The following is a 288,358-nucleotide window of genomic DNA, read 5'->3' on the forward strand; positions in this document are numbered from 1 at the left end:
AGATCACAAACACTTCGTGATTCGATCTTCTCGCGTTTACAGAAGTTAACCACCGATCAGACCACAAACCCATACTTCAAACTATCGGACAGGAGGGTTGAATGCATGTGAGAAGAACCGCTATGTCATTCATTCCCGCGCCGAAAATGGGACAAGCAATATAATTCTGTTCTTGGAATTTGACCCGCATGGGGATATCTTATCTGAACCATAAAAATAATAAACGCAGAAAGTTCTAGCCACCCGCAGCTAAATCTTCCTGTTTGTGTCGTTCTTTGGGCGCCCATGGTGCCAGTGCCCGGGCCAAATGAAGAGAAAGTGCGGGTTTTGGGGGATCCTGGATCTGGTGTGCAGCAGGGAGGAAAAGTGCATTTTCAGTAGGTCTGACTTCTCTGACCGGGGCGGACCACAAAACCATTAACTGCATCCTCTGCTATCTGCTAATACATCTCTCTGTGTTCAACAAGAAAGAAAGAGGGAAATAAGGAAGGAATGCCTTGCTTGGGTTCGTGCTACTGAAAATTGAAGAAGTGTTTCAAACTGCATGCAAAATTTACTGAAGAATTATTTTGCAATATTTGTCATCAAAATAAAATTTCCAGCAAATACAGACCAGTTTCCCGGGGCCACGTGGATGCTTGCCGGGGCCAGTGCCCCCGCGTGCTAAACTACACGAGAGCCTCTACGTGCTTTGACCTACTTTAGAGTAGGACCATAAAGACAGTTCTGCAACCGAAAGTGAGGCTCGAAGTGAGGCTCGGTGAGGCTCGACTTAATGGTTTGCTCTTGTAAGACATAAGCCTCATTTTCTCGCAGTGTTGCCAACACCTTACTCGAAATAAAATCACCAAGGTTTTTTTTTCTTGGTCTAACCTATGTTATTGAACTGCGTCGTCACGTCCAAACCCGCATGAATTCCGGACACTATTGGTTCTATTCATATTTTTTCTTACGTATAGGTGTACATGATGAATCCCCAAACAGATTTTTCCTAAGTATTACAGTTTCCAAGATAACGCCACTTCCGGTCGCCATTTTGGATTTCCGAGCATAGGTTCTATTCATATTTTTTCTCACGTATAGGTGTACATGATGAATCCCCAAACAGATTTTTCCTAAGTCTTACCGTTTCCAAGATAATCCCACTTCCGGTCGCCATTTTGGATTTCCGAGCATAGGTTCTATTGATATTTTACTTACATATAGGCGTACGTGATTATTCCGCAAACAGATTTTTCCTAAGTCTTACCGTTTCCAAGATAATCCCACTTCCGGTCGCCATTTTGGATTTCCGAGCATAGGTTCTATTCATATTTTACTTACATATAGGCGTACGTGATGAATCCGCAAACAGATTTTTCCTAAGTCTTACCGTTTCCAAGATACCCTCACTTCCGGTCGCCATTTTCGATTTCCGAACATAGGTTCTATTCATACTTTTTCTCACGTATAGGTGTACGTGATGAATCCACAAACAGATTTTTCCTAAGTCTTACCGTTTCCAAGATAACCCCACTTCCGGTCGCCATTTTCGATTTCCGAACATAGGTTAGTAGATCACAAATATGCCTTTGACGCCAACCTTGATTTCTTGACCCCACGACCACCAAAACCTCAAAAACTCACTTTCTCTCCACGTTCCGCGCCTCATTTATTGCGCTGACGATGTTTCACAGCGTAGAAAAGCAGTGATGAGTGAAATGCACTCTCTCATCCTCTCATCCTTGAAGGATGAATGCACCTTATCGTAATTTTCCAAGTCCGGGGCCAATGTTTATATATCGTGACTTTTGTAAACCTCTCGGGAACGATGTGCCACACACGCGCGCGTGCCTCTCATTATTTCCGTATTGTGACGCAAGCAAACAAACAAATAATAATTGTTTTTTTAGGATTCCTGGCCCCTATAACCCCGCCAGGAGTGCGTGGTGCCCAACCCAAAAAAAAAGGTTCTAACGGCTGCGGTTAGATAACCACACCTCTGTAGAGTTTCACGTGTTTTATTTTCTCAAAGGTCCTATGGGACACCTCTGTTTGTCAAAAATTCGAGATATTTGCAATTTAACGCAGGACTTGGAAAAAAATTTTCGATTGATGAAAAAAAAATGGTTCCATGACGACCTATGTTTATTTTGGTATGGGTGGACAGAGGACACCGAGACTCGACCGACGCACTAAACCCGACCTCTCTACGACTATTCGTTCAAAAGTTACGAGTGATCAAAGTTTTTGGGAGGGGGTGGGCTAACTTCTTACCCCTTGACCCCAGGACCACCAAAACTTGGTATACGTATTCTACACCTCCAAAATCGACAGGGGGCATCTAACGATGCCGTATGGGGGTGTTTTTCGATATATTTTTTCGATAACTCTTACCAATATTTTTTTTTTGTTCCATGACGACCTATGTTTATTTTGGTATGTTAGGACAGAGGACACCTAGACGATGCTAACGCAAGAAATCCCAGCTCTCTATGATTATCCTTTCGAAAGTTACGAGCGATGAAAAAAATATTTTGGCAATTGGCCCACCCTTGACCCAGGACCTCTAAAAACTTTGTACACGTACTCTGCATCACCAATATCGTCAAAAGGGTCAACGGAGAGGATTTTTGCACTATCTCTCTCTCTTACTGTTTTTTTCGAGACATTTGCAATTTAACGCTGTGGACTTCGAAAATTTTTCGACAGAGGGGTCAAATTTGGTTCCATGACAACCTATGTTTTTTTGTTAGAAGATAAAAAAGGACACCGAGACTCGACCGACGCACTAAACCCGACCTTTCTACGACTATTTGTTCAAAAGTTACGAGTGATCAAAATTTTGGAGGGTGGGCTAACTTCTTACCTCTTGACCTCAGGACCACCTAAACTTGGTACACGTATTCTACACCTCCAAAATCGACAGGGGGGGGTATCTAACGATACCAGGATGGGGGTGTTTTTCAATATATTTTTTCGATAACTCTTACCATTTTCGAGATATTTGCAATTTAACGCTGGACTTGGAAAATTTTCGATTGATGAAAAATTGGTTCCATGACGACCTATGTTTATTTTGGTATGGGTGGACAGAGGACACCGAGACTCGACCGACACACTAAACCCGACAGGTGGGATGCTTCGTTTTTGGCGCAGCCCTTTGACCTACTTTTGAAATGACTTACGACATTTTCCTATAAGGCTGTCTCCCCTTACGATGTTTTCCTCTAAGGCAGAGATCGTCTGTCAATGGGCCCTCAGTGTAATCTACTACGACCTAATACTAACTTTCTTTTTATGTTTCGCGGCTGTTTTATTGCAGTGACGAACTAAAAGAGCGGAAAAAAAGGCTCTGAAAGGTGAGTGTCAAAAAACGTACTTTCAAGTATGCATGCTCCAGTAATGTAATTTTCTAAAAACATGTGCCGTCCATGTTTCCATATCGTGAGGCGTTTCTGCGATGATGGCTTTTATATGCGGCTGTGAATGAAGTTCTACTTTTAGAAGCAATAATGCTGTAACACGGAAGGAAAAGGATATAGGATTCTTGCAGTGATATGGCTGCATCAAAACAACTGCTTTTTTTATTCACCAGTTCCATCTGTTTCTGCGGTGATGTGATTGTTAAGTCATCCAACAACAGCTCTTAATAATGGTCGCGGATTGCTGTATCCAGATTGTTGTTGCATCTGCGGAAATATATAGATACTCAATCTCTCGTAAACATTCTGTACAACTAAAATTATGTTCAATTCGTCCTCTTTATTTCTCAAAATTTAAATTTCTGTATGCATCTCGTAAGGAAATGTGAGTCCATATAAAATGTTCAATTTGATGCATCCATCTAATTGGTAAATAACCTCTGGATATATATTCTTCTTCTATTTCTTGGAGAATGGATTCCCAGGACCAGTTTCAAAACGACGTGCTACATGCTCAAAGTATTGTAAAATCTGATGACAGCAAACTGTCTAGAACCTTTCTTGAATACACAATTCATTTCAAATCGTTCGTCAGTTTTTTCAAACGTCTAATAGATTCGTAGCATTCGCAACCAGCACCACTTTTCGAAGGCACCGAATTTTGGTCTGATGCTTTTATTGTCCATGATTCAACACCGTGCATGAGAGGGCATCCCCGATTGCCTTGTAATCAAGGGGTCCTGGGTTCGATACATGGTGGAGGCACTTAGTTGTTTGGATCCTACTTTAAATTGTAGTCCCGATTAGCTTTTCTGTACCAGTCGACCTCGTGACGTAGTGGTTAGCACCAATTAATTGATTTTTTTTCTTTTATTTTTTTTCCGCCACTTTTGGCTAAACGCGAAGATGAGTATGTGATGATGATGAAATTAATGAAGGGACACCACAAATAACACCCATGCCCAGGCCAGGATTTGAATCTGGGACCCCTGCCTCAACGCTGTTGATTTCCGGTTCAGTGGTTAGCACATGATAACTTATTTGAACTAGTTTAAAAATTCAGATACTTAGGAGTAATATTAACAAATGAAAATTATATTAAAGAGGATATAAAATAAAAAAGTAGGCTTAAAATTTAGGAAATGTATGTTACTTCTCTCTAAGAAACTTATAGTTAAAATATACAAAAGAGTAATTTTGCCTGTTGTATTACATAGATGTGAAACTTGGTCTGTCATATTGAAAGAGGAACATAAATTGAGAGTATTTGAAAATAAGATCGTTAGGAAAATATTTGGATCGAAAAGGGGTGAGAAGATAGGTGAGTGGAGAAGGTTACATAATTTAGAACTACATAAATTTATATTCATGTCCAGATATTATTAGATTAATTAAATCAAGAAGACTTAGGTGGACAGGCCATGTGGCACGAATGGGAGAGGAAAAAAAAGGAGTTTACAGGATTCTTGTTGGGAGACCTGATGGTAAGAGACCTGTAGGAAAACTAAGACGAAGATGGAAGGACAATTATTTGGGATGGACCTAACGGAAAATTTTGGTAGGGATGGAAAAAAGAGTATATAGATCTTTCTCAAGATAGGGACAGATGGAAGGTCTGTGTTGATGCAGCCATGAACCTTTTGGGTTTGAGAAGGCTAGAGAGTTAGTTAGTTAGTTATGAAAGCACATGCCACTATAAAAAGAATACAATCCCTGACAAAAAATGAATTTAAAAAAAATGAAATTTATTTCCATATAATGAACTTCAACCTATACAATTGAACATTTTTTTTTAATTTTGCAGGATTTAAATGAAACAGACGTAAATAGGAATAGGGAACACGTACGTAATGCAATAGAATCAGCAGTTAAATAAAGTATAAATCAAGAAAAAGTAAGCCATGGTTCGCATAACCTAATAGAAATAGATTGATTGATGCACAGTAAGGCTAATCGGGCCTGGACCTGTAGTTTAAAGTGGGATCCCAACCACTACATGCCTCCACCAGGGATCGAACCCGGGGATACCTTGATTACAAGGCGACGACGCTACCACTGCGCCATCGGGGAGGCACTAATAGAAATAGACTTAGGCGGTTGAAGAACAGCAAGTTTTAGAAGATTACTTGAAAAGTAAAATTAACGAAATTGAAATAAAAGTATCAGAGGTGCAAATGAATTGAGAAAGGGGTGGCAACCTAAAGTAAACTTGATAAAAAAAAATGGCTGACTATTTTAAATAGATGGAAGAACTACTTTAATGATGTTTTAAATGTTCATGTAGGAGCTAAATCAGAAATAAATTAAGTACGCACAGCAGAACTTAACTTGATTGAGATAAGAGATAAATTAGTCGAGAAGAAACTTGTTAATATGTCTGACAAATGTACAATTCATGATGGATTAAAAAAAAAGATGCTCTTTTTAATTTTGCCTTACAATATGCTTTTAGGAAGCTAAAAGAAACTAACGAAGTAGTGTTAGCATATGCAGATGATGTAGACTTACTGGGGAATGATGTAAATACAAATTAAGAATAATGCTAAAATATTTTTCAAAAGCAGCTAAAGAGATAGGTTTTAGAAGTTAGCAATGTGAAATCTAAAGATATGTGCTTACAGGCCGAAACCAAGTGATAACAACTTGTTTGAACCAGTTTTCCAAATCCAAATACTTAGGAGTAATACTAACAAATGAAAATGATATTAAAGAGGAAATGAAAAGAAGGCTTAATTCATGTTACTTTTCTCTTCATAAAACTTTTGTCTCCTCGTTTCATATCTAAGGAACTAAAAAATTAAATATATATATAGATCTTGCTCATGATAAGGACAAATCGAACTTTCGGGTTCAAGAAGGGTAGAGAATTAATTAATTAGTTATATTCAATGTAATATGGTTTCACGTATTAAACAAAAACAAAGTTAGTAATAAGGTATTCATATTGACAAGGGAATTCTTACAAATTCATTCTCTTCGTAAGTTTGCCAATAGCATTTTCATCATCCTGTGTTATTTCAAATCTTCAGTTATGCAATGCAAAAAAGGAGAAGAATTTCCATGACATGATAACATGAATTTGTACGTTGAAAGAAAAATGAAAACGAAGAGCTGTGATAAAAAAAAAACCACGCTTGACTCTGACGAGCGGGAAACATAATAGAAATCAAGGACGGAAAATATGAACAGAGGAAAGGGGATATTCAAAGGAAGGTGGCTCTTCCATGATAATTTTTTACTTTCTCAATCCGAACAAATTCATAAACATTATCATCATTGAATGTTGTTGTTGTTGATGAGTTGGTGTTTTAAGTCCACTTTATGCACAGTATGGCTAATCGAGACTGGACCTACACTTTAAAGTGGGATCCGAACCACGATGTGCCTCCACCAGGTATCGAACCCTGGACCCTTTGATTACAAGGCGACGACGCTACCACTGCGTCATGGGGGAGGCCGCATCATTGAATGGTTGGTTACGTTGTCCCTCCGAACGAAAGACGGAATGCATACAAGCCTGTGCCTCCTAAGTTCATCGTGGCTTGCGAAATGAAAACTTCCGATGATTTTTTTTTTATTTTTTAGAACATGCTTCGCTAGGGAGGTCAAATGACAAGTTCCGTAATTCGAATAACTTGTTGATTTCATTACGAACGAAGAAGGAATGCATGGCACTTAAAATGCTGTAGTATTATTACATCAGATCATCTTTTGTCTTGCTCGCGTCGATTAGTCTCCTTACGTTTCTTCTTCTCCTTGTCGTTTTCGTCCAGAATCGTTTCCATCTCTCCTGTTATTACATTCGCGACTTCTAGATTATAACTTTTTCTCCCTGTAATTTTATAAATATAGTTTTTTTTTCATGATCATATAGAGAACACCGGATAAATTTCAGCAATATCGATCACTCAAATGGATATCATCATCTTCGTCCAATACAATTCTTGAAAATTTTATATAGCACTTCCAGGAGTAGGTCGGTTAAAAAAAAACGCGAGCCCGAAGATTCCACTTTTATCTTGTTCTGTCTTGTTTAACCGATTTTGAATTTGAGATTTTTTATTTTTATTTGCCATTCACAACACGTTCGACTATTCGTGACAATACGTTTCAACCTTTCTGTATAAACGTTTCAACGTTCCGGTAAATTTAACGTACAACGTACAAATTCATGTTATCATGTCATGGAAATTCTTCTCCTTTTTTGCATTGCATAACTGAAGATTTGAAATAACACAGGATGATGAAAATGCTATTGGCAAACTTACGAAGAGAATGAATTTGTAAGAATTCCCTTGTCAATATGAATACCTTATTACTAACTTTGTTTTTGTTTAATACGTGAAACCATATTACATTGAATATTAACTAATTAATTAATTCTCTACCCTTCTTGAACCCGAAAGTTCGATTTGTCCTTATCCTGAGCAAGATCTATATATATATTTAATTTTTTAGTTCCTTAGATATGAAACGAGGAGACAAAAGTTTTATGAAGAGAAAAGTAACATGAATTAAGCCTTCTTTTCATTTCCTCTTTAATATCATTTTCATTTGTTAGTATTACTCCTAAGTATTTGGATTTGGAAAACTGGTTCAAACAAGTTGTTATCACTTGGTTTCGGCCTGTAAGCACATATCTTTAGATTTCACATTGCTAACTTCTAAAACCTATCTCTTTAGCTGCTTTTGAAAAATATTTTAGCATTATTCTTAATTTGTATTTACATCATTCCCCAGTAAGTCTACATCATCTGCATATGCTAACACTACTTCGTTAGTTTCTTTTAGCTTCCTAAAAGCATATTGTAAGGCAAAATTAAAAAGAGCATCTTTTTTTTTTAATCCATCATGAATTGTACATTTGTCAGACATATTAACAAGTTTCTTCTCGACTAATTTATCTCTTATCTCAATCAAGTTAAGTTCTGCTGTGCGTACTTAATTTATTTCTGATTTAGCTCCTACATGAACATTTAAAACATCATTAAAGTAGTTCTTCCATCTATTTAAAATAGTCAGCCATTTTTTTTTATCAAGTTTACTTTAGGTTGCCACCCCTTTCTCAATTCATTTGCACCTCTGATACTTTTATTTCAATTTCGTTAATTTTACTTTTCAAGTAATCTTCTAAAACTTGCTGTTCTTCAACCGCCTAAGTCTATTTCTATTAGTGCCTCCCCGATGGCGCAGTGGTAGCGTCGTCGCCTTGTAATCAAGGTATCCCCGGGTTCGATCCCTGGTGGAGGCATGTAGTGGTTGGGATCCCACTTTAAACTACAGGTCCAGGCCCGATTAGCCTTACTGTGCATCAATCAATCTATTTCTATTAGGTTATGCGAACCATGGCTTACTTTTTCTTGATTTATACTTTATTTAACTGCTGATTCTATTGCATTACGTACGTGTTCCCTATTCCTATTTACGTCTGTTTCATTTAAATCCTGCAAAATTAAAAAAAAAATGTTCAATTGTATAGGTTGAAGTTCATTATATGGAAATAAATTTCATTTTTTTTAAATTCATTTTTTTGTCAGGGATTGTATTCTTTTTATAGTGGCATGTGCTTTCATAACTAACTAACTAACTCTCTAGCCTTCTCAAACCCAAAAGGTTCATGGCTGCTTCAACACAGACCTTCCATCTGTCCCTATCTTGAGAAAGATCTATATACTCTTTTTTCCATCCCTACCAAAATTTTCCGTTAGGTCCATCCCAAATAATTGTCCTTCCATCTTCGTCTTAGTTTTCCTACAGGTCTTTTACCATCAGGTCTCCCAACAAGAATCCTGTAAACTCCTTTTTTTTCCTCTCCCATTCGTGCCACATAACCTGTCCACCTAAGTCTTCTTGATTTAATTAATCTAATAATATCTGGACATGAATATAAATTTATGTAGTTCTAAATTATGTAACCTTCTCCACTCACCTATCTTCTCACCCCTTTTCGATCCAAATATTTTCCTAACGATCTTATTTTCAAATACTCTCAATTTATGTTCCTCTTTCAATATGACAGACCAAGTTTCACATCTATGTAATACAACAGGCAAAATTACTGTTTTGTATATTTTAACTATAAGTTTCTTAGAGAGAAGTAACATACATTTCCTAAATTTTAAGCCTACTTTTTTATTTTATATCCTCTTTAATATAATTTTCATTTGTTAATATTACTCCTAAGTATCTGAATTTTTAAACTAGTTCAAATAAGTTATCATGTGCTAACCACTGAACCGGAAATCAACAGCGTTGAGGCAGGGGTCCCAGATTCAAATCCTGGCCTGGGCATGGGTGTTATTTGTGGTGTCCCTTCATTAATTTCATCATCATCACATACTCATCTTCGCGTTTAGCCAAAAGTGGCGGAAAAAAAATAAAAGAAAAAAATCAATTAATTGGTGCTAACCACTACGTCACGAGGTCGACTGGTACAGAAAAGCTAATCGGGACTACAATTTAAAGTAGGATCCAAACAACTAAGTGCCTCCACCATGTATCGAACCCAGGACCCCTTGATTACAAGGCAATCGGGGATGCCCTCTCATGCACGGTGTTGAATCATGGACAATAAAAGCATCAGACCAAAATTCGGTGCCTTCGAAAAGTGGTGCTGGTTGCGAATGCTACGAATCTATTAGACGTTTGAAAAAACTGACGAACGATTTGAAATGAATTGTGTATTCAAGAAAGGTTCTAGACAGTTTGCTGTCATCAGATTTTACAATACTTTGAGCATGTAGCACGTCGTTTTGAAACTGGTCCTGGGAATCCATTCTCCAAGAAATAGAAGAAGAATATATATCCAGAGGTTATTTACCAATTAGATGGATGCATCAAATTGAACATTTTATATGGACTCACATTTCCTTACGAGATGCATACAGAAATTTAAATTTTGAGAAATAAAGAGGACGAATTGAACATAATTTTAGTTGTACAGAATGTTTACGAGAGATTGAGTATCTATATATTTCCGCAGATGCAACAACAATCTGGATACAGCAATCCGCGACCATTATTAAGAGCTGTTGTTGGATGACTTAACAATCACATCACCGCAGAAACAGATGGAACTGGTGAATAAAAAAAGCAGTTGTTTTGATGCAGCCATATCACTGCAAGAATCCTATATCCTTTTCCTTCCGTGTTACAGCATTATTGCTTCTAAAAGTAGAACTTCATTCACAGCCGCATATAAAAGCCATCATCGCAGAAACGCCTCACGATATGGAAACATGGACGGCACATGTTTTTAGAAAATTACATTACTGGAGCATGCATACTTGAAAGTACGTTTTTTGACACTCACCTTTCAGAGCCTTTTTTTCCGCTCTTTTAGTTCGTCACTGCAATAAAACAGCCGCGAAACATAAAAAGAAAGTTAGTATTAGGTCGTAGTAGATTACACTGAGGGCCCATTGACAGACGATCTCTGCCTTAGAGGAAAACATCGTAAGGGGAGACAGCCTTATAGGAAAATGTCGTAAGTCATTTCAAAAGTAGGTCAAAGGGCTGCGCCAAAAACGAAGCATCCCACCTGTCGGGTTTAGTGTGTCGGTCGAGTCTCGGTGTCCTCTGTCCACCCATACCAAAATAAACATAGGTCGTCATGGAACCAATTTTTCATCAATCGAAAATTTTCCAAGTCCAGCGTTAAATTGCAAATATCTCGAAAATGGTAAGAGTTATCGAAAAAATATATTGAAAAACACCCCCATCCTGGTATCGTTAGATACCCCCCCCTGTCGATTTTGGAGGTGTAGAATACGTGTACCAAGTTTAGGTGGTCCTGAGGTCAAGAGGTAAGAAGTTAGCCCACCCTCCAAAATTTTGATCACTCGTAACTTTTGAACAAATAGTCGTAGAAAGGTCGGGTTTAGTGCGTCGGTCGAGTCTCGGTGTCCTTTTTTATCTTCTAACAAAAAAAACATAGGTTGTCATGGAACCAAATTTGACCCCTCTGTCGAAAAATTTTCGAAGTCCACAGCGTTAAATTGCAAATGTCTCGAAAAAAACAGTAAGAGAGAGAGATAGTGCAAAAATCCTCTCCGTTGACCCTTTTGTCGATATTGGTGATGCAGAGTACGTGTACAAAGTTTTTAGAGGTCCTGGGTCAAGGGTGGGCCAATTGCCAAAATATTTTTTTCATCGCTCGTAACTTTCGAAAGGATAATCATAGAGAGCTGGGATTTCTTGCGTTAGCATCGTCTAGGTGTCCTCTGTCCTAACATACCAAAATAAACATAGGTCGTCATGGAACAAAAAAAAAATATTCCGAAAATTTTCTAAGTCCAGCGTTAAAAAAATCTTAAATTGCAAATATCTCGAAAATGGTAAGAGTTATCGAAAAAATATATCGAAAAACACCCCCGTACGGCATCGTTAGATGCCCCTGTCGATTTTGGAGGTGTAGAATACGTATACCAAGTTTTGGTGGTCCTGGGGTCAAGGGGTAAGAAGTTAGCCCACCCCCTCCCAAAAACTTTGATCACTCGTAACTTTTGAACGAATAGTCGTAGAGAGGTCGGGTTTAGTGCGTCGGTCGAGTCTCGGTGTCCTCTGTCCACCCATACCAAAATAAACATAGGTCGTCATGGAACCATTTTTTTTCATCAATCGAAAATTTTTTCCAAGTCCTGCGTTAAATTGCAAATATCTCGAATTTTTGACAAACAGAGGTGTCCCATAGGACCTTTGAGAAAATAAAACACGTGAAACTCTACAGAGGTGTGGTTATCTAACCGCAGCCGTTAGAACCTTTTTTTTTTGGGTTGGGCACCACGCACTCCTGGCGGGGTTATAGGGGCCAGGAATCCTAAAAAAACAATTATTATTTGTTTGTTTGCTTGCGTCACAATACGGAAATAATGAGAGGCACGCGCGCGTGTGTGGCACATCGTTCCCGAGAGGTTTACAAAAGTCACGATATATAAACATTGGCCCCGGACTTGGAAAATTACGATAAGGTGCATTCATCCTTCAAGGATGAGAGGATGAGAGAGTGCATTTCACTCATCACTGCTTTTCTACGCTGTGAAACATCGTCAGCGCAATAAATGAGGCGCGGAACGTGGAGAGAAAGTGAGTTTTTGAGGTTTTGGTGGTCGTGGGGTCAAGAAATCAGGGTTGGCGTCAAAGGCATATTTGTGATCTACTAACCTATGTTCGGAAATCGAAAATGGCGACCGGAAGTGGGGTTATCTTGGAAACGGTAAGACTTAGGAAAAATCTGTTTGTGGATTCATCACGTACACCTATACGTGAGAAAAAGTATGAATAGAACCTATGTTCGGAAATCGAAAATGGCGACCGGAAGTGAGGGTATCTTGGAAACGGTAAGACTTAGGAAAAATCTGTTTGCGGATTCATCACGTACGCCTATATGTAAGTAAAATATGAATAGAACCTATGCTCGGAAATCCAAAATGGCGACCGGAAGTGGGATTATCTTGGAAACGGTAAGACTTAGGAAAAATCTGTTTGCGGAATAATCACGTACGCCTATATGTAAGTAAAATATCAATAGAACCTATGCTCGGAAATCCAAAATGGCGACCGGAAGTGGGATTATCTTGGAAACGGTAAGACTTAGGAAAAATCTGTTTGGGGATTCATCATGTACACCTATACGTGAGAAAAAATATGAATAGAACCTATGCTCGGAAATCCAAAATGGCGACCGGAAGTGGCGTTATCTTGGAAACTGTAAGACTTAGAAAAAATCTGTTTGCAGATTCATCATGTACATCTATACGTGAGAAAAAGTATGAATAGAACCTATGCTTGGAAATCCAAAATGGCGACCGGAAGTGGGATTATCTTGGAAACTGTAATACTTAGGAAAAATCTGTTTGGGGATTCATCATGTACACCTATACGTAAGAAAAAATATGAATAGAACCAATAGTGTCCGGAATTCATGCGGGTTTGGACGTGACGACGCAGTTCAATAACATAGGTTAGACCAAGAAAAAAAAACCTTGGTGATTTTATTTCGAGTAAGGTGTTGGCAACACTGCGAGAAAATGAGGCTTATGTCTTATAAGAGCAAACCATTAAGTCGAGCCTCACCGAGCCTCACTTCGAGCCTCACTTTCGGTTGCAGAACTGTCTTTATGGTCCTACTCTAAAGTAGGTCAAAGCACGTAGAGGCTCTCGTGTAGTTTAGCACGAAAAAACAAATGAATAGGTTAAGTTATATCACGTAAGATCGTGGCATTCGTACCAAGTACGAGTGGGAAAAAAGGGAAATTTTACTAAAGCATCGCGAAACGCTAAAACATCGACAAAAAATTGTCAAAATATGTCAAAAATTGATTTTCAATTGATAAAAAAGAGGCTAAAAGAGGGCTCGTACCAAGTACTATTTTGAACCGGCCCAATTACACTACTATACACACAAATCATAAAAAAATGAATAAAAAATTAAATTAAACCAAAAACAAAAAATTTTGTATATAAAAAAATATACCACATCAGATATAAATGATCAAGCCTCAGATATTCCAAATTTTCTAGTTAAACTGAAACAAAAAATTATAGATGCAATTCAAAATAAACTTAAAATATGTTCTCTCAAAATATATTTTAATCTATTCTCAATGTATATAAATTCTCATAGTGAATAAGAACAATACATTCATCGTACCCGTGTTTTAATTTTACACTATAATGATATTCTTTGCTTGTATGATATTTATGATAAAATTTGTGAAGAACTTAAGTTAAAACAACAAGAGTTCCAAGGGAGAGGTTCGGGTTGGTCACTTTGTGACACAAACCATAAACTTGAATTAAAAATAACAAAATATGTTCCTTTTGGGGATGGATCTAGTTATATTGAATTACCCAACCAGATCAAAAACAAGAATGCTGTAATAAATATTCAAAATAATGACAATAAATGTTTTTTATGGTGTCTCATAGCCTATTTTCATCCAGTATCTAACAATAAACATCTCTAATTACAATTATTCTGAATATATGAAAAGTTTAAAAAACCTATGTCAGGAATAAACTTTCCAATAGATATCTCAGCTATCAATCAATTTGAAAAACAATATGAAGAACACTACAATCAACCAATAGCTGTGCATGTTTATGGTGTTAATAAAAAAGATGAAATTTATATACTGCGTCACCATCCACCAGCAGATGGTGCACATAATATAACATTATTATATTTTACAGAGAGAAACAAGAAACATTATTGTCTCATACAGAATCTACCACGATTGGTGAGAAAACAAAAAAAAACATTACACACAGCTAGAATAGCAATATGTGATCAATGCTTGTCAAAATTTGATGGAAAAGGTGGGAAAACATGTGAAGAAAAATTAGAGGAACATATTAAAAATTGTTCTCTCTACCCTCCTGTGACTTATGATGTTTCATCCAAAAGTATAAAATTTAGTAATTATAATTCATTGGTACAACATCGATTTGTAATTTATGCAGATTTTGAAACAATACAAGAAACAATATCAACATAGATCCCAGATTCGAATGTATCAAGTACAACACATACAGCTAAGCATGAAGCCTGTAGCTTTAGACTAAAATTAGTAAACATTTATGAAAAAAATAATCCACCTCCATATATTTATCGAGGCAAAGATGCAGCCCAAAAATTTATTCAAACACTTCGAGAGTGGGTTAAAACTCTTGCTCCAATTTTACATGATAAAAAACTAATAAACGATCTTACACCACAACAAAAATGGGAACATGATAATAGTTCAAGTTGTAAATACTGTATTATATATTTCATTTCTGATAGTGAAAAAAATAAACACTACTACCATTTTAATGGAGAATATATCCATACAATTTGTAATTCATGTAACTTGAAAATACAAAAACCTAACTTCATTCCAGTATTCATTCACAATTTGCAAAATTTTGATGCACATTTATTTATCAAAGAATTGGGATATGATGCAGAGAATATTAATATTATACCACACAGTAAAGATAAATATATTGCTATAGAGAAAACTATCAAATTAGAAAATGAAAAAAAGTTGTTCTTAGATTCCTGGATTCATATCAGTTTCTTTCCAGCAGTTTAGCTACTCTGGCGAGTCAATTAACCAACGACGAATTTGTTCACACAAAAGAATATTTTGGTGAGGATAAGATAGAATTGCTGAAAAGAAAATTGGTCTTCCCATATGATTTCATAGATAATTTTGAAAAATTTAATGAGAGACAGTTACCATCGAGAGATAAATTTTATAACAAACTTCAGGATGAAGAATGTAGTGAGGAAGATTATCAACATGCACAGAGAATCTTGAAAACACTAAATTGCAAACCAATAGGAGATTATCATGACAAGTACTTGATTCTAGATGTTCTCTTGTTGGCTGATGTGTTTGAAAATTTTCGAGATTGTTGTTTTAAGAAATATAATTTAGATCCTGTATTTATGTACACAACACCCGGTTTATCCTGGCAGGCTATGCGTAAATATACAGAAGTTGAAATTGGTCTCATCAACGATGTTGACCAGTACATGTTTGTTGAATCTGCTAAACGTGGTGGTATAGTCCAGTGTCCTTTAAGATATGCAAAAGCAAACAATAAATATTTATCGAGCTATAATCCTTGTCAAGCATCTAAATGCATATATTACATCGATATGAACAATTTATATGGTTATGTGATGACTCAATCACTCCCAATTGTTAATTACGAATTGATGAACAAGAAAGAACTTGAAGACAGGGATTTCCTAAATTGGTCTGAAGATCATCCAGAGGGTTGTTTTTTGGAAGTTGATTTGGAATATCCATCTGATCTCCATGGCGATCACCATGGATTAGCTATGGTACCAGTTTCTCAGAAGGTCCCAGGTACAGAGGAAACAAAATTGGTGTTATCTTTTGAAAATAAAAATAATTATCATGTTCACTTTCGATTGTTGCAATATTACTTGAAGCAAGGTTTGAAACTTACCAAAGTCCATCAAGGGTTAAAATTTAAACAAAAAAATGGTTAAAATCTTATATTGAAAAAATTACAGATAATCGAATACAAACAAATTCAAAAGTTGAACAAAATCTTTATAAATTAATGGATAATTCAATATATGGAAAATTTTTACAAGACAATACGAAGCGAGTAATATGCAATTTGGCATCTGATCCAAAAAGAATTCTAAAACTTGTTGCTGATCCTAGATTCAAGAGTTTTACAGAAATCCTTGGTAGCAATCTAACTCTTATTGACAGAAGAAACTAATGTAAAGTGTAATATGCCAATAGCTGTGGGTGTTGCAGTTCTTGAATTGGCTAAATTAGTGATGTATAAATCTCATTACGATGATATGAAACCAAGATACAAAGATAAAATTAAAATAGCATACGTGGATACTGATAGTTTTATATATGAAATAGAAACACCTGATTTATACAGTGATTTGTTTTCTATGAAAGAATATTTTGATTTTAGTAATTATCCAGAAAAATATCGATTACACAATCTCGAAAACCACATGATCCATGAGAAAATGAAAGATGAGGCAGCAGGGTGTATAATAACAGAATTTGCTGGTCTAAGACCAAAAATGTATTGTCTAAATTTGATGGCGAAGAAAAAATTTAAAAAGTTAAGGGTGTAAGTCGAGCATTTACAAGAAAACTTACAATAAAAAATTTAATTTTTTTTTATTTAAAAATAAAATAAAAAAGATGTTTGCATATCAACTGAATAGCAAATAGCTGGTGTCTATACTACAAAAAAAATAGCTGTTGATGGCAATGCTAATAAATTGCAAATATTAGATTGTAATATCCATACTAGAGAATATGGGCACTATAATACAAGTAAACAGCGTGGGAATACCTCATTTTGACCATTCTTGAGATATACATTTTTAATTTTACAATTATCAAACTGGCTGCTATCTTTTTCCCGATGGTCACATCTCCCTGTCTGAAACAATACAGCTACAAACTCTGGCATATCGTATTGTAGAGATTGAAACTGATTAGTAATATCGAATTCAAAGAATTTACCCTCCACTGGCCTCTGTATGCATTGATATGTATAAAATTGTAATGGAAATTGAGGATTTTTCAAAATATTAGCTTTGTATTTGAGAGCATAATTCGATTCATATTCAACTACAGGCTTGCGTAACTCCATAGACTGAATCACACATTTTGCAGCTTCGGGTAAACTAGCATCATTGGCTGTTCCATCTGGATTAAAAGTTTTGTATCTCATTATTGAATTATGAACATTGGGTGATCTGCGAAATATGATACTTAAACCACCTTTCCACATAATTTATTTATAATCAGAGAAAAAACCAAATAGGAATCTCATGGTGAACAGTACTGTGTGACTTTTTGCTTGAATTTTTGTTCCAGCTTCAAACCCACCAACTTTATAATATACACTCTCTGATTTGGATAATTCTAATGTCCCCACTGTAGTGGATGTAATTCCAGGATAATCAATTCTATCAATGACTCTACCTTGCTTTCTGATTTCAATTTGTGAGAATAGAAATGGAACAAAATGATCTATAAGTTTTACATTAGCAGTAGCTGGATATTCTTCACCATTATTTTTTTTACAATATCAAATTTTATATACAGATCCGATCTATGTGGATGAATAAAACCATCGCCTACTGTAATATCAAATTGAATTTCCTTATTCGGTTCATTAAGATTAGCAAATGTTCTTCTGTTTGGGGGGAATGACTGCAATTCATAACTCTCGATATTTTCCAATGGTATTTATTTATATATTTTAAATATTAATTTCTATTATTGCAGTGATATTAGCACCGGCAAAATCGATGATCTCATTTTTCTCATTTGTAATTGTTATCTCTATGTAATAAACTTTATCAAGAGAAACAGGGAAATAGACTGGTGGGATTGGGGAATAGATGATAGGTTCCATAAATTCTGAATTTGGCTTAAATGTAGCAATGATACCTGTCTCCTTGTGGCTACCAACTGAATTTTCTTCAGCTTTGATAATCATTACTTTAGCAATGTTGCAGTGAATATTCAATGTTTCTATAGCTAAGAATTTTGGTATAAATATACCTATGTGCCTAATACCTGCTTCTAATTTGCTATTGTTGGGGAAACCTAGAAGTTCGCCCATGGTAGATAGGTCTACTGTTTCTTTGGTAGATACGATCTCCACTCTGTGTGTTACAGAGTTTTGAGATAGCAATACAGTGTTAGGAAGTTCAGATTGTAAAGTAGATAAATTATATTGTCCAGGAGGAATAATATTTTTTTATTCCCTACAAATATAGAATTGTTGTAGGTAGTTACATTTGGAATCAGATACATGCTGTAGAAGGCTCTCAGAGCTATGGATTTTGGATAGATAATATCATCGTGGAGATGTAGTTTCAAGACCGATGTCTCGCTGGAGGGATGAAAAATTCCCATTATTTAATATTCCACACTGCTTTTTGAAAATCTTGTAATTTGATGTTATGTATTTTATTTAATATTCTAAGCATCGTAATGCAAACATGACCACATATAATTTTATCGAAATCTTGAATACGTTCGTTGTTGTGATAAATCTTAACATGTTTTAAATAATTAATTAATTCTGTAGGCGGTACGCTTCCAAAAGAATCGAAAATAAAAGCATTGTTATTTTGTTTATAATAGCATATCCAGTGGGTACCGATATTTTTCGACATGTCCAAATTCACCACACCACATTCTCGTGAGAAAGGGGGACTATCCTTAAGGAGAGAATCAGACATGAAAACCCCCCTGAAATGTCGAGTTTTAAATATTTTAACTAAAGATTCAATGTCTTGGTTTCTGAGCGCTTCTTCTTCTTTTTTTAAATTTTCGGAGTGCTCTGGACTTCACACCACTGCCTAATTTTCTTTCCATAGCAAGATTATGACGCTTATGCTCTTCTAGTTCTGCCTTATTCTTTTTGGAATCAATTACAGTATTGGCAATAGCCGCGCTATCCCCCGCTAAGCTCCCTACTGCCCCTAAAGCCGCCAGGATGGCTGGAATGCTGAATATAAATCCTCCACTATGTGATTTTTTCTTGTATTTTGCAAACGTTTTAATTGTGGTGTACTAAGTAATAATTTCATTCCATTTCCTTTGGCTATACATTGTCTCTTCTTTTCCTGTTGTTTTTTAGTTAAAATTGGATTAATTTTTAAATTTTTAAGATCATGATATGGAATTTTGTACACAATTCCTTTAGGTTTCATGTTTTTTATGATTATTATTATTTTTTCAGGGTATTTATATTTATATATATATTACAGACCCCATCCTAATTTTTGTTTTGTATTCATATCAATGGTGTACAATTTACCAAACCTCGGTCCTCTGATATATTCCAGAATTTAGGGGGTAGAGTATTGATAATTTTAATTAAGTATCCTATACCTTTGGGATCATTTACAATAAAATGAGCTAGTTTATTGCTAATCATGTCTACAATACCCATTTTCTCGTTGTAAAAGTTGTTGTTTCCAACATTTTCCTCCCCTGCTATAACCAGCAATCTATCTATGAGTTTTCTCACATCATCTACCCACACAAATTCTTTAGGTAAAGTATTGTATTGTTTGACGCCACTACCAGTTTTGAGTTGGTTCCAGATAGGTTTAATAAGATTCTTGTATTTGTCCCCACTGCTCGATTTAACTCTATTCTGACTGGCATCGTTATTTTGATATAAGGCATCAGATAGTATCAAAATATCTGAGTAACTCCGATAATCTTCTTCTGTAAAATGTTGTGTTTGTTTCTTGGTGATGAGCTCCCATAATCCAGGAGTGCCAGGATATCTGGACCAGCTATTTTTCACACCTAAATTGATTTTTATATTGTCCCCTTCGAATGTTACTCTAGATTTCCCAATTTTCCAAACCACACCCTCGTTTGATTCCATAGTCGGATACAATACAAACACTTCATCTTTTTCAAATTTGCCTGTACTCAGGTAATCTCTTGCCAAGGGACCCAAATCGATTTTTTCAGGTTCACTTATAGTTTTAGTAGGTGGTTCCTTGAGTGTTAAAGGTGTGTGAATGCTGGATAAAGGTGTGGGTGGAAAATCTGCATAATTTTTAGCAGTAAGAGGTACCAATTCATTTATGAGATTTTTATTTTGTTTTGTGACTCCCTTAATCACTTTACCGAGACCACTGATTGCATCAATAATTGGTTGGTCTTGACGTTTTTGTTGTTCATAGAATCCTCGATTGTCTGATTTGCAGCCTTTGAAGCGTTTGGTTAGGTAACCACGTAATTTCAAATTATCTTCAATTTTATGTTTTGACATATTTATTTTTGATTCGAGGTTATTTTATATTGTTTCAACGTTCAAAAATCGTTGATTTTTTTTCTAAATTTTCCATTGTTAGGTTTTCTAGTCATGTCGATGGTAACAAATCCAAAATCATCACTATTCCAACAAGATGAACAGAATTTTGAAAATTGGTTATAATTTAAGTCACCTCCTACATAATCATCATATACATGTTTCAAATTAGTATGATCTTGACGAAACGAACAAATTAGGTTTGTATTATCTCGTAGTAATTGTTTAGGAATTATGGAATAAGTTTGTGCTAAATAAAAGCAGTCTATTTCTTTGTGACGACCCTGTGTAAAGAAATTTCGGATTTCGTTTTGCTTTTCTAGAATGACGTCAAAAACTACAACAGAATTTTTCAAACAATCGTTGCGAGGTTTTATTTTTAATGCAAATGTAGCTATGTTAAGTCCCTCGTACAGCTTCATGAGTTGTTGATATATCGGTTGTTCTAAACTTTTAGAGAATAGATACAGGTGTCTATTTTCCCAATCTAGCCAATTAGGGGCGAGCACGAAATTATCTACCAACAGAGTGGTTTTTCCACAACCAGAGGGACCTCCAATGAGGCACCTTATATTATCAGGTAACAACTCCCCATATTTTTTACTAGTTTCTACTAAATCTGGTAAACACTGTACCACATTCCATGTTGGTGTCAAAGAATCACCTGGTTTGCTTCTATCCAACTTCTATCTGGCAGTCCTAGCCATTTAACATACAATTTATTATTTTTCTTACGTAATATTTTCTCAATTAAATATGTATCTCGATATTTTGTTTTACTGAGTTCCTCTTCATAGGATCGCCCCTTCAATATTTTATTATAATAATGTTTTATGATATATGTATTTCTATTCCCTGGTACAACTTGAACTACAGTGAATAACTCTGTATTCCAATGTTTAGTAAATCCCTTTTCAAAGAAATGTTTAAATTTACTAATTCTCACCTGGTCTCTTATTTTGTATTTTGGTTTCTTGGTAGTGTACTTATATTTTTGACAATAAACAGTAGAAATCAACCTAGACTCGTCAGACTTGGTTACCTCAGCAGGTTTCATGTGAATAGTTCTGTGTACTGAATTATTATAATTATGAACTAGCTCGGGTAAAATTTGTACCCATTTATAGTTACCCTGTAGAGTAAATCCACATGCGATTTTTTAATGTTCTGCTGAATCGTTCCACTATACTGGCTTTAAGATCACTGTATGTAGAATAATGTTTAATATTATATTTTTGCATTAACTTGGCAATATTAAAATTATAGAATTCTTTTCCTCTCTCTGTCTGTAAATATTTTGGTATCCTACCCTCACTAAATATCGACTTTAAGCCTCAGTAACACAAGTACCTGTCTTAGATTTTAGAGGAATAGCTTACGCATATTTACTAAATGTATCAATAACTGTGAGCATATATTTGTAACCATGATTTATCTTATGTACATTTTTTAAAGTTCCTGTGCTCATTTCTATCAGATCAGATTGAAACAAATCATCTACACCTTTTGTTACCACACTCAATCGTTTGTAGTTGCGACGAGCTGCTTTATGTAATTCATTAACTATATCTTGTCTTGACATCGGGTTCTATAAGAAAATATGACATAAAATGGATTATTTTCAGGATATAATTGTTTCACTTCAAATAATAATTGGTCACCAGCTTCCACATGAAAACCAGATAATTGTTCATCCTCATGTATTTTATATTTCTTTGCAGATTCATCCTAATATGCAATAGGTATCTGAAGTGCTCTGTACACACCATCTTTTTTCTGTATGGTGAAATTTGGCACTTCCACATGTTTTCCCTTCTTTACATAGCCAAATTTTAAAAACCTAATATTACCATCAAGAAAAAAATCATGAGACTTACTGTAGGGATACAATTTGTAAACATTACCTGCATTAACATAAGTCCAGTGCCCTCGTACATTTGCTACACTCTCAAGTCTAACTATCTCAACAGTGAAAAATTGACGTAATTCAAGATCATCTAATCTGCTTAATACTGATTCTTGATATTCATTTATGGTACGTACCACTTCATCGTAGCTGGGTTTGATTTTCACATCGACGTTGAATTGTTTAAAATGTTCTTTGAGATCATGATGTTGCGATGTAAAACTTGATAAAGCAGATTCTTGACTTGTTTCGAGGGTACTAATTTGTAGCATAATGTTAGAAATAATCTCTTGTAAACTTTCTACAAGTTTCAATTTAGTACTCTGGCTTGCAAGATCGTGTACCTGACTTCTGATTTCTTCAAACAATGCATGAAGTTCGTTAACTATCTGGTTGGTAGGCAAAGTAGTGATGGTGTCTTGAATTAGAGCAATTTCCGCTTCAATGTTCTTGATGTCCTCTGACTTGAGTATTCGATTTACTGCTCTTTTTACAGATCTTAACTCCTGGGAAGTGGGTAAATTAGCTACAGTATTTTGAAGTATGGTCAAAGCTTGTTTGACAGCATCCAACTCCGTAGCATCTGTAACATTGCTCAAAGCCTTTTTAAGTTGTTGTATGTCATCTTGTGTAGGCGTAGATTGCTGTAATATTTGTAATTTGTTCTGAATATCATCTATGAGATGATGAAAATGGGATAGTTCAGATTCAGTATTCAGATTTTCTAATTTGATAATCTGTTGTTGAACTATGTTTAAAGATTCAGTTATGTTTGGCAACTTGAATTCCAGAGTTTCCTGTACATTTGTCAATTCATTTCTCATGGTTGTCAAAGTGTCTTCATAAGTCTCCAACTGTAATTTGATACTGGCAACACTGCGTGCGATGGCATTTAATTCGGAAGATGAAGGTAAATTATTGATAAAATCTTCCAACGTTTGTAGTTTGGCTTGAACTTCTGTTATGACCCTGTGTAACTCATCTGATTGCAATTCAATTTTAATATTTTCTGGTGGAGGAATTTCGAAAGATAGAAATTGCTCGCGTAATTCGAGAATACTAGCATTGACCTGTTCGTATTGCTATTGCGTTTTGATATTTTGAATAATAGAAAGCCGGTTCGGTACGAATAGTATTTGCTTGATTGTTTGATTCTTGTTTTAATTGCTTTGAAGCAGTGGCATCTCGTGGCCTCAAATTTGGCCGGGGCTTATTTTTTAAAGAATTTAAAATATAATGACAATTCACATGAATGACAAAAAATACGTTGTTTTTTCTCCTAGACTACAAAACTGGACTTACTTTTTTGAAAGAATTTAAAATGTAATGACAAATTACATGAATTACAAAAAAACGGGTATTTATCTTCTAAACTACAAAACTGGACTTATTTTTTAAAGAATTTAAACTATAATGAAAATTCACATGATTACAAAAGAAACAGGTATTGTTGTGAAACATACCTTTCTACGAACGTTGACTCCTGTTCTTCTGCTCAGCAAATTTTGTTATTACCTTTTCGTTGAAGCCCTCTATGTTTAAAATGTATTCTATCCCTATTGTAAGCAAGTGCCAAGGTATTTGGTCTATCTTGTCCCATTGCATTTCTTAAGCAGGTTTTAATACGCTTCAATGTGCTGAAACATAGTTCAGATTCAGCTGTTGCCACTGGAGTTATTAAAACTATGTTTGTCATTTTTACTGTTTTTGAAAAGGTACCCTCTAAATAATTTTAAATAAAAAATGAATGCAATCTACTGATAGAGTTCATGTTTTTCAACACTTCACTACAATAAAGAACACGAAGTTACCTCTTCTATGAAGTGGCCGCGGTGGCTCAGTCGGTAACGCGTCTGACTACCATGCTCAAGGTCCCGGGTTCGATCCCTGGCGGGTTCAAATCCGGGAACTTTTCTAACGGTGAAAGCGGCCCCGGCGCCCACCCAGCGTCGAATAACATGGGTACCTGGGGGAAACCCTGGGGGGTAAAGGCGGTCAGAGGCGTGATGCTGATCACATCACCCCCACTCACGACCGGATCAAGGAAGTGTGGGGCGTTACCCCCACACCCCCTATACGCCTTCATGGCGTGGTGCTAAGCACAGGGGAACACTTTACCTTTTTATGAAGGGATAATAAATCTGGGAAGATGCCTCTGTTTAAAGATTGTTCTCTATCATTATGTCCTCGTAGAGCAAGTTCATGTCGACCACAGAATTTTAAGCAATCGATAATTCTATTTAATATATGCCTATTTTTCCGGACAAATTCATTGTGTCTTGTAATTGACAGCCTATGTCCTTCATCAATTTGTGTTCGAACATCAACCCTGCCAAACTCACTCAAATATAGCTAATGAAAGCCACCAAAACACTACAGAACAACACGCGAGATCGAACGCGACGCAACGGAAGTAGCCCCGAATCAGCACTCAAATCCATTGCACTCTCCCTTACTCTCTCTGCTAGCATGTGACCTTCATTGTAGCGTAGGTGGGTGTAGGCCACGCCTTCCTTTGCGACGTGCCCCGGAAAACGATAATTGACATCAATGCCGCTAGGAGCGCTGTCGTATCCATTGCAACAGACGATGAATTTACGTGGGTAAAAATCGCCTTTTAAAAGACTGTGTGATAGTTATGCGTTTTGGTGATTGATAAAATACGTGAATACGTCCGTTTTTCTTTAGGGGCTAAGCCCCGGAAGCCCCAAGGGACGAGACGCCACTGCTTTGAAGTGCTTGTTTGAATTTGTCGGAATTTCTCAAGATCATTTTTTAACTTGGGTATGCTCTCCTCCAAGTTTTGAACATTGTCAATTGAAGCTAAATTGGTATATTTTTGGAGTAGGGATTTAAGTGCGGCATCAATTTTTCTATGGGATTAATTAATTCAGTTTGGAGATTTGTAATCTCAGCGTGTATATTTAAATTTAGTGAATTTTGTAAAATTAATAAATCAGCTTTTAGTTTCTTAAGACGCTCGTCTAATCTGGCAATGTCGCTGGAATTATCTGGTATCTATTGTCGCCTTCTATTTCCAAGTTTTATTTTTGTTATGTATTTTATATGTTCATGAGAGAATAGATTATTTTTATTTCGATAAAGAGGGGAATTAATTTATCATACTTCCCAATTATTTCAACATATAGAAAGTCCCCTTTTTCTACCTCGTACGTTGTGTTGGGAATCATATTATTGTGTTTAATGCTGCACAAATTTCGTCCTATGTGTACAATTGTCCCCTCCCCCCCGTCAGGCGAGACAGAGGAAGAAACAGATATTTGAATTTTCCCTGTGACGAGAATTTTATAAGACGATAAATTATTGTTGAATACAAGCAATTGTTTACCTGTATCTTCATCCACTTGATACCAGATACTATTAAGTTGAATAATAATTACACCTTTTAATTTTGGCGATGAATTTCCCTAATCACATCCATGTTCATTGGAGTTCTTATTTCTACAGGTTGAATATTTTTTTTTTAAATCCAAAAATATTCATAGGCATTTTTTCATTGAGTTATTTATTATACAATGTTGCAATCCATACACAAATACTCCTCCTCCATAGCCGTGCAGTCTTAGGCACCTTGCTTTGAACGAGGACTGCAGGATGGCATGGGTTCGATCCCCGAGAGTTTAGTCTCGGGAAATTACAACCTGTATATAGAGTCGGTAGCAACCGTAATCTGGTCGCAAAAACTTACTATAATGGCTGGGGGGATATATTGGCTGACCCCCCCAATTATTTCCAGCACTAGTTGAAAATCTCCACACTTAAAAGTGACGAAGAAAAGCTTAGGAGGGAAACTGCGACTGTATATGTGAGCCAAAAGCCCTTCATGAGCTGTCACACACGGAGTTAATCTATACATGGTAGAATATTAAATGAGTTCAGAGAGTTGCGTGTCACGCAAAAGCAATGTACTATTCTCTCACTCCCTATTAGTGAGGAAAACGAAGGAATGTTTACTATAACAATTATTGATTAGAATGCTAGTAGTGTAATTGATGCTACAATAAACTCAACTTATAAGTGTAGAAAAGAAGAGGTTATTTGATTGAACAATCCGATTTGCCTACACTTAAAACAATGCCAAGAGGGGCTTATACCCCAATTCTTCAAGTGTGATATGCTCTTAATTTTAAGAATTTTGAATCCTAGTGTAGAAAAGAAGAAGCCTCAACAGACAGATTTGCCTACACTTAAAACTATGCCAAGTTCCCATATGATCTTATTGTTTACAGTGTGTTTTTCTGTCAAAATCCCAGGAATCTTGAATTCTAGTGTAGAAATGATGAGCCCCCCTCAGATTGATTCTGCCATGTGTACAAAGGCTGAATCTCTCAGTTTGTTGTCTATAAGCTTGTCAAAAATATGCCCCCCTTGATATTGTTTTGGCTACACTTGAAATTAAGCGAAAAATACTTATATTCTCATGCAAGCAAAACTTCCCGATCAATACAATAGGTCAAGGGCAGGCTGTTTCATGTTCTTCTAATCTTTTAATTAGTCCCATGTCCCGGCCAGCAATAAATCATGCACGCCTGGGAGATTATATCTGCTGGCATGCAAGAGATATAATCTACACTGTGCTCTTTCATTTTTCAGAGAAAATTGCCATGCCAGCAGATATAATGTCCAATTTACTGGACGAGCACAGAACTTCACTCTTGCATGCCCGAGCCAATTCAGGCTTTGCCTTCTTCTGATAATATATACCCGAGAGAGACTTACAAGAATATTCATTGCATATTTCAAAGTCCCACTTTGAATTGTATTTGAGCTTTCCTGCAATAGGCAGAAGTGCTGTATTTGAGCTTTCCTGCAAAAAGCAGAAGTGCTGTATTTGAGCTTTCCTGCAATAGGCAGAAGTGCTGTATTTGAGCTTTCCTGCAATGCAGAAGTGCTGTATTTGAGCTTTCCTGCAATAAGCAGAAGTGCTGTATTTGAGCTTTCCTGCAATGCAGAAGTGCTGTATTTGAGCTTTCCTGCAATAGGCAGAAGTGCTGTTTTTTTAGCTTTCCTGCATTAAGCAGAAGTGCTGTGTTTTTTGAGCTTTCCTGCATTAAGCAGAAGTGCTGTGTTTTTGAGCTTTCCTGCAATAGGCAGAAGTGCTGTGTTTTTTGAGCTTTCCTGCAATAAGCAGAAGTGCTGTGTACATAGTTCCATGGCTTATATGTATTCAAAAGGCCCCCCCCCCCAGGTTTCAAACCTGGTAGAGTGTATGGGCTTCCCTGACGGCAAAGTGTTGGTATTATTGCTTTGTAATCAAGAGGCTTATGGGTTTGAGTCGGCCCTCTAGAATTGCTCTGTGACTCTCTCATTTCTTACATCATAAACATATGATTTTTCACCTATGAGAATAACACTACATATGGTGTCATCGGGGAGTGTATCGTGGAATTCACAGATAATTTTAATGTTTGTCCTGTCATTAACCACAACTTGTTTTCTTTTTGAAGTGTTGATTACAAACATGGGTCTCTGTGCTTTGAATTCATCTGGTGTGTAATACATGTCAGTATTGCCAGTAGTGACCCTTTTGTATGCTGTAAATGCTTCATATAATTTAAGGAAATCATCCTTGGACATGTCTAAATTATAATTTTCTCTAGGGAATACCTCATTTCTGCCATTTTTAAGATATATGTTCTTGATGTTGCAGTTATCAAATCTACTTGAATTTTTTTCCTGATTATTGTGTCTTCCAGTCTGAAACAGTACCACCACAAAATCCGGCATGTCATATTGTATACTGGAGAATGAATTTGTAGCATCAAACTCATAATAAGTACCAGCGGCAGGCTTCTGTACACATTGATATGTATAAAATTGTAAAGGTACTTCTGGATTTTTTATTATATCTGCTTTGTATTTAAGAGCATAACTGGCTTCATATTCAACAACTGGGATTCTTAGCTCCATAGTCTGAATAATGCATTTGCCTTCATCAGGTAGGGTATTGGGCAAAGCTTCCCCTGTAGAATTTAATGTGCTGTACCTCATCAAAGCATTATTATCATTGGCAGCTCTTCTAAATGTGATTCTTAAACCACCCTTCCACATAATATCTTTGTAATCTGAGAAGAATCCTGGCAACAGGCGCATGGGGAACAGCACTGTGTGGCTCTTGGTTAATATTTTATCACCAGCCTCAAATCCACCTATTTTGTAGTAAGAAGCCTCGGTTTTGGATAATTTTAGTGTGGCCAAAGCTGTGGAGGTAATGCCGGGATAATCCACTCTGTTTATAACAACACCATGTTTTCTGATCTCAATTTCAGAGAACAGATGCGGCACAAAATTGTCCACCAATCTTATATTTGAATTTGCCGGATAATCTGTTCCATCGAGCTTTACAACATCAAATTTGATGTATAGATCTGCTCTGTGAGGGTGTATAAAGCCTACATCAAGATCAACCTCAATCTCTGTGTTGGGTTGATTTAAATTTGCAAATGTCCTCCTGTTTGGGGGGAATGATTGTAGCTCATAACTCTCAATATTTTCCATTTTTTTTGTATGTATTTTTATTTAAATATTAATCTCTATGATAGCAGTTGTTGTGGCTCCAGCAAAATCAACTAATTCTTCTTTTTTATTAGTGACCATCAACTCAATGTTATCTATTCTATTATGGCACACAGGAAAATATAATGTTGGGGATGGAGTGTAGATGATTGGCTCCATAAATTCAGAATTAGGTTTAAATGTTGCAATGATGCCAGTTTGTTTGTGAGTGCCTATGCCATTTGATTTGGTGATCATACCCTCCGCCACATTACACTGAATATTCAGAGTCTCTATGGCTAAGAATTTAGGTATATTAATAGCAGTGTGTTTGATGGCCGGTTCAAGTTTTGTGTTGTTCTCAAAGCCTAACAGCTCTCCTATAGTACCCAGATCCACTGTTTCTGTAGCAGATACAATCTCTACTCTGTGAGTGACAGAATTTTGAGTTAATACTATACCTCTGGGTAATTGAGCATTTAGAGTGGACAGATTATATTGCCCTGGAGTGATGACAATTTTTTGATCACCAACTGCAATTGTGTTGTTGTGGTGTGTAATAATAGGGATCAAGTACATGCCATAAAATGCTCTGAGAGCTATTATTTTGGGATACACTATATAATCATGTAATCTAAGTTTCAATATTGAATTTTGGCTGGTGAGATGGAATACCCCCATGATGTTTTAAATACCACAGGGCTTTTTGAAAATTTTCAATTGATGGTTTATTTATTTGAGACATATATCTAAGAACAGATAAACACAAATGTCCACAATTAACATCTTTGAAGTTTTGAACACGGGCATTATTGTAATAAAGATTAGTTGATTTTAGATATTTTACTAAATTTTCAGGTGGAACACTTCCAAATGAATCAAACACAAATGCCTCATTGTTTAAATATTTAAGATAACAAATCCAGTGAGTGCCCTGATTTTTGTACTTATCCAAATTAACAATGCCACACTCTTTGTTGAGTGGTTGTTCTGGTAAAGAATCAGACATGTACACACCTCTAAAATTTTTGATGCCCAGTGGCTTGATTAAAGCTTCAATATCTTGGTTTGTAAGCGGCTCTTGTTTTTTTTAAACTTATTCATGGCTCTCTTAACACCTTTGCCTTGTTTCTCCATGGCCAGGTTATGGCGCTTCAATTCATCTAATTCTGCCCTATTCTTCTTGGCATCTATTACTGTTTTTGCTATGGCAGCTGATCCCCCAGCCAAGCTCCCAACAGCCCCAAGTGCTGCTAAGATGGCCGGGATAGTAAATATAAATCCACCCACATGTGATTTTTTCCTGGATTGCTGTAATTTTTTTTAATTGGGGGGTACTAAGCAACAATTTCATACCATGGCCCTTTGCAAGACAAGAATTTTTTTTCGTCCGCTGCTTTTTGGTTAAAAGGCTATCAATAGTTTTAAGAGATTTAAGACCTGCATAAGGTATTTGATACATAACACCCTTGGCCTTCATTGTAGGTTTATTATATACATATTCACAACCCCCACCCCAGTTTTTGTTTGGTGTTCATAGCTATGGTGGTCCCCAATGCTGCTATTCTCTCACTCAAAGAAGCATCTTTGCTTACAAATCTACCAAATGCAGCCTCTTCTAATTTCTTGTCTGCAACATGTCTCTTGTCAAGATCAGAATGTGTGTTGTATGCTATGTCATGGTCTCTACAAGCAGCATCTAGGGGATTAACACCAGGATCACCTCTGTTTAATCTATGGTCCAATTTTGTGCCTGGACCACAATACTGATAGCCTGGAATGTGTAGTTCAAATGGCAGCTTGTTTATAATGTCATTAACCAACCCCCGGCCCTCAGATATATTCCAAAATTTAGGTGGTAGAGTATTAATAATTTTTATAAGATATCCAATCCCCTTAGTGTCATTTACTATAAAATTAGACAATTTGGTGCTTATCATGTCCATAATTCCAACCTTTTCATTGTAAAAATTGTGGTTGCCAGCATTTTCCTCCCCAGCTATCACCAATAACCTATCTACAAGTTTCCTGACATCATCAACCCAGACAAATTCTTTAGGCAGGGTGTTGTATTGTTTGATTCCACTGCCTGTCTTAATTTGTGACCATATGGGCTTGATTAAATTGTTGTATTTTGCTCCACTGCTAGACTTGACTCTTTTTTGTGTGGGATCATTGTTCTGGTATAGAGCATCTGATTTTATTAATATTTCTTTGTAGTGCTCATAATCTTGATCTGTATAACTGCCAGGTCTCTTCCTAGTCATCAGTTCCAACAACCCAGGTGTGCCGGGATATTTAACAAAACCACCTTTTTCTCCAAGATGAGATTCTGAATATACAATTAGATCATCTCCCATAAATGTTACTCTGAAATTGCCAATTCTATGTATGATGCTACCATGACGCTCTGTGTCAGCATGTAAGCCAAAGACCTCATCTTTGTTGTCTTTAGGTGTGCTTAAATATTTTTGAGCAAGAAGACCCAATTCAATAGGATCCAGAGTAGCTTCAATTATTCGAGGAGCAATAGGACTAGGTGTATGAATACTGGAAAGTGGGGTGATTGGATAATCTAATATGTTTCTTGCAGCTACAGGTACAAGCTCTGTGATCAAATTTTGATTTTGCTCTGTAACAGTTTTGATATTTTTACCTAATTCACTAATAGCATCAATAATAGGCTGTTCTGTTTGTTTGTGTTGTTCATAAATTCCTCGGTTCTGTGATTTCCATCCCTTAAATCTTTTTACAAGATAATCTCTTAATTTAAGATCATCAATAATTGGCCTTTTCATGGTCATTTATATATGTTTCAATGTCTAGAAAATTGTTGATTTTATTTCTGTAATTGCCACTATTGGGTTTTCTTGTCATATCAATTGTGAGAAACCCATAACTGTCCTGGTTCCAGCACCTACTGCAAAACTTGGAAAAATCATTGTAGCTCAAGTCCCCACCTACATATTCATCATGTATGTGTTTGAGGTTGGTATGATCTTGATGAAACACACATATAAAATTGCTGTTGTCTCGGATCAGCTGCTTCGGTATTTTAGAAAAAGTCTGTGCCAGGTAGAAGCAATCAATGTTTTTGTGTCGGCCCTGTGTCAAGAAATTTCTAACCTTGTTTTGATTATCCAGTATAATGTCATCAAACACAACAACAGAATTATCGAGACATTCATGGAGTGGCTTAACATCTGGTTCAAAAGTGGCTATATCCAATCCATCAATAGCTTCATCAGCTGCTGATATTTTAATTGTTCCAAGCTCTTAGAGAAAACATACAAGTGCCTGTTTTTCCAGTCTAACCAGTTGGGTGCCAATAAAAAATTATCAATCATTAGTGTAGTTTTACCACAAGCCGATGGCCCAACAATAAGACATCTAATATTATCAGGCAGCAACTTGCCATTTCTCTTAATCTGCTGTTCATGTTCTGGCAGCCTGTTTATAACATCCCAGGTGCTCATATTATCACTTTGTCTGCATCGATCCAGCTGTGTTCTGGAAGTCCTAGCCATTTGACAAATAACTTGTTGCCTTTTCTGCGGATGATTTTTTCTATGAGATATGTGTCAGGCTGTTTAGTTTTGCTGAGTTCTTCTTCATAGAATCTGCCTTTGAGAATTTCTCCTCGGTGATCTTTTATTATATATGTGTTAAGGGTCCCAGGTTTAACTTGAACCACTGTAAATAATTCAGTGCTCCAGTTTCTTGTAAAGCCTCTTTTGAATAAGTGCTTATATTTGCTGATTCTTACTTGATCACCCACCTTGTATTTGGCCTTTCTTGTTGTTGGCTGGTATCTAGGATAATATACAGTCCTGATCAATTTTTGCTCATCAGATGAAGTTACTTCAGAGGGTTTCATGTTGATTGTGGAATGGACCGAGTTGTTATATTTATGTAGAAGTTCTGGAAGAATATTAAGCCATTTATAATTACCTTGAAGTGTAAATTGTTTATACATAAGATTTTTTAGGGTTTTGTTGAATCTCTCTACAATTGAGGCTTTGAGATCACTGTAACTCGAATAATGTTGTATTGACTGGCTTTTAATAAATTGTTGGAACACAGAATTATAAAATTCTTTGCCATTATCTGTTTGCAAATAGCGCGGTGATCTTCCACTCTGATGGATGATTGTCCTGAAGGCTTCTGTAACACATTTTCCAGTCTTGGATTTGAGTGGCACAGCCCAGGCAAATTTTGAAAATGTGTCTATGACAGTGAGTAGATACTTGTAGCCCTTGTTGATTTTGTCTAAGTTTTTCAGCTGTCCACTTGCCATCTCAATCAAGTCGCTCTGCCATAAATCATCTATGCCTTTTGTGACTACTGGCAGTCTCTTATAATTATGTCTGGCTTGTCTGTGTAATTCATCAACAATAATTTGTCTAGACATAATATGTAAACAAGAATATTGCAACTATGGGGTGTTCAGCAGCTGATACTACAGGATTTTCTAAATATAATTTGTCTCCTATTTGTATATGAAATTCCAGAGAGCCATCATCTTCAGCATAAGATGTTTCTAATGTATTGGGATCTGTAAAATCCTCTAACTCTACACTGGTGATTTTTGGTTTGTTGTCAGCATTTGTTATTGATAAGGTGGGGTAGTGGTGTGCCTGTGGTTGAAGCCAATATTTGATCTTGATTGGTCTCAGTGTGCCCCCAACAAAAAACTGGTAATAAAATTGAGCAGGGGACAGCATATATATATTGCCACCTGGTGTAAATGGTGAATCATATTCTTTGTTGGGGATGCTGTACAATTCAAGAATTACTGTATGTTTAGGATTCTCGATTATGCCTGTTATTTCTTTTTCTGCTGTAAGCAATCTGCTTGTTACAGATTCAAGGTGCTCATTGATGGTCCTAACAACATCATCATGGCCTGGCTTGATTTTTATGTCCACAATAAGTTTCTTGTATTGTTGCACAATCTCTTGAAGCTGATTGGCAAAAACAGACAGAGCATTTGCTTGATTGGATTCCATGGTCCCTAGCTGTTGCTTGATATTGCTACAATTTGTTGCAAATTTTCAATAACTGCCAATTTTGATTTTTGAGCAGTAAGATCATGGACCTGTCTTCTGATATCCTCAAACAGGGCATGCAGTTCATTAATATGTTGATTAGTTGGTAGAGTGGCCACTGTCTGAGTAAGTTGTTTGATCTCTGTCTGGATATTCTTGATATCTTCTGATTTCAATATGCGATTCACAGCTCTCTTAATATTTTTAAGTTCCTGTGATGTAGGCAGATTTGTTACAGTATTTTGCAAAGATTCAAGTGCCAATTTCACATTATTTAATTCAGAAGCATCAGCCACATTTTGCATAGCATTTTGGAGCAGGGCTATATCTGCCTGAGTGGGTGTTGATTGTTGTAAAATTTCAAGTTTTGTTTGGATATCATCGATCAAGTGATGAAAATAAGATAGTTCAGATTCAGTGTTGAGGTTTTCAAGCTTTGTGATGTGTTGCTGGACACTGACAAGTGTGTCTACAATACCAGGCAGGCGGGATTCTAGAGATTCTTGTACATTTGTCAAATCACTTTGCACTGCTGCTATTGTACCCTCAAGATGGGTTATGGTACTTTGAATTTTTCCAAAATCTTCATATGTTTCAAGTTGCAGCTTTATATTGGCAACACTCCGAGTTATTGCACTCAAAGCATCAGAAGATGGCAAGTTGTTCATAAAATTTTCAAGTGTCTCAATTTTTTCTTTAACCTCGGCTATGGCATTGTTCAAGGGGTCCAGATTAGTTATCTGTAATGATTGAATCTGTTCTTTTAGAGTGGAAATCACTAGATCAAAATCTTCTTGTGATTTTATGCTTTTGACAATTGTTTGGAGCTGTGTCTGGACATTATTTATCTGCTCTTCCAATTGTTGTTTCAATTGCTCAGAGTTGGTGGCCTGGGTCTTAAATTTGGCTTGAAGAGCTGCTACAGCTTCTTCTAAACTTTGAAAATTATCCAATGTGGCCAAGTCAGTATATTTCTGAAGCAGCAATTTGAGTTCTGAGTCAATTTTAAGAAGAGGGTCCATGCATTATGATTGTAAATTTGTAATTTCTAGTTGAAGACTGGCATTGAGTGTGGTTTGTAAAGCTTGTAAATCACTTCTTAATTTCTTGACTCTGACATCAAGCATCAGAATCTCATCACTGTGATCTTCATACCTTGTATGGCCAAATATATCATTAGGCATTTTGTTTTAGTGGTTATTTATTATTGGATATCTAATTCTTAATTCTATAAAAAAGGGTATAAGCTTGTCATATGATCCCGGGACTTCAATATATAAGCAGTCACCAGCAGAAACAGTATATACAGTGCCAGAAATCATGTTTGAGTGCTTAATTCTATAAATATTTCTCCCTATTGAAATCTTGACATCACCCTCAGGGGTTGTAATAAATTGCAATTGACCACCTACAGGTAATTGGTAATGATTTAAATTATTGTTAAATATGTACAATGTTTTACCTGTTTCATCATCAACATCTGTAAGTATACTGTTCAGATGAATAATTAACAAAGCACTTAATTTAGATATTATATCAGAAGAGGCTTGTGGTGTTGGCAGGTCCATAATAGCCTGTTTTTTGAACCCAAATAAGTTCATAGGCATGTTTATTTATTTCAAATCATGCTCTGTAATTGGGCATTGATTACCACTTCTCAAATAACAATGACCCCATGGTAGAGTATGTATGCCACATGATAAAATGCATCTCTTATCATCATGTGGGTCCAGAGCCACTTTTCTTACAATATTTGTAGTCAACAAATGATCCACACTCTGAATTCTGGATTCTGATGTTCTGATTGTGCTACATGATTTGAGGCAATTTTTGTAATCTTCAAATTCAAGCTCTTTGTCTACAGTCACTCTGCCAATGCCCTTGGCCTTTTTGGCAACAGCGCCACTACATGTTTCAAAACTGTACATCTTGGCCCTTAACCCAGCAAATGCCACAATAACATCACCAAGTGTCTCATCTTTTAACTTGACAGGCACCTTTTTGTTGTAGTGTTGAATTTTTGAATGTTCACTGGTATCAAAATATTTAAACAATTCAGGCTGTGACATATCTTGATAAACATCTTCTGTTTGAATATCAAGAACAAAACTATCTGTGTCCATGTACATCAGTTTTACACGATCCTTATAAAAAGGCTTCAACACATTATAAAACAATTTTAACATGTGTAATTTGGCCAATTCCAATATCACAGCCCCTACATAAATAGGCTTATCAAACTTAATCTTTGTTTTTTTCATGTTGAAAAGTGCCATATTCTTATCATAAATTCTTCTGTAATTGAAGTTGGGCTTTGCAATCAATTTTTTGCTCCGGTTGGGGTCAGTAATTATTTTAACATCAATATGTTTTCTGACATTTTCAATTGTTTTGCCATACACTGAATTGACCATCAATTTAAACAAGGTCTTATCAAATTGGCTCATTGCAGATGTTCGAAGCTCTGTGTTTGTATCAATATATGGTTTCAACCATCTTGAGTGCCTGAACCTCAAAACTTTTCCAACTTTGGTCACTTGAACACCATGATTCATCAGGAACTGGAGGTTTTTGTAATATATGACATAATCCTGTTTTGGCTCCAGAGTCATCATCAATTTCTTCTGTTTAGAGCCAGGTGAACACTTAACCTCGGGAATTGGGGGCAGATCAGAAAATGTGTTGTGTAAATCATCAGGAATTGTCAGATCAACCTCTAAGAACAGGCCATAGTTACTGTCATCAAAATCCTTAAGATCCTCAATGTTAAAATCTTCAACCCACTCAAGCCCTGCATATGGCAGTTTTTTCATCATGGCATAACCATAGAGGCTGTTGGCATCTACATACAATATATAATTTGATGGCAGTGCTGGATCATAATCAGGAATATATTTGTTATTTGCTCTGGCATATCTCTGAGAACATTGCACCATGCCTCCTCTTATACATTGTTCCATAAACAGATACATATCTTGATCCTGGATCAGATCCAATTGCATTTTAGTGTTTAAAAACATTGCAGACCATGCTAGGCACGGAGCACTGTAAAAATACATTGGATCCAGCTTATAATTTTGCATGGAAGATTTTCTAAATGCCTGCAGTATATCAGCTAAGAGGGTCACATCAAGTTTTAAATAAGCCTTGTGATAATCACCAAATGTCTGGCATTTTAAATTGTTCCACATCAATTGGGCATGGTGATAATCTTCATCAGTGATTCCAGATTCTCTGATTTTGCTGTAAAACTCTTGTTGTGGTGGCAGAGAACACTCATCAAATTTAGAAAAATCTGTAACATAATCATATGGATATACACCCTTCCGCCTAATTAATTTCAGGTCCTGATTTGGAAACGAAGCACATGTGATTTTGAATTGATCATCAGATAATTGAGTGGCCAGTGTAGCCAGGCTAGCCGATAAAATTCTGTAGGAATCAAGAAATCTTAAGTGAATAGGAACACCATTAACTTTAATTATTTTGCTAATGGCAATATATTTTTCATTATTTTCAGCTAAAATATTTAAATTCTGCTTGTCAAACCCCTCGTACCTGATCAAATGATGAAAATCATAATTGGATGCACCATGGCAAAATATAGGGACAAATTTTGGTCTCTGGATCTTAATATTACAGCTATTACACAGGGCCATTTTGAATTTACCATCTGTATGAGAATGGTGTTTCACCTTGATATTTGTATCTGAAAATTCAGAATAACATACCGGGCATTTTTCTGCATTGTTGAAATCTTCAATCTGATCCTCTGTTAAAGGCAACATGGGTTTTGATTTTAATAAAACATTAGATGCTATGTTATGGCACTTATTTTCTATTCTATCTGCAAATTTTTTGATGGCATCTGCTCCCATGTATAAATCTTCTTTACTAACAACCCCATCCTGTAAAAGTAAAGTAAAGTAAAGTGTACCCCTGTGCATAGCACCACGCCATGAAGGCGTATAGGGGGTGTGGGTGTAACGCCCCACACTTTCTTGATCCGGTCATGAGTGGGGGTGATGTGATCAGCATCACGCCCCTGACCGCCTTTACCCCCAGGGTTTCCCCCAGGTACCCATGTTATTCGACGCTGGGTGGGCGGCGGGGCCGCTTTCACCGTTAGAAAAGTTCCCGGATTTGAACCGGCCGGGGATCGAACCCGGGACCTTTAGCATGGTAGTCAGACGCGTTACCGACTGAGCCACCGCGGCCACTACAACAACATAATAAAAACTAGAAGGTTCATGTAGCTGGTATGATGTAATTGAAGATTCATCAGGATCTGGGCTACAGAATGCAAGAGGTTTGAGGTTTGATTCAAAATCACAGACTATATATGCTGGGTGTTCCAACAAGGCTTCAAATTTTTTGAATTTGGCATTTTCATTTGGATTAGGCATCACCATATGAACAGGTTTATGGTTGCCACAGTATTTCAGATGCTCAATTAACTTGTTTTTAGCAATTTCTGCATTCTCTTCACAAACACCATTCACCATTTTTCTACCATCAAATACAATTAAACATCTTCTGCACAACTTGAATATTGTATTGGATTTGTTTAGTTGTGTTCTCACTAAAGCTTCAAGATTATGTATCAGAGTATAATAGCGTGTATCATCCCCTTCAATTAAGAGCAGATCAATCGGAACAGCAGAATCATCATCAAATGTACTGATTCTGAGAGGTGCTATCAAGCAATTGCCACGGCCAGTAGAACAAATAAATACATTAATAGATAATTGTTTACCATTGATATTCCTGGCCTTTTTTTCAAATTTATCAATATTCTGAACAGACATTGGATATTCTAAACCCTCCATTGCTTCATCAAAATCATTTTCAAGCTGTTTATAATAACTTATTCTCTCAGGATCCCTTGAAACTGGATACAAAGCAGCTAAAATACACCACAAAAAGCATTTCTCATCATTATTTTCTATGTTAACCACGGCTTTTTTGTTTTTAATATTGGCAGGTAATGGCACATAAGTGGAACCTTGTAATGGGCTGAATTCAGAAATATTAACATATAACTTGTGTGGAGATCCGCATAGGCTCCATCCAGACTCTTTTGAAGCAAATTCAGAGTGTTTAATATTCAATTGATCTATCAAACTGCTTATTATTTTGTCTGAATTTGCATTTGAATATACAGGTACAGTTTCTGTTATGTGGGGCTGTGTAAATTTTGTGCCATTTGGCTTCTTATATTGTGTAAACAATTTGAGGGACAGCTTATAAGAGCCATTTTGTGCATTTAGAATTGCCTGCACATCTGGATTTATTCTGTTCAAAAAATTCTTAATGTCACATTTTGGCTCTGATACAAACCGGTGATCCCTAAGTTGGCCATTAAAACTGCTATGGATAGGTGGTGCATAGCGTGGCTGCTTTGCTGGTCCAGCATTAACAGGTGTTTCATGCTTCCTTTTCAGACCAGATGTAGATGGTTGAGGGGGCAATGTTGATGACTGTACATAAGAATTACACTTATGCCATTTGTAATAAGCCTTGCTTAATATTTTATGGCATCTTGGACACATTTTTGTGGCCTTTCTGCATTTCTTAGGGTCACAAATATGCCGGTGTCTAGACCAATTAGAACTATATATATTTTTATTACACTGATTGCAATATTTTTGTTTTGGCATTTTTGTTGTTTGTTTATATAAAATTTATTGGTCCAAAAAAAAACAGAACTATGCCAAAACAATTATAACAGCAGTTAGTGGCTGAGCTGGTGCTTTTATACCCAGACAACAGCAGTAACTAGGCTCTGGTGATCCCCAATATAAAATAATTTTGCTCTATTATGCTGTTGTACAACACACTTTACCAGGTTTCAGATCTGGGAGCTATCAGTTGTATATCAACTAGCAGTAATTATTCTCAAAGTCTCACATGTGGAGATATTATTTTGCCACATGTATTTCAATCTTACACATTTTATCAGAACTCAAACCCGAGCCTCTTGTTTACAAGGCAACAATATTAACACTTTGCAATCAGGGGAGGCTTCACATTTTATCAGGACTCAAACCCAGAAGCCTCTTGATTACAAGGCAATAAAAACCATGGAGCTATGCACCACACTCTACTGGGTCTTAGAACCCAGGAGCTATGCGCTTTATATCAATATATACATGGCAGAATCAATCTGAGGGGGGGCTCATCATTTCTACACTAGAATTCAAGATTCCTGGGATTTTGACAGAAAAACACACTGTAAACTATAACCAACCAAAGGTTGGGTATACATCCCCAATACATACAGGCAGCACCCCACTCCAACCAAAGTACAAGGCCAATTCAATTCAGGTAGAATTAATAGGAATAGACATTCCCAGATATGTTAAGATTAACAGAAATTAGGCCTAATTAGTAAAAGTATGATATAACATTGAAATATTAAGTAATTAATAAGCCCCAGACCAAAATTCATTGGTTATCAAAAAAACAACCTTTTGTTTTTAGGTAGAATTCAGAGAGCACATGTTACTTTTCATGCCATTTTTTTTATTAACACACATATTTTCAGGATAACATTTGTGCAAGCACAAATTAACTGGCTTTCCCTGAAAATAACTCCAAGTCACAATTATATGTGCAAACAAACCACAAAAACATCAAAAAATCGATGTTTTTGGACAAAAGACAATCGGTCTCACAGCACCAGAGACATCTGGTGAGAGTCAGTGGAACTAGCCCTGACTAGACTGCCATCTACTGGGCTTCTCGAGGTACTAGATGAAGGCAAGTAACACAAAGTGCTGTGGACCAATCAGATGGCCTCATGGGCGTGGCTACCAGACAATGAGTCTGAGATAGCTTTTAACATGAGAGGAAGCCATCTTGATGTCACTCTGTGTGGATAGTTGGTACAGTTAACATCGCTCCAAGTTTTGAGCCAGAGTAGGCCAGTGGAGAGAGGACAATGGAGTAGCCATTTGTGTTCCAACATGTGAAGTATCTATTAAGGGGTTGGAAATAGTCCTGTAGTGTATAATATGGACGAATTACAGCACTTGAAGTGCCATAAAGTGCATGGAACCAATATCCATGAAAATTCGGAAATTTTCAAAACCACATGGTGAGGACAATGAGCCTCCAGGAAACCATGATGCTTTGTATCCAAAGACATCCACGATTATTCGGCCCATCCTTTGTGATATAGCTCCCTGATACAGTTCATTTGCAAGCCAATACCCATATGTCTTAAGATACCGCTATATTTTTAGTGCAGACCCACAAAAATCCCCCATTTATAGTTGGAGTGACAAGTGTTGTTACAAGGCCCATGTGTGATGAGGTGGAAGCAGAAGATGTAAGTACAATGCTTTTGTTACCCATTTTGTTGGTTTCATATGTAAGAACAAACCTATAAGTTTGTGCAGTGCTTGTATATAGTTAAATGTGATATTTCCCAGAATATTAAATGTGTCTTTCCAACATCTTGATTTATTAATTCATATTTGGGCGGGTAAGTCCGGGAAGCGTACCTCTCGCTCCGGAATAACTAGGCTGAAAGTCCCTATGATAAACCAGCAATCATTCCTCGGAATGGATGCTGGTCTACTGGGGACATCCTCCATGTTAATGGTCACTGGAGGACAGCGTAGAGCTGCACGGGGATGGGTGCATCCAGGTTGCACAGCAGAGTAGTTTCATAGGTTCAATCAAGCCCAAAGTGGGTGAGTAGGTTAGGTTAACCTATCCTATTGTTCGGCAACGTAACCTGGAGGCACGTATCCCTGGACCAGCCGCGTAGACGAAGCCATTCGACTCCCGAATCTATCGTCTGTCTTTTGTCTCGCTCGCAAACGCGGATCGCAAGATTATGAGACTCAATACCGGCACTCCCCAAATATGAATACCAGATCAAGGTCGCTGGAACGGCCAGCAGGTCGTGGGTTCCCACCCAACAGTAGTGCAAGTACCAGTAGTAACCCCCAACTTGACCTCATTGTGGCAATGCTCCAGGAGCAAGCGAAAGTCTCTGAAAAGGTTAGTCAGAAACTTGATGCGCAGGGTCAGAAACTTGAAGCGCAGGGTCAGAAAATTGATGCTCAGGGTAGGGAATTTGCCAAGGCATCGGCGGAAGTAAATAGGAAACTTGAAGCCGTAAGGACGGAATTCCAGGCCAGACTGGACTCCATCCACAATGCCACCACGAAGACCTCAGAATTGTTAACAAAGCAAGTAGCGACCAACACCAATAGAATTAACCAAATAGAGATCCAATGTAATGACTTAGAGTCAAGGTTAGAAAGGGATTTTACACAAGTGTCAGGCCAGATTTCGCAACTGAGGGAACTCGTTGGCGAAGTGCAAGGCGGTGACAATCAGACCACCACAGCTCAGATTCTAGGGAGGTTAGATGCCCTAGAAAACATATGCAGAGAGCTCACTTGCAGTGACCACATGGTCACGATCGAGAACAGGGTTCTCGAGCAAGTGAGGAAGGAAATGCCGAACTGTCAGGCGGAAGGCCGCAGATCGCATGAATGCATTTCCGAGGGCCAAGTCACTGAGCAGCGCACCTCCTCACAACAAAGGGTTGGTGAGGAGCAGCTGCCAGCAGAACAAGGGTCTGACAATGCAAGCCTGATGAGGATTCTTGCTTGCCTGGAAGGGATGGAGAGACGAATTACTCAGTCCGCCCTTCCGCTGATGTCAGCTACCAAGCCCGTCTCACCTGCGCGGAATGTGTCTGTCCACCAGGCCTTGTACCAAGCCAAACGACGACCTAAGGCTTACGAAAGCTCTGACCAGAGTAGCGGCTATGTGTCTCCCCCTAACAAGTACCACCCACTTGGTAACTCCCCGGAATCCAATTCCGAAAGCTCGGACGCCGAAGTCCGCAGCCAGAGGAAGAGGAAGAACCGGAGGAGGAACAAGAGCAAACCTAGGGTTAGGTTTGCTGATCTCAAACAGCTCCCAACCTTTAACGGGCAGGGGAACAGGCTGGCCTCCGATTTTGTGCAGGAGCTTGAGAGAGATCTCACTCTCCTGGAGGTAGATTTGGCGGATGCCCTCCAAATAATCTCGTTCTGTCTACGGGACGAGGCAGGGCAGTGGTACAAGAGGAACGAACGAAAGTTCAAGTCCTACTCGGATTTCAAAAGGCAGTTCCTCTCATATTTCCAAGGGGATGGGTGGAGAGCTTCTTCCCTTGCGAAGGCTCTCAACGAAAGGTACAACCCATCCCAGCATAGATCAGTGCACAAATATTTCTGGCGCCAAGTCAAAATGATTAGGCTTGCGTTGCCAGAAATCGCCGACAACCAGGTTTTCACCCACGTTGTGCAACAGCTGCCGCGCAGCTTGAAGGACCAGTTAATCCTGGCTCCCTTCATCTCTCTTCAGGAGGTGGCCAACTCCATACTTCGGTATGAGAGTGTGCAAGTGCCACAATATCCTGAGAGGGAAGTTGCAAGGCCAGCACGACCCAATTATGGGAAAACCACGACTCGCATTAACCGGACCTATGTGAGTCGTGGTCAGGGTGAAGCGAGCGGTTCGTCCAAAAAGGAGGACGCTCACATGTGCAAATCTGCGAGGGGCTCCCGGCCTAAGGAGTACCCAAACAGAACCAAGGTAGACCGGAGAAAGGGTGGAACATCCCAGCGTAAGAGTTCCGCCAGCTCACACGGGTCTTCCGAGCATCTCGCTGAGGTGCATCCAAATGTGCACAACCAGGGAAACTAGGTGGGCAACGTCCTGACGTGGAGAAGGGCGATGCCAAACCTAAACCTGTCCCACAATGTTCAGATTCAGGCAAGCACACTCCACTGATAAATCAATATCAGGCAGTGGGTGACTCAATGTTGTCACGTCTTGCGCAAAGAAAATTCGGGTATCCTGTCCAAAGAGACAGAGATGGTAATTACCACATCGGACTTTGCATATCTGGACAAACCTCAGCGCAGTTGCTCAGTGCTTTGAGAAGGGAAAAGTGTGTTCATGAAAATGTGTTGTTAATGGTATCCACAAATGATATGCTCCGAGGGAAGGACACCAACCAGGTGTTCCGGAACCTCCAGGATATCATTTACACCCTAAAGAGGAAAGGTGCTCAGAAGGTCATTGTTCTGACTCCTCCACCAGTTCCCAGGTTAGCCAATGAGAACCGACACAGGTTCTGGGCCATGTATGACTCACTAATTGCAAAAATATTATCCCTTGATGATAATAGCAATGTAAGGGTTCTGGACTCCTCATCGAAATTTGTGCACAAGGGCCAAGAAATGAACATGTCGCTGTTCGAAGAAACCATGGGTTACGGTCAAAACATGAGACCCGACCTGGTTCACTTCAGCCCACGAGGTATGGATACCATACTCAATGCACTCGATGAGGTAAAATGGTTCATCAAACCAGGTCACACACCCAAGGGTAAACAAATGGGATCTCAACAGAGTGAGATGAATGCCATTCTGCCCTACGACCAACCCTCGGGAAACTAGCCAGTGCTGCTCTCGCAGGGGGTGATGGTGGCCAAGGTGTAACAAATCCTCCTAGGTTAGTAAATATAGCATTTTTGAATTTGGATGAATACGACTCAATAGAGAATGAGTTCTGTAGCTCCAGTAACAATTGTGTAGTCCCTATAAATAAGCATAACAATAGGTATGGTACGGTAATACAGGTGACTCTGGTGGATGTACCTACCAAAGCGCTTGTCGATTCTGGAGCTGAGGTATCTGTGCTGAGTTCCAAGATGTGGAAACAGATCACGCACAATGCATCCCGGCCCAGACTCATTAAGTGTGACAATATCAAGTTAGTAGATTATTCAGGTGCTAAAAAGCAAAAAATCCTAGGAACTGCTTCAGTAGGTGTCATTGTCGAAGGTACGGAGATTTGCGTAGAGTTCGTGGTCGTAAACGAACTCAGCATAGACTGTATTTTAGGTTTAGACTGGTTATATGGGATTAATGCACAAATAGATTTTTCATCCCACCAATTAATGTTCAGAAAAGGGTCACACTCCACGATCACTAAGTTCTTGCCGATAGGTCCCGATGCAAGTCAAGACGAGGAAGCACAGATCCACAAGCTGGATATATTCCCCCTGGATACCTTCCAGAAGTCTGACATGGCATCCATACCCGAGATACGAGATGTCGCAAACAATGCAACCAATATCTCCCAAGCTCAAAAGGAACAGTTGTTTGAAACACTGTGTCAAATGAGAACTGTTTTCAGTGACCGCCCAGGCAAGTGCAACATTCACGAGCACAAAATTACCCTCCACAAGTCTGAGTATGTAGCTAGAAAAAACTATCCCATCCCTGTAAAATACAAAGATGGTGTAGCGGAGGAAATCAAACAGCTCATTGAATGGGACATAATTGAGCCCTCAAATTCTGAATATGTATCCCCAGTTTTGGTAGTACAAAAGCCGAATGGATCTCTACGTCTCACGTTAGACCAACGAGAGATCAACAAACTTATCCTGCCTTTAAAATTGAAACCCCTCAACATGGAGGAAATTTTCACACAATTCCAAGGTAAAAAGTACTTTTCAACCTTAGATATATCTTCTGGTTTTTGGCAGATAGGCCTAGAAGAGGAGTCTAGGAGGTACACTGCTTTTACTTTCAATGGCAAGATGTACCAATTTAAGCGACTAATCTTTGGTCACATCAATAGCATGCAGGTGTTCATTGAAGTAATGAATAAACTGCTGAGTGGTACCGAGGAGTTTGCCTTAGCATATGTCGATGACATCACAATCTTCTCTGCCACCTTTGAAGAACATTTAGTCCACATCAGTAAGGTACTTGCCATCTTTCAAAAGGCTAACATGACCCTCAAATTGTCCAAATGTTCATTTGCCAGAGAACAAATTAAGTTCTTAGGGCACATAGTCAATTCTAAACACATATCCATGTGCCCGGAATATGTGGAATCCATATCCAACCTGCAACCCCCTGCTAATATCAAACAATTGCAGAAAATATTAGGTTCTTTCGGGTGGATTCGTAAGTTCATTCCCAGCTATAATGAATACACCCAACCTCTTTACGACCTGCTACGAAAATGATCCAAATGGCAGTGGGACGAGAATGCCCAAAAGGCGTTCGAAGCGTTGAAGTCAGTAGTCCAGGAAGACTGCAAATTATTTCACCCCAACTTCTCAGAGAAGTTTTACCTCCAGACCGACGCCTCGGGATCAGGGGTGGGGGGATTCTGCTTCCAATACTGTGAAGGAGAGAAGAGGCCATTGGGATACGTTAGCAGATCTCTGAAGAATTACGAGTTAGGATATACCTCCACAGAACTTGAACTCCTAAGCATCGTATGGTGCATAGAGAAGTTCTCATTTTTATTGCTAGGTCTGACCTTCACCATCCTATGCGACCACAAGAGTCTTTCATGGCTCAACTCAGCCTATTCATGGAACGTACGCCTCACTCGGTGGTTCCTCAAACTCCAGAACTACAAGTTTGATGTAGAGTATGTGGCTGGCCGTACGAACTGTCTAGCGGATATGCTATCCCGCATCCCGGAAAGACAGCAAGAGATGGTTAGACGTGTCAACCCAATTCAAGTGTTACCCCAACCCATAGCTAATCTGTCCGGAGACGATCTCCAGAGAGAGCAAGAAAGGGATCCCAGGTCCAAAGCAATCATAGATTACCTGCAAGGGGGGAAACAGGATAACAATCCTAGGTGCAGAAATTGGAGCAAGCAATACCAAATGGTCAATGACCTGCTAGTGGTCAAAGACTTTCACTTTGTCGATAAGTTCAGAATATACATTCCCGAATCTTTAGTTTCACGGGTGCTCACAGCATATCACAATGATGATGGGCACCCAGGAGTAGACAAAACACACAATAAGGTGTTCCGTAGTTTTTTCTGGCCAGGTATGAGGCGAGGAGTCAAGGCTTGGGTAACTGACTGTGTTCAATGCCAGCAGGTGAAACCGAACCTTCATCCCCCTCGGCAAGTCTTGCAGGCCCACCATGTCAAACAGTTAGGAGCAACTCTGTTCTGCGACCTCGTAGGCCCACTCCCAACCAGTAAGCGCCAAGAGAAGTACATTTTCACCATTCTGGAGGGATGTTCAAGATACATAGTGGCATACCCGCTCAGAAATTCCACCACTCCCTTAATATTGAGGAAACTCATAGATATATATTTTGTACATTTTTCACTTCCTCAAAGAATTGTAGTGGACAATGGTCCCCAGTTTAGGGCCAAGCAATTCACTCAAACCCTTGAAAATATGGGAATTCAGGTTCTGTTTATACCATCGTATCTCCCATCCGCCAATCTAGTTGAGAGGACGCACCTCGAGATGGGAAAGCTCTTAAAGCTCATGTGCAATGAAAACCAGACATGGTCAGATAAATTACCAGCAGTGGTTAGCATTATCAATCACTCGATCAATGACACCACGGGGTACGCACCAGCAGAACTTAGGCTACATGTTTCACTCAGGAACCCCGTTATGGAACACTTCCATATTCCTACAGGTGAACAAACCGAATGGGATCAGCAATTGTTCATGGCTGTATCCCGGACGGCCGAAAGGCGAAACAAAGCCAACAATAAGGTAAATGAGTCACAGCAAAACAGAACTGTGATCAAAGTGTATGATTTAGTTTTTCTTAAATCCCATCTCCAAAGCAAAGCTCTAGAGGGACAGACCCACAAATTGTTCCACACCTTCTTCGGTCCATTAGTTTGTAGTGATCAGGTGACGGATAACATATTTAATCTTGTTCATTGTGTTAGCGGTAAGAGCCTACCCAACCAACATGTCAATAACATGAAGTTGTGGAGGTGTAGCTATAAGGTGTATAGTCATTACATTGAGAAGCTCAGACTACTACATCCGGTGTTAGCATCGAGAGCACCTCAAAGAAGTTAATTCAAGCCAAGGGGCCTCTGAATTCAACGAGGACTCAACCTCAATCCCGACGGGGTGCAGCCGTTTCCCTACGACTTGCTTTGTCTGTTGGTAAGACGAGTAACTGCGCACAAATGGCTCCACCCTCGTACCCTTGTGATACTTCCCCATGGAAACTGTAGATGTCTGCTCGTCAGCTCTACGTTTCTTCCTAAACCCGATATCAGTAGGACCTAGGAGAGAAGTACGCGACGGTATGGCTCCTGCGCTATAGTATTAGTCGCATAAGAGGTATTGGTATCCCTCTAGCGCATCCAGGGTAAGACGCACGGATAGGAGTGTACAACAGGTACAAGATGAGGAGAAAAAGCTACACATTTTTTGAACACTAGTATTAATATATGTTAAAGGTCAGAGGTTTTGTGGATGAGGTTCTGTCTGGTCTGTGACATTCACCCATTTGTACATAGGGTAGAAAAATTTATGTCAAGATCGTGTAAGGGATTATTTTATCATTGTATGCAAAAGTCAATTTCATTGTTGTATACAAAAGCCTATTTCATTGTTGTGTACAAAAGTATTATTTCATTGTTGTATACAAAAGTATTACTTCAGTATTATATGCCAAGGCAATTTCATTGTGGTATAGAGGGTAATTTCATTATTGTCTACCAAGACCATTTCTTTGTTGGACACAAAAGTGAGTCCAACCGTCATATAGAGATTTATTTCCCTATGAGTACAAATCTATGCTAGATCACTCACTACCAATCAAGCAAAATATTGTTTAGCAATCATTGGGTATGTGCACTACCGATGGGTTAGGTTCGACCAAACCAGGGTTAGCGGTAATAGAAATATGCAAGCACCCCCAAACATATAGGGTTGTTTATGAGGAACAACCCAAAACCAACAAGGGTAAGGTCAAAGCCTGCGTGTGAAGTGGGGCCAGTGAGTACATCACTCCAACTCCCCCTCAGTGTCACCACAAAACCCCGGAGCAAACACACAAAAGTGCATGGTGTCATAGGCAGCAGCAGACCCCCAAGCATATTATACCAGGAACTAGAGACAATCTTTTCAGCGTTCCAGCAATATGGGGAAGCAGGGAGTGTGTCAGGGGTTCGTAATCGAACATTGACATCCAGAAACGAACCACCATGACAATCCTACAAACTTCACAAAATGAGTGCATTCCACAGATTGTACACAATCCCAATGGACAGCCAGGTCGAAGCATTGCTCGGCCAAGCGAGCAACAAAAACTTTTGATGGCAACGCAAAGTGCACAAAGCCAGGCGACAGGGATCTCCACCTAAGGAGATATTGAAGAACAATTGTGAAGTGATCAAATGTGGACAACATACCAAGGTGTATGGTGAACATTTTTTGAAGGTACTGCACCCTCAAGTGAATGAGGGGCAGAGACAAGTAGATACACATACATCTAAAAATTACTATGCAGCTCAGGTCGAGTACAAAAACTGTATTCAGTGCGACAAAAAGCAGACATTATAACATGAACATTTATTGAAAACGTTTAAGTGTGTGTTATTAACCATGTATATACCGTCTAGGAAATCGTTCGATATATCGAACAGAACAATATCTCAAACATATATCCAAGTGACGGGCAAGAATAATTGCAAATTTATTTTCTTTCATGTATATGTTCTTTTCGGACCAGCGTGGTCATAACAATTCAGTGTGTATATAAATATTTTGTGTATGTATTTGGGTATAGTGTATTAAAGGGTAAAGAAAAATGATCCGCTTCACGTATCCTTTTTCTTTTCCCGAGGGCCCGGGATATGTATAACCAACCAAAGGTTGGGTATACATCCCCAATACATACAGGCAGCACCCCACTCCAACCAAAGTACAAGGCCAATTCAATTCAGGTAGAATTAATAGGAATAGACATTCCCAGATATGTTAAGATTAACAGAAATTAGGCCTAATTAGTAAAAGTATGATATAACATTGAAATATTAAGTAATTAATAAGCCCCAGACCAAAATTCATTGGTTATCAAAAAAACAACCTTTTGTTTTTAGGTAGAATTCAGAGAGCACATGTTACTTTTCATGCCATTTTTTTTATTAACACACATATTTTCAGGATAACATTTGTGCAAGCACAAATTAACTGGCTTTCCCTGAAAATAACTCCAAGTCACAATTATATGTGCAAACAAACCACAAAAACATCAAAAAATCGATGTTTTTGGACAAAAGACAATCGGTCTCACAGCACCAGAGACATCTGGTGAGAGTCAGTGGAACTAGCCCTGACTAGACTGCCATCTACTGGGCTTCTCGAGGTACTAGATGAAGGCAAGTAACACAAAGTGCTGTGGACCAATCAGATGGCCTCATGGGCGTGGCTACCAGACAATGAGTCTGAGATAGCTTTTAACATGAGAGGAAGCCATCTTGATGTCACTCTGTGTGGATAGTTGGTACAGTTAACATCGCTCCAAGTTTTGAGCCAGAGTAGGCCAGTGGAGAGAGGACAATGGAGTAGCCATTTGTGTTCCAACATGTGAAGTATCTATTAAGGGGTTGGAAATAGTCCTGTAGTGTATAATATGGACGAATTACAGCACTTGAAGTGCCATAAAGTGCATGGAACCAATATCCATGAAAATTCGGAAATTTTCAAAACCACATGGTGAGGACAATGAGCCTCCAGGAAACCATGATGCTTTGTATCCAAAGACATCCACGATTATTCGGCCCATCCTTTGTGATATAGCTCCCTGATACAGTTCATTTGCAAGCCAATACCCATATGTCTTAAGATACCGCTATATTTTTAGTGCAGACCCACAAAAATCCCCCATTTATAGTTGGAGTGACAAGTGTTGTTACAAGGCCCATGTGTGATGAGGTGGAAGCAGAAGATGTAAGTACAATGCTTTTGTTACCCATTTTGTTGGTTTCATATGTAAGAACAAACCTATAAGTTTGTGCAGTGCTTGTATATAGTTAAATGTGATATTTCCCAGAATATTAAATGTGTCTTTCCAACATCTTGATTTATTAATTCATATTTGGGCGGGTAAGTCCGGGAAGCGTACCTCTCGCTCCGGAATAACTAGGCTGAAAGTCCCTATGATAAACCAGCAATCATTCCTCGGAATGGATGCTGGTCTACTGGGGACATCCTCCATGTTAATGGTCACTGGAGGACAGCGTAGAGCTGCACGGGGATGGGTGCATCCAGGTTGCACAGCAGAGTAGTTTCATAGGTTCAATCAAGCCCAAAGTGGGTGAGTAGGTTAGGTTAACCTATCCTATTGTTCGGCAACGTAACCTGGAGGCACGTATCCCTGGACCAGCCGCGTAGACGAAGCCATTCGACTCCCGAATCTATCGTCTGTCCTTTGTCTCGCTCGCAAACGCGGATCGCAAAACAATAAGATCATATGGGAACTTGGCATAGTTTTAAGTGTAGGCAAATCTGTCTGTTGAGGCTTCTTCTTTTCTACACTAGGATTCAAAATTCTTAAAATTAAGAGCATATCACACTTGAAGAATTGGGGTATAAGCCCCTCTTGGCATTGTTTTAAGTGTAGGCAAATCGGATTGTTCAATCAAATAACCTCTTCTTTTCTACACTTATAAGTTGAGTTTATTGTAGCATCAATTACACTACTAATGCTGTATTCGCTGCACTTATTTTCCAGACTTACTGGCACGCCACAAAGTTGGTTGACCCCACAAGAGCAACTTCTCAGTAAAAAAGTGTTCACCTGTTAACTATTGATTGCAATGCAAACTCTTTACTCCATTCATATTATTGACAAACCCGGCGTCAGAAAGTTGGTTGACACCATGGGGGAAAGACACATATTTCTCAGTAATGTTTTTGACCTTCTTTGATGACATCATAAGCACCAATCGGAGAGCTTTTTTTAAACAAGGGAAAAACCCGTTGCTTTATTGTAAGTACAAAGGTATTTGCATGTACCTATCTCTGTTATTTCATTTTGGTATGCACTCTTGAGTAGATATGCCTGCTAAAACTAAAAATGCATGTTACAAAAATTATATATATTAGAGACAGTTCGGAGCTTCAACAACTTGCTCCATCAGAGCAATTGAGTCTCGATCAGAGCAAAGAACAAGCTCTATCCGAGCCTTTTGTCAGCATAGGATGAAGCTGAAAGTTAAGCTTTTTTGACTTGTGAAATTTCTCTTTGGTATTGGTTTGTTTGTGTGTTTGAAATATTAGATTACCAGCTTTAACTTGTAATAATTTTCAAGATTCTTCCAGATTTTCAACAAGATTTTCTTAATCTTTCAATTTTAAAAAACCTCTTGAAGGTAGCTTGATATATACTGGGACTTAAAATTTGATATTTTAAAGAGAAACAATTTTGATGCACTTTTTGACTTGTGAATTTCTCTTTTTGATGCTGGTTTGTGTGTGTGATTAAAATTTACCAGCTTTAACTTGTAATAATTTCAAGATTCAAGATTTTTCAAGATTTTCCACAAGATTTTCTTAATCTTTCAATTTTTTTAAAAAAACTCTTGAAGGTAGCTTCGATATATACTTGCACTTAAATTTGATATTTTAAAAAAAAAACAATTTTTAACTTCATCACATTTTGAATGCTTTACATCCGAAGTACGTACAGTGGGATCCATGTGTATTACCGTGCAAATTGTCCATCACAATGTTCGTGCACTTTATTTGACCCAATAAGAGCTTCAAGAATTAAAAGAAAACTCAAAACAAGCTGTTGACAACTTCTGCACCAGAATGCATAAAAATCCATCGCTTAAAGACACAAAGGATGTATGAGAAACATTAAAGAAAATAGTCATGGACAATTTGCACGGTAATACTCATGGATCCCACTGTACATATATATTTTTATATAGCTTTCTTCTAAAATATTATGTACATTTCAGACGTAAATTAATCAGAATATATATTTTGGAAATATTTATATATACTGCAAAGAGTATCTACATGTGTATTTGAGACGTAAATTATCAGAATACATTTGAGAAATAATTATATATACTGCACCGCAAATAACTCAAATCACTATCAATACATCTGTTTTCTCGTTAAAAATATGATAATTGTAAATGTATGCTTAAACATATACTGATTTATGCTCATGAGGTGAATTTTGGCCTATAGAATTGAGTAATTGAACTTTGATAAAAAAAGATAATTATTTTTTATGCTATAAAAATAGTAAAATTTGGATTTTTTTTTGGATATTTTCCCCTTGGAAAATTATCTGAAATCGGGGCAAAATGAAAAATAAAAAATAAATGTTTTCAAACATTTCTCTACTTATGTCAATGGTTTAGGGTCCCCCTAAAGGCTTACTTGTCTCAGGGCCCCCCGCACTGTGGGGGTTTGCGGGTTGTAGATCCGGCACTGACTGCTCCCCTAATCGCCGCCACTGCTGTTGATACGATAAACAAAATGAAAGTTCACGAAGAACAAATGTAAGAGGAAAAATCTCTTTTTGTAAAAAGTGTGACTGACGATTATTTAGCCTACTCTAGGCGTATTGCGAAAATTGTTTCATTAAAAATAGCTCAGCATTGTTTGTAATAATATAGCTATATTATATTACAATTATAGGACAGCAGTAGTCCAATCAAGCCGGTTCAACGCCTTCTTTTGGGGCTCGGTGGGGCTCGCAGTGTTGCCAACCGCTTATTCGAAAAAATCACCAAGGTTTTTGGTCTAACCTAACCTAAAACAGCAAGGAGTTGGCAACTTTGCTTGAGAGTTCACAAACCGGAAGTGGGGCTCGGTGGGGCTCGCAGTGTTGCCAACTTCTTACTCGAAAAAATCACCAAGGTTTTTTTTGGTCTAACCTAACCTAAAGCAAGGAGCTGGCAATCTTGCTTGAGAGTTCTGCAACCGGAAGTGGGGCTCGCAGTGTTGCCAACACCTACTCGAAAAAAAAATCACCAAGGTTTTTCTTGGTCTAACCTAGCCTAAAGCAAGGAGCTGGCAATCTTGCTTGAGACTTGCGTTACAGTGCATAAAGCAAGGTTGCCAACCCACTGGTATTTTTGCCATAGCTTTTTACAAGAAAAAAAAGAGAAAGGGAAGAGTTAAACAACCGACAGCTTACCCACGGCCTTTTTTGCTCTAACCTAACCTAAAGCAAGGAGCTGGCAATCTTGCTTGAGGCTTGCCTTACAGTGCATAAAGCAAGGTTGCCAACCCACTGGCACTTTTGCCATAGCCTTTTACAAGAAAAAAAAGAGAGGGAAGAGTTAAACAACCGACAGCTTACCTACAGCCTTTTTTGCTCTAACCTAACCTAAAGCAAGGAGCTGGCAACTTTGCTTGTGCAATCAACCCGGTTGACCGCTCTCAAGTAAAAATCAGCGTTGCCAACTCCTCACTCGAAAAAAAAAAATCACCAAGATTTTTTTTGGTCTAACCTAACCTAAAGCAAGGAGCTGGCAATTTTGATTGTGCAATCAACCCGGTTGACCCCCCTCAAGTAAAAATCAGCGTTGCCAACTCCTCACTCGAAAAAAAAATCACCAAGGTTTTTTTGGTCTAACCTAGCCTAAAGCAAGGAACTGACAATTTTGCTTGAGGCTTGCCTTACAGTGCATAAAGCAATGTTGCCAACCTGCACACACTGGGCAAGGAGAGCCGACAACAAATATGTACTGCCGTAAAAGAGAGAGAGATGGGTGGATGGTAATATAGTATGTGTGTGCGTGTGCGCGTATAATATGTAGCATTATTAACTAGAGTGTGTTGGCAATTTACTTACAACTAAAAAAAATAGAGATGCCAACTTTGCTGTAAGATGAAGAGAGAGAGAGAGAGATTTATGGCTGGCAAGAGTAATGAGCGAATGCGCCATATCGTAATTTTCCAACTCCGTATATCGTGATTTTTGTAAACCTCTCTCGGGGGAATATTGTAACACAAACAAACAAACAAAATAATAATGGTTGTTTTTAGGATGCCTGGCCCCTATAACCTCGCCAGGGTGCGTGGTGCCCAACCAAAAATGTAAAAGTTTTCTAATGGCTGCGGTTATAGATTACCGCACCTCTGTAGAGTTTCACGTGTTTTTTTTTTTTCCCCCAAACTTCCATGAAACCCTACAGAGGACCTCCGTAATGCATGCAACGTGTACTAACGACTCTAGTGTTATTTGATGTTGTGATATTTTTGGATATAGAGTTTTATTGTGAGATATAGATAAAAATAATTATGTTTATTATAATATTTTCTTGATGAAGATGGAGAATGTATGTGTGTGTTACAAATAAAGTTGCATGCTTTTTTCTAGTGTGTGTGTATGTGTTTTTGATGTTTCGACAGCATCTGAAACGATAAAAAAAAATTTATTGTTAATTTTTACGTGTAAAAAAAACAACAACAAATTTTTTTGTGCAAATTTTCTGATTGTCTCGTGCTATAGTGCAAAAAAGATATTGTAGCTGATAGCTAATGAAATTGACATTTGTAACTGATCTGAACTAGTGAAATTCGTATTGTGCTATTGTAACTGATTGTGCTAGTGCAGAAAATTTCTTATTGTGCAAGAAAAGATGTTAAAAAACTTGTTAAAACTGCTCTGTGACCCTCTCGTTCTTCACGTCGTAGGCAAAGGACTTCTCTGCAATCAGGATGACACTGCATAGGGTATCCTCGGGCAAGGCATCGTGGAACTCGCAGACGACCTTGATGTTGGTGCGATCGTTGACCACAACCTTCTTCCTCTTAGATGTATTGATGACGAACATCGGCCTGCGGATTTTGAACTCGCTGGGCGTGTAGTACATGTCCACGCTTCCCTCGGTCACGCGTTTGTAAGCCGTGTAAGCTTCGTAAAGTTTGAGGTAATCGTTTTTGGTCACGTCGAGGTTGTAATTCTCGCGCGGGAACACTTCGTTGCGTCCATTCTTGAGATAAACATTCTTGATCTTGCAGTCGTCGAATTTGCTGGAATCTTTTTCCTGATTGTTATCGCGCCCGGTCTGAAAGAGCACTACGACGAAATCTGGCATGTCGAACTGTATGTTGTTGAACTGCGTCGTCACGTCGAATTCCATGTGACTTCCCGACGCAACCTTCTGCACGCACTGGTAACCGTGAAAGTGAATCGGTACCTGCGGACTTTTCAAGATCTCCGCTTTGTACTTGAGGGCGTAGTTCGTTTCGTATTCCACCACCGGCATTCTCAATTCCATGCTCCGGATGACGCATTTTGCTGCTTCGGGTAAAGTGCTGGCTATCGGCGTGGTGCCGTCCGGACCCAAAGTAGCGTATCGCATCAGTGCGTCGTTGTCGTTGGCCGCTCTTCGAAACGTGACCCTCAGTCCTCCCTTTCACATGATCTCCTTGTAGTCCGAGAAGAAACCAGGCAGCAGACGCATGGGAAAGAGCACCGTGTGACTTCTCGTCGATATTTTGGTCCCGGCTTCGAATCCCCCGGCCTGGTAGTACGCTGCGTCCGTTTTGGATAATTTCAACGTTCCCACTGCCGTCGACGTGATGCCTGGATAATCTATTCTGTCGATGACGGTGTTGTGTTTCCTCACCTCCACCTGCGAGAACAGGTGAGGCACGAAGTTGTCCACGAGTATCAAGTTTGCTGCTGCGGGAAACGCGTCTCCGCTTTCTTTCTTCACCACGTCGAATTGAAGGTAGAGGTCCGCTCTGTGAGGATGAACGAACCCATCGCCTACGTCCACGTCGTATTCGATCTCCCTGTTCGCCTCGTTGAGATTGGCGAACGTGCGACGGTTGGGAGGGAAAGATTGCAATTCGTAACTTTCGATTTGCTCCATTTTACATGTATGGTTATTTATTATACGTTGATCTCCACGATGGCCGTCGTAGTGGCACCTGCGAAATCCACCACGTCTCCTTTCTCGTTCGTCACCACCAACTCTATGTCGTCTATGCGGTTGCGACATACCGGAAAATAGATCGGCGAAGAGGGTGTGTAGATGATCGGTTCCATGAACTCGGAACTTGGTTTGAAAGTGGCTATGATTCCCGTCTGCTTGTGACTTCCTAACAATCCGTCCGAAGATTTCGTGATCATACCTTCGGCCACGTTACAGTGTACGTTCAGAGTCTCTATGGCCAAGAATTTAGGAATATTGACTGCCGTGTGCTTGATGCCGGCTTCGAGTTTGGTGTCGTTCTCGAAACCTAAAAGTTCTCCCATGGTGCCCAGGTCCACGGTCTCCGTCGCGGATAGGATTTCCACTCTGTGCGTGACCGAATTTTGAGAAAGGTATGTGCCTTTGGGTAACTGAGCTTGCAAAGTGGAAAGATTGTATTGTCCTGGCGTGACGACGATGTGTTCGCTTCCGACGCTAATTTTGTTGTTGTGCTGCGTAACATTAGGTATAAGGTACATGCTGTAGAATGCACGCAGAGCCACGGATTTAGGATAGACGATGTCGTCGTGCAGCGTGAGTTTCAAGATTGAAGATTCGCTCGTGAGATGGAACACGCCCATCCTAGTGATGCTGTTTGAGGTTCCACAATGCTTTCTGGAAATCCTCGATCGTAGGGTTATTTATTTTAGAGAGAAACGCGAGCACGGAGAGGCAGAGATGACCGCAGTTCACGTCTCCGAAATCTTGAATGCGTTCGTCGTTGTAGTATATGGAGGTTTTGCTTGTTTTCAGATAATGAACTAAATTTGTAGGTGGAACACCTCCGAAAGAATCGAAAACGAATGCTTTATCATTGTCGTTTTTGTGGTAACATATCCAATGCGTGCCTGGATTTTCTTGACCGTCCAAGTTGACTACTCCGCATTCTCTTCTTTTAACGCTTGAAGGTAACGAGTCGGACATGAAAACTCCTCTGAAGTGTTTGATTTGTAACGGTTCGATCAGAGATTCAATGTCTCGGTTGGTGAGTGCTTTTGTTTCTTTTTTTTATATTTCTTCAAAGCATCGAGGTTGCTTTTTTGTTTTTTGGTTATACCTTTCCCCCTCTTCTCCATAGCCAGGTTGTGACGTTTCTGTTCTTCCAACTCGGCCTTGTTCTTCTTCGAGTCGATGACGGTTTTCGCGATGGCGGCACTTCCGCCGGCCAAACTTCCAACGGCCCCCAATGCTGCCAGGATGGCCGGGATGCTGAATATGAAACCTCCGATCTTTTGCTGTTTCCGCGAACGCTGCAATCTTTTCAATTGAGGTGTGCTGAGCAGCAATTTCATTCCGTGTCCTTTCGACAAGCAAGAACGTTTCTTCTCGCGTTGTTTCTTGGTGAGTAACCCATCGAGGGCACCTAGATTTTTAAGATTGGAGTATGGTATCTGGTACACGACACCCTTGGGCTTCATGTTGATGCTCTATGTGTTATTTTCACGGTATGTTATTTATATATATATTCTGATATTTTTTCTTGTGTAGTTTTTTACGGTATGTTATTTATATATTTTCAAGGCCTCGCAGTCGTTACACAAATTCTATTACGTGCTTTGTTTTCTTGCCAAGAAGTTCCTTTGTCCCCTTGTACACGATTCGAGTTTTGTTCTCGATTAAAATAGATAGCTTCTCGTCGGATAACATGTTAGCGTATCGATCTGGTAAAAATAGGCTGTATTGTGCGTTGAGCAACAGGCGTACCTTGGGACCATACTGGGTAGAAACGATTGAACCGGAAGTTATCGTGTAAGGTTTGTCGACTTCCAATTCCTGAATTTTTACATACTCGACTGACAAATTTAGCATTTGTTTTAATGCTTGGAGATCACTCATTTTTTCAGTTGTCAAAGTGTTAGAGAGAAATTTAATTGTTTTTTACGATGTGTGTTATTTATATATACCGAAGATTATTTTTTTTCACGATGTGTGTTATTTATATATCAAGTTTTTTTTGACACGTATATATTATTATTTTTTTTAACGGAGGAAGAAAGTCCGTGCTTCGGAAAACGCGAGGATGTGCGTAGTGATATCATCCTTCTCCTGCATAGACTTGTACCAATCATCAGTATACTGTCTTCTTCCCTGCATCGCCTCGTACAGTTTCTCCGACCTCTCCTCCAATTTTTCCCCTGCAGCCGAAAGCAGAATGTTGAGATCACCGCACCTCAGGCCGCTGATCTCCCGAAGAAGGTCCTTGAGAACCATTTCACAAGGGATGCGAAATTCCGGCATTGTTCTTGCTATGTTTACAAGTTTATTAACATCTCCGTTAACTACCTTTTTGAATATTTTAGATAGTAGCTCGGGTGGCAAATTAGTTATGTAATCCATGTTGTTTTTTTTTACTGTATGTTATTTATATACCCCACCCCAATTTTTGTTTCGTGTTCATGGCGATGGTGGTGCCTAGTGCGGCGACCCGTTCACCCAACGATGCGTCTCTACTCACGAATCTTTCGAAAGCTGCATGCTCTAACTTTCTGTCTGCTTCGTGACGTGCGTCCAGATCCGTCTGCGTGGTGTTGTAGGCGATGTCGTGATCTTTGCATGCGGCGTCCAACAGATTCACACCCTTGTCTCCTCTCTCCAATCTTTTCTCGAGTTTGGTACCCGGCCCGCAGTACTGGTAGCCAGGTAGATGCATCTCGAAAGGTAACTTGTTGATGATGTCGTTCACGAGTCCCTTTCCTTCGGCCACGTTCCAAAATTTCGGAGGCAGCGTGTTGATGATTTTGATCAGGTAACCTATGCCCTTGTCGTCGTTCACGATGAAGTTGGAAAGTTTCGTGCTGATCATGTCCACGATGCCAACCTTCTCGTTGTAGAAATTACGGTTGCCTGCATTCTCTTCGCCGGCTATCACCAACAATCGGTCCACGAGTTTCCTAACGTCGTCCACCCAAACGAATTCTTTGGGTAACGTGTTGTAGCGTTTGACGCCGCTGCCTGTTTTGACCTGGTTCCAAATCGGTTTGATGAGATTCCTGTACTTCTCGCCGCTGCTCGATTTCACCCTATTCTGCGAGGCGTCGTTGTTCTGGTACAAGGCATCCGTCATGATCAGAATTTCCTTGTAACTCTGGTAATCTTCGTCGGTGTAATCTTTCGGCTGCTTTTTGGCAACGAGTTCCCACAGTCCCACCGTACCCGGATACCTGGTCCAACTATCCTTCTCGCCTAAATTGACTTTAATGTCGTTGCCTTCGAAGGTCACCTTCGATTTCCCAATCTTCCACACCACACCGCCGCCTTCGCTGGTTTCCATGCTAGGATACAATCCGAATACTTCATCCTTGTCGAATTTCCCCGTGCTCAGGTAGTCTCGTGCCAAAGGCCCCAACTCGATTTTATCCGAAGACGAGGACGTGCTGCCTATGGCTCGACGTCGTGCCGGTGCATCCTTCAGTTCGAACGGCGTCGAAGGAATGCTCGAAATGGGCGTGGGTACGGCGTAACTTTTAGCTGCGAGCGGTACGAGTTCATTGATCAAATTTTTATTTTGTTCCGTGACACTTTTAATTTCTTTACCTAGACTGCTGATGGCATCGATCACGGGTTGATCCTGACGTTTCTTCTCTTCGTAGAATCCTCGATTCTCGGATTTCCAACCTTTGAAGCGTTTCGCGAGGTATTTTCGCAACTTGAGATTTTCGTCTTCGATTTTTCGTTTCGTCATGACGTTATTTATATACGTCGTTTCTCACAACGTTGCAACGTTTAGAAAGTCGTTGATTTTGTTTCTGTATTTTCCATCGTTGGGTTTTCTCGTCATGTCGATCGTCGCGAATCCGAAATCGTCACCGTTCCAGCAAGTAGAGCAGCAGCGTTCCGAAAATTGATTGTAGTTCATGTCTCCGCCTACGTAGTCATCGTACGCATGCTTGAGGTTGGTGTGATCTTGACGAAACAAACATATGAAATTGGCGTTGTCGCGCACTAACTGTTTTGGAATTTTGGAAAACGTTTGAGCTAGGTAAAAACAATCCATTCCTTTGTGACGACCTTGCGTGAAAAAGTTGCGAATTTCATTTTGATTTTCCAGGATGGCGTCGTCGAACACAACAACTGAATTTTCACGACAATCGTCGAGTGGTTTTATTTCCGAGGCGAACGTTGCAATGTCCAGACCATCGTACAGTTTCATCAGTTGCTGGTATTTGGATTGCTCCAAACTTTTCGAGAACACGTACAGGTGCCTGTTCTTCCAATCTAACCAATTCGGTGCGAGGAGAAAATTGTCCACGAGCAGTGTCGTTTTCCCACACCCCGAAGGACCTACGATCAGACAGCGGATGCTGTCGGGAAGCAACTCGCCGTTTTTTTTTCTTCGTTTGACTTTCCGGATCCGGTAGACGCTTCACCACGTTCCACGTACTCACAAGATCACTTCGTCCGCATCGATCCAACTCTTTTCCGGAAGTCCCAGCCATTTGACCAAAAGTTTGTCACCTTTCCTACGCAATACTTTCTCGATGAGGTACGTGTCGGGGTGTTTTGTTTTAGAGAGTTCCTCTTCGTAAAATCTTCCTTTCAAAATCTCGCCGCTACTATCTTTTATTATATACGTGTGTCGGTTTCCAGGTAGAACTCGAACCACCGTAAAGAGTTCCGTGCTCCAATTTTTTGTGAATCCCTTCTCGAAGGTGCGTTTGAATTTGCTGATCCTCACCTGGTCTCCAATTTTGTATTTAGCTTTTTTTGTCGTGGGTGTGTACTTTAGACAGTAAACTGTAGAAATTAAACGCTGCTCGTCGGACTTGGTAACGTCGGCTGGCTTCATGCCTATCGTTCTGTGTGCCGTGTGATTATAGGTGTCGACGAGTTCCGGCAGGATGTCGACCCATTTGTAATTTCCCCGAAGCGTGAATCGTTTCCACATGTGTGTTTTCAAGGTTCGATTGAATCTTTCCACGATGCTGGCTTTGATGTGACTGAAGCTCGAATAATGTCGAATGCCATGTTTTTGAATAAACTTTTGGAATACGGCGTTGTAAAATTCTTTACCGTTGTCCGTTTGCAGAAACCGTGGTCGTCTGCCGCCGCTTTCGCGAAAAATTAATTTGAATGCTTCCGTGACGCACGTTCCCGTTTTCGCCTTCAAAGGTAGAGCCCATGCGAATTTCGAAAACGTGTCTATGACGGTGAGGAGGTACTTGTTGCCCTTATTCAATTTATGCACGTTTTTCAAATTGCCGCTGCTCATCTCCACGAGGTCACTTTGCCAGAGGTCGTCGATACCCTTGGTTACCACAGCCAAACGTTCGTAGTTGCGGCGTGCAGGTTTATGCAATTCTTCGACGATGGCTTGCCTAGACATTTTTTATTATTTTTAGAGATTACGTTTCAAGAGAAGCACAAGCGTGATGGGATTCAAAGAGGGTGGCACTTCGCTCGTGTTTTGAATGATCAGCTTATCGCCGGCACTCACGTCGAAAACGGTGAGATCTTCGTCTTCGTGTATTTCATATATGTTGCGCGTTTCGTTCCAACGTGCCAGAGGAATGTTTCCTGCTTTCTGGACACCACGATTCGATATCAAGGTCATGGTGGGAACGCTAGCTTTTCTACCGTGAGACCAGTACGAAAATTCGTTTATCTGAATCGTGCCATCGAGGAGAAACTTGTAGTACGGATGATAAGGATGCAACATGTACAGTTTGTTACCTTCGACGAACGTGGAGATTCTCTGTTGATTGGGTACGCTGTTGATTTCGATGGCTTGCAGAGAATGCAGTTTAGCGAATTTAGTGTCGACGCCGAGCAGATTACTGTGAACTTGTCCGAGTTTATTTTCGATGGGCAGCAAATGCTCGACTATGGTATCCGTTACTGTAGAAAATGACGGTTTGATTTTCACTTCCACGTTCAACTGCTTGAAGTTTTCGTTGAGTTCTTGCAACTTGGCACCGAAAGAGGCCAGCGTCGATTCCTGCGTGGATTCCAGCACTCCAACTTGATCTCTGATGTTGACGACGATACTCTGAAGGTTCTCGACTTGATTCAATTTCGAACTTTTCTCGGTAAGATCGTTCACGATGCTTCGCATCTCGGTAAACTGCGTGTGAAGGTCGGCGACGCTCTGCGAAGTGGGCAGCGTCGACACCAGCGAGGCAAGTTCGTCTCGAATCTGTTCCACGTTCGCCGTTTCCGTTTCTAGTCGTTTTAGCATTCGAGATATGTTCCTTTTCAAAGCGTGTAATTCTTTGGAGGTGGGGAGATTGGCCACTTTACTCTCGAGATCGCTCAATGAATTTTTGATGTCGTTCGAATCGGATAGTGCCGTCACCGCCGTTTTCAATTTTTCCAAATCTTCGCTCGAAGGCACGCTCGTCCGTAACGATTCCAAGTCACCCTGTATGTTGTCCAGTACGTGATGAAAATGAGCGAGATTCGTTTCGACGTTCAAATTTTCTAAATATTCGATCTTCTGCTGAACCGTGCTCAACGTGTCTTGAATGCTCGTCAACGCTCTCGCTTCAGCGTGAATATTTTTAATTTCTTCGTTGATCAATTCCAAGGACGCCTGAAGCGTAGCGATGGTGGTTTGAATGTGTTCGAAATCTTGATAGGCCTCCAATTGAATTTTTATGTTCGCGACGCTTTTACCGATGACCTGCAGTTCGTCCGACGATGGTAGGTTCGTCATTGTATCTTCCAAAGTCTGCAACTTGGATTTAATTTCTTCCAACGTGCTGGTGAATTCTTCTTGTAATTTGGAAACGACGACGTGCAAGCGTTCTGCGTCTATATCGTTCACCACAGTTTGAAGTTCAGAGAAATTCTTTTCTATTGCGGAAGTTCGTTCTTCGATTTCGAGTTTCAATTTTTCCAAATCTTCATTTTTCGATTGAAATTGCTGTAATTTGGCCAAATCATTTTGAAGCGAATCCACGCTCAACTGTATATTTTGAACGTTGTCGTAAGAAGGTACGTCGACATAATTTTTTATGAGCGTTTTCAGTTCGGAATCGATTTTCAGAATAGGGTCGAGACATTGCGTTTGGAGCGTAGCGATTTCCGACTCTAAACTTTTGTTTAAGGTTTCCTGCAAAGCGATCAAATCGGTCCTCAACTTCTTAACTCGAATGTCCAACATGAGAATCTCTTCTGCGTGGTCCACACGCTTGGTGTTGCCGAAAATGTCGTTAGGCATTTTGTTAACGGTTATTTATAATAGGATAGACGATTCGTAATTCTACGAAGAGAGGAATAAGTTTGTCGTAATCTCCGAGGAGTTCCATGTAAAGATAATCTCCTGCGGACACATCGTACGTAATGTTAGAAAGCATCTTGTCGTGCTTGATTCGAAAAATGTTCTTGCCGGTAGAAATTTTGATTTCGCCTGCGTTTTCCGGATTCACGGTGATCCGAAGTTTCCCGTCGATCGGAATTTCGTAGAAATGTAAATTGTTATTAAAAACATAAAACATCTTGCCCACATCGTCATTCAGTTTCGTCCAAATGCTGTTGAGGTGAATGATCAACAGACCGTTGAGTTTAGGTAACACGGAAGGTAAGACTTCATGATCTGGTATGGTTTCCATAATGATCTGTTTTTTGAAACCGAACAAATTCATAGGCATGCTGGTTATTTAAGAATACGGTCATAGTTTTTTTTTGTAATGACAGTCAAAGTGTTTTTTTTTTTTTTTTTGTTTTGTTTTGTTTTTATGAATCGTCTGTTGAAGATGGACATATGTTGCAGGTTTTGCTTTCTGCTAAGCGATAGTGCCCCCACGGCAATGTGTGAATACCACACTCGAGAACGCACCTCTTGTCGTCGTTGGGATCCAGCGCAATTTTTCTAACTTTGTTTGTGGTCAACTCATGGTCGACGCTCTGGATGCGCTGTTCTTCTCTTAGAACCGACGACCTGGTCTTGAGGCAATCAACAAAGTCCTCGAATGCGAGATGCTCCCGAACCACCTGTCTGCCGACACCCTTGGCCTTCTTGGTAACGCTGCCCTCGGCTTTGATGGCATAGGCCTTGGCGCGAAGACCTGCAAACTCGAGAATTACATCACCGTCCTTCTCGTCTTTGAGTTTGCCAGGCACTTTTTTGTTTCGGGGCAGGATGCCGTACTTGTTCGACTGGGGATAGCCCGAGGTGTCGAAGAGGTTAAGCAAAGCTGGTGCCGTGACTATATCCCCGTATGCATCGGCTGAGTGGACGTGGTACACCAAGCTGTCCGTGTCCGTGTAGAGAAGCGAGATGTTGTGGCTATAATGTGGACGTAATATGTCGTAGTACGTCTCGAACATGTGCAGCTTGCTCAGGTCTAATACTGAGGCACCAACATAAATTGGCTTGTCGAGTTTTACCTCACCCTTCCTCATATGCACCAGAGCAAGCTGCTCGTTATAAATGGTCCTCGATTTGAATAACGGGTTCGCTACGAGCCTGCGACATTGTGCTTTCCTCGTTACCAATTTTATGTCCATGCGATTCCGTACATTCTCCATAGTTTTGCCAAACACCGCATTGTTCATAAGCTTGAAGAAATCCTTATCAAGCTCGGACGTGGCTGCGGTGCGGTGTTTGGTGTTGACTTCAATATATGGCTTCAACCATGGAGAATGCTCGAACTTGAGGATGCGGTGAACTGCGCAGACCGTGACCCCTCGCTGCATCAACCACCGGAGATTCTGGTAGTGCAGGACATAACGCTCTTTGGGCTCGAAATCCATGACGAGCTTCTTCTGGTTGGAATCGGGTGGACACTTGAACTCGGGTGTAGGGGGAAGATCGCAGAACAAATCCTGCAGCTTCTCGGAGAACTCAAGATCCACCTCGGCGAAGAACCCATGTTCCGAATCGTCGAAGCTTTCGACGTCGAAGTTGGAAGGGTCAGCCCACTCGAAGCCTCTAAAAGGGAGTGGCTGCATCATGGAGTGTCCGTAGAGGTTATTGACGTCCGTGTACATGATGTAGCTGGACGGTTGTGAGGGGTCGTAGCCAGTGGCCATGTGGTGATTGTTGGCGCGCGAGTGTCGCTGCGACACCTGGACCATTCCACCCCGCACGGCGCGTTCCACAAACAGCATCATGTCCACGTTCGAAAGAAGCTCCAGCTTGATCTTCGTCACCAGAAACATGGCTGACCACGCCAGTCCGGGGAGACTGTAGAAGTAGGCGGGGTCCAGCTTGTAGATCTTCATTGCGGTCGCACGGAACGTCTGGAACACGTCGGCGAGGAGCGTCACGTCAAGTCTGAGGTAGACGTCGTGGTAGTCCCCGAGAGTTCGACAGCCCAGCTCGCGCCACATGGACTGGGCGTGTTGATATTCCTCGTCGGTGATGTTCGACCCTCGCAGCTGACTGTAGAACTTCGCCTGGGGAGGTAGCGTCGTCTCCGCGAACTTGGAAGGGTCTGTGACGTATTCGTAGGGATAGACTCCCTTACGCTTGAAGAGGCCGGCGTCCAAGTTCGGAAAGTTTCCGGAGGTAATAAGCATTTGCTCGTCGCTAAGCTTCCCTGCGAGAGCATCGAGGCTGGCCGGGAGGAACCTCAGGGAGTCGAGGAAGCGAAGCTCGACGGTAGAGTGTGATTCTGGGATTCGCACCCACTTACTCAAGCTAATGTAACGCTCCTCGTTCTGCGCCAGGACGTTGATTCGCATGTCGTCGTACCCAAGATGCTTGACGAGGTGGTGGAAGTCGTATCCCGAGCCATTGTGAAAAAACACAGGGATAAATCGCGGGTCCCGAGCCATGAGGTTGCATTTGTTGCACCAAGGACCAACATACCTACCGTTAAAGTGATCATGGTGTTGGACTTTACGGTTGTTGGCGGTGTACTCCTTGACGCAGACAGGGCAAGCGATGGCCTCGTCGTGTCTACGTTGATCGTCGGGAGACAGTGGGAGCATAGACTTGGGGGCCAACAGTACCTTCCCTATCTCGTTGGCCTCGACAACGATCCTCTCGAGGAAGTGTTTGGCTGCGTCGGGACCACGGTACACGTAGGGCTCGGGGGCGATGTGCTGGTCTCGTCGCACCACAACGTAGGCATAACTCGAAGCCTCGTGGAGTTGGTAAGGGGTGGTGGAGGAAACTTCGGGATCGGGATCGCAAGTGGACAGGGGTTTGAGGAAGGCTTCGAAATCCGCGATGATGATAGCGGGATGTTCTACCATGGCACCGTGCATGTGGAAACGCTCCACAGTACCAGGTTTGGGCAAGACTGCCACACCAGGCTCGTTGTTACTACAGTAGATCTTGTGGCTGGCAAGCTTCTCTGCAGCGATGTTGGAGCCTCGAACATGTTGGTAGTCCTGCTGTTTTTGATTGTCAAAAGTTGACAAGCACCTGCGACAAACTTCTATGTGGTGTTCGTGTTTGCTTGTTTGGCTCGACACCAACCGGGAGAGGGAACGGATAAGCGTGTAGTGGTGATAGGTCTCGTTCTTGATAAGTAGGAGATGGATTTCCTGCGCACCATCAACGTCTACGTCGCTCACGCGAATAGGGTACACTGCATTTTCGTCAGTGAGACCGTAAACGTTGATGGCCAACCGAGGGTTGTGTGTACGAGCCTCGAACTTTCGAATGTCCGGGACCTCTACCGGGTAGTCGATCCCAGCCATGGCAACTTCCAGCTCTGCCTCGTAGGGTAGGTAGTGGTTAACTCGGTGTGGATGGTTTTTCCAGTCGACGGGGTGCAACGCTGCTAGCACCGACCAGACGAAGCACTTGTTATCCCTGTTCTGAATATTCAGAACAGCCTTCTTTGCTGCAACATCTGGTGGTAGAGGGACGTAACTAGACCCGGACATTGGTGCAAACTGACTAAAAGTAACACACAATTTATGGGGTTCTCCACACAGCGAACCGCCCGAGCCTGTGGCCTCGTGCTCCTCCTGTTTAACAAGCAGCTCTTCGGTAAACTTGTCGTAAATTTCCCCAATGCTGTCACCATCCGCCAGATGCAGCGTTTTTGCTTTCGTTGCATGAAAGAAAGTGTATCTTTCATCGGTCGGCTTCTTGTATGTGCAACATAGCGTACCGTAGAATTTAGTGGAGGAGTGCGTAGCCAGTGCATTACTAAGAATAGAAACTATCTCTGCTCGCTTCTCCTCTAAAAAGCTACGAACATCGCAAGAGCCGTCCGACAATAGGACATAATCTTCTAATATTCCTCCGAAAGCAGACCGGTCCGCTTTCATCGCAGGCTTGACGCGTTTGGCGGATGGTGGCGAGTCGGCCTCCGCTTTCCTCTTGGTCGAGCTGGTCGACGGTTGTGGAACAGGTGCTTCGACGACAATTTTGCATGATGTTATATGCCTCTTCAAATTATCAATAGTAATATGTATACCGCACCTGGGACATGGTTCGGTGGCAGCCAAATGCTTGCCTGGCACGCAGGTGCGACAATGTCTTGCAAAACGTTTGCTTGATATGGTTCTCTTGCACACAGGGCAACTTTTCTCAGATTGCATTTTTTTGGGGGGTATGTTTATTTATATGTGATCTGTTGGTGGTAGAGTGTTTACAAAAAAATATCTTACGAGAAAAATTTTGCAGGCTAATTCTAATTAGTGTTAGTTTGAGGGGTTTATTTATATATGGGTGGCGTTGTTTTCCTCAAATATGTATTTTAATAAACCCTGTAAAAAATTTAAAAAAATATATAAGAAGTTTGAGAAAAAAACACGTGAAACTCTACAGAGGTGCGGTAATCTATAACCGCAGCCATTAGAAAACTTTTACATTTTTGGTTGGGCACCACGCACCCTGGCGAGGTTATAGGGGCCAGGCATCCTAAAAACAACCATTATTATTTTGTTTGTTTGTTTGTATTACAATATTCCCCCGAGAGAGGTTTACAAAGGTCACGATATACGGAGTTGGAAAATTACGATATGGTGCATTCGCTCATTACTCTTGCCAGCCATAAATCTCTCTCTCTCTCTCTTCATCTTACAGCAAAGTTGGCATCTCTATTTTTTTTAGTTGTAAGTAAATTGCCAACACACTCTAGTTAATAATGCTACATATTATACGCGCACACGCACACACATACTATATTACTATCTACTTATCTCTCTCTCTTTTACGGCAATACATATTTGTTGTCGGCTTTCCTTGTTTAGTGTGTGTAGGTTGGCAACATTGCTTTATGCGCTGTAAGGCAAGCCTCAAGCAAAATTGCCAGCTCCTTGCTTTAGGCTAGGTTAGACCAAAAAAAACCTTGGTGATTTTTTTTCGAGTGAGGAGTTGGCAACGCTGATTTTTACTTGAGGGGGGTCAACCGGGTTGATTGCACAAGCAAAGTTGCCAGCTCCTTGCTTTAGGTTAGGTTAGACCAAAAAAAAACTTGGTGATTTTTTTTCGAGTGAAGAGTTGGCAACGCTGATCTCCACTTGAGGGTGGTCAACCGGGTTCATTGCACAAGCAAAATTGCCAGCTCCTTGCTTTAGGTTAGGTTAGAGCAAAAAAGGCTGTAGGTAAGCTGTCGGTTGTTTAACTCTTCCCTCTCTTTTTTTTCTTGTAAAAAGCTATGGCAAAAGTGCCAGTGGGTTGGCAACCTTGCTTTATGCACTGTAAGGCAAGCCTCAAGCAAGATTGCCAGCTCCTTGCTTTAGGTTAGGTTAGAGCAAAAAAAAGCTGCGGGTAAGCTGTCGGTTGTTTAACTCTTCCCTCTCTCTTTTTTTTGTAAAAGGCTATGGCAAAAATACCAGTGGGTTGGCAACCTTGCTTTATGCACTGTAACGCAAGTCTCAAGCAAGATTGCCAGCTCCTTGCTTTAGGCTAGGTTAGACCAAGAAAAACCTTGGTGATTTTTTTTTCGAGTAGGTGTTGGCAACACTGCGAGCCCCACTTCCGGTTGCAGAACTCTCAAGCAAGATTGCCAGCTCCTTGCTTTAGGTTAGGTTAGACCAAAAAAAACCTTGGTGATTTTTTCGAGTAAGAAGTTGGCAACACTGCGAGCCCCACCGAGCCCCACTTCCGGTTTGTGAACTCTCAAGCAAAGTTGCCAACTCCTTGCTGTTTTAGGTTAGGTTAGACCAAAAACCTTGGTGATTTTTTCGAATAAGCGGTTGGCAACACTGCGAGCCCCACCGAGCCCCAAAAGAAGGCGTTGAACCGGCTTGATTGGACTACTGACAGCCTATTGCATTTGCTTTTGTGATGTAAAAGTAAAAATAATAAACAATGGGTAAGAAAAATGAGTAAATTCTTCGAAATGTAATCTTTTTTTCTTTAGTTTGAAACATTTATTTTACATATTATGCTGTTCATTAGATAACATTTTTGTAATCTGTAATTTTAAAGGCAGTGTATCGTTTGTAATAAAGTATTCCAAACCATATCAAGGGTAGAACTACAAGTATTGACAACTGACCCCGAACATATGGTCAACTCACTCCACATACGAGGTGAATTGACATTACTGACACTCTTCGAAAATAAAAACAAACAATAACCTTACAAGTTTTAGGAGTATGGTGAATATTTAATTCATAATGATCGAGGAAACTAGAGGTATTGTTCATAGCATTTCGTCAATAGTAGATATTAATTTTTAAGAACTGCAAAAACAGAAGGGTGCCTTAGAAAAATTGTTAAATGTTTCAAATTTCACCACGACCGATAAATGCAAATAATGGCGATACACTTGAAATCATGGAGATTATTGTTAGGAATATAGTCGAAGTCTTACTTTCAGTAAATTTCAAGAATTATATGGCATGTTTGTTATTCTGATTTAATGATACACGTGTTGCAGAAAACACATGCTGCACTCGATATTTTAAAAATGATAATGAAAATTTCCATAAGAGAAGTTGAATTATTAAAAAAAAAGTTTTTGAGAACTGAATTTGAAAATTCAGGCGCCAGTTGAAAATCCCTATATTTTACATTACCAATTTCGCCTTTAAGCACTCAGAGAAGCTGTTATCAATTACACAGGAAAGGCAAGGGCAACCTTACTTTCACGAAAAGATTGGGAAGAGATTTGTGGGGGCTGGCACGCATCGCACCCCCCTCTCCTAAGCTAACAGCGGTGCTGGAAGGGAGCCCCTGCCATTAGTAACCGGCTTCGTGGGGTACAAGAGATCTGACCAATAAGGACGTTTGGAACTCACGTCACTGCCACCGAAAGAGCTCTCCACCCATTTTGTGCTGGAAACAGCAAAAGTAGACCGCCGCGCCATCTGTTGACCACCTACGGTGCAGCGAGGTTTAAATATAGCATAGAATGAATATAGCTCCCCTTCTATAACCTTACTAAAATACCCTGCATTTTTCGGGACTTGACTAAACCTAACATGCCTAACCTAACAACGAAAGCATTTTGTTAGCCCAAAAATGAAAGCATTCGGCGTTTACGTCAAAAGGCAAAGGACGGTGCTTGACCAGAAAGTTGTTTCAGACGTGTGCGATAAGTGAGATCTTTTGTGGGAGACGGGGGTGCGTTCCGAAAATCTCTTAACCAATCTATGTCTTAACGAAACGAACGAATTGCGAACCTGGTGAAACCAGTTATTTTTCAGACATCCCATTCTCTTTGCTTTAGACGAGAGCGCAGGCGTCCAGCGTAAAGCATGTCCTTCTGGCAAAAATAAACTCTGCTGCGAACACCGTTACCAGTAGCGTACACAGGATTACATCAAGGGGGGGTTATTTCTAAAACTTTCTCCAAATTCACATTACCATTGTTTTATTACACTTTAATTAAATAATAATACTCATAATTGATTAAAAATACTTATAATTAATTAATTAGTTGAATTACTACTAATAATACTACTAGTACCACTACCACTATTAAGTAGTAGAGATCTATATAAATATAGTATTTATGAAAGCAATAGACCGAAATTAGTTTCTAGTCATTCGATTTTTGACAAATTCTAGTTTTTTTTTGTTTCTTTGTTACGAAATAATTGTCTAGTTAACGAGGTGAGACATTTTAAGTGTGAAGGAAATCCATAAAAACAAGAACATATATTTAAATAAATTGAAATAATCAAAGTATGGAACTCATCCAAGGAGCAGCGGTAGTCTGGTCGGTAGGGTGTCTGACAACCACTCAGGAGATCCGTGATCGATTCCTGGAATTGGTTGTAATTTTTCCGGCTTTGTCCCCGCATAAATGTCCCCGATAATTCACATCTGGATTGTCTCGCTGTTCTTACAAACAAAACATTTTACAATAGTTAAAATTGTTGTAAATTGAATTTAGAAATTGAAACGTGCCGCGGAAAACAATGGGAAAGTGGACTGGTTACAGTGTAGCTATTCTTGTCTGTCTAGCCTTTGTCTATACATTAGCCACTTACAACGAATAAAAAGAACTTTCTTTAGTTAATGCTCATTCTTCACACACAAAAAAATACATGTTGATTGAACATTGTTGCAGATGAGATACAAAACAACTTTTTTCTCTTTTAAATCATAGTTGCCGTCATATTTTATTTTCAAGAATTCTGTTTATTTTCAAAGCATTCACTCTGAAAGACGCGTGTGTTTGGAATGCTGTGCTTTTCTCAGTGCTGCATGCGAATAATAATTCAAATTATTATTATTTTTATTATTATTATTAATAGTAGTAGTAGTATTGTCGCAGATCTTTGACTGTGATAAATCGGCCATTTTAAATTTTTTTCCACAGAATTTTTCATAATATTTCAAAAGCTCAAGGGGGGTTTAAACCCCGTAACCCCTCCCTTGCGTACGCCACTGACCGTTACTCATTTCAATCACATTGTAAGAATAGTTGAGGTACACTCATCCTGCGGATGTTATCCCGAGAAGTCGGGAAATACCGAATGGTCATTTTAAAAAGTTATCTATTCTCGACGTTTTCTGCATTGCAAGTGTTTGGAACTTATTAGAAATTGTTTGATTTTATTCCAGAAATGCAAAAACAATCACTTAAGTTGAAAATGACGTGTAGATTTCGAGGTTTTCTGAGCCTCGGGAAATTTCGAACATTTCACGTCCCGAAAATTTCCCAACTTTGTCGGGAAAGGACGAATTTTTCCCGTCCCGAATGTCGAGATCAAAAAGAATTCCCGTTCCGACCAAAAAAATTCTGTCCCTCACACCCCTAGTTGCTTCATATCGCTCTCTGTTAAAATTGTAATACATTTTCCGAACTAGTGCAGTTTTACTTTTAAACCAGCCTCCTGGCCCGTGCGTTTGGTGAATCTCATTCTTTCACGAGAGACGTGCGGAATAATACTTTTGGGACAGCATAATGAACCTCACGAAACGCACGGAAGCACTTATGGGACAACCAGTTAAAAGTTAAGTTACAGTAACTCGTTTAACGCGTTAAACTCGTGTGACTTTCGGAACGGGCCCGAGATTAGCAACTTCCGCGTTTCAATTGTTTACAACACTGTGTATGTCTTCTTATAGCAGAAAGACGGATATTTTACGTGATATTGAATTGTATAATTTTGGAAAAACCGGAGCTATGGCATCACACTTATCAGAAGAAGAGTTTCAAAGATTGCAGGTTTGTATTTTAACGTTATATCGTTTTCATTTTCCAAGATTCGAAGGAATAAAACAAAACAACTATATTGGAAGTAGTCGTAAGACGTAGGAGGAAGTTGTCAAAAGGTTTTTGTATGTCGTGAGCAAGTATCTAAATGTATGTTCTAAATTAGATGTTTTGTTACTAATTTACTATTCATCGGACAGATTTCTTCATATTTGACATACTTACTAAGTGAGGCCTGCTAATGACGAATCTGAAGTTAAAATTGGTCGGATACGTCTAGGAATTGCAAAATAATTGCGAACCATTGACGTGTGGTGAGGTTAGTTTCGGTTATGTTAGGTAAACATAATTAAAATTTGGTGTCGTGGTAGGATCAGGAATATATATCCTTTCGGGTACCAGTTAGATATGCCGGAAACACATTTAACTCGTTTATTTTCAAATAAAATTTATTTCTACTTACCTCATATGCATAGCGGTACCCTTTTCGGTACTAGTTTACTATCCTTCGGGCAGATTTCTTCATTTCTACGGAAGAAACTACTTACCATAATAAGTTCCTCTAGTATTGTCTAACATCTGGAAGGTGTTTTGTGTGATGTGGGAATGTTTCATAGCGGAAATTCAACCACTGACGCATAGCCCCACGAACCATTTCTGGTAAGGTTAGGTTAGGTAGGGTCACAATAGGTTACAATAGTTAAAAATTGGTTTCGAAAAAAAATATGCATAGCCCCACACACCATTCTCGCATAGCCCCACAAACCATTTGCGGAAACGTACGTTCTTCAGTTACAAAAACACTTTTTTTTTAAAAAAAATGATCAAAAAAACGTGAATACACGTTAAAAAATGATCCGCGAAGCAGATAGGTAAGTACAAATGTCAAAAATTGACGAAACTCAGAAGTTATAGGTGTCTGAAGGATAGTAAACATTTACCTTTTGCAATTTATAAATATTTCTGACAATTTTTAACTTCAGATTCATGGTTAGGAGACCTCAATTAGTGAGTATGCCAAATATGAAGAAAATAGGAGAGGGGTCCGGTCATCTTAAGTCGTTCCATTTTTTGTCAATGTATATTTATAAAATTTGCAATACATAAATACATTTTAAAATCTCACTACATTCAACTGGAAACACGAATAACAAAGTTGTAAACAAAGTAAAATATAAAGATAGGAAAACGTAACATCTAGGAAGAATCGTGAATAATTTAGTTTTAGTATATTTCTTGATAACATCTCAAAGACGAGTCAAACTTAATTTGAATGATTATAATGTAATATATACATTGTGTAAAGCAGAGGTCTCCAAACTCACCGAGCCATTGAGCTACATTCCGCATTTGAAAAGGCATGATGACCTACCAAGTGTGGATTGAACTTTTATGATCCTTTGTTGGTGTATAGAATCATTTTTTCACAACACTAAGATGCCAGAGCCCTCGGGTTTGAATCCCGGCAGGAGTGTGTGTTTTCTCTTGTGAGTGCCCATTTATCATTTTCATCACTCATCCTCATTGTCGCCACTTGCTAAAAGTGGCAGAAAATTAACACTAAATTACAAAAATCAAATCACATCAAATTATTATTTTTAATTTCTCTGCAAACTCCTCATGAGCTACTGGAAATGGCCCCGTGAGCTACCGGAAGCTTGCGATCGATAGTTTGGCAATCACTGGTGTAAAGTGGCTTCATTGGTGTGGATCTTAGCTATTTATTTTTCTAGGATTTTTATAATGTTCCAATTGTTTAATGAATTTTTGCAAGTTTTATAGGAGGAAGTGCTTTAGAATACAGGAAATGATGGAAGGAATTTTGAAGCTTGGATAGCTAATCTTTGTGGCATTAGTGGTTTGCCCAGCACACTAGGATGCTGGGGTCTTGGGTTCGAATCCCAGCCTGGGCATGGGTGTTCTTTTTGAGTGTTCCCATTAATTTAATCCTATTAGCCTCATCTTCGCGATTAGCCACAAGTGGCAGAGAAGCGAAGTAAAATAAGCCCAATCAGTCAATCGAATCTTGGAGAAAATAATTCACACAGTAAAAACCTTTACTAAGTGTTATTTACTGGTTAAATTATGCTTTGAAAAGTAGCTTACGTGAACATCTGCACTTTGCAGATTTTTGTGCAAAGATTGAAGGGGGCTTTTGTGTTTGAGATCAGATATTATGTGATTATGTGTGGGAAGCATTTATTACCATTATTTTAATGCAAAGAACTCTAAACCTGTCTCACTTAAGCTAACAATGAAAGCATTGCCAGACATTTCCTTTTGTTCGCACACATGTGAAATAGATGACATCAGCAGTCCTTATCCAATACTATAGTAAATGATAGCTACTCGCAAACTGAGAAGCATATAGGAGAATATGGAAGGAAAATTGTTCTCCAGGAAACAGGCATAAGTCAGCACCAAGACTGGAGTGTTTGTTAACAGACATAAGTGGAAATTGATCCCTGTAACAAAATCATGTGTACCTTAATTTGTTCAGAATTAAACAGTGGAACTTAGCCATTTTCAGCAAACAGCAGTCAAAAATGAAGACACTAGAAGATAAATCAAATAACGATTTGATTCATTTATAAGTTCAGCCAAAGTACCAATTGTTTAATTCCAATTTCATCATGGTTTCACAGGCATTTTTTTCAGGGTTCAATTTCTATTTATGTCTGTTAACACATATGATACTTGTGTGTTAACACAATAACGATTACTTACTGCGTGTTTGCTTGAGAATGTTTTTTCACTTTTGTATGCTCCTGTATGTCTTTATCTTGCAACCAGTGGCGGATTAACCATAAAGCAAAGAAAGGATCCGCTTTAGGTCCCCAAGGGGCCCCACCGGGGGCCTGTGTGACAGCTATCTTGGACAGAAAAAAACAAAAGTTTAATATAATAAACGATTGATAACAATAACAGCTTCTTGTTTGGACATTTGCTTATTAAATGTTGTCCTTAATGTAAAATCGTTATTTTCGTTAGTCAAGATTAGAACTTGCTGCATAAGACGAAGTTTGATTGTGAGAGGGTGAGGTGAGGTATAGCAATGTCAAATGTCCACGGCACCACCATGCCTAGACAAACAGCTGACTGTCGTTGATGCCTTCACCTTCCTTTGTGTGTGGCTGGCATGGAGAAGGGGAAGGTGGGGTAAGGGTGACTCATCACTGTTATCTATCTGCGTAGTCCTGGTTGTAAATATATTTTTATTTTTTTCTCCCCGATATTTTAGGCATTACATTACTTACCATTTCCACTTGTGGGATTTGTAGTTTTTAAGGTTTACATTTATGAGTAAGCAAGCAAAGTTTTTGGTCAAATTTTTTCATGTTCTTATAGAAAATAGTAAGCGAATTACATTTTTTTTATAAAATTTTTCTTCAGGCAAAAATCATAATTTTCTTTGATATAAGTGCCCAATGCAATTTTTACATTTATATACTTTTGTTTTATTTTCCGGGTTGTTTATTTCAGATAATTCAATATTAATTATGATATGGCTTTGGTTTTTTATGTTGACTAACGACTTTGTAAATAGGCTATAGGCTACATAAAAAATAAAATACATTTATTTTCTATGAACTTGTTTAATCAATGAGTTGTGGGAGTGTTTTTCCCTTCAAACATATTTACTATAAGAATCCTAAATTAGTACAAAATTAGTTGTATTAAGTGTTTAAACTCTACTTTCAGGCAGGCACATCAATCTGAGATTAGAAATGGGAAGGCAAAAAACTAAAGGGTGAGAGGGGTCAGAGGGGGCCCTGTTGGTTATCTTGCTTCATGGCCCCAAAGGTTGTTAATCCGGCACTGCTTGCAATCAGCCATTCGTTTACTGTGATCTTGGTTACAGACTGCTGCTGCCATCTAGTTCACATGTGTGTGATGCGAAGGTGTTTTATAGTTATATTAGGCAGGTCAGGTTGAGGGCTCTTAGCATTACAATAACTTCCCTGAATGTTTTCAACATGTCATGTTGGTTCTTTCTCAATTATGTTTTAGCCTTGTGTGAGCAATTATCTGTAGAATCCCTTGTTGTTGGGAAGTGGAGATATTAGCACAAGGTGCCTTGTACATCTTCTTTTCGTCGATGAACTGCAAACAGTGCTAATTGCTTTCACCAAATTTTACATTTACTGTAGCAATCATTTCTACAATTCTGCAATACTTCGTCTTTCTTCTATGAAACTTGGAAATAATTATTAAACATTCTGAACATTCTTTTCCTTTTTGTTAAGGTGTCTGCATGTTGCAAACCTTGAAAGCTCATACTTGATAAATTTATTTTAAATAGTACTTACATGTACTATGCATGTACACTGCTTCAAAATTTGAACTTTACTTTTTTATGTTATCATTGTGTAAATTAAAATATTTTTTTTTTGAACTTATATTGCAGACCCAGCTTATTGAACTGCGAACTGCAAACTATGGGCTTGAAGAACAATGTAAGAAGCAAAAAAATGGTAAGTTTCATCTTTATTTTAAGTTGTGTATGGTATTTTTACAGGCCAAGTTTTAATTATTGCAAAATCATTGTCGCAGACACACATTTTTGAAGTTAGGTTAGGTTTTCTGGTTCTCACATGGTTATATGTACAATTTCATGGGTTAATGACTGTCACCAAGTATAAATACCCCTGCCAAATCCCAGTCTGATGAATCTGGAAGGGGAGGCTGTTTTCAGTCACATTGGCCTCAATGTCCAGCATGTTTTTTAGCATTAAGTCTTAAATTCTGTACCACTATAAATAACATTTAGTGTCTTGGAAACCATGAATGGCTCTGGAAATGGGCATTGGGAAAAATATTCATTGATCCCTTTCAAAAGATGGTAAGGTTAAGTTTTCAACAGGCAATCAAATACCATGTGATATGTGTAGAAAATGGATAGGTAGCACATTTCTTCTTTGATCAAATACTTTCTCTTGGATTTTGACAACCATTTCACATATGCAGTGAAAAGCAAAAGCAATATTTTCCATTCACTTTGATGTAATTTTGTATTGCTTTTGGAAGAAAATATGCAATGTAAAATAGTTACAACACATGTACACAACTTTTCATGTGTACTACTTCTGAATTGAGCTGAAAGTTTAAATCCTTCAACCACAGTGGGGTGTGAAATAAATCTTGTCTTTCTTTTTTATATCTTGAAACTTCATCAGAAGAAAATCAAAGAAGCTGAGCAGATGAAAACATTCTTTGAATTACACATTTAATTAATTATTACACACATTCTGAAACAAAATTATGTCAATTAATGAGTACAGTTCGCACTCAACAAATCTCAATTCCATACTAAAAAAAACAAACCAGAGTTTGGATTTGAATTCTCTATCAAATTGATTATTACCAACAATTCTGAAACAAAATTATTTCACTTAATTACTACACTTGATATGAAACAAATCTTAATGAAAAATAGACGACTAATGCTCAAGCATTTTACCAACTGCAGTATGACATTACTTGAAGAAAATGTAGATGATTGTGCAAGCAATCACATTCCCATTTTGTGATCACAATTTTGCTGCAGATTGTGATAAATATTAATTTCAGGGCATTTGCACAGCACTTTGCAAAGTTTGAAACTTCACAAAAGTTTCTCTGCTCCCAATTTTAACATGCAGAATCACAATTATTCTCCAAGATTGTTCCTCATATTTAAGTTTTCCATTTTCTTGCCAATTAATATGTTGGAATAGAGTTCCACACTTCATGTGATAAGAAGGGATATAAATCCTTCATCACTTTCTTTTTCATCTAGTAAAGTTTGCTGTCTTCTGCTGGTGCTCAAGAGCTGTGTTGACACATTAACAATTTCTGGTGTTAGAGGTGCTCCAGGGCAGCCAGATAAATTTTGGGTGGTGTACCTTTGCAAATAGCATATATTTATATCTTGTGCAATGGACCATAATGGTCTAGACATTTGAGGTGACAAAATATCCAATAATGTTTTGCAAAAAGGATAGCAATGAGGGAGGCATGACAACGTATTTCATATGAGGTGATGGAGGCCAAACTTAATTTTTTTTTATACCTTTCATATCTTCTTTTATCTGTGTAGCAACTTCATGAGTAGGGTTCTTGCCTTCCTTAGCTGAAAAGTCCTCTTCTAATATGTTTTTTGTCTCCACATAGCTTGCTAGTAGGAAATCCTAAGTCGGATTATCTGGTGATATATATATATATAACACAGGAATAGGATCAGAAAAGGTGCCAGAAGGGCGGATAAATACTAATGATGAAGGAGACAGTAAACACTTACCACACGAAGAGAAATTATTCCATATTTCGCGATCTGAGTCGCATTTTCAAGTTAGAAGGAAAAAGATCGGCGTTACTAGGAGAAGAGGCACAGAATACTGACCGTAGCGTCTCTACGATCACTGTTGCCAGAAACAGTTGATAGATGACGAAAAGTACTTTAACCAGTGTTTACTGTAAGGTGGGTGGGTAGTTTCGGGGAAGAGAGGAAAGGGTTACTGGTTGGCTAGGTTGAGTCCGGGGGGAATAGTGACGTGCATGCCTGCTATATAGGCCCTTTCCCATTGCCTGCGGAAAGATGTGTCAGAGTGGGAGGGAGGGGGGGGGGTAAAACATGGATGATGGCAACACGGAAGCAGTTATTGAAGGTGGTGTTATGGCTGTTGGTGTGGAAGGCAACTGTGAAATTGGAGTTTTGGGTGGAGGAACGGTGATTATTGATCCTTACATTCAAGGGAGTGGAGGTTTCGTCTACGTAGAAGTTGCCGCAGATTTGGCAGATGAGGGTGTAAATTAGGTTGGATGAGTGGCAGGTGCCCTTAGGGTGAAGGGTGAAATCACCTGCCACTGTGGGGATCAGGAGGGTGGGGGAGGTGATGAGTATGGGGCAGGTATTGCATCTGGGTTTGTTGCACCTGTGAGCTGGGGGTAGTGGTGTGGAAGGGGTGGGAGTGTTTCGGACCCAGATGTTTTGGAGGTTGGGGGGGCGACGGAAGACGACCCTAGGTTATCCCAAAAGATGTCCCTGGTGTCAGGATCACTGTCCAGGATGGGGAGGAGGGAGTGGAGGGTATGTCTGATTTTCATAATGTGGAGGTGGTATTGGGTGATCGAAGTTGGAGGGTTGGTTTTGGGTTGTTTGGTGTGGGTGTGGGAGTTGGCTCTAGTGATTTGTTTGTTGATGAGGGTGGAGGGGTAGGCACGGTTGGTTAGGGCTTGGTGCAGGCGTAGGTTGTAGTTTTGGCGGGATGAGGGGGATGAGTTGAGGCGCTGGCCTCTGAGGGCAAGGGAAAATGGGATGGCTTTTTTGGTGTGGTAGGGGTGTGAGCTGGAGTAGTGGAGATACTGGAGGTGGTTGGTCGGTTTGATGTGTATGGATGTTTCCAAGTGGTCTCCCGCAATGTGGATGTATACATCTAGGAAGGTCACTTGGACTTTGGAGTGGAACCAGGTGAATTTGAGGGTAGTGAAGTCGTTAAGTTGGTTTAGGAATGTGGTGAGGGAGGGTTCGCCATGTGTCCAGAGGAGAAAAATGTCATCTATGAATCTGAGCCAGAGGAGTGGTTTCAGTTGCTGGGAGTCAAGGAATTCCTGTTCCAGCCTGCCCATGAACAGGTTGGCATAAGAGGGGGCCATGCGGGTACCCATAGCTGTCCCATGTATCTGCAGGTAATGTTGATCACCGAAGCAGAAGTTGTTGCAGGTAAGTTCAAGGTTGGCTAGTTGTATCAAGAAGTGAGTGCTGGGATTGTGGGGTTTGGGTCGGCTGTTAAGGAATGATTCTGTGGCACGGAGGCCATGGGCATGGGGAATATTAGTGTAGAGGGATGTGACATCAACTGTTGTGAGGATGGTGTTAGGTGGTAGGGATGGTGTAAGTTTTGGATGATGTTAAGGAAGTGGTTGGTGTCACGGAGGTAGGAGGGCAGGGCTTGGACGAGGGGTTGGAGGTGAGAGTCTAGAAAGGCTGAAATGCGTTCAGTGGGTGAATTGTAGCTGGACACAATGGGTCTCCTGGGGTTGTTCGGTTTGTGAATTTTCGGGAGGAGGTAAAAGTGGAGGTGCAGAGGTTGTCAGGTATGAGTGAGGAGATGGTGGAATTGGATAGGTCTTCAGGGGGTATCGGGAGAGGACAAAATCCCGAATTTTGTCTAGGTGTGTGGTAGATGAATCAGAGAGTTGACGGGAGGCTTCCGCCACATAGTCAGAGGAGTTCATGACTACTGTGGTGGACCCTTTATCGGCGGGGAGAATTTTGATGTCCGGGTTGTTGCAGAGGAACCGGAGGGCTTGGTGCTGGGCTGAGTTTAGATTGTGGTGGGAATAGGAGTTTTGGAGGTATGTACTGTCGGAAACATTGTTGACAACAGAGGTGATGTATCTTTCAAGGGGGTGGTTGTTGGGATGGGAGGGGGGATCATGGGGGGATGGGGGAGCAGAATTGGAGGAGACTGGGATGTATGTCTGGGGGATTAGCATTGGAGGGGGGATTCTTGGCCCAAAAATACGTCCACCTAAGTCTCTACACTAATATTCCCCATGCCCATGGTCTCCGTGCCACGGAATCATTCCTTAACAGCCGACCCAAACCTCACAATCCCAGCACTCACTTCTTGATACAACTAGCCAACCTTGAACTTACCTGCAATAACTTCTGCTTCGGTGATCAACATTACCTGCAGATACATGGCACAGCTATGGGTACCCGCATGGCCCCCTCTTATGCCAACCTGTTCATGGGTAGGCTGGAACAGGAATTCATTGACTCCCAGCAACTGAAACCACTCCTCTGGCTCAGATTCATAGATGACATTTTTCTCCTCTGGACACATGGCGAACCCTCCCTCACCACATTCCTAAACCAACTTAACGACTTCACTACTCTCAAATTCACCTGGTTCCACTCCAAAGTCCAAGTGACCTTCCTAGATGTATACATCCACATTGCGGGAGACCACTTGGAAACTTCCATACACATCAAACCGACCAACCACCTCCAGTATCTCCACTACTCCAGCTCACACCCCTACCACACCAAAAAAGCCATCCCATTTTCCCTTGCCCTCAGAGGCCAGCGCCTCAACTCATCCCCCTCATCCCGCCAAAACTACAACCTACGCCTGCACCAAGCCCTAACCAACCGTGCCTACCCCTCCACCCTCATCAACAAACAAATCACTAGAGCCAACTCCCACACCCACACCAAACAACCCAAAACCAACCCTCCAACTCTGATCACCCAATACCACCTCCACATTATGAAAATCAGACATACCCTCCACTCCCTCCTCCCCATCCTGGACAGTGATCCTGACACCAGGGACATCTTTTGGGATAACCTAGGGTCGTCTTCCGTCGCCCCCCCAACCTCCAAAACATCTGGGTCCGAAACACTCCCACCCCTTCCACACCACTACCCCCAGCTCACAGGTGCAACAAACCCAGATGCAATACCTGCCCCATACTCATCACCTCCCCCACCCTCCTGATCCCCACAGTGGCAGGTGATTTCACCCTTCACCCTAAGGGCACCTGCCACTCATCCAACCTAATTTACACCCTCATCTGCCAAATCTGCGGCAACTTCTACGTAGACGAAACCTCCACTCCCTTGAATGTAAGGATCAATAATCACCGTTCCTCCACCCAAAACTCCAATTTCACAGTTGCCTTCCACACCAACAGCCATAACACCACCTTCAATAACTGCTTCCGTGTTGCCATCATCCATGTTTTACCCCCCCCCCCTCCCTCCCACTCTGACACATCTTTCCGCAGGCAATGGGAAAGGGCCTATATAGCAGGCATGCACGTCACTATTCCCCCCGGACTCAACCTAGCCAACCAGTAACCCTTTCCTCTCTTCCCCGAAACTACCCACCCACCTTACAGTAAACACTGGTTAAAGTACTTTTCATCGTCTATCAACTGTTTCTGGCAACAGTGATCGTAGAGACGCTACGGTCAGTATTCTGTGCCTGTTCTCCTAGTAACGCCGATCTTTTTCCTTCTAACTTGAAAATGCGACTCAGATCGCGAAATATAGAATAATTTCTCTTCGTGTGGTAAGTGTTTACTGTCTCCTTCATCATTAGTATATATATATATATATATATATATACATATATATATATATATATATATATATATCAGTGGCGTATGCTGAGACCAAGATCAGGGCTATCTCCAAATATAGTAGTGTTTGAATTTTAAATGAAAATGTGTCCGGCAAAAAAGAGGGGGGGGCTCTTCCGCATTCATTTTCGATTTTTTTTGTTTACATCGATATCTTGCCATTAAAAACAACAATAGTAGGCAATGGACATAAACTAAAGTATTTCATGCTTATTTATAAAGAGGAGCGGTCTATAACATGCAATATGTAGGACCTTCATGCGAGTATGAAATAATAATTAACTTCTTACCTTACTTGAAGGTAAACTCCATTCTTCTCTCCTTTTCCGTGAATTTTTTTTTGTCACTTTATCGAAGAATGTGTCCTCACATGAATTTCTGATGTTCATTAGAACCCCTTTCTCAATAGTCATTATAGCTAAATTGCTAAGCCGCGCTTGTCCCTGTGTTGCTAATTGTGGCCCCTAAATGCACATTCTTGCTTCCCCAGAAATGCTATTGCATTAATTAATCTTCTTATAATAATTCTGTTTTCCTTCACTTTTTCTTTATGCAAACTGTCAGCAATCTTCTCTTGCAAATTCAAGGAATGATCAATTCTTTGAGAACCGAATGTCTGTAAGTTACTGAACGCACGTATATGACTAAGTGATTTTTGGTGTTTATCGCAAGCAGTTACCAAATAGTTTAAATTACTAAATCCTGTTGTATTCTAAGGACTTTTGTCGGTAGAAAAAAAGCAAACATGCCCAGCAATACAACTTATTAAGTGCACTCGACCCAGTCAACCAAAGATATTTTTGGTAGCTGGTCTCGTGAAAACGCCTAATATATACCTTATTTTTGTCTTTCTGCACGACTGTAAGGTCCGGAGGAGGTGGAAGAGGCCTACCTGTCTCTATTATTTGCATCCTATCCTCGTAAGGAAGCCGTGAGAATCGCGTCTTGGAGACAAGTTCGGTGATTAAATCCATTTTCACACGCTCACGGAACAAAAACACAGCACAACAAAAGGATTCCCATCCATGAACACGATACGCGGGCGACACAAAGAACTCGGATCTCTGACACAAGTTTGACCATATATCCCTTCCTTTTGCGGAAACCACCACCGACCCGCGTGGTTGAAAACACGTGCGTGAATGGTTGCTATGACAACATGGATTGTTTATGTTGCCAAACGTATTTCATTAGGATGACTCGGGCCAAAACCCCCACCGCGAGGGCGAAGGTTTTGACATTTTGACAGCGGGGGGATGTGGGAGGGGGTATGCTTGAAATAGAAGTAAACAGGATGGCAACATGGCTGACGTCATCAGCGACCGGCTGCGACCACAGTCGAATTTCATGGAGAAGCAGAGTGCCACCTTCAGGGGAAAATCACTAAATTTGGCGGATTTATAATGCTTGTATGTGACGAAATTCATGGAACTGTAAGAGAGACGGGCAATGCTCGAAGGTATGGAGAGGGGGGGGGGGAGGTGATGTAATTTTCATGAGGCATCCCCCTAGCTTGAATAATTTGCATTGACACCCCCGCATATATTTTTTTCCCCAGCGATTTAGCGAATTTCGTATTTCCATTGTTGGCAACACTACAACATCGCCAGGATGCAGCGAAGTCTTCACTCTCCAGCGCTTGGGGTTGGAAGCCAGCACCAGGGACCACCAAGGTCGTCCCTGCCAGCACAAATACGTCATGGGTAATAAAGACGACCTTACACTAGCGCTTTCCACCCTGGCCGTTACGTGAGAATGAAGCATCGGTTAAATTTGCTAGTTTATTATTTCCTGTATTTTAATATGGGCTTCGGCGATAGCCTAGGTAGCCTAGAATATACGTGCCTGATATATATATATATACAAATAATGAAAGAGACAGTAAACACTTGCCATACGAATAGAAATAATTCAATATTTCGCGATCTGAGTCGCATTTTCATGAAGGTAGATAAAAGATCGACGACACTTTGAGTAGAGGCACAGAATACTGACCGTAGCGTCTCTACGGTCAGTGTTGCCAGAAACAGTTGAAAGGAAACACGAAATACTTTAGCCAGTGTTTACTGTAAGGTGGGTGGGTAGTTTCGGGGAGGAGAGGAAAGAGTTACTGGTTGGCTAGGTTGAGTCCGGGGGGTATAGTGGCGTGCATGCCTGCTATATAGGCCCTTTCCCATCGCCTGCGGAAAGATGTGTCAGAGCAGGGGGGGGGGGGGTAAAAGGTGGACGATGGCAACACGGAAGCAGTTATTGAAGGTGGTGTTATGGCTGTTGGTGTGGATGGCAACTGTGAAATCAGAGTTTTGGGTGGAGGAACAGTGATTATTTATCCTTAGATTCAAGGGGGTGGAGGTTTCGCCTAGGTAGAAGTTGCCGCAGATTTGACAGATGAGGGTGTAAATTAGGTTGGATGAGTGGCAGGTGCCCTTAGGGTGAAGGTTGAACTCACCTGCCGCTGTAGGGATCAGGAGGGTGGGGGGAGGTGATGAATATGGGGCAGGTCTTGCATCTGGGTTTGTTGCACCTGTCGGCTGGGGGAAGGGGTGCGGAAGGGGTGGGGGTGTTTCGGATCAAGATGTTTTGGAGGTTGGGGGGGCGACGGAAGACGACCCTAGGTTTATCCCGAAAGATGTCTCTGGTCTCGGGATCAGTGTGCAGGATGGGGAGGAGGGAGTGGAGGGTATGTCTGATTTTCGTAATGTGAGGGTGGTATTGGGTGATCAGAGTTGGAGGGTTGGTTTTGGGTTGTTTGGTGCGGTTGTGGGAGTTGGTTCTAGTGATTTGTTTGTTGATGAGGGTGGAGGGGTAGCCACGGTTGGTTAGGGCTTGGTGCAGGCGTAGGTTGTAGTTTTGGCAGGATGAGGGGGATGAGTTGAGGCGCTGGCCTCTGAGGGCAAGGGAAAATGGGATGGCTTTTTTGGTGTGGTAGGGGTGTGAGCTGGAGTAGTGGAGATACTGGAGGTGGTTGGTTGGTTTGATATGTATGGATGTTTCCAAGTGGTCTCCCGCAATGTGGATGTCCACATCGAGGAAGGTCACTTGGTCTTTGGAGTGGAACCTTATAGATGCATGAGACCAACAGCGTTGTGTTTCTCTGCGTGTGCTCTTTTATATTATGCATGTTATTGTATATCGTTCCATTTAAAAAAAATATGACTTTGCTCCAGATGTGTGTGTGTGTGTGTGTGTGTGTGTGTATATATATATATATATATACACACACACACACACACATACCGCGTGAGGCACCTAAAAGTACCACCTGAAATAGCAAAGAAACCAGAAACAGTAGCGATGTGAGGTTTGTGGGAAACAATAATATCAAATGGGGCTTGTAAATCGGAGGTATGGGGTGGGTCGAAAAATATCGACAAATGGGGCATCTGGAGCGAAGTCATATTTTTTAAATGGAACGATATACAATAACATGCATAATATAAAAGAGCACACTCAGAGAAACACAACACCGTTGGTCTCATGCATCTACTGCACATAGGAATGAAGATATGGCCATGTGAAAATATGTAAACAAACTAACAAGTGGCCCACTTGACCGTCAGTACCACGGCATGTAAGACTTCTCAGGTGCCTGACAGAACTGCCTTTACGCAGAGCAAGTTTTGATAGCAGGTCCACGAGATCGTGTTAGTTCATAGCAAGCAGTCGTAGTGGTAAGAGCGAAGATTATGGTGTTCACAAACATAGAAAAAGCGGACATGATCCTGATTTATGGGGAATGCCGAAAGAATGCCTCAGAAGCCTACCGTGTGTACGCAGAGAGATATCAGGACAAACGACAGCCATCTCGACGTCTGTTTGGTAAGTTATGTATTAAATTATGAGACACTGGAAGTGTAACACCACGAGCACGTGTGCGGAACAAGCCAACTACAGGTGAGGCAGGTGCAACAAATGTTCTCGCCGCTGTTGCTGTGAATCCGCACGTTAGCTCCCGTGAAATTGCCAGGGATGCTGGGATGAGTCAGCGAAGTGTATTGTGCATTCTGCACACACACAAGTTTCACCCATATCATATCTCCCTCCATCAGGAACTTCACGGGAATGATTTTGTGGACCGTGTTCGGTTTTGCACATGGATGTTACGACACGACACACCTGATTTGTCACGTATCCTCTTCACTGACGAGGCAAATGTCAACCTAAGGAACATGCACTATTGGTCGGTGACAAATCCACATTGGCTTCGCCAAGTGGAACGCCAGCTCCCATGGAGTGTGAACGTGTGTTGTGGTATAGTGGGTGAACATCTCATTGGCCCTTTTTTTATACAAGGGACACTGAATGCTGACCGATACATACAGTTTTTACTACATGAACTGCCTGTACTATTGGAGGACATACCACTTCAGACATGGAGGGAAATGTGGTACCAACATGATGGGTGCCCAGCTCACAGTGCAAGACGCGCTACAGCATGTGTGGAAAATACATTTCCAAATCGTTGGATTGGACGTGGAGGGCCTGTCAAATGGCCTACTCGTTCCCCAGATTTGGAACGGTTAGACTTTTTCCTGTGGGAAAAGCTGAAGGACATTGTCTACCGGGATGTGCCAACAACTCCAGAGGATATGCAACACCGCATTACTGCGGCCTGTAGGGACATTCCCTACGAGATGCTACATTCTGTGCAACGATCTTTGCGTGTGCGCCTCGTTGCCTGTATCGCAGCTGATGGCCACCACTTTGAACACACACTTTGACAGGTTTTCGCTTCTTATGCAGTGGTTCTTCGACATACTGTCATGGTCATTTTCATTATGCTGTAACACTGTCAAATACATGGTGCTGACGAGGTCTACTGTATTTTTCCTTCCTTTAACACGTTCTGTCTTCATCTTGTCCAATGGCTTCCGACATCTCATACTTGTACATGACGTGGTACTGACGGTCAAGTGGGCCACTTGTTAGTTTGTTTACATATTTTTACATGGCCATATCTTCGTTCCTATGTGCAGTAGATGCATGAGACCAACAGCGTTGTGTTTCTCTGCGTGTGCTCTTTTATATTATGCATGTTATTGTATATCGTTCCATTTAAAAAAAATATGACTTTGCTCCAGATGCCCCATTTGTCGATATTTTTTGACCCACCCCATACCTCCGATTTACGAGCCCCTTTTGATATTATTGTTTCCCGCAAACCTCACATCGCTACTGTTTCTGGTTTCTTCGCTATTTCAGGTGGTACTTTTAGGTGCCTCACGCGGTATATATAGTGGAAGAGGAGAGAGGAAACACTCACCGGACACAGAATAAAAATCAAATTTTCGTGATGGTATGTCACATCTTCAGGAGTAGAGAGACATTGTAGTAATTGGTGACAAGGAGGAAGAGTAAGCATGACCTGCAGTGTTGCCAGGTCCCGAAAGAAAAAAAAAACAAGTGTTGACAGTGCCACAAAAAAAATATAGATGGTTCTTTCGCCAGGCTTGTCGAAAACTGTGAGTGGTGGTGTTGGGGGGGTGGGGGGTTGGGGAGAGGTGGTGGTGAGGGTGACGATAGGGGATGAGGGGCGTTACTGGGTGGCCTTGTTCAGGCCTGGGGGTGTTGTTGCATTCATGGTCGATATGTAGGCCCTCTCCCATCTCCTACGTATTGAGGTGTTGGTGGATTGGGGCAAGGAGTGGACCATCGCTTCCTGGAAGCAGTAATTAAAAGGAATATTGTGGTGATTGGTGTGAATTTCAACATCAAAGTCCAGGTTTTGGGTAGAGGAGCGGTGGTTGTTGATGCGGAGGTTCAGGGCTGTGGATGGTTCTCCCAGGTAGAAGCTCCCACAGATGTTTCACGTGAGGATATAAATTAGGTTAGAGCTGTAGCAAGTTCCTTTGGGGTAGAGGGTGAATTTGATGGCAGTGTGAATCTGGAGGGTGCGGGAAGTGACAAATATGGGGCAGGTTTTGCACCTTTGGTGGTTGCATTTGTGGGCAGGTGCGAGTTGATTGTGAGTAGGTGGATTGTGGTGGACCAGGATGTTTTGGAGATTGGGAGGGTGATTGAAAACAACTCTTGGCTTGTCGGGGAAGATATTTCTGGTGTCAGGATCACTGTGCAGGATGGGAAGGAGGGAACGTAGAGTGTGTTTGATTTTGTTGAGTTTGGGGGTGATATTGGGTGACAAGTGCAGGGGGATTTGTGGCAGGTTTCTTGGTGGGAGTGTATGAAGCAGCTCGGGATATTTGTTTAGTGACCAGGGTGGAAGGATATCCACGGTTGGTCAAGGCTTGGTGTAAGCGGAGGTTATAGTTCTGTCGGGAGGTGGGTGAGGTGTTGTGATAGGAAATAACTTTGAGTTTCAATTCCCAGATTCAAGAATATGTAACTTTGTATGTGACAGTTTTTGTACTTCATTGTATTTATCAATATTTTTAGATTTATCTGATCTGAATGTACAGTGCCTTTCCTGGCCAAGGTGACCATGGAGTGGCGGCTAGTGCTCCAGGCACTGAGATTGCATCTACCGGCAAACTGGATGCAACATGCTATGTAATGAAATAAGCTCATACAGTTACATTGACAGTTACACTGTTACACTTACCTTGTTACAACTGGTGTTGGAAATGTTGTCCTCTTGCTTCCACACATTTATGGTATTTTTTAAGGAAATTTTCACTAACATACATCAGTTCCTCTTCCAAAATTACTTCAATTTCTCAATTGATGTTTTCTTTCAATTCTTCTATAGTGGGACCACAAGCAAAGAAACCTGCACAGACCCGCGACTCCTGTGCACCATATTCCTGCGAGGAGGGGATGGGGAGAGTGGACCATGCTTCCTTATGGTGCGAGCTGAACGGAAGAAGGGAAAGCTTCGCGGGGACTTTTCGTCCAAGGTTTTTTTTCCTTATGGTCGCTATATAATGTATGGTTTCAGGTTTAAAAGCTTGGTAGATCGCCACTCAGATGTCATGAAAATGTCTTTCTTTTTCAAGGTGCCGGAGGGATTTTTGAGGAGCATGTTCTAATCGTGCTCCAACATCATCTAGTTTCTCCTCTGTAAGCACAATCCATTTCACCCTCTCCTTATCAACAACAGACCCTGATTACCTAAATTTGTTCACAAGTTTTCGAACACAGTCTCAAAATGCCTTCTAACTTCTCTACAAGAATTTGTAATGGCTTAAGAGTCGTTCATAAAATTTCATTGTTATAAATTTTACTTATAGCATGATATTATTAGACTGCAGAAAAACACCAGTAATACGTAAATTAAAACATAACAATCTAAAACTTCACAAACATTTGGGAACTGGATACTGAAGCACTGCCACGTCCAGTGCCAAGGCCAGCATACAGCTGTGGGTTGAAATGCCGGCAGATGCTATCTTACTTTCCAGGCATGCTAGCTACCACCTCAGCCATGAAAGGCACTGTAGTATAGGCTAGGTGTCAAGATTTATGATAACATGCTTGTGCAGCTATGGTATCTTTTGATATAAGTGTAATGATTTTTTATCACTTATTTCAAGTGCAATCTCATGCAATTCCTTATCAGTTCTAAGCTCTACTCCTGTAAGTGTTCCTGTTTCACTTGCTTTGTTACAGAAAACTTATTTTTTGATGTGCTGATCTGTGGTTCTTCATTTCAGTCATTTTCTTTCGGATGACTAACAGGAGGATGAAACTTCTGCTTCTAGTCTTCTTAAGGCATTGATATTCATAAAATTGGCTCAACATTTGAGATGATATTTGACAGTCGCTAACAATTCTTCTGATATATCATGCAGTGTTTTTTTTTATTACCTTACGATTTGGCCCACACAGGAGGTGCACTACATTGGAATTTCACCTGCCAAGGTGGCCCACTTTGATTTATGCAGTGCAATGGACAGCCAATACCCTACTTGTTGTGATCCCTCAGGTTCGATACCCGATGGAGGAACATAGTGATTCAGATGCCACTTTAAACTCTAGGTCCAGTCTCAATTAGCCTTACTGTGCATAAAGTGGACTTAAAACACAAACTCAATCAATCAATGGTTGTGTTCCAAACATGGCAAACAGTGATAAGAAAGATTTAACCTCTGAAGGTCCAGAAACTTTAACAAACTATGCTAATAGCTCCCAGATTGCTGACTTTACCCTTCGTTTTCTCAGAACTTACAAACATGCACTTAGTCACCTGCGGACTGAGCCATCCAAATAATCCTGGCCAAGCCTGCATTTTTTGCCGATATTTCCATGTAGTTGTCTTTTTATTGGTTCAAAATTTCTACTCATGGCAACATTGTACAACACTGTCCAATAGTGTTTGTTTTTTGGTGAATGCACTTCATTCTGCGATGCTAAAGAAGGTCTGATGATAGAAATTGTGGAAAGCTTTCCTTGAGTAAAAAAAGAAAATCTTGCTTACTCTGAACTTTGATAACATTTCATATTTTCTTACCTTTTTTGTGTGCATGCAAAAAATTGATGTAAATAATTGTAAATTACTTATTTTATTGATGATTTTTTTATTAATGTTACAGAAAATCAAAACTTGCTGATGAAGATGGAGATATTAGAGAGAGAGTATCAGAAAGCTCAAAAAGCAATAAGTCGAAGTAAGAGAGCAAAGGATATAGAGCTCCTATTAAGTGAGAATGAGTGTCTCCAACACAAGTTACAAGCACAAGAGGATGAATTTCGGCTGCAGAATCAAACTTTGCTTGAAGAATTATCAACAGTAAGTAGCAATGGACCAGATGGCAGAATTAAAGGGTCATTCCATACCATTTCAATCAACCCATGTTGCTTCACCATTTTAAAAATACATTAATAATTTAACCACTTATTTTTATATTCTTTAAGTGTTCAAAACTAACACCTAATTTTTTTCATGTTTCCAGTTAGGTTTGGCAGCCATTTGCTTTTAGTGTTTTCAGATGTTTAGAAACTGCAGCTAATCTAATACATAATGATCATGCTTTGAACATGTTCACACTCTAAGTATTTAAATATATTCTGATAGTTCATGACAAAGACTCAACTAGTATCAACATTTAAAACATAGTCACATATACATTTTAAAGATATCTATGTTTTGCAGTTCTTCTTTTTCTAATTCTACATGTGTTTCATTCAGTCTTGTAAAGGGGCTAATTTTGGCCAAATTTAATCTTACATATGTTTATTAGAAAAAAAGACCTTAATCTGCGGAAGAAATCCCATCACAATGGGAGGAAGGTATCATATATCCCATATACTGTGCGTCCATTTTGATCTGCAGCCGAGAGATCGGGAGAAGCGTGGCGGGCGGCACTGACAGAGGTGCCGACATTTGCGGCCTGAAATGCCCGCTTATTTTTATGGACATATGCAGACATTTATATAAATATTGCAAAACGAGCACTAACCTGTGTTATAAGAGTATGGTTTTAATTTTAGTAGCTTAGTGACTGTATGTGCCGATGATTTTGACATGCCCACCTCTTGTGAAACACGGCGTAGAGGTTTGTTTGGAGAACGTTCTAACGCTGCACCAATATCATCGAGTTTTGCTTCGGTTAGAATCCGTCGTTTTTGCTTAGGTGTTTTAAAATTTAATGATACAGTTTCTCGTAATTTAAGGACAAGATGTCTAACCGTATCTCTGTGTGGAGTTGAAACGCATGGGAATTTCTGTACAAATTACCTACACACGTCTCGACACGAGTTTGTTTTCACGTAAGTGTCATACATAAGAATTCTTTGTTCTAACGTGAACCTTGCGGCTGGCATTCCAATCGTCTCACTGACACAACACACGTACACACTGCAATAACACAAACAAGTAACTGCAAGTAACCAAGAATAACACTCTTGCGCACAGTATGAAATTAACACGCTCTTGGTTTACATTGCTCGCCACTATATTCACAGCTCTGTCTTCATCTTGTCGCGAAGGAACAAGAAACTCGAGCTCGGAGATTTCGGATTGCAAGGAAGCTCACGAAAACCATTGACTTTTAACGGTTTCTTCTACAGCGTAATCTTGATACAGTGTTGCATATTCAAAACCTCCAAACGATCCCCATCGGCACAAAACTCTTTCAAGGATATAAACTTAAGCATAACGTTACTGGTCAAAACTATGATTAAAATGTTTTATTATCTGTGGCTCTTAACATCGTTTCTAAAGCGTATTTTTTTGTGTATATAAGAGCAGAACTTGGATGAATTACAGAAGAACTTTTGCGTGTTATAACACAGGTTAGTGATCGTTTTGCAATATTTATATAAATGTCTGCATATGTCTATAAAAATAAGCGGGCATTACAGGCCGCAAATGTCGGCATCTCCATCAGCGCCGCCCGCCACGCTTCTCCCGATCTCTCGGCTGCAGATCGAAATGAACGCACGGTATAAGAAAGAAGATCGTCTACAAACAGTAAACTATAGAAGTATTAGCAAACTTAACACTGGATACAATATTTTTTCTAATATACTGTTCCGAAGACTTTCCCCGTATGTAAATAAAATAATTGGTGACTACCAATGTGGCTTTAGAGAGGGAAAATCAACCTCAGATCACATACATACGTTCAGAAAAATATGCGCAAAGACAAAGGAATTTGGAATAAACACATATCACCTTTACATAGATTTTAAATCTGCATATGATACCATAAAAAGGAAAGAGCTAATCGAAGCCATGAGGGAATTTGACATCCCACAGAAGCTAACAAACTTAGTAGAAGAGACCCTAAAAAAGTACGTTGTAGAGTACAAATAAGAAACCAGCTGACAAAGGAATTTGAAACCAAACAAGGATTACATCAAGGGGATGCCTTGTCATGCATGCTTTTCAATGTTGCATTAGAAAAGGCTGTCAGGGAAGCAGGGATAGAAACTAGTGGAACCATAATAAACAAATCGTTGCAAATTTTGGGAAATGCAGATGATATAGTATGGAAGATATGACATGTAGTAATAATAGCTAGAACAACAAGCACATTACGTGAAGCTGTAGCTAACCTTCTCACTACAGCACAAAGAAATGGGGCTCACAGTAAATGCAGCTAAAACAAAATATATATGGAAATAACTAAAGTGCCTACTAATACTGCAACTTTTGAAGTTAACGGGCTCTCTTTTGAGAGAGTTCATGACTTTTGACTCAACTTGTATCAACATTTAAAACATAGTTTCATATTTCATATGCATTTTAAAGATATATATGTTTTGCAGTTCTTCTTTTTATAATTCAACATGTGTTTCATTCAGTCTTGTAAAGGGGATAATTTTGGCCTAATTTAATTTTAAATATCTTTATTAAAAAAAGAATACCGTAATCTGGTCTGGGGTGAATTAGGATGCTTTAGTGAATTCAGACAAGAGTGTATTTATTCCGTTGTCGAGCCTGCAACATTGCACCAGTGTGTTGTGAGTTCCTGCATTGTCGCTTCTGTCATTGCTGAGTTATGTAGCTGATAATCTTCAGTTGTTGAACTTGTGCACATGTGTCAATGTGCTTGTGAGATGTTGTCACATTGGAGGTGTGAGAACAGTTCTGTGATAGTGTAAGCTGTGTGTAGTGTAATCGGGATTGGTCCTACAGTTTAAAGTGGGATCCGAACCACTATGTGGTTCATTGCTAGAATTGAAAAGCTTATTTTTCAACTTCTACACGTTAATGAACAATGTCTTCACATCACCCCAACATGTTAACTTGAGATAAATCATCACAACTAATTATGTTGTGAGTATAAGACATAGCATAGAAATTACAGAAGGGTCTGGTATTGTAAATTCTTGCCTTAATGAATAATAGGGGTGTGCGGGACAGAATTTTTTGGGTCTGGATGGAAATTTTTTAAATCCCGAAATTCGGGATGGGAAAAATTTGCAATTTCCCGACCAAATCGGGAAATTTCCGAAGCCATGGAAATCTCGAATTCTACACGTCATTTTCACTTTGTTTGTTTTTGCATTTGTAGAATAAAAACTTAAAATTTCCAATAACTTACAATGCAAAAACGTTGAGAAGTAACTACTTTTTAAAGTGACCATTCGGTGTTTCCCGACTTTTCGGGATCCACACACCCCTAATGAACGTTGAGTCATTTACTGTTGATTATGTTATTTGAAGACATACTTGCTGCTACTGCTGTGAAGAGATAGATGTTGGTTGGTGATGCTGTACTTCCTGCAGTCTTGAACAATTCTGGTCCCATTCTATTTCTCTTTTTTGTTTTTGTATCACTTAACATTGAAAATATTCTTTACGTTTCCACGTTAAATTGTGGCAATGTTAGCACTATTTTCGCGAGAGTGGAAATTTTTTCAAAAAAGAAGTAAGTTCTTGGTAAGCGATAACATGTTTCAAAATTCTGATGGAGATTTGTTAGTTAGTTCTTTTTTCTCCTCCTCGCTAAAGTATCCAGATAAACTAATCTATTCATTCCAAACCGAGAACGAAGAAAGTGCAACTGACTGGCGAGTAAGCTTTGCACCTTTGCACAATAAAATGTTAGACGACTGAAATAACCTCCCTGTACAATATATATATATATATATATATATATATATAATGGATAAAAGCAAGGAGGGCCAAAATGGCTAAGTAAAAATCAAAGAAGGTAAAAGGAAACACTCACCGGACAGTAGAAAAATTCAAAATTTTCGCTAATTTCATAGCATCATCGGTGTGAGAGGAAATAGACGGAACCGGAAGTTGGGGCACTGCAGAGTTGCCAGGTCCCCATCGAAGAAGAAGTGGTGCGTAGAACGAACTGGACGCACTCCCCCAACCAGATCACCTTCCTGGATGTGGACGTGCACATCGAGGGAGGACACCTGACTACCTCCATCCACATAAAACCCACCAACCACATGCAATACCTACACTTCTCCAGCTCCCACCCGTTCCACACCAAAAAAGCCATTCCGTTCTCTCTGGCCCTCAGGGGACAGCGCCTGAACACTTCACCCACCTCCCGCCAGAATTATAACCTCCGCCTACACCAGGCCCTGGTTAACCGTGGATATCCCTCCATCCTGGTCACCAAGCAAATATCGCGAGCTGCCTCACATACCACTATTACCAAGAAACCTGCTGCCACCAACCCACCGGCACTCATCACTCAATATCATCCCCACCTCAACAAAATCAGGCACACACTGCACTCTCTTCTCCCAATTCTCCACAGTGATCCTGAAACCAAAAACATATTTCCCGACAAACCCAGGGTGGTTTTCAAACGCCCCCCCAACCTCCAAAACATCCTGGTCCACAACACTCCTTCACCACACATCCAACACCCCCCTGCCCATAAATGCAACCGCCCCAGGTGCAAGACCTGCCCCATCCTCATCACTTCTCACACCCTCCAGGTGCACACGGCCACTGGCAAATTTACCCTTCATCCCAAAGGGACCTGCCATGCTTCAAACCTTATCTACATCCTCACCTGCAACATCTGTGGTGATTTTTACCTGGGGGAAACATCAACAGCCCTCAACCTCCGCATCAATAACCACCGCTCCTCCACCCACAACCTGGACTTCACTGTCGCCGTCCACACCAACCACCACAACATCAGTTTCAACGACTGGTTCCGGGTAGCGATCATCCATCTCCTACCCAAACCAACCAACACCTCTGTTCGCAAAAGATGGGAAAGGGCCTATATATCGGCCATGAGTGCAACCACTCCACCTGGCCTGAACAAGGCCACCCAGTAATGCCCACCCCTCACCCACCTTCCCCCCCAAACCATCCCGTCCCTCCCGCCCTCCCAACTCTTCCTACGCACTCACAGTTTACGACGAGCCTGGTGACGAAACAGTGTTTTTTTTCGTTCTATGCACCGCTTCTTCTTCGATGGGGACCTGGCAACTTTGCAGTGCCCCAACTTCCGGCTCCGTCTATTTCTTCTCACACCGATGATGCTATGAAATTAGCGAAAATTTTGAATTTTTCTACTGTCCGGTGAGTGTTTCCTTTTACCTTCTTTGATTTTTATATATACAGGGTGTTGCAAAATACCTGTTACAACGCTTGGGAGGTGATTCTACAAGTAAAAACAAGGAAAAAATGTCATGTGAAAAAATGTCGAAATCGGCACCGTTTTCGAGTGACAGGTGTGCGAAAATCGCCTCACACCATGTGTAAAGTACAATAACTCAAGAAGGAAGAAATATAGCAATGTCGGAATAAAATAATACAAACAAAATCGTACCTGGTGAATACAATGGTGCATCAATTGAGGCCCAGTGTAAATTGCGCAAGGGGACTCTCAAAGAAAGTGGGGAATCCCCTGATGGAAAATACAAGAAATTTACTACTATCTTCTACATAATGTTGAGATCGGAATGTAGCCAGTAAAAAATGGCGACGTATGTCCACATGTCCCACTACTGCTGGGACACCGTCCCACACCCGGGAAATAGGAAAATAACTGCAAATCTCCTGTTGTACACGGTTCACATTGCGGTTCGAAGAAAAGAAACCAATTTGTCGCATGTCTCACTACTGCTGGGACACCATCCCAAATGGAAAAAAATACTGGAAAATCATAAAAAAAGTTTTCAATCCCTTAATGTTGACACACTACTTTGCAGTACGAAAAACAAAAGTTAAACAATGGCCACATGTCGTTAGGCTGTACATATACTACAAGAGAGCTCCCCAAAGAAAGTGGGTAATCCTCGAAGGAATGAAGACGGAGAATGGCGAGAAAACGCACACAATGGCATGTAACATTTCCAGGCACAGCACATCTGGAAGGGATTCCACTGAGAAGCGCACAACCTCCGCACATGCAGATCGACGGTATGAAGTACAGCGATATCCAGCATCTTCACTCGTACATTTCACTAAAGGACACTATGTGGTGCTGATAGGGGCTCACACAAACACCGGTATACTCAGAGACGTTGTTGAAAATGTCCGCCATTGACTTCAAGACAAAGATGGCATCGGCGAAGCACTGATTGTCTGGTACGTGCAAATACCTCTGGCATGTCACCAATTGTCCCAGCAGCGGCACTAACACGAGCAACGAGATCCTCAGCACTTTCCACAGGGGTTTCATACACGAGCCTTTTCATTTCTCCCCACACAAAGAAATCCAGTGGTGTGAGGTCGGGGGAACGAGGTGGCCACGGTAAAGGTCCACCCCTGCCAATCCAACGATCGCCGAAAATATCGTTGAGTAAGGCTCTGGCTCCCCGGTCGAAATGTGCGGGGGCGCCGTCGTGTTGAAACCAGATACGTTGTCTACCTGCCAGTGGCACGTTTTCCAAAAGTTCAGGTAATACGTCATGTAGAAACACCCGATAATTCCCACCACACAAAGTAGATGGCAAAATGTACGGGCCTATCAAGTGGTCACCTACTACGCCACACCACACATTCACTGCGAACCTATGTTGATGATGGCGCACAATGATTGCATGCGGATTGTCCATATCCCAGACGTGGCTGTTGTGGCGATTGAACATGCCGTCCCTGGTGAACATTGCCTCATCGGTCCACAAAACTATTGTTGGGAACTCTGGAATGGAAAGAGTTTGTTGCACGTACCATTGGCAGAAATCCATGCGTAGGGGAAAGTCCGTGGGCAGTATGTGGTGCACCTTATGCAATTTGTATGGGTGCAATCCCTCCTCTCGAAGAACGTGGAACACATTGCTATGGTGGGTTTGTTGAGTACGAGCAATGACACGTGTGCTGGTGTCAGGACGGTCTCGTATCACGTCCAACACGTCCTCTTCAAATTGCACAGTGCGCACAGTGCGGGGTCTTCCACAATCCCACCTACGGGGTAGTAGAGATCCAGTTTCACGCAGTCGAGCATCAAGTCTTTGAAAGAGTGCATGTGCTGGTAATCGCCTATTGGGAAAACGTTCGTGATACAAACGACGTGCTTCACGGCTGTTTCGGTTTGCCTCTCCATAAACGAGATGCATATCAGCAAGCTCGTGGGTAGAGTACTCCACCATTGTCTTGTTCGAGAACTGCCCAGAAACAGGGGCACTTTCCCTCCGAGTGACGGATCACAACTACCGTGATTAGCACCCACGTAATGTCACACAGGTGTCCACGCAGTTGTTGCAAACCGAGAAAGAACACGGGAATACGTACTCTACGTACAGTATTCCTTAGCGCAATTCAACCATACACACACGCCAGACTAAACTCCACGCTGCGAGACGCAGAACAAGACAGGAAAAACAACGGTCGACTACAGTCTCTACGTAGTATCCACCAACACTAATACGTAACAGGTGACCTACACTCACAGCGCCTCTAGTGGAGCTTTCTGTACCAATTAGCTGAAATCAATCTGAGCGTAATTTGACGGCATAGCGTCATTTTCGAGTGAATTTCCTATTTCCCGAGTGTGGGACGGTGTCCCAGCAGTAGTGGGACATGTGGACATACGTCGTCATTTTTTACTGCCTACATTCCGATCTCAACATTATGTAGAAAATAGTAGTAAATTTCCTATATTTTCCATCGGGATTCCCCACTTTCTTTGAGAGTCACCTTGCGCAATTTACACTGGGCCTCAATTGCTGCACCATTGTATTCGTCAGGCACGATTTTGTTTGTATTCTTTTATTCCGACATTGATATCTTTCTTCCTTCTTGAGTTATTGTACTTTACGCATGGTGTGAGGCGATTTTCGCACGCCTGTCACTCGCAAACGGTGCCGATTTCGACATTTTTTCACATGACATTTTTTCCTCGTTTTTACTTGTCGAACCACCTCCCAAGTGTTGTAACAGGTATTTTGCAACACCCTGTATATATATATATATATGTACATGTATATATATGTACATGTATATAAAACTCATCAAAGCATACAAATTCACCCCAGATTATGGTACTTGAACAAAATTTTAATATTATGTAGAGCTTCTAAAAGTCAAACTGTGGTGAAAATTTCAGATTTATCCTTGTCACCATCAAACTCCTGATTTTTCAATAAATTGGGACCCAAACACTTCATAATTTTTGGACTTACCTGGCACCAAACAGTAAACATAATAACAAATATGGTTAAGGTGTTTTGTGCCTTTCATGGTTACTTTATGCCCAAAAATGAAAAACTATTCATGGAAAAACTAATCTGAGAGTAAAAGTGGTGATAAACAAAAATAAATTATTTAAATTTTACATGTAATAATGAGTAAAAAGCAACACTTAAGGAAGATGTTTTTTTTAATCTTTTTTCAAAATTGGGACATTGTCATTTTTGTCGTGCTACCCTCCAAATTTGGCCCATCCAGCATCCATGGACCGATGCTCTATACTCGGGTGCAACCTTTGTTGACAGTGATGTCGTAACAGCATTGCAAACTTAGTGTTCATACTTTCACTGTCTCCACTCGGAAAAAAAATAAGCAAATGAAATTCAGTTGTTTAAGACACAAGGGAAGGAAATTCAAAATGTCACAATGCGAGGATTCTTGCAGAATATAATTACATATATAAATAACTATTAAAATGAGCATGATACATAAAAACAATTAACTGTAGGAAACTGATTTGGATTCAGATAATGAATACGGGATGGCCACGCGCCTTTGAACTTAGCAAGTATCAAAATTAAATAATCAAAATATAATTGTTTAGCATTTGTTGTACAATTGATGGTTATATATTTCCGCTGAACGAATTGATGTGGGGAAATAGAATTGTATTGCCAGAGACACTGCGATGCAAGTTTCTGACTCAAATTCATGGTCTGCACAGTGGCGTAGTGAGAATAAAACAGATTTGCAGAGATTTAGTTTGGTGGCCTAAAATGACTTCTGACATTGAAAGTTTTGTTGCAAAATGTGATGCTTGTCAGATGAATGCAAGAGCTCCAGCAAAAGGACAATTTATATCATGGACACCGACATCGCAACCTATGGAACGTGTACATGTCGATCATTTCTATTTCAAAGGTTATTTATTCCTGTTGTGTGTTGATGCTCACACAAAATTTTTGAATGTCTGGCAATGTTCTAATGTAACGGCTCAGGAAGCAATTAGACATTTCAAAAGCCAATTTTACTTACTTGGTTCTCCAAAAGAGTTAGTCTCAGATAATGGACAACCCTTTGCAAGTGAACAATTTAAGATGTTCTGCCAAAGGTTGGGCATTGAACTAAAGCATTCCTGCCCATATAAACCGTTGGGAAATGGGTTGGCTGAGAGAACAGTCAATACCGGAAAAGGTATAGTTGGTTTTCCAAAAGGGGATGTTAGAAAATTAAATACTGAAGTAGAATCATTGCTGCGTACAGTAATACACTGGCATAACAATACTCCATTGCCATCAACTGGAACATCTCCAAGTTCATCAATGTTTTCTTATGACACTGCAAGTAATATATTCATTAAAGATGACGCTAAAAATGTTCATTATGAATGTGAGAGCTTTTCAATTGGAAGTAAAGTATATTATTACTGCCCTGAAAGAAAGATATATTGGAAAGGAGAAATTATTGAAAGATGCAGTTTTGCTGTTTATAAAGTAAGAGATGTAGAAAGTGACAGATACAGAAATGTACACTATTCATTTTTAAAGATTCTTCATGAAACGGGAGGAGATTCAAATCAGTCAGAAAGACCTAAGGAATATGACGATAGTGCATATCATGCATATTTATATCCTCCAATTAAAAATGAAATGCATCGGCAGGAACTAAGCAACAGTGAAGAACGCAATGCTCACAGTTCGTCTCCGAAGCAAGAAAGTATATATTCGATGGAAACGAGTAGACTTGCTCCAGGAACCAGTTCGTCTTCGAAGGGGGGAATTAATATTGATCCAGAAACCGGTTCGTCTTCGAAGCAAGGGAATAGTTTTGGTATAGGACGTAGTTCGATGGGTAAGAAGGAAATCTCAAAGAGTAAAAAGGACAAGAGTGTTTTACCCCTCATAAGTTTGTTTTCTCTGGAAGGGGAGAAGATATATATATATAGGGCCTATTATAAAATATATTATTATATTTGGTGAATTAGCATTTATGGCCAATGAACATAGTCTGTGCATAACAATGAATATGCATTTTGTTTATGTGTCTTATGAATGATTTAAGTTTTAATAATGTAATCCACCTTGTTACAAGTTTTAATATATTTAATTATGAAGTTCCAATCTTGAGATGTTTATTTTTGTTTGTCATAAATATTAGGACATAACAGGTGGCAAACAAAGTATTTGAATAAGAACTAAGGAAGAGTGGAGTGGAGCTTTTTGTATGGTTAAGGAACATGGATTGAAGTGAGCAGGAAATGTTCAGTTGTCTTCTTGACTGTAGTTTCAGAAGAAAAACAGATATGAAACTTTATAGGATGTTTGTATGCATTACCAGATGGGGAAGTTGATATTTTAATATATTGCCTTTTTTTCAGCTTGTATGTACCAATGAAGAATTAGAAGCTAAGATTTGCACATTACAGAATGATAAAGTCCAACATAGTGCCAGTATTGAGTCCGTATCTGAATCCGAACAAGAGGTAAGAATTTACTTTTTTAATTTTCTTTCCTAACAGGAGGAGGGGTCAAAGGGTGCAATTTATTTCTCTGAGGAGCCACATGCTCCTTCCTTCCAAAAAAAAAAAAATACCTTGTTTGCACCTCTGTGGAAATTATCCAGATGTCCATGTAGATGACGTTTTGACCAACGACTTTTCTTGGTAATTCTTTGCTCATTGAAGCCTTGTTTTGAAGCTTCAGACTCTTGAAAAATGTCATTTTCTATCTTGTAAATAAGCAGCCATGTATGTGACACACTTCAACTTTACTATGCAATCTATATAAGTTGTACTCAGGAACATTGTGATTTTATGGAAGTCCTTTGTGTTTTAAAACGACTCAGAAGTAATCACTTGTGACATTTCTATGATTTCAGTCCACTTTATGCTCAGATAAGCTAATTGGGACTGGATCTGCAATTCAAACTAACATATAACCCACTGTGTAATATGCCTCCACTGGAAATGAAACCCTGGACCTCTTGATCAGAAGCCAACAGCATTAGCAGCCACAAGGGAATAAATTTGAACTGATACTCAGAAATAGCTTCCATATAAAATTGTGCCAGTGTTCTTTGGTGCATTTTATCCATTGTAAGTTGCCAAATTTCTGGTTATTTTTGTGCAGTTACATAATGCTATATTGTGTAACTCGATTGTGGTGCATTTATTAATTTTTATTTGTAACACTTAACAATTACAGTCTGTTTCATTGAATAATGTAACTTTTAAGATTACAGTGTCAATCACAATGTATTGTTCTTTTGCTGGTTACATGAGCTGTTAAAAAGAATGAACGTAATTTGTTTTAGATCAGACGATTGCAAGCAGAAACAACAGCACTGCAACATGCTCTTTCTGAAGAGAGATCAAAGTCTACTCAAGAGTTAGCAACATTGAGGGAAACAGTTCGCCATTTGACAGACACCAATCATAACTTAGAGAAACAATCTGGTTCTTTTGAAGTTTCTGGCAAAGTACATGACTTACAGTGAGTGTTAATTTCTTGCTACTTTTTAATATCTGATAATTATATTGCCATTCCCCCCTCTTCATTTTACAAGGAAAGAGTAATGTGTGTTCACAATATTTTTTAAGACAGTATTCAATTCTTCCATATTGTACACAATTCAACTCTGCCATTTTAGTGTAGTAGGTAATTTTTAATTTAAGTAAGTTTGTTACTACTGTAATTTTCTGACAATAACTTGTGAACCGATCAACATATTTTGAAGAAAGCAAAGCATATTGTAAGTGCAGAAATAAGAACAAGGTTGCCTTGTCTAGAGAATTGTCAATATTGGTAGCTCACAGAGAACACAACATACTTTATAAATATCAGTACAGGTCGTTTTGTTTTGCTTGTGATTGCTTTCATGGAATTTCCATGTTACATTTTGAGATAGGGAATTTGTTTTTTATGTAAATTTACTTTCTTTTAATGCAGAAAATTTTAATACCGTGGAACTTCAAATTAATGCTGCTCAAAATAGGTTATTTTCTTTGTTTAACCTTTAGCGGCCTGATGGATGATATTTTGACCAGCAATGCGCAGCAACAATTAACGTGCCATTTCTTGAAAACTACACACGATATTTCGGTTGTGTCTTTTTTTAACTTTAGTATCCATATTAAGGTATGACATACTCAAATTACAAAACAATATATCCATTGTTACTACTATTAACAAGCAAAGTTTGAAAAAGTCCTTATTTTTTCTTTGTTACCCTTCATTACCACCATACAGTGGCGTGGAATTTTTATAAGTGTTACCGGTTATCAGTAGGACATTAAAGGGAGGAGCCGTAAGACTTGAGTGCCTCCCCACCTCATATCCCCCCCATGTCTTCCAAGTAGTTCGTATAATATTATTCTGGTACGACTGCAATTCGATACTAGATTTTAATAAAGTTATTAATCAGGAAAAAAAATGTTGGCTTAAGCACTGAAGTGAAATTGCAAACATTGGTTGTTGACACAATAAACATTAGCCTAATAAAGAAATACATAATTTGATACTTACACACACTCTTCAGATAGGACGAACCCACCACCTCGGAACTTGGAGCAAGCTACATTACGCTTGTTCATTAATTGACAATGCCCGAAAACAACACAAAGACGAAAGACACCGCTCACAAAACTCGCACTGCACAGTCACCCCTGCCAACAGTTGTTGACTTTTGTAACACGTGAAGCACCCCATCTTCCTTGCCTGCCCCCCTCTCAGAATTGGCACTTCCCCAATAGCCCATATATTTTCTTCGGAACCTTACACTGCAAGAAGTCCAGTTGTACTACTGTTGCCATCTTAGTTCTTTTGAAACCAGATTTGCCCAAATTGCGAAACTTTTCGTTTCAAATAAGACGTATGTAGAGTAGATGTAGTCTTCATCTCTTTCCTAACCACTCCCGCTCCCATGTTTAGCTAAATCCACAGAAATCTCATTTCTGACACCAATTTTACGCCCCTTGCTACCTTTAAGGCTTTCGCTTTATAGGATAATCGTGACGATGAGGATGCATGGTGAATTATTGGAATAAAATTATTATTTTTTGTGTATGTAATTATTATTTTTTATAATTATGTAAGTAAAATAATAACAACAAACATTGAAATAACCATTTCTTGCTGAGGATTTGAACCTGCGACATCTGACACTTCAGAGAATGCTAAGATAACAATCGGGAAATTATGCTTGTAAGTAATGTTTTCACTCAGAAACAGTTCTGCTACCTCAAAAACATTGCCTCAATCTGAAATTATCGCATTCCTGCGACAATGTATGTCAATTTCAATTGGCCCTTTCAACAATTATCACAAATTCCTGTAACCGAAATAATAATATATGTGTGAAATATAGAATTTTAGGTTGACATTTTAGAAGGCCAGCGGACCCCTTGACCATCCCCATCCCTCTACTCTGCTTCTCGCCCATGATGTCAAAGAAGGACAAAGGGGACTTTCGTAATCGCTGATATTTAGTGTAAATACAAAATATCACTTGGTAATTTGACGTTTTTTTTTTATTTTGATTTGGCGTTTTAAGTCCACTTTATGCACAGTAAGGCTAATCGGGACTGGATCTGCAGTTTAATAAAAGAACATCTACAGTTTATTCCGAGAAGTTTATTGTGCTTCTCACTCGGATGAACACAAGTGCTACAAAAAAATATTCGAGAACCAAAACAGTTGAACATCGATAGTGCAGCTTTGCACAGACTACAACCTATGTAGTATATTACGAGGGTCATTCAAGTCAATTGGGCACTTTTTTTTTAAGAAATAGAAGAACAAATTTCAAAGTGTGGTAACTGGATTTATTTTTCCACATAACCTACTGCTACAGTTACACACTTATCCCAGCATTTAACTAATGCCTTTAATGATTCGGCATAGAAAGATTTATCATTATGGCGGAACCATTGTAGGACAGCATTCTTCACTTCATCATCAGTGTTGAAATGTTTTCCTGCAAGGAATTCCTTCAGGGGTCCAAACAGGTGAAAATCACTTGGCTCTAAGTCAGGACTATAGGGGGTATAGGTGGTAATATTCCCTAGTCGATTTCCTGGAATGTTTGGAATGTGCGTTTAGTGGTATGCGGTCGTGCATTGTCTTGCAAAAAGAGAACACCCTTTGTTATGAAACCCGGAACGTTTCTTCCGTAAACTCTTATGCACATCACTCAGAACACGGCAGTAATACTCACTGTTGATAGTGACACCATGGGGTAAAAAATCAAAATGAATCATCCCCTGTTTATCCCAAAAGACACATTCCACACACTATAGGTTCCCAGGAATGACTGCCGTGGGCTGTGATCCACCATGACTGGGATCGTCAGTAATAGAGATACGGCCATCTTTGAAGCGCTTACACCATTCAAATGTCTTACTGTGACAGAGTGTCTCATGACCGTACTGAGCCTGAAGTCTTCTGTAAATTTCAGCAGGTTTTCTGTCCTCGTTCACTAAAAACTTCATCACAACACGCTGTTCCATGTAGACGTTCACACTGTTGTCCGCCATCTTGAATAACGGTCTATGCAGAAGCGTGGGATATGAGCGCCACCTACCAGTAACAGCACACAGTTGCCAGTTCCTACTGCATACAAAACCTCCAGCCTAGGCATCTATTTAAACCTGGAAAAAAATAGTCCCCGATTGACTTGAACTACCTCGTAACTCTTGATCTCTCATTTAGACATTTTATATGTTTATTGACAAAACACCCTACATATAACCCCCCTTTTTTCAATGAATAATAAAGTGTATATCATAATAATTACTCACTCATCATATTCATTTAGTTACAATTCCTTCTTAACTTTATACCTGTTTGTGGTTTTGTTAATGTATCTGCAATCATGTTGTCTGAAGCACAGTAGTTAAATGTTATTTCACCTTTATAATACAGATCACGTACAAAATGATATTTTATATCAATATGTTTAGTTCTCAAACTAACCCATTCATTTTTAATTAGTTTGATACAACTTTGATTATCTTCATTTATGATAATTGGATCCATTTTGCTTCCTTACATGCTTCTGCAATTGCCACTTACTCAGCTTCAGTGGAAGATAATGAAACATAAGATTGTTTTCTACAAGCCCAGCTTATCATACCTCCCTTATACATAAGTACATAACCACTGTTTGATTTTCTAGTTGATACATCCCCAGCCCAATCAGCATCTGCGAACCTAACAAATAATCTTTTTCAAATTCAAATTTGTTTCCTAATTTTAACTTATATGATTGAGTTCCCTTTAAATAACAAAAAAATTCTTTTTACTTCAATTCAATCAGCTTTATTAGGACAACTGACCTTCTGACTCAAAATTGACACACTTGCTGATATGTCTGGTCTAGTATTTATACTTATGTATAATAATGCTCCAATAGCTTGTCTGTATTGCTCATTACTTGGTAATGGTTCAGAAGTTTCTGCATATTTAATGTATCCAGGATCCATTGGATCCATTAGAATTCCTACAGCCATCAGATTTTTGGATAGGTTTCAAAGTTGAAATTACATGACTTGAGTTTTCAATAAATTTACAGTCTCTGCTTACGTAAATCTTATCTCATGTCATATCTAGTAACCTATATCCTTTATATCCTTCATATCCAACTAATACAAGTTTCTTTCCTTTAACGTCCATCTTGTGTCGATGACTTAGAATCATAGCATATCCAACACTGCCAAACACTTTCGCATGACCCATGTATGGTTGCTTTCCATACAATTTTTCATATGGAGTAGTCTCCAATATCTTTGTGGTAACCTGTTCTGGAAGTAACTTGCTTTATTTATAACTTCACCCCAGTACTTCTTGTACATGCCAGCATCAATTATCATGCAACGAGCCATTTCAACTAAACTTCTGTTTTTCCTTTCCGCAACGCCGTTCTGTTGTGGGGTATGTGGTACTGTAGTTTGATGTTCTATTCCTTACCTTTTGAAGAAATCTTTCAATTGTAATAATATATACTCTCCTCCATTATCAGTTCTGATTACTTTAGGTTTTCATTTAAATTTGTTTTTCACATACTGTACAAATTCCTGTAACTTATCTTCAACTTTCTTCATTAGATATACCATAGTAAACCTACTAAAATAATCTATAAATGTAAGTATATATTTGTTCCCACTAGGAGTTTCAATGTCCATCGGACCTCATACATCTGAATGCACTATATCTCATAATTCCTTTGATTTTTCAGTTTTCAATTTTGGAAATGATTTATGAGAAATTTTACCTTGAATACATTCCTCACAAATTTTAGTTACATTACATGCATTAATATCAACACCTTTAACTAAATTTCCTTTACCAAGATTTTTAACTATTGTTGCATCTCTGAGTCCTAACCTACAATGCCAAAGATGAATACATTTCCTGTCATTTTCATGACTTACCTATTTTCATGACTTACCTTATGCAATTGATTTACAGATTCTACATTTGAAATAGTATTCAACTTATATAAATTATTTGTCAGATCTGCTGATGCAACAGCTTTTCCATCTTTACTAATGATACACGTGTTATTGTGAAATTCAACATTTAAACCTTTTTCAGTAAGACATTTCACTGATAGTAAACTACCAACATCTTAATTGACCACCCTGAAAAATTTCAAAGTCCTGAATTCGTAAATTTGGCAACATAGCACATCAGAGTCCACAAATAGTATCCAACTTAGCAACAGTTTTTCTTTCTAAACAAAAACGCTCTTGTGAATTTCTTTCATTCTTTCACATTCCATGAAGTTAGAAACCCTAAACCAGTAATATAATACCCAATTAAACAAAAAGCGTAAATTGGAAATAGAAATGTTGATTTTTTTAAAGACTATTCATTCTGAAATAGAAAATAGGGGAATTTATGTGCAGTTGGAAACACTGAACTCGTTCTCCACCACCTGGAGAGAATTGAGATCACATATCAATGCAATGAAGCAAATTTCTCTCGATTTTAGGCAAAATTACAGTAAAGATAAATTGCACAATACTGGATGATTTTACAAAGTGCATCTTTTCCCTGATCTGTGGCGAAACATGGTTCAGAACTCCGGCAAAATGTTATTTCAACTTAGATCAACTTGTTTTACAGGCTTTCACGTTAGCAATCCCCTGGAGCAGTTGGTTAAGTTGTCGTCTCGTTTTGCTTTTTCGTCAAGAACGAAACATCGTAGGTTCAAATCTCACCCACTCATGATTCTTTTTTTTTACTATTGTTATTTATGTAGTACAAAGTGTTGTAATAATGTAATATAAGATTACATTAAATCACTGTAAATATTTATGCGATGCATTCCTCAGAAATGTTTCTACTCATCTTCTTGATTTTTCAGTGATTGGTAGGATTTTTGGCAAGACCTTTCTTTTCATTCAGCTGTCAAAAGCTATGTTAACACACATTAAGAAATAATATATCATAAATACATGTTCTTAAACAGCATGTTGTAATCAAGGTGTCCCCATTTTAATATCAGGTGAAGGCTCCTTGCACAGTGGTTAGGATCCCACTTTAAACTATAGGTCCAGTCCCGATTAGCTTTAGTGTGCATAAAGTTGACTTAAAACACCAAATCAACCAATACATATCCTTTCAGAGTGGGCCTTCTATGATACTGTAGTCGGACATCATCCGAAAATACAGTTCTGCTTCGTGTGCACCAGAGTATAATTTCATTTAATATTGTGAATATTTTTACTTTAGAACCACAGATTAAAGCAATAATAGTGTCCAGAAAAAGAACCTCAAAGTAGTCTTTACACAAAGTATTTTAATCCATTGCTAAACATTTCAGTTAAGAATGGTATTATGCTTTTCCATTGACCGTATTTTCAATTCATAGTGAATTTACTAAAAGGACCATGTCAAGAAATCTAGATATGTAAGTTTTACTAGTAAATGCTTTTAAAATGCACGAAACAACAGGGGAGGAGAAAATAAACCTCAAAAATAAGTAAAAAATGCAACAAAAACTGTTAAGAATGCTGACAAATAAACCAAAAGCCAAAAAAGGCTGAAAAATGCAAAAGAAATGTAAAATAGAAAGTGTTATCAGGCTCTAACTGAAGGGAAATGGACATGGTATCAGGTTTGACATTGTTTTTAAGGGTCAGAAAAAAAGTTGATTTTTCCTCAACTTCCGGACCCTGAAGCAAGCCTTTTACTTGAACTTCAACAAAGGATCATAGTATTCTCTTTACGAAAATAGCAATTAGGATTTTGATAAATTCAATGAAACTCAGACGTCACTATTTTAAAATGTCCATATATTTTATCACTTGTTGATCTACTGTTTTTTTCCTTGCTATGCTCAAAATATGCATAGAAATTTATACATCGCAATTTCACATTATCAGTAATTAATTATACATCTTATTAATTCAACAACATTTTGGAACATAACAAAATAGTAATTGATAACAACATAAATATCATAATGCATGTTAAACACAAAATTAAACAATAAATAATAAATGAAATAAATGAACATCTTTGGGTCAGTCACAATACGCACCCCTTCCAGGGTGAAAATTTTCGACTTATTTAAGTTCTGTAAATATCGAGAATTTTACATTTAGTTAGAAACTTGTGAACATTGCATTTTTAAATTAAAACATAAATTATATTTTTTCAAACATTATTATTTCAGTTCACTATGATCTCCGTGAATCAAACTTGACTGACATATTCTTCATTTTGTTTCAGTTGCATGCATTCAGTACATTAAATAAATAAACAATATTATTGACTATGCAAATATCCAACATTTTTCATTGTAGAAGTGTCCGTAGTTACCTTAACCTAACTACATTCAAGAATTATTTATGCAAATTTAAGCAACTCTGTTTTCCTGTCGGCTGAACAATTAAACTTATTTACATTAGACAAATTTTGCTTATTTACAGATTTCTTCCCATCTAGAGACATAAGTTCCACATAATTGTTCTTAACATTTTTAACTAAGTAAGGACCTAACCATAAATCCAGAAATTTGTGAATTTTCTTATTAAGGAAGCTGCTCTTCTCGTGGTTTTTAACAAGAACAATATTGTTGACTGCGATTGTGATACTCCTTCCATCCTCTTTCTTCGTTTTGGGTTATAGCCCTTTTCTTCATTCTTGTTTTTGCCATTACACATTTATTTTTCCACGTCCCTTTCTCCAGTTCAGATGGCCAATTAATTTGATGAAATACTGTATTCTTGACTTTATCATGCAGAAACAATTCATTCGGCGTAAATCCTGTAACCTCAGATACCGAACTGTTTAAAAGTCCAATAATTACACTTAAGTGTTTAAACCACTGCTGATGATTATCCTTTGTGTATAGTCTTAGTAGCCTGATTATTTCCTTATTGTATCGCTCAATTGGGTTGGCAAATGGTGGATACACTGATGTTGTAACATGTTTTATTCCATTCGATTCTACAAAACTCTTCCACTCCGCTGATCGAAATTGAGATCCATTGTCAGACAAAATTACTTTAGAAAGTGGATAGTGATAAAAATATTGCAGTTGGAACTTATTTATAATTTCCTTGGTTGTAGCTTTTCTCAAAGGGTAGGCCATTATAAATTTCGACATAATGTCCACTATTGTTACAATAAAGCTATAACCTTATGATTTTGGTAAAGGTCCAATAAGGTCTATAGAAAGCATACTGTGAGGGGTTGTAGTATGTACATGCAAAATTTCTTTATCAATTTTTAAGACTGCCTGCTTAGTCTTTGCACATGTTAAGCAGTTTCTGAGATATTCCTAAATAGTATCTTTCATTTTTGGCCAATAAAAACAATCTTTGCATTTATTATGAACCTTAAAATATCCAAAATGTCCTTGCTTATTGTGAAGTCGATGTAAAATTTTAGGTACCAACTCCCTTGGAACTACCAGATTCCACTTATCGTCTGGAAAGTGCTTCAGAAACAGAAGACCGTCATGGAATGTGTAAATCTCTTTGGATTCTTTCGGAGTATTGCCTCCCTTTAAATGCCATATAATTTCAGAACAGCATTGATCCAGTCTTTGACTCTCCTTCCAAAAGTCAACTGTGTCTTCATCAACAATATCTAAATTCAAATAATTCATGTATAATTCATTGATGAGAGGAATGCCTGTAGATAAATCAGGATACCTAGTAAGAGTATCGGCAACTTGGTTAGAAGTTCCAGGTATATGATGCACGGAATAATCAAATCCTTGTAGTTTTAAGGACCATCTGTTTAGTCTCTGACTTAATGACTTTGCAGACTCCAGCCATGATAATGATTTGTGATCAGTATACAAATGAACTTTTGTTCCAGCAACATATATATAAAATTTTTCAAAAGCAAAAAGAATTGCCAAACATTCGATCTCGTGCGTACTGTAAGTCACCTCATTACCACGAAGAACTCTACTTGCATATTGTATAATCTTGAGATCCTCTCCTGAAGTTTCGCCATTTTGCCATAAAACCACACCGATCCCCTTTTTCGAGCCATCTACATTTATGTTGAAAGATTTTGAAAAATCAGGTTGTGCTAAACCCTCGGGAGATATAACTAACTCACGTAACTTCTCAAATACCTTTGAATGCAATTCCTTCCACATCCAAGGAACATCAGATTTCAGAAGTTCATAAAGTGGCTGAGCAGTTTTTTCAAATTTATAAATTTTCGTCTCCAGTTGACCAAGCCAAGGAATTTATGAAGAGCTCTTTTGTTATTAGGTGTCGGAAAATTTATTATTGCAGAATTCTTGCTTGGATCAACTTTAATTTGGCTTCCAGAAACTACATGGCCAAGAAAAGAAATTTCCTTACATGAAAATTTGCACTTCGAAAACTTAATTGACATATTAGCCTCCTTGAGTTTCTGAATAACAGCTTCTATATGCCGTAAATGTTCCTGCCAAGTTTTACTGAATATCAACAGGTCATCCAAGTAGCAAACAACATAATCATTAAATTCCCTTGTGAATATCTTATTCATTCTGTCTTGGAAAACAGAAACAGCAGATTTTATACCAAAAGGAAGATATCGAAAGAGATACTGTCTTCCACGATATGAGAAAGCAGTATAAATATATGAATCCGGACTTAACGGGATCTGAAAATATCCACAAGATAAGTCAATAGAAGAAAAATACTGTGCTCCCAAAAAGCGTTGCAACATTTCATTGATTGGTTCCACTCTAACTTGCGGACTAATAACATGCTTATTTAAATTCCTAAAATCCACAACTGGCCTCCAAAGACACCCCTGCTTCAGGACTATATGCAAAGGATTTAAATATGGCGAAGATTCCTGGTAAATTATGCCCCAACTTTCCCATTTCGCAAGTTGTTCTTCCAAAGGTTTTCTTCTAGAAATCGGAATGGGATATGGTGCAGTAGATACAGGTATTTCTGTGTCCAATTGTATCTTATACGAGGGTCACTATTTATATTTTGAGCCTAACAATGAAAAAACAGGAATTTGGCATTGAAAACTCCTTTATTGTTTTTCGAAGTATTCTCCTTTATGGTCAATACACTTTTGCATTCGTTTGAACCATTTGTCAAAGCAGTTTTTCCAATCTTCTTGAGACACCTCCATAATATGGTTTTTGAACGCATCAACGGCATCTTCCGCCAACGAAAATCGTTGTCCACGCAATTTATTCTTGACATTTGGGAACAAGACACAAATCAAGCTATTGACAAAACATTTGAAGTACGTTATGGTCAATAATGCCAGACAATTCCGTGCAAACGTCAAATCGTGCCTAACTTCAATCAGTGTTGCCAAGGCTCAAAATATAAATAGTGGCCCTCGTATACCTCTACATTTGCATGTCTTGGTCTTTCGGAAAATTGGTTATGATACTTCCATAAAAGTGAAAGTAAATCTTGTTTTTGTACTTCATTTATGTCGTTAATTTCAAAAACTTTATTGTAAATATTGCTCTTAGAAGGCATGTATTCGATATCTGATACAGGCACATAATTTAACAATCCACAACACTTCAATTTATTTGCTTTGGATTGAGGTTCATTCTTAATCGTAGAGCTACAATATTCATCACATTTAGAGTGTAACAAATTAGAATCTTCATTATTTAATGAAGCACAAATTTCTTTACCTGAAGAACTTTCTAAACGTATGTGCTGTGACCTGAGATCTACTATAGCCTTATACTTTCGTAAGAATGGAACTCCAAAAATAACATCAGCTTATCATTTTGCAACCAGCAATCTTGCACCTTTTACTTCCAACAAATCCAGACAATCTGATATCTTCAACCTTGTCTAATCTAAGATTACCAAGTAATGATGTTATTTTGCACCGAACTTCGTAATTTAAAACATTTGCTTGACTTCCAGAGTCTATTATACAAGTAATAGGTAATTTACATATGAGTCCGTGTATGATTGGAACTTCCATTACAGGAATAGGAACACCATCCTCATTAAAAGTCCAGTCGGGTTCATCGTCGAACCATTCTAACAGAAAGTTTATTTCAAACGTTTTGAAAGATGAACTCGCATTATTTACAACATTAATACGATCTTCTTCACTAACACTATCATCAATTGAACGTTGCCTCTTAACAGAACAGCAGAGGGACTGAGGCACTTCCTTCTGCGCAATTAATTTAAAGATGCAGAGTTAGGAATTTGTTGCTGTATCGATCCTTGTACTTGATCTATTCGCGAAGTATTTTGTTCACGATTTGCCATTCTTGTAGAATCAGAATTAATTTGTGATACCAAACCTGCTGTTTCAGGTTGAGAATTTAATGAATTTGAATTTGCAGGAAAACGCTGATATGACATTTTATTATTATTAGCACTGCAATTTTCATTCATGTAATAGAATCGCGATTGATTGAGCACATTTTCATCATTAAATTGTCCTGTAGGTGAACGAGAATGATTTTGCCTGTAATTATTTCGGAATTGTCCTCCGTTTCTAGATCTGAAGCTATTATAATTGTTTTGTGCAGTAAAATTTCCATGATGTCCATAATTATTAGAGGTTCGCCTAAAATTGTTGAAATATCGACCTCGAAGATTGTTTCCCTGCCGATTTTCGTCACCTTGATTGATAACAGCATTGGCATCTACCTCACTACTAGTTGGAGTCTGAGTACAAACACTAGTGGTCTTCGAGCGTCGAACATTAACTTGCCGCACATTTAACTTGCCTCTATTTTGTTTAGAGTTCTTAAAAACCTTGGGAATATTTTCATGTTCGTTGTCTTCATTAGGAAGAACAACAAGCCCCTTTCTACTAAATTTTATTACATCTAATCTTCTTAACATGCTAGTTAGTTGATCTACTGAACGAATTTCGTGACAAGTAATGTGATTGGCAATATTATCAGGTAATTGGCTAAGTATTAACTGCACAACATCTATATCTTGAGGATTTTCAACCAAATTGCAATAACTAGAGTGAGTTTTTAAAGCAAAAGTCTCCAAACTGCCATGTACACTGGGATCGTATTTGCGATTCCTCAATACGGAGAGTTGTGATTGGATAACTTCCGAAGAAGCAAATTGATTAATGAATTCTTGTACAAACTGATCATAAGAATTAAAGTGATATTTATGAGTCCGAAACCAATGTAACGACTCTGCGTGGTCGCCACATTTAACGACCCTACGCGGTCGCAATATTGGATTTTGTTAAGAAGGTTTGGATAAAATGTGCAGGCTAAAAGTCCCTGCGAACCGTACGCTTTTAGTTTAAATGTGTTAACGGATCCACCTCTACATATTATTTGACCCTGCGTGGTCGCTGTATTCTGTAAACTCTAACGGATCCCCCTCTACATTTATTAGCTTCGACCCCACGTGGTCACTGTATTCGGTGAATGTTATCATTTATTGTCATTTATACTGTTCAATTCGTTGAAGAGTCCTGCGAGGCTCAATATCAATTGTATTGTCTGAATGCATACAGTTTTAGTTCATATTGACACATGCAATTAGTGATTTTCCCACTAGTGTTTTCTTAATGTTACTTCTTGGATGTTTCTCAGTACGAAGTTTGCTATATGTAAAAAAATGAGTTAGCAACGCATACTTGTAGTTAAAATTTTCACCACCCATGCGCCACCGCGAGTATAAAGCCAGCGCAGCGAGGCCCGGAGTTCAGTTGGCTTTCAGGTCGGCTCACGATAAGATCTCTCTTACCAACGGACCTGGAAGAAGGATTACTCCGCTCTTACGAGAGTCCAAGCATCCTAAGGAAGGAAGGAAGGAAGTTGCACTCCGCTCTTGCGGGAGGCCAAGCACCCGAGAGAAGCCGCACTCTGCTTTCCAGCGAGCGAAGTTGAACTCTGCCTTTGGCAAGAGAACCCACTCCACTTTCGAGTGAGAGATACCCCACTCCGCTTATTGGCGAGAGAGAACAACTCCACTTTAGAGTGAGAGGACCCGCTCCACTTGCTGCGAGAGGTTTCCTTCCCCTATCAACCTGCGGCACCCTGCCAGGGTAGTGTGGCGTTGGGTTTCCAGACAACCTACTCTGTCTTTCAGTGGAACCCGTGACGACTGCGGCGACCAGGCCCTAAATAAAATTAGGTCCCCATACTCCCCATTGTCGCCTCACTGCGAGGAATGAATTGGATGTTCCCTGTTCCCCCTTTTTTCTTCGAGTCTAAAGGTGGTACAGGTAAAAGCACGTAAGGGATACAGGTAAGACTCGTGTGCTAACGGACATCTTTGTGTTCTGATTATAATAAACTTTATAGATAAACCTGGTTTAATCTTTCTTTACACCCAGCAAGCCCTGAGATATTTCTGAGTCTTTGTACTACGACTGAATCAGTTAACACATATGAGTAAACTTTTGCCGACCACCCAACTGCAGTGTTTAGCGTGTTGAATGCAGCCAGTACCAGTACTCCTGCGCCGTGGTGCTGAGCACTGCGTGGGTGGACGTTGCACCAATAACCAGCTCTCCCAATGAAGCATTGTTGAATACTTTGCAGTTTCATTTCTGTTGGCACTCCTACAACATTTAATATGTTATCCACCTGCTCAATATATTCTCTCGCTGATTGTTGCTCTATCTTTCCTGAGAACTTAGGCAATTGAGATAATTCACTTAATTTTAAACGTCCACTGCTTGCGTTTCCTTCTCCATTGCATGTATTTCTAGTTATAGGATGATCACTTCTTCCTCTCAAACTATACGGTCGATTATAGCAAATATGATTTGCTCCGTTTAACCCTGTGTTACTACAGTTATGCAATTGTGAACCATTTACAGAAGAATGAGGATCATCGTGATTGTTCGAAACTGAACATGGTACATTTGCATCACGATATATATTACTAACACAATCATTTTGTGGATTAGGTTCTGATATTTGTGGGTTAAAATCACACCACATACAAGGAGAATTAACGCTTTGATCCAGATGACAATGTGGATTATTATGTACATTACTAACATTGTCATTATTCATAGTAAACACAGAACTAGAAGTAGGATGTGAATTTGTACCAAACAGTTGATAGCAAGCGTTAGTGTAGTTATATTTCTCAGCACCTAACTCTCGTTTTTGGAATGGACCTTCTGAGTCGTCACTTCGGAATTTATTTACGGAAGTTTCTTCAGAGCTAGATCTTACAGATTTATTACACTTGTGCTTCCAACGGACATGTTTACGAGCACGAGTCTTAGTAACATTCTTCTTACCGGAAACTGTCCTAGAAGAATCATCTGATACATCACTAGACGAAGTACTGAGTACAACATCACACTGGGTTCTTCCATTCCTACATGTATTAGATTCTACATTATCCACAACAATTGATTTTGTTCTACTATTACTATTTGTAACAGAATTATGAGCAGAGGAATTATGTGTAAGGGCTACGCTACCTTCATCATTATCGTTAACCATGGCTGTTAAATCCTTGCCATCAGTTTGAAGCTTTTTGATATTTTGTTCTATACCTTCAATATGGGAATTAAACTGTTGGAACCTTTCTGTACAATGAGAAATATGCTTATGTACATCATCATTAACATCGCTTTTACTTTCTAAAATAGTGACTCTAGACATGAGATCAACTATATTAGCAGAGCATTCATTATAATTTGAATTGAGATTATCTAAACGTTGGTCATAATCAAGAACGTGGGGTGTAAGGGGTGACCTTCCACGTAGTACACCCAAATGTCAACCTCACTTCCACGTTAGTACACCCTGGACTGAAGACTAACGAGGCTCTGGCGACTGGCCCCATGGCCAGTATAATTTTGTTTGTATTGTCCTGTTCTTTTGTCCTTATGTGTGCTGAGTGCCCCTTTGCAGCCTCAGCTTTTAATGAAAGTCAGAACATTTTAATATTTTATGATTTTAATTCTGCAACGTTAGAGTTGTTATTTGTAATGATAAGGGGCTGGACCCCGTATAATTTGACGGGTGCAAAATAGCCTTAGTGCTGACGCACCCAAAATTTTAAATTCAAATTCAAAAATTCAAATAATCAAGAACGTGTTCTTTCAATGATAATTGCACATTTTCAAATTCAGATAGTTTGACATCAACATTACGACATTTATTATCAAACACAGATTCAAGACGTGTAGTTGATTGTAAACACGCTGTACTAACCGAATCTATTTTGTCCTTAAATTCAGACATTAAAATATTGAGCCGATTGTTAACATGACTAATATCATGATTAACAGCTTCAAATTTGACATCAAGCTGTAAAGATAACTGTGTATGTGCACTAGATAATTCAGCTTGTTTTGAAGATATAACGTCAAGTTTAACCTGAATATTTTCATTAGACAGATTTAATTCTGATCTGAGTTCCTGATTAGACGGTTTAAATTCCTTATTAGACTGTTCAAACTGAGTCTTAAGTTCCTGATTAGACTGTTCAAACTGAGTCTTAAGTTCTTGATTAGACTGCTTAAGTTCTTGATTAGACTGCTCAAACTGAGTCCTAAGTTCTTGGTTAGAACTTACAACAGCTAATTGTATGCTTCGAATGCTGTTTAGTATGTCATTTAAATTAGGATTTATGCTTTCCAAATAAGCTGGCAATTGATAAGGATCGTAACTGGGATCACGTTTGCAACAGTATCTTTCCTTCGTGGTAGAATAAATTGTCCAGTGTGTAACGGAAAGCTTCAAACAAGATACATGATACCACGAATGACAATCAAAACATTGCAAATGCCTCAGGCCATTATCGATTTTATCACAACAAGCCACTCCTTCAATCTTACCTGACTGTACATCACAAATGTCACCATTGTGAGAATTACTACTATTTAAGTAGGTTCCTTCATATGCAACATTAGACTTTATCCTACGTGAATGTCTAGGCTTCGTTTCTTTAGTTTTATCTGCCATGACTGCACAGAATGATAACAATCTTGAGTACAATATTTAGGGTCGCCAATTTTGTCTTCACAACATGTTCAACAAATTGCAAGTCCAAGACAAAATAAAATTTAAAAGTATCTAACTACCATTGCGCAAACTTCTCACCACGCATCCTTTTTTTTTCAATCCTGGCTGTAGGCACCAAATTATTGAAGCAAGCCTTTTACTTCAACGAAGGATCATAGTATTCACTTTACGAAAATAGCAATTAGGATTTTGATAAATTCAATGAAACTCGGACGTCACTATTTTAAAATGTCCATATATTTTATCACTTATTGATCTACTGTCTTTTGTTTTTCGTTGCTATGCTCAAAATATGCATAGAAATTTATACATCGCAATTTCACATTATCAGTATTTAATTATACATCTTATTAATTCAACAACATTTTGGAACATAACAAAATAGTAATTGATAACAACATAAATATCATAATGCATGTTAAACACAAAATTAAACAATAAATAATAAATGAAATAAATGAACATCTTTGGGTCAGTCACAACCCTAATTACTAATTATGACCATTGAAAAATTTGGAGGGAAGGAGTTGGCTTACTTAAATTTTTCTTGCTAAGGGATTGTATCGTCCCATATCTCCACTTTCTAATACAGAAAAAAAAATCAAGTTCATATTTCGAAAATGACTTGCAGTTTTCCACCATGAAAATATGTTTTCATAGTTTGAAGTTCGTTAGTATTATCTTGCAGGGTTTTCGTTGTTTTATTTTCACACATATTTTATATTTCATACATTGAATATCCCTTTTCTCTCTCTTTTCATACAGTCTTTGAAAAAAGCTGAAGTTTCTTGGCAACCGGATTCTGGTTCAAATTACTCCTTTTCGCTCTCCTGTTCCTACCTTAAACAAATAACAAAATACTTCGTAACTAAACAGTTGATTGTTCAAAACATGGAATTTTTACAAAATTTACAAAATATGACAAAACACCAATAGACATGTTCATCATCTTTCCCTTTCATCGTTTCTCGATTCTTTCTGAATTCCTTTCCTCATGAAAATTGCCATGAGGAAATTATAGACATGACATTATGTGTGAATTGGTTTCTTCAAATTGGTAGCTAATCATAACATGACGTACCTGGAGGAAAGGTAGCATGCTTGATTCTCATGAGGGAGGTCGTAGGTTTGATTCTCCACCTAGGCAGGATTTTTATCAGGAGTTTATCGTTGGATGTAAAGTTTATCCACCATGCTAAGAATTAACATTGGTCTCTGTATTTCACGTGGTGAAAGGAAATAGTAAGAGAAAGTTGTTTTGATGATAGGAGGAAGTCACGTGCCACGTGGAATGCCCAGATTCAAGTTACGTAGAGCTAAGTCTGGAATGGAATTGAAGAATTGCAAAGTTAGTGGAGAAAGTTTCTTATATCTGATACTCGTACTTTCTGTTGAAAGAAGACAAACATTTTAGATACAAAGGCAGTGACGAATTAACGATCATTATGAGGTTTTGAATTTTTTGTTTGTCACTCACTATATAAATACTTATTACTAGTTTCTTATCGAATCTGCCTCCGTCGCAATAACCATTTACTTATGTTAATTGGCAATTTACTATTATTTTTAGGCGCATGGTAAGATGGTGGTGAGGGGATTGACAACAGTCGTTACGAAGGAACGGACATAAAATTACCAATCTTAGCAATTTGTACTCATTAAACACTCTTCTTCATTACAGTACTGCACTACATCACTACTTAACATAACTGTATATCTTTTTTTTTAGTATATCGAAATCAAATAATCAATATTTTAGGTGTCAGTGAAGAACAAACAATACATAATTTAAATAACATTACATTTTGCATCTTGAATACATATATGTGATTTGTGAATTAATCATGATGTGTGTTAACACAACATATGAACAATAACTAAAAATAAAAGTTTTAACTTTAAATACTGGAAATCTGCAACTTCTAAGGTACATCCCTCAAGTGTGCATCGGATTCATTTTTTAAATATTCTAATATCAACGGTCTCTGTTCAGCAAAAAAAAAAAAAAAAAAAAAAAAAAAAAGATAGAGGAGATTGTGGGATTTGAACCTGCGACCTTTCACGCTTGACGAAAAGTAAGGATAGCAGTGCCTAACCAATTGCTCTACATTAACTTCATGACGTAAAAGGTAAAGATAAAGGTAAAGTGTTCCCCTGTGCTTAGCACCACACCATGAAGGCATATAGGGGTTGTGGGGGTAATGCCCCACACTTTCTTGATCCGGTCGTGAGTGGGGGTGATGTGATCAGCACCACACCCCTGACCGCCTTTACCCCCCAGGGTTTCCCCCAGGTACCCATGTTATTCGACGCTGGGTGGGTGCTGGAGCCTCTTTCAACGTTAGAAAAGTTCCCGGATTTGAACCGACCGGGGATCGAACCCGGGACCTTTGGCATGGTAGTCAGATGCATTACCGACTGAGCCACCGTGGCCACCACTTCATGACGTAATGCCCTTAAAAATATGTTGACGTTTATGAAGACTCCCACCTTCCTGTGTTCCAAGCACATTTTCTCGACAAGTTGTGAAAAATCTTATTTTTTGAGAACTGTTCGATATTATGCAAGCTATTGTAAATGAAATGTCGCATAAACTCCTCACAAATTTGCTTCTTTCTGCACAAACTTGATGGCAATATCCTCCAGGTGGAGATAAACTGTCTTCAGTGTTTCAAACCTCTAATTTCAAGTCGAGCAAGCAGAATCGTAAAAATTTCTCAAGGTTCTTATAATAATGGTTTATAGCTTCTAAGTTCATGGAAAGTGCGAAATTAAAAACCTCTCACCCCAGCGTTTTTCGTGTAGTGGAATGACCAACTCAAAGTTGGCTGCTCTCACTTGGAGCCGAAGTGCAATGCTGCTAAGTTTACGAATTCGGGACTTAGAATTATTTCGGGGTGGTCAAATAAGATGTTGCGAAGTGTACATACAACACAGATTTTACTAATACATCCTGTATACCTTTATCATGTATACATTGTATTACACCTTCACCCATTCCTTGTGATTTCAAACTACTTCCATCTGCAAGGTATATTTCATTTGTTATACTTGGATTAAATATGGCAAAAAAATTCTTGTCACTGGTCATATGACATGTGGCTGCTGAATCAATGTACCATTTGTCTTTACCTGTACCTTTTCCACTTGCTTCAAAACACAGAAAATGAACATTATCACAATCAGAACCACTTTCATCACCTCTTTTTTCACTTTCTTTGATGTTACTCACCTGGTTTGCTTTATACACGATTTTCCTTTTGCCTTGTACTTAAAACAATCACATTTAAAATGACCTGACTTTTTACAAAAATAACAGACACTTTTCACATTATCGGATTTCACTTTAAGAGCACTTTCTCAATAAACACCACTGTCAGTTTTGGCTTCCTTTCTTCTCTTATATTCATGTATGAGCTTCCCTTTCACCATTTCTAAAGTTAGGCCTTCTTCCGGTCTCGTCTCGAGTGCAGTAATTAGAATCTCGTAACGGTCCGGCAGGCTACACAATAACATGCTACTTGCAGTGATCCACAATATCAAACATTGCATTAATGTGCTGCTCCATGTCTCCATTTTCACTAAGCTGTAAGCGGCACAATTTCTTCAATAAATACACTTTAGTTGTGAGACTTGATTTTTCATGATACCGTTTCAAAGAATCCCAATATCCTTTCGCTGTTTCCTGCTTTCTTACATGAACGAGTTGATTGTATTCCAGCAAAAGACCAATGGTGGCCCTAGCTTTTCCATCTTTTTTCTTCCATTCCTCGTCCGGTTCTTTCGGCTGCACACCCATCACTACATCCAACAATTCTTCCTTTAGAAGTAGTAACTCCAATTTGTACTTCCACGTTTGATAGATCTTGTTGTTTAACTTCTGTATAGTCTATTTTACCGACTCCATTTTCACAGTCCATATTCAAACATGAACAGCCTCACTTCCTTGTTTTCCTTATTGCAACTGCATTAGACATGTTCTGGGCCCATAACCTATGTTGGTTTAATAAAATAACATCTACAGTTTATTGCGAGAAGTTGATTGTGCTTCTCACTCGGACGAACACAAGTGCTACAAAAAAATATTCGAGAACCAAAACAGTTGAACATCGATAGTGCAGCTTTGCACAGACTACAACCTATGTAGTATATTAACTCTTGATCTCTCGTTTATACACTTTATATGTTTATTGACAAAAACACCCTACATCATCATCCTTTGCTGTTTCCTGCCTCTGGCTGGGTTAGCATAGAAATCAAGCCTCTCCATTTTTTCCTGGTCTTCCACCACTCCCCTCTTTCCACGGTGTTTCAATCTTGTCCTCTTCTCCTAACACTCTCCACTATCTGCTCTTTCCACCGACATCTTTGTCTCCTCCTTGGCCTTATTCCCACTCCTTGCGCATTGTAAGCTCTTACTGGTAGTCTTTCTGCATCCATCCTTTTCATGTGTCCGAACCACCTCATCTGTGCCTGATCTATCCTGTCCTGAAGTTTCACCACACCCACTGTCAGTCAGATCTCCTCATTCCTTATTCTATCCCTTCTAGTCTTCCCCAATATCCTCCTTAAAAATTTCATCTCCACTGCCTGCATCTTTCTTTTGTCTCTCTGTCATTGTCCAAGTCTCTGCTCCATACGTAATTATTGGCGCATAGTATGTGTTGCATATTACCTTCTTTTACCTTCTTGCATTTCATAGGTACATCCCTGTTCCATATTAATCTTCGAACACTTTGATATAGTTCACCACCCATTTGTCCTATTCTGTTTACTTCATCTATTCTTCCACTTCTCTCAATTATGCTTCCTAGATATTTGACGCTCTCCACTACCCTGAACTCTTCCATGTCCATCTTTATTCTTGGTTAATTTCTGGCTCTGTTTCTTGTTGTTATTAGCCAGAATGAGTAAAAAGCAACAATTTAAGCAATGGTCTGGCAATTATGGATTCAGGGGAGATGCTAGGGTAAAGGCCAGATTGTGAAATTTGTCCCGACTATGTGCTAGCACAAGGCAGCAATTAGCATGCTATTTCTTGAAAACTATACACTATATTTCAGTTCTGTCTTTTTTATTCATTAGTTTGCATCTAAATGTATTATATACTGGAATGAGAAAGTAATACATCCATTGTTACTATTATTAACAAGCGCCATTAAAAAACCTTTCTTTCTTTTTTGTTACTGTGTGATAAATTGAAGAAAATGGCTATAACTGCTGAACCACTGCATCTTTTTTTTGAACAATTTAAATTATATATAAGAATGAGTAAAAAGCAACATTGTAAGTAACTTCTGACCATTAAGGGTCTAGGGGGGAAGCAGGAGCAAAAGCACACAGTTTGAAATTTTCCGTAATTACGTAATTCCCATTTTGAAGGTGATGTGATCAGCACCATGCTCTGGTTGCCTTTACCCCTCAGAGTTACCCCCAGGTACCCATTGATTTGAGCCTGTTTGAGCCCCAGAGCTGCTTTATGCAGGTACAAGGCAGGAAAATTCAATAAAAAAATATTGAGTTTTATGCATATGTTAGTATTTTGTCATAAAACTGTGGTGTGAATCTAGTAGATCAGTTTATTAAGTCAACATTTATTTTCAACCAGTATTATTGTATTTTTCCCCATTCTTAATTTCAATTTTATGATGTTGTTTCTTTGCAATATTAGTCCCTGCTGAAACACCGTACTTGTACTAAGCATGCACTATGATAACAGTAAATGTGTAACCATGGTAATGGATTCTTTCATTCTTATTTTCAGCATAATTGAACATGCTGAGTAATATTGTAAGTCAAAATGAATGTTCTTTTTTGTTCATCTCTAATACATACTTGGTTTTTGGAAACATTGAGCTGCAGGTGAGTGATTTTCATACTGTGTGGTATTTCAGTTACAATATTTCTGAATGCAAATTTGATAAAAGTTAACGCCAATGAAAACTTTGTAATGGAAAAGTAGGAGAATAAACTGTTTTACCTTAAAGAATGTGAAATGTGAAAAAAATAATTATGAATGAACATATAATTGCTTTTGTTCCAGGACACCAAGTGATGATGGAGAATTTGTCCAAGTTGGAGATTCAGATGTCAGTTATCAAAAACGAAGTACATCTTTAATGGAAATGTTACGCCTGGCAGAACATAAAATAGAAACTTTAGAATCCGATCTGAAAGAATTTACAGGTACGACCAGCTTAACCTGAGAAAAATTATATTTACTTCTTTCACATACAAAAATTAAATACCCCCTTCTCCCAGGAACATATTTCTGACATTTTCCATCCCACTCACCCACCATCCGGCAAGCAGTTAAACAGTGGTGAAAGCACCCTTTTGTCTTATACCTGTTGCTATGTTCTCCACTAAAATACAATTGTTGGTTTACTTTCCATTGAGTTACTGGACGTGTTCCTTGCTACATTTTACAACACCTGTTTCATGATAGAAACCAGCATCATAAATGCGAACAAAGGTTATGTTGGTTTGCAAACATACAGGTGGATAATATGCAGCAAATTGACACAGGAAATGGTACAAAGACCAGTTGTCTTCTGTGTTCTACAGGAATTTTTTAAAAATTTGGCTCCTAGGCCATCCTTTGTTTTGGGCCCTGCTGACACCAGCACCACCACAACCACCACCAAGCCTTGGAACTTCACGATTCAGTGTTTATTATTTTTGTTTAATATATGGGAAGGTGGTCGAGTGGGTTCCCAGAATAATGTCTGCAATAATGAGCAGCGGCATACCAACTCAGCCAGAAGGGTGGGCAAGTTGACATGTAGGTCCCATGTGAAATGCAAAATTAACTTACTTGCTCACAGATGGCCGTCAGTAAAGAAAAAAAATCATTTCATACCTTTATACACCATTTGCCTAAAACATACTGGGTGTACTAAATAAATTGTCTAAATGCACAGCTGTGAAATTAGGTAGGTCGCAGAAGTTTATTCTGTTGCCATGTCAGAGCACAGTCCCGTGTGTTCAGAGGTTTAAAAGAATGAAAGATGTCGTTGTAGAGTTGGTTTTTGTAATCTATGTGATGCAAACCAACAGTATTTGCTCGAAAGGTCAGGGATGACACAAAAGTGTCCCGGGGAAAGGACAGTCTGATGCTTGAACTTGGCAATGCACTCCAGTTGACATTGCTACATAGTGCACAGGAACCAGCGACTTCTGCCCCCTGTGCCACTCTCACTTTGCTTTATTCATATGTGCCACCAGCTCAATTCTGCCCAGCCACCTATTTTTATGATCATGTATTTAGTTAAGAATCCAGTTAGGAAGATTCAGTTGCTCAGCCAGTCTCTCTCTTATTGCCACATGATAAAAAATTAAACTTTCACCACAAATACTCATTTTATGGGTGGTTTTTAAAATGTGACTTCCCATCAAATATTTTAAAAAGTCCCCAAGCCTTTTTCACATTCAAATAAGAGCTATCCCACATTGTTCACACTAGTTATGTGTTGCATGTTACTGTCGTTTTTTTTGGGGCCCAGGTGAGGGAAGGGTAAAAAGGTAAAGTGTTCCCCTGTGCTTAGCACCATGCCTGAAGGCGTATAGGGGGTGTGGGGGTTAAGCCCCACACTTTCTTGATCCGGTCGGAAGTGGGGGTGATGTGATCAGAACCACGCCCCTGACCGCCTTTACCCCCCAGGGTTTCCCCCAGGTACCCATGTTATTCGATGCTGGGTGGGCGCCGGGGCCGCTTCCATCATTAGAAAAGTTCCCGGATTTGAACCGGCCGGGGATCGAACCCGGGATCTTTAGCATGGTAGTCAGACGCGTTACCGACTGAGCCAGGGAAGGGGGAGGACACAATCGCCTTGCTTTAAGGCCAGTACATCCTCAAGAAAAGTCACTTTTTCTATAGCCCTCTTCTATTGCAAATACTATATGAATTAAATTTCAGTTAAAATAAATGTCAAAGAAAAACATATTTTGGAAATTCTAAAGAAAATACCTAAATTAAATTCTGCTCGGAAAGTGTGTCTAAAGTAAATCTGCACATGAAGATCTTTGGTTTTAAAGTGCTTTGATTTAGTTGGAAAATATTAAATGAGGCATTAATCAAAGTTGTTTGATTTAAATCAGGCAATTTAATAAAAATCAGTGATATAAATCATTTTAAGAATAAAGACATAACTTATACAGGGTATATCCATGACCTTGATTCAAACTTGCAAGTTGGATGGAGACTGATCCAAGTACAAATATGAGATAAGGAACCCCAGTCCAGAAATGCACCATTAAAAAGTTAGGAGCCAAAACTATTTGGGTCTCTATATGACAGTGGAATAAGACAACTGAAAGATGCGGCTTTTAGATTTATTACGGAGGTTACTACAGTGTATCGTAGCACCCTATGATGAAAACTTTACACTAATCGTTCAAAATGGCAGCCGCCAGTGTCAATGCAGACATGATAGCATCACAAGAAGCTCTGTCGCATCTGCTGTAACATCCCAGGAGTCATTCTGACGATATTACAGACAGCAAGGATTCTTGCCAGGAGGGTATGCAAAGGGTGTCTCTCTGCTCGGAACCTAATCATCAAGCGTTTGAGTGAGGAGGACGTGTGGGCAAGAATCCTTGCTATATCGTCAGAATGACTCCAGAGTGGAAACGACAGTGTGAATGACAAATTAACATCATCTGTTGAATTCACCATGTAACTACTTGGAAACAACAAATAACCCATATTGGGTTCAGGTACCCTATTTTTTGAATATACATATTATTCGTGTTAGAGGGAATATAAAACGCGGTTGATAATTAGAAGACGTAAGTGAGTACTGAAATGATTTCCATGAAACTCACTTGTAAATATTATATTTAAAAAAAAATCCCAACCCACTACCAGACTATCAAAGCATTTCAAGTTTAACAAACACAGGATCCAAAAAGTTTCAGTTAGGCATACAGCGCACACAATGATTGACACAAAAATCAAAGAGATGCACACAATTATGCACTTTCCGCATTAGATGAATATCGACAGTGGTCAGGCACATCATGTTTGGCTCCTGCTTTTGCAACAACTGAAACCTATCATATGCAGCAGATGAACTGGTTACACTAGCACCCCTAGTGGTAAGCGAGGAAACAACAGGAACCGGAAGTCAACCCAACAGTGAAGCATCGAGTTTCCCAAGTGGATGATGGCAGAGGCCACCGAAATTAATAGAACATTTACAAGTAAGTTTCACGGAAATCATTTTAGTACTCACTTACGTCTTCTAATAAATATTATATTGTTACATGGGTCCACAAAAATAACACACACACAAAGCAAATCAAGACACAGCAAAATAATTTGAAGTAATATAATTAATTGCTAAAGGAACATCATTGTATGCTTTTTAAACTTTGATGTAACGAACTTGTCACTTCAAGAGCTTTGCATGAGCTAATTGATTCTCTCTTTCAGATCTGCGCTTAAGGTTTGAAATGGAACAGTTAATGCATGTGCAGGTGGATGAAAAATGCACTCTGCTACAAACTGAAATAAAACAATTACAGGAAAAACTCAGGAAAAAACAAGATAGTTTTAATCAATTACAGGAAGAAAGGGAGCATCAGTATGCAGAAAGCAGGTTAGTCATTCTTATTTTTACCCAGGCTACTATGTAAGGTACAATGCTGAAACCAGTTGACAATATAGTTGTGCAACAATCAAATGTGCTCTCTTCTGCTTTCCTGTTACATTTCGTACTATTTTTTCTTTTATTGCATTCAAGAAATTGCATTCATAATTTCTACTAAGAATGGCACAATGGCACAATCACTACTGTATCAGTATAGGCTCATAGAAATACCAATAATTCTACCAATCTGATATCTCCACAAATACCACATAATCGAGGGCACACTTCTGTGTTTATGTTATTATAAATATAAAAATATAATTCTTGTATCATAAATTTCTAAATTTGCAAGACAAAACATTGCAGTCACCTGGTTAAAGGTAAAGCTTTCCCATGTTATGGAGGAACTTAGAAGATGTGAAGGTGGCCATATTTGAGGTTATTTGATCAGCACCATGCTCTGACTGCCTTTACCTCTCCACTCACCCATTTATATGATAATGGGTATGTGAATATAAGTGCCTCACATGAGGCTGTTTGGGTATGTAAAATGTCAGAAAATTTCCCTTTGAGATCGTCTACCCCAGGTCTTCCATGTGGCAGTCATTCATTTGCTTACATACTTAAATTAAGGAGATGAATTAACCATTCAGGGTCTTTATGAAAGTTTTAAATCTTTTTATTGCATCAGTAGAATATCGGTTATTGGTATTGATAATTTTTATATTTACTTAATTTATATTGATTGAGTTGGTGTTTTACATTCACTTGATGCACAGAAAGGCCAATCGGGACTAGATCTACAGTTTAAAGTGGGATCTGAACCACTATGTGCCTCCACCAGGTATCTAACCCAGGACTCCTTGATTACAAAGCGATGACGATACCACTGCACCATCGGGGAGGTCCTTCTTAATTTATATGTACTCGCTTTTGTTTACAATACATTTCTAGGTTTACTCACATGTTTCAAGGAACAGTAAATGTCAGGCATTTATGGTTCTGAAACAACAAGTACTTGCTTTATCTGCAAATCTGATTAGTTTTATTTTGTTAATTTCATTGGTAGCTGCCACCATTTACCTTAGAATTTGTTGCTCTAGTGTCTAGTTTCCTTATAATGTGCAATATTTTGCTAGGAGCCACTAGATACATTGCTGTAATTAATTGAAGTGCTGGGCTGGGCTATTTTCCCAGAGGTGGAATTTTATACCATCAAATGCATCCTTAGATTGTTGATAAGGAATCTACTTTCTACTAATGATTTTCATGGGATCGTCCTTGCTCACCCAACCTGAAATCAATGGGTACCTGGAGGCAACCTGGGGGTGGGGAATGGGGGAAGATGGTCGGAGCATGGCACTGATCACATCATCTCTAAAATGGCGGAGATTGAGAATATGTGGGCTCCCCTTACCCCCACATCCCCCAAATGTGCCTTCATGACACTGCTATATGCATGAGGAACTTTACCTTTAAAGTACTCATTGGTCGAGAGGATAGAGTGGAAGAATGAGTTTTGTCTTTCAAGTTTTGACATAATTAGCAACTGTGGTTATGTGAACATTTAAGAAATTACTTTTCCTCTTCATTACTGTGATCATTTTCCTGCAGACAGTCCAGATACATTGTATATAACTAAGGCTGAATAGGGCCAGTCCATGTGAAATCAATCAATGAGGAGGCACTTTTCAACATCACATATTTAAATTCATTTGAAATTTGGCATACCAAAAGAGCCATCTGCAGTAGGAAAATATGCAAAGTTGTAAGTAAATTCATATCTTTTGTGTTTCCGAAATTCCAGGTGTGTGAAACGTGTGATATTGACAATTTTTTTTGTAAACTTTAAATTGCAATATTTTGGTAATCAGGGAACCTATAGAAGTGATTCAGATGACGGAAAGATCTTGAAGTGCTCTTTCACATGAGATATTGCATGCTTATAAATAATTCATGGTGTTACGGCCTGTGTGAGCCAGTGCATACCTACTGACTGCCGGTGTCACAGGTGGAAGATCATCCATCCAGTTATGGGGTTACGCATGGTCAGCACGATGAACCCCCAGTCATTGCTGTAGGTTTTCTATGACCAGGTTACACTACTCATTCGTGGCTCCCCAATTTCCTGATGATGATGGGTGGCCACTAGTCCCATACACTGGCTGAAATCTCAGGAGAAACGTTATTACGCTTTCCCCAAGGAGGCTTGAACCTGTGCACATTGTATAGCCAGAGCCTTAAGCCTGACACCTTAGACTGCACAGCCATGGGGTGGGACATTGCATGCCTAAGTCAGGATATAAATACAATTGATGGTGGTGTGAAGAAAAATTGGCAGCCATTTTCTTAAAGATTGGTCTTTTAATTATTTCAAAAAAAATATATGTCATACATACGCTATTACTCAATAACTCTACAAAATTTTAAAATGGGATCAAGATTAGGTTAGGTTAACTCAGGTTAGTGTAGGTTAGGTAACACATTGTAACATATAGACAGATTCCTGTAATTCGAAAGTAAAAGTCTGACAGAAATGAAATACAATATTGTTTGAATTAACACACATGAGTCTGATGAGCTGCCCCTGTGGCAGAGGGATCCTGGGTTCATATCCTGGCCTGGGCATGGATGTTTGTGAGTGTCCACATTCATCAATTTCATCATATCATCACTCATTCTCATCTTTGCAAATTAGCCAAAAGTGGCACAAAGAGCGAAGTAAAATAAAGCAAATCAATCAATCAATGAGTCTGATGCTTACATTCCAAGTTATTAGAAATAAAGTGTGATTGAAAAGTCCAGTTCCAGAGGCAATTCCATCATTAGTGAACATAGCAAAAAATTGGATGAGGAGAAAGTTGTTTGAAATGGGCGAGTTGCAATCTAAAGTGCTTGAATTTTCAACATATTGTGCACCGTTCAGGCTGTACACTGGTATGAGCCTCATTGGTAGCTGAAAATGACACATGTGTCGCGAGCCGGAAATAATTGTCCTGGACTACTGTATGTCATTGCAGTACCACAGTACTGGTAGCCTCCCCGATGACACAGTGGTAGCATTGTCACCTTGTATTCAAGGGGTCCCGGGTTTGATGCCTGGTGGAGGCCCATAGTGGATCGGATCCCACTTTAAACTGTGGAGTTAGATACCAACTCAAACATACACACAGTACTGAGTAAATTAAGAGTTGATGATGATAATTACAGGCAAAGTAAAAAATGTGAACATATGATGTTTACACCCATCCCTCCCAGAGACCACTAGAAAATGCTAACAAGCAGAAATGAGAATTAGGCTAGAATACTTACTTAACACTGTACCACAGTGCATTTCACACATTCACATTTTTTGCGAGATACAATACAAAAGATATGGATCTACAACTTTGCATATTTCCCTACGTAAGGTGACCCTTCCAGTGTGCCAAATTTCAAATGAATAAAAAATGTAAGGTTGAGGACCTTGTTGATTTCACATGGAATAACCCAATAATTTTCCGTGCTTGTTAGCAAAGTTTTTATTAAATGACTTTGTTGTTAGCTATGTGCCCAATCCTCTCTTTTTGCTCCCCTCATCTTTGATGGACCCAAGGAGGGTAAGGACTTAAATAATTATGTATGATATTAAGTGTGACTCATGTGAAAAAAGTTACAGTGCGATGCAAAAGTTTATTAACATCATGTTTTTCTACGATAACTTTTTTCAAACTTCATAGATTCAAGTGAAATTTTTATATGTTGAACACCAAAGTAGGTGAGGTAGGTGAATGTGTATCAATATGTGTTATACCAGTTCTGACTATTTACAAGATTATTAAAAATCTTTATTTGATTTATTTAACCTGCCCAAAAAAATGACACTTCTATTCTTGTAACTGTAATGCATGAATGCTTTGATGAACAATCACCAAACTAGTCAATGGTATCAGTCCACTCTAGTACTTCGTTTCAAAGCCCATAGCATCAATCACTGTCTGGCACCTCCATGGCATAGAGTGGCAATGTCAATCACTGAAACCCTTCTCAGCACCAAAGTACCCAGGTACACTAGGTTGTAACAATACCACTGACTCTCCATGGAATCATTACAACCCGCAAGTGTCCATGACTGTACAGTCATGGAAAGAAATACATACCCCATAAGACTAGCAGTATGGGAAAGTATTTTTTTCCATGACTGTACAACTCCCGGCCTGGGTATGGTTGTTCTTTGAGAGTATCCCTTCATCAATTTCATCATATCATCACTCATCCTTATCATTGTGATTAGTCAAAAGTGGAATAAATGTGACGTGAAATAACAAAAACCGAAAAACAACTTTTATTCATTTTTTGTTAACCAGGAAGCTGTATGAAGAGTTACAGACATCTAAAGATCAAGAACTGAATGCAGTAAAGGAGCATAATCAGAGATTGCAGACCCAACTAAATAATGCACAGTGTGCTTTACAAGAGCTAAAGGAAAAATCTTCAGGTCAGATTCATCATTTAGAGAGACAGATTTCTTCACTTCAGCAACAGGTACTGTTAAATACTGTTTTGCATGAATTAAATAGTACATTTTTAGACTCCTAGATTGTCAATCGAAATTCCACTTAGTCTGCTCATTTGATTTCACTGAAACCTGTACAAGAATTACTGAGTGCTCTCTTAAGCAGATTTTTCAGATAAAGCATTTTTACATGTGTTTATTTTCAACTTCCCTGTTGTCACAAATGAAGCAATTACATTGTGTCCTTCACTATTTACAACCTCTTCCCAATGTTTACTTTGCGTTCTGATTTTTGCTTAGAACTTTGGTAGAATGGAGGCAGGGGACTCGGAGCTAATTCTGAAACTCCCTGACATTTGCAAACAAAACTGGTCACAAATTTTTGGAGAGAGTCTGGAAAATATGGTAATCAGATCTGATGAGATCTGTCAAGTATTACAGGTTATAGAACCTCCCATCCAAGCTCCTGAATGGTGAACTTGAAAGATTTGGTGTATGTGGCAATATTTTCATATTAGATGATTACCTCATGGTGGCTCGGATGTTTCTTTCGAATAGTCTCAGCTAGATGTTCCAGTTGCTGACAGTAGATGGTCATATTCCATGGAAGGACTTCTGAATGGATGATGCCATGTGTTTTGTTGGTGTAAGTGAGCATGAGTTGAGGTGTTGCCTTCTTGCCATGTCTGAGTCATTATTTCCTTTTCTTTATATTGGCGATGATGAGTCACAGGAATGTTTGTTGTTAATTGAAACATGGTGATGGTGAGATGGTGACAAGCTGCATCGTGTTAATCACACTCAAATTATGTAACACTCATGTGCCGAGATTTTGCTCTTTCCCCATTGCATGATATGTAGAAACTGAATCACTATCGTGTGATTGCAGCTCATCTAATCAGCCAGTTTCCGAGTTGTTTTGCAGCCATCTTTCTGCAGTAGAGGGTTTAGCTGCTGCTTATTGAAGTTAGTTAGTCTTCCATGTCTGGAAGTGTAGCTCAGGCCAAAATTGCACCCTCTAATGTATGAAAATCATTACCAAGCCATGTAATACTATCTTCAATAGACACACTGAATGTTTGTGTTGCAAGCAACAACCACGGTTATTGGAAGTACTCCATTTTTTTCCACTTGACTTTCCATACTTCTAACCTGAAACAATAACCAAAAGTACACATTTAGCACATGAATGTTCTATTGTTAGATTGCAAGCAATGTCAATACTATATCAAATTTACTATAAAGAGAGTTCACACATTGATGTTGGAGAAAATTCATATTTAAAAACTGTGAATTTTTGTTACAACCCAATAATATTTATGCATATTTGTTAAAAACACTAAAAAACACACACACACAGCACAATAAAAAACACTTTAGCAGTTCTTCCGAGCTTCTTCCGGGTGCTAGCGGAACTTCAACCACGTCCCTTCCGTTGCCTCTCGACCAGCCCTGATGATGATTCTGAGATGGAATGGAAAGCTCGGGAGAACTGCTAAAGTGTTTTTTATTGTGCTGTTTGTGTGTTTTTTAGTGTTTTTAACAAATATGTTGCCGGCACGTAATGTAAGAAGTTTTCTACAGTCAATATTTATGCATGTTGGAAGACAAGAAGGGAACAGAAGGGAGGGTTTATAGGTTTTTGTGCTGCTCTGTGCTACCTAAGGGCTACTACTGCATGCAACTGATATTCAACTCTGTAAATCATATTTGCCCCTTCAGTAACCATTGGTAGTAAAAACTTTAAAACTGGTTGTGGAATAGGGTACATATTATATGTGACAAAGCAGATAATAATTCTGGAGTTGCAAATATGAGGTGTGGCTAGAAAAAAATGGACTGTTGCTACAAAATCTTTTATTCATTGTACTATTCATTGTAACAATACTCCATACGCATCGGAGAAATTAAGTACTAATTAATTAATTTACGTATTATTATCAATCAACCTATAATTATATTAACGTATTAAATAGAAACACTTTTATTACTATAATTCTGAGACACTTGGCTTGGACTGGTTCCCCAAATTATATATTTCTAAATATGTGCCTAGTGATGTGACGAGTTAGTATGACTCTGTAACCAGCCTCTTTATTTTATACTGGAATTATACAAGTATTGGTATCGGTGGGATTCGCTCATGGTATTGGTATCGGTTTCGTCAAATGGTGGTATCGACTCAGCTCTAATTTATTGGTTATTTTGTAAAATATCCCCTTCAAAGTACTCCCCTGCACTATCGGTACACCGCTCCATACGAATCTTCCATTGCTGGAAGTCATTTTCTGAAACCATGTTCATGACATCCGTCGCTTTTGTTTTATCAGATTCTACGATTGTAAATCTGGTTCCTTTCAGTGCTGATTTGACCTTTGGGAATAAAGAAAGTTGCACAGAGCAAGATCCGGTAAATACGGTGGATGCTCTAACACTGGGATCCCATGCTTGGCCAAAAAAGCCTTGACTGACAATGCCGTGTGGTCAGGAGCATTTTCCTGATGAAGAATCCATGACTTGCTTTTCCACAAATCAGGTCATCGTCTTCTTACTCGCTCACAAAGGGTCGTCAGCACTGTAATGTCATAATGTTGGTTGGCAGTTTGACCTTCTGGTACCCAATTAAGATACACATTGCCATGGATTTCGAAAGAAACAATCATCATGACTTTGAATTTTGATTTGCTCATTCGAGCTTTCTTTTGTCGTGGTGAACTGGGGCTCTTCTAATGTATTGGCACTTGGTTTCAGGATCGTAGGTGACAAACCACGATTCGTCGCAGGTTATCACTCTCTGTAAGAATATAGGGTCTGTTTCAATGTTTCGTAAAATGTTACCACAAATGTTCACTCGAGTGTCCTTTTGTTCCACTGTCAGATTTTGTGGCACCAATTTCGAACACACTTTGTTCATGTTGAAACTTTCGTGTAAAATCTGATGAACACTTTCTTTGTCAATTCCTGTGAATTCAACAATAGCTCGAATATTCAAGCTACGATCTTTTCGAATTAATTCACCGACATTTTCAATGTTTGATTCTTTTTTTTTACGTGCAAGGCCATCCAGGACATGAGTCATCTGCGATCACTTCTCGTCCATCTTTAAGCCTTTGAAACAATTCAAACACTTGCGTGCATGATAAACACTCATCTCCGTACACTTCCTTCAACAAACCATAAGTTTCTGAGGTGGCTTTTCTGAGTTTCATAAGAAACTTCACATTGATATGCTGTTCCACTTTCACACTTAATATGTTTTCGACGGAGCACAGATGTACAGTTCACTTTGTCCACAAGCTACAATGGAACTGAGCGCCGCATACCCTGGGCAATCCAGTCGATAGGCTGGATATCACGTTATACACTCCTGCACCGCTTGATCTTGATGTGCTTGCCGTTTGTTGACAGCAACATCAATCCGGTTTTTTTCTAGCCACACCTTGTATAATAAATAATTTTTTTTTTACATCATGAGGCTATCATATGTACTTTTTCAACTAAAAACCTTATTTATTATATTTGATGTTTATCTTATGTAATAGGGTCATTCCATGTGAAATCAACAGGGTCCCCAACCTTACATTTTTTGATTCATTTACAATTTGGCATTCTGGAAGGGCCAACTGAGATAGGAAAATATGAAAAGTTGCAGATCCATATCTTGTGTATTTTCAACATTACAGTGTTACAAAGTATACGATTTTGATCATTTTTTCCAACATCTTGTTAACTTTAAATTGAAATATTTTGGCAACCAGGGAACCTACAGAAGTAATTAAGATGGCATTAGAAAGGTCTCGACGAGCTCTTTCACATGAGATATTGCATATCCATTTCAGTGTAAAAAAATTGAAGGTGGTGTAAAGAAAATTTGGTATCCATTTTTTCAAAAACTGGTATTTTAATTTTTTTCAAAAAATTATATATCATACATACATTATTACTCAATAAATGTACAAAATTTTAAAATTGGAAACCAATGGGATCTGGAGTTATGTTAGTTTTAGAGCAGGGTAGAATAGGTTAGGCAATGCATGATAACATATTTTGATGGACAAATTCCTAATATTCAAAAGTAAACATCGTACGGAAATGAAATACAATATTGTTTGAATTAACGTACATGTATCTAATGTTTAAATTCGCAGTTATTATAAATGCAGGGTGTTTCAAAAGTCCTGTCCCATAGGTAACTCCGTTATTAGTGTATGTAGCTAAAAATGGAAAGAGGGAAAAGTTGTTGGCAATAGGTGAGTTTCAATCTAAAGTCTTGAATTTTCAACATATCATGCACTCTTCAGGCTATACACTGGTATAAGCCTCATTGGTAGCCGAAATGCCACATGCTTGGCCCTGAATACTGCATGGTATCACGATACCATACAGTACAGGGTACTGTACTGGTTGCCAAAATATTTAAATTTAAAGTTAACAAGATGTTGGAAAAAATGGTAAAAATCGCATAGTTTGCAACACTTTAATGTTGAAAATACAGAAGATATGGATCTGCAACTTTGCACATTTTCCTACCCCAAGTGGCCCTTTCAGTATGCCAAATTTAAATGAATCAAAATATGTGAGGTTGAAAAGTGCCTCTTCACTTATTGATTTCACATGGAATGCCCCAATAATTAAATTCATCAAAATATATCATATTTAGCTTGTAATGTCACTTTTCTCAAACTGTTATTTTAGACAGAAGCAACTTCACAGGATCAGATATTGGAGTTACAAGCTAAAATAATACAACTGGAAATGCAATTAGGAGAAACAAAGGAGATCTTGAAGTCTGTACAGCAGAAGAAGTCCTCTCTTGAATCACAATTGGATGACACTGTGCAAAATTTGGAGGAATGTAGAAACAGAATGAATGATGATGAAGAGGAGAAATTGCAAATGGAAAGAACATTAAGTGATGTGAGAAAGGTATTGTTTTTCTTCAAAATATAAGAGTTGAATTGACTCTTCACCTCCAAATTCAAGTGATGTTTGTGTTCCACATGGCATTATAATGAAAGGAATAACTGAAGTGTAAAGGTTGCCGGGGCACACAATGATCATATTGTCAATTAAAATGTCATTCATTATCTTTCATAATCATTAATGCTTGCTGATTGTCCTTTTAGCCACATTCATAGTAGCACTAATTAAAACCACACCTTTTCTTTGTAGTGATTATACACATTTAGTCACTACAAAGAAAAAGTATAGTTTTAATTATTGCTTCCACAATCATAATCTCTAGTATTAATAGGGCCTCCCCGATGACGCAGTGGTAGCGTCCTCTCCTTGTAATCAAGGGGTCCCAGGTTCAATACCCGGTGGAGGCACAAGTGGTTCGGATTTCACTTTAAACTGTAGGTCCAGTCCCGATTAGCCTTACTGTGCATAAAGTGGACTTAAAAGAACAAATCAATCAATCAATCAATCTAGTATTAATAGAAGATTCACCTTGGTTTCTTTTGCATTTCATGCAGATCAGGTTTGCATTTTTGTGATATAAGTGAATGTCATTCTTCCTTTTAGCGAACCTACTTTCATTGCAATGATACAGATTTCAATTTTGCTAAATTCAAAACAATGAGGCACCAAGGTAAGTTTTATCAAACTTTTCATGGTTGAAACTTTGATTCACTCTCTAAACTATTCCAGTCAACTTATTTAGGACTTGCCGGACCCTGTGGCCGAGTGGTTAGCACATCGCAGTGCGACTCCAAGGGTTCCTGGTTCGAATCCCGCTCGGGCTTGGTTGTTTGTGAATGTCCATTCATCAATTTCATCATTTCATCACTCATCCCCATCTTCGCAAATTAGCCAAGAGGCACAAAATGCGAAGTAAAATAAACTAAATCAATCAATCAATTATTTAGGACTTACAATTAACTGCTAATTTACTAATCATTTTTCCATTGAGAAATTATGATTCTACATCATTGAATTACCATATAAAACTTCTTGTCAATGTGTTACATATTTTGTAGGTTGCTGAAAGCCGAAAATCACTGTTAGATGAGATGTCTATTTGTATTCAACAAAAAACTGATGACCATAAACAACAAATTGCCAGTTTGGCAGAGAAGCATTCAAAGGAATTAGATGTGCTGAATCACCACACAGCCTCACTCCAGGTAATTCAATTATATTACGTGATAATACTGTTTTTGTGTTTTGTTTACATTACTTTGCTAGTAATAAATTCTTACTTTAAACACATATTCAGATTAAGATTGTCACTCGTTAAAAACACCTTCTACCTTACTGAATGTTTTATGAAGTGCATAACAATCAAGTTGTTGCAGCTGTGTTATTTAATTTATCAAGGGATTGCAATTAAACTGCACAATAGTGTATTTTAGGGATGCTATGAGTGCAACCACACACCCCTCAGCTAGAACAAGACTATTCAGAACTTCCCCATTCAACTTTCAGATCCAACTGCAACTTTGCCTCCTCATCAGCCCACACGGATAATCATGGCCAATAAATTGGCAAACTCTGCAGGTCCAATGCTTACTTTCTGTGTACACAGTCTTCCCCCCGCCACTGACAATGTTACCTGCTGCTGCAAGTATTTAACAAAAAAAAAAAATCAATGTCTGGTGAGTGTCTGCAACAGGTTAAATTTGTCAGTGGTAGGATGCTACATGTTGGTATTGTGGTATTGACTCAGTAAATAAACTTTTACTAATTTCAGTATTCTGTTTTCAAATATGCATTGCTACCGTGGGTTATTTGGCATTTTTGCAAAATGTTATTTTGGCATAATATCAGTTTATCAGTTTACCTATAAAAATATGCTAATTGCAATAATATAGTTCACAGGTCTTATTACATAATGTGAATGCATATATGCATTTTAAGTTAAACAGTGACAAGCAGTATCAGGCAAACTTTTAAGTTCTGAAAAGGATACTTGTGTTTGGAACTTATGTCGTGAGAATGTTTCCCATTTTCCCTTAAGGATTAGAGATACAGTTTCTCCCTTGCCACCTCCTGACCATTCGGAATGGCACGTGAGGGGAGGTTGGCCACTTCACTCCCCTAGTACTCCGTAAAGGAAATTAATGACTTTGGAAGAGGGAACATGTGGGCAGACTGCCAGCCACTCTTTTCTTCCAAACCAGTCATCTTCCTTGCAAGGAAATTTTTACATGTTGTCACTTATGAATGATGTGTGAATGAGTCAAGTACTAATGTGTCCCAGGTTTTATACCCTGTGAAGGCACATGCTGGTTCAGATCGTGTAGGTCCGCTGGCCTCCGTGGCAGAGTCGTTAGCACATCGCGCTATGATGACAGGGGTCCCGGGTTCAAATCCCGACCTGGGCATGGGTGCTTATGATTGTCCATTCATCAATTTCATCATATCATCATCATTCATCCCCACCTTCACGGTTAGCAAAAAAGTGGGAGAAAATCGAAGTAAAATAAATCAATCCATCAATAAACCAAATCATTCTTTTAAACTGTAGGTCCAGCCCTGATTAGCCTATCTGTGCATAAAGAGGGCTTTTAAAAACAAAATCTCACAGAGTAATGTGTTTATGGTTTAGGCTATTTTTCAAACACCATAGGCTACATTACAGTTTACCAAAGTCTCCAAGGGGGTGACATTCTGGAACAGTAAGTCTCGGTCTAGTCTCGATTTTACAAAGTTTGTCTCGTTCTCGGTCATGTCTCAACTTTCAAGAGTCGACCCCCATGAGTGAGTGGTTCACACATAATGCTTTGATGCCATGGGTCCTGGGATCGAATCCCGACCTGGGCATATCATCATATCATCACTCATCCCCATCATCGCAAATTAGCCAAAAGTGGCACAAAAAGTGAAGTAAAATATAGCAAATCAATCAATCCATTTTCAAGAGTTTTCTTGTTCTAATTTTGAATTTTGAGATGTGAGTGTAACTTGTACCAACTCTGTCGAGCTCTCAGGTAAATGTACATAAATATATATATATATATGTATACATCATAGAGTCCTCATTTAATGGCTAACAGCCTTCAAGGCAGATACTTTATTATGATGAAAAGTAACCACGTAACATCTAAGAGAATTTATCAATAATCAGGTAACTACTCTCAATAAATCTAATACTGTTGTAATTTTGGTTTAGGCTATTTTTTTAAAAGCCATGCATTCTGGTTGACCAACTCTTCTACGAGATGGAGAGAGTCGAAAGCTGCTGTTGCCTTTCTTTCATCACATCACCATTGCTGTTAAGAATTGTTTGTACTTTTGTTCAGTGGCTGCAGCTAGATGGGGCAAGGGAGAAAGTTGCCCTCCCCCAATTTTTGCAACTTTTGCTTGTTCCTGCACTATGCTAAACCTTATGTAATAAAGAAAAGTAAACTGTCCTTGCCCCCCCCTTCCCCTTTGGAACCCTATTGCCACTACTGCTTTTGTTTATTCCGGTAGCATTCTCGATAATTGCCTACAGCTCAGTGTGAGTTGTTTCATATTTTTTAGCATTCTTGATAAAAAAAAGCCATTTTATTTTCTGCCTACTTGTTCTTCCTCTATTCTCAAAATCTGACTGCAACAAAAAATTTAATTGCTTTGAGTAGATCATTGGATCATGCCCGGGATATTATTTAATGCAACATATTATAATGGTGCATTTTACTCACTATCAATTCAAATAAAAATATATAAATAACTTACGTGAGTGAGTAGGAATGTTTCAGAATGACGTTTCGGAAGTCTGTACTACTCCCTTCATCAGGTAATAAAATAAAAAAATGTAGGTGCCAAACATGGTACCTCGTTAAATCGTAAGTTGAGGATTCAGGTTGAGGATAGAAAAAGTAAAAAACTTACGGTGACAGCATAAAAACTCCGATGGAAATCTTCGATGGTTAAAATTTCCCTATGTTAAAAACAACAACTAAAACAAATGAAAATCGAAGACCTATTACAGTCCCCTAGTGACTTCCGTCAGTGTTGGGTAGAACACATGGACTGTGAGCGCTCCTATCCTGCGATGAAGGTGAAATTTCCCCTCCAGCATTCCCCTCTTACGATCGTATATGTCACCATTCCAAGGTGAACTCCCTCTCTTCTTCGACGGCCTTCACAACCTCGGGAGTGACATGAAAACCCATTTTAGTGTCGGTATTTACCGCTTTATACCACTATTCCTCCAGATTACCATCATCTCTGTTAAGCTTGTTCCTTTTTCCTGTGCATATAAAGGCAGCTTCATAAACGTTCCTGTTTAATTTATTCTCCTCTTTTCTATTTACTTCCCTTTTTATAATCCTATGTCTGCTCATTATGATATGTTCGGATAGGCCTCTTTTAAGTACCCCTTCATTAATATATTTATCATGTTCGTCCCATCTAGTGCGCATGGTTCTCCCCGTCTGCCCTACATATTCATTCCCGCATTCACATTCGATCCAGTATACCCCTTTTTGTTCTTCTGGGTTATCCTTGTTCCCCTCCCCCATTTTGTACCGGGCAAAATTCTTTTCAATATTTCTAGGGGCTTCATCCCGCATTTTACGCTGTATTTTCTCATTGTTTTTGCGATCTTTTCGGAAACCCCCTTGTAATAAGGGATTCCGACGAAATGTCCTTCATTACATTTTTCATTATCATCTTTTTCTTTTTGATTATTATTTTCATTACCGATAATCTTTCTCGCTTTCCTAGCCATCCTATCTAATTCTCGGATATTATATCCATTCTTCTGACCTACCCTTTTGATCCAGACAATTTCTCTCTCTTTTTCATTGCTATTATTACACAGTCTTTCGGCTCGGATAAAGAAATTAAGGAAAATGTTCAGTTTAACCCCATTGGGGTGTTCGGATTTTTTGTTGAGGTACAGTTCACGAAAAACACTGATTGTAAGCCCTTTTTCAGTTTTGGTAATGCTTAAATCCAAAAAATTAATACTCTCGTCCCTTATATTTTCCCTGGTAAAGCTGATTCTTTCATGTCGTTTCCATAAGTCAACAAAAGCTGTGTCTAATGCATTGCTGTCCCCTATAATGAGGATGTCGGTCAATGTATCTGCCATAATACATTAAGCCTACCCCCACTTGATCTAAAGCCGCTTTTTCAACATAATGCATGAAAACGTTGCTGATGAAAACCGAGATTGGGTTACCCATGGCCTGTCCTTCTTTTTGCCGAAAAATCTTACTGTTTACAGAGAAGTAATTATATTCAGTAACAAGAAAAGCCATCAGACATATTCCCACGTGACAAGAATCTCCACCTCATTATCTAAAAGTCATCTGTGAAGGCAGTCTCAAGTTTTTTCTCGGGGTACACTCTGGAATAAGTTAACAACATCAAAACTACTAATTGAGTCATTATCCCCCAAAACCAGTTTTTCAATGGACTTTTTGACCTGAACAGAGTTTTTTACACTAAACTAAGGATTATCCTTGACCTTTCCCAATCTCTTAACCATTTCTTTGGCCAAACCATATCCCGGATGATCATACATTGGGATAATAGGTCTAAGCGGAACTTCGGGTTTATGTGTTTTTGGGATATCGAAGGAAGTTGGAATCTTCCCTTCTTTGACTCCTTTGATAAGTTTCTTCTTTTCAGCATTTCCAAGGGTGATGCTAGTTTCGATGCCTTTCTTTGTCTCGTTTCTAACCTTATTGATTGGGTTCCTTTTAATTTCTTCGAAATCCTTATTCCTAAAAGCATCCTCTAATTTCTTATGATATGCGTCTTGTTCCATTATTACCATTTTATTTTCCTTATCTGATCTAATCAGATATAGCTTATTGTCATTGACCCACTTTTTCACTTCTCACATTGTCTTCTTTCCCCCTTTGGTACTCACTATGGTTCTTATATATCTCTCGAACTTTAAGGTTGGAGTACAAATGTTCGCATATGATATCACATATATTTTGCCTAGCATTAACCTTATCAGGGTGGCGACAGACCTGGAAAACCTGGAAAACCGGGAAAAGTCAGGGAATTTAAGGAGTCAAAAAAAGTCAGGGAAATGTCAGGGAATTTCATCCTCCTCTTTTTTTTTTTTTTTTTTTTTTGAAAGATATCATTATGGAACTCTGCACGCGAACAGGAAATCTCGTTCGTAAGTTTCGGTCTCAACTTTTAGGCCCCTTTTATGCGCAACACAACCATGGCGCCGGCAACCAGTGATGGCAGGAGGGGGGAGAGAGAGAAATTTCTCTGGCCCGGGGTTCTCGGCGGAAATTTTAAATTCGAACACTCTTTGGAGGAAAATTGTTATAACTCGGGCACTATGCAAGCAATGCACTTCGGATAAGTTTTGTTTTGCAGCTAAAACATCAGAGCATGCAGCCGTGTACAATTCAGAACGCCGGACGGAGAAAGGGGGGCTTGGGGGCACGACAGCCCAAATTTCAATGGAAAAAACAAAAATCTGGAGTTTTCCCACTCTTCTCCCGCTATTTTGGAAAGAAGGCACAAACCTTAGTATTCTCTCCAAAGAATGGACGTTTCCAAAGAGAATGAAACATGTTTCATGTTCTTGGGTGCCATACAAGTTGAATAATGAGCCAAAATGTGAAACACTGTTTTTTTACAAAAAATACGTAATTTGCATATTGCTCAGAAAATTGTTTATAACTCGGACACTATGGGAGCAATCTACTTCGGATAAGTTTTGTTTTCCAGCTAAAACATCAGAGCATGCATCCGTATACAATTTAGAACGCCGAACTGAGGAAGGGGGGTTTGGCGGGCGCGACCCCCGAATTTCAATGAAAAAAAACATAAAAATCTGTAGTTTGCCCCTTCTTCTCCCGTTATTTGTTAAGATGGCGCGAACTTTAGTATTCTTTTCAAAGAATTGACATTTTTCAAGAGAATGAAACATGTTTCATGCTCTTGGATGCCATACAAGTTGAATAATAAGCCAAAATGTGAGTTTCTTTTTTTACGAAAAATAGGTAATTTGCATTTTCGGAGGAAATTTGTTATAACTCGCGCACTATGAGAGCAATCTACTTCGGATAAGTTTTGTTTTTCAGCTAAAACATCATAGCATGCAACCGTGTACAATTCAGAACGCCGAAGTGAGGAAGGGGGGTTTGGGGACGCGACCACCGAATTTAAAAAAAAAGAATAATCTGGAATTTGCCCGCTCTTCTCCCGCTATTTAAGATGGCGCAAACCTTATTATTCTCTTCAAAGAATGGACGTTTCCAAAGATATTGAAACATGTTTCATATTCCTGGGTGCCATACAAGTTGAATAATGAGCCAAAATGTGAAACTCTGTTCGGAAATGTGGCATGGATATGTTGCGGAGAGGGGGTAGTTGGTCATCAATATGAATTTCCCAGGCTTGCTCCAGACCTGTGTCAAGAGTTTCCACCCAAACATAAGAGTATGAAGGTCCAAAAAGCACATTCATTTCGTAATCAGCACCATGGTATCATCGGGGGAGTAAAGGTTAAGCCTCTAAATATTACGTGGAAAATGCATTGAATTATCATTTTTTCTTGTCCCTATGGGAGTAGTAAGGGGACTTGTCAACAGATGGAGGGGATAAGAGCGGGTGGCGCCGTCCGATAGTTGTCGGACGTCGTAGTAAGGCATTTTGTTGGGCAAACTGAAGGAACATAGAAACAAATAGGTTCCATTGATACATACGATTTTTGTCGAATATGGCCACCCGACAGAGTATCTCACTACAACATGCGACAGAAATTGCATGAACTGCAACATCAAACAAAAATCGCATGCATAAACAAGAAGAGCTTTAGACTGCAAATATGCTGCTGCAATTTTATTACTCTTCTGGCTCACTTCACCTCATTTAATGTAGCAGTGCTTACAAAGGTTTTCTTTCATCATCCTGACGTATTACTGGGTTTTAACAAGTTAACATATGTTTACAATGACATTGCACTATTCTTAGATATCAAGAAGAATCCAACCAAATGGGATATATATATTGAATACTATCACGAAGAAGTGAAACATACATCTGCATTGATGAACGTTATAAAAATTGGCAAGTGCATGCTCCCAACCTCAAATTTACTGCAACACTAGTATTGCTATGAAATTAACGCCACTCTCTGTCCTGTCTCTTTAAACTCGTGAGAGATGGTCTTTAATCTCTCACTGAGTAAGGTTAATGTCCAATATTATGAAATAAAATACTAATAATAAATACGTAAATATTTTAATATCGTACTCGTATTTACTCGAATCATTCAATCATAAAAGCAAATCACTTTCTTCAAGAATTGACTTTTCTCTGCCAGCCCTGCTAAATTTTCACTTTCCATCTACTGATTTATACAAGGGGTGGCCAGAAAGTAATTTCCAATTAGTAGGGACATTGATTTTTCGCAAACGCCAAAACCGTGAAAAATGGTAATTGCTGCGAAGTTGTGTTTATGAATGTGCAGTGATGTCTGGACACATTTTTCGCCCATTCGAAATATCGAAATAATGCGGATTTGGCATAAAATGCGAATTGTTGCCGTTTTTAGCGATTTTTTTTTAAAAGAAATGTCCTAAAACAACGAAAAAATTCCATGAAATCCAACATTCTTGTCTTTTCTAGGCCATGTTTGTGTACATAGAACATGCAAGTTTTCCAAATTTTACTCAAGAGTACATTCAAGAGTACATGGAATAATTCCGACATCTACATTAAATCATGTATTTCGCACGATTTTTCAACTTTTATCAAAACCATTTGCATCACAGAGCAAAGTGGCAGGGTTCTAACAGGAGATCGAGCGCGTATCTACCGTCACACGGGAGCCACTTCTTTGTATTTGTCGCACAAGATATGTTTTGAATTACCAAGCTAATTGTGCACCATCGTCATTTGTCAAGCGAATAATAATGGAGCTCAGTCATTAGGGCGTTTGACTACTGTGCGAGAGACCCGCGGTTGATCCCCTGCGGGGGAGAACCGGGATGTTTTCCACCTATTCAAGATGCTCCGGCAGCCACCCAGCATCATATGAAGCTGGTACCTTGAGGAAACTTGGAGGGATAAAGGTAGCCAGGAGTGTGGTGCTGATCACATCACCCCCACCTTCAGCCGTGATCAAGAAAGTGCGGGGCCCTAACTCCACACCCCTATACACCGTCATGGAAAAGTGCAGGGCAGCACTTTACTTTTACTTCCTCAAAAATCTGTTCCAACATATCAAACTGTCACGAAAATACGTAGACCATGTGACTTACAATTTAAATAATAGTTTAAAAGCACATATATATTTGGCAGATAAATGTTCTAAAATAAAAACGCGAATTTGGGGAAACTTAACACTAACAAGTCAAAAAAAGATAATGCCAATTTTTGGTGCCATAATATATCGGTATCTGTCACGTGAGATTGATTGATTTTAATTTTTTTGGGTTCGTCGCCACTTATGGTCATTATGCACCCTTCAGTATATACGGGGAAAATTCCATTATCTAAAATCCTTACCTTAAAATTAAAATGGGGTATGGAAAATAACTTTCCCAAAATAACCTTCAAGATATCAAACTCTCACGAAGAGGCGTAAGCCATGTGACTTAAAATTTGAAACAGTAGTTTAAAAACACCATGAAGGTATAATTTCAGATATTTGTCAGAAAATGTGCTAAAAAGAAAATGTTAATTTTGGAGAAAATAACACCGTATAGTAAAAAATAAAAAATAAGAAAATACACCAATTTGAAAAGAAGAAAATATCAAGGTCCCTACCAATTAGGCATAAATAAAACAAGAATATCAGTTGTAAGTTATTGCATTAGTAACGGTGAGTCCTAACCTAATTTTCGGCATAATCACCACCATTGTTCTAGCATTCGTCGTAGCATGGCACTAAATGTTGTATGCCCATGGCATATGTGTATAACGGCAAATACTGGAACTATCTCTACCACAGTGTAGCTGTCAAATCCTTGCCCTGCCAGAAACCTCTTCAGTTAAACAAAGAGATGAAAGTCTGTACATTCAAGGTCAGGGCTGTACAGGGAGTGGTTCAAGATCTCTCACCTGAAGTGATGCAAAGGGCCCGTGTGTACTCAGCTGTATGGGGTTGTGCACATTCGACTGGCCTTCCGTGAATTGTCTGCACCATCGTCTGACCATACAATCCGGTCTGAACACCTCACACGATTGCTGGTGGCTCTGTGCCAAATTCTGAGCGTGCAATGTAGGCTACATCGCAGTCGGTGGGAGACTGTATGAGAGCTGCAATCTTTAACCTAGAACTATCCTAAAACGGCTGCATTGCAACTGTACCAGATTACAGCTACATGCCACTTCTTCCTGCCTGCATGTGTGTTTGTCGCTCTCCGACCACTAGTGCTGTGTATAGGCACCATTGGAGCTTTTTTCAGCACTCCCCTCGTATATGAACTTTCAGAAGCTGTTATTAACAATGTGTTCCTGTTTTAATGTATGGTTAGCTAAATCATGTACCTATACAATGCCATTCTATAAATTCCTTGCGTTAAATTTCTAATAGGCAACCTACGTACCCTTTTTGTCAGCATTAATGGTATAACTGCATGTTGTCAGTTTCACAGTACTTCACTTGTATATATTGTACTGAAGCAGAAATCCCATTGATAATGTAAGGAAATATGACACTTTATTTTGTTCGATTCAATTGTTTCACTTATATGCAAGAGTTAAGTTGTTTGCTTTGCAGAGAAGAGAGAAGTAGCTTTATGCATTGAAAAATGAGTCTGCACTCATGGTTCTTGCAAGCAGAGGGTTCCAAGCCTCAGTGGAAATATCAACATATAATACCGAGAATGTATAAGGAGACTGATAAATTACAAATTGTATTTCGTAATCAATCACTCTTCACTCTTATCTCATTTAGTCGTAACTTTAAAAATAATCAAATATTTTATTTTAAACTTACTGCGTATGACAAAATTCTGTAATCCTTCCCTAGCTTGTGAATTGTAATAATTTTGCAAATTCACTATTTTGCAGTTTGAATTCAAATCATAGAGAATAGAGAAATTAAGTCAATTTCATAGAAGATGATATTGGTACTTAACACAACCATACGTGGATCTGTATGAGTTTTTTATTTTCATTTGCAAAAACATCGATTTAGTTTAGTTTGTAATTGTCAGGGAAAAATGTAAATTTTGTCCTGGAAAACCTGGAAAAGTCAGGGAATTTCATTTCTGCTTGTTTGTAGCCACCCTGCTTATCTTCTCCCTGAATTTGACAAAACTTGAACCCCCCAAAGCTTTAACAGAAATAATGAAAATGGGGCATAAATTTGCCATTAAAAATGAAGCATTTGAAAAAGAGGAATTCATCATAGCCTCCGAAAAAATTGTGGGAGGGCTAGATGAAAGAGAAGATAAAGTAGCAACCACTTCTGAAAAAATCCCAAAAGCAGCCAAAATCAAAATATACACCTCTGGATGACCCCATGCCCAAATGAGATTGATGTACATCATAGGATTATCCCCAAAATCAGCGGTCCACGATCATAGATAATTTGTTTTTCTAATTTTCCCTCAGCAGTAAAAAAAAACACACACCATAAGGTACAGCTTTTAATTCCTCCAAAGCGGAATTGTACAAATCCGTTTTGATAATTTCAATGATTCCGCTTAAGCGATCCCAAGCAATTTGCACCCAAGACCTGATCAACCTCCCGTCCGAGGTTAAACTATTGCCCCCCCCCCCCCCCCTCGGAGAAAAATCCTGCAGGCACCCTTGTATGTATGTTTGATGTTTTCTGTATTTTTAACAAGGCACCTAAATTTCACTCTGCACCCCTAGATGATTAAGTCTGGCAAGCTGCTAGGAGACTACTTTCACTTGTCTTCACTTTCACTTTCAACATCATAACTATTAATTTGCCAAAATAAGATCTCTTACATTCATTCCCCGATCATATTTATTTTCAGTGGCGTACGCAGAGGAGGCAAATTTTTTAGAAAATAATAAATCAAATCACCCCAGTAATGAAGTCTGGGGAAAAAAAACTTAAATTGACCCCCAATAACCATTTTTGTCTTTGAATAAATTTTAAAACTAATTTGGTAATTGCAGCTCATATCTCATGAAAAGAAAAGAACACTAACATCGGGCTATCATCGAAATTGATTTACGGAGATGTATTTTATGATCCAAGCTAATATTTAATCTCACTCTGATCAGTAATGTACACTGAACCCCCGTTCATATTCAGCTGTAATGGTACAATTTCATTTGAATTCACATAATATTTGAGTGAAGTGGAAATGTCTCTTGGATTTTTCTGTAGATGTGAAAGAGGACGAGAAAGAAAGAGAAAAGCAAAATTATTCCAAGGGGACACATGAGTTCTTATGATGAATACAATAACAAACTTAGTTGAAGAGTATCAGAACGTTTCTTTCTTCCTAGCAATGGCGGCGCCAGGATTAATCATCTAGGGGTGCTGAGGGGGTCTTGAATAAAATTTAAGGAATGCGATGTTGAACATAAAGAAAGCATTAAATATGCAGGCATGTTTTAGCACAGGCTTAACCAGGTTTTTTTTGTCGGGGGGGGGGAAGTACCAATAATAATAATAATAATAATAGTAATAATAATGATAATGATAACAATGCCATTATTATTAGTAGTAGTAGCAGTAGCAGTGGTAGTAATAGTAGTAGTGGTATCAAAGACTTTATTATCCTCATAAATCTCACAAAAAGGGGAGAAATCGGTGCTAAAGCATTTGTGTTGGGCAAACGATTTGAAATATTTTTTCAACACGTTTCATTTCACATTAGCTAATAATTGAAAACAAGCACGCAATCTGTATTTTTGTAAGACAGAAAATGCATGACGAATGTAATTCTTTTTGTACATATTACAAGTATAACTTTCATGTACAACGTATGTTTTACACATATGCAACATGGAGCAACGTAAAAAATAAGAAAGTACATATGTAACATGTTAACACTAAATTTTGTATGTATTCAAAGTTTCTTTAATACATACATATAACATATTATTTAAATGCATTACATGATCAATTCATCTGCCTCATAATAAACCAACAGCAAAAATGATATAAATCTCTAAAATGTGCATGCTTCTTTTCATCCAAACAATTGCTAATACATTTAAGACCAAACTGCTTAGCAGGAACAGTCTGAAGTAAATAATTGGTCTTATACTTCTCTCTGGTAATTTACAAGGGTTGTTCAAGGTTGACCGGGACTTTTATTTCTGCAGAGGAAATAGGTAGCAGAAGAAACACCAAACTATGTCAGTTTTTCAAAGTATTCTCCGTGTGCGCCGAGGCACCGTTGCCATCGTTCTGGCAGCTCCCGAATTCCTTTGGCGTAGAAAGAACTTGGTTGTTGTCGTAGCCACTGGAGGACATCGCTCCGCAGTGCTTCGTCTGTCGTGAATTTCTTCCCTCCCAGATGGTCTTTAAGGGGTGCAAACAAATGATAATCACTGGGGGCTAAATCCAGACTGTAGGGGGGATGGGGCAGAACTTCCCAGCGCATGTCAGCCAGAGTTGTTGTTGTCACATTGGCCGTGTGAGGGCGGGCATTGTCATGGAGAAGAATGACATTTCCAGACAACATCGCAGGTCTTTTCTTGCGAATGGACTTTCGTACAGCACCACTCAACAATGTGGAGTAATACTGGGCATTAATCATGCTCCCTTTGTCCAGAAAATCCACATGGATGACGCCCTTCATGTCCCAGAAGACATTTGCCATGATCTTTCCAGCGGACAGCTGCGTTTTGCTTTTCTTGGGGGGCGGGGAACCTTTATGCAGCCACTCCATGCTGCGTCTTTTGGTCTCTGTGGTTGAATTGTGCAACCATGTTTCATCACACATGATGATGGATTGCAACAATTCATCACCTTCTGCTCGAAACCGATTCAGAAGCTGTTCATACACCATCCTGCGTGTCCACTTCTGATCGAATGTCAGCTGGCGGGGAACCCACCTTGCACAGATTTTGCGGAAGCGTAAGTGGTCGTGAATGATTGTCTCGACACTCCCAACACTGATATTCACCTCGGCAGCAATATCCCGCACTGTTACTCGCCGGTTCTCAAGAATCATTTGCTCAACACGTGCGATATTCACTGGTGTGACTGCAGTCGGGTGAATGTGTCCATACTCTTCATTTGTCACCAGCTCCCGTCCTTCGCGAAAATGCTCACATCATTCTTACACTCTTGTCTGCGACATCGTTTGTTCACCATACTGTGCTTGCAATCATCTGAAAATCTCAGCTGGTTTCACTTTCTCCTTCACGAGAAATTTGATTACACACCGCTGCTCCACAGCCACAGACACACTGCTTGCCGCCATGTTCGCTGCAACTGCTGCGCATGCACGAAATACGTCATGCAGGGCGTTAGTTACTCGCGAAGGAATACATTACGTCACCCGCACGTTTCATCATGACCCGGCTATTCATCGATTTTGTACGAACGAAAATCCCGGTCAACCTTGGAGGACCCTTGTACAATGCATTACATAAAACAATGATATTGCTCGCTTCCCTCGCAAGAAAAGTTTTAGATCCAAATTATTGCAAACTGAAAACAATATTAATTTAATAGGGTGCCGCATTCTCTCCTTTATAATGTTTTAAGTTAGGTTGTTCGCCCCGTTTAGCTGCGGCTCTGAAGTATTACGAATTTACAAAAAAAATTTACGAAATGTATTATTATTTGCATAAAATTTGAAATTGAGAATAACAATTGCTTCTCTGTGCCATTTAATTTCACTGATATTCACGCAGACCATGCACACTTACACAAATAAAAACATTCATACATATTTTGTCTACAGAACATATTATATTTTACATATAATTACTAGAAAATAATATAACTAAGGTTGAACATTAAGAAAATGAAAAAAAAATAATGACACAATTACACAGAAATGGACAGATATACAACACGTGAATCTAAAGGAAAAAATACAATAACTTCGAAACTGAGTTATTTTCTCCTGAAGCAGAAAAACTTAATTACTAATATCAACATCTGAAACTGTTTTATGTGACATACAAATAAAAATACTTTTCCTCTTACAAACAGATAAACTTTTTGGCAACAAAATATGGAATTTTTACACAGAATTCATAAACTAACAGTACCGATATTTCTCTGTAGCAATTCACTTGTAAACCCATACATGTTTACATACTTTCTTCAGCTCTGTGAAACGTCACGTGGAGTGAGGATACAAATGTAAATATTTGGTGTGTGATACTTATAAATGAAGCAAATAGGCAAAAGGCCAATTACTCTGTTTATATTCGTTGATTTGGTTGATTTGTTGTTTTAAGTCCACTTTATGCACAGTAAGGCTAATTGGGACTGGACCTACAGTTTAAAGTGGGATCCAAACCACTTGTGCCTCCACCGGGTATCGAACCCAGGACCCCTTGATTACAAGGCGACGACGCCACCACTGCACCATCGGGGAGGCGCCTCTGTTTATATTGAAGCCAAATGTACAGCCAGAGACAAATGTAATAGTATGCCACTTGTCTCCTACCATGTTCAGTCGCTTTGATTTGTAGTGAACTGTAAAATATCACTAAGAAAGCAGAGGCCACAGTCTGCTTCAGTATCATAATTCCTTCCCTTTGAGATACACAGGATGATTGATTGAATTGGTGGTTTAAGTCCATTTTATGCACAGATAGGCTCATCAGGACTGGACCTACAGTTTAAAGTTGAATACGTACCACTATGTGCCTCCACCATATATCGAACAGGTACATGGGATTAGAAAGACATGAAAACAGGAATGTATTATATTTGCTGCCAGCTGCCGGCTACCAGTTACTTATGTGTAACAAGAGGAGCTATGTTGTTAGTAGAAATGACGGAATTTTAATTTCTATGTTCCAATAGCTCACCGACTGAGACACTGTAGCCCATAGAAATATGTGTTCAATTTTTTTCCTAAATAGATTTACACTCTCCATTGTTCAGCATATGAAGTTGGAGAAGAAATTTTGAAAAGAGAAAGACCATTGCCTATATCCTCTGTACCAGGATCCATTTTGCCCTTGTAAAAGCACACTGTATGTAATATAAAAAAAAATGTGCACATATATCTGTGTGGGTCACTGTATCAATCAGGGTGTGAAATTGTTCCCTGGTATGAAGTAAAAATAACCATTGTATTTTATAGAACACTGATAATTCGTAAGGTATTTTATTGATGTAAGGTACATTTTGCAAAAAAGTTGCTTGCTTGAAAGTAGAAAACGTAAAATTATTAATGTTACAAATATATGTTCATTGTGAAATTCAAATTCAGTAATGGCAAAATAAATGTTCATTGCACAAAGAAACTGTTTATTTATCATCCTAAATCAAAGGGTATCCCACAATTATCCAAATAACTTTTTACAGAAAATTTTATGAAACCATATGAATAAAATAACATGATTTGATTTAACACCCTCGCACCAATAAATCATCGTTCTGGAAGTGTAGATATACCAAAGCATAATATGCATTACAGGAAATGGAAAAATTGCAATGAGGTAAAACAGGTTACAGTTAAAACTTGTTTGTTTTAAATTTGCAATATTTAAATATATACCGGGTGAGTTTTTTAGCTTGACGCAACGAAATATCTCAACAAAATATCTCGAAAAGTACGCATCTGATCAAAAAAAAGTTCTGAATAAAATGTGTTCGTCACAAAGGGGCTCATCCAATGATGCCAAACTCCACCCCCCACCCCACCCCACCCCACCTCCTGAGGGTGGGGTGAGGGCAACTTTAAAATCTCAAATGGGAACCCCCATTTTTTATTGCAGATTTGGATTCTCCAGACAAAAATACATAGGTTTTGTCTGAAACTTTTTTTTGGATTTGTAATAGATGGCACTCTAATCGCAAAAATGAAATATTGCGGAAATGGTAAAAATGCACTTTTAATTGCAAAATGACATGAGGCATGTTGCATTTTTATAAGAAACTGCATTTAGCATAACCCAGGAACAACGACGTGGACGTAGCAGTATTTTGTTCACATCTGTGTGCTTGTTTAAGGTGAGTCCCCTCGCCTCTCACCATCAGGGTGCTTGTTTTTGGTGAGTCACCTCACCTCTCACCATTGGGGTGCTTGTTTTAGATGAGTTCCCTCGGCTCTCACCATGGGGGTGCTTGTTTTGAATAATCATTTTACAATAAGTGCTCGAAAATGTCACCACCCACTTCGATACACTGATTTATCTGCACTTGGAATTATTGGACACAACTGAGAAGCATGCCCAGTGTAATCTTTCGACATGCATTGGTACATGCATTGGTGATTCGCTCAATCATGTTCTCACGCGTTGTTGGCAGTTCATTATAAACTTCACTCTTTACGTAGCCCCACAAACAAAAGTCAGGCGAAGTAAGATCTGGCGATCTTGCAGCCCAAGACACTGGACCATCTCTTCCGATCCACCGATGGTTGAACGCACGATCTAATACTTCCCGTGCTGCAACGGAATAATGTGCTGGACAACCGTCACACGTCTAAGGGAAGGTCTGCAAGCAATACTGGAAGTTCGTTCTGCAAGAAGTTTCGATATTTCTCACCATTTAAGTTCCCATCGATAAAATATGGACCAATAAGTTTATCGCCAATTATTCCACACCAAACATTTACATTCCAAGGGCGCTGATGTTCAACTTGGCGTAACCAATGCGGGTTTTCGACACTCCAGTAATGCATGTTGTATCGATTAATCATATCGTGGTTTGTAAAAGTCAACTCGTCAGAGAACAAAACTCGAGTAAAGAAATTGGGGTCTCCTTGTATTTGCTGAATCGCCCATTGACAGAACGTTGAGCATAAAGAATCACAGCATCATTGATATTCCTGCCACTTTCTCCATAAATGTACACCATTTCAATTTTCTCTTGCACCATTATAGCCTGCACTATAACCACTAATGGAGTCAAGGAAGAAAAACACTACTTCCGCCCTCTTGTTCAGGCTTCGTGGCAGATTATGCTGTGTCTGTTTGACTAGGAAACAAGATCAAATGGTCTTTAGGAGAAAACATGCGGTCTTGAAACATGCTCAGCAATCTGTTCAAAACATTGTTAACCACTTATAAAACTGTAAAACGTTGAAGATTTCAAAGCTCCGTCAAAACCTTTGACCATGTGAAAATAAACAATTTCACTTCTGCGGAATGGATCGTCGAGTTAGTCGTCTTCACAGCTAATGTTGTGCTGCTGATGGCTGGTACTGGCCCCGTCCACTTGCTTCCTCCCTCCCCCCTCCTTTTCCCCACTACTCCTGAATTATTACGTCATCCCTCCACCTTGGAACCCCTCTATCATCATGAAGGCTTGTGTCATTTCTTTTGTTATATTAAAGCCTATTTGTTTTTATCTTCTTCCATTTTTTTTAACATCTTTACCCATCTTTCCTCTACATTCCCTTTCTTGAACGTTTTACAGTTTTATAATTGGTTCACCTCATTTATAACAGATTGCCGAGCATGTTTCAGGATCGCATGTTTTATCTTACAAACCATTACACCTTTTTTCCTGGTCAAACAGACACGGCATAATCTGCCACGAAGATGGGAATGAGTGATGAGATGAAATTGAAGCATCCCACCGAATAACGCTGTATGGCACATTTCACTGAATGCGAGAACAACAGATAAAACCTGTTGTATGTTACTGGACTACAGTAGAAAAAAACCTAAAACCTTATGCAAACACAGTATCAATCTTCGAGCAACATCCGACCTTATGCCTGGCAGCTTGTAGCCTGTAGCCACAGGGATGCAGCATGATTCCACTGGTAACTCAGCACATTTCCGAAAGTGCCGTTCAGCGTTATTCGGTGGGCTGCTTCAATTGATAAATGCACATTCACAAGCATCCATGCCCAAGCTGGAATTTGAACCTGGGACCAAGATTATTATTATTGGTAGTAGTAGTAGTATCAAATACGTTATTACCCTCATAAATTATGCAAAGGGGGGTAGAAGTTGGTGCTAAAGCATTTGTGTTCGAACAAATGATTTGAATTATTTTTTCAACACGTTCAATTTCACATTAATAATGTACAACATGCACGCACGCTATTTTTGAGACAGAAAATGCTTGATAAATATATTCCAAATATAATTCTTTTTTACATTAACATGTATAACTTTCATGCACGATATATGTTTAACATTATGCAACATGGAGCGATGTGGACACTAAATTGTGTACAGATTCAAAGTTTCTTTAATACATATTATAAACAACATATATTATTTAATGAAGTGTAACTCCATTTAGTGACAGGGATCGCTGGAGATACAAGGATGTAGCTCGAAGAAAAGGGAGAGGTTAAGTTTAACTCGTTGGCCCGCCTGACCAAAAAAAGGGAAGATGAAGAAGACAGAGCTCTCTCCACACTTACCTGGCCCAATTGCCGGTGGCTACCCACAGGCCCATGCCGGTGTCGCCATCTCGTCTCGCCTCGGCATCCTCCATGATTCAACTCGCTCGCGGCGCTTACCATGCTCATCCCGATGTTTTCTGTGATCTACGATAACTGTCCTACTTTCATCCCAAAGGCGACGTTTTATTCCCTGTCATAATGTGTTTACCCTGCAGGTTTTCATTCCTCTACCACCGGGTTGATTACCTCTATCAGGCGGCCAAACCAGTAGCGACGGAGGAATGTTAGTGCTGGGCCAGCAGTATGCTAGGTATTGCTTGCAGGATTGGGTCAGTGTACTGTGTGAAGAGGCGATGTTCTAACGTTTGCTCAGTTTCCCTCATCATTAAATACATACATTACACAACCAATTCATCCATCTCACAATAAACCAACAGCAAAAATTACATAAATTGTCTCTCAAATGTGCATGCTCCCTTTCCTCAAAACAGTTGTTCATGCATTTAAAACAAAATCAATTAAGACAAGTGTTATTTCTCTGTCTGGTAATTTACAATGAATTACAGAGAACAATTGCTAGCGAAGCAAGCAAAAAAAAAAAAATTTGATCCAATTTTTTTTCAGGCTGAAATCAATATTGATTTAATAGGGTGCAATTAATTTCACGGGATGCCAATGCATTCTCTCTTTTACAACTTTTGTGCCTCCCCGATGGTGTAGTGGTAACATCATAGCTTTGTGATCAAGGGGTCATGGGTTTAATACCCAGTGGAGGCACATGGCACAGTGGTTCGGATCCCACTTTAAACTTTCCAACCTTGTTCGAGTATGTAGCATAATACAACAACTCTCGATACAACGACCTTTCGCAGTTCTGGGGAAAAGGGTCGTTATTTCGAAGGGGTCGTTATTGGAATTTTCACCAATTTTGAGCTTAAACGGAGCTCAAACGGACACACAGATTCCTAGGAGATGGTAGCACCATTTATCCTGTGTAGTTATACAACCTGTTATGCACAGGATGCATGTTGTGAGAAGGAAAATAGAACATGAAAACGTTTTCACAAAAAAGAATTTAAAAAAATATATATTTTCTTTTAATTGTGCACAGTCGTTGCTCCTCCACGAAATTCTTACAATTCTAGTTCATGAGAAACCCATCTGCACTTACCTACGGAAAGGAAAACAATCTCTCATTTGTTGCAAGCGAAACTCGAAGAATCTTGACACCAGTAACACTGACACCAGCAAAAGTCAGGAGATAATCAGGCAGAATGAATGTTGGATTTTATATGGGTCTACTAGAGCATTGTCCATTACAGGATAAACTGGTAAGATAAGATTCTCTCAGGAGACACAACACAATCTTTCTAGGCACGAGACAAAAAAAAAAGAAAGAGGCGGGGCTTTAAATTTTGTTCTGGTTCGACTGTGTAGAATACATCATAAAAGAAAGTCATGTTTTCTTTCCTTCAGCCAACTTCATATTCACCCCCTCCCCCTCCATTCCAGGTAGCAGTACAAACTCCTCCTCGAGTTGCTTTGGAATCAGTCATGTAGAAGGGCACCAAATGTGTATCCTAGGATACATTAAACATCGCCTCACTCTATAATCATTCGGGTTTGGAATTGTATTTCACTTTAAACTGTATATTTAGTCCCGATTAGCCCGTCAGCATAAAATGAACTCAAAACAAGCTGTATGAAACCTGCGCATTTTCAGATATCAAAATGGGAGATCGTTATTTACTCTCACGTTAATTGACGATTTAATGTTGGATTTAGGAGTATTCCTAATGTCAAACACCCGCTCTGCCAAACGTTTTGTCCTTGAATAAGTTTCTTTTTAATCGGTCTCAGCATCCTACATTGAGCATTCCTCCCACACTGCTCTGAGCATTCAAGAAATTTATTCTTGTCAGCTGCAAAATAAAAGTTACAGTTTTGCTTACCAGAAGGGGCAGAACATGAAGCTTTTTTTCTTTTCTTTCTGGAGATCGAATTTACTTATCTTCAAATCAAAACATTCATTGGTTTAAAAAACATCACTTCTTTCTCAATTTTGGTGTTTCAAAACACACTTTTAGCAATAGAAGTATGACATTCCAACATTCCTGGTGCCAAAAGCAGGGTGGTGGCAGGAGGGAGAAGAGGGAGGCAGCAAGGAAAGGAAGTAAAAAATCTCCAGCCGCCAACAATGGGTTGGAAAACAGCTGACTGCTCTTTGCTATTTCACAAAACTGCACCGAAGGATTACAAAGGAAGTATTACTTACATGAAATTTTGAGATTTCCTATTTCCGCATTGCACAATTTAATGGTTATAGTCTATTAATTTCGAAGAGAGACTGTCTTCATTCACTAAGGGTACAGACTGCAGCTTGTAAGCCATTTCTTGGAGGAGGGAAAGAGGGTCACCTCCACTGGGCTCTCTCAAGGTACCCCAGGTCCATCAACATGCCTGTGGAGGCAAAGGGGTTTGGTGCAGGTTTGGTGCTGAGGGGACCAAAGAGGAGATAACAAATTTCCAGTGCCCAGAATGCAATGTTCCCCTCTGCATCTTATGCCTCCGAAAGTACCATGCCTGATAGCAGGTACATGGCAGCCAGGTGGGGTAAAGGTAAGAAGATAATTATTTTTGTAGCTTCAATTTTTTTTTTTTTTTGCTCAATATTGAAAAATATTCCTTTTCTCCAAAAGTATTAGCAATACGTGCATACATCTTTCCACATCAATGGCAAACATACCAAGCATTATGCAGGTACCTTTTGGAGATTTGCATCCTGGCGTAGCCTGCGTGGGGGGTCTGGTGAATTTCAAATTTTGTTTAAAAAAAATTGTTACTTCCCCTTTCTTCTTCTTCTTCTAACTGATTACAGATTTTTTTCCCCATCAGGATTATAGCCCAAAGTATACTGAACAAAACGAGGTATTGTTTGTAACACTAATGTTCTTAGTTCCAGAAATATAAAATTCAATTTAGAAGCATGCAGAATTTCAAATTTCCTGTTAAAACAAGCTTGGCGTTAGTGAATTGAAATTAATTTTTTTCTCTGGAAGTACGTAAATTTTTCCACATCAATGGCAAACATACCAGGCATTATACGGTGAATTTCAAATTTTGTGTAAAAAAATAGTTACTTTCCCTTTTCTTCTTCATCTTCTAACTGATTATGGAATTTTTTTTCCCATCAGGATTATAGCCCAAAGTATACTGAACAAAACGAGGTATCATTTATACCTCTAAAGTTCTTAGTCTCAGAAATATAAAATTTCATTTAGAAACATGCAGAATTTCAAATTTCCCGCTGAAAACATGCTCGGCGTTAGTGCAAATACCTGAAAAATCAGCCTCGGTGTCTAAGGGTTAAGAAGATGTTATGGGCAAGAGTGTATAAATGATGCCAACACTTTGCAAAGGATGCTAGTTGCTGACAAATGAACTGCATGGACACACATGTTCAACTAGGACATGCAAGGTGTTCTTTATGTGGCTTTTTTTGGGAAAGGGTCATGATTAATGCTCAGTATTCCTGTACATAATGCCATTGAGAAGAAAAGACCAGGGATGTTGTCTGCAAGTGTCATTCTTCAGCATGACAATTGCCAGCCCCACATGGTCTATTTGACAGCAATAACTCTCCAAAAGGGTTTTGCTCCATGTCCTTGCACTCCGAACTTAGCCCTCAGTGATTATTAGATTTGTTTGAGTCACTTAAAGAGCATGTGAGAGGGAAGAAATTGAAGACAGATGAAGCACTGACAAAATATGTCCTGTAGTGGCTATGACAGCAGTCAACTTCCTTCTACGCCAAAGAACTCGGGGAACTGATGATGGCAGCAGTGCCTGGATGCTCAGGGAGGTTCCTTTGAAAAACTCACAAAGCTTGGTGCTTGTAGGACTTTCCAATTTTTTACTAGAAATAAAAATCTCTGTCAACCTTGATGAACAACCCTTGTAAAATGGAATAGAGCTTCATTATGAAGGAATCTTATTTATGCACCTTCCAATCTGACATATAACACCCATAAATGTAATAGAACTTCTGAGGTCTTCATGCACTCTCTCGTGAACACAATCATGTGACATTTTACTTGATGTTATTTCATCACATATGTTTCAATTTATTTGTCTGTATTCATTGATATGTACATAGCAAATATGTTGTAGCTGTACAGAGTGAAATATCAAAATTGCATCATAACTGGACATTACGTGAAATTTAGAAAATTTAGCACTTCTGTGTTGCACAATTTAATGGTTAAATCCTATTAATTTCGAAGATCCACTGTCTTCATTCACAAAATGGTACGGCGTTTGAAACGGAGATGGTACCGCGTCACTGCATTGTTTGTTCCTGGGCGACGGTAGTTGCGATTTCTTCCATTCAGCGATGCTGGCATGCACATCCTGGTTTGCATCGTCTGCTTCCTGTTGTCAGGTGGCGTTGCTGGGTGGTGGTTGGGGGGCTGGGCTGTGCTGCTCGGCATGGTGCAGTTCCTCTTCCCCGCATGGCTGGAGGGGGGTCGAGTATGTGCACTGCATCTTTTCGTTTTCAGGTTGGGGATCTTTCTGAGGACAGGGTGCCAAGTCGGGTGTGCCTGTCCATTGTCCAGGTTCAGTGCTGGTTTCTGTTGGATGATAGCATGGGTTTCTTTGACAGTGTTTTCAATGACAGATCAAGTTGGGTGAAGTATGGATATGGAGGAGATGGTGTGGTTAGTGGAGTGGAGGTGTTGAGAGAGGCCTGATTTTGGTGTGTCAATTTTGGCATCTTTTATGTGTTCATTAATCTGTTCTTGGACAGTGCGGATGGTTCTGCCAATGTAGGTGTTGTGGCATTGGCATGCAGTCTTGTAAACACCAGGGGATGAAAGTTTGGGTAGGTAGTATCTCTTGAAGTTTGGTAGTGCTCTTCCGATTTGGGATATGGGTTTGTGTGCCACTCAGATGTTGAAAGGTTTGAGAGCCTTGCCAAATTTGCCAGATGTGGTGGGGTGGTATGGAAAAGCGATCCATTTGGGTTTAGGATTTTGGTTCGGGTTAGCTCTGTTTCTTGGGTGTCTGAGCTGGGCTTCTGTTTTTGCACACCACATGGATAGTTGACGCTCGGTGTAACCGTTGTTTAGTCCTATTTCAGTTACGCATGCTATTTCATCATGGAGGTCATCTTCTGTGCAGCTGTGTGTGAAGGCTCTTCTGTAAAAGCTGTACTCCAGCTTTCTGTTTTGGTGGGTGGTTGGATTTTGCATGGATGTACTGGGTGCCCGAACCTGGTTTCCTGTATATGGATGTGATGAACTTGTCTTGGTGTCGTCGGATGCTTAGGTCAAGAAAGTTGAGGTGGCCATTTTGTTCCCTTTCAACGGTGAAGTTTATGTAAGGGTGTATGTTGTTGAGGGCAGTTAGGAGATGGTTTAGGTTCTCTTCTTGTTTGTATATGACTAGGGTGTCATCGGCATATCTTCTGTATCTTAATGATACCAAAAACTAATCTTATTTTCACACTTGCAGATTTGCATTAGAATCCCCTATTTTTCTGTCTTCCGCAGAACCATTACTGGCTAGTGTAATTTTTATCCATTTGTATATGCTCATTTATTTTTTATTGTTGCTGCTGGTTTTATACCACCATATTGCAACTAGCCCAACAAAATAACCATCTCCTCAAACTAAACACCCATACCATATAATCTCATTATTAAAAAAATGAAAAAAATAATAAGAGAAGAGTAAAATAAACCACTGACCACAAAGAACTATGGGACTAAAAAGAATAAAAGATATACTATAACATTTCAACATTTCAAATGAATTACAATAATCACTTTCATGTTTCAAACCACATAAAATTGATTTGCTTGATTAGACTCAAGCTGATGTTGAAACAAGTACAGTAAAGTAAAAAAAAGGTAAAGTGCTCCCCTGTGCTTTGCACCATGCCATGAAGGCATACCGTATTGGAGGTGTGGAGTTAGGGCCCCACACTTTCTTGATCACGGCCGAAGGTAGGGGGATGTTATCAGCACTATGCCTTTACCCCCAGAGTTTCCTCCAGATACCCACTATACGATGCTGGGTGGGCACCTTAGCTGCTCGAACAGGTGGAAAAAAATCCTTGTTCTCCCCCACTAGGGACCAAACCCAGGTCTCTTGCATGATAGTCAGATGTGAACCCAGGTGTCTCACATGGTAGTCAGATGCTCTAACGACTGAGCTACTATGGCTCCGAAACATGTACAGTGGTACTCTATTTTTACATTCCTGGATTTTACATTTTCCTGCATTATACATTTGGTCTTGATAGTCCCAAGATGGCAAAATGTTATAAAATTTTCCTCGGTTTTTGCATTTTACCATGTTTTAGGTTTTTTTTTTACCTTGGTCCCCTGAAAGACGTAAAATTTAGGTTCCACTGTAACTCTTGCAATGTAACAAACTATAATAGGCATAAACCAAGGTAGATAAAATACTGTGGGTTTTCACCTCTACTTGGATGTCATGTTCTAAAGTAGAAAATATTGTGAAATATTTTAGACTTTTAATTTACGTATAGTGTGGATGTGAAGGCCTAAATGCAATAATATATACGATAGATAGCCATTTGCATAAGGTTTTGATGTGAGATCGAAAATGTATTTTATGTCATTTTAAGATTGTGGGGAATTTTCCCTTCATTTCAGGCAGAAGTGGAGAAATTAAGGCCATTACAAACACAACTGGAAGATGTACAACTTCAAGTAAAGTCCTTGGAGGCTATGAGGAGTTGGTTGGAACGGAGACAAAAGGAAGCTGAAGAGAGCACAATATCAACTCGTGCATATCTTGAGGGAGTTATTGAACGACTAAAAGCAGAACACACTAACGAATTAAGTGATATCAAGCAACAAAGTGAAGAAACTGAAAAGGTCAGTTAATTAAACAAATTTGTCATTAGTAGCCAATTTCTACTGTTCACAAACCAAATCTATGGGTTTGAATTGCATTCTGCTTTACTTGTACTTGTTACAGTTTTTCTAGATATGAACTTCCTTTGTACTGTATATGTACTTCATTTTTCCTCCTTACTTTATGTTATTTACTTTCTCTTCTATTTCCTTATATTTCAAGTGCTTTGAATGTGAATTTTCAATTCAATTTCAATTTCAATTTTCCTTTATTGAAGGGCAAGGTTCAGCCTGCGGCTGTTCTGCCACCTAACTCCAATGCCAAAATTGAACTGTGCTGTCTTGTTCCATATTTTTACAAGGATATTTTACTACTTTTATTATTTAGGCTCTAAAGGAAGAAGTAGATACAGCTAAAGTCACTGTACAAGAAAAGGAAGAACTTGTCCAACAGTTAAAGCAGGAACTTCATGATGCTGCTGAGGAGCGCCGGTTATCTGAAAAGAAAGTGAATGTTTTGAACAGGGACCTTCGACGTCAGTTAGCTTCTGAACGACGACGATGTGAAAAATTGCAAGAACGTCTAAGGGATCAGTTGAATGAAAGCAATCAGAGCAAGACAGGTATATAATTTTTGTTTAGCATTTCATTTGAAAATCCCCCAATGAATAGCATTCCTTGTGAATTTGCCTCTCTCAGGAATATAAATCATGATTTAGAGTCAAAGCAATTTTTTTGCATAAGTTCATTACTTTCACATTCTTCCCAATGTGCCTTTGTGGCATAGGGTAGACTTCACCTTCTTTTTACCTTTTTAAGTTTTATATCCAGGGACCAGAAGGAATGCACGAGTATTAATAAATAGGAAGATCACAGGTGATATTGCAAAAATAAAAATAACATATTTACTTAATGTTGAGGAACAAAGTGTGATGATATGCTGGTAAATACATACATAATCTAACTAACTCCCTAGCCTTCTTAAACCCGAAGGTTCATGGCTGCAGCAACACAGGCTTTCCATCTTTCCCTATCTTGAGCAAGTTCTATATACTCTTTTCCATCCCTACCGATTTCCCTTAGGTCCATCTCAACATTGTCCCTCCATCTTCGTCTTGGCCTTCCTACAGGTCTCTTACCATCAGGTTTCCCAACAAGAATCCTGTAAACTCCTCTTTCCTCTCCCATTCGTGCCACATGGCCTGCCCACCTAAGTCGTCTTGATTTAATTATTCTAATAATAATAATATTAATAATAATAATATCTGGACATGAATACAAATTATGTAGTTCTAAATTATGTAACCTTCTCCACTCACCTGTCTCCTCATCCCTTTTAGGTCCAAAGATTTTCCTAAGGATCTTATTTTCAAATACTCTCAATTTATGTTCCTCTTTCAATGTAAGGGACCAAGTTTCACATCCATATAATACTACAGGCAAAATTACTGTTTTGTATATTTTAACTTTTACTTCTTTTCTTTAAAATGGGAACTGTTGAAAGTTGATCAGGGATAGGGCAAAATGTGGGAAGTAGTCCTTCAAATCCACTAAATTACCTGAATGAGTGAATGATGTAATTTAACTGGAACACTTTGCCTAATATTATATTCTGTAAGCATTTTCTTCAAAATCTTGGTTGTCTTCACAGTTGTATGGCTGCACCATTTCTCTCTTCTCATTTATTTTTCTATGCATTTTTCTTTCAAAATAGCACACGAAGTGTGTTGTTTGAATATGGATAGAAAATAGAATCGGCAATGTCCAGTCCCATGGCCGTGCGGTCTAAGGTGTCATGCTTTGGGCTCTGGTTATGGGATGCATGCAGGTTCAGGTCTCCTGGAGGAAGCTTAACAGCTTTTCTCTTGAGAATTCGGTCTGTGTATGGGACCGGTTACCACCCACCATTGCGAGGAAATTGGAAATCTACAAATGAGTAGCATAACTCGGTCATAAAAACCTACAACAACAACTGAGGGTTCATCGTGCTGACCACATGTCACCCTGTAACCGGTTGGATGATCTTCCACCTAGCAGGTGGGGATGAGGCCGGCAGTCAGTAGGTAGGCCCTGGCCCTCACCAGCTGCTGCACCACGGGTTTTTAATGTCCAGTCAAGTTTGAATGCTCATTTTGTTATTGTTCATGTGGAACATTTCAAGAGAGATTCTTATTATTATTGCCCAAAATTATTCACAGAAGTACATTTCAAATACTTATGTAACCAAGTATATGGATAACATGGCAAACTTGATGAACCTGAATGATTCATTCTCCCTATTTATGTGTCACTATACCTGTTACAAAAAAATGTATATTTTAAAATTCATATTATTAAAACAAAACACAAGCTATTTTATAAGAACAATATTAGAGTAGGGCTGAGCCGATACCGATACCAGTGTATCAGTATTGGACAATACCAACAGTATCAGCATCAGTGGGTATCAGTTGATTTTCTTTTACTGATACCATCCGATACAAAAGATTTTCAGTTGCTAGAAAAGCGGGCAAGGGCAACAGCTCGTCTCAACATTTGTCCTTTTTAAAAGTTTGTTCAACCTTGCTTGTGACAGATTGGGAGACCAGCACAGGAAGTTCCATATATTTTCATACAAACATTGGATAAAACCCCACCCTCCTGAGAAGCAGATGGCAAGATCAAAGGCATGAGTAATTGAAAGCTGAACCAAAACGTGATGGTGAAGGCATGTAACTGCTTAGTTAACACTGTGGGAAATAAACCATTCATTGCCAATTCTGGCTTGAAGCTCATGGTGGTAAGATAGATTGATGTTTTTAAACCACCCACCATCTTAATGCCAGGTCAGGTATGCAACGTGCCACCACAATCGCAACTCCATAGTTTGGAGATCCGAATTGACAACACACTGCTCCTTGCTCCGGCTAGTCAAAAAGAAGCATGAGTTCTCACCCAGGGATCGAGATTAAGGCAATCCCCAATCTACCAGGAAGGTAACCACCGAACATCACATCACATCAAATAAAATCAAATGTTATAATAAAAATGTCCAAAAACTTTAATCAAGGATCGCACGCGTACATACTGATTTGCACAAGTTAAAATTATAATTTGTTGGGTCCAGCGTGTTCGTAGGCAGTGATTTGCAACTTATTTAACATGACAGAACCCGCGCACCGCCTTCACCATTAATAGCAAGACCTCGACTGCTTACCCCAAGCATGAGGCGCAGCATAACAGATTCTTTCTTACATTGCTACTAACTCATACCATAAAAATTACACAAGAAAAGCTAATAATGTATATGTCAGATTAATGATAAATAGCGATAGTAAGCTTAAGTGTGGTTGGCAACAATTGAGAATGCCAACATGGAACTTTTGTTGTCGCCATATACACAATACGTCATTCCCAACTCCTAAAATAAACAGCCAATAGGATAACGTCGTATTATTGAAAGCGAGAGAGAATTGCTTTGCTGTAATGTTATAATATTGAACCAGATAGAAATAATGAAACTGATTTTATAAAGTAATTCACATTTGCCCTTGCACATAAAATGATTAAATTAAGATTTAGTTTATGGATTTATAATGAAGACTAAATTCCTTTGATCTTGTCTATTGTTGGGAAATATCGATATTAGGTAGAAAGGTATTTAACTTGTGCTTAAACAACAACATTAGCGTAAAAGATAGAAATAATCCTAGCCATCTTGGATTTGACAAATAATGAAAACGTTGCATAAACTAGGAAGAATAAGTATTAGCCTATAAAATATGAATTGATGTGGCAAAAATACGTGAATAATATAATAACATAAGATAAAACATAAATATATACATGAATTATGAAAACAATTAAGTATAAATAATTTAATTCAAGTTTTTAACTTGAAAGCATACGAATAAGATAAATTCCATAATACAGAGGTTGTTCAGCGTATATTTGACCAAATGCGATTCCTCCCCCCTGCACTCAGAATGAACTCACCCAACCTTGGTCAGGCATGTTTGTCAGTGTAGTGTGTGAGCTGTAAAAGAGTGGTTGTGTTTTCTCACTGGGCCAAAAATCCCGCCCAAACTGAGCCGCTTTTTGGGAGGAGTGCGTTGTATAACTTTCCAAGTGTTTGCATTTTCTCGCTTGGCCAAAAATGCTGCCAAAACAGTTGCTTTTGGGAAGGTTATGTTGTAACCTTTTATGACGCAAAGTTCAGTGTGTCAATGATCAGGAAGTAGTGTAAGAGCAAGAATTGTGACGTTAGTTTGACTTTATTCAAGAATGTGATCTGCAAGTATAAGGATTGCATGGCCCCAGCGTTCGGTTCTCCAACAAAGGGAACGAGAACACGGCCGTGCACACAAGCCACCACCAGTATGCAGGTGAAACTTCGCAGAATGGGCATGCAAGAGAATCCACCGACCCAAAGACAGATGGAAAATCATCTAAATATGTCTTTGGAAACTGTTAACTGCACCTTGCACCTGCATACTGGTGGTGGCTTGTGTGCACGGCCGTGTTCTCGTCCCCTTTGTTGGAGAACCGAACGCTGGGGCCATGCAATCCTTATACTTGCAGATCACATTCTTGAATAAAGTCAAACTAACGTCACAATTCTTGCTCTTACACTACTTCCTGATCATTGACACACTGAACTTTGCGTCATAAAAGGCTACAACATAACCTTCCCAAAAGCAACTGTTTTGGCAGCATTTTTGGCCAAGCGAGAAAATGCAAACACTTGGAAAGTTATACAACGCACTCCTCCCAAAATGCGGCTCAGTTTGGGCGGGATTTTTGGCCCAGTGAGAAAACACAACCACTCTTTTACAGCTCACACACTACACTGACAAACATGCCTGACCAAGGTTGGGTGAGTTCATTCTGAGTGCAGGGGGGAGGAATCGCGTTTGGTCAAATATACGCTAAACAACCTCTGTATAACTGAAATTTGCCTAACATGGTGGTCATTACAGGTAGTTGCGGAGTTCTTGGGAAAGAGGGATGAAGGTCACTCTGAAATTAGCTGTGTTTTATATACGTTCAAGCAGGAAGGAGATTCAGTAATTTCTTCTTGTCCTCTTCCCTTCTGTGTCAGTCCTTTGTGTGACTGCTAGTATCAGCCAATGAGGGTTATTTATTTCCGCCGAGATTAGATTGGGAACATACGTATGGCTTTGAATGACAGTACTAAGGAAGATTGAGATATTGTTTCAACTCCTCTTCATGCACAGATAGGCTAATTGAAACTGGACCTACATTTTAAAGTGGGACTCGAACCATTATGTGCCTTCACTGATAGTAGGGCTGGTCAAAACTTGTCACTTCGTAGGAACGTCACTGCCACAAGCGGCAACACTATTGTTTTGAAAGAGGACATCATGGAGAGTTAAAAAGTGATGTTGCCAACTTTGCAACCTGGGACAGTGGCTGCCATATTGGATTGACAATGGCGGCAGTTCAAATATACTTAGCTTGCTGTTTCTCTTGATAGAAATGTTACTATGCTACACAGACTTGTAAAACTGGTGTTATTCGAAAGAGAAAACTCCAATGAAGTATACAATTACCATTAATCTTAAGTTTTATTGTTGCTTGTTGAATATAGAAACAAAAAACTTCCGAAGATAAATATTTTCTTTGCACTCGAAATTGTATGGTAAATATCAATCAGATCAAAAATATGGTTACGATAAAAAGTAAAGTACAGTTTCTCATGATTATGTTGCAAGTTATTTGAGGAGTTACCTATCTGAGTTCCGAAGTTATGAATCAGAACATATTTGTCGGTGTTTTATTATAATGCAGATTTTAAACCTGCCATTTCAGACTCTCCAGTTTAGTTTACCAAGATATAATGAAGAGGACACATAACCTTCATGTACATTTGAATACATATTTCATTGGTAACGATTTACAGTTTTTGAGATGATATTACTTTAAAATGATGTGCGAGGGGTGTTCAAAAAGTAAAGTTACCTATTTTCTATTGCAAAGTTAAACAAGGTACCATGTAGCCACAGCAAGTGGATCTGGAATATGCACAATACCCAGGATATTTTCTGATATTACTGCTCTGTTGAAATAAATATAGTGAACAGTCATAACAGTTTGAAGGTAGATGTTCTAGAATCTTTATCATGAGAGATGTTGCAATCAATCAATGTTTATCGGAAAAAAAAAATATAGTTCACTAAACTGCAGGAGAAAGTAATCTCATAAAGCTAGTGCTTTTAAATATATATTTCAAATGGGACCTCCCTGATGGCTCAGTGGTAGCGTCGTCACCTTGTAATCAATATCCGATCGATACCCGGTGGAAGCACATAGTGGTTTGGGTCCTACTTTAAACTGTAGGCCCAGTTCCAATTAGTATTACTGTGCATAAAGTGGACTTAAAACACCAAATGAACCAACTAATCAAATGGAATGAACAAGTACTACTTTCAATAAAATTTAAGTGTGTACATATTATTGTTTTTTTTGGGGGGTGGAGGAGGAAATTGGCATATAAATTATTAACTACAAAATTGAGATACAACATAACAAAGTGTTTACTTCAATTTTTCTTCCGTAAACTTTGTTGCAGACAAAAAGTTTTCACGCAGAAAAATAAATTAAAATACTTGTTCATTGATTGATTTGGTTTATTTTAGTATGAGTTTCTGTCATTTTTTGCTAATACTAATAGCGAAGATGACAATAAAGGGTAATAGAAGAAATGGATGAAGGGACAATCACAAACACAAATGGTCCCTTAGAAAATTGTACTGGCCATGGGTCCAGACGCCAGAGCCTTACAAGTCTGCAAAATGTAGTTTAGAATGTACTATGTGGAAGTGAGGTTGATATGTGGGTGTCTTAAGGAAGGGCCACTCTTAAACCCCTGAAGTTGCCCGTGTATGCTCATTGTTGCACTCTTTTCCATAACATTCACAGCCTGGACATTAGGAGAGCTTTGCCGATGTGCAAGGGCATCCCAATCATTTGGTGCATTTGTAACATGTTATGCTCAGTAATTCATTGGGAAATGATTTACGAGTTGCCATGACCGGCATACATAATTATGTTATCTTAAAGTTTCCATCCATCTTCTGGCGAATAAAAATATTTGGATTGGTATGAAATGTATTTCTCCGAATAAGAGCTTGATAATTGGCTCGTGTTATGTGTAGTCAAAGTCGAAGAACATCTTGGGTAGGAGGAAGTTGTTCCATAAAAACTTCCCCTGCTGACTTTTTGTATGTCCTCTAATATGACATACAGTATCACACAATCAAGAAGCTATGGAATCCTAATAATAACATAACCCGTGGCACAACATCCCATGAGGGCAAGAGCCTATCCACAGACTGCCGACTGCACTCCCACTTGCCAAGGTGGGAGATCACCTAATGACATACGGGGTGCAGTGTGGTGTACACGATGAACCCCAGTCGTTGTAGGATTGCATGACCGTGTTATGATACTCATTCGTAGCTCTCCAATTTCCTTACGATCGTGGCCACTGATCCCATATACAGGCTGAAATCTCAGGAGAAAAGTTGTTACGCTTCTCCAAGAAGAATCTCAAATCCGGAGGCCAAATCATGATGCCTTAGACCGCATGGCCACTGTGCGGGACAGAATTCTAATATGACTGATATTCGTCAGACAGATCTGCTGCAATCTTATGAATGGGTATTATACTTTAGTATTGCTCCTTTTCAACCATACTCCAGGAGCTAGTTTATACATGAGAAGATCAGTGAAGACATCGGTAATGTCACAAGAAAATACAAGCGAGTGCAACTATGATCAAGTGCATGCTTCCCATGGAGTATTATTCTTGTGTCTGCATTTTAATGTTGCGAATGAACTCCATCAATGATTACTTCTTGGGGGGAGTTTTCTGCCTTTCCTACTGAAAACCATACAACCCTTACTTTTTGGTCACTTCTGAGTCATTTTCATGATGTTTCGATAGTTTCCTCATCTCAGAAATTTGCTAGACCACCGATCCCATAAACAGGCCGAAAGTGGCAAGTATTATGGAAGAAGAGTTGACCTGCTGTTGATAATTTTGCAAATAAGTATAGCTCTGCTGCATCTCGTTTCACTTGTGCATGACTTTATTGATGGTGAAACATACTTAGCGAAAATATCAACTCTATTATAGGATGGGTAAAAATAAGACTCTTTCTCTATGAAGAGTCTGCTAGTTCTCCTAAACATTGTGCTGCTTTTCGTTTTCCAATCCTTTGGACAAGAGCCAATATCATCCACAACTGAAAATTCTCAGTAGTTTTGCAGTGAAGAATATGTTGTCCAATAAGTGTATATGAAAGAGATTATTTGTAACCAAACAGGAGTGATCCATCAGGCTTGAAAAGCAAATCCGTTTACTTTATATTCCCGAAAGTCTTTGGGTTAAAGTTTGGTATTTTGTCATCGTAAACGAGCATCAGCATTACGGCCAAGAATATGCTATAACATGATATTAATGATTTTTTGGCCTTTGCTCGGTACATTGAGCATTAAAGACTGGGAAAGTGTTATTTGAGTGAAATTGAATTGCCGATGATGGTTTGCAGAGGTAGTTCTTCCATTCACAAATAGGTTTCAATTTTATTTCTTTGTCTGTTTAGTGTACACTTCTCTTGTATCATCGTAAAATGGACCTTTAGTATCTTACGAGACATTTATAGGAGGTATCTCCAACCAAGAACTTATCACGTGTCTTGTTCTTATAATGACCCACCAAATTGTTAACTTTACTTTTTGATCACCCCTCGCACATCATTTTAAAGTAATATCATCTCAAAAACTGTAAATCATTACCAATGAAATATGTATTCAAATGTACATGAAGGTTATGTCTCTTCTTCGTTATATCTTGGTAAACTGAACTGGAGAGTCTGAAATGGCAGGTTTAAAATCTGCATTATAATACAACACCAACAAATATGTTCTGATTCATAACTTCGGAACTCAGATAGATAACTCCTCAAATAACTTGCAACATAATTATGAGAAACTGTACTTTACTTTTTATCGTAACCATATTTTTGATCTGATTGATATTTACCATACAATTTCGAGTGCAAGGAAAATATTTATCTTCGAAAGTTTTTTGTTTCTATATTCAACGAGTAACAATAAAACTTAAGATTAATGGTTCATTGGAGTTTTCTCTTTCGAATAACACCAGTTTTACAAGTCTGTGTATTTGACCTGCCGCCATTTTCAATCCAATGTGGCGGTCACTGTCCCAGGTTGCAAAGTTGGCAACAACATCACTTTTTTAACTCTCCATGATGACTTCTATAAGAAAAATAGTGTTACCACTTGTGGCGGTGACGTTCCTGCGAAGTTCATTTCTAGGCACATTTTTGAGGAAAAGTCACCCTACTATGTGTATCGAACATGGGATCTATTGATTACAAGGTGACTGTGTTACAACTACACCATCGGGGAGGCCCCTCTAAAGATTTATGGACACCACTACTTACAATAATATACATAAAATATTTATCAGGAACTTTACTTTTCATCAAACGGACATATCATCATTCTTTTTTTTTATTTAAAAAATATTCAATTTTTTAATTTTTTGACATTAATTTCCTTGCCATGACAATTGTTTTTACACAAATTTTAACTGTCTTAACTACACGTAAGCTAGGTGATGAATATTTGCAGTTTTATCTCCGATTTTATAGCATCTTTTTACTCTTTATGTAATAACAATATTTTTTAGTCGCAAGAAACAAATAACAAAATAGGTAATAATAGGTCTTTCCTCCGATTTTTAGTCTGTGGTTACATACAACAATACTCCATACACATCGGAGAAATGAAGTACTAATTAATTAATTTACATATTATTACGAATCAACCTATAATTATATTAACATATTAAATAGAAACACTTTTATAATTACATTTCTAAGACACTTGGACTGGCTCCCCAAGTATATTGCTAGATACGTGCCTATTAATGTGACGAGTGAGTTTGACTCGGTAACTTGCATTTGTTATTTTATACTGGAATTATACAAGTATTGGTATCGGTAGGAATCGGTCATGGTATTGGTATTGGCAAATGGTGGTATCGGCTCAGTTCTACATTAGAGTGATAGAAATTCAGATTTTTTAACATCCTGTCTATATATGCGCACAATGCCTTAACAAAATACAAAAGAAACTGCATCTACTTTCAGATGTTCCACGAGTACAAGATCCAGAAACCAGTTCTATATCTTCATGGAGCATGATGAGTGGAACTTTGGAACCACGTGAATCCAGTACCCGAGAAAGTAGCCTAGTTGCAGGTTCTCCAGTTAACCTAAATGGAAATGTAAGTGTCTTGAACAGTGTTCTTGCAAAACAAATTTTGCAACAGCATTAAGATAAAAAAAACCTATTGAGCTCATATATTGAAGCCACATGCCAATACAAAAGTACATTATAAAGACTTCATAATGTTATTAATGAAAGATGTTGCATCCATAGTCAGGTAAATATATCTACCACACACCAACCCTGCCAAATGTAGTTTCCAAAATTATATAGGTTTCAAGACTACCATCTTGAAATGCTTGGACTGTAAAATGAATTGCAGCATGGCATGATGAGACTCTCTTCTGCTGCATCAATCTCCTGGCTGGATTGTTTCATGCATGCAGTTACGTTTCTGATATAGTGAAACATGTATAGATGATCTCATACTTTAATGACATAATGCAATGATCCTACTAAATTCACAAGTTAAATACAAGCCATTCAAGCCCATTACACATTTATTCTCTAAAGACTCACACATACCATGCATGCAGAAGGCTGGCATGGCAAGAGAATTAGACAAATGACAGTTTGTCCAAACAGTCTGACATGCAATATGAAATCAGTCGCTGAGCATACCTCTCAGCCTCAAAACCTTTAAATTTCCTGTAGCTGCCATAGTCAAAATATTGGTGTGACTCGTCCCTTTTTGAACCCCCATCTTGTCCCTAAGCTATATATAATGCATTTTTGTACAAAAAATACAGTTCATGTGGTCTTGACACAGCTGGGATTTACATTTACCAAACCTTGGTCAACCATGGATATCCTTCCACTCTGGTCACCAAACAAATGTCCCAAGCTGACTCATACACCTCCACCAAGAAACCTGCCACCAATTCTCCTGTACTTGTTACCCAATATCACCCCCACCTCAACAAAATCAGACATACCCTTTGTTTCCTCCTTCCATCATCATAGTGATCTTGACACCAGAAACGTATTTTCTGACAAGCACATAGTTGTTTTCAAACCCCCCCCCACCTTAAAAAACATCCTGGTTTACCATACCCTTCCTGCCCACTACCAACTCTCCCCCACTCACAAATACAACCCTGCCTGGTGCAAAACCTGCTGCCGGCCTCTGCGACAGAGTGGTTAGCACAGCACACTATGTTGCCAGAGGTCCTGGGTTCGAATCCCAGCCTGGGCATGGGTGGTCTTTGTGAGTTTCCCTTCATCTATTTCATCATATCATCACTCATCCTCATATTTGCAATTAGCCAAAAGTGGCAGAAAAGCAAAGTAAAATGAACCAAATCAATCAACGAAACCTAACCTGCCCCATTCTTGTTACTTCTGGCACTCTCCAGATTCACACTACCACATTCAAATTCACCCTCTATCCCAAAGGGGCCTGCCACACCTCTAACCTCATATCCTCACCTGCAACATATGTGGTGGCTTCTACCTGGGGGAAACATCCACAGCCCTCAAACTCTGAATCAGCAACCACTGCTCCTCCACCAAAAACCTGGACTTCATTGTTGCTCTGCATACCAACTACCACAATATCCCCTTCAACAACTGCTTCCAGGTAGTGATCATCCACCCCTTACACAAATCCACCAATTTTCCACTCAAGTCATAAGCATTATCAAGTAACATAACTCGAACATCTTATTTGGAAGGTTTCTATGGTCATCACAATAAACTAAAGGAAATGAAAATATTTCAGTACTTTTGGGGGAAAAATAAAAATGAATAATGCACCTATGAGTTAGCATTGTATTAAATTTTCAGGGGAAATTTGGTTCTTGCATGATTTTTGTGATTTTTTTTAACTCGGGCGTATCCTGCCAGACCTCTACCAGACACACATGGAAAAAAACAACCATTTGGTTCTCATAGCATGAACGTGTGTCTACAATTCACCAAAGATAATAAGGTAGCACAGCAGTTAAAATAATACTTGGTAATTAGAAAAGTCTCAGTCTGAGAAGCATTGCTCCTGAAAATTGGTTGTTGCATCGGCCCTATGGATGCTAATCACTTTGAATTTGCAGGCAACTACCATGAAGACCTGCCTTTGACATCATGTGGCACGAGTCTCAATATGTGTCTGTATGAGGGTGGAACAGGTCCTAATACTAAATTTTCCTGAAAATTATTATTATTATTATTATTATTTTTTTTTTTTTTTTGATTTTTCAAAATATTGGGATGAGGGGAGGGCAGCCTTCCATGACCATAACTTGAAATGGTGAAAACTGAGGTATTAGAATTGCAAGACTTCGGCATTTTTGCAGCACATATTCAAAACCTGGCAGCTCTTCTTGTTGTAGCAGTGGGTAAAAGTAGGTGTATGCAAACTTGTTTTGGAAAATATCAGCTAATCAGAAGAAAGAAGATACTGCACTGCATATCGGAATAGTTTCCTTCTTTGTCACACTTGAAAATATGACTTTATTTGGAGTACCAAATATCAATTTTTAGTAATGAAATTTCTATTAACTTTCCATTCTAAGACCTGAAATAAAGTAAAATTGTAAAAGTTGTAATGTCTTAAGTAATAATTTTGTATTACTTTCCTTCATAGTTATCACCGGCTCCTGAAGATTTGGATCTTGAACAAGAAAATAATGACTTATTGGAACGAATTGCATCACTGCAGGAAAAAAATTGGAATCTGGAAGAAAGAATAAACCATTTGGAGCAAGGCAATGCAGCAATGGCTGAAGATTTGAGGAAGAAAACTGCTATTATTCAGTATTATTGTATGGAGGGAAGAAGTGGTAAGTGTTAATTGTAAAACTTGAATTAAATAGTGCACTCAGTAATACAAAAAAATCGAATTTGATTTCCAATTTTTCTTTTGGCTGTGTTTGATTTTCAACTGACTCTTTGAACCTCAGAATCAATAACCACTATTCTTCAACCCAAAACTCTGATCTCACTGTCACCACCCACACAAACAGCCACACCACCACCTTTAATAACCATTTCCATGTGGCCATCATCCACTTATTACCTCCATGCACAAACACCTCTTCCTGCAGGTGATGGAAAAGGGCCTACATATCAGCCATGCATGTTACTATATCCCCAGACTCAACCTAGCCACCCAATAAATGCCCCCACCTGCTCTCCTGAACTTCACTCACCACCTGCTATGCAGTAAACACTGGCAAAAGCACTTTCTCATCAATGACCGTTATCTGTCTCTTCTTTCTGGCTACACTGATGTACCAATGCAATCTTCAATAGTCTGTGTTTGCAATTTCCAATATATTTACACCCACATAGTACTAAGTTTGGAAATTGTGAAGCAATCCTGCAGACAGAAGTTATAATGCCAGGACACTGGGATTTTTCCCCTTTTATTAAAACTTAACCAATAACTTTTGAGATCTGTTATGAAAGCTTATCTTGTAATGTCTTAAACAGTTTCAGTTTGATTGTGTATTATATTAGTGGTAGGAAACCTTTCACCACACCATTTACCATTTTTCGTCTATTTGAAAGACCTGTCTCAAAGTTGACTACTCTCAGTTGGCACTGAAGTGCAATGTTGCTAATTTTACGAATTCTGGACAAAGTTGCAAAGTGTACATTACCATATGCTTTTGTCTATGGGTTGATATATATGATGATATTTCTTTCTGATACATGTGTTAGAAAAATTATGGTACTCCACATGATGGTCTTCCACATGTTCTTAATTTACTTGGTCACATTCAACAGTGGCCTGGATGTTCTTTTCATGGGCAGAGATGACAAAGACATCATTGAGCTTCATTGCCTGCTGGTTTCCACAGGGTTATGCTTTACTCAAAAGAATATTTACACAAAATAATATATTTGTGTTAAACAGCCACTAATGTTTGACATATCAATAAATAGAATACTTCTTGCCTTTGTCTGACTTCATTGTAGCACAGCTTGAAATTCCAATCCAGTTCACAAGTATGTATTTTCATTGAACACTAAAAATAACCTTAACTGTAAAAACACAATAAACTTCACACTCCTTTCAGTTGCAAGCATATAAATAAAACCAGATTAAACTTTGAATGCACACTGTACAAAGCTACAGAGCAAGGCTCTGAATGGCCACCAGGGTTATTCAGTAACACATAACACAGATGAGCAGGCACATGAAATAACTTAAATATCTTCCATTTTAGTTAAAAATGAAAGTATTTATCAGGGTGGCATTCCATTTAATTTATCTCCGTACAAAAGAAGCACATGTCATGATGTATTCTGAGCACATATACTTCATTGTTACTGCAGTGAGGATAACTGGTAATACTTAATTGACTGGGATCTTCAGTCCCTTCTCTTCCTGGTTATGGGAGAGAAAGGTTACGAATAATTCCATGCTTGTAATATACAATAATGCCATAAAATCTTTTGCACCATAAAACGTTATTATTACATTAAAATCAAACTTAACATTGTTTTATGAATGGTGCAAGATGACTGTTCACCATTAGGAAGCACCATGAGGCTGGAAATTAGAATGTGAATTAAGTAGAATGTTATGGAACCAGGTGAGTCCCTCACAAAGGTTTCGTTTTGATTAATTTGCTTTATTTTACTTTGCTTTTGTGCCACTTTTGGCTAATTGCGAAGATGAGGATGAGTTGGACACTCACAAACATTCATGCCCAGGCTGGGATTTGAACCTGGTACCCCTCCCTCACAAAGGTGCCTCACTGCATGTGAAGGTAGAGTACTGGGCACGGATGAGAATTTATGGTAATTATCGTACGATCTATAATTTTGATTTTCTTGCATTTAATGTCATTTAATGAAATCGTAAGTAATAAAATAATCACAATAAACCACTGTAGACCCAATCTCCAAGCCCCATAGGACGCTTCACCACTACTAAAAATCAAAGTTAAATAAAACATTGAAATCTTTTCTCAGTCAGAAAGAATGAAACAAACTAAGGTACAGATGCTGTAAATGTTAGTTATATTAATTTCTACATGTAATATGTTGCTTGCAAAAACTGTTCTTATGTATTTGCTTTTTGTAGAACCTCCAGCTTCTGGAACAAGTGATAAACTCTCCATGAAGAAAGTAATGGAATTCCTCAAAGTTACAAATGATGAACATTTTCAAGAATCTAACAAACGAGTGCAAAGGATTATTGAAGAAATGTTAACTAAGAATATGCATTTACAGACAGACTTGGACAATCTTTCACAAGAAGTGCAAAGATTAAGACAGAAAACTAATGCTGGAAGTGTATCATGATTTTCCAAATGTATTGAGTTACTTCACTTACACTAGTTGTTACCTAAGTAACATTAATTGTGCAATAGGTTTTGTAATATTCTGAGGCAGTGTATAAGCTAGCATGATATTTTGACTCGTGGGGAAAAAGAAAAATATTTTAAATTGTAGTGTTCAATAATGCTGGTAGCTTTTACAATGCTATTCAAGAGCAGTCAGACTTATTTTAAATGTAACCCGTGTTTGGGATCATTGAAAGAGTGCGCATGCTTTGCTACAAGAATGCCTGGTAAATGAATGAGATAAGAAACTAACTTTTTTGGTTTTCAAATTTATAGTGTTTTAAATCAATCAGAAAAAAAAATGTATTTTTAGAACTAAGCATCTCTCAAATTAGTTCAAAATACAATTTTCCCCTGTGAGAAGTTTTTATATTTTGTCATTCTACATAGTGTACTCCAATGATCTAAGCAAATGCATGGTACTTTTGTGGGAAATATACTGTTTTGTCCAGTGGTGTGCCTAGGATTTTCAAAAGGTGGCTGAGGGTAACGTGTACTTTTTCTAGTAGTCATCTTCATGGGCGTCCGGAAGGGGGGGAAGGCATGCACCTCCCCCTCTGGAAAATGATAGTCAACCAAAAAATATGTATTTCACACATATAATTTCATTTTAGCCACAATAATATGTGTTAATTATTTCATGAACACCATAAATTCAAATTTAAGCAATGTTTTTTAGGGAACAACACTATTTTTCAATTTCATCATATCATCACTCATTCTCATCGTTGCGATTTGCCTTGTAATTAAGGGGTCCCGGGTTCGATTCCCGGTGGAACCACATAGCAGTTCAGATTCAACTTTAAACTGTAGGTCCAGTCTCGATTAGCCATACTGTGCATAAAGTGGACTTAGCACCCACTTTGCCTCTGTGCTTGTGGCACCCCCTTGCCTTCCTCCATAGCTAATGCTGTGTCTAACCATCAGTCATCCCCATTATCCTAAAGTGGCAGAGAAAGCGATGTAAAATAATAAAAATATGAGGGCTATCCAGAAAGTAACCCACGTGTTGGAATAAAAAGAAGTAGTGAAAGTAGACATTTTTTATTATATATATTTTGAAGCGAAACTCTCTTACTACTTTTCAACATAGTCGCCGCACAAGTTTAGGCACTTATCAGAGTGATGAACAAGCTTGCAAAGTCCATTGTCATAAAAAGTTGGTGCCTGTGAACTTTTACAGGCCTTTCATTGGGAGGTTTTGTGTTCCTCTGTCGAAATTTTCGGAACCTATCTTGCACAAAACTTATGGTAGCCTAACTTTTGGTTCACAACTTCATGCAATAAACTCCGTGAAATTTGTGAAACTCAAACGAGAGCTCTGTTATAGTAAAACGGCAATTTTCACGAATCTTGTCATTGATTTTTGCGACCAGTTCATCTGTCACAATGCTCGGTTGCCCACTTTGGTCTTCATCGTGAACATTTGTGCGGCCATCCTTAAACATGAGGCACCAATGCCTCACTCGACTTTCACTCATCACATCTTTACCATAAACTTCACACAGTTTTCGATGAATGTCAATCGGTTTAGTGTCTTTCGCCAACAAAATCGTATGACTGACCTCACTTCACAACTGGCGGGGTTTTCAATCGGAGCACTCATGTTAACAATATATTATGAACAGAGCAGAAGCGACACGAACTTCGCACGTCCACAGCTGGATGCGCACTGAACGGGCAGAAGTCCTTGAACAAAATGCCAGAGCTCGCCCCACCCCTAGCAGCACCCCGTCAAATCGTGAGTGACTTTCTGGATAGCCCTCGTAGTTACCCGTGGACTTCTTGTTAGGAGTCGATGATGTATTTTACTTCACTAATTTTTCATGTATCGGATGTCGCCTGCCCCCATCGTGGAGTGGTTAGCACATCACTCTACGATGCCAGGGCTCCCAGTTTTGAATCCCGGCCTGGGCATGTGTCTTTGTGAGTGTCCATTCATCAATTTCATCATACAATTCATCCCCATCTTCACAAATTAGTTAAAAGTGGCACAAAAAGCTAAATAAAATAAAGCAAATAAAAAAATGTATCCGATGTTAAGTTTTAGGTGTGAAGAAATAAAAGCAGATGGTTGACACCCATCGCCACCCTGCTTAGCAAATAATCCACTTGATCCCATTCGACTTTCAAATGATACAGAAAAATAACAACCTAAATAATGATCATCATATGTATTTTATATCAAAGCACTAAATATTGCCCCCATCCGAACTTCAAAGTTCGATCCCCCTTACTATGGGAATTCTGTGCCAATATAAGACCTATCATTGATATCCAAATTTGCATACCCCCCCCCCCTCCCAAGTAGAATCCCATTGATAGTGAAGAGTGTCCCCCCTCAAAAAATTAATGCTTAATCTCTTCACAGGAATTCACCTGACAATTTAAAACTTAACCTCTTGAATCCCAGCCTGTAGATAGAGAGCAGAATCCCACAACCATGCTGGTCTACAAGTGTGTTGTGCAGTGGCCCTAAGTGTTTACTTCCCTGGTTATGAGCCGAAATAGTCAAAACTCTACATTTCTGTTAGTTCAGTGAGTAAAATTGTTTTCAATTTCAGTATGTGTGTTTAGTTAGATGTTTAAATTACATATTTTCATTTCTGAATGAAGTATGGGTAATTTGTTTAAGCAAGCGTAAGATAGGGCTTCTTAAAGTACTCAATGTTAGCAAAACTATGATTATAAACTGGATGCACACCCCTGCAAGTAATCACTAATTTCAGGGCAATGTGTCATCCCCATGAGAAACACCAAAGAAAAAATACGTACATTTCTGCAATTGTAATTGGATACCACTTGAGACCATAAACTGTCAATATTGGATGTTCGGATTTAGCGTACTCCATGTCAGGTCTCTTTTTAGTACATGCATACAAATATTTTACAACATGCGAAAAAAAAATGCTTCAAAACACTTGCCAGGTGTTGACAGTTCTTCAGCCATGATGGCAGGATGAAAATCATAGTCATTTTCAAACTTATAACACGGATTCTCACGTGCATCATGAGAGGATCATACACGTATGTCCAATCTCTGACAGATTTTGCCTCGTCTTCCACATCGGATATATCGGAATATTCAGACTTGCTACAGTCACTCTCCTCTTCTTCCGGATCATAATCTGACAAACTACTGTCTTCTTCCTTCATATTTTTCTCCTTTTGTTTTACAAAATATGCAACAAAACAAATACAACAAAACAAATACACACACATCTCCTCAATAGCATGGTTACGTACTTTCAGCAACAGGTGGCATAACAAGCGTGCTTTGCTCATTGCTTGCGATAGTGACATGCTCAAATTAAGTCACAGCAACACGTAGACTTCGGTCCTTCCCAACCAGAGGCATTCGTATGTTTTCTTGGCCATTACCATGCAAGAATATTTCCTATTCAGCCAATAATACCAACTACGTATGGGCCATACGTAGTGGTAGTCAAGAGGTTAATAAGAACTGGACACTGTCCTCTTCCTCCAAAATAGTACTTATTACTTGACCCTTAGCAGTATGTTAGCAGTATACGAGGTGATTATTACATGTTAACAAAGTTCAACTTCTGTCCAGTGCTGAAATTTTTATTCAGTCAAATTTCAATCACAAAAAAATGCAACTGAACACCCCCCCCCCCCGCCAAATCAGAAATTGGTATCATGTGAAAACATTGTGCATAAAATGTCTTTATTCGACTTAAAGTAGGTTATGGTCAGTTCACTGACCATATGTTAAACACATGCTATAAATGTTTGTGCAACTCCAATTTGATTTAAGCATATTATATTTTTCTTTAATAAACACATTGTCTTGAATGTGACCTTAACAATCTGCAACTGACAATTTTCCTTACATGGTATCTAGGAAGGCTTCAGTGTACTCAGATCTCATTTATTTGAAACAGAACTAAGATTGTGTGTGTGTGTGTTCCCACGCACATGTGTTATCGCAACGTTTGATCTACAATTACACTTCTATAAACAGTCGCCTACAAATTAGAACCACCAATAAGGTTTTTCTAAAAGTTCCCCCATGCATATAGCACTATGTCATGAAGGCACATTTAGCCGATGTGGGGGTAGAGTCCCACATATTCTCGATCTTGGTCATTTTGGAGGTGATGTCATCAGCACCATCCTCCTGCTGGTTTGATTTGAGGCTGGGGGAGCCCAAGCCACTTTATTCAGGGACAAGGCCATTAAAATTCTAACCTTAGATCACACACCCCGAGAATCAAACCCGAGTCTCCTCATTTCCACTGTAAGTTCTGTATTGGCACATTATACAGCAGTCACAGTTTCACATTATGTGATGCATGTTCGGAACCATTATTTTGCTGAACATTAAGGTTCATTTATCTCCAATTGCTGGAAGGTTTTCTTTTAAAATGATGATGTAATTTTCATCATCAATTGTGACACCAGTGGATGTCAAGTTCCCTATACAACCAGCAGATATAAAACCTCATACAATCAGTGAACCAATTCCATACTTGACTATTGGGCAGAGATGGTCTCTCTTAAGCTCTGTATTGACTTTACACCATAGCTTTTTTTTTCTTCCATCTAACCCAAACAAATTAAATTTATTTGCTTCACTAAATGTAACAGAATTTCAACAGGCCTCATCACTATTTACACACTTGGTAACTTCTAGTCCCCTCTGTCTGTTTTCCTGTTCCAAAATGAATTTCATGCTCTTCGGCCATGGTGACCAGCTGTTCTTAGAGTTTGAAGAAATTTGATGGTCTGTTGGGAATTATTTGCTGTGGGTCATCTTGAATTTTGGAACTAAATAATTAATCTGCATTTATATGGAGGAGTTTCTGATGTTGTACTCGCATGATGGAATCTTCAATACCAGATAGTCAGCGTGTGCATGCAGGAGACAACAGAACAACTTGCACGCCTGTGTCCCAGATGCTCAAACTGTAGATAGGTGGGCTTGGCAGGTTTGTTTTCAAGTGTACATTCAATTTTGTGCCACGTAAATGCACTTCATCTTAAGTAAAAATTATATACAAGGTGGTATCAAAACGTTTTGAGACTAGCTCTGTTTATAAGAAAGTACTTTATGTAACTATATTTACAAACACTTGCCTTCAAAATAGTCCCCGTGCACAGTGACACAGTGCTCCCAACATTCTTGCCCCTTCTGGAATGTGTCCTGGAAATCTTCTTTTTGAAGCACTGTCAAGCACCTTCTGCTCTTCGAGCTGGATCTCTGCAATGGAGTCAAAACGGTAAGATTTGAGTTGGAAAGAGGACCAAGTCCAAAGGAGCCAAATCTGGTTCCATATGACAATGGCAGCAATGTTGTGGAGAGTTCTCTGACAATCCTCATGCACAAGTTGCCGAATGGTTTTGACATTGTTGGGGGTTGCACTCGTTGAAGGTCTTCCTGATCTCTCCAGTGATGTTCTTCCTCCCTTGAAGTGTGCGTGCCACTCAAAACACCTCAAAATACTCATTGCAGCATCACCGTAAACCTGTTGAATTATGTCAAGCATCCCTGTAGCAGATTTGTCCAGTTTCACTCAGATATTAACATTTGATCTGTTCTAACTTGCTGTCCATGATGAAATTGCAGACATGGTAATGCATGCGGTCAGAATAGCACCAGTTGCACAGCTCCTGATGTACACAGGACGATGTCTGTTGCAACACTGACTCATGAAGGTCGGTGCTCCCTGTGACTGTGCATGCAGCCTTGTGCTGACATCTGTTGGCATGTTACAGAACTAGTCTCAAAACCTTTTGATACCACCTCGTGTGTGTATATATATACAGAGTGTCATTTTAATGGCTCCCACGGACCACGGAAACGTATAGAGGACATCAAAACAAACAACTTTTCTCAGTAACATTTTTCTTGGTGCATTGTTTCGGCGCTACGGTCGTTCAAAAAAGCCAGTTTTGCCATATGAATGCTGGCAACCACACACAACATTTGATTGCATTTGTGACGTCATATTCTGTCGTGAAGCCATGCGTTCCAGGGATGCCAGGAACACACATATTTTGTGAGAAATGACATAGCTACAATCAGCCACATTATGTACCGTAAAACAAAACGAGAAAACACGTTCTGTAACCTAACAGGAAGTAAACAAACGATACGAAAAATGGTAGAAAGAAAATAGAATTCAAGTGGAAGTGGTCATATTGAATTTTGTCTTAGCTTACATATCAAATATTTGTAAATCTAGTTACCAAGTTGATATCTACAATTTAGTCTATCCACTTCTTCCTTCTGATACTAGTTGTCTGTGACACACTGAACAGATGACAAAACAGAAATGAAAGAACACAAAATTCCAAATGTAAGCAACACATAATATAATGTATATTCAGGGTATTATGAGGCAAGTGACAAAAATATTTGAAAATACAGGGATATAAGTAGTAGTAATACAGGCTCTCCGACGACTGTGTTTATCTATGCACCGGATATACATGTAATAGTTTGCAACTGTGAACAGGGCAGTATATTTGCTACTGATTCATCATTAGATTGTTACTGTGGTTGTACGTGTTTTAGCCATAATGTAACAACGTGAACCTCTGATATTTCAGTTTATCAGCAGATAAGTACCACAAGGCATCTGGACACAAACCTGTAGATATCAACCTTGCAACGAGATTTGCAAATATAATTGGCATGTAGCTGGGCGTAAACAGCCACATGTAAGTTGTAAGTACAATAAAATTTATTGTTGTTGATATTTGACATGTAGGCTGAGACAAAATCTGATAATGACGCTTCATTTTGAATATGTTTTTACCATTTCTCATATAGTTGGTTCACTTCTCCCTTCCCCGGAGATGACTGCTGATCTTCTGGCTGGTAGGCTATGATGTTCGGTTTACTGAATGCGTTTCTCACTTCGTTTTACAGCTAATAATGTGGTTGGTAGTTTGTCATTGCAACACTACCATGCGCTGTTTTGCCGCAGGAAATGACGTCACAGATATGATCAAATGTTGTGTTGGGTTGCCAGCATCCAGGCGGCAAAACGGTCTTTTTTGAACGGCTGTAGCATCAAATTGACGCACCAAAGAGAAAAATGTTACTGAGAAAAGTTGTTTGTTTTGATGTCCTCTACATGAATCTGTGGTCCATGGGTGCCATTAAAATGACACCCTGTATATATACACACTTCAAAAAGATGACTTCCAGGACACATTCCAGAAGTGGCAGGAACGCTGGGATCACTGTGCAAGGGGACTATTTTGAAGGTGAGGGTGTGTAAACATAGATAGACAGAGGAGACTAGAATTTACAATATATATACATGTAAATGTTTTGAAGTTTATTTTCTGTTCCCCAATTGTAGATCATATTCTTCTATAATGTTTATGTTGTTAAATATAAAATGTTTGCTTTCCATAAGGAGGTTTCTGTATTTTCAGTTTTGTGAGCAACTGTTGTACACGTACACTTTGCAGCACCTTATTTGTCTGCTCTGAAAAAGTCCAAAATCTTGAATTCATCAATTTGGAAACATAGCACCTCAGAGCCAACAGAGAGTATCCAACTTTGAAACAGGCCTTCTCATTCAATGAAAGCACTTAGTAAAATTTTTAATTCTGCATTCTATGACATGGGAAGTTTCTCTTGATATCCCTACAAGTTAAGAATTGGCACATACTTAGAGTTCTAGCATTTCTGGAAGAAATTTGAATGCCACGTGGAATGTGCAGAATCAAGCAAAGTCAAGAAATACATTTGAAATCCGACATATATTTTAGGTCCATAGTGAAGAGCACAAAGAACATTAATAAGAATTGCCTACAACTTCCTGTTTAGGAATATATATTTATGACCAATTATTCGTATTGTGTGTTAACATAACTTATGATGCATAACTAAATGTAACAAAAGGTTTTGTCTTAAATCCTGCCTATCAACCTAATATCACTGAACTTTTGATAATACTGCGCCAGAGAAAATTCAAGTAAACTGAGAAGGAGCACTCCTCGAAGTATGCTTTGCATAAGTATTTAGTGATATACTATAATTTTATTCAAACCATACATAAATTTCTCTTTCTTCAATATTATAATGAAAAATCATAAATATTCTTCAATATTTTAAAATCTATTCTATTTCTGTTTGATCGTATGTTGCCAAAAATTTATGAATTCAGGACTTTGAATTTTTCCAGGGTGGACAAATGTGTTGCATAGTGTAACCCCAATCATCAACAATTATTCAACAAAAACAAGTAAATACACCAATTAAATATCTGTTATGACATCACTAAGACTTCGATGTACTGGGACACTTTTTTTCTGCTCAATGGATGTACATACATAAGATAGTAATCATTATTCACTATCTTATGTCCAAGCATTATATATTATTAACATTCAGAATTTTGCATATTGGAAAACATGTAACCACATTTTGGTAGTGGTAATGCGGTCACTTTGTAATGAAGGGTCAATCCTGATGCAACTATAGACACAACAATATATATTTGGCTTTCCAACAGTGCACCATGTCTATTCCTTGCACATATATGAGATGTTGGCAGTGTTATGGAAAGCCAAGGTCTTGTGGAGCAACCAGAACTTACTCCGAATTCTCCACTCTCTCCTATCAGAAACTGTAATTCATTGGCAGATCATACACTGTTTCTTGTCTACTGCAGCACATACTTTATTGTTTTCCTATGCTATTTTAAAGAACCATGGTGGTCTAGTCAGTAGGTTGTCTGATTGCCATGTGGGAGACCCAGGTTTGATTCCTGGAGTGAGTGATCTAAGGTCTGAATTTTTCTAGGCTTGTCTCCTGCATAAAGCAGCTCTGGGGTTCACCCAGCCTCAAATCAATGAGCACCTGGGGGCAACCTTTGGGTGTAAATGTGGCCAGAGCATGGTGCTGATCACATCACCTCCAAAATGGCAGAGATTGAGAATGTGTGCGGCCCTACCCCCACATCCCCTAAATGTGCCTTCACGACACAGTGCTATATGCACAGTGTAATGGAAAGCCAAGATCTTGTGGAGCAACCAGAACTTACTCTGAATTCTCCACTATCTCTTATCAGAAACTGCAATTCATTGGCAGATCTTGAACTGTTTCTTGTCTACCTTTACCTTAATTGTATTTTGTTTATTATTTTATGTTGCTTTTCTCTGTGACCTCGATTGGGTTAATTGGAATAAGGATGAGTGATGAGATAAAATGGATGAAGAGACAAACAGAATAAAAACCGGCATCTCTTGACCATGTTTTGAAACTGGGATCTCTGATATTTCAATGCATTACGCTGACCCCTCTGCCATGAAGGCCAACTTTATGCTCATATTTCCAGTAATATAGGGTAAGCTGTATAATTTGTCACCTCAAGCTTTTTTATTTTATTTACCACAGAGTTGCTACACAGTAAAGGATTTATTTGGTGTACATTTTGACAAAATGTTGCCGGTTGACAAATTACTTGCAATTTTGCATAAGAGTTGTATTATTAGCCTTTGTTTTAGGCTGTCAAAAAACAAGAGATATTTGAGATGATCCAAAAGGTTTGTGTGTGTGTGTGTGTCTGTTTATAGTCATTTATTTAGAAATAGGTAGTAAATGAATGGATGAAATGTAGTTCTAAGTGAATTGAACTTTGATGAAGAAGCAATATTTAGAAAAACATTAACTTTTTTGTACATATTTGCATAGACAATTTCACTGTTTGTAGCTCTAATGAAACTGTACTCCTTTAAAACTTGCACAATATTTTGCAAAATACTATTAAGATACTCTGTATGAAAGTTCTCTGAATTGTCATATTATTTTATGAACCATGTTAAGCTGGATTTGGGTATTTTACAAGTGGATATCAATTCACAGTGCAGCAGATTGGTATTTGTGTATGGTATGTATCTTGTGTTACACATTGTGATCTTCCATATGGAGATTTTTAATCATTAATAGAAAAAAGTTAGGATAAGATAAGGTTAAAACTCTTTAATTTTCTCTCATTCTTGATGACATAACCTGCCAGCAACAAGCTACTCACTGTGTAAGCATGTACATCATAATCCTTATTGATTGTAGTGGTAATAAATGGTTATGTGGATATTTCTGAAGAGCGGTTAAATATATAGGAAGTATAATGGATATGTATATAAATGTCGAAGTGCTGTGGTATAAGTATTAAAGCATATTGTAAAAGTTCACTTTTGCATGTACAGGTAGAATACAGAACATTTAGTGAAGGTGCTTTAATTCTATAAGCACATATTATGACCAGTATTAAATTGTTAGATTTAGATTAAACTTTCGCATGATGGTTCTGTCTGAGTTTTGTTGCCACATAGTACACAGACATTTGTACAATAAGGAATAATAATAAAAAAATGTACATAGCATGCATGCTGCAAAATGTCAGTTTTTCTGAGTAACTCCAACAGAAAATTTTACAGGATGTAACAAATGCTAGCTGGTGTTTGAATTATAGTTCAAATGGTTGAAGAGTACAGAACAAATGAACAGGGCAATGCATTTTATGATTTTGCATTTTTATTTAAAAAAGTTGATATTGCTCGAATATATGAAATTGTGTAAGTTACAACAATTTGTCCTCTTTGAGGGATGGGTCATTCTTTTGGCAATTTTAGGTCATTTTGAATATTTTTATTAGTTTTCTGGAAAGTAGTGACAGTTTTTATTATATTTTGAGTTTTTACGTGTTTATTATTTCTGTTTATTGCTTGTTCAGTGCCAGAAAATTTTGACTGGGTGGGCATCATATGAGTTTCAAGAAACATATTTTTTTCACGACCAATGTTCATCGTATTTCTTTCTTTCTAGCATTTATTCTCTTCTCATGTTGCTTGCTCTACCCTCAAATCACCATTCTTCAAATCTTTATCTTAATTGATTTTTCGAACTGCATTCTATGTCTTTCTCTATCATTTCCTCTAATCTTACAATTTCTAATATATGTATATTTCTTTTCATCTCTCCCTCATTCTGTCTTCTGTTTTTTTCGACTACCACTGTAATTGTTCTTGCTCCGATTTCAATAAATTTGTCTAACCTTTGAACTGAGAAAAGTGTCCTCCATATTTTATTAGGTGAATGACACTGTTTTAACTATTTTGTAATTTTACGTGGTCACGGTGGCTCAGTTGGTAACACATCTGACTACCATACTAAAGGTCCCAGGTTCGACCCCCGGCTGGTTCAAATCCAGGAACTTTTCTAATGTGGAAGCGTGCCTACCCAGCGTCGAATGACATGGGTACCTGGGGGAAAAACTGGGGGGTAAAGGCAGTCAGAGGCATGATGCTGATCACATCACCCCCACTCACGACCAGATCAAGAAAGTGTCAGGCGTTACCCCCACATCCCCTATACGCCTTCATGGCATGGTGCTAAGCACAGGGGAGTACTTTACTTTTTTTTTTTTTAATGTTGCTTTTACAGCCACGTTTGAGTAATTGACAATCACGATGAATGATTACAATGGTAAACATATTTTTTATTGCCAATGAAATTAGAGTCATTGTAGGCTAACTTTGCCATTGTAATTTCGAATATGGCATCAGTTTTCTACATTGGCTTCAGATTTTGAGTAATGGCTGTCCCATTCAAAAACATTAAAAAAAAAATGCATGAAATTTAATGGTCAGGTTAGTGGCAACATGGGAATTATCTCAAATAATACTGAACTATGAACAGTTAATATATATTTGGATACAGAAACGTCATTGGGATTACAGTTATTTCCCACACACTGAGAAAAAGGTATTTTCTGAGATTTTCTTGTGTGAAGGGTATCAGGACAATAACGTTGAAGACACCAGCAATAATCTGACATCATATATCTGTCCTATCTGCCTTGATACCTTTCTTCCATCACCTTTATATATTGGTGGAACCTCTCACCTTGATCTTCACTGAAATTACCAAGATTATCTGGAAATGTGTCTAAGAGACTAGGGAGGAAATGTATATTTATGCAATAGTTTTGCCAAGTTGGCTCTAGTTTTTGAGAAACCCAAAATTTTTGATGTTCTTGAGCACCAGGGTTGCCCCCAGAGGCCCATATAATTGAGACTGGGTGAGGGCCATGGCGCAGTGGTAACGTCGTCACCTTGTAATCAAGGGGTCCTGGGTTCAATACCCGGTGGAGGCACATAGTGGTTCAGATCCCACCTTAAACTGTAGGTCCAGTCCCGATTAGCCTTACTGTGCACAAAGTGGACTTAAAACACCAACTCAACTCAATTCAATTGAGGCTGGGTTAGCCCCATAGCTATTTTATTGCAGGGGGGAGTGGAGGCTGGAAAATTCCGACCTTAGATCACCCACCCCAGGAATGGAACCTGGGTGGTCCATGTGGTAGACGCCTTACTGACCATAGGCACACCAAAATTCAGACATTTCCATTATCCATTATTCCACTGCTTCACAAAGTCCACTGACTTGTGTTTTTGTTTTTGTTTATGCAGATAATATTCCCACAAATGTGGCAGAATAGATGAGGATCATCTTTGTAAAAAAAACTAATGTTTCATTCCCAGCAAAAAAGGAAAACTAACATTTAATAAATATGTTCTATACAATGTATGGACAAGTGAAACATTTTCATATTCAAAATAAAAGTCAAACCCTATTTCATATCAACAGTTACAGCTCTTGTTCAGATAAACTTTAATTATATGAATTAAATTGTATATTAATTAATTACATTTATGTTAAATTCAAAGGATATCAAGTATCTCAAGAACTATAGCCAACTCGGCAAAACTAGTGTTCATTTTAGATTCATTACAACAAAATTACCCTAAGGAATTTATCACTAATGGGAGAGAAGATATATTACCCAGATAGCACATAAGCTTGTGGCAAGCTTGCGATAGCTTCCTTTTAGCTTGTCAAAGCAAGCTTGACATGGCAAGCTCGACGTAAGCGTGATGCATGTGAAAACTAGTGTGATAGGATACATTTTTTGAAAAATAAAACAATAGACGCACCCATTTAATATAACAATAGAGATACTTATTAAACATAAACAATACTGAGAAAATGAAATAAAACCAAAATACAGTGGAATAAATTCAGGTGCGAATAAAGCACCAAAGCTTTTATTCCATGCAGCATACACTAGATGGCAGTGCGACTCAAATGTTAAACAAACATAAGTTTTAGTAACATCAGTAAGGATAACTTTTATTGTAATTAGTGAAAAATGTATTTTATTATCCTTCGAAAGGTGTGTGAATATTTAAGTTGCAACGAAGATCAGAAAATAAACTGTGGTGAATAAAAGTGAAACTCCCATGATAAATATTAGTTTGTATGAACTTTCCAGCCTGATCATTACCAGTGCTTAGTTAGAGATCGGTTAGTTCATTGAACTCTCCAGCCTAATTATTGCCTATTTTTGTAGGAGCAGGAAAAGGTTTATTATCCATTTTGCCTTGACTCATCTCACTCAACACGTCGCTAGGTGCCGTGGCTTGCCGCGAGTTGATAGCTTCCTGGAGATGAGGCCTTACTCAAGGAAAAGGTTTATTATCCATGCAAAGAAAAATTGCAGTGTATAGTGTATAGTTAGAGATTGTTTGATTATTGATTAGTTCATTGAACTCTTCATCCAAACTATTTCCTAGTTTGGGGGAGCACGAAAAGTTTCTATAAGTTGCAAAGAGAAACTATGACGTTACAAACATGGGTGTTTGTTGTTAATTAACCCCAGTTGTTTCTAGTTTTGCTATTATGAATGTAAGTGTATACAATGTACATTACAGCCATGTTTATACATATATATATACACTCACGCTTTATATATATATAAAAATTTAGCTTAAAGATACATATCACTTACTTCAAGCATTGCATTCTGTAAGCTTACAGCTAGTTATGAAAAGCTTGATGCAAGCATGCCTTGCCAAGCTTGCAACTTCCAATTGTGGTAACTAGATTGCTTAATGCAAGCTTGCATCCAGTTAACAGCTTGCCATGATGAGCTTGCTGCTAGCTGCTTAGCTTGCCATGGTAAGCTAGCTTTATGCTTGCAGCAAGCTGTCTGTGCTAAGTGGGTAGTTTGCAGATAGAAATAACACTGTGGAACCAGAATTATTACATCAGAAAGAGTGTAAACCATGTTTAATAAAGTGCCTAAAATGTTTCTTTGTTCGTAATGTGTTTTTAAAGTTCTTTTCTCAGATACTTTTTCCACCCCCAAGTTCTATTCAAAAGCCATCACTTGAATTACCTTGTAAATAATTTGACAGTTGCCAACACTGATGACGTAATTTTAGCTGGTTGCAGACATTCCTCTTCCCAGAAACACACACTCACGCTTTCCATCTTTGTTCCATCTTTGCCCCAACACCTAATGTCGACGTGTTATTCTAATCGACCGTAACCAGAGAAAAAAAAGCACAGGTATGTACTTGTTTAAACAGTGAAGTGATTATGCCAGTGCCAATTGCAATTTTTACATTGCGATTATGTTGTCTGTAACGGAACTGACAGTAACAATTCAAACATCATTGCTTTACACGTCGTATCACGAAAAGGACATAGTTCAGTGATTAGAGGTCCACGTGGTCAATAGTTAATTGCAGTTTGTATGCATCAATGAAAAATCATATTTGCCCCACATTTAATTCAAAATACGTTCTTATTTGGACAAAATATGAAATAAACAATTAATTCCACCTTTCCTTAAGTAAAAGAGCACCAATTTGTGATTAATGAGGTGCAGCGCATTTGGTTTAGCCTGAGCTCTGGCATGCACAACGCGGGAAATGTTTGTCATCTGCAGAAGACGTCACGGGACTCGTAGGAGCAGTGTTGCAATTCGCGGATGTTACAATTCTACTAGACATGAAACTGGCAAAGGCTATATGCTGTTGTCTATATACAGGGTGTTAATTTTAACTTGACATATGAAAATAGCGGGAGTGATATGCATGTGAGGAAAATTTGGTCCAAACAAACCATGATCCTTGTCGGGGGGGGGGGGGGGAGTTAATGGCGTACAAATGAGCCCCTGCACAGGGGGGGGGGGCAGGGGGGCACGTTGTGTTTTTCAAATAGGAACCCCCGAATTTTGTTTCATTTTGGGATTCGCGGAGTCAAAATAAATAATAATTATGCTTGACATGGGTGCAACAACATGCGAAATAAAAAAGATATGGCCATGCTGAAATTCCTACAACTTTAACCCTATCCTGAAGAACAACATTGCACCATGTCTGGCAAAAGGGATGTAAATTATGGGAATTTTAGGCTGTGTTTTAATGATTCCATATTGACAACCGTTTTCTCCTGACTAAAATGTATCAGGTGATAAAACTGATAACTCAGCATAAAAAAGCCTAGCACAGTAATGCAGCACTTGTAAATGCAAACGTTTTGTCCTCTTGACATGGACATTGTCAAGACTGAAACTGAAAATAGTGTGTCTTCTCTCTTTGGCCAGCACAGTACCTCCTGTGTCTTAAAGGGTGTCTTATTCTCATCAAGTAGTTGATAATCTAGAAATGTGATGATATTAGTAGGGCAGAGCCAATACCACTTTGAACCGATACTGATGCCAATAATCTTACTGATTCCCACCGATACTGATACTTGAAAATTAGAATAATTAAAATTTGTTCAAAATATTGATCACTATTGGTGTGTATATATTCAATTATAAGTATCAATTTACCAAGAAATTTGCTTTAGAATATTAAAAAATTGCATCAGAATATTACAATAGATACATAATCACAAAATGCAGCATTTCGGGCAAAATGATTCAAAATAAAAAGAAAGTTCGATTTTGCATAAGTTCCAGGATAATTAGACTCCGCAAAAGTGTGGCGCGGCATTTTGCGGACCCCATGAAAGACCAATATGCCAGAAAAGTATTGTCTGGTATCGGTAGATGAATTCCAACCGATACTTTCAGATACCGATACATCGGCTCAGCTCTAGATATTAGGTAAAATATCTTTAACTTGTTAGTTGTTGTGTCTAGTGTGTTTGTGTAGTAGTTGTGTAGTAGTTGTGATGTGCTTGTATGTGGGTTTGTCTTGTGTAGTAGCTGTGCTGTCTAGTGTGGTTGTGTTTATCTTGTGTAGTAGTTATGCTGTCTAATGTGTTTCTATTTGTCTTGTGTAGTATCGGTGGTGTGTATGTATGTGTCTTGTGTTGTAGTTGTGCTGTCAAGTATGTTTGTTTTGTCTTGCGTAGTAGTTGTGCTGTCTAATTTGTTTGTGTTTGTCTTGTGTAGTAGTTGTGGTGTGTTTGTATTTATATTATGTTATAGCTGTGATGTGTTTGTGTGTGTCTTGTGTAGTAGTTGTGCTGTCTAATGTGTTTGTGTTTGTCTTCTGTAGTAGTTCCTCCATTCATATTGGGGGTTAGGCGTAGAGCTGACAACTCTGCACTGTAAAAAAAGCCATGTCAAGAATCAGCAATATAAGGCCATGGATGTTCCTAAGGTAAAATATTCCGGAGGTAAAATAGTCCCCCGTTCGGATCTCCGGGTGGGGACTACTTTGGGAGGTCCCTGGACTAAGGATAAGATCTACGTTAGGAATAAGGATATTAAATTAGGCACCTGGAATGTTCTGAGCCTTTACCGGCCTGGGGCATTTCAGTGTACAGTTAATGAGATAGTGAAGTATAAATTAGATGTAGTAGCTGTCCAGGAAGTTAGGTGGCCAGGAGAAGGGAATTGTAAAACTAAAAATTATACTTTTTTCTATGGTGGTACTGAAAATCATAATTTTGGAACAGGCTTTTTCATAAATAATAGAATTATCTCAGCTCTTAAAACAGTAGAATTTATTAATGATAGGATATCATATGCAGTTTTACAGGGTAGGTGGTGTAAAATTATTTTAATAAACATACATGCACCAACGGAAGATAAAGATGATAATACTAAAGATGATTTTTATACAGAGTTAGAACAGGTCTTTGATAAATTTTCTCAGTATGATATGAAAATTCTGTTAGGTGACTGTAATGCACAGATTGGCAAAGAAGAGACATTTAAACCCACAATTGGTAAAGAAAGTCAAGTCTTCATGAATTAAGTAATGATAATGGTATAAGATTAATTACTTTTGCAACCACAAAGAATTTAATTGTGAAAAGTACCACTTTTAAACATAAAGATATCCATAAATATACCTGGTCTTCTCCAGATGGTAAAACTCATAATCAGATAGATCATATTCTCATTGATAAGAGAAGGCATACTAGTATAATTGACGTTCGTACACATAGAGGTGCTGACTGTGCTAGTGACCATTATTTAGTAATTGCTAAATTAAGAGAAAGACTCTCAGTGATAAATCATAAGCAACAAAATCTAAAAGACTAACCCCATATGCTAATGAAATTATAGGTGATTATCGATGTGGATTTAAACGTAACAGATCAACTACAGATCAAATTTTTCACATCAGACAGACACTTGAAAAAAAGTGGGAATATAATCAAAATGTCCATCAGCTATTCATTGATTTCAAAAAAGCATATGATTCGGTCAAAAGAGATAAATTATATAATATATTAGTAGAGTTTGGAATACCTAAGAAGCTTGTTAGTATGATAAAAATATGCACCAGTGAAACAGAAAGTAAAATTCGTGTGGGTATTAATATGTCTGACAAATTTACAATTCATGATGGGTTAAAACAAGGAGATGCATTATCTCCATTGCTCTTTAATTTTGCCTTAGAATATGCTGTTAGGTAGGTAAAAGAAACTAAAGAAGGACTAAAATTAAATGGTGTGACTCAGTTGTTAGCATATGCAGATGATATAGACTTACTGGGGGATGATGTGAATACAATTGAGAATAATGCTAAAATATTTTTCAAAACTGCTAAAGAGATAGGTTTAGAAGTTAACAAAGAGAAAACTAAATATATGCTTACAGGCCGAAACCAAATGTTAGGTAATAATCAAAATCTAATTATTGATAACAACTCGTTTGAACCAGTTTCCAAATTCAAATACTTAGGAGTAATATTAACAAATGAAAATTATATTAAAGAGGAAATAAAAAGTAGGCTTAATTCAGGAAATGCATGTTACTTCTCTCTTCATAAACTTTTGTCTTCTCGTTTAATATCTAAGAAACTAAAAGTTAAAATATACAAAACAGTAATTTTGCCTGTAGCCTGGGTGTGAAACTTGGTCCCTTACATTGAAAGAGGAACATAAATTGAGAGTATTTAAAAATAAGATCTTTAGGAAAATATTTGGACCTAAAAGGGATGAGGAAACAGGCGAGTGGAGAAGGTTACATAATTTAGAACTACATAATTTGTATTCATGTCCAGATATTATTAGAATAATTAAGTCAAGAAGACTTAGGTGGGCAGGCCATGTGGCACGAATGGGACAGGAAAGAGGAGTTTACAGGATTCTTGTTGGGAAACCTGATGGTAAGAGACCAGTAGGAAGGCCAAGACGAAGATGGAGGGACAACGTAGAGATGGACCTAAGGGAAATCGGTAGGGATGGAAAAGAGTATATAGATCTTGCTCAAGATAGGGACAGATGGAAGGCCTGTGTTGCTGCAGCCATGAACCTTCGGGTTTAAGAAGGCTAGAGAGTTAGTTATGGCCATGTGTATGTTTGGAAACACGTAAATGTCGTGCATGGAAAAACGGTAACAGGCCCCCACGAAAATACGAAGAATGGCGTGTTCAGAGGAAAATTTTATTGCTGTCGATGGTGTCATTGAAGAGTGGAAGAAGTACCAAAAGAAGAGTGCGGAGGGGATAGGGGGAGGGGGCAGCATGCAACGAACAAAGTGGAAATACATCTGCTGGATTAATGCAGATGGCATGGAGATGAGGAAAACACAAAAACGTATTCAGGGATGCCAGAAAAGTGTAGGAGATGGGAAGGATGGATTGCAAATACTATTACCCTCGAACCTGTGGGGTGCTTGTTTCACGTGAGTCCCCTTGCCTCTCACCTGTGGGGGTGGGGTGGTGCGTGGGCATACATGCCTTACCCAAGCAAATGCTCGAAATGATGACCATGAACGTCGATGCATTTATTTATTCTTGCATGAAATGACTGTTCACAACGCAAAAGTGTGGCGGCATCAATTTGTGTGCAAGCATTTCGTATTCTTTGCATCATGTTGTTGCGCGTTGTGGGTACAGTTTGATATACCATTCCTTTAAGAAAACCCCACAAAAATAAATTTGGCGCAGTAAGGTCTGGTGATCTAGCCGGCCAATTGACAGGACCACGTCGTCCGATCCAGCGATGATGGAACTTGCAATTTAATACTTCCCGAGCTATGGCAGCATAATGTGCCGGACAACCATCATGCTGATACCACATGGCCTGTCGCTGTGCAAGGCTTAGATCCTCCAGCAATATCGGTAGTTCGTCCTGCAAGAAATTGCGATACTTTCGCCCATTCAATGTACCGTCAATGAAAAACGGACCAATGAGTTTGTCACCCATGATGCCACACCATACGTTCACTGACCACGGGCGTTGATGTTCAACTTCATGCAACCAGTGTGGGTTGTCGGCACTCCAGTAGTGCATGTTGTGCTGGTTAACCTTGCCATGGTTTGTAAATGTTGCTTCATCGGAGAACAGAACGTCCCGAAAGAATGCCGGATTTCGATGTATTTGTCCACGTGCCCATTCACAAAACACCATCCGTGCACGGAAATCATCACCATGAAGTTCCTGGTGCAGGGACACATGGTACGGGTGAAACTTGTGCCTCTTGAGTATGTTCCAAACACTGACATGGAACATCCCACTCTGGTGAGCTATGTTACGCGTGCTGGAATGGGGATCATACGCCACTGCAGCTAATACAGCGATTTCATTATTTTCCCCAGTTCTTCGACGCCGTCTTTGTTGCGGACACACGCTTCCTACTGTTGCAAATTGCTTGACAACCCTGGCGAAAGTCGACCGCGAACGCACTCCGTTCGGATAGCGTCTGGCATATTCGGTGACAGCATTGTCCACATTCCGTCGACATTCACCATACATGAATATCATTTCAATTCTGTCTTCCACAGATACACGCTCCATCGTCCTAGGTATACCTGCACTTTTACCCTGCACTCACTTCGAACACGGGCACATCAACTAACCTTCTGAAGCACTCACGCCCAATAACCACCTATTTCCCCAAGCAAACACGGGCACAGAGAGCTGACTTCAGCGCAAGGTCAAATGGCCTAGTTTGTACCTTACTTGTGGCTGGCGTCTGATAACACAGCTGATCCGACAACGTTGGTGGTGATAACATACTCTTCCCTTGAGTTCTGGAAACATGATTTACATCCCCTACCCCTTCACTTTTCTGGCACAGGCACAGTTCGTTATTTTGTTTCCCTCATATCCTTGGCATCTGCATTAATCCAGCAGATGTATTTCCACTTTGTTCGTTGCATGCTGCCCCTCCCCCTATCCCCTCCGCACTCTTTTTTGGTACTTCTTCCACTCTTCAATGACACCATCAACAGCAATGAAATTTTCCTCTGCACACGCCATTCTTCCTATTTTCGTGGGGGCCTGTTACCGTTTTTCCATTTACATGTTTCCAAACATACACATGGCCATATCTTTTTTATTTCGCATGTTGTTGCACCCATGTCAAGCATAATTATTATTTATTTTGACTCCGCGAATCCCAAAATGAAACAAAATTCGGGGGTTCCTATTTGAAAAACTCAACGTGCCCCCCCTTCCCCCCAGGGGGGTCCTGTGCGGGGGCTCATTTGTACGCCATTAACTTTCCCCCCGACAAGGATCATGGTTTGTTTGGACCAAATTTTCCTCACATGCATATCACTCCCGCTATTTTGATATGTCAAGTTAAAATTAACACCCTGTATAATAGTTACGAATCTAAAGTAGCACACTGTCCTTCATGATCGTGAAATTCGTCAGTTCTATGAATAACACACTTGTCAAATTCATCCACATAACTTTTAAATTTCTTTCGTCTGCGTTGTTTGTTAGGCGTTACTAATCCCTTCCCAGTTACTTTGTAGCAATCATTTTTGTTTCAAAGTACTTACTGACATATCGGTAGCTGTGGAAACACACTTTCACGTTCAACGCAAGACCGCTGTCACTTATGCATGTTAAGATAATTTCTCTACTCTGATTGTGAATCAGTTTGCTTTCTCCAATATTCTTTCCAGTTTTCACCTCAGCTTCCATTGAATAAAACACTAAGCAACACAGGTCAACAATCATCACCTTACTCGTGGTAACACGATCTACCAGGAGAGGCGGGGAGGGAGGATGCATTTTTCGCCTCGGGGGGGGGGGGCTTAATCAATGGGGGTTTCACCGACATCAAGAATCCTCTGTCATTCTTTTCCTTGAACTATCACCTTCTCAAACTGTAGCTTAAAAAAACTAAATGCAGTAAGTACCAAACACCCCTACCAATAAGCTCTGAAGTCAGAATATGGATTATGTAGGTAATTGTTAAGGCGGTTAGCAACTCGGATCTCAGTGGAACTCTCGCATCGTCGCGCTGACTGCAGGCTTCTGCGCAGCTGAAGGCCAGAGATCAAGCTAAACCGAATGGCCTGCAGTAGATGAAAATAATGCCAAAATTCGTAAGTAGTGAGAAAGGTAGATTCTAAAGCACCAATTTTGACATCAATCAAAATTATCAAGGCATCAATCAAAATTATCAAGGTATAGCATCTAATACCAATTTTTGAGAATGTTTTACAAGTAGTTACATAATATAAAATGCATTCATAGAATAATAATAATAAAAATAATAATAATAATCTGTGGCGCGACAGCCCTCGAAGGGTCTTTAATTATCTCCCGACTGCCAGTCTCCCTCCACAATCCTACCTAGAGGTGTAGAGTTCTTCAACCGGTTATGGGGTGACGTGGGGTCAGCACGTCGAACCTCAGCCGTTATAGATTTTCCCAATTATGGATATTACCATTGTTGAAGCTATTCGAATATTGACGTTTTCTATCAATAAATTGTTACTAAATATAAAAACTAGAATTTATCTTGATTGTTCCTATTAAGGCCGTGCCCGAAAGGTAACTAACTAACTAACTCCCTAGCCTTCTTAAACCCGAAGGTTCATGGCTGCAGCAACACAGGCCTTCCATGTTTCCCTATTTTGAGCAAGTTCTATATACTCTTTTCCATCCCTACCGATTTCCCTTAGGTCCATCTCAACGTTGTCCCTCCATCTTCGTCTTGGCCTTCCTACAGGTCTCTTACCATCAGGTTTCCCAACAAGAATCCTGTAAACTCCTCGTTCCTCTCCCATTCGTGCCACATGGCCTGCCCACCTAAGTCTTCTTGATTTAATTATTCTAATAATATCTGGACATGAATACAAATTATGTAGTTCTAAATTATGTAACCTTCTCCACTCACCTGTCTCCTCATCCCTTTTAGGTCCAAATATTTTCCTAAGGATCTTATTTTCAAATACTCTCAATTTATGTTCCTCTTTCAATGTAAGGGACCAAGTTTCTCATGCATATAATACTACAGGCAAAATTACTGTTTTGTATATTTTAACTTTCAGTTTCTTAGATATTAAACGAGAAGACAAAAGTTTATGAAGAGAGAAGTAACATGCATTTCCTGAATTAAGCCTACTTTTTATTTCCTCTTTAATATAATTATCATTTGTTAATATTACTCCTAAGTATTTGAATTTGGAAACTGGTTCAAACGAGTTGTTATCAATAATTAGATTTTGATTATTACCTAACACTTGGTTTCGGCCTGTAAGCATATATTTAGTTTTCTCTTTGTTAACTTCCAAACCTATCTCTTTAGCAGTTTTGAAAAATATTTTAGCATTATTCTTAATTGTATTCACATCATCCCCCAGTAAGTCTACATCATCTGCATATGCTAACAACTGAGTCACACCATTTAATTTTAGTCCTTCTTTAGTTTCTTTTACCTTCCTAACAGCATATTCTAAGGCAAAATTAAAGAGCAATGGAGATAATGCATCTCCTTGTTTTAACCCATCATGAATTGTAAATTTGTCAGACATATTAATACCCACACGAATTTTACTTTCTGTTTCACTGGTGCATACTTTTATCATACTAACAAGCTTCTTAGGTATTCCAAACTCAACTAATATATTATATAGTTTATCTCTTTTGACTGAATCATATGCTTTTTTGAAATCAATGAATAGCTGATGGACATTTTGATTATATTCCCACTTTTTTTCAAGTGTCTGTCTGATGTGAAAAATTTGATCTGTAGTTGATCTGTTACGTTTAAATCCACATTGATAATCACCTATAATTTCATTAGCATATGGGGTTAGTCTTGTTAAAAGAATGTTAGATAATATTTTATATGTTGTTGAGAGTAGAGAAATTCCACGGTAATTATTGCAGTTCATTTTATCACCTTTTTTAAACACAGGAACAATTATGGATTCTTTCCACTGTTGAGGGATTTCTTCTTTATTCCATATTAAACAGATTAATTTATGAATTTGATACATTAATGAATTTCCACCATATTTAATTAACTCAGCTGGTATTAAATCAATGCCAGGTGCTTTGTTATTCTTTAGCCTTTTAATAGCATCTTTAACTTCAGTCAAGTTGGGTTCTGGAACTAAAGGTTCTGCTGTGTGTACTTCATTCACTTCTGATTTATCTCCTACATGGACATTTAAAAGGTCATTAAAGTAGTTCTTCCATCTATTTAGAATATCACTTGGGTCAGCTAGAAAATCACCGTCTTTATCTTTTATCAAGTTTACTTTAGGTTGCCACCCCTTTCTAAATTCATTTACACCTTTATATAAATCTCTGATATTTTTATTTTTGCTGTTTGTTTCAATTTCGTTAATTTTGGTTTTCAAGTAATCTCTTTTTTTACTTCTAAACGTGCGGTTAACTTCTCGCTTTATTCTATTATAATTGTTTAGATTTGTATCATCAGAGTTATTTAACCACCTAAGTCTAGCCTGATTTCTTATTTCTATTAGATTATGACATTCATTATCAAACCATGGCTTACTTTTTCTCGGTTTATGGTATCCTATACTTTCTTTAGCTGCTGATTCTATTGCATTACGTATGTGCTCCCAATTCTTATTTACGTCTGTTTCATTTATATTTTCATCATCATTTAAATCCTGCAAAACATCAAATCTATTTGACAGTTTAATTTGGTAATCTTTCTTAATTCTTTCATCAGTAAACTTTCCTGTATCAAATTTTAGAACTTTTAGATTTTGTTGCTTATGATTTATCACTGAGAGTCTTTCTCTTAATTTAGCAATTACTAAATAATGGTCACTAGCACAGTCAGCACCTCTATGTGTACGAACGTCAATTATACTAGTATGCCTTCTCTTATCAATGAGAATATGATCTATCTGATTATGAGTTTTACCATCTGGAGAAGACCAGGTATATTTATGGATATCTTTATGTTTAAAAGTGGTACTTTTCACAATTAAATTCTTTGAGGTTGCAAAAGTAATCAATCTTATACCATTATCATTACTTAATTCATGAAGACTTTCTTTACCAATCGTGGGTTTAAATGTCTCTTCTTTGCCAATTTGTGCATTACAGTCACCTCTCCCGAAAGGTGCGAGACCGTACTTGAAGCGAGCATCCTCCGAGTATGGTCTTGGAGTGCGGTCTTCAAGTCGTGGACTGGAAGTACACGTCTTTCGAATTGCACTTCGACTGCAGCACCAAATGCGATCAGTATATAAAGCTGAGTACTCCTTGATTTCCTCGCGTTTTAAACACTTATTTATCACCATAGAAATCACATAGCATTTTCAAATGTTCGTACACATACATTTCCACACATTAGAAGAACTATAACTAACAACGTGCTGGCCCATAACGTATATCTACCTGTGTCACTGGCTTTCTACCTCCGTGCTTTTAAACAAATGAACAACGAGTGCGGAAATCACGTGACCTAGTCACCAACCATCTGCACTGCGAGCTGTGCACTCGCGTGCTTCTGTTCTAGGCACTTTCGAACTGTACTAAAGTCGTTTCCACGTTCAGAAGACAGAATGGACAATGCCTTTCTTATGGGGAAATAGGAGCGTGCTGTTGTGAAATTTCTCGATTTACAAATTTAGCTTACGTAAAATCGGTACCTGCAGTTTTGCAGGAAATTATGTAGAGAATACGATGGTGAACACAAAAAACTGGTAACTTGCTTACATATTTTTAGATAAATTAAAAACTCAAATTTTCTGTGAAAACAAAATTTTTACATTGTTTTCATTCCTAACGTTGAAACATGCTGTAAGATTCAAGCATTCATTATGAAAAAAAAAATAACACTGTTTTTTGTCATAGATGATAGTGGTGCTCAGAATGTATCAATACTTTAAAGCATATACGCATTAAAAATATTCAAATAAAGTATGTGGAGATTTTTTATATTCGTGCAGTAGAAAATATCGTCGCTGGCCATTTTTTGTTCTGTAATTCCAAGTAAAAACTTCCAGCGACAAAGTTGTGGAGAAAATAGTGAAATTATTTTTTATAACCACTCAAAGGTTCCCAGAAATATTACTTCCATGCATTTGGAGTTTCTTTTTAACCCGAACCGCGCGCGAAGTAAGGAGACGTTGTTTGGTCATCTTGAGCTGACTCACCGCAGCATTCCGGCTAATCAGCACCAAGTTTTCGGGTTGTTATTTTATTTCCATTCAGTAAAAATATTAACTTCATGCAGTTTGTTATAATAGATTTGCAATTACTTAAATTTAATAATTGACAATTATTTCCAATGCTGCTGTTGTGAGCAACATTAGTGCTGTCCCAAATACACGTTGTTTTTGTTTACACTACTGTCGACATTAATACTGAAATGAAGATCACTTTTCAGTTTCCAACGTACACATAAATTCATAGACACCATATTGACACTTGAAAGGCTTTCCAACACGTGACAAAATATGGGGCTTGAGGGGGGGGGGCTCGAGCCCCCCAATGTTAACGATGTGGGGCAGAGCCCCCCAAATAATTTTGCTTAAGAGGATATAATGTATTATTTTGCTTCCCTTGTAAAGTTTACTTTGAAGTGTGCCACATGAACTTAACTTTAAATACACATTTGAAATGTTCTAGACCATCAACTTTGGGGGGCTTAGACCGCTAAACCATCAACTTTGGTGGGGGCTATGACCGGATACAGCAAAACACATGACTTACTACTATATACTATAAGTATATAATAATTATTATATTATATTATATTATTATATAAATCAGAAACATTATTAATTTAGCCAACGACTTGTTAAAGACTGTTTGGGAATCCACTAAAAGAATTCAAATATTTAGGAATATTTTTGATGTGAAAGAGAAGGCTGGCCATACTGGACTGCGACCACTTTGCCCTCGTCAGTGGACTTTGAGAGCCTTCAGTATGCAACAGATCTTAAGGCACTGTGAAAACCTCAATTTTTTTGAGAAATTTTCTGAAGAAGATTCTACTGACGCAGCATCAAAATGTGCTGGATTCCTGGAGACAATGCTTCACTTCAAGACATTTTTCTTTCTCTCCCTCTACTGCCGTGTGATGGGTCCAATAGAAGAGGTAAACTGTAAGATTCACTCTCCAGGCATTGGTGCTACAGAAGTGGAATCAAAACTAAAATACTTGACTCCATCTTTCAAGAAAAGTGAATGGGTTTCGAGCAGTTCTGGCAGAAATGCACAGAGGGCAAACCCAGCCTCGTTGATGAGCCAGAATTGCCCCGGCAACGTCACGTCCCTAAGAGACTTGAAAATCCTGATGCTGTCAAACCTCACAAGTTATACACTCCAGAATAGCATTATAAATCAATATACACTGACGTCTGTGACACAGCAAAATCATGTGTTAAACAAAGACATGAATCTACAGGACTACAAAAAGTAACAGCCGTAGAGAAAGAATGCATCTCAGCTGTGAACAGTTGCACAACAAACTTTCAGCAAAGGCGAGAATTTTTTCGCCAAGATTTGGATACCGATAGGCTCCCCTTACACATGTCCATGCTTGGTGATATCGCCAAACAGAAGAAAGTGGTTCTAACTACCATGCGTGACAATAGGAAGTTTCTCTCTCAAGGAGCTTCTGCCTGAAGTTACCAAATTCATGATGCTCTCCGCACTGTGCCAGTGACGACAGCCACAGCCGAAAGGTCATTCAGTGCTATTCACCGACTAAAGACATATTTGAGATCTACATTGATGCAGAAGAGACTAAGCAGCTTAGCGGTACTCCACACACATCAAACTGTGCTAGATAATTTGGACCTGAGACTGGTCGTTAATGAGTTCATAAAAAAATAACCCACTGCGTACAGCAACTTTTCCTTTATTTTTAAATCATGTTCAAATGTTTTTGTTGTGTATGTGACTTTATATCTTAGTGTACATGCTATTTTTTTTATTATTGCAAAATTAAATTTAAAAAGTTAAATACTGTAGCAAGAACAAAAAAGTATAACTATTTTCCTGCGATTTATGTTAGCATTTATGTAATTAATTAAATAAAACTGTTAAATATTGTAAATATTCGTTATTTTATGGGTACGTCAACACTATGGTTATTTGCAACCCATCACATGTCTGTTGCGGACATTATAACAGACCCATGCCCTCACCAGGACTCGAACCCGAGACCTCTAGATCAAAGCGAGTTGAGTCGACCACCCAACACGCTCGGCTATCGAGGCCAGCATAAAACTGTTAGGTTGGTCTCTTAATGTAAATACATACTTTTCAATAAAAATGTTAATTGTTATCTAAAAAACAAATGAACAGACACAAAAGACATTAAGAGACTTTGAAACATTTTCTAAACGTTTTTCATGTTACATTTCATTTGCATGAGGAATATAATAGCTGCTTAAAAACTGCTATACGAAGACGTAATTTTTATTTTTGAAAAAGGGAGGGAGTGAGACATTCATTCATTTATTTCAGTGATCAGAGCCCCCCCCAATAATTTTGACAAGTCGACGCCCCTGCCTGCATGCACACTGCAGGTGAAAACTTACAAACGTTAACTCTTGCTCTTTGTGAATGAAACAGTTTTCTTTGCCTTGCAATGTGGCAGCCTGTTTAATGTAGTTATAGTTTGTAGAACAGGGTGGCTACTCATTGGGAATTTGGTGAATTCTGCGTGAATTATTGACTCTGGGAATCATGCGTAAACTCTGCATGAATTTAGTTCTCTGTAGATGCGAAGAATTGAAACTTTTATTATTCCAAATTCCATTGAATTTAAACATATTTGTAAATGCCTTGAGGCAAGTTTTTCACAGTTTAGCTTTTATTTTTATCAAGAAGGAAAAGAAAATTGCATGGAAAATAAAACAAAATTGTGTCTGTTCGTTTAGTATACTTTGCAGTGTATCTAACAGATGGAAGATGATTTCAAAGTAAGATACCTTGAAGTTGATTAGTTAAATTTGAGCTTAGGCCTCCCCGATGGTGCAGTGGTAGCGTCATTGCCTTGTAAACAAGGGGTCCCAGGCTTGATACCAGGTGGAGGCACATAGTGGCTTGAATCCAACTTTAAACTGTAGGTCCAGTTCCAATTAGCCTTACTGTGCATAAAGTGGACTGAAAACACCAACTCCATTCAAATTTGAGCTTGAAATTATTATATAATTAACAAATATCCCATAACAATTTGAGACTTGTGTTTGTACATGTTTTTCGAGTGTGAGTATGTAAAAAAAAGGTAAAGTGTTCCCCTGTGCATAGCACCACGCCATGAAGGCGTATAGGGGGTGTGGGGGTAGTGTGAGTATGTGAAATAGTAAATGTAAACGCCGTACCTTAGATTAAATATTTTAAATATATGTATATACCATTTAATTGAATTAGAATTTTTGGATTGGAATCACACAGACCCTTCATATTATTAATATATCTGTGTGTGTAATGTGATGAGAGGCAGAATACGTAAGGTTAAGGAGAGGAAGCATCTGCTTGTATACTTGAATTTTTTTAAAGTTCACCTTTGAAACTTAGGCATTATACGTGAATTTTATCATGGTCCTTGAATGGCCACCCTATAGAACTTTGAGCTCACCTTGCTATTATGGGCTCTCCTGACCAGTGTTGGCCCTGATTTGCGATGCCCCAAACCTAGGGCTACCAGATCGTGTCGTGCGTGTGCCAAGCAGACTTCTTCATGCGTAAAAGTGCTCCGTAAAAATCGACAGAATATGTGGTAATTAGTGAGTGTTAGTGTAAGTGAGGAAGCATGTGGTAGTGTAAGATGTGCCCTAGGTCGCAGGACACCCCCAAAATCTGTTCTGGTAAGTACTTTCTCAAACACTGCCAAAATAGTAATCGTGTGCACTCTCCATATATTTCTTATGGAGAATACTGTTACCCGCAGATGAACGCAAAAGACATCCCCTGAAGCTCACCCAAGGAGTAGTTTGCTTTGCTCACCCCCAAACGCTCACGTAAGAAGGACCAATCTTGATCTGAAAATAAACTAAAAGTGAATTCACCCTTAAGCAAAATAACTGTTGTGAAACAAACATCCCCATGCTATCCTTACGGAGCCACGTCAGTTAAGCCTAACGGATGTCAGTGGTATAAATAACAACCAGACACAGACAACCCGAACTGAGTTAGCTTTATTAATAAACATAGTAGTTTTATGAGAAGTCTGATTGACATTCTGAGACCCCCAGAACAGAATTCAATACAGTAGTTCCAGTTTTATTTGACAAATACAACTGCCACGACACGGCGTAATTCTCGGCTAGAGAGGGGTTTGTGCATTGTCGGGGCGCGACGTCATTCTCACTCACTCAGCTGTTACAAAGGACATTCACATAGCGTGACGTCACTCGAGAGTATGAAGTCCATTCTCGTAGCACCGGGCAACCTGTGTTTGCGACCGTGCGATTGCAGTTAAAGGCCGCTCTCCGTCAATTGGCTTATCTAATCTAGATTTCATCAGCACACACAACTTGGACTACTGTTGGTGTTCCTCATGGCTCCTACCGGTGGCGCCACACCCAAAAACAAAAATTCTACCCCCAAGCAAAACACCCCCCACCTTCACCTCTGACAAAAAGGAAGCCAGATTCGCCCCTACAACAGCTCCAGGACCACTGGAAAAAGTCATTCAACCCGTCACCTGCAAACCCCTTCAGCCCCTCAGCCACCTCTTCCTCCCAGACACCAGGCACCAACGTTCAGACATCAAACTCCAATACGACTGGCGTATCTTCAATAGACAGTGTTGCCGTTTCTCAGACTATCAAGCTAGAGATGCACAGAAAACTGGTATTAGAAATTACTACCCTCGTCGCTAAAGATAAAAACATATCAGAAGTCGCAAAAGATAAAAACATATCAGAAGAAAGAAAATCCATCCTCTTAGAACTGATGAGCAAATTAGAACAAGTACATGAAGAAACAGTGTCGGAGAACAAATCACTCAACGCCGTAAATAAAATCCTTCAAGAAAGAAATCACCATGTCCAATTTGCAACCCCTAGAGAAGACGTATTATACTCCCAGGTTGTATCAACAAAAAAAACCGACAAACAACATCAAATACAGAAAGCCACATCTACCGTAAAGCACATTGTCTTTATGTCCGACAAAGATAGGAAAATGAGTGCTAAGAAGATACAGGAAATTTTGACCACCACAGTAAATCCAGTGAGGGAAAATATCAAAATCAAAAGCATAAGAACCACAAATCAAATGGTGATAGTGGAAACAGCTTCCAGAGAAGAAGCCGAGAAATTAATTAATAATCAAGATCTTCCTACATAACATCCAAGTAGAAAACCCTCGAAAAAAGGATCCACTTCTGATCATATATCACGTACCGGCCAATAAAGACCCAGAGGAATTTTACACAGAATTTTACAACCTTAATCTCCAAGAATCAATTCCATATGAAGAATATACAAATGATTTCAATGTGAGATTTAAAACAGGACCCCGTAACAGGAATACAGTACATCTAGTGGTACAAACCACAAGTAAAATTAGAAAAATCCTTCTTCGCACGGAAAATGTATATTTACCGTTCCTATCTCTTTTTATCAAAGATTATATCGTGGTTGCACGTTGCCTGAAATGTGGAGATCTGGGCCACGTAGCAAAATACTGCAAAAACAAACCCTTGTGCACCCATTGTGGGAATGAGAATCATGAACGCCAAAACTGTGATAAAAAAACCCAACCGAAAACATGCATTCCATGTAAAAACAGGAACAAAACATGCAATAGTAAAGACAACAAAGACTGCCCAACATACACCCTCATGTGGCAAAGACTAGTAGACAAGACAGACTATGGAGAACACCCCTAAAACAAAAAGGAAATGAAATCCACCAAGTAGAAGAAAAAGAAACGCTAAAAGAGCGGCAGCATACCGACTAAAAAAGCAATCGATTTAGTAAACTCTTCGATGCTAAACCCAGAAGCTCCCCCCCTTCATGTACCCTTATAGCACATACTTCAATCCCCCAACCCTTCTCGACCTCTCTACTGAACCGTCCAACCCATCGGAGAATATAAAATCCACTACAAACACCCATTCCATCCTCAACGACCCTTTTCCAACTCCTTCTGGCCCAATTGAGGTAATAAAACCCGCTCTGACATGAACACCTACATCTGACACATCATCTCACACCCCCTCTCACATTCAAGAAAATTGAACTACTGCAGAAGACACACTTGACTTATATGACACCGATCTCGATACTGACTCGGAACCTCCATCACCCTCGCCAGAACATTCATCCCATCCCTCGGATCCGTATCTAATATATAGAAACTTCGAACACAACTTGAAACTTTCACGCCTAGAAGAGATAGATATTCTCATTACTGCACTGAGACTACTAGTCAGGAAGAAGCATAGCAAGGGCAAAACTATTACCTTCCCCATACCAGAAGCAGTGGACAGGATAACGTTAAAAACTTACAACCTTCCTACCGACACAGAGTAGCTGCTCCGGCTAACCGAGACGGCTTTCGGACGTCGCGGAGAGTACCTGGTACTTGACGATGTTTACGCGGACTTTGTAAGGGCACACGGGATGGAGTTCATAGCAACAAACGAATGGCCCCGATGCCACCAATTAGTACGGCACTCATAGATAACGACAAGATACGCGTTGCACAGATCAACACCACAAGAAGCAAGCTTGCAACACTTGAAACAATCAATTACTGCAAAGAGCAATACATTGACATAATTCTCATTCAAGAACCATACACATCCAAAAACAAAATTCCCTACATACCACTCAACGTTCACACAATTCAGGACCGCAATCACACCATGGCAGCAATAATTAACCTAAACAGAAATCTAACAATCACCAAAATAACACAATTTTGTGACTCTCACATAAATTGCGCTCAAATATCTTCCAAGCATGGTTCTTGGATCCTAATAAATAGTTGTTTTCAATTCAGCCATGACATAGACCCATATCTGGAAAAAATCGATCTGATCTGCAATGCGTACAAAAACTACAAGATCATAATCACAGCTGACACAAACTCCTCCTCTCCGTGGTGGTACAGCCAAGAAACCGACACCAAGGGGTTGGCCATGGAGGAATTCATTTCTGAGCACAACCTACAAGTCAAAAATCAGCCAGATAATCCCCCCACCTACAGGGGAAGGGCGGGCGCCTCAAGCAACATTGATCTAACACTCACGAATGCAAGGGCCTTGGGCGATGTCCAAAACTGGAAAGTTATAGATCTCGCCACAACAAGCGATCACAACTTAATACTATTCGACTTAATCTACAGGCAACATCAGCTTGAACAGACAGACCAGGAGAACATATTGAACTGGAGAAAAATCGATCATCAAAAATTCCTAGAAAAACTCATTATCCCTGAACAATTGGACCAACAAAAATCACTCAACACGCTCGCAGAGGAACTCTCTGCAAACATCAGACAAGCAATTGAAAATTCAACACCCAGAAATAACCAAAGGAAAATGAAGAGGAAGCCATGGCCAAAGAAACTAACCAACGTTAAGAAACAAATGCAAAAAGCCAGGAAACTATATCAAAAATCCATCATCGCACAATACAGAAATGCCAACCTCCAGATTTACCGTGCCAAAAAAAAGCAATACGAAACCGAGCTACTAAATTATAAGACACAACAATGGAATATCTTCATCGAAAAACGTCTGGAAATAGATAAATGGGGCACCCCGCATAAAATCGCTACCGGCAAAATAAAAAACCGCAAACTATTTCCACCTTAATTAATGACGAGAACAACACGAATATGACAAAGGACTTGGAAGAAACCATCAACTTCCTAATGAAGAATCTCATACCAGACGACAAACCTGAAAACGACAGCGATGAAAATAAGGATACAAGAAAAATCTATCACCAGCCATATCCAGAATCACCAATATTGCCTTTCACTACCCAGGAAGTAGAAAACGAAATAAGCAGCATGAAAATGAAGAAGTCCCCGGGACCAGACGGAATTCCTGTGGAAATAATACAAGAAATCACCCTTACATTACTCAACTATTTAATGAGTGCCTTATTCAGAAGATATTCCCAGAAACCTGGAAGGAAGCAAACTTAATAATCATCAAGAAACATCCAAATAAAGATGAAACCAGGGTCAATTAATACAGACCAATATGCCTTCTCAACGTTTTGGGAAAACTCTTCGAGAAACTTATCCTAAAAAGACTCAAAGAATTTCGCCTGCTCAAACCCATATCAGGGATACAATTTGGGTTCACGAAAGGTAAATGCACTGACGATGCGTTACGCCTGCTATCGTCTACAACACAAAATACTCCAAACAAGTACATGGTTGGAATTATGGTGGACATCGCCGGGACATTTGACAACTTGTGGTGGCCCAGCCTTTTTCAAACACTTAAAAACATGAACTGCCCAGGTACACTCTTCCTACTTCTGAAAAGTTATTTCCTCCTCAGGGTTCCATTCTGGGACCCGAGCTTTGGAATACTAACTTGGAGCCTGCGCTTATGAAACTACAAGACCATCCAGACATAGACCAGATCATAGCTTATGCGGATGACATTATCATGCTCACTTCCAGTAACTCAAGAAGAGAAATCGAAGATAAAGCATCTACTGCAATCAATATGCTATCCGATTGGTGTGATCATGCTAAACTCAAAATAGCTCCGGAAAAGACTCATTATATTATCCTTAAGGGGAAGTTACAAAGAAACCCTCAAATCAAACTCAGAGAAAGAAACTTAAAAAGAGTAAGAGAAGCTAAATACCTTGGTATTACTCTTCAAGAGAAGATGTGTTTTAACAGACACATAGCCCTGGCAACAACCCAGGCCGAAACAACTATAAACAGTCTAGCCACATTGAGTTCCGCAAACTACAACCTTCCACTATCACACATAAAAACATATCTCATTACCATATATAATGCTATTATTTCCTATGGCTCGCCCCTGTGGGCCATGGAAACCAGTAAACAGTACATTAAAAACAGATGGAGATCTTCACAACGCAAAGTGATACTTCGCCTCACGGGTGCTTTCAGAACAACCTCAACCCTGGCTCTTCTCATGATTGCGGGCCTACAGCCTATTGAAATCGTTATTAAAACTAGAGCATCAAAATATTACTTTAGAAATGGACAAGAGGACGAAATCTATAAACTAATTGGAATACGACCTGCCATGGAACAAGAAATTTACCACCACTTGTTTAGCGTCTGGCAACAGGAATGGACACAAGCTACGCAAGGAAGGAGACTTCACAGCTTCCTTCCAAACATAAAAGAACGACTTTCGATGGACCATTTCCATCCCACGAGAGGTCTCATACATTTCCTAACGGGACACGGTCCCTACGGTCAACACCTAAATAAGCACAACCTCAGACAGACTGATAAATGCCTGAAATGTACAACCGAGACGGACACACCGGAACATAAAGCCTTCTTTTGCCACACATCAAACAAACAAATCGAAGATTTAAGACAAAAGCTACCAAACTTCAACACGTACCAGTTAATAAGAAATCCCGAGCACTTTACATTACTAAACGACTTAACAAATCTGTTGTCGAAAGAGGAACATTCCCTCTTCAAATCCGGCATCACTCACCTCCCCATTCAACCCCTACCTCCGGAATGTAATATACCCCCCAGAAGACCACAAAGAATCCACCTTCGACAAACTCAACAACAGGACATCCATCCTTAGGACTACGATCACCAAGAGGATAATGATGAAGAACCTCCCACAGGAACATCGAGAAGGACACACTAATACACAAGACAGTGATACGCCAAAACGTAAAAAAGGTTACGCCTCCCCGGAGAAAGGTAAAGGATAACACTGCAAGGATTCGACCCAGGAACCAACCGAATTTAACCCAGATTTTCCTTTTTCGTTTCTTTCTTAAACTGTCATCTTACACCCCCTTCTTTATTCTCGTTACTAAACACTCTGCAAACTTCTCTCACTGATTCTTGACAATTCTCCATATTCCCACTACCGAACATACTAATGTACCCGATACTTCCCAGGAAATCTCCCTACTTCTTTCCTTCCTGATGTAGTCCCGGGTACCAACCGTCGTACCGATGTTCATCCCAGTCCGACCAACTCTTGCTGGTCTCCCGCAAGTCTCCTTGCATCAGGTACAACTCGTTCTTTCATATAACTTCCTAGTATTAATACTTACATCTCAAAGCCAATAAAACTCTTACTATCTCAAACATAACATACTAGAACATAGACTTCCTACTATTTATAACCTTTATCTTAATCTTCTTACCTTGTAGAATGATGTAAAACCAACTTTGTTCAGGAAAACCGAACAAATTTGGTTCTTCACACTGGGGCATTCTTGCAAATATCACAGTGAATTATTGTAAAAAAAAAATAAAAATAATAAAAATTGGAAAATAAAGGATGAATCAAAGAAAAGTGGGAGAATCCATAAAAAATTCGCGGAACTGACGCCCTGGGTTAATTTTCAGGTACCAGGGCGTAAGCGCATACCTCAGAAAGTAGTTTCACTACTTTTATCCGTATACATAAAATAATAATCGTTCTATGTAACCATATCTTGTATACTGTTTAGGAAAAATAAAATTCTTTGTTTACCAGATCGCTACAAGGGAAAAGTAGGACATAATGTCCCAAAATGTAAAGGGTTTTCCAATAAGGGCGGGTCGATGTTGAAATGGAATAAAACAAGCTGTGTGTGAGGTATGAACGAAATTCTTTTTTTTATTTGAAAGGCCCATGTATGCCATTATGTATGGAATATAACATCGTTCAAATGTCCGCCGCGGCTTCTCACGGTGGCACTTATCCGAGTGGTCCAATTTTCAATGACAGTGCCGCATAGATCAGGCTGAATTTGAGCGATGGCCTGGGTGATGTTGACTTTAAGGGCATCGGTCGATTGCGGCTTATTGGCATAGACCTGCGACTTCAGGAAACCTCACAAGAAAAAGTCTAGCGGGGTCAAATCGCACGATCTTGGTGACCAATTCACGTCACCTCTGCGAGAGATAACCATACCTTCAAATCGTTCATGCAGAATGTCCATCGTGGCGTCCGCTGTGTGGCACGTAGCGCCGTCCTGCTGGAACCAAATGTCGTCTATGTCCATATCGTTCAATTTGGGCCAAAAGAAATCGGTTATCATCGTTCTGTAGCGCTCGCCGTTGACGGTGATGGCCTCACCAACGTCGTTTTCAAAAAAGTACGGACCAATGATGCCGCCGGCCCAAAATCCGCACCAAACAGTAACTTTTTGTGGATGCAATGCCACCTGGTGAACCTCGTGTTTGTTGGAGTCGTCCCATATACGGCAATTTTGCTTATTAACACAGCCATTCATCCAAAAATGCGCCTCGTCGCTAAAGATGATTTTTCGGCCAAAATTGGGGTCCTCTTCCAAACGCTCCGAAGCCCAGTCAGCGAACAAACGGCGTTGTCTATGGTCATTAACTTTGAGCTCCTGGGTCAGTTGGATCTTGTACGGGTGTAGACCCAAGTCCCGATGCAAAATTCGCCAAAATGAAGTCTGCGAAAGGCCGAGTTCTTGTGCACGGCGAGGAATTGACTGCCTCGGGTTCTCCTGCACACTTTCACAGGCCGCGGCGATGTTCTCAGCCGATCTGGCGTTCCTTTGACGTATGGGTGTTGGCTCATTGTTTACCGAACCGGTCGTCTCGAATTTGGCCACCAAACGTTGGAGAGTCGACTTTCAAGGGCCACCGCGTCTGCCGTAAAATGGGCGCAACACGCGCAACGTTTGCACTAACGAACACTCATTTTGATAATAAAGTTTTATCATTTGGACGCGCTGCTCAATCGTGTAACTTGCCATGGTGATTTGGCATCAGTGCCTGAAAAGGAAACAACAGATTAGACAGACGCCACCAAAACAACATGGCCGCCACAGGCTGCCAACATCGACCCGCCCTTATTGGAAAACCCTTTAGGACACAAAACATTCGCAATAACACGTTAGTATTGACACTTTTCAGTTTTAAAATAATATAATTTCAAAATGAATCCTTAAATGCAAAATTTCTAAACTTCTAATCAATACTAAAGAATACAATTCTTGCTACATGTTTTAAATAGTACTTCTCAGAGAAGCCATTTTTTTCTCAAAATTTCAGGTCACGTATTTATGAAAATTCAAACTCTTTCAAATTACACTGAACCAGCATTCAATTTTTTACAGGCTTTATGAAATGTCTCCTTTCAGTAATGTAAATACTATTTAAAATATTGTGTGTGATATTTTACAAGATGTCCTTATCTGCCAAAATGAAGAATGCCCATACCTATTCAACAAGTTGGAATGAGAGACAATTTCATTTTGCTTCTACAGAGCATTCCGTGACATGTGCTACGAGACTCGGCGGCAAAAACACAGCCTTTAAAAGTGTCGTGGACATCATGTTGTTTATCTAGATTATACTGTGTACATTTATTCCATGTATGTCCATTGTCTACTCTCTCTAATCGTAGAAGCACTTCATTGCTTATGTTGTTTATATAAATTATACTGTGTACATTTATTCCATGTCCATAATATACACTCTCTAATTGTAGATACACTTCATTGATTGCTTAAGATACAAGGACTGACATAAAAAATTAGAAACTTCCCTTATTTCTTATGTGAATTCTACACACTACACATTAAAATATAATATCTAACAGTAATGCAATAATTAAGCAAAATAAGATGTTGCTTTCATTTTATCACTTGCAGTTGTACACTTAACACACCTTTGGTATCACATGCTCCCATTGTAAACATTCAATGTGTTGACCACCTAGAATGTGGCTGCTGCATCTCGGGTGCATTTCTTTAAGTTCTGATGCTGTCAGTCAAGGGTTTTTCTATATTTCTCTCATTAGGAGAGCATCTGTAGATTTGGTTGTTTTTCCTTGCCTCCCACCACAGAATTTGTGCCTTGGAATGACAGTCAGAGGCGGTCCTCTGGCGGCTGCCAGTACCTTCATTATGGTTAATTTTGCATGACATGTTTGTTTATACATCGTCTTTATCGGGACGTTTTCACTTCGCCATGCAATAATGCTGGCTTTTTCCACACTACTATAGAAGTTTCCCGGCATATCACAAATACACCTGTACAGTAGTCAAATATCTAAAACAAAGTGCACCACATGAAAAAACAGCACTTTATCACACACACTTCAGCAGAAAGTCACCCTTCCTGTGTCAATTAAGAATACGAAATGAAATGAACTCACTTATCAGCAGCAATACACTGTTGCCAGATATGTTCATGATGAAACAATTCCATGTTCGAAACAATACAAGGCTACAAAGTGATAGACCGCTTACTACGGTAGATTTCATGTTAGCTCCGAAGTAATTTTGCGGTGGGTGTGTATGTATATGTATCTATCTATATCTCTCTCTCTCTCTCTCTCTCTCTCTGTGTGTGTGTGGGGGGGGTGCGTTGGTATACCCGTCATTAGGAGGAACAAGATCAGAAAAATTACCAGCATTACGAGGAACTTTTTCATTGCGAGGTATTTTTGGCGGTTCCTCGGAACGAGAAAGCACATTATTTAATATTATGGCCGAACGGGCAAAGGAAAATTTAATGTCTGGTATTAATCGACGAAGGGGAACAAGATCTATATTTTGATATAAGATAGAACAATGTCCGACAATTGTACTCGGAGTTATGCTACAAAACAGTGCATTTTTCTGGTTCCTCTTTTCGGGGCATTGTACCTGTACGTGTGTATCAGGTGTTTATCGGTTCCTCTCAACGGGGCTCTGTGCTTATCACCTACACACAACGTGTGTGTCCTTCGAGCGACGCCAGAGACATCTGCAGTGTGTGAAAACTTGCGGAACTACATCAGCGGTGACGTCATGGCGGAGCGAGGGAGGTCGTAGGGGCGGGGCCTGCGGCTGCAGAGAACAGCGTTGTCGGATCTCCCCTCCACTTACATGACTCAGCATTTTTCACTGACGGCTCTGAACGTTGCGTTGTCCGCAGTGCTGCATAAGTTGCAACGCTGGATAATGCAGCGTTGCTACATCATTGCCTACATGGGAAATGTTAACGGTGCTTCACGATTGCGTTCTGAGAGGGTTCGTTGTGTATTTAATATATCGGTTTGAGCTTGGGCAAATATGTCTCGGAAAAGATATATCAAGGAAGAATTGTAGCAATCTGCCAATGCCGCGCGTGAGCGAGCAAAGAATATTGTAGGAAATGCTTGTGTATTTCTTCATCAAGAAAGCAAACTAGTAGGATTTCTTCATGTATTAATTAACAAAATACTCAACCAGATTTCCTATGCTAGAATACTGGAAATGATTGCGCTTAATCTAACTAAAGCACAAAAGCCAGATACAGGACAGTATAGTACAAAAACTACATACATATTTACGTTCTTAATTGTGGTCTAACTATTTGTTTTTCCGCCTACTCCACTCATTAAAAATTTGCATTTCCTCCTCTGTGGTAACAGTGGCGTATTTAAGCGTAGGACTTCAACCCCCTTCCCGAAATTCCTTCCACACTTAAAATATATTTCGTCACTAGAATGCAGATGCATATGTTCAAAAATGGCAAAATACGTAGTTAATCATTAATAAGAATAGGATCTACACTAACATTTCAATATTTTTCGTAATGCATGTCTCTAAAGTAAGGTCTAAAGTCTAAAGACATGTTGCGTGAGGATTTCACCAATTCAACGCAAGTTTCTGCAACCTATCATGCCCGCCGTTACGTTATGAAACGTTGTGCGGATTGACGTGTTTGCAATCGACATATGTCATTTGCACTTGCTGCTTCGGAGTGAAATGAACGTGTTGCTTGACGTTTCGGCTGAAAGTTACAGGCGACAAGCAACACGGAAATATCAAGCAGCTTTCAGACTGTGGCGAATACTATTTATTTATTTAATTACGCTTCAAATTTGCACGTACCGTGGCTACCCGATACCCAAAATTTTTAAAAAGGCAATATTGAAACGTACAACGTTGTAGAAACGGCTACTGTAAATTGTTAATTCGCCCGGCCCAGTGTAGGACCCTGAACTTCGTGGATCGATTCGTTTTTTGATTTCCTCCAGGACACAAAAACAACTTAAATCGCCGAGTGCATGCAATCTGGGTTAACGTAAACTTCTTGAGAAGTGGGGGAATCGTCTAGTTCCCCATCCCAAGAAAATTACGTACGCCCCTAAACAACCCAGATAAATTCTCTCCAATCCACTAGATTACGCTACGTCTAGTCATTTTGCAAAAGAATAATCACTTAGTCTATTTTTTGAATTGATCAAAATTAATATTCCATTTAAACAAACTTTTATTCATAGACAGATTAGTTTTTGTAAAAAGGGTAACAGTGACTTGATCAGAACAATATTTTTAATATTTTAAATTATGCAAAATGTAACAGTTCAATGAAAATTCCCTAAGTCTATAAATGTTTACAAATTGGAATTAAACGAACCTCCAAGTACTACTTTCACCTTCGCTTATTCCCTACTTTATCCTTTCTTATTTATAGTTCCAATTTAAACAACTTACAATAAATAACAATGATCTCTCCCCAAACTTTAGTTTGTATATATATATATATGCATTCAATCCCTTCCCAAATCTTCATCAAATATTAAAACAGTTAAATATAAATACCTACACCCTGTCATGAAATACGTCTCAACAATTGTGGAAAAGTATTCGAGATGTTGCCGAAACAAGTCATTGATCAGGTTATCAAATAAAAGGGGGTACTCGCAATGTTCCAGCCGGTTACGGAGTGGAGAGACACACAAAAAAATATGATTTAATACTACTTGATTTCTTTGTAATAACCAATTCAAAAATAAGTGGCTCAACAATTTAGAAGGATTAATCGGTTACTACACAATTCGCGTATGCATGTTAATACAATGAATTTGACAAAAGCCCCATATCGACCTTCTTCCTTCCCCGTTACGTAATGGCAAAAAGTCCTGATGACTAGGACGAAATGGGCTGCTCAAACGTATAACGTTAGCTACAATGCCATGCCATATACGCGACAAAGGGGAAGAAAAGGTCGGGCTCCAGTTTCGCGAACTACTGTACATACCTGTTCGTCTCTCCGCTCCGGCTGGCGAGTAATCCTGGTCTGTCCTGGGTAACGCGTGTAAGAGATCTCTCTTTTGTGTCCTTGTTCTCTCAGCTCCCACCGCTGGTCAAACGACGAGTCTACATTACGCATGCGCGAGTGACGAGCCGAGGCAGCGAACGGCCTCTGTCGAAAAACTGCGCAACTTGATACATTACGTAATGATCCATGAATTGTTTCGGCGCATGACATATCTCACTCTCGTAAATAAAGAGAAGAGAGTGACTGTGGCGGGATGATATTTATGTAAGTATATCAACCGTCACAAGACCAAAGCGACACACAACACATGTCGCTTCGGGACTAGTCACTCAACATTAACGTTTCACACCTTAGCGGTAGCGCCAGAAGACTGAGTTCGACTAGTGAAATTATCAAGGACCACGTGTATCTTCGATGTGAAATCTCTCAATGAGAAAGCCCAGTTCGAGCGACACGTATGTGTATGCTCAGTAAAGAAACACATACACCACGCATACGTGAACAGACCGAGTCAATTTGATGCACGGCCGGAGCGACATGGTGATTTCACACCCAAGCGACAAGCGTCACGAGACCCTTCAATCTAATGCAAAAGATTCATCGCGCATGCGGGAACAACAGAAACAGGTGACACGATGCATTGTATGGAGAACATAGTCCAGTCCAAGCTACAAATGCAGCTTGTGTCGCTTCAGTTCAAAATGTTTGTTTTCAAGAAGCACGTGACAGGGGGATTTCACACTAAAACGACACGACACGCATGATTTTGTGCCAGCAATAAAGATTTCGATTTCCAGTGGGGCATATCACCTTACACTGGCGTACGCAAGGGGTAGCTGAAGGTCTACTGCCCAACCAGAAATTTTAAGAAAATCCTAATTTTTAAATAGAAATTTGTTAAGAACTCAAAGAAAGGAAAGATGTAAACGCAAACCTCCCTTAAAGTTAAAATGACACCCGATAACCATTTCTGTCTTCGAGTACAGTTTTAATAGAGTGAAAAGTTCAAAATGTACGATAGCCTATATATTTTTTTCTGTATTCCACAATTCTAGAACAAAGCACACCGAAGAGTGCAGACGTGTTTTCTTGAGGTCCTAGCTGCGGGGTGCGCTACCTGACATTGGCGGAAATGGGTGTGTCGTTGGCCGTGTACCGAGCACGGATCGGACTCTTCTGTGCATCGAGATCTTTCCTCAAGACACGACAAGAATCCTCCAGTGACAGTGTTAAATCGTCGAAATGTTATCAAGCTTACGGCTTGGTGTTACTGACGATATTAATTGTTGGCGGCGTCGAGCTAAACCCCGGTCCCCCGAAAGTAGACAGAAGCGAGTTAAGTGAAATCCGTGATATCCTCAAGTCTCTCCAAAGTTCGAACGAGGCTATTATGAATGAAATCAAGGAAATGAAAGATACGGTCACCAAGCTGGTGGACAGAGTCACAAGCATGGAACAGGATATGGATAAGTTGGCAGACGAAGTGAGTGACTTACAGGGATACTGTAAGTTTTTAGAATGGCGTGTTGAGGACCAAGAGAACAGGTCGAGAAGGCAAAATCTCGTGTTTCATGGCATCGAGGAAGAAGATCGCGAATCGTATGCCACGACCGAGGCAAAAATCCGGGAACTGATCGAAGGAAAGCTCAAAGTGTCCCTCGGTGAGCTCGATCTCGATCGTGTGCATCGTCTCGGGAAAAAGCAAGGAAACAAGAACAGACCTGTGATATGCAAATTTCTGTCTGACAAAAAGAAAGAAGAAGTGTTACGCAACAGCAAAGAACTGAAAGGAAGCCGTGTGTATTTGGAGCAGGACTACTCTGCAAAGGTTCGAGAAGAACGGAAGAAGCTCCAGTACCACATGATCGAGGCCAGGAATCAAGGAAAGTATGCATACCTGCAGTTTCGGTATCTGTTCATCGACGGGAGGCGTTACACACTCGGCGACCTGGAGAGTATGCAACCGGACGAAGTACCTGTCTCTCGTCAACGTGACAAAGGAATTCCACCTACCCCTTCCGCGCCTCCGTCGGAGGCCGCGACGGCAGCTGGAGCAGCAGGAGGGCAGGGACCGAAGCAACGTTCGCCATCCGCATCCACCCTCTCTTCCCGTCGGGACCCGAGGGTAAGGAACAACAATAGGGAGAGAGGTCATTCCACCCAATGATGGACAGGCAGACAACGGTCATCCCCAGAAAAAGGGAAAGAGACGGTGAGTAAAGCATTATTTAATCTAGCATTTCAAAATACCCGAGGACTCCGTACGAAAATCAGGACTTTCTCTCAAAGCGTTTTTGCCAACGACTATGCTGCAGTGGCTGTAGTCGAAAGCTGGCTGGTACCTGGCATCAGGGACAGTGAACTGTTTGATGACAGATATGGCGTAACTAGATGTGACCGGAAAATGAAAACCTTGGGGAAAAAGGACGGAGGGGGGGTTATTTTAGGAATACAAAACAAATACAGATCAACCACCATAGAATTAGCTGACCTACCAATTGAATGTGTCCTCGAAAAAACTGTAATTAACGATATTATGTCTCTGTATATATGCATAGTATATTTCCCACCCTTGTGTACTATTTCAATTTATGAAGCGTTTTATGAAGCGATATATTCTGTATGTCTTCCCAGTTCACGCATACTCCTCGTAGGTGATTTTAACTTGCCGGAAGTAACAGGTTCTAATTATGATTTCAGCAAAGGCTCGCAAAAATCTAAAACTCTCTCCAACTTTATGTCTTACTACAATTTAAGTAGTGTAAATAATGTGTTAAACACCAACAACAAAACACTAGACTTAGTTCTGACTAACATCCAAAACGTGTCGGTCTGTAAAGAAACTGAAACGTTAGTACCGGAGGATGAACATCACCCCCAACTTAGCATCGAATTCTTTGTTTCGAAACATGTTAAAGCAAATAAAGAGAGAACAATTAGCATGCGTAATTTCCAAAAAGCAAACTTTGAAGTAATGTACCGTGAAATTGCTACCATCAACTTGGAAGAAATATCCAATCAAAAGAATGTAAATGACGCGCTTGGTATCTTTTACGAAAATCTGGATAAAGTTTTCGAAGCTACCGTCCCGTACAAAAAGAAATCCATAACATCACGATATCCTAGTTGGTTCACCAGTGGCATAATTAAAAACATTAAAAGCAAATCCCACCACCATAAGAAATGGAAACGTGGAATTGGTAATACCAACTTTCATCGTGCACAGTTTGAAACTCTCCGCAAAATAACCAAAAGGCAAATTGAAAAAGCTTACAGGAATTACATATCAGAAACAGAAAATTATATAAAACTCGATTTTAGACACTTTTGGTCCTTCGTTCAAAATAAAGGGAGGAAAAATACGTCCATGCCCCTCAAATACAATGACACTACACTAGACGATGACGAGGCAATTGCGAACGCCTTCGTCCAGCATTTCCTTTCCACCTATAAGAGCACGCCCGCGAATTACGACTGCAATTTAATCGAAGACCACCAAAAGATAGACGTAGGCGAAGAATTTGTACTAAACGCAATCAGTATTGATGATGTTGAAAAGGCAATAAAAAAGTTAAAACCAAAGAAATCCTGTGGCCCTGACGGCATTCCGCCCTACGTGTTAAAAGGTTGTGCAAGCTTATTAGCCCTACCCTTAATGAAAATATTCAATCTTTCCCTAACCACATCTGTATTTCCCAGGAAATGGAAAACATCTACAGTGCGTCCCGTACCCAAAAATAGTGGCACCGGTAACATTGAAGAGCATAGGCCCATATCTTTATTGTCTGCGCCCGCAAAAGTTTTCGAAAGTATTATTTATCAAAGATTGTTGTCACACATATCCCCAGTAATATCTGCCAACCAACATGGCTTCGTCCCGGGTAGATCCACTGTTACCAACCTATCCCTCCTAAGTCATTTCGTAGCAACTAATCTAGAAGAAAGAAAGCAAGTAGATGTCATCTATACAGATATATCCAAAGCCTTCGATAGAGTAAACCACGATATCTTGTTGAGTAAACTCTCGTGTTACGACCTCTCCAAACCAGCACTAAATTTCTTTGCTTCTTATCTAAAAGACCGTAAGCAGAACGTATCTTATAATGGAATTTTAACAGAAGAGTTCGCAGTTTTCTCAGGAGTCCCCCAGGGTTCGAATCTCGGACCTCTGTTATTTTTAATTCTAATCAATGAGTTACCAAAGTACCTGTGTGACTCGTTCAGACTCTTATACGCCGATGACTTGAAATTCGGTAAGACTATTTGTAATATTGATGACTGCAAATCCTTACAAAGTGAAATCAATACAGTAACAAAGTGGTGCGAAATAAATGATCTTAATCTGAACATAGCAAAATGCTGCACGATGACATACTCGCGCAACAGAAAGCAAATTGAATTCGATTACAAAATAAATAACACAAAAATTAAAAGGGTTAACGAGATGAGAGATCTAGGAGTTACATTTGATTCAAAACTTACATTTGCAACACATGTTGAAAGGGTCGTAAATGAGGCACACAGGAACCTAGGGTACGCAATTAGAATGAGTAAAGAGTTTATGAACAAAGATATAATGAAAATAATATTTAACGCTTTAGTCCGAAGCAAAGTAGAATATGCAGCAGAAATATGGGCTCCTCAGGACAAAAAGTACACGCATAAAATAGAAATGCTGCAGTCTAAATTCGTAAGGTACGCCACTTATAAAGAAACAGGCATATATCCCCGATATGAATCATACACTTCCCTCTGTAAACACCACAACCTGCCTTCTCTCAGCAAAACAAGGAAGATGCAATTGCTCTGTTTCTTATACAAAATCATGAACAATAATATTCAAGTGCAACATCTTCTAGAACAAATACACATACGTGTTCCTATCTCCAAGACACGATCCAAAGGGGGCCTCTTTTACTGTAGTAACAGAAGATCGAACATTATAAATAAATCACCTATCAGGAGAATGTGTGAACTGTACAACAGATGTTCCGAAAGGGAACCAAAATTAGACATATTTCACATGCCTATTGGGACATTCAAAAATGTTATTCAAGGAATGGAAGAATAAATGTCAACAATGTAAACATAAACGCAATATTTGTAAATATATATTTCTTTCGTAGTTTATACTCAATTACATATATGTACATACTTTCTAGTGTGTCAATTATTTACAGGTAATTTATTACACACATAATTAACATATTTCTTTAATGTAAATAACTTCTATCCTTGATTTATCCTTGTTTATTTTATTTCCATATTTTATGTAATTTATAATATATTATATCTGTATCTTATATATATATTGTACATGGTGGTAAAGATCTGATATACTGAGTGTAAAGATAAATAAGAAATGTAGAACACTGTAATTGGGCATTCGCCTGTTGTGTTTAGTAATAAATAAATAAATAAATAAATAAATAAATATACACCTTTACAATTTCAGCCCCTCCAGAACAAAATTCCTGCTTACGCCAGTGTCACTGTGAGAACAATTGGAGCAGACTATGATATCGAAAAGCAGAAAACTACGGCGACTCAATTATTTTTAACTTAGTATATGGCACATGTTTTCCCTCTTCTCGAGTGGCAGCAACGAATCGTCCCCTAGGTATGGCCAGTGCATCGCCCAGTGGCATATACATGAGGGAGGGATGAAAGACAGGCCTGTGGCAAGGAGTAGCAAGTCTCCATTTTCACTTCACAGACTAACAAAGACAACTAAAGGTGGCCAGGAGGGGAAATTTCCTTTGGGCTCAGGATGGTGGTGTGTGTTGCAAGGAGTGCTGTCGACAGTGGCGGCGATTCTGAACAAAACTGGGTTCGGCAAGGGAACTTTACTTTCCCTTTATAGATAAGCTTTAGCATAGTGTCGGAGCAAAAGTGGCTAAAAGTGGGGGGGGGGGCAACTGCCGCCCTACGCTCCCTCAGTAAGTAAAGTTTATTCGACTGTGAAATCAGTTGAAATCTTGGAATCAGATTCTTTCCTCATTCATCCATATACATTCTATTTCATTTCGCTTTTTGTAATAAACATAAGCACTTTATAAATTAAAAAAATATATTTTTTAAATTATTCTTAAAATCAACTTAATTAAACAGAATTGTGGCTGACACATTTTAAGAAAGAAGTTACAGTCCGTGTTTTACTTTTTCACAGTATTTCATAATTTTATTAGGAAGCGCTTTTCTGCTATTTTATTTAACCGCGACGGTGCGGATGTGTGATGATTAGATGAAATTTAGGAAGAGACAATCATTTCCAGGCCGGGATTCAAACCCGGAAACCCTGGCGTCGTATCACACTGAACTAAACACACTGCCAGATTCAGGAGAACAGAAAGTAAGTTATTCATATAATATATAAGATGTAATATATAATATATTACATATAATATAATATAAAATAATATTCGAACCAGTGTATATCGCCAGTTTACAAGGCGATTCTTATATTCTGTATACTCTGTACTATTCACAGTTACAATACAAGTGTTAACCCATTGAGAAACCTAAGTTTGCCATTTTGGAATCTCTCTCTCCAGGACGTAGTGTAATCAAGGGATCCAGAGTTCGTTATCCGATTGAGGCACATTGTGGTTCCGATCCCACTTTAAACTGTAGGTTCAATCCCGATTACCCTTTCTAGGCATAAAGTGTACTTAAAAAGAATCTTACGTTGAACTTGATTGAAATTACATTTTTGCTTGCAAGTTTGAATATGTATATTATTATTATTAATAATAATAATAATAATGACTTTAATTAATAGAGTACGTAATGAAGTACGAAAACATTGATATTTGATCAAATTGTTCTTTGGTTATAAAGATGTTACTGACGCAAGTATTGATGGAATGAACTGGAATGAATATTTTGCTACCCTTGAAAAAAAACGAACCAGAGAATAACGCTGCCCGCCTACCCCCTCCCTGTCCTGTTTAAGTGGGGGGAGAGTGGTCAGTCTATAACCGTTTGTTGTAGGACTTATGCTACATTAAAAGTTATTATTGAGCTTAAGAATGAGCTTACTGCTTTCGTTCAAGCTAAATAGGATTTTCAGCTTTTTACAAAACCTGATTTGCTGTATAAAGCAGAAAAGAAAATAATATTTTACAAACTTTTATTTCTGAAGTTCTAATTAACATTAAACAATTATGAAGGAGGTCCTTGGCAAGTCTCCTTCACCTAATGTTATATGGTGTCCGAAACTCCCGGGAGGTGCCTTAGATTGTCTTGGTGAAAGGGATAAAAAAAGGGTAACAAGCATTGTGTTTGTTAGCTGCAGATGATGTTTATGTAAACATTGAGTGTTGCAACCTGCGTTCGTGTTTGTCGCAGCATGGCTCGTACAATACGGAAAGCTCCTTGTTGCGGCAGATTGTTGATTTCAGACGCTGCTGCACAATGTTCAGACTGTAAACAATGGGTGCATAAAGACTGCGTTGAGAAAGATTTTTCCTGCAAGCAGTGCAAGAACGGAGCTGGAAATGAAGTTCATGATATTGGAAAAATAGACGAAAAAGAACAGGGTGTTTCGAAAGAAAGTGAGGAATTTGTTTGTCAAGTTGACATTGATCGGGGAAAGGAAAATGATGTTTTAAGTACAATTTTATCGATGATGAAACAGGATAGGTTAGAAAGAGGAACAAGATAGAAAGAGACAGAAACAGGAACAAGATAGGCTGAAATGGGAAGAAAATAAGGAACAGGATAGATTGAAATGGGAGAGATTATGCAAAAAAATGGAAGAACGTAGGCAGGAAATGAAGGAAGTAAGTGTTGGTTTACAAAAATTGAGTGATCGAATGTCAGTTCCAGAACAGAAAAAAATCAGCTGTATTGGAGATGAAGGTCGTTAAGGTGAACGCTATCCAGGAAAGTTAGGTTCGATTTCAGGACGGAATCGATGAAGTAAAAGATGATTGTAATGAGGTCCGTGAGAACAGCGAAAAGATAGAAGATAATTCTGATCAAGTACAAGTGGATATAGAAAATGAACAAAAAGAGACAGATTGGAAAGTACAGGCTCTAGAGGAACGAGTGTGCGTGTTCGGAATGAAAAGGCAACAAGTTGAAGATGAGACCCTCGGAATACAGCAATCTCACGAAGTGATAAGTAAAGAAGAAAATTTTCATGGAAAATCCCAGAAAAATGATCTGTGCCCTAAAGGTAAACAATGTATAACTTTAGACATGACGATACCGGAAATGACTCTGATCAGTAAAAGGAAGAAAATTAGAATGAGACCTAGATATATTTCAATAAAGAAAGTGAAGAAAATGAAGAGAAAGAAATTGAAAGCTGCAAAGAAAGTTGAGAAAGCGTCAGTGAAAAAGAAGAAGAAAGTTCGTAAAGGATCGAAGAATGTCAGCGCAGAAAGATCAGACCCAAGTATGAAAAGGATGAAACAAGAAAAGAGAGCAGCAATACATTCATCTGATGATAGTGAAAGAAAGTCACAAAAGAAACGAGACAGGAAAGAATGGAATAAAGTTAAGAAGAAAGTTACTAGTGATGATTCTCATAGTGAGGAAAATATACTACTGGATAACCGGAAACGAAAAGAAAACATTTTAGAGATAACAGAAAATACAAATAGTTTTGGCAGACTAATAGTTTCTCTACTTGACGAAAGTTGAAAGAAGAGGAAGAAAAATAAAAATCCGAGAAAAAGAAGAAGAAGAAAAGGAAGAAGAGGCATGATATAGTTACGACGAACAGGGATCTTTAGAAATGGAAGTAACAACCAAGACGGATAATTCAAGAAGAAGGGATATTCTGAGTTGTCGAGTGATAATGATGTGTTCCTAAAGTTTGTGATATTTTACAGAAACATACCAAGTTTCCATTTCACTTGTAGAAATGTTGATAATCACTAATTTATGTAGATATTTTTGATAACAGAGTGGAAATTGTTAAATGTAAATAAGTATTTTTAGAGTTGTGTATACGAAATGCTGAGTATTTGAAAAAAAAAGTTATTTAATGTCAGTTGTTTTATGTACAGGTTATGTGAAACTTGTTATGGTTCAATTTAGAAAGTTGAATGATGGTTTTGGTAAAAGCGCTGATAACTATTTGCGACAATGAGAGGGTAGATATTGTTGACTTGTAGGTAAGAATTAGAAGGTGTACTTGAAAACGAAACATTACGGAGACAGGATGTTCTCGTCGGTTTGGAATGCAGACCTTACAAATTCCATTACTTGTCTCATCCGTGGAAAGGTACCAGCCTGACAGACGGATATGAATCGACAGGTATTGGAATTTGTATTGCGAAGCAACCGAACCGATCTCAGAAGATCGGAAGGGAATTTCGAGATCAGTATTGGATTTGGTTTTGGTGTGTGAACATCGAGGAAGACAGCGCAGGTATGTACCTGGAGGACGGAGGCGTCTCTCCGAACATAGAATGGTCTGAGCCTTGTTACTAAACCTCTCGCTGGTACCTTTTCTTACTTACATCCCGGTAATAAAATAATTGAGACAAGGGAAGGAGGAAACAATATTGTAAAATTGAAAAATAGCTTTGTAATAAGAAAAGGAAGATAGAAATATGAAAGTAAACCTCTAAACTGTTTATGATGCTGCAAAATAAAGAATGAAGAACGAACGAGAAAGAAGGTTGTACAGATGTGCTAAGAAGAAGTCAATTGGGAAAATTCTTCGGAAAGCAAGAGAAGGTAGCATTAACAAAGGTTAAGCAGCATTAATAGAAGGATGAAGTTAAATAATTCTTGGACATATGAGATAAAAGTCAGTGTATATTAAGATAAAGTGTGAGAGAGGCACACGAATACAAGGTCGAAGGCTGACCGAAAATGTTGTTGTTGAAAAAATAGTAGGGCGAAGGCGCACCGAAAATTATTGATGATATTAATGTACATGCTCATATGTATTAACTGTTGATGTGCAGAATTCTGTTGCTAGTCTGAATAATAAAATGCTATTAGAAGGTCAACATGTTAAAGATGAGAGAATTTCCTTAAATTAGAAAATTGAGCTAGCTGATACTTTGTAGAAGAAAGAAGAAGAAAAGGGAAGCACTAATTATTATTAATGGCAGGATAATGAGGTTTACTAATTAAAATTATTTTGAAGGAATTTATACATATTTGGCATCCTATTTGAAGATAGTAGTAAAAGTAATAATAATTTGTGATACTATTCTACCAAAACCAGCTGAAGTGCATATTTCAGAGTAGGATTGTTAAAAACAATGTTGTTTTTAATAGTATAGAAAGTCAGTTGATGATAAAGAAAAGGCTGTAAAATTTAGAAAATATGTTTATTTGTGAAAACAAGTTGGAGAGTTTGATAATTTTTGGAGATAAAAGCTGGGTCCATGAAAATGATACTGTGTGTTCAAAATTAGTTTTATGCAAAAGAAAACAACTGTAAAAGCGATTCAAGGGTAAAAATTTGAACTTTTATTGTCGTGAATTCATTGTACTTAATTATATATATATATATATATATATATATATATATATATATATAATTCATTACTATCAAATTGTAAAGGAAGATTGAACAGTATTGTTAAAGGTGCTCTTAATATTATGTAGAGAGAGTTTAAAAATTCTTTGAAATTATTATATCTTTATTTGAACTTTTTATTCATGGAGTAATGTAAATGATTATTATTTTTAAACTGATTAAAATTTGACTGGTAGCAATTATGTTATAAATATATAGAAAAAAGGAAAATGTGAAAACTGTAGGCCTAATCTGAGTTTGATAAAAATGTATATACGAGGTCTGGTCGAAAATTTAAGGAGATAAAGAGACTTGTAAAGACATTAGCTCTCCTTGATCAGTCCATCAAATGTATTTTTTGGGGAAGGGCCATCTATAACCGATTGTTGTAGGACTTATGCTTCGGAACGAATGAGGATGAAAGAGGCTAGCTTCACTTCCCTTTTAAATAATAGACTGAGTCCCAAAGGCAATGGAAAATAAGTGCTCGTGAATTTCGTGCGCGGGTTTTGTTGCATCAGTCGGCGAAAGAGAGTTACAGCGTCTGGTCTTTGTGGTTCATGTCCGCGCGCGCGTTGCTGGAAAAACGCGAAAAGTTTGCAGTCATTCGAGCTGTTGATATTTTTTAGATTTCGTCACCGCGAAACACGAAAGTGCATACATAGTTCGAGCCCAAAAGAGAACACTAATGGTGAACTCGTAGTTTGAAAGACGAAAAGATTTTTGGTGTGATGAATCGGCGAGAGGTAGCTTCTACCGCAACATTTTAAGGATACCGACAGGAGTAATGAAGTGGAAGGGCTAACCAGAAGTTGAAGAATATAAGTACTCAGTGATTTTGATAGTGAGTCTTCTTTAAGTGTTGAGAGCTCTCAAATATATGGCCTTTTTAGCGTCGATCATTACTCTGTACAAAGTTAAAAGTACAACGCTGAACTATACAACCGTGAGTAATATTTTTCAATGTGTTATATGAGCTTCTATCTTGTGTTAGTTTTTAAGTATGGTTACATTTTTGAATCTTCACCGATACAATCGGGGCACTCTCCGTAAACTCCTGTATCTGAATCTTTCAGTATAAATCAGGTAAAGGAGACTTACCAAGGACCTCCTTCATAATTGTTTAATGTTAATTAGAACTTCAGAAATAAAAGTTTGTAAAATGTTATTTTCTTTTCTGCTTTATACAGCAAATCAGGTTTCGTAAAAAGCTCAAAATCCTATTTAGCTTGATCGAAAGCAGTAAGCTCATCCTTAAGCTCAATAACAACTTTTAATGTTATAAGACGTTCAGACCAGACGCTTGGAAACTCTGAATTACCCTTTCTTTGTCAGTACCAGGGGGGTGCGAAGAAGTGTTTGCGCACCTTTTAATTTTCTTCCGCACCCATTTTTCAAACAATAACACCAACTCTTAGGGTGCCATACCCGGTGGAGGCACATAGTGGTTCGGATCCCACTTTAAACTGTAGGTCCAGTCCCGATTAGCCTTACTGTGCATAAAGTGGACTTAAAACACCAACTCAACAACAACAACTCTTAGAGTGCCATGTTATCTCATGTCATATTAAGCGCGGAATATTACGTTCTAAAGTGAGACCGCTGTTATTGTTTACAACAGGCTGATCGCCGATTTCTTTCCTGTACTGTCGGCAGTTTATAAAGGCAAGCCGGCATTGTCTTTCTTTCGTCAGCATTGTTGGTAAGAACTGTTTCTTCTTATATTTCAAGTAGTCTGTGTTTGTCGATAAATGCCTATAGCTCAGTGTCAGGTGTTTTATGTTATCCTTTGCATTGTTGATACACCGTTTTTGTTCTCTGCCTACTATCGGATCAAAAATTATGTATACTCGAGTTTTAGACTCCAATTAAAAATTAATCAGTAGACCTACATAAAAACGAGTTACATCAAAATTTGACTGTTTCAATTCTGTGTTAAGCTATAGTAACCAATTCTTTTCCGAGTATGTTTTATTTTTAGTCGTCTTGAGAATAAAAAATAGTGCCTATTTTGCGTTTTCCAAACAAGAAATAAAAAGAAATAAAAAATCGTCTGATCGTGATGAAATTTAAATATGCAGGTAGAAAGGTTGTCAATAGAATTCTTAATTTTCAATTTTTTTATTGGCTAAAAAGTCAATTGTGTCTTATCAATTTTCTGAAACATATTCCCTCCCATCCATTGCGAAAATACCTTGCTTGCCTCTCCTTGGAAAAAATCCTCCAGTTTTCCATGTATGTCATTGGCCAATCTTCTACAAGTTGTTCTTTTCAAATTTTTGGCCTCTCCGATGGTGCAGTGGTATCATCGTAGCCTTGTAATCAAGGGGTTCAGGGTTCGATTCCCGGTGGAGGCACACAGTGGTTCGGATCCCACTTTAAAATGTAGGTTCAGTCCCTTACTGTGCACAAAATGGACTTAAACACCAACTCAATCAATCAATCAAATTTCTAAACTTGTCGAACTAAAACCTAACAAGAATGAAGCAGTTGGAGTTTTAAGTCCACTTTAGGCTAATTGGGACTGGACCTATAGTTTAAAGTGGGATCCGAACCACTGTGTGCCTCCATCGGGTATCGAACCCGGGACACCCTTCGCTAGTTATATCCACTTTCATTGGCATATTATTGGTATTTCATTTAGTGGCTAAAACATGCATGCATGTTTCATGTTTTCTTTATTTTCAACACCGCGTTCCTTAAATCTCATTCCACACCCTCTCACCACTTCTATGTGATTAATTCTGGCAACGCACCAAGTATTACGGTTGTGGTTTTCTCTCCGTTGGGGACAACGAGGACGTTTAAGTAAGCAAAAAAATAAAATAATACTACTAATAATAGTAGTAATGGTAGCGTCGTCGCCTTGTAATCAAGGGATTCGGGGTTCGATACCCGGTGGAGGCACATAGTTGTTCGGATTCCACTTTAAAATGTAGGTCCAGTCCCGATTAGTCTTTCTGTGCATGAAGTCGACTAAAAAAACAATTCAATTCAATTATAATGAATGCTTTCATTATAATTCAATAATCCTAATTATTATGCATTGAAATATATATTGATACAATCAACTCCATAAAATGCTGAAAAATTGTTATTGGAAATGTTACTACATCGAAGAAACAGGTGTATATAACTGTACTCTTTGTGTTTAAAGTAATCGAATTTTGAAGGAAAATGTAACTCACTTCCCTTTTGTTATTTAGTGTCTAGTAGAGTGACCTACTAATCCTGACAGCAAATTCAATGATTCAAGATATTCACCCTGGTCAGGGTCTGGCTGCCTTTACATTGTGTTTCTCTTATCACATATTTAATAGTTCATCCTCATCGGCGCAATTAACCTGTATACATATAATTCTGACCATAAATAGAAAAATGCAAGTAAAAACTTCTTGATGTTTACGATTTTCTTCGCATCAAAATTGTGGACATACGCCTAGTAGGCTCCTGTTGTCTGCAAGAAAAAAATCTGGAATTTTATTAAATTTCTTGCCGCGTCTCATCGGGCTTGAAATGTATTACTTCACAAGAAAATTTTGAACAACTGTACTATCTTGCATTACGAGCTATAAAAGTAAGTAAATTCATCAAAAACTTTCACAAATCGTATTTTAATACTGTCATAAACAGAATAGTGGATTGAAAGTGCCTGGGTATGTCTATTCTTGACATCAGCTGCAGGACTTGACCGATGAATAGTGATGTAATTTTCTTTAGACTAATAAAGAATTTAAAAGGGGGGGAAATATGAATGGAAAGAATGGAAATGAAAAATATTGGTCATAACTATAATATGACTGCTCTTTATTTCTTCAAAAGGCAATGGTCGAGATATATAAAGAATTTAATTTCATGTGTCCGCCATTTTGGAAAATTGTTGTATTAACAGTAGTAGAGGACCCAGCCAAGGACAATTAGTGCACGGGTGTTAATTAATTTGCATGTAATTAAGAACTAATTTGCATAATATGAATAAATTAGCATATCATTAGAATACTTTACATTTATGTATTTGCATGTTTATAACTTTTTATGAATATATAATTATTTATTTTATGAAAAATATGTATATAGCAGGTAATTAGAGGTACTAAACGGTATGCATATGGTTTTATATTCATTACTGCAAAGTATGTAATGTATCAATCGATAATAATTAATGTTTATAATATTGAAAATAAGTTTTCTATGGTTTATGAACCGCTATGAACGGTGGTAATGGCTGTAGGTACAGGTCCAATTACGATTGGGGACGGTCCCGGTATTCGAACCCGCGATATGTAATATTATTAATTAGTACTATGTAATAATTGCATTATATTATAAAACACGATGATCTCAGACGCTAGACAGAATACTGTCTCCGAATCTCGACTCCGCTCTGATGCCAGACAGAGAGAATGAATTAATATTCCGCGCAGGTAGACGAGAAAGGAATTTGGGGAGTCTGCGTTCAAGGTCAAATGACGTCAGAACGTCAGAACAAAGGAAGATCCTGATTGACCAATCAGAACCGGTTTTTTCAAGGTTAACCAGTACGCAAGAACAGGGGATAGCTATGCAATGCCGTAGGGCAGGGGAGGGATTCAACCAGACAACAAAGGATGTCTAGAAATAAGCAGCAAGGGTCAAATCTCTGAAACTGAGCGTCGTTTGCAGGCTACAACATGTTTCTGTCAAAGTATGCCAAGGTTACCGAGAACACAAGAACAAAGGATGATGGGAAGGAGTTCAAGGTGAACTAGAACGCAAGAACAAAGAAAGCGTCGGTTTATATTTCAACCAATTAGAAAACGCGTCGGTTTTATTTCAACCAATCAGAGAAAGCGTCAGTTTTGTTTATGAAGTATAAAAAAGCGCGTAAAAGCGAGAAAATGTTAGTTTGAGAAGAATTTCTGAACCATTGTGACAGAAAAGATATCAACTTGTGATTTTTGTCTGAGATTTGAAGACAAAGAACTCAAAAGAAGCTATAATTAAAGTAAGTGATTTTTATTATGTAGTGTGTTTTTAAATAATATGTAATTCAAATAATGAACCGAAGCAAGAAACAAATATGCGTAATGTGAACAAGTACTACAACTATTTTTTCTATTTTTTACAGGTGCTTTTATTTGTGTATCTGTGAGTAGAAGGATCTGTTAGTGAAAGATGGCGTCTTCAAGCTCCACAAACGAGGCTAACCACACTGCGGTGAGTACTTCGAACGAAATTATATGTAATTTTCATTCTGGAAAGTATACTTCCCCACTAGAACTCGTTAATGCATACTATGATATGTGTGACAGAGTTATTTTCCACGACGATATCCCTTCTTGTGATCCGACTTTTTTCTGTGAGACAGTGCAAACAGCAATGTGTCAATTAGGGGTGGGGGCAAATCAGTTTTCTATTGTGGATGAAAGAGAAAGATATTTTAGACGATTTGGAATGCTAGGGCGGGAGGTATCCATTGAAATACCTAATCAAGTTGTGGGGGACCCTGAATATTTGGTTGGGTCCATGTTTCAATTTCTAATGAAAAAGATTTTCTTTGATGTGGCACCGGACAGTCAGGTTGGTTTGATTATTTTCGGCAATGAAACCAATAAGGATATTTATATCCCTTGGCGCCGCCTTTCGGCATTAAATCCTAAAATTATTCAACACTATGTGACCAAAGTGCTGAACAGCAATGAATCCTTTTTTGTAGATAACTCTTTGAAATGCATGGCGCATATTGTTGAACCCAAGCGCGGTAGAGGGAAGAGAAAATATCCACTTTACAGGAAGTACGCCCCTTTACTATCAATAAACAATCCTAACCAGAGACAGACTGCTTTTACTATTATGACTAATGATGACAATTTGTGCTTGCCACGCGCTATTGCATTTGCCCAAGCCAAAGTCGACAAGAACACAAACAAAATCAAATCCTTTCAAAGATCTGATAACAAACTGAAAGAAGCGGCTATGCGGTTATGCCATGAAGCACGCGTTGATCCAACCAATGGGTGCACTGTAGAGGACATTGTTAAATTTCAAAACCAATTGGGACCAGAGTACCAAATTGTTGTGTTTTCAATGAAAGAGGGGGAAAGGGAGTATGAAGTTATTAGGTCAACACCGTTCGCCCCCAAACAGATTAATTTATTGTATCACGATCAACATTTTGATATAGTTAATTCTGTCCCCACACTTATTGTGAAGAAGTACTACTGCCCCAAATGCCAAGTCGGATTCTCTAAAAAACCTCAACATACTGAATGCACTAGGTATTGTTCATTGTGCGAATACAGTCATAGTGATCAATCCAGTAACACTATCCCCAGAAAATGCACTGCATGTAATAGGAAATTTCTGTCCCCGAAATGTTATGAAAATCATTTGCGTACAGAAGGGCGGAAATCCAGTGTTTGCCAAACTATTCACCAATGTAACGTTTGTTACAAAATAGTGAACAAGAGATTGCGCAAAACACCACACAAATGCGATGAATTTTTTTGTAAAAGCTGTAATGCTTTTGTTGACCCAGCACACAAATGCTATATTCACCCTGTAAAACCCGAACCAAGTGCAAAGTTTCTTTATATTTTTTATGATTTTGAGTGTATGCTGGTAGAAAGAGAAAATGACCAGAAACACGAAGTTAATCTGGCTGTTGCTAAGCAAGCCTGTCATGTCTGTAAAGACACTGATGCTGATTTCTGCGAGACGTGCGGTCCCCGTGTCCATATTTTCCCTAATATTCAAAAATTTATGCAATATATTCAAACTCCGAGGGAAGGGTTTGATAAAATTGTGTGTATTGCACATAATGCAGGGCGATACGATTCACATTTTGTTTTAAATTATTTGATTACTAAAGAGAATATTACCCCCTCCGTAATTATGCAGGGTAGGAAAATAATAGAGATGTCTATTACCAAGAAAATAGTGTTCAGGGACTCCTTGAATTTCATGCTCATGAAATTGAAGGATTTGCCAGCAAGTCTGGGACTACCGGAAGATTTGCAGAAAGGCGATTTTCCGTATTTGTTTTCAACCCCTGCAAATCAGAATTATGTAGGTCCATTCCCTGATATTCAATATTATGATATAGATTCCAAGTCCCCCAAAGAAAGAGAAGAGATGCTAAAATGGCACGAGGAAACTGTCCAAGCAGGGAAAATTTTTGATTTTCAAAAAGAGTTGCGCGAATACTGTATTAAAGATGTGGAAATTCTTGCTGCTGCATGTATTAAATTTTCTAATCTGATCGAAGATCTGACTGGAATACAGTGCTTTGTTCGCTGCCCGACTCTTGCGTCGTTAGCGTCTTTGATATTTAGAAGTAAATATCTTAAAGAAAACACTCTTATTAAAGTTCCGCCATTTGGATTTCGGGAACAAGACCAACAGTCTCTAATTGCCTTAAAGTGGTTAAAGTGGGTAGAAAATACTGAAAAGATCACTCTAAGACACGCAGGGAATCTGGGGGAGGCTAAAATAGGACGTTATAAGTTGGACGGGCTCCATGAAGAAAGCAAAACTGTTTATAGTTTCCAAGGGTGCTACTACCATGCTTGCCGGATTTGTCTTCCTGACAACAGAGATAAGCCTCTTAACGAGACTGGGGAGACCCTAGATCATAGGTACGAACGTACTGTTACCCGTAAAGAAATGTTAGAGCAAATGGGGTACAAAGTTGTAGAAAAATGGGAATGTGAATTCAATGAGGAAATTAAAAAAGATCCAGAATTACGCAAATTTATTGCTGAGAATTGTTATTCACTGAATAACCCACTTATCCCAAAAGAAGCTTTTAATGGGGGACGCACTGAACTTTTCAGGGCAGTTTATGAAAAACAAGAGAATGAAAATACGAGCATGAAATTGCTAGATGTAGTTTCCCTTTACCCTGCAATGATGAAGCAAAGAAAAATGCCTACCGGGAAACCAGTGATTTACACGTCAGAGTTTCCTACCTTGGATAATGTGTTTGGGGTTGTAAAATGTGATATTCTCCCCCCTAAAGATTTATATTTACCAGTACTGGGCATGTCATGCAACAACAAATTAATGTTTGCTTTATGCAGAACTTGTGCACAAAGCGAGAATCAAGAACAATGTTCACACGCAGATAAAGAAAGATACTTACATGGCACCTGGGTATCGGAAGAACTGAAACTGGCTGTAAAAAAAGGGTACAAAATACTCAAAATATATGAAATTTGGGATTTTCCTTCGGCTGACCAGAATGATAATGTGTTCAAAGACTATGTAGACACATTTCTTAGACTGAAACAACAGTCTTCAGGATATCCTTCCGGCTGCAGTTCAGAAAATGACAAAGACAAGTATATTCAAGATTATTTCGATCGTGAGGGAATTCAACTTGTAAAAGATGAAATTGCATTTAACCCGGGACTTCGTTTTATTTCCAAAATTCTGCTGAATTCAATCTACGGGAAATTTGCCCAAAATCCTTTAAAAACTAAGTCTATTTTTGTAAATACTGAACAGAAATTCCATGATATAGTGTTTAATCCGCAGTATGAAATCAGTAATGTTGTCCCTATTTCCGAATCTTGTTTATTAGTGAATTATATTGATCTGGAAAGCAAAAATGAACCGTTAGTACTCTCAAATGTACTTGTCTCTGCGTTTATTACTGCTTATGGAAGAATGCACTTATATTCTTTTATGGACAAAGTCAAGGAAAGTATTCACTACGTGGATACGGACTCTGTGTTCTATGTAGAAAGAGAACATGAAAAACTTATTCCTACAGGCTCATTTCTTGGTGAAATGACGGATGAGATTAAAGAGCCCTACCAAATTACATGCTTTTTGGGTGGTGGTCCCAAAAACTATGCATATAAAATGGTGAACAAACATGATCCTCAGGATGAGAAACATGTTATTAAAGTAAGGGGCATTACCATGAATTACAGAACTCGACTCCAGATTAATTTTGATTATTTTAAGCAACTGGTCAAAGGGGAAATTGAAAAGCGAGTTGTTGAGAACCCCCGTAAAATTAAACGAAAAGCCAATTTTGAAATTGTTTCTGAATCTGAGCAGAAAACTCACCAAGCAGTGCACACAAAACGAAGAAAAATTGAAAATTTTGAAACGGTTCCATATGGAATCTAAATAAAAAACGAGTGTTTTTTATTTTTTTATTGTTTTTTTTTTTTTTTACAGTCCAAGGGCCATCTGCAAAATCTCAATTTGGGTCTTTATCCATGGGCACTCCCCCTCAATTCTTTGTCTTCCACAGACACTACATCTGTCAGATGTTCTTCGCCGCCTCTGACGCGACGAGGGAGGGGACACCAGGCGCAGGCGGTGTTCTGCCCTTATATGGTCCATAAGGGCCTTTTTGCCCCTAAATCCCACCTCCCAGCAGATATCGCATTCTCTTTTGATTTCATCCTGAAAAGAAAAGATAAAATTAATTTGTGGTATATATTTGGGCCATTGTGTGTCTGCGCTTCAAGCAGAGAACGTGTGTTGTTCAACATGGAATTGCGTTTTACACACCCGTTTGCAATGATGGTTTGCGGGCCCTCACAAAGTGGAAAAACCACTTTTGTGGATAAGCTTCTATTTTATAAACATAAAATGTTTACACAAGTTCCAAAAACAGTAATATGGGCGTATGGTGCGGTTCCTCCCAGATTAAAATTAAGCCAAAATACAAATATTCACTTTATTGAAGGAATCCCTGATGTAGCAAATATGGATATTGAAACTCCTGGATTAATAGTCATTGATGATCTAATGAATGAAAGCAGCAAAGATTCCGCAGTCGCAGATATATTTACGAAATATTCTCATCACAAAAATATAAGTGTTATTTTTATAGTACAAAATTTATTTCACAAAGGTGCTAAAATGAGAGACATAAGCCTCAACTCACACTATCTTGTGATATTCAAAAATCCACGTGACAAACACCAAATATACCATTTAGCACGACAATTCAAACCTGACAATAGTAAAAGTGTTTTGGAAGCTTTTCAAGATGCAACTGAAACTCCACACACTTATTTAATGTTCGATTTAACACAAAATACACCTGAAATTTTACGTATGAGGGCACATATTTTCCCCGATGAACAAATGGCTATTTATGCCACTGGAAAGCATGTCAACAAACCATTTCTTGTGCGAATGTCAGAATGACATCACAACTAAAAGAACATGCTCCGGCACTTAAATTATTGTGTAAATTAAAACCTATTCAACGGAAACGCCTTTTGCAACGAGCAACACCAGGACTAGTTCGTGTACTAGGACAATGTGCAGCCAATACAGTACGTGGTAATATTCCACTTTCAGGGGTACAAAAAACTAAGCTTCAAAAGTATAAGGTCAGTTTGCGTAAACTAGCGGCGAAGGGCACTTCGCTCAAAAATAAAAAGAAAATATTAATTCAAAAAGGCGCCGGGTTTTTGCCATTTTTAATCGGTCCTATTATATCAGCATTAGGTAGTGCATTGTTTTCACAATGAGCGTGAGAAAAATGATTCTTGTTCCCGAGGACTTTGCCACTAATATGCATGCCTCCGTTGAGAAAGCTCAGAGACACGAATCAAGATTAGATTCTAATATTCGTACAATATTAGCACGTGAAGATATAGGGGAAAGTGAAAAATGGAAACTTTACCAACAGGCACTTCGACAATTTGTTAATTTTACTAAGCCTATTCCCACACACCTACCATTGATCGAAGAAGAAAATAAGCTGCCACAAATAAGTGAACCAGTGCAACAAGACGACCCCCCTCCTAGTGTTACTCTCAGGGAAGAAATTCTTGCTTCAGTACCGAAAACTGTTCAGAAGAAAACAGAACTTTTACTTAAAAGACTATTCTCTTCTCAATATATAAATTGGGATGCATATGGAACAGTGTACATAAATGGAAAAAGAATTCAGGGTTCAAATATCATCGATCTGATTAATGATTCTGTTCGCCCCCGTAAGAAAAGTAGAGATCCTGTCGGGAGAGATCAGTTCCAATCTATCCTTCATTCTCTAAACATACCCAAAGAATATATAGTTACACGCACGCCCCCACCCCCTTCAAGAAATAGGAAAGCTGAGTTTATATGGGAAGATATATAAAGTATGGATCTTAAAACATTGTATTATACACATGAACTACCGACTTCATTTTCCAATACTGAAAAATTATCCAAACATTCTACGCAATCACGAAAGAATATTTCTGAGTGGCTATCAAAACAAGATGCATATACTTTACATGTTCCAGTTAGAAAAAAATTCCCACGTAAACGTTACGAAACCACTTTTCCCCTGGAACTTATGCAAATGGATTTGGCAGATATGCAGAATATCGCCAAGTACAATGACGGTATGCGCTATATACTTTGTGCAATTGACGTGTTTTCAAAGCAAGCGTTCTGTATACCAGTGAAAAGCAAAACGGGTGAAATTATGGCAAAAGCAATCACTAAGATTATAAACATGTTAGAATATCCTCCTGTTTACTCCCAGACAGATCAAGGAAAAGAGTTTTATAACGCTCAAGTGAAAAAAGTGTTTGACAAGTACAATATTATTCATTATAGCGTTTATTCAGAACTAAAGGCAGCAGTAGTGGAACGATTTATTCGTACTTTAAAATCAAAATTGTATAAACACTTCTCAGCCAATAATACATATCGTTATGTAGATATTCTCCCCCTTGTAGTAAAATCATATAATCACTCATATCACCGTTCTATAAAAATGGCTCCTGTTGAAGTGAGCGAAAATAATGCACTGCAGGTCTGGTCTCAGTCTAGAAACAATACAAGTCAAAAAACCAATAATATCAAATTTAAATTTAATATCGGTAACTACGTAAGGATAAGTAAAGCCAAAATGAAATTCGAGAAAGGATATCTACCTAGTTGGACAGAGGAAATTTTTATAATTAGTGATCGTATGAGTACTGATCCCCCTACATATCGTATAAAAGACTGGAGTAACGATCCTGTCAAAGGCATTTTCTATGAACCAGAATTACAAAAAATTACACTTGATCCAGACAAGCCATTTACTATCGAGAAAATTCTAAAACGAAAGGGAGACTTTGTCCTAGTAAAATGGAAAAACTACCCCCTCGCATGTGCAAGTTATGTACATAAATCAGATATTACGCGTGTTTAGGTTAGTTGCCATTATGCCGCTGGAAGAATTCTATGTTACATTACCTTCCAATGTAAACTTGAACTTGTTTCCTGATAATAAAATAGCACATTACCGTACTAAGCTGAGCGAACCAATAGAAGTAAATGAACAATGGGTGGTGGCGGCCACAGAGCTTCATTTAACTTGGAGTTTTTATAATATTGTTTCCGATACAAATAGCATTTCATATCAATTTAAACCGAAAAAGAAGGACCAGATTTTTTATAGTGAAAGTATAGTTCCTAAAGGTTACTACTCCAATATTCAATTATTATTAAACAATATTCCCCCTTCAAAAAGAAAACTGCTTGCTCAACATGTCCGATTTGGTTATACTTTGTCCACGCATAGTATGTATACACAAACAACGCTAGAGGAAGATGAAATTATGAAATTGTATATATCTCCACAATTAGCTCCAGTGTTTGGTTTTTCGTTGGATACTCCCAAGTCAGAAATATCTATACATTCGGTTATTGGTCCAGGTACGGCAAGATCAAGTTCTATTTATCCTTGTAATTTAGATTATCATATCCCCCGTGAAATCAACATATGCACAGATATTGTCAAATATCAAGCAAATATAGGTCCCGTAATACGAACGGTTAGTGTGGTTGATTATGAATATGGAGCAATAAAAAGTTATATATTTGAGCCCAGGCAGTATCTAAAAGTAGAGAAGCGTTACTTTGAAACAATTGAAATTATATTAAAAACAGAGCATGGAACTTTGCTTCCATTTGAGTTTGGAGCGTCAAGCGTTACATTACATTTTAAAAAAGTGGAATAATGATTTCTGAAGGCAGTGATAATGATTACTATGTAACTTTGGTTTCAAATGCATCCAAAAATATTTTTCCGACTAATACACCTTCTCATTTTTTAACTAAACTTTCTAATGCTGTTAAGCTTGAGTCTGGAGGCTGGTTAGTGGGTCTGTCTGAAATTCATTTCACAAACAGTCTGTTTAATATTCAAAAAGGACAAAATGAAATTATGTGGACTTATTATAACCAAGACTCGGATCAGTCAAGTAAACAGAGCGGTAAAACAATCGTTCCCCCTGGATATTATTCAAGTGTGGAGTCTGTTTTACAAGTTTTAAATCAAGATCATATTGGAGAAGGGCTATTTCGATTCGGTTATAACCCGTCCAGCAATATTGTTGAGGGAAAATACAATGCACAATTATCTACACTGAACTTCTCTGATATTTTGGCTCTGCAGTTAGGATTCGAACCAAATAGAAATCTTGTTAAACAACAGCATAGTTCGAAACAGACCAACCTAAATATTGGTTATCCCCAGCAGGTTTTAGTATACACTAATGTACTCAGTTACCAGTTTGTAGGAGATACAAAGGCACCTCTTTTAAGAATGTTTACATTTTCTTCGGTCCCTTATGGCCGGTCACAATCTATAATATTTAACCCCGTTCATTATATGCCTGTATCGAAATATTTATTTGATACAATAGAAATAGTTTTAAGAGACAACACAGGTCGTAAACTCTCATTTGCCTTCGGAGATCTGAGTGTTAAACTACATTTCAAGCGACAATGAGATACGATAGACGTCAGTTATATCGAGATTATTATCTCAACCAGGCGGGAACAGGTTTACCTTATTTTTCTGGTCCTCCCTATCAAAAAGGCCACGGAGCCCTCGGTTCAATATTTAAAAGCTTGTTTCGTTTTGCGGCCCCTTTATTAAAACAGGGTGCTAAAGCAATTGGCCATCAAGCATTACAATCGGGAATGGAATTTGTTGGGGATGTTCTACAAAACAGGCCTCTCAAACAATCTTTCAGAGATCGTGTAAATCAGGCGGGAGAAGCTCTTCGTGAAAAAGGCGAGAGAAAAATTTCTCAGATTCTTTCAGGTAAAGGCAGACAAAAAAGAAAGGGTAAAACTATAAAATTCGAACCACCCTTTATTACCTGCCAGTCACGCAAAAAGAGGCGAAGGGTACACAGAGATATATTCGCTAATTAACTACCATGTCGTTAGTAAACTGTAACTCATCGGAATGCACAAATACAGAATTGGATTTGTTTTCTCTGCCATTAACTCAAACTAGCATTGAAAATTCTTGTTTAGTGGAGTATCGTCCCATTTCATCTTTAACTAGTAAAAGTCCAGTCGAGTTTGCCATTACTGGAGACAGTGGAGAATACATTGATCCAGCACACATTTATCTGTACCTAAAATGTAAAATAACTAAACCAGATGGTACGGCCTTAGCTGCCGATAACCTGGTTGCCCCCGGAAACAATTTTCTACATACAGCATTCAGTCAGGTCGACGTTTCGTTAAATGACAAATTGATTTCGTCCTCTGCAGGGTGTTACGCTTACAGGGCATACATTGAAACATTACTCAACTATTCTAATGAGGCTAAAAAATCTCATCTCACTGCTGCTCTCTGGTATCGCGATACGCCTGGGAAATTAGAAAATCTAACTGAAAATAAAGGAATTGAAAAACGAATGAGTCTTGCTGCGCAAAGTCGGTCATTCGACATGTATGGGCGACTGTATTCTGATTTTATGTGCCAACCTCGTCTTCTCTTGAACAATGTGTCCATGAGAATTAAATTACATAGATCAAACGATGCATTTTCATTGATGGCCGCCGAGAATTCTTCTTATCGTGTAGAAATACAGGACATTTCTCTTTATGTAAAAAGAGTTACTGTATCTCCAGATATAGGTCTTGCTCATGCAAATGCTCTTGAAACTACTACAGCTAAATACCCAATTACACGCGTGGAAGTAAAATCAATAACTATCCCTCAAAATATTACTTCTTATAATCTAGATAATATATTTTTAGGTACTGTTCCTAAACGTGTAATATTAGGTTTTGTTGAAAATTCAGCTTTCAATGGTCAAATACATAAAAACCCCTTTAATTTCCATCATTTCGGATTGAATAAAATTCAACTCCAAGTTGGAACTAGAACCATTCCAAACCAACCTCTCTGCCCCAGCTTCACAGACAAAAATATTATCCAAGCATATTACAATTTATTCTCTGGAACGGGAATACATTACCAGGATACAGGAAATAGTCTCTCCCGAGAAGATTTTGATAATGGATTTGCTTTGTATCCCTTTATTCTTTCACCCACAATGGAAATTGACTCTACTTGGGACATATTACGCGATGGGAGTGTAAGTGCTAAACTGTCATTCTCTGCGCCATTGCCTACGGCGGTCACGTGCATTATTTATGGAGAGTTCGATTCTCTGCTCCAAATAGACAAGCATAGAGGTATTTTCCCAGATAATACAAAATAATAATCAGTTGAGTACCAGCCAGGAAGGAGTACGGATCACAATATGAGGACTGTCGTTGATTTTCAAGGATTCCGAGACAATTCTGGCAATTTTATTCCTAAAGAACTAGCTATAGTCGATGCAGACTCAGATAGTATGCAATCATGGATATTTCTACCACCTTACGAATGGGATACTTTAGATATTGGAGCAAAAAACGAAAATATGTGGCAAACACAAAACAAGCATTCTCTCGAATGGCCTATCGGTGAACTTTGCTATTCGAAATTGTTTTCTGTACTTTCCCAGTACACCGAAAACGCATCAGTTATTTATTCTTTTGGAGCTGATAAATGCAAGTTTCTGATTAAAGTACTTCACCGCACTGTGGTTAACCTCGAGAACCTAGGATGCCCTAAAGCGTCACTGTTAGCCTTCCCTGCACAAAATTGCTGTCGCAATTATCACAGATTAAGGACAATCAAATGTGCTCTTAGAGACGCACATTTATACGCATCTTATCTCCGTAGCTTCATGCTTCAACAACATATTATAGGAGAAGCCACAAGGACTGCACCTAAACAGAACACCTCAACATCAGACAGTGGATATTCTTCATTAGCTTCGTTTTACAACGACGCATCAAGTGTGTATTACTTATCCGAGCAAGGTTGCTCTTCCAAAAATAGTGCATTTTCGGATAGTGAACAATGAATGACATTGAAATTGAAAAAACTGTTCAATCAGACAAATGTCTGTCTTTTATTTTTCGAGGTGTTTTTGCTAATAACACATTGCCAAAAAATGTGCAATTGCCTGCTGCATTGATTATTAACACCGACAATGAATCTGGACCAGGGATACACTGGACAAGTTTGTTTATAAACAGTGATAAGGAGGCCATGTACTTTGATAGTTTTGGTCAGCCTCCTAGTGCAAATGTACTAAAATTTATAAAAAAGAACTGTATATCATGGTGCATCAGTGAAACGGTGGTTCAAAACCCGAACTCATCAATGTGTGGAATTTATTGTATTATGTTTTTACATTATATGTGCCGTGAGTTACCCCTAACCTATTTTCTGTCATTGTTTGGAACAAACTTAAAAAGAAATGACAGAATTGTATGGACAAAATTCTCAAGTGCCTTTAATTAATTTACAGTGTGCCTGCAGTGAATACTGCATCGAAGACCAGTGTCTTATTTTCTCTATTGCACAAGCAATAGTAGAAAATTATCCCAACCCTACATGTTCTGAATATGAACTTGGTGTGAGAAAAATGAAAAACTTCTGGCATGTCAAGGTTGACACGCCATAGAAAAAACTTTCTATAAAACTAACACTGTCATTTGAATATGGTTTACATGTGCGGGTACATAACAAAATGAATGAGAAAATAAAAGCGTTGTGTGAACGCTATGTATTACAACATATGTACAAAATGACTTATAAAAAAAACTGTAAAGCGTTGTATTAACGCTATGTATTCTGTATATGTATAACCTGACTTATAAAAAACTGTAAAGCGTTGTGTAAACGCTATGTATAAATAATTTGTAAAATTACTTTGACTCTGTATTTATTTTGTAGTAGATTAGTTTTAGAACAATAAACTTGTATGTAGTAGACTTGTGCGTTTTATTTCTTTTAAAAAAATAAAAGGTTTATAGTTATATGTAGAGTAAAAAAGCTAATATTGTTGGTGCAAACGGTCCTAGGTTCGATCCTTGTTAGGGATCTTGCACAAATCTCAAATACATTAATCGCGAGTGTTACTACAATTCACTTTTATTCCGTCTCGCCACGCTAAACACTTTGCCGCTAAACAAAAAAAAACACAACCGAGATAGAACTTGACAAGTTAGTTTGTATTTACAATAAAACACTAGTCAAATTCCATTCTCGTATAACACTTGTACTTAGATAAAAAATGCAATACTTACAATATGGATCATCATGGTGAAGAAAAACTCAGAAGACAAACACACCAACAAACTCAATAGAAAAAAAGTAGAAATCTGAGGACAAATTCGGATTACCAAGTTTAAATACCCCAAAATTCGGGCCGCCCCTATTTTCCATACTGGAAACTAACATTCCCTTTAAATTCTCGCTGCCTCGTTAACTCTACGAGTCCAAATTTAAAACCCACAGCCTCTCTTTCCATTAGATAAATTCCTTACGTCCACCCGCCTTGAATTATATCACCTTCACCTCATGTCCTTTTAACTTAAAATCCTTTTTCGTCCAAATTCTCTACCTGGTTTGGCGATTACTATTTTAAAGTCCGTATCGCCCCTCCACACCCACACAGAGAGGGAGTTTCCGCTTAGCGGGAGACTTTTAAAATTAGCATTTTACAATATTTTGTCTTTTTCAAGGGACACAATCACCCCGTGATACATTTTCTTTTTCCACCTGAAATCGAAGCGGTTCGTTTCTCTAACCAATTTATTTTACCCAAAATGACTTGTTGTATATTTCTCCCATCACAACAACAACCCGTCTCGTCAGCAAACCCTTTCGCCTTGACCTACATTAACAGAGGCTTCATTCTTGATACCTGCGCGGAATATTAATTCATTCTCTCTGTCTGGCATCAGAGCGGAGTCGAGATTCGGAGACCGTATTCTGTCTAGCGTCTGAGATCATCGTGTTTTATAATATAATGCAATTATTACATAGTACTAATTAATAATATTACATATCGCGGGTTCGAATACCGGGACCGTCCCCAATCGTAATTGGACCTGTACCTACAGCCATTACCACCGTTCATAGCGGTTCATAAACCATAGAAAACTTATTTTCAATATTATAAACATTAATTATTATCGATTGATACATTACATACTTTGCAGTAATGAATATAAAACCATATGCATACCGTTTAGTACCTCTAATTACCTGCTATATACATATTTTTCATAAAATAAATAATTATATATTCATAAAAAGTTATAAACATGCAAATACATAAATGTAAAGTATTCTAATGATATGCTAATTTATTCATATTATGCAAATTAGTTCTTAATTACATGCAAATTAATTAACACCCGTGCACTAATTGTCCTTGGCTGGGTCCTCTACTACTATTAACTATATGCAGTAAAATTCCGAAGATAACCCCTTCTGAAATAATTTAATTTGTGTAAACCTACATGCGTGCAAAATGGCTACTTTCTATCCGGAAGTACAATATTTTACCGTACAGTGGGATGCATGGGTATTGCCCCGATGGCGTAGTGATAACGTCATCCCCTTGTAATGAAATAGTCCCGGGTTCGATACCGGGTGCAAACACACATGGTTCGGATCCCACTTTAAACTGTATGTGTAGTCCCGATTAGCCTTCGTGTGCACCAAATTCAGTATTGCCACCCAAATTGTCCATCGCCATCGCATTGAATCAAAACGTCAAACAAGCTGCTGACAACTTCCACACAAGCAGACATTTTAAAGAACACGACGGATGCAACCAGAAAAATTCATGAAAATTGCTATGAACAATTTGCCGAGCAGCAGAGGTGCCCACGGGGGGGGGGGGGTATTATGACGCAGGTTGCGCCATCGAAATTTTTTTTGGGGATTTTTCCCTTCAAATAATATAAAATTCAACATTTATATCTTTTTCGAAAATATATGTAAAGATTTTAAACCTTAGATGCACCATATTTAACACATTAGATGAAGAAATGAAAGTGTTTAAGGGTATTATCGAAGGTGGGAGGGGGGATATGAAACTTTTACATATTAGGCCTTAATTGACATGTGGGTTCTGGGGGATTCTGAATTAATTTTTTTGGGGGGGACAGTATCCAACTCCAGGTCTTAGATTATTGCGGGTGTTTTAGTTCGAGGGGGATTGAGCATTAAATTAAGGGGGTATCCAATTCTGGTGTATTGTTATTATCTTAGACTGTTGCGGAAATTCTGGTGTGGAGACTAAGAATTATTTTTTGTAGGAGGCAATGTCCACTCTTCAATATCAACAGTAAGTCTAAAATTGATTAAGTATTAAATTTACAGGGGGAGATAGGAAGCTCTTGATAAAGTGTTAAATCTTATTGTCAAAGGATTTCTGTAGTGGAGAGAGAGTTAGAACATTAAATTTTGGAGACTGTATTTAGCTATATCCACACGTTTTCGTTCCCGAACGTGTCAAAGGAGAAGCTGGAAAAGACTAAGAAAGTATTGACATCCTATTAAATTGAAAAAGCCTGCAAAGAAAGGGATGTAAAAATTGTCTTGCTCGCTTCGCTCGCAATCATGTGTTCCTAGGATGCGTGTTTGGCGCTTTAATGAGGTGAATGTGAAGTTTTTATACAATAGCTACACTACAAAACAAGCGATATTCTCAATTATGATCAACGATTTTAGGGATGGTCTTGAGTGATGGGCTGCCTGTTTAGTATAGTGTTCAGTAAAGCTAAGAAAAAGTTACTTTCGGTAGACACGCTGTCGTAATTAAATACTTCGTGTGGATTACGATATGGTTTGGGGGAGCCAATGATATGATTTTTGGGGGAGGGGGGCAAGCATAACATGATTTTGGGAGAATTCATGACATGATTTTGGGGGGATGCACCATTGGCCTGGGGGGGGGGGATGGGCACCCCTGCCGAGCAGTACTTGTGCACCCCATTGTACAACACATACTATACGATACACATCGTTAGTTATTAGGGATGGCCACAAATTTTCTGATGCAAAAACCGGAATCCAAACTTCTAGTACCCCTATTCTAGAATTAATCTTTACTGTTTACTGGCAGTAATGAATGCATGTTGCGCTGGAATAACATTGATTGAAATTCAAAATTTGTTGAAAAGAGAATCGAGAACACCAAGTTATGACTCACTAGAAAACGTGATTGTTAAATGTTCGTTTCCTTCATAGGGCTGCGAGAGCCTTTATTTTATTCCATATCGTCGGTCTTACCCTTAGAGTATAGGTCTTACGCAAGCCCATTCTTAGGTGTCATGTTACCGCATTGCTTCATAGAGCTCCTAGTTGTTCCCCCCTCCCTCAGTCGGAAGGACACGTGCATATTACAGATAATGCTAGAACGGCCGGAAGTAAATGTGAATTGAAGAAAGGAAAGGTAGGACCTGTAGGTCGAATCTTTAGGTAAAACGCAGATCTTTTGAGGGCAGAGAACGTTAGAAATACACAAAGTAGAAAAAATAAAAAATTCTAAAAACTAAATAAATAAAAGATCTTACAACACTCCTCCCATTATCATTTGCTTGACACCCGGAATTTTTTTGGAGGGGCCACGAAAATATCTAAAATGTAATTTTTTTAACTGTCATTTATCTGTTGATCTGTACATCTTTATCAATTTTCAGTGCCATCTATGAGTTTCAGGTGGGTCTGAAAACAAAATTAACTCGACCGTCTGTTTGACGCGAGAGGCAATAACCGATATCACATCATATATTGATGTAGCGATCTTTTCGAAGCTATTAGTTACAAGTACGAAATTTGGTGATTTGAATTAACTGTGAATTATCAAGTTGATACAATATGCCTATTCTAGATCAGCCTGTCTGTTTTCCTGTTTTAGCCTGCCCAACAATCGAACCCAATCTGAACGTAGCTGTCACGATCGACATTCGTTCACAGCAAATACAGTTGAGACTGCTTTATACGTAACTCAGTTCTGCGTAATTCGGTTTTATATGTAAATTACTGTAAATATAATTTAAAAATGTGTTAATTAAACTTTACTTGTACGTAATGCATTTATAGGCAATTCTGTGTTATGCGTATTAATCTTCATAAAATACACTTGATTTGTATGTAACCAACAATGTCACACAAAAACACAAATACAAAACAGGATAAGCGGACATGGCGGCGGTCAGTCTCGAATTGAGAGAAAGGGGAGTGCGGCGCGGCGGTGTCAAAGAGAAGACAACAGAGGCGGCACGCGGTATGAAATGAGAGGAGATTTGACGCAGTTGTTCAGAACAAATACCAATTTTATTTTGTATGTACACTAGGGTGGCCAGAATTTCTGAACAGAAAATCTGGACATCTATGGATGCGTACAGGGGAGTTGGGTGTTGCAGCTATAACTAAAAGAGCACAGGGTTCACTACACCCCACCACCCTCTTTGGCAAGGAAAAAGTCATGCTGCTTATAAGTTTCCTAAAATATTACATAATTCTCTTTAATCTGTTTTCCTCTTGATTTTATTTGATTTTTATTATTTAACACCGCCTTATTGTCACTTTTGGCTAATTGCCAAAATGAATATGAGTGATGATATGATTAAATTCATGAGAGAAGAAAAGTTACATGCTTGACCAAAAAGTAAATTGTATAAGGGAAGTGGACGCTAATCGACATAAAATTATTAAAGTGGCAAATGTAATGTACTTAAGAGTCAAACTTTTAACTTTTAAATTCGTTAATTTAGCACTTTATGACAGAAATTACCTGTATTATATTGTATGTTGTAACTCAAAATAGATGAACTTATTTTAATAATGGCGTGTTATGTAAATCTGATTTGTAAGTAATTCTCAGTTATATGTATTATTTTCTCTTTACCTTGACATACATATAACTCAGGTTCAACTGCATAACCATTTTGTTTTTCAACTCCCGTCAATAGTAGCATCATGTATCTGTTAGGATCAGATCCAATGGTAAAGCATATTGCTCGAGAGGTGATGCCCAAAATAATCAATACCACCCTCTGTGAGGCAAAGGGTCATAAGATTGAGGGGGGCGCTAGTTGTCGTGGTAGGTTCATTCTTGTGTAATGTTCGCTTATTTACAATTTTCAAAAAGTAACCTCCAGAAAGGTACCAAACTGGAATGTGTGATCTCACGTGGGGAGAGATGGCATTTCTTGCTTACAATTTAACTGTTCATTTTATTATATTTTTTACACTATAAGGCAGAAGTGTTTGAAATTTGCAACGGGAAGGTGAAGATTAGACTATGTACGTAAGAAAATAGTGGAGATGGGTCAGTGCTTCGAAGTAATTCGTTACTTATAATGCCGCCGTTTGCAACTAATACTTAAATTCATCGAGTACCTAACTGTAACGCAGTTACCTTCCAATGGGAATAAAGGCAACTCTGTTACTTGTTAGGTAACTGTAACAGGATTATTTGTTACTTTTAAAGTTACTTTTCCCGGTAATTATATGCTAACTTTGCGAACAATAGGACGAAAGAGAAAACCATGACAACTCTCTTTCTGATTGCTTGTGTCTCCGGGACGCTGGAGTAACCAGATATCAAAGAAAGTACGATACATACAGTACCTTTTCATTTCTATGCTTAATTTAGAATTATAACACCATTAAGCCTTGTTTCCATGATTATGAAAAACTAAATATGCTGACCAAGGCAGTAATTTATTTTATTAAAAACATAAACTAACGTAACGTTTCAACCTTCTAGAAGAAGACCTTGCTAGAAGGTTGAAACGTTACGTTAGTTTATGTTTTTAATAAAATAAATTACTGCCTTGGTCAGCATATTTAGTTTTTCTTAATTTAGAAGCATAACGTACGAGTATCGTAAGTAGTATAAAGAAAATAAAAAAAATTGTGAGATCTACATCTGATTTGATTGATTGATTGATTTAATGTATTTTACTTCGCGTTTTGTGCCTCTAGGCTAATTTGCGAAGATGGGGATGAGTGATGAATTGATGAAATTGATGAATGGACATTCACAAACAACCAAGCCCGACCGGGATTCGAACCCGGAACCCGCGATGTGCTAACCACTCGGCCACAGGGTCGGGCATCTACATCTGAATCTAGAACTGTAGATTCGGATCTGGTATGAAAATAAAAATCGGGTATCCGGAACCGAAAATCAGAACCGGATACCAGGATCCAGTATCACCCGAGTTCCAGATCTAGCCATCCCAAACGCTAGTTCGATTCCTTGTGATAGGTCCGGCCTCAGGGTTGGCTGCGCCCTGTGCGAAGAAACAAGCTGGCTCCCACCTCTTCATTTTCAAGGATCATCTTGTGAATTAATGGGAGTACATTTTCGCTAAATTATTCCTCTGATTCAATGTCACGAGATCTGTTTTTGTGTCTTGAGAATATAAAGAAAAATGCAAGTCTCAGTTCAAAAACATGTAAGTTCATTTTGTAGGAACATTCATTCCTTTTTGAGGAAACCCAAACTTGAAGGAAAGTCTTAGCTAAATATCTCTACATCCCGGCAGTGATGCCCATTCCCCCAAGGCCTTTGACGCATTCCTTCTCCCATAAAGATAGAATATTTCCCCCACCCCCGCCTTTATGCCGAATTATTTACTCAAATTATTTTGGTTACACAAAATTTGCGGAACAATACAATACAAACAAATGTAAACACTACGTACTTACTTTAGGTATTGTTTTCAATATATACATTTATATGTTTATTATATGTTACTTCGACATTGATTGGAGGTCCCGGGTTCGAATCCTGGCCTGGGAATGGATGTTTGTTAGTGTTCATTCATCAATTTCATCATGTCATCACTCATTCCCATCTTCGCAAATTAGCCAAAAGTGGCACAAAATGCGAAGTAAAATAAAGCAAATCAATCATTCTATTTGACATTGAGTGAAATAACACTTAGATAAATTATAATAACTTCTGACGTTAAAAGTTGTTGCAGCAAAAGTATCGATAATTTCCCCATTTTGCACCAGTTTGAAATATCGGACACACAGGATGGAATTATGGTAGACTTTATTCACTCATCAGCAATTCACGAACGTAGTCTGCTTTTAATGATTCTTATGACACTCCTTGTGCATTTTGCAGAGCAACTTGTCACTGGTATGGTGATCAGAATTTTATACAATACCTGCACATTTGGAAAGGTCGAAAACTGGACAACAACACCGTCTGGTCTAAAAAAGCTAATCTTAACGGTTAATGCATTTCTGCTGATCATACATAATCTTCAGAACCCGTCATGTCGCCTGTGCCTGAACTGAACTTTCACTCTCTTTTAAGGCGATCTCCTACCCCGGCGAAGGTTTGAGCAATTTTCCATGTAAGCTTATGGGCGTAACTTTAGTCACGATTATCTCGAGAACCAGTAGACAGATAATTTTCAAATTTTAACTAAACGCTGAGAAAGGATGTTTCTAGAGAACCACTGATCGATATTTTCATTTTCTGCATCAACATCCCCATAATTAATTAATTCATTTTATTTGTGAAATATCAGACTTTTTTTTCACTTTTCTTGACAGGGCAACCCTGTTGCCGGCCGGCAGGTTCACTGCAGCTGCTCGCGGTCGCCTAATGACCTTGTAGAAAGAGGGTTTGGAACACGGCGGGTGGTTTCGCCTCAACACACAACAGGTTTAGAAGATGAAAAGAAAGCAACATGTCTTTTGGCTTTTAACTGGGTAGCTTTTAAATTATGGACTGGAAGTGGTGGCATGAAATTGGTGAAGTGTGTTCCGGACCAAGAAAAATATGACGTTGGAATTTGGTCCGAGAGTTTGAGTCTGAGAGACAAATATGTTTCTAAAGCAGTGGCGTTTCCGTAACAGGGCTGGTTACTACATTATTTTTATTATTGTAAAACACACTATTCTTCCATTATAAATGTAGATAACGGACCATACTATATATGCATAAATAAATGTAGAGTTTGTTTTTAAATTTGTTTTATGCACAGAAAGGTTAGCCAGGGCTGGGCCTACAGTTTAAAGTGGAGTCCGAACCACAATGTGCCTGCACCGGGTATCGACCTCGGGATTCCTTGATTACAAGACGACGACGTAACCACTACGGCATCGGGAAGATCCGCGTATAAATAATACATGATTACATACGTATATACTAGAGATGGCAAACAATATAAAGTTCGGATTAACCGGAACCGGGTACCTGGATCTGATCCTAGAACCGAGTGTCCGTTGATTGACTGATTAATTTTGTTATTATTCGTCGCTTTCTGATACTTGGATAATTGCAACAATAATGAAGAATGCGTATTAGATGAAATTGTTGAACGGCAACTCACAAAAAAACCCTCTACGCCGTGGCCGGGATTCGAACCCAGGACACCCGGCGTTTTAGCACGCTATGCTAATCACTTCGCACGCAGGTCGGCCCGACTGTCCGGATTTCGGGTTGTGGATGTATGAATTTTACATAATGGCTACATTAGAACCAATTAACTATTAAATCAATCATTTCGAAAGCTCTTATCACTAATGCAATGAAACATTTCATGCACAAAATACAAGTAGCCTATTTATGCCAGTGTAATATTTTAATATTTCAATTCCATTGCAAACACTATAAAAAGATAAAGTTACCTGTGCGTACCACTGTGGCATGAAGGCACATTTAGAGGATGTGGGGAACTCGAACTGGACCATTTTGGAGGTGGTGATCAGCCCCATACTACTGCAGCTTTTAGCCCCCCCCCCCCCCAGGTACCCATTGATTTGAGGCTGGGGCAGCCCCAGAGAGCCGCTTTATACGGGTACAAGGCCGGAAAAATTCCAACCTTAGATCACCTACCCGGAAATCAAACCCGGGTCTTTCGCATGGCAGTCAGATCCTTTTTATTTTATTTTTATTAAAGTGAAGCCCCTAAGGGGCAGCTTTCCTCACACAAAACTCATCTCAATTGATGTCAAATCTCGACTTGTTCATTGAGGACAAACAATCACAAACATCCATGTCCGAACTGGGATTTGAACCCGGGACTCTGGCGTCACAGCGCGCTGCATTCACAGGTTCGCGACGGGGGTAGACAAAATAGACCACTTCGGCTCTTGCAAGACTGTAAAACATCAGAAATCCTTTTTCTCAGCCTCGATCTGTTTTCTGCAGCTATTATTGTTTACTTCTGGCATTTTCCCTCCCGCCGGTTTCCAGCGGTGGAGAAACTGGAAGGGCCTGCCAGCTGGGGTCAAATTCCGAGAATCACCACCGAAGTATCATGTTTCTCCCGCCGAGTGCTTTCCAAAGGTTTGGAAGATGAATAAACGTAATCCGACACACACACAGAAACTAAAACTACAGACATATGTAAACTCGATGGTGCGACAGCTATGGGCCAGGGCCTGCCACATTGCCTTTTTAATTGGGTGACGCATGATCAGCCAGACCATCAAATTCATCGTCTCTGTTTTCTGGTTCCGACACCCATAAATATGTGTGTGTGTCACAGCCTACATGACATAGTTCGGTTGGAATTGAACAGTTTGTGTAGTCTATAGAATTCATTTAATTCATATAAATATTCGTAAAATGGAAAAGAGGGAGTTTCATGGCTCTTTTTGAACAATTCAGTACACACTATAACACACAAATAAACACAAACAAACACAAATATACATATTGCAGACTACATGTCATAGTTCTGATGGAATTTAACAGTTTGTGTAGTCTATAAAATTCATTTAAATTATTTACTTCATATAAATGTTCGTAAAATGGCAAGGGGCACTTTAATGGCTCTTTCCGAACAATTCATTACACACTATAACATGAAATAAACACAAATATACATATTGAAGACTAGATGTCATAGTTCTGATGGAATTTAACAGTTTGTGTAGTCTATAAAATTCATTTTGAATTATTCACTTGACATAAAGGTTCCTAAAATAGGAAGAACTGAAAACTTGCAAGGTTCAGCTATTTTCTTGTCTCTTCTCAGTTTGTACTACATTCGTTTTTAGTTCGCGGATTTGTAATCCTCGTTCTACACGAGAATCTACAATTTCCGGCAGTAAGCATTCATTGTAGAATCTTTGCAACTTGTCCATAATCTGTCGCATGAAATCTCTATCTCTAGTTATGGTCAGAACTTTCAAATCACTAGGGATATACAGCACTAAATCACATCTTTCCATGTTGCAACACTGTAACTGTGTTTGAATTTGGTAAAAATATTGATGGTTTCTGGGAAGATATAAATCACCACTGTTGCTAACAGATAGTGGAAAACTCTTGATGTTTTGGGCGGCCTCAGCAATGGTCTTACAATAACGGGCTGCATATGGACATTTTATTTCTATGAGATAGGAATTTTGATTGCATGTGACTACTCCATCGGGGGATGCTGCAAGAAATGGATGGAATTCGTCGATGCATAGGCCACAATTTTTTATGGAGACTGAAAACTTTTGTTCATATTGCTCTTTGGCAATTGGTTCGTTGGCTTTACCCCAAGCTATAGCATTACCAGAGAGGAATGGTGGATATAATAAATTTCTGACGAGTGGCGATGTTGAAGTGCCTGCTCGTCTACAAGCTATTTTCTTTACGTTTGAGGCAGTTACTCTGATCCGTCTTTCTGCTTTCCATTGTTTGCAAGTTGATTGTTCTCTGGTAAGTCGTTCAATATCTTGTCCTTTCCAATGTCAACCTTATTATTGTAATATTCTTCGCAAAGATTCCGTAACTGTTGTTCTGGAATGTCCGAGGCACCGTAATCTAAATCTCTCTCTGTGTTCTTTTTTTTGCAAATTTTGTCTTGCACTAAAGTTACTGACAATGTCACTGGTGCCCTTCTGAAATAATGATCTTCTTGATGTGAAATGTTCCTTATTTCTCAAGAGCTTTTTGCTTCTTTTAATAATAAGTCTCGCCATTGGAGATGAAGGGTTTTTCTTGTGCATTCTCTTGTACTGTTTTCTTTGCCATTCATTGCCCGGTGAACTGTGGGATAAGACAGCTGCCGATACTCTTCTGGTGTAGCTTTGACCTCGAGAAAAGTCAATTCTCTTTCCCCCGGTAAATTTAATAACTGTTGACATGAAGTTTTCGGCCGCATTGTTTGTGTTGTTATATATTAGCGAATCGCTTAATGCAATAAGTCGGATTATTCCTTCTTCAATTATTGTAAACATCCCAGCCTTCTCCAAAACTGGCACTGTGTTATCGTCGGATGAAGACGGGCAATTTTCAGGGCATCTATTGTGATCACCAAATACGTGATAAGGGAGAGCTTTCACAGAATTCTTGAAATTTTGCTGAATTTCATCCTCAGTCTTTTCTCCTTTCAGAACTTCTGAACCGGACTCGGTGATGATTTGACGTGCCTGAGATGGTAAGTGTTCTATTTTTGATTTCAGTAACTTCCTTCCCTTCAAGCCCTCTTTCCCCGGAAACATTTTCGTGTTGTCTGCAAATGCGTGCAACTTCCTTCGAAAATTTCTAATAGCATGATTTGAACACTCTATTTTCCTCAAATTTTCCAGTCTGGCGTAAAAAAAAGTAAAGTGTTCCCCTGTGCTTAGCACCACGCCATGAAGGCGTATAGGGGGTGTGGGGGTAACGCGTATGGAACATTTTCTTGTATTTTAGTCATTACAGACGAATCTCCGTCTCCAATGATTCTATCGCATATTATGCCATGCTCCTTATGCAACCACGTCAAGCCTTCAACAATAATATCAGCTTCCATTGCTGACGAGGAAGAACTCCAATTAGCATTGCATGCGTGTTCCCTTGGCGACTCATTTTTCGTTTTTGCCAATTGGCAAATAACACAGTATTTGTTCCGTACGCTGGCAAAGAGCACTTTCTTCGTCTTCGCTCCAATCACCACAGCTACACCGCTCCGAGCATCGAATCCATTCAACAATAACGCTAATTTTTGGTTCACCCAACTCTGTGATGTCTTGACTCATTTTTGCTGCATTCTTTTCCTGTTCAATGTTTTTTATTATAGTTTCTAGTTTTAAATCACATATGAAATCACCTACTCGTTTTTCATATTTTTGATATGTTGCATTGGACATGTAGGGTGACTGCAGTACGGCGAAAAATTCTTCTGTTTGAGAAAATCCCATTCCCACACTAAGGCCTGCCCACACGGCGTCCATATTTACATCTGTTGGTTGTGCTGTAAAAATGATCGTACTTGCGGGACACTCTTTCTTTTTACAAACAAATTTGAGCTCACTTGCCAGCCCCAAATTTTTCGTTGCACAGTGCACAAAATAACCACCAAACTGACACTCCATGCTATGACGTTCCACTTTCCTAATATCTTCAACAAATGTCGCAAGATCCACTATTCTCCGGCTGCTAGCTATTGGAACCTCCATCCGATTGTCTTCATGTTGTACAACCAATTGAGGAAGTTCTTCATCTTGCCCTTGAATTTCTGTTTGTCCCGTAGCAGAGGGCCTGAAACATTTATACATTTATATAACCCATAATATATATATATATTTTTTCATAGAAACTGAGATTAATGCATATCTAATAAGTCAGTCTTACACAAATAACAGGACTACCGCTTAGAGGTATGTATACCCTTGAAAAAAAGTCTAATGTGCGTGTCGCGTGGGAGACCCGGGTTCTATTGATCTATGGTTGAAATTTTTCCGGCCTATTCCGACATTGTCTTCGCAAAGAGAGACTCTGGTGATCTGGGTACCTGGTGGCAACACTGGGTAGGTGTAGGCGACCGGAACGTGGTGCTGATCACATCACCCCCAAAATGGCCGAGATCAGGAATGTGTAGGCCCTACCCCCACATCCCCTAAATGTGCCTTCACGGCACGGTACTATATGCAGGAGGAACTTTACCTGCTAGCCAAAAGTGTTAGACAATCCAATTACAAGAAAACAAATCAATCAATAACATTTGGATTCAACTACTGTCCATCTGTTCTCCGCCCAAGATTATTTTATTTTCTTGAAGTATTCCCGCGGCAATTTTCATGGGCACTTCGTGACATTTCTTCCCCCTGCCAGAAGCGCTTCCTCTCGCGGCTGCCTTTTAGACAGATTTCCACGAGTGGGAGGCGGGTGAGAGGAAGAAATGGGGGTGTGGATGGAGTATGGCCGTGGGGTCAAGTTCCAGGAATCATCTGGGAAATATCAGGTTACGCGTAAGCAGTGGGTCACTTTCCTTACTCTAATTTGTTTACGAAAACTTTTTTACCATGCGAAATGTATGTATCGCACCAAGTTTTTCAGAGGACGAATCACGTAATTCGGTGTTTATGCTAAAACCAGAAAAAAGTTGTCGAGAAAAGTAGAATGGGGGGGAGGGTTACCAAGGACGTATTTAGAGAGGGAGTTCAGGGGGTCGGACCCCCCAGAAAGATTTACTAAGTACTAGAATGAAACAACTAAGATTAAATAATGTAAATTTACTTGTTGTTTAATCAAGGTTTAATTATTTTCACCGAACTTGTTGGAAGGTAAGGATTATATTGGGATCATACGATTTTGACAATACCAAAAGAGATTTATGCAAAATGTATCAATACTTATGTTAATTGCATAAAATATTACCAGGAACTTTATTTTTCGTCAACTGGATCTAACATCCTTTTTTGATAAATAATTTTTATCTACTTGATATTAATTTTCTTAACAGGGCAGTTGTTTTGTTTCTTTTTCAAATATTGCAGAGCTTAACTATCCGTAAGCTACATAATGAATACAAGCTGTTATAAAAACATAGTATTAGTTAATTTGAATATTTTAATTATTACTATTTTTATTAATTTAATATAATTATAATTATTTTTGTTTTAATTTATTATTAGTTTTAGGAACTTGGTTCAACCCCCTTCCCCCGAAATACATTTCTAGATACGTGCTCGGCCAGAACCTGGTTTCCAATGGTAGGTATCCGGATCCATTATTACCCGTGGTCTGGATCTGGTCATCCTTAGTTAATACTTGTGGTGATGATGATGTTCTTTTGGAACATTCCAAAAATTATAACGAAAAGGGGGCTTTGTGAGAATAGTCAGAAGGTAGGTGATATGAGATTTACGACATTTTCCGCCGTAAACGAGTCCAAAAAACAGGGAGGAAAGTAGTCGACAGCACGGCGAAAACACTCTAATCTATTGTTAATTGTGTTATCCCGTCTGTTACTTCCCACGTTTTAATAATGCATGACAATTTGTTTTAGTCTTTCTGCAAATTAAAAAGTATTTGTAATAACATCGGACTTACATAAACTAATAACAATTTGCGCAAGGAACAGCGAAAAATAAACCTACAAATTGAACAGAAAATCATATATTTCGACTTATTTATACAAAGCAGTGATCGGCTGAATACGTCGTTCTTGACCTTCAAAGCAGAAATGATCCCAATATAATCCTAAACACAAACAGCTAAAAGAATATTTTTTTCATTATTTAATTTTAGTACTTTCCGGACCCCCTGGACCCCCCCCCCCCTAAATACGTCCTTGACAGGTAAGTCAAACGCTTTCCTAGATAAAATGGACTATGCTCTTTCTTTTTACCTCCCATCGCATGTCAACCTCTCCAGATTAATTGCAACCAGTGGCGAACATTCCCTTCGGAAGAGAGAGCTACAAAACACCCGCCCACCCCTTTCTATTCCAAGTATACATGTATGTATCTTCCTTTTTCACACTCGCTATTTTGACAAAAAATGTTCAATAACAAAAAATGTTCAAAATGTTGGCCTCCCACCCCTTGATTAGGTATATGGAGTGTTCGTCTTGATCGCAACAGTCGTAATAAATGGTGATGGTGAATTAAAGAATTAGATGAGGGACGAACACATAGAAACAAATCCCAGGATTTCTCAATTTTCATCCTGTTACACGTTCCATCAAGGAATTCAGTTTTATTGTAAATATTCTGTTCTTTAATTGCTGGGAATTCTTGCGGTGGCTGTATATTCTCAGAATGAATTTAGTATAATTGTAATTCTGATATGTGATTGCACCATGTCATATTCTTAAAATGCTACAATTATAATAAATAAAAGTTTAACAATGTTCACTTACCTTTGGGTTTGCCAATATGCCCGAAGTACAGAAGCTTGTCTGCATTTCTTTCTCGGGAGCCGAGAGTAGCACCGTTTCCTCTTTCTGCTGATAACGTCGCCACTTTTCATTTTACAAATCTTCGACAGACACTGCTTTCCGAAACACTTGTCTCAAAGGAAGATCACACACATTTGAACTGACACGAGGTGAAAGAACGCAGTGGACCATGCCGTGAAATATGATCGCTCAACAGGACAGCGCATCTGGTATGGCCTCTAGGCCTAAACTATTTTTGGCGTGAATGACCGGCCGGGAATAAATGGTAGATGTCGATCTTTCCAAGAGAAAAAGCTCGGATTATCCTCATAAATTTTGTAGCATCAAATGAAAATATCGGTAGCAGTTGCTATATTGAGAGCGGCATGTTTGTCATGAACGTGGAAGACTAGGAAAGTGTTACATGGAATCTCGGTACATATCATAGTCACACGGAAAATCAGACCGAAGACCGATCAATAGAGGGAAATCGTGATGAAAAGATTAGTATTAAAAGGGCTTCCAATTTGCATTTCAATACTAGATCTTTTCATCACAACTGCAGAACTATTATACCTATGCAGAATTAATCACTACGAAAATCTGTTTCAAATTTAAATCCTTCGAAATCATTCTTGCTACTTGTAATAAAATTCTACTATTCTTGAACCATATGACCTTTTCTACTACAATCTAATAGTGTGTTTCTGTCGTACACATATATTCAAGGTTCCAAGAGAAAATTGATAGCTGGGGGGTGTTGGTTGTGCCTTACGATAGCTGGTGCTATGTTTTAGCATAGGGACAACCGGACAGACATAACCCTGGCCATAACGGTTAGATACGTTACGTACATCGCTGTTATATATGTATTTCATGCGCAATAGGACATTCTGCTTGTCTTGGCAGGACAGAAAGCGCAATAAAAACAAATGGTACGACTTTTGGCGAGTAAAAATCATGTTGTACGACAGTTTGTTCGGACATAGTGAGATGTGTAAGAAGATTTAAATGTACGTACTCCAGATTAGCTACTCGACGGAAGAACAGTGCTTCACGGAAAAACAACAACATGAAAACCCAATTTTACATCTTCTGAGAGAAGAAAATCTCGTAAATAATGATATTTCCTCGGGGTATATTGTATAATGCCTTACGTAATAAATAGAATTGTCGTATTCGTAGATAAACGTATTCTTGCATAGACATGGACTAGGGCAAAAAAAAAACTTCCAGGTGGTGAAAAATGAAGGTTACCAGTACGTCCTGAAGCATGAAACATATTTACGGATCATTTTGATTTCTTGTTATTTCGCGTCGCTTTTAATCCAGTTTTGGCTAATCGCGAAAATGAGGATGAGTGATGATATTGTGAAATTGATGAAGGAACAATCACAAAGAACATCCATGCTCAGGCCGGGATTCGAACCCAGGACCCATGGCGTCGTAGAGCGCTGTGCCAACCACTCCGCCACGGTTGCAGGCCAATAACAGAAATATAAGTTAACACAGACATGCAGATACATAATACGTAACACACTTATGGAGGTGCATGTATGTATGTGTATAAATACAATTTTCGTATTTTATTTTCCACTTTACTGCTATTGTGTGATTATGCATACACGCGTATGTAATATTATTGTTAGTACGATATTTGGGGCATGAAAATCTGCTTTTAAACAAATTTTTCAGTGTTCCTCTTTTGAGAGTAATTTTTTTTTAATTTAGTAAAACTATTTAGGTTTTGGCCTAAAGTTGGAATGTGTAACGAAACCATGCATATGCCATTTCTATTTAAATGCTTTGAGAAGGTAACACTGTTAATTCAAGCTAAACGTTATATTTTATGTGACTCAGATGTTTTACACTCTTGCGACCATGAAACATTGATTTAATTGCATTTTATGCATAGTAAAGCTAATCGGGACTGGGCCTACAGCTTAAAGTGGGATCCGAACTACTATGTGTCTCCACCGGTTATTAAACCAGGGACGCCTTGATTACAAGGCGATGAAGATAACAATGTGCCATCGGGGAGAATCCTCCACCACGGAACAAAACAATATATTGGTCGTTGTTGAAATATTTTTGAAATTGATTTAGCGCAATTGATCTGTATTCTTGGCATCTGAGATTTTGGGGAATATGCCGCCGCCCGCAGCCCCTCCTTGCCGGAAGCACTGTTTGCAGCACAGTAATTTCATATTCCACACTAAACGAATATACACTATCTGCGATTATTCTGTTTCTATTCCTCAAACGTTTGCTCCGAAACTTCCCGTCCACAATTTAGAAAAAGAAATACCAAGATTGATCTTGAGGGGTCTTTCCCCTGTTACATATACCCGAAACCGGTTGCATGCAGGTCAAGTGCATCTGGGTTTTATTCTCTTGGGTCTCCCCCTCCTCCCGGATTGTTAGGCGCTTCGCGCGTGAGGGGATAATGACGCAGACCGCCCCATCTAAATTCTTGGTGAGGAATATTTTTCCTTTCACTATCATAAAATTCAATATATTTTTCTAAAATATATGTATAAAAAGGACATCGTTGTGCAATGTGTGCGATGAGGCGGAGAGGAACATACTTGATTAGTAATTAATTCAACTCACTATAATTGGTTCCAAGATGAAGAAAAGGAATAATTTGGAGAAGGGGCAGATCAAGTAAATTATTGAGTAAATCTTAAAAAATGACTTTCAGTAATAGGAGAGTGTCGCAATAAAATACTTTATGGGAATTATGGCATGATCTAAGGGGGAGACGCGCTATTGGTCATGGAGGGGGTGGGAGACTGATCTATACAATTGTTAGAAGTTCATTATCCAGATATTCATGAACTACTTAACCTGCGCTTTATTTTTGCCGAAATATTCTTGAAATGGACATTGTGTAATTTATTTCTCTTCTTGACATCTGAGATACTGGGGAATATGCTGCCCTCAACCCCTCCTTGAGAACAGCAATGCTTTACAGCATACTTTTGCCATCCCGGTACTTCGAGAAATTTCATACTCCAGACTAAGTGACTATATATCTCTGCTGATTCTATTCGCAATCCTGAACACTTTCTTTTGTCCATTTTCAAGTTAGCCCTATAATTTCAAAAATACTCAGTTAAATCTTCCGAGAGCTTTCCTCCCCGGATATTTATACCTGAAGCAGATTTCTACAGCTCGAAAACATCTGGTGAGTTATCCTCGAGCCTCCCTCCCTTCTCCTCCCGGCTCATTAGTCGTGAACGAGGGTCCGTGAAGAGCCAGGCGACTGGGCTCTGCAGGGTTGCTGTGTCAAGAAAAGTGAAAATAGAGTAAAATGAATGAATTAATTTTCGGGACGTTGATGCAAAAAATGAAAATATTAATCAGTGGGTCTCTAGAAACATCCTTTCTCAGTGTTCAATCAAAATTTGGAAAATTTTTGTCGACTGGTTCTTGAGATAATCGTGACCAAAATACCGAAAACATCCCATAAGCTTACATAGAAAATGCTCAGACCTTCGCCGGGGTAGGAGATTACCCAGACATTGTTTGCCACTGGTCGAGATGCCAGCAATCGAAACCTTTCATTGCAGTTGAAATTAAAAGACACAAGAAAGAAAAGGCGGCTCACTTTCATGTTTGCTAACATAAAACGTACAAAACTGCTGAGTCTCACTGCCATTGTTAGTGTACTGAACCTTATTATTATCAGTTTGTTTGCTTCACTAACCTTGTATTAATGAGAACAGCATGTCCCCCACCCTTCCAAACCGATTCTAAAGGCATAAGAGGAAGTGTTTCATTTCTATCCCATCGCCGTGATTAACCACATGTAGGTAGAAAAACTGTACATAATAACAACCATAACTAGAAATCAATAACAAGTGAATGAAACGAAACGATCCCCACATTTTTGTGTGAAGATATGTATAATTGGTAGCTAAACTATAAAATCTTGTCCCCCTAAATATCAACATGACTCAGGCACGCCATGAATCTCCCTTGTGAGCACTCCTGGGCCCCGATCAAGAAAAGAATTCGGCGCCACACATCAATTTTAGGAAGAAAAATCTCTTAGTTCTGTCGGTATTAGTTTTAAGAGAAGAAACATTTGATTGATTTATTGAGTTGGTGTTTTAAGTCCAATTTATACCAGCATGGCTAATCGGGACTGGACCTACAGCTTAAAGTGGGATTCGAGCCATTTTATGCCTCCACCGGATATCAAACCCGAGACCCCAGGCAGAAACATTTGATGATGCCTAAAATGTTTTAGAGTGCGAGCAAGATTTTTTCTTTTGTCAAATATGTTTATTTGCAAACCAAAAACAACATTAGTTTGATAATGCGCCAATATTTTCAAAGTAATAGGCCTAAGTATAAATTTGGTATGACCCTTTTGGAAACATATGTATTGCGAGTGTAGTGAGCAAAAAAAAATTATGATCTCTCAAACATTTCCCAAATTTTTATTTTTTCGTTCATGGATTTGAGGATGCTGAAATCCCATCAGCCCCTTGCATCTCTCTCTGTCTTTTACAAGTATGACATGCGAAATGAGGAAGTATTCCGTCATGGCGCGAAATATATCAGAAAGGATAGTTTTAGTGCAGAGGCAACACAACATTCAAATTAATCTTAACTGACGCACCACCACAGCTATAGCGGCTCGGTGCGGTGGCACCGTTTGCACCGCCCTAAAGCCGGCCCTGCCTTGCGATCTAGCTCGAATGGTATATCATAAGGAGAAAAAGCGTTCCAAATTCAGCAGTCTACAGTGACGTAACCGATAATATGGCCCATTGAGTTAGTTCGTTAGTTAGCAGGATCTTAGAAACTGCCTGGATAAATTTAACCCAACGCGTGCTCACACGTTTCAGTTTGGTGTTTCAAAATGTTATTTTTTTCTCGTTTTTATCAATTGTGTGATTCCATTCAAATATTCAAAATTAATAAAATTAAATTAATCAATAAAGGTATTACTAAGTACAAGCTTTAAAACAATTAAAATTACACAGCGTGCGTCCTGCCGGGTTAACAATTGCAAGAAAACAACTTGCAAGCAGAAGAAATACGTCTCGAGTCTCCATAGAGACACACAGTGGTTGGGATAGCACTTTAAACTGTAACCCCGTCTCGAATAACCTATTTGAGCATATAGCGGTGCTACCTTCATTTGGTGCAAAGGTACATAAACCTAATCTTAAAACTCAGCTAGCTTATCTACAGGGTAGGGTTCTTTGTAGACAACGAAACCAGACAGGATGCCTTCCAATGGAGACGTTTAAACGAATATATTATTTAAACACAGGATACATGGAGTAAGAATATTTACATGATAAGCTACTTTCTTCTATGCTTTTTATTATTTTATTTTCTCTATCTGTATATTCTTCTATCTGGACTTCCTTCTCAATGGACAGATCTGGATCTGGATCTCATTATTCGGGGAAGATGGATTAAGGTGGGGTATTAAATAAAGACAGAATTCGTTTAACCGAAGAATGGAGTTGGAAAATATAGGAAATATAGTGAGGTTCACTGCAATTATTCTAAGCAGTACTCGATTGCCGACAGAGTAGGGGCTGTAATGTACAGAATGCTATTTTTGCTTTTGACCGATTGTTGTGAGAAGCGAAAAAAAAGTAAACAAACGAGAACAATTGACACTTGTTTACTGTGAGTCTTGTGCATGCACAACAATGACAGAGTACATTCTTTCCTCAATAATGTTCGCACGGCTATCAACTGCCGCGGGATAAAAAATCGGGGGAGGGGGTATAATTGTTCTGTATTAGTTGAGTATTTGTATTTGTGGTGGGACCAGCACCACTTACAAGTGTAGAAAGTATGAACCCCCCTCAAGCAGATTTGCTTATACTTAAAACAGGCTCAACATGCCCATATGAGCTTTTTGCTCAAGTGTGGAACCCGTCTAATCCAAGATTTTTGTAAAAATGCCCTCGGGAATTTCTCAGAAAGTATGACCCCCCTCAGATTGATGAGGCTACACTTATAAAAGGCACTTCTGTGAGATTGTTGTCCATAATCCTGTCAAAAATATGCCCCTCCTCATATTTTTTTTGACCACACCTGAAACTACGCCAAACGTATTAACACACACCTACACCCACCCACACCCACCCACACATATTCACTTCCGGTCTACTTCCGGTTCACTTCCGGTCCACTTCCGGTTTACTTCCGGTCCACTTCCGGTCCACTTCCGGTCTACTTCCGGTCCACTTCCGGTCCACTTCCGGTCTACTTCCGGTCTACTTCCGGTCCACTTCCGGTCCACTTCCGGTCCACTTCCGGTTTGCCTACTTCCGGTCTACTTGTGGCCAAGTTGTGGCCTATTTCTGCTTTTTTTATCCAGCATAGAGTTTTGATTTGAATCCCAAGAAATTGTATATAAATACCAATGCCAAAAATATCAACACACATACACATACACACATACACATACACACATACACACACACACACATACACACACACACATACACACATACACACACACACATACACACATACACACATACACACAGCACAGTGTTGAATCCAACTGATATTTTTTATCCAGTATAAAGTTTTGATTTGAATCCCAAGAAATTGTATATAAATACCAAAGCCAAAAATATTAAGTGTATACACACATACACACGTACACACACACACAAAACACAGTGCTGAACCCAACTGATATTTTTATCCAGCATAAAGTTTTGAATTGAATCACAGGAAATTGTATATAATAAACAACAGCAAAAATGCCAAATCAAAAATATTGTAATCAGTGCAATAAAAATATATCCAGCCCCAATTGGGCCAAGCACCAAAAAATTTGTAACTCGGACAAATACAGAACTCCCACAATAATTTGCCCCAAATGCAATAGAAAATACAGCATGCAATACTTCACATATACGCATAAAGATACTTGCTCTGCACAACCATCCACATCTGGTCTGAAAAGGAAGCACGAAGCACCTCTTAATGCCAGAGCAGCAAAGCAGCCACGCTATGAACCTATCCGTAGCAGTTTTAACGGCCAATTAAGGGATCACCGGTTTGTATCAGAGCCAAAATGTGACATTAAGATTTTTTTGAACAGTAGAAATTCTGATCTCCAGGCAATTCTTAATGCACAAAATGGCTCTTATAAGCTATCCCTCAAATTGTTTGTACAATATAAGAAACCAAACGGCACAAAATTTACACATCCCCACTTAACAGAAACTGTACCGGTATATTCAAATACAAATTCGGACAAAATAATAAGCAGGTTGATAGATCAACTGAACACTAAACACTCTGAATTTGCAGCAAAAGAGTCCGGATGGAGCCTTTGCGGCTCTCCGCACAAGTTAAATGTTAATATTTCTGAATTCAGCCCATTAAAAGGTTCTACATATCTGCCATTACCTGCTAATATCAAAAACAAAAGAGCCGTGGTCAATATAAAAAATACCGACCAGAAATGCTTTTTGTGGTGTATATTAGCTGCTTTGTTTCCAGCTTCAAGAAATCCTCAGAGAATAAATTATTACAAACAACATGAACATGATTTTGATGATGCAATGGAGGGTTTAGAATATCCAATGTCAGTTCAGAATATTGATAAATTTGAAAAAAGGGCCCGGGATATCAATGGCAAACAATTATCTATTAATGTATTTATTTGTTCCACTGGCAATTGCCCGATAGCACCTCTCAGAATCAGTACAATTGATGATGAATCTGCCGTTCCGATTGATTTGCTCTTAATTGAAGGGGATGGCACAAATCATTACACTCTGATACATAATCTTGAAGCTTTAGTGAGAACACAACTAGACAAATATAAAAAAATATTTAAGTTGTGCAGAAGATGCTTAACTGTTTTTGATGGTAGAAAAATGGTGAATGGTGTTTGTGAAGAGAGTGTAGAAATTGCAAAAAACAAGTTAATTGAGCATTTGAAATACTGTGGAAGCCATAAACCTGTTCATATGGTGATGCCCAATCCAAGTGAAAATTGCAAATTCAAAAAGTTTGAAGCCTTGTTGGAACACCCAGCATATATTGTCTGTGATTTTGAATCGAACCTCAAATCTCTTGCATTCTGCAATCCAGATCCCGAAGAATCTTCAAGTACACCATACCAGCTACATGAACCTTCCAGCTTTTGTTGTGTGGTTATACGGGATGGTGTAGCTAGTGAGCCACACTTATACATGGGACCAAATGCCATCAAAATATTTGCACATAGAATAGAAAATGAGTGCCGTGACATAGCATCTAACATCTTATTAAAATCAAAGCCTATGTTGCCTTTAACAGAGGATCAGATTGAAGATTTCAACAAAGCAGAAAAATGCCCGGTATGTGATTCTGAATTTTCAGATACAAATATCAAGGTTCATCACCATTCTCATACAGATGGTAAATTCAAAATGGCCCTGTGTAATAGCTGCAATATTCAGATCAAGAGACCAAGATTTATCCCCATATTTTGCCATGGAGCATCCAATTATGATTTCCATCATTTGATGAGGTACGAGGGGTTTGACAAGCAGAATTTAAATATTTTAGCTGAAAATGATGAGAAATATATATCTATTAGCAAAATAATTAAAGTTGATGGTGTTCCTATTCACATAAGATTTCTTGATTCTTACAGATTTTTACCTGCTGGCCTGCCTACACTGACCACTCAATTACCTGATAATCAATTCAAAATCACACGTGCCAAGTTTCCAAATCAGGACCTGAAATTAATTAGGCGGAAGGGTGTATATCCATATGACTATGTCACAGATTTTTCTAAATTTGATGAGTGTTCCCTGCCACCACAAGAAGCGTTTTACAGCAAAATCAGAGGATCTGGAATCTCTGATGAAGATTATCACCATGCCCAATTGATGTGGAACAAATTAAAATGCCGGACATTTGGTGATTATCACATGGCATATTTAAAACTTGATGTCACCCTCTTAGCTGATATATTGCAAGCATTCAGAAAATCTTCCATGAAAAATTATAGACTGGACCCAGTATATTTTTACAGTGCCCCGGGCCTAGCATGGGCCGCAACGTTTTTGAACACTAAAATGCAATTGGATCTGATCCACGATCAAGATATGTATCTGTTTATGGAGAAATGTATAAGAGGGGGGATGGTGCAATGTTCCCAGAGATATGCCAGAGCAAATAACAAGCATATTATGCTGCCTGATTATGATCCAGCACTGCCATCAAATTATATACTTTATGTGGATGCCAACAGCCTCTATGGTTATGCCATGATGCAAAAACTGCCATATGCAGGGCTTGAATGGGTCGAAGATTTCAAGATTGAAGATCTTCAGGATTTTGATGACAGTGACTATGGCCTCTTCTTAGAGGTTGATCTGACAATTCCTGATGATTTGCACAATAAATTTTCTGATCTGCCCCCAATTCCCGAGGTTCAGTGCTCACCTGGCTCTAAACAGAAGAAGCTCATGATGACTCTGGAGCCGAAACAAGGCTATGTCATATATTACAAAAACCTCCAGTTCCTGATGAAACATGGTGTTCAAGTGACCAAACTTGGCAAAGTCTTAAGGTTCAGGCACTCAGAATGGTTGAAACCATACATTGATACAAATACGGAGCTTCGAACATCTGCAAAGAGCCAATTTGATAAGGGCTTGTTTAAATTGATGGTGAATTCAGTGTATGGCAAAACAATTGAAAATGTCAGAAAACATACCGATGTTAAAATAATTACTGACCCCAGCCTGAGCAAAAAATTGGTTGCAAAACCCAACTTCAATTACAGAAGAATTTATGATGAGCACATGGCACTTTTCAACATGAAGAAAACAAAGATCAAGTTTGATAAACCTATTTATGAAGGGGCTGTGATATTGGAATCGTCCAAATTACATATGTTAACATTGTATTATGACGTGCTGAAACCTTTTTATGGTGATCGTGTAAAATTATTGTACATGGACACGGATAGCTTTATTCTTGATATTCAAACAGAAGATGTTTATCAAGATATGTCACAGCCTGAATTGTTTCAATACTTTGATACCAGTGAACATACAATAATTCAACCCCACAACAAAAAGGTGCCTGGGAAGTTAAAAGATGAGACATGTGGTGATGTTATTGTGAAATTTGCTGGGTTAAGTGCCAAGATGTACACCTTTGAAACATGTAGTGGCGCTGTTGCCAAAAAGGCCAAGGGCATTGGCAAAGTAACTGTTGAAAAAGATCTCCAATTTGAAGATTATGAAAATTGCATCAAATCCCAGAATTCAATCAAAACATCAGAAAATAGAATTCAGAGTGTGGATCACTTGCTGACTTCAAATATTGTAAGAAAAGTGGCTCTGGACCCACATGATGATAAGAGATGTATTTTATCATGTGGCATACATACTCTACCATGGGGTCATTGTGATTTAAAAAATGGGGATCAATGCCCAATTACAGAGCATGATTTGAAATAAATAAACATGCCTATGAACTTATTTGGGTTCAAAAAACAGGCTATTATGGAGCTGCCAACACCACAACCCTCTTCTGATATGATATCTAAACTGAGCGGCTTGTTAATTATTCATCTGAACAGCATATTTACAGATAATGATGATGAAACAGGTAAAACATTGTACATATTTAACAATAATTTAAATCATTACCAATTACCTGTAGGTGGTCAATTGCAATTTATTACAACCCCTGAGGGTGATGTCAAGATTTCAGTAGGGAGAAATATTTATAGAATTAAGCACTCAAACATGATTTCTGGCACTGTTTATACTGTTTCTGCTGGTGACTGCTTATATATTGAGGTCCCTGGATCCTATGACAAGCTTATACCCTTTTTTATAGAATTAAGAATCAGATACTCTATAATAAATAACCACTAAAACAAAATGCCTAATGATATATTTGGCCATACAAGACATGAAGATCACAGTGATGAGATTCTGATGCTTGATGTCAGAGTCAAGAAATTGAGAAGTGATTTACAAGCTTTACAAACCACACTCAATGCCAGTCTTCAACTAGAAATTACAAATTTACAATCACAATGCATGGACCCTCTTCTTAAAATTGATTCTGAACTCAAAGTGTTGCTTCAGAAATATACTGATCTGGCAACATTAGATAATTTTCAAAGTTTGGAAGAAGCTGTAGCAGCTCTTCAAGCCAAATTTAAGACCCAGGCCACCAACTCCGAGCAATTGAAACAGCAATTGGAAGAGCAGATAAATAATGTCCAGGCACAGCTCCAAACAATTGTCAAAAGCATAAAGTCACAAGAAGATTTTGATCTAGTGATTTCCACTCTAAAAGAACAGATTCAATCACTCCAGATACCTAATCTGGACCCCCTGAACAATGCCATAGCCGAGGTTAAAGATAAAATTGAGACACTTGAAAATTTTATGAACAACTTGCCATCTTCTGATGCTTTGAATGCAATAACTCGGAGTGTTGCAAACATCAAGCTGCAACTTGAAACATATGAAGATTTTGGAAAAATTCAAAGTTCCATAACCCATCTTGAAGGTACAATAGCAGCAGTGCAAAATGATTTGGCAAATGTACTACAATCCCGCCTGCCCGGAATTGTAGACACACTTGTCAGTGTCCAGCAACAGATCACAAAGCTTGAAAACCTCAACACTGAATCTGAGCTATCACATTTTCATCACTTGATCGATGATATCCAAACAAAGCTTGAAATTTTACAGCAATCAACACCCACTCAGGCAGATATAGCCCTGCTCCAAAATGCTATGCAAAATGTGGCTGATGCATCTGAATTAAACAATGTGAAATTGGCACTTGAATTTTTGCAGAATACTGTATCAAATCTTCCCACATCACAGGAACTTAAAAATATTAAGAGAGCTGTGAATCGCATATTGAAATCAGAAGATATCAAGAATATCCAGGCAGAGATCAAACATCTCACTCAGACAGTGGCCATTCTTCCAACCAATCAACATATTAATGAACTGCATGCCCTGTTTGAGGATATCAGAAGACAGGTCCATGATCTCACTGCTCAAAATTCAAAATTGGCTGTTGTTGAAAATTTGCAACAAATTGTAGCTAATATCAAGCAACAGCTAGGGACCATGGAATCCAATCAAGCAAATGCTCTGTCTGTTTTTGCTACCCAGCTTCAAGAAATTGTGCAACAATACAAGAAACTTGTTGTGGACATAAAGATCAAGCCAGGCCATGATGATGTTGTTAGGACCATCAATGAGCACCTTGAATCTGTAACAAGAAGATTGCTTACAGCAGAAAAGGAAATAACAGGCATAATCGAGAATCCAAAACATACAGTAATTCTTGAATTGTACAGCATCCCCAACAAAGAATATGATTCACCATTTACACCAGGTGGCAAAATATATATGCTGTCCCCTGCACAATTTTATTACCAGTTTTTTGTTGGGGGCACATTGAGACCAATCAAGATCAAATATTGGCTTCAACCACAGGCACACCACTACCCCACATTATCAATAACAAATGCTGACAACAAAGTAAAAATCACCAGTGTAGAGTTAGAGGATTTTACAGATCCCAATACATTAGAAACAGCCTATACTGAAGATGATGGCACTTTGGAATTTAAAATACAAATAGGGGACAAATTATATTTAGAAAATCCTGCAGTCTCAGCTGCTGAACACCCCATAGTTGCAATATTCTTGTTTACATATTATGTCTAGACAAATTATTGTTGATGAATTACACAGACAGGCCCGACATAATTATAAGAGACTCCCAGTAGTCACAAAAGGCATAGATGATTTATGGCAGAGCGACTTGATTGAGTTGGCAAGTGGGCAGTTGAAAAACTTAGACAAAATCAACAAGGGCTACAAGTATCTACTTACTGTAATAGACACATTTTCAAAATTTGCCTGGGCTGTGCCACTCAAATCCAAGACTGGAAAATGTGTTACAGAAGCCCTCAGGACAATCATCAATCAGAGTGGAAGATCACCGCGCTATTTGCAAACAGATAATGGCAAAGAATTTTATAATTCAGTGTTTCAACAATTTATTAAAAGCCAGTCAATAAAACATTATTCGAGTTACAGTGATCTCAAAGCCTCAATTGTGGAGAGATTCAACAGAACCCTAAAAAATCTTATGTATAAACAATTTACACTTCAAGGTAATTATAAATGGATTAATATTCTTCCAGAACTTCTACATAAATATAACAACTCGGTCCATTCCACAATCAACATGAAACCCTCTGAAGTAACTTCATCTGATGAGCAAAAATTGATCAGGACTGTTTATTATCCTAGATACCAGCCAACAACAAGAAGGGCCAAATACAAGGTGGGCGATCAAGTAAGAATCAGCAAATATAAGCACTTATTCAAAAGAGGCTTTACGAGAAACTGGAGCACCGAATTATTTACAGTGGTTCAAGTTAAACCCGGGACCCTTAACACATATATAATAAAAGATCACCGAGGAGAAATTCTCAAAGGCAGATTCTATGAACAAGAGCTCAGCAAAACTAAACAGCCTGACACATATCTCATAGAAAAAATCATCCGCAGAAAAGGCAACAAGTTACTTGTCAAATGGCTGGGTCATCCGGAAAACAGCTGGATCGATGCAGACAAAGTGATAATATGAGCACCTGGGATGTTATAAAAAGGCTGCCAGAACCTGAACAACAGAATAAGAGAAATGGCAAGTTGCTACCTGAAAATATTAGATGTCTTATTGTTGGGCCATCGGCTTGTGGTAAAACTACACTAATGGTTGATAATTTTTTATTGGCACCCAACTGGTTAGACTGGAAAAACAGGCACTTGTATGTTTTCTCTAAGAGCTTGGAACAATTAAAATATCAGCAGCTGATGAAGCTATATGATGGATTGGATATAGCCACTTTTGAACCAGATGTTAAGCCACTCCATGAATGTCTCGATAATTCTGTTGTTGTGTTTGATGACATTATACTGGATAATCAAAACAAGGTTAGAAATTTCTTTACACAGGGCCGACACAAAAACATTGATTGCTTCTACCTTGCACAGACTTTTTCAAAAATACCGAAGCAGCTGATCCGAGACAACAGCAATTTTATATGCGTGTTTCATCAAGACCATACCAACCTCAAACACATACATGATGAATATGTAGGTGGGGACTTGAGCTACAATGATTTTTCTAAATTTTGCAGTAGGTGCTGGAACCAGGACAGTTATGGGTTTGTTACAATTGATATGACAAGAACACCCAATAGCGGCAAATACAGAAATAAAATCAACGATTTTCTAGACGTTGAGACATAAATAAATAACCATGAAAAGGCCAATCATTGATGATCTTAAATTAAGAGATTATCTTGTAAAAAGATTTAAGGGATGGAAATCAGAGAACCGTGGAATTTATGAAAAACACAAACAAGCAGAACAGCCTGTAATTGATGCTATTAATAATTTAGGTAAGAATATCAAAACTGTTACAGAGCAGAATCAAAATTTGATCACAGAGCTTGTACCTGTAGCTGCAAGAAACATATTAGATTATCCATTCACCCCACTTTCCAGTATTCATACACCTAGTCCTATTGCTCCTAGAAGAATTGAAGCTACTCAGGATCCTATTGAATTGGGTCTTCTTGCTCAAAAATATTTAACCACACCTAAAGACAATAAAGATGAGGTCTTTGGCTTATATGCTGACACAGAGCTTGATGGCAGCATCATTCATAGAATTGGTAATTTCAGAGTAACTTTTATGGGAGATGATCTGATTGTTTATTCAGAATCTCGTCTCGGAGAAAAAGGTGCTTTTGTTAAATATCCCGGAACACCTGGATTGTGGGAACTGATGACTAGGAAAAGGCCTGGCAGCTATACAGATCAAGATTATGATTATTACAAAGAAATATTAATAAAATCAGATGCTCTATACCAGAACAATGATCCCACACAAAAAAGAGTCAAGTCTAGCAGTGGAGCAAAATACAATAATTTAATCAAGCCCATATGGTCACAGATCAAGACTGGCAGTGGAATCAAACAATACAACACCCTGCCTAAAGAATTTGTGTGGGTTGATGATGTCAGGAAACTTGTGGATAGGTTATTGGTGATAGCTGGGGAGGAAAATGCTGGCAACCACAATTTTTACAATGAAAAGGTTGGAATTATGGACATGATAAGCACAAAATTGTCTAATTTTATAGTGAATGACCCTAAGGGGATTGGATATCTCATAAAAATTATTAATACTCTACCACCTAAATTTTGGAATATTTCTGAGGGTCGGGGGTTGGTTAATGACATTATAAACAAGCTGCCATTTGAACTACACATTCCAGGCTATCAGTATTGTGGTCCAGGCACAAAATTGGAGCATAGATTAAACAGAGGGGATCCTGGTGTTAATCCTTTAGATGCTGCTTGTAGAGACCATGACATAGCATACAACACACATTCTGATCTTGACAAGAGACATGTTGCAGACAAAAAATTAGAAGAGGCTGCATTTGGTAGATTTGTAAGCAAAGATGCTTCTTTGAGTGAAAAAATAGCAGCATTGGGAACCACCATAGCTATGAGCACCAAACAAAAACTGGGGTGGGGGTTGTGAATATGTATATAATAAACCTACAATGAAGGCCAAGGGTGTTATGTATCAAATACCTTATGCAGGTCTCAAATCTCTTAAAACTATTGACAGTCTTTTAACCAAAAAGCAGCGCAAGAAAAAAAGCTCTTGTCTTGCAAAGGGGCATGGTATGAAATTGTTGCTTAGTACCCCCCAATTAAAAAAATTACAACAATCAAGAAAAAAATCACATGTGGGTGGATTCATATTTACCATCCCTGCCATCTTAGCTGCTCTCGGGGCTGTTGGGAGCTTGGCTGGGGGATCAGCCGCCATAGCAAAAACAGTAATAGATGCCAAGAAAAATAGGGCAGAATTAGATGAGCAGAAGCGCCATAACCTGGCCATGGAGAAAAAAAGGCAAAGGTGTTAAGAGAGCCATGAATAAGTTTAAAAAAAACAAGAGCCGCTTACAAACCAAGATATTGAAGCTTTAATCAAGCCACTGGGCATCAAACATTTTAGAGGTGTGTACATGTCTGATTCTTTACCGGAACAACCACTCAACAAAGAGTGTGGCATTGTTAATTTGGATGAGTACCAAAATCAGGGCACTCACTGGATTTGTTATCTTAAATATTTAAAAAATGAGGCATTTGTGTTTGATTCATTTGGAGGTGTTCCACCTGAAAATTTAATAAAATATTTAAAATCAGCTAATCTTTATTACAATAATGCCCGTTTTCAAAACTTCAAAGATGTTAATTGTGGACATTTGTGTTTATCTGTTCTCAGATATATGTCTCAAATAAATAAACCATCAATTGAAAATTTTCAAAAAGTCCTGTGGTATCTGAAACATCATGGGGGTATTCCATCTCACCAGCCAAAATTCAATATTGAAACTCAAATTGCATGATGACATAGTGTATCCCAAAACAATAGCTCTCAGAGCATTTTACGGCATGTACTTGATACCTAATATTACGCACCACAACAACACAATTGAAATGAGAGAGTCACGGAGCAATTCTAGAGAGTCTCTGCATATTACATTGTTTTAATATTAGATAAACAATTTGAACCTGGTATCCAATTGAACTTAAACCGGAAGTGGACCGGAAGTGGACCGGAAGTGGACCGGAAGTAGACCGGAAGTGGACCGGAAGTGGACCGGAAGTGGACCGGAAGTGAATATGTGTGGGTGGGTGTGGGTGGGTGTGGGTGGCCTAGTTTTAAGTGTAGGCAAGAGGGGCATATTTTTAACAAATTTATGGACAACAATCTCACAGAAGTGCCTTTTATAAGTGTAGCCTCATCAATCTGAGGGGGGTCATACTTTCTGAGAAATTCCCGAGGGCATTTTTACAAAAATCTTGGATTAGACGGGTTCCACACTTGAGCAAAAAGCTCATATGGGCATGTTGAGCCTGTTTTAAGTATAAGCAAATCTGCTTGAGGGGGGTTCATACTTTCTACACTTGTAAGTGGTGCTGGTCCCACCACAAATACAACTACTTAGTTGGTAAGAAAAGACCGCATCTTCTTTTAATTTCTTTGTCCTTAATTTAATTATACTGCCATCGATAATATAAACTATCGGTTGCGTTAAAGGTACGAAGAATAAATTATAAAATAAACGATTATGTGCAAGACAATTACGAAATTATACAGAAATATGTCTTATTATGAGAAAATTGAAGAAATACGTTGTAAAGACGCGAAATTGGTAAAATATGTTAAAATATGCCTTGTCAAGTTTGTCTATTTCGGCTGATTTTTATCAGATAAGTGTAGATAAGTATTCGATTCGATGCCAAATGAAAAATATGTTATAACAATAAAGTCCCGGGCCCTAGTTATGTGTTGTATAAATTTGTAAAACAAATCTCAAGAGTACAGCCCACCATAGGAGTGGGCAGGGGGGCGTTGCCCCTTAATACTGTCGATTAGAAATTTAGTGTAGAGGAATCTTATCGACAATATTATACTACTAAAGAAAAATTAAATATCTTCATGTCAATGAGAGTTCCAAGCAATTACGTTATTTACTATGTAATTGGACTTTCCCACTTTATCCTCTAACAAATTTATTGTCATTAACATTCCGGAAAATTTCTTGTTTTTAGCACTCCCTCATACTTAGGTGGTTGAATGATTCTGATACTACGTCAAATGCGACATGTACATTTTTTCTAAAATTCTGCAGATCAGTGGCAACGATTAGTGGACAAGGGGGCAGTTGCCCCTCTACTTTTTGCACCCGGAACATTGCCTCTTGGAGCTAAGCCTTGTCTACTAAGAGAATGTAAATTTCCTTGCACCCCCAAGTTTTGCCATCCAATCACCGGCACCATGGACGTCCGGAAGGGGGAGCAAGGGGGCCAACGCCCCACTGTAAAATTATGTCCACCTTAAATTATATGTATTTCACACATAATTTCATTCAGACACACTAATTTTTGTTAATTATTATAAGGGCATTGAAGAATCATTGCTAATGCACATAATTTAATTTATAAATATATTATTATCTAAACCTAGAATTATCATGGTTCTTCAATGGTGCTGGTGTAAGAAAATTAATGGAAATTTGAAAACACTAATGTTGCTCACAACAGCAGCATTGGAAATAATTGTCAATTATTAAATTTAAGTAATTTCAATTCTATTATAACAAACTGCATGAAGTTCATATTTTTACTGAATGGACATAAAATAACTCGAAAACTTGGTTGTGATTAGCCGGAATGCTGCGGTGAGTCGGCTCAAGATGGCCAGACAACGTCTCCTTACTTCGCGCGCGGTTAAAAAGAAACTCCAAATGCATGGAAGTAATATTTCTGGAAACCTTTGAGTGGTTATAAAAAATAATTTCATTATTTTCTCCTCAACTTTGTCGCTGGAAGTTTTTACTTGGAATTACAGAACAAAAAATGGCCAGCGACGGCATTTTCTACTGCACGAATATAAAAAATCTCCACATACTTTATGAGAATTTTTTTTAATGCAAATATGCTTTAAAGTATTGATAAATTCTGAGTACCACCATCACCTATGACAATTAAAAAACAGTGTCAATTTTTTTCGTAATGAAAGCTTCAATTTTACGGCATGTTTCAACGTTAGGAATGAAAACAATGTAAAAATTGTGTTTTCACAGAAAATTTGCGTTTTTAATTTATCTAAAATTATGTAAGCAAGTTACCAGTTCTTTGTGTTCACCATCGTATTCTCTATAAAATTTCCTGCAAAACTGCAGGTACCGATTTTACTTAAGCTAAATTTGTAAATCCAGAAATTTGACAACAGTGCGCTCGTATTTCCCATAAGAAAAGCATTGCCCATAAGAGCCAATTGTGTCTTCTGAACGTGAGTAGTTGTATTTGTGATATTATGAGGACAAAAATCATACAAATGAAGAGCCCATATGATTAAACAGCCCGATTTGGCTACACTTAAAACTATGCCAAGATGCCCATATGTCCCAATTGCTCAAGTGTGCTATGCTGTCAATCCCAAGAACCCTGAATCCTAGTGTACAAATGAAGAACCCTCAACAGACAGATTTGACTACACTTAAAATTATGTCAAGTACCCATATGATCTTATTGCTTACAGTGTGCTACTCTGTCAAAATCCCAAGAATCCTGAATTCTAGTGTACAAATGAAGAATCCTCAACAGATTGATTTGGCCATGTGTGCAAAAGCTACATCTGTGAGATTGTTGTCCATAAGCTTGTCAAAAATATGCCCCTCTTGATATTGTTTTGGCTACACTTAAAACTAAGCCAAAAATACTCATATCCTCATACTCTAACAACTTACAGATCTAATACAATACAGGATTACCTTGGACAAAGGCAGGCTGCAAATTGAACTGTTACCTGCTTTCTTCCTAATCTTTGATCAGTTTATTGCCCGGGGCAGTAATTACTTAGCTCAGAAATACATTAGTCTGTCAGACAGTTATGATCGGAGAGATAAATTATGCACGCTCAGTGGCGTCGCTAGGCCCTTTTGGAGGGGGCTTCAGCCCCCCAATCCCTCTATAAGCCCCCCCAATTTTTAGCTATTATTACATACAGTATTTCGAGAAAACATATTTGAACAATTGTTAATGCAGGAACATACCTCTAGATACATATTCTGGGAAAGAATCGTTTTGTTGTGACAGTTTTTTTTAAACCACGATCTTACATCTGACACGTCATGTCTTTAGCTGGCAACAGTGCAAACGATCGCCGTCATTTGTTCAATTTTCACAACGGTTGCTACGCGAGGAAACGGTAGTGGTGCGTTTTGTGTTACGGAGTTTGTGATATTGTGTGTTTGTTATCAAAGCTTTTTGTGACATTTACTGTTGTTCGTACAACAATGGACAAATTTATTATTCTAAGTAAGCGCCTGAAATCGGAAAAGGAAGAGTGCCATGAATTGTGTGTGGATTGTGTTATTGATAATCTTGCAAGAAATTCGAACCGCAGAGTACAGCTGATACATAAAGACATAGTTCACCAGCATTAGAAAAACAGGACAAGAATATCCATCTGTTTTCATAAAAATTAATGCAGTAAATCTATGTTAGTTTTAATTCCTTATGCTTGTTATATATTATTGTATTATTAATCACTTTGCTATTTTCAAACATTAAAAATATTTACAATAGTAGTAAGTCATGTATCTGGTTGCAGCCCCCCCAAAGCAGATGGCCTAGCGACGCCACTGTGCACGCTTGGGGGCTTTCATATGCTGGCACGCATGGGAGTTAATCAACACAGAAAAATAAGCTGAAAGGGGGCATTATTGATATTTCTGTGCAATTCTAGGGAAAATTCCCTTTGCATGATAGCATGCAGGCCTGACACATGCTATTGACTCCAATTCAGAGAAGGGCATGAAACTTCAATTAATATTTCTGTGTAATAGGGGGAAATTCTTACTAAAAGGACATTACTCCTTTGCATGACAGCATGCAGACCTGAGTCCAATTCCAAAAGGCTTTGCTCTGAAATAATATACACACACGTGAGACTTTGAGAATATTCACTGCAAGTTCAAAATCCAATTTTGATTGTATTTAGCTGATATCCAGCTCATAGCTCCTGGGTCTGATACTCAGTAGAATGTGGGCATAGCCCCATGGCTTATATGTCTTGTAATCAAGAGGCTCCTGGGTCTGATACTCAGTAGAGCGTGGGCATAGCCCCATGGCTTATATGCCTTGTAATCAAGAGGCTCCTGGGTTTGAGGCCTCCCCATGGAGAAGTGTTAATATTGCTGCCTTGTAATCAAGAGCTCCCGGGTTTGATACCAGGTAGAGTGTGTAGGCCTCCCTGATGGCAAAGTGTTGGTATTATTGCCTTGTAATCAAAGGCTCCCGGGTTTGATACCTGGTAAAGTGTGTGAGATTGAGATACATGTGGCAGAATAATATCCCCACACGTGAGACTTTGAGAATATTCACTGCAAGTCCAAAGTCCAATTTTGACTGTATTTAGCTGATATCCAGCTGATAGCTCCCGGGTTTGATACTTGGTAAAGTGTGTTATACAACAGCATAATAGAGCAAAATTACTCTATATTGGGGATCACCAGAGCCTAGTTATTGTTGTTGTCTGGGTATAAAAGCACCAGCTCAGCCACTAACTGCTGTTATAATTGTTTTGGCATACTATCCATAGTTCTGTTTTTTGGAGCAAGAAATTTTATATAAATAAACAATAAAAATGCCAAACTTGAAATATTGCAATCAGTGTAAAAAAAATATTTCAAGTTCTAATTGGGCTAGGCACCGGCATAATTGTGATCCAGAAAAATGCAGAACACCCACAAAAATATGCCCAAGATGCCATAAAATATTAAGCAAAGCATATTACAATAGGCATAAGTGTACTTGTTATGTACAGTCATCAACATTGCCCTCACAGCCATCTACATCTGGTCTGAAAAGGAAGCTTGAAACACCTGTTAATGCTAGAGCAGCAAAGCAGCCACGCTATGCACCACCTATCCATAGCAGTTTTGCTGGCCAACTTAGGGATCACCGTTTTGTATCAGAGCCAAGATGTGACATTAAGAATTTTTTGAACAGTATAAATCCTGATGTGCAGGCAATTCTAAATGCACAAAATGGCTCTTATAAGCTGTCCCTCAAATTGTTTACACAATATAAGAAACCAAATGGCACAAAATTTACACAGCCCCACATAACAGAAATTGTAGCTGTATATTCAAATGCAAATTTAGACAAAATAATAAGCAGTTTGATAGAGCAATTGAATATTAAACACTCTGAATTTGCTGCAAAAGAATCAGGATGGAGCCTATGTGGATCTCCACACAAGTTATATATTAATATTTCTGAATTCAGCCCATTACAAGGTTCTACATATCTGCCATTACCTGCCAATATTAAAAACAAAAAAGCCGTGGTTAACATAAAAAATAATGATGAGAAATGTTTTCTGTGGTGTATTTTAGCTGCTTTGTATCCAGTTTTAAGGCATCCTGAGAGAATAAGTTATTATAAACAATATGAACACAATTTTGATGATGCTATGAAGGGCTTAGAATATCCAATGTCTGTTCAGAATATTGATAAATTTGAAAAAAAGGCCAGAGATATCAATGGTAAACAATTATCTATTAATGTATTTATTTGTTCCACTGGCCGTGGCAATTGCTTGATAGCACCTCTCAGAATCAGTACACTTGATGATGATTCTGCTGTCCCGATTGATCTGCTCTTAATTGAAGGAGATGACACATACCATTACACTCTGATACACAGTCTTGAAGCTTTAGTCAGAAAACAACTAGACAAATCTAATACAATATTCAAGTTGTGTAGAAGATGTTTGACTGTATTTGATGGTCAAAAATGGTGAATGGTGTTTATGAACAAAATGCAGAAATTGCTAAAAACAAGTTACTTGAACATTTAAAATACTGTGGCAACCATAAACCTGTTCATATGGTGATGCCTAATCCAAGTGAAAATGCCAAATTCAAAAAATTTGAAGCCTTGTTGGAACACCCAGCATATATAGTCTGTGATTTTGAATCAAACCTCAAACCCCTTGCATTCTGCAGCCCAGATCCTGATGAATCTTCAATTACATCATACCAGTTACATGAGCCTTCTAGTTTTTATTATGTTGTTGTACAGGATGGTGTTGTTAGTGAAGAATACTTATACATGGGACCAGATGCCATCAAAGAATTTGCACATAGAATAGAAAATGAGTGCCATGACATAGCATCTAATGTCTTATTAAAATCAAAACCAATGATGCCTTTAACAGAGGATCAGACTGAAGATTTCAACAATGCAGAAAAATACCCGGTATGTGATTCTGAATTTTCAGATACAAATATCAAGGTGCATCACCATTCTCATACAGATGGTAAATTCAAAATGGCCCTGTGTAATACCTGTAATATTAAGATCCAGAGACCAAAAT

General features: G+C 38.6%; 1 protein-coding gene across 1 annotated transcript; it reads left to right on the forward strand.

Moving 5' to 3' along the window:
* The first annotated feature begins 73,385 nt into the window (after positions 1–73,385).
* Positions 73,386–184,568, forward strand: LOC145984311 (GRIP1-associated protein 1-like). Its single transcript, XM_083117970.1, has 15 exons — positions 73,386–73,498; positions 77,895–77,961; positions 92,110–92,306; positions 102,964–103,068; positions 103,899–104,077; positions 126,076–126,218; positions 129,469–129,634; positions 133,972–134,149; positions 138,816–139,046; positions 140,102–140,248; positions 165,166–165,390; positions 165,758–165,992; positions 175,554–175,690; positions 178,214–178,409; positions 180,665–184,568. The coding sequence occupies exons 1-15, from the start codon at positions 73,457–73,459 to the stop codon at positions 180,883–180,885; spliced, it is 2,469 nt and encodes an 822-aa protein (XP_082974096.1). The 5' UTR covers positions 73,386–73,456; the 3' UTR covers positions 180,886–184,568.
* The last annotated feature ends 103,790 nt before the right edge of the window (positions 184,569–288,358 follow it).

The sequence above is a fragment of the Lepisma saccharinum genome, chromosome 2, assembly GCF_977018435.1.
Source record: "Lepisma saccharinum chromosome 2, izLepSacc3.1, whole genome shotgun sequence".
Lineage (NCBI taxonomy): Eukaryota > Metazoa > Arthropoda > Insecta > Zygentoma > Lepismatidae > Lepisma > Lepisma saccharinum.

What these genes read in the sequence shown, in the direction of transcription:
- LOC145984311 (XM_083117970.1), top strand. Translation starts at nt 73,457, where the DNA reads ATGGCATCACACTTATCAGAAGAAGAGTTTCAAAGATTGCAG. An exon ending in ACCACACAGCCTCACTCCAG is followed by an intron (nt 140,249 to 165,165) that starts GTAATTCAATTA and finishes CCTTCATTTCAG; the next exon opens with GCAGAAGTGGAGAAATTAAG. An exon ending in TTGTATGGAGGGAAGAAGTG is followed by an intron (nt 178,410 to 180,664) that starts GTAAGTGTTAAT and finishes TGCTTTTTGTAG; the next exon opens with AACCTCCAGCTTCTGGAACA.